The sequence below is a fragment of the Diospyros lotus genome, chromosome 6, assembly GCF_014633365.1.
Source record: "Diospyros lotus cultivar Yz01 chromosome 6, ASM1463336v1, whole genome shotgun sequence".
Classification (NCBI taxonomy): Eukaryota; Viridiplantae; Streptophyta; class Magnoliopsida; order Ericales; family Ebenaceae; genus Diospyros; species Diospyros lotus.
In genome coordinates, this window is record NC_068343.1 from 20,964,956 (window position 1) to 21,253,313 (window position 288,358).

The window sequence follows — 288,358 nt, forward strand, 5'->3', positions numbered from 1 at the left end:
ATCATATCACAAACCCTTGCCATCAGTTTGTATATCGACATAATGTTGTTCATTTAAGATCATATCAGAAACGATTGCTCCCAGCAAACTATTAGAACACATACTGATCATATCAAACGATAAACAAATACTGATCACATCAATATTGCTGTTCGTTTTTTTATCATATCAAGATGCTTCTATTTGATCAGATCATTATCTTGAATTGATCATATCAGAACAGATAATGAACTATTTGAACAGATAACAAACCGCTTCTGGATTTCAAGTTGATCATATCAAAACAAATCCATCCGATTCCTTTCAAACATGTTGTTCTATAAAACAACCCCATCATCTAAATTGGTTTCAATCTCATTGCATACCAATTATAGATCTTATTTAAACCCTTGAAAGTAAGACTGTTTCGATGCATCACTGAAATAGCAAATAATGGCAGATACATACCGTTTCTATATATCAGTTTCCTAACACATTAAAAACTGATTACTAAACCTTTTAATCTACCATCTCAGCATGTTGTTCGATACATAAATACATCAACAAGACATGGCAAAATTAATAATCAAAACTGATTCGGTACTGCTGTTCTGATTCATCAAAATAATGACACTATGACAGATTTCAAAACAAGACCTTTTGATTACACTGCTAGAAAACGATGATAGAATCAGAATATATCTAATGAAATCATGAAAGGTTCGAGATAACCTATGCTCTGATACCACTGTTAGGAAACCAGCCGACCGCGTAGCTTCGATTCTACCCGGTTATGATCCGTAGAGTCATAAACACGAACTCCTCCAAGTCGATCCACACGATCGACGCTTTCCACGAACGCCTCGAGTAATGTTAGCAACCTTAGGAGCCTCTTGAGAGATCCAAAATTTCTCTTACTTTTCCAACTTCTTAAGTGGCATATTTATAGAGTTAAAAACCCTAATAGTGCCTTGGAAAACCCTTAAACAATTTATGCTTGGCCTTTTGTAACACCCCACCCTATACAGGCGTGTCACTATAAGGAAATTCCTGGGGTTTTTTTTTTTTTTTTTTCGAGTCCGTCACTCGCGGCGCCTTAGAGCACAATCTTCACATGTAGATGAAACACTTGTCGCCAAAACTACAGCCGGCACCCGCGGTGATTTCAAGAACAATTTTCACATGCAGATATATATATCCCGAGAGTTCCAGTCTTACTCGTTTAGTTAACAATAACAAAATCATAACTAAACGAGACATTATAAATACAACGGAATACTTAACCATCAAAATAATGTGGCCTACCACGTGTTACACACAAGATGTTTCCTACCAACATACATATAACATCGTTACAAAATGTTTGCAACACCGAGGTACGATTGTTCATACATATAGCAAAATAAGTTCCTATACTACCAAATGATACAACGACTATCACATAAACACCATTGGCTCTCTGGCCTCGTTCTTGACCTCGCAGCTGTCCCTAACTGGAACGTTGAATGTTTCAGGGGCATAACCCAGGTTAGATGATGAAACATCTAAGTGAAGGCATGAAACAGTTTATATAATGCATGAAAGACACATGAGCATGGCATACTAAATGACAACATGCATGACACGTCAAACTTGAGAAATTTCCCTGACATACTTAATCCCCGGGTGCCCTACCGTGTCACTCGGTTACCAGTCCCTGATGCCCTACCGTGTCACCCGATCACCAGTACTGGCCCCGGGTGCCCTACCGTGTCACCCGATCACTAGGACTAACCGTGTCCCATTCCCAAGAAGACCCCATCCCGCCCCGTATGAACCCAACAATGCAATGAAACTTGACCCCAAACGATATGAAAATTCACACGCCATGCACCAACATTTTAAAGTAAATCAGTTAATGCAATGCAGCGAATGTCGACACAGTGTTCATAAGTAAAAGCCTGGTAAAACAATCTAAGTCTAGGAGGGCGAAACCGCTCGCTAGAACTCACCACAAGCATTTAAAAATACTTCCAAGACAAGGTAAAGCTAGAATCAAACCACTCACCTCAATTCGAAAAAGTCTGAATTTCACCTCAAAAAACGTGCCACACCTTGAAAATCGCGTAATCCTTCATCCAACGACCCAATTGACTCCTATTTCACCATTCAAGACCTTTGGAATCAACGTTTCTATTTTTCCACAATTTTCTCTATTTTTATTTATTTTTAAAGCATTTATACCTTCGAAAATTCATTAAAAATACCTAACATCAACTTTTACAAAATATTTTTCCATGATAATTCCTAAAATAATTCTACCTAAATTCTGAAATTAAAAACACACAAAAACCCTACCTCACGCGCCACCCCGAGGTCCTGCGAGTGGGAGCCACGCGCCGCCGCACAGTCTTCTTCTCCGGCTCCGGCGACCTCCAACGCTCCAAATTTCTATAGGGTCTTGTAGATCTCTTTGAGGCGACCCCAATGGACCCTTTACTCGTCGGAAAAAGTGGTCGAAAGTGGGTTTAAAACCCAGTTGCAGGTCGCGGCATCGGCAAGCCCGATTTTCCGGCCAACTCCAAAATCACCCACTTATCCTACACCAATCGACTCCAAATGCTCCAGAAATGACCCTCTCGACCTAAGGAACAAAAACCCCTTATCCCTCAAGCTCGATTCAAGCAAAAACACAAGAAATTTCGACCGTTTTTATTTTTGAAACCCTCGGCCGAGAACCCCATTTTATACTCGATTTTTACCCAATTCACCACTCTACCTTGCTTGTCCTTATCCCTTAAGCCCAGATCTAGCCTCTAAACCAATCGAGAAACACCAAATCGAGAGCTAGAACCCTCAAAAGATTCGGCCAAATCGGAAATCTTTTTGGCCATCATTTCTGATCAAATCCAACCCTTTTTCGGCCAATGGAAGCTCCCATCGAGCTCATCATCGTCTAGAGGCTAGCCTAGAGCCTCCGGGCGACCTGCCCGATGCCCCAGAAGCGACCGCCGGCGGCCACAGGCGGCCGGTCGGTTTCACACCAAGAAATTTTACAAAAATTACATTTTAGCCCCCAGCCTTCTTTTAATTGAATTTCCTCTCTTTCTTAGATACCCCTAGACTTTCTAATACTTCCACAACGGCCCTCAAGTTCTGTATTTTCCATTACCCTTTGGAATTTCTAAAAAACTTGCCATCTCGGCCTCCCTCGGGCAGTTTACAAAATCTGCACTTTTGCCCAGACGCTCCTAATTGTGTGCTTTTGACTTCAACTCTTCGGAATCTCTTGATTTTTATCAAATATCGCCCAATTGTGCCATTTCACCTTAATTGGATCATCCTAACTTAGTCATTCGTCTTTCGTTTAAGTTTTGAATATTGCACTTAAGCCCGGAACTATTGTAAATTCCATTTTGATCCCATAATTTCCAAAAATTCTCTTAATGTTTAATACTGGGTATTACACCTTTAATCACATTGGGTTGAATCTCTCTTTTAAATTGTAGAACGAGCTCGATCTAAATGTGTGACCCCTTAGGTCCACCATTGGGCTAGATGTAGGGCTAATTCTATTGGGCTATATGAAGGCCCAACTTATTAGATTAATTAAACTCTTTAATTAAACTTATGAGCCTCTTAATTAACACATCTCATGGGCTTCTTAATTAAACTCTTTAATTAATAGTTTTAGAATTAATCAAGTTAATTCTAAAACCCTACATATCATGATTAACGTCTAGCAACATGCCATGAATACCTAGCCAATGTTGAAAAAACACGGACCTTTTTAATTGCAATTATCGTGCAGTAAAATCCTTTCATCAATTTATGTTCCGATTGAATTTAGGGTATGGTTTTATGATGAAACCCTAATCATTCAATAACTATGTATCCATTCCAGATTTATGACTTGATAGGCGAAATCAAAACACCTTTTGATTTCCACCTCACCTTGGCCAATGATTTCCTCAGTCATGAAATTATCGGAATACATAAGATATCTTCTCATCTTATCGATAAGTGATGAATCCTATTTCGACATTCACAAGCCTTCATATGTGATAAGGTTATGCCCAGTGATAATTTGTTAATGACTCCATTAGACTCCAAAAAGAACCAAAGCGTAATCAGTCAAACATAAGACTACCATGATGTCTCAAGTCTAAGGATCAATTTGCACTATTGCAACATAGAAATTCCAATTCGACATTAAATAATAACCATTAGGAATTTCGTAGCGGGTCAATTTAGTGTACTTATTCTTATAATAAGCACCCGCATATACGCACTAGTGTCTTCACACCAATGTCCATGAAACGAGACATTCTCCTAATTGAGCATGCATCATATGTGCTAGTCTATCCGAGTTATTAGTGTCCAATCCTAATAAATTTATGACTATGAACATTTAAGATCAATGCTTGAAAGGAATATGTTTCATGATCGTCATCTCTATGCACGACTATATTCCATGAGCCTATTTGATCTATGGACTTTGTCAAGTATGGATTACAATAAATAATGATGACAACCATCAATGACAAATAAAAATATAATGCCTTGCAATAACAATTGATTGAAGATAAAGAATCAAAATGTAAAGTATGATCAATTACATGTAAATATAATTGGCTTGTGGGGCATAACTCTAACAATAATGCTCTTAAAACAACATTACTTCAAAAAGAAAGGACAAATATTGAGAGTTTGCTTGAACCAATTAAAGGACATGGAGAGATAAGGGAGTTAGTTTATTGTGCGATGGTTGGTCTAATCCTCAAAGAAGACCACTTGTTAATTTTTATTTATTGGTTGTGATATGTTCATAAAAGCTATTAATTGTGTGTTAGTGTTGTGTGCCCTAATACTAGATTGGGATGACGTCTAGCGAGTTTGTAATTAATACATTCATTGTATCTTTGTATATATCAATATATGGCAAGTTTATCTTCATTCACAAACTCTCTAGTTATTATATGAATGAGTCTCTAGATCTTATGTTTGAGAATCTTATTCTCAAGATATTGAGATTGTGTAACAGGATTCTCTAGTAGCAGGACTTCTTAAATGATTCCTAGTCCTTACATTCTTTATATGGGGACTCTGATTAGTCGAGTATGGACTAGCACATGGGTTACTAGCTCATTCAGTACAAGGTACTAATGAGATAGTGGTGTGTCACATGCCATATGATATTATGATGTTGCTAGTAGACTTGTGGATGGTTGTTGGAGATCAACGTTCCGAATGTGATGCCAATGATTGATCACATGGAATAGTGGATAATGGTCATGTCATCAAGTTGCAATAGTGTAGCTGATCCTTAGACTAAATTAACATGGTTGTCTTATGTATAGGTGTGCAGGATTTGCTAATGCGCCAAACCATCCAATTGCGAAGTGGAGAGGTTCATCTATATGATTTTGTATTGCTGGTGCATGGATGCAGGTGCTCAGGAACATGATCGGTCACTCTTATTATTATTGATGGGGTGAACATCCTATGTGATCTACTGTTAGTGTGAATGGACAGTCCATGGCCAAGGCAGATTGATTATCAAGAAAGGTGTTTCATAAGGTGTCATCTAGTCATCATATTGATGAGGTTAGATGCATAATTATTGAGTTTGTGAGTTTATAACTCCATGCCTCTTACTCAATCATGACGTTAGATGATGAAAAAATTATAGCACATGATAATCGTCAACTGTAATAGGTTCATTTGAAGTAGGAATTCACTGCCACCTATATTGTCTTAAACTATTGCTAGACGCTATTTAGGAACTCTCAAATCATCATCGGGATATGGAGAGATTTTTGTGATGGGTTAAGGTGTTGGCCGTTACAAAATGGGTTTTGGTTCTATCTGATTGCTAGCGAGTAGTGGATTTAGAAAGTCACACCATATAATATTGTGTTTGGTATGACATCGTGTGCCCAATGTGTTTTCGAGATTGGCGGGTCAAAAGTTGACTGGTTCGGTAGCAGAGTTAACTTCTCTTAAGAGAAAGTCAACTTCTAGTGCCTGCAAGAGTCGACTCTCCGTGGTAGTAGAAGTCGACTCCCATTGGTTGGAAAGTCTACTTTTGGGGTCACCTCAGCTAAGGTTGGTGTGTTCCCTGTGTCAATCAATTGGAAGAGTTGGTGGCTTAAGCGGTAGAAGGTGAAATTGGAAGTAAGGGGTTAATTTGAAGAAGTAGATTTCACTACTTGCTATGTCTTCTTCTTCCTCTACTTCGTCTATAATTCTACTATTGTTGAAATTAATTTGTGCATCATTGTCACGTCGAGAATTTTGAGATATTAATGCTAGTGATACGGGTAGCCTTTGATCTAGCATGCATTGAGGTGATCGGAACGGTACTAGACAGCATGCTAGGTGTGGACAACCTATGGCCACCACAATGTGAGGTGGAATTTGGTATCAGTACAGAAACAATTTATGTACCCCAACCTGAAATCAGACTTCAGGTACACATTTATTATTATTCTTGAGATGAATATACATGTTGCTTAAATAACCAACATGTGTGTGGTGTGTGTTTATTGTATTCCGTTGTGCATCTCTAATGTGTAAAATTTTTATGTTTACCTACACCACCATACGTTTAATCCGTCATTGTAAAGGTAACTATAAAGATAAGTAGTTCATTTCTAATTTGATTAAAGAGGTAATACAAGAGATCGAGCCATCTCATGTCATTTATGTGATTACTGATAATACTCCAATTTGTAGGAGTGTTGTATTGTTGATTGAGTAGACTTATCCTCATATATATTAGACACCATGTGTTGTGCATACTTTAAATCTTGTTCTGAAAAATATTTGTATTGCAAAATATACTGAGGCTAATGAAATCACATATGTAGAATGCCATTGGATCACTGAGATTGTAAGGGATGCTACAATGGTAAATTTTTTTTATCATGAATCATAACATGAGACTTGCTATGTTTAGTGACTTCTCAAACTTGAAATTGCTTCTTATTGCTGAGACTCAATTTGCATTCATTATTGTTATGTTAAGAGGATTCAAATAAATGAAAAATAAATTGCAAGCAATGGTTGTTAGTGATAGATAGTCTACTTATTGTGATGATGATGTTGGGAAGGCAAGGTTTGTGAAAGAAAAATTATTGGATGATATATGGTGGGACAAAGTTGCTTACATTTTTGTTTTTACTGAACCAATTTATGACATGCTGAGAATGATAGATGCAGATAAATTTCGCATTTATTTGATTTAAGAAATGTGAATTCTATGTTAGTTAAAGTGAAAGCAGTCATATATAGATTTGAAAAGAATGGAGAAAATGACCATTCAACTTTTGGAATGTTGTGAAGAAAATTTTAGAAGATAGATGGAACACTCCTCTTCATTGCTTAGCTCATTCTTTGAATCCTAGATAACTTTTAAATTCTAATGTTGTTAAGCAAATAAGACAAAAGATAGAAAGAAAAAGCAGAGAGTAAAAAATCGTGGGAGGCAACAACCACTTTATTGATTGACCTAGGCCAGTTAAAATAAAAAGTACATAAACAAAGTAATTAGATTTTGAGGAACCAACTAGTTCCATTATCAATGTGCTCCACAACTAGAGTTCTCCTAAATAATAGGAAAAGGTTACAACTTCAACAATTAGGTCCTATTAAATAAGACAACTAGAGATTATTCAACAAAACAATAAATAAATTAAACTGTTAACACCTTCCCTTAAACTGAATGTTCTACGGACATCAGTTTAGAGATTCACACACACACAAAAAAAAAAAAAAACTTTCGTCATTCTTCAAATAACATCCGTCAATGAATATACTCCCATCATTTCTCTAAGCTTCATAAACATTGGTAACTTGAGAGGGTTGGTTAAAATGTCAGCAGCTTGTTCTCCACTTCTACAGAAAATCAACTCAATGATACCATGCTTACACAGATCATGAAGACAGTGGTATCTCATGTCTATGTATTTACTTTTCCCATGCAAGACTTGATTTCTTGACAATTTGATTGCTGAAACATTATCACAATAAATCAAAGTTGGCCCTTGTTGCTGGCAATGAAGAGTTTCAAGTATCCTTCTAAGCCAAATGGCTTAACATGAACATGATGTTGCTGCAACAAATTCTGCTTTTGTTGTTGAAAGAGTCACTATCTGCTGCTTCTTTGAAGACCATAAAACAACTCTTGTCCCCATCATAAGCACATGACCTGAAGTGCTTCTTCTATCATTTGAATTTCTCGCAAAATCACTATCACTAAAGCCAAAAAAAAAAAAAATCCAAAATCACTTGTACCTTGTAAATATTGAAAGATTCTTTTCGCTGCTAAGAAATGAAGCTCCATTGGATTCTCCATATAACAACTGATCAGACTAACAACATACATTATATCTGGTCTAACGGAAGTCAAATACATCAAACTTCCAACAATTTGTTTGTAAAGTGTGGCATCCACCTTTTTTCCATCTGGATTCTTCACTAGTTTCAAGTTTAGTGCTATAGGAGTTCCAATTGAGTTGCAATCCTTCATCTTGAACCTCTTCAAAACTTCTTGGATATGTTTCTTCTGACACACAAATTTCAACAGATGTCTATACTGCTTCTATGCCAAGAAAGTAGTGCATCTTTCTCAAATCTGTCATATCAAACTCAATCATCATAGATTGTCTAAAGACATTTAACACGACCTTATCATTACCAGTATAAATAAGATCATCCACATATAAGCATATAATAATCATTTTTCCACCTTTTCCAAGTTTTATGAATAGTGTATGCTCATATGGACATTTATGAAATCCTTCTATGGCAAAATAAGCCTCTATATGACTGTACCAAGCTCTTGAAGCTTGTTTCAGTCCATATAAGGATTTCTTTAACCTGTATACTTTGTGCTCGTTCCCTAGCTTCACATATCCATGAGGCTTATCAATGTACACCTCTTCTTGCAACTCGTCATGTAGAAATGCTGACTTCACATCCATTTGAAAAATAGGCCATGAATTTTGGGTAACAATGGCAAGCACCAGCCAAATAGTATCTAACCTTGCAACAGGTGCAAACACCTCTTTGTAATCAACACCATATTCTTGCTTGTAGCCTTTTGCTACTAAACAAGTTGTGTGCTTTTCAATTTCTCCCTTCTCATTCAGCTTGGTTTTGAAAACCCATTTCATACCTATTGACTTCTGCCCTTTTGGAAGATTTGTCAGATCTCAAGTTTTATCTTTCTCAATAGAATTAATTTCTGCATCCATAGCTTGCTGCCATTTTCTTTCTTTTATTGTCATCTTCAAATTCTATAAGATCACTTTTTAGAAAAAGAGAAAAATAAGAGATACCATTATCAGGATCAACAAAATCATCTAACTCATAATCAATTATCCATGTTGGCCTCTTTCTTATGCGTTGGGGGCGTAAGTCATATGAACTATCATCAAGACCTTTCCTGGTTGAATTTGATGATTATATTGCATTTGAACTACTTGTTGGTGGAGGTGGCAAATTGGTGGTAATGGAATTTGATGGCTGCTACTCTTGACTTTCTTTATCAAAATCTGTTGGAATATATTCCCTTGAGTTATCAGCCTCCCATGACCATTTTTTCTTTTCATCAAACAACACATCTCAACTAATCATAATCTTTTTAGTAACAGGATTATATAGCTTGAAGGCCTTTGACTGCTCACTAACCCCAAGAAAGATGCATTTCTCTCCTTTATCATCAAGTTTCTTTCTCTTCTCATCAGGAACATGTGCATAAGCTATGCAATCGAAAATTCTGAAGTGATCCACTGCTAGTTTATGTCCACTCCACGCTTCTTTAGGTGTCATATTCTTAACAATAAAAGTATGACACCTATTTAATATGTGCACACTCTAATTCACAACTTCTGGCCAAAATCTCTTTGGAACATCTTTGCTTTTCAACAAGCTACGGACCATCTTTAAGATTGCGAGGTTCTTTTTCTCGCACACCCCAATCTGTTGTGGTGTGTAGGCTGTTGTAAGTTGTCTTCAAATGCCATTTATTTCACAAAAATCTATAAATTCATGTGAAATAAACTCTCCACGTACCGTGATCAGTTCAAAGCATTTTAAGAGCTCTGCCAACTTTCTTAGCAAGTGTTTAAAAACTTTAAAAGTTGAGAAAGCTTACGACTTCTCCTGCAAAAAATACACCTAAGTCTTATGGCTATAGTCATTAATGAATGAAATGAAATACATTTTGTTTCCATTTGATGATGGGTTTATCGGACCACATAAATTTGAATGCACAAGCTCTAATGGTGGTTTTGCCCTCCATGCCCTTCCGATCAGAAAAGAATCACGTTGCTGCTTACTGATAACACAATCTTCATAAATTTGTGATGAAGAATTAATCTAAGGAAGACCCGTCACCATCTTCTTTTGTTGGAGAGTCTTCAAACCATTAAAGTTCAAGTGGCCATATTGAAAATGCCACAACCACATCAAATCCTTCGTTGTCATTAAGAAACAAGATTGAATATCATTCTGAATATATGTTGGGAACATTCTAGTTGCTGACATGTTGACTTGAGCAACAAGGCCCTTGTCTGGACCTTGAATCTTACATCTCCCTGCTTTAATGGTAATCATATAGCCCTTTTCTTGTAGCTGACCGAGGCTAAGTAGATTAGCCTTCAAATTTGGTACAAAAAAGACACTCAAAATTGTCTAAACAAAGTTATCCCTAGTTTTGATTTTGATATTACCTTTTCCCAAAACACGTACAGTAGAGTTGTCTCCAAATCTCATAACTTCTCTAAAAGATTCATCTAAATTTAAAAATAGAGACTTATTACCACACATGATTGCTATAGCCTGAGTCTAGATACCACAGGTTGTTTTGACTCTCTTCCTATATTTGATAGGCCATCAGTAAGGTGATTTCATCTTCTTTCTCCACAAAATTTGATGTTTCACCTTTGTCTCTATTCAAATTAACATAGGATTCTAATTTATAATGTCCAAACTTATGACATCTAAAGCATTCAATATTAGATTTGTCAAACCATGATCTTAGATTGCTTGAATATTGGTTGCTACGCCCTTTCTCTTTGCCTAAAAAATTAGCAATTTGATGCTCTTTTGACTTGGGTCTACTACCTTCTCTATTACCAACATTCTGACCACATCCTCTGCCTCGACCTCTACCATGGCCTTAAAAAGATGCACTTTGGTTGTATGTGGAGGCCTTTAAGGTTTGCTCTTCTGTTGCCATGTCTTGAGTCTAAATACTACCTTCTCTATTACCAACATTCTGACCACGTCCTCAGCCTCGACCTCGACCATGGCCTTAAAAAGATGCACTTTGGTTGTATGTGGAGGCCTTTAAGGTTTGCTCTACTGTTGCCATGTCTTGAGTCTTAATTCTATGCTCATGAACCAATAATGAACTATGCAGTTCATCAAGTGAAAGGGCATCAATATCCTTTGACTCCTCAATTGAGCAGACAACCTAATTAAACTTTATTGTCATTGAACGAAGGATTTTTTCTACCATTGTAATGCCTTTCGTCTCGTCTCCATGGAGCCTCATCTTGCTTGCAATTGCCATTGTTCTTGAGAAGTATTCATCAACAGATTCTCCCAGGTTCATAGAGAGAATCTCGAAGTCTTTGTGAAGAGCTTGAAGCTATGCACGCTTTACCTTTGTTGTGCCATGATACTTATTTTTCATGGAATCCCAAATTTGCTTGGAAGTACCTTTTTGAAGAATAGTCTTCAACATTGACCGATCAATTGCTTGGAATAAATAGTTTTTCACCTTCAGATCCTTCAACTTTTGTTCATTCAGCTTCTTTTGTTGATTTTGTGTTAGCTCGACTTTACCTTCATGTTCAACAAACCCCGTTTCCACAAGATCCCAATATTCTTTGGATCTTAGGAAATTCTCCATCAACATGCTCCAATGATCATAATGGCCATCAAAGCGAGGGATGGATGGCTGGACACAGTTCTTTGGCAGTTTGTTTGATGCCATGAACTCTTGTTGCTGCAAATAAAACTATTGTGCTCTGATACCACTATTAAGCAAAAAAAAAAAATAGAGGATAGAAAGAAAAAATAGAGAGCAACAAATCGTGGGAGGCAACAACCACTTTATTGATTGACCCATGCCAATTAAAATAAAAAGTACATAAACAAAGTAATCAGATTTTAAGGAACTAACTAGTTCCACTATCAACGTGCTCCACAACTGGAGTGCTCCTAAATAATAAGAGAAAGCTATAGCTTCAACAAACAGGTCTTATTTAATAGGACAACTGGAGATTATTCAACAAAACAATAAATATATTAAACTGTTAACAAATGTGTTCATGAAATTTATTATTTATATGATTGGCTAATTTATATATATGTTTTTTTGTTAAGATACTCAAGTAAGGAATGAATTTTGAGAAATCTAACTCATGCTACTCAAGAAAATGATCTAGAAATTTTCAAAATGAGAAAAACTTGCTTGATACTTTATTTTCCTAATGAAAAGGGGTGGAGAGCAACTAATCTTGAGCTTGCAAAATTTTTGTGTTGCATGGAAGAATTTAGAGATATTGAATCCTTGGGAGATAGGTAAGAGATGGATCTAAAAATGTGGTGGATGATTCATGGTACTCTAGCTCCTTTAATTCAAAGTGTTGCCATTATTACTTGATCAAGTCTCCTCTTCTTTTTCTTATGAGGGAAACTGAAGTACTTACTCATGCATACAATTAGTAAAGAGAAGCAAGATTACAGCTCAATAAGTAGAAGAATTGGTTTTTGTGCATACTAATCTTCGTCTCCTATCAAGAAAATCTCCACAACATATGGAAGATGAAAGCAAGATGTTGGATGTCATTGGAGATGTCTATGAGACCATAGATGATGTTGGGATATTACAATATACAAATCTATCCCTTGATAAAATTGAATTTGAGTATGAGTTATTTTTAAATGATAATGATGTGCCACTATCAACAAATTTTGATGACAATGATTTACAATCTCCGATAATGTTTGAAATTTGATTAACACTTTATATTTTATATCATCGTGTGGATTTAATGATGAACTCTTTTGTAACTATTTTAATTATTTTTATAGTTGTGTGGAATGTAAATTTATGAATTATATTTTTTTACAATTATATAATAATAATAATAATATAATATGTGTGTATGTATATATTGTCATGTTCTTGTGTCCTAATTTTTTTAATTTTTGTTGTGTCCTATATCTATGTCACTGTCAGTGTCCATGCAACATCGCTCTTTATTTTCATTCATTGCAACTTGCAACACCTCTTTCCTATCTTGTTCCTTTTTTTTTTTTCTTTCCTTCATTTGATTAAACTACCCTGAAACTGAAATCTCTTATTGGATTCGGGAGATGCAACTGTGATGTTTTAGCGACATCAACAATCTTCAACCTAAATAGTAATCTCTCACCCCTACTCTGAAAGTTAGCAACATATATGTACATATCAAACACGAGTACATACAATAAATAGATCCAAACGATTATATATAGTTGTTCATAAAATAAAAAATAAAAACATTGTTAACAATATCAAATGTGTCTTAACCTTTTACAGCTGTAGTGAATGGAGAATCCATCTTAACCTCAATTGTGACAATGATGAAGCTATGGTGTTTTTCCTTTACTTCAAGGATGCTTGGATGGTGTAGTGGAAGTTGAAATTTGGATGAGCATATGTGGTGGTATGAAGTGGACCCAACTTTGAAAGTGACTATTGCCACTTGTGGTTGGAGTAAAATTGGTATTATAATGGTTATCAATGATATTTGGACCAAAGGTGTTGCAATGCACCTGGTAAGTATTTTGGTCTCTTCACCTTTCTTTTGTTGTTTTCCCACTTTCACCATCAACCAAACAAACAATGGTTACAAGTAAACATTTATTTATACATACATACAAAGTAAAGCTACATACTAGATTGAAACTTTAATTTGAGTCCAATTTTAGGAGTTCGAGTTTAATTTGAGAATTACAATTAATGATGTTAACAAAATGTAGAACCATCGGATTGCATTATGATAGTGTTCGTATTTGGAACTTAGTCATGAGTTTGAAACCACGAAGACTTGTTTGATATTTTTTAAAGTGTACGAGACTAATGTAGTCTCTCGGCTAAAATTCAATGATTAATTTTACATATCATCTTAATTTTAATTCGAAGTGTTGAATATTTTTTAATTTTTTAAAAAATATTTTGTCTTTATAAATGGATAAATTAATTTTTGAAAAAAAAAACTAAAAAGGTGAATAACTAATAGCTTATATTAAACTTTATTTACATGTATTACTATGATAAATTTAAACATCTTAATTAATTTTGGTATTCTCAATTAGTTTGTAATTATAAAATTTGAACATTTAATAAGCGATTTATGTTCTATAACATTTTTATATTTCATATTCATGTGACCTAAATAATATCATTATTATGTGTAAATTTTTAAATTAGTGATTTGACAAGAAAATTAACAATTAAATCAAAAAACTAATATCTCAATTAATTTAATTTTAATGATTATGACTCTAAGTATCAAAAATTCTTTTGGATGATTGTCAAATTATTTGTCTTTTGAGTTAATTTTTAAAGTCTTTTGGAGTTGTGTCGGCAACTTGATCGATTGTAAGCGACACAAGATAAGATATCTTTAGTTGAAAATATTACATTACAATACTACACTAATTTTAATATTTTATAAATAATACCTTTTGTATGGGTTCCAATATTTTCTTTATAAAGATTGATAAGACACCTTTAGTTGCTTGAGTTATTAATTTTATTGGAACTAATTGGAGCTAAGATTTGCCAAATGGTTAAGCCCAAGTTGATGCTTGGGCCGGGCTAAGATTCCCGCTAATACTTATGCTCCAATTATATGGGATATATGGCACATCGTACAAAACTTCTTTATTAGCAATTCACACGTTTGATGGTGTAATAGTGAAAGAACAAGTGGAGGTGTGAGATAGACAATTCTTATACCTAATAGCTAGGCATATGTTCTTTAATACTTAAAAGGAAGTATGAATGTCTATGTAGGTAGGAGTTGTCAACAATGCTGCCTCTGCCTTAGGCTTGATATCCATTATTCTTGTGGGTCTTGACGTGTCTTGTCCCCATTTCGAAAGTTTCATTGGCATAATATGAAGGAGATTCACAACGAGAATAATTATTTTTTCAAAATTCACCTTCGAGTATGCATACGTTGCGATCGTATATGAATTTATCTGGAAGACGAATAAGGGGGAATGCCACTCTTTCTCAGAATTAGTCGGGCAAAACTTGAAATCTAGATTATAAAAAAAAAAAAAAAAAAGAGAAGGAAAAATAAAACAAAGCAAGAACTCTACTGTTTCTAGCTCACGTAGTGCTTTGGATGAGATTGCATGTGAACTCTACTGGAAAAAGTTTTTTCAACTTTCCTGGCCACCAAACAATGTGGATTGTCTTTTTGCCATTTTATCTTGGGGCAGCATCATTAGTATTATCATTAGTAGCGAGGCTTCTTTGCTGCCCCCAATTTAATTAAATCAAAATCATTTAATAACAATATTTCAAATATTTTTTTCATAAGAATTTGTTTATACATGCTTCATATCATACATCACATATATTATTATTCTTATAATATGTCACAAAAATCTTAATTCTATAATCAATAGGTCCAATTAATAGACAAATGAAATAAAATAAAATAAATTCATGGTAAAAGAAGGAAGGAAGGAAGAGAGGATGAAAGAAAGGTTAGTTAAAAAAGGAAACTATGGAATAAAGGTAAGTAGATAGTTGATGATGGAACCATTCATACTAGTCCACATGTAACGTGACATAGGCGAATCACTAACCAAAGTCACAATTGATTGAAACCAGATCTTGTAAGGTTGCGGTGATATATATATATATATATTAAAAGATTGTGTTAAAAAATTTGGTCCAATCTTTGTTAAAGAGTATTTAATTTAGTTTTTAATTTAAATATTTTGAAAAATTAGTCTTGGTTCTATTTTAGTCTTGCACTGAAGATCGATTTTATTAAAATACCTACTTGTAATGAATTAATTTAGTGATTATATTATGTTCGAATTGCGGTTATATTAGAATAAGTTTTCTAATGATAAGATAAATGTTTAGAATTTAAATTTTAATAATATAATGGGATAAGTGATTGGAATTTGAATTAAATTTAAATTCCTAAAGAGATATATCTATGTATATCTGTGTGATACTTATAAATAGATATAGAACCCAATGAAAAATACACAACAATTAAAATCAGTTTATGATCGTTTATTTACTGTTTTCGACATCACTATTCAATCATTAGACGAACAAGAGATGGATATATAAGAAATATTTTATAGTTTTCTTCCTCGAAAGTCATTAGACAAATTAGTTTCAATTATTTTGCTGCGATCCAGATATTTTACATACCATTTACAATTTTATTAAAATATCTATTTGTAATGAATTATTTAGCGATTGTATTGTCATGCTTGGGCCTTGTGGATTAATTTTTAGTGAGTTACTTTACAATATTATTAGAAGTGAAATTTCTTTTAATTTTACAATAATAATGTATCTTTTCTTTTAAAAAATTAGACAAGAATAATAATAATGTATCTTTTCTTTTTAGGCATCTAATATTAATATTTTAATTAATTCAAGTGCTCACAATTTGTAGTGAATTACTTTACAATATTATTAGAAGTGAATTTTTTTTTTAATTTTACAATAATAATGTATCTTTTCTTTTAAAAAATTAGACAAGAATAATAATAATACTGTATCTTTTCTTTTTAGGCATCTAATATTAATATTTTAATTAATTCAAGTGCCTTCAAGCATAAAGATGGAAATTGGAATCACGAGCAGTGCGTGATGAAACAGTTCTAGTTTGACCCGTTTTGTGATAATCGGGAACCCGACAAACAATGTGACAAAAGACCCGATGCCCTTTCGTTGTGCGCACTGCGCACTTCCGGAGGACCGTATTCTGTTTGCCGCCAAACCAATAATAATGTGTCCATGCGCATCCCGGCGTATTTTAGCGATTCCCCCGTGCGTGACCAATCTATCCGTCTAGTTTTGGCTTAACGGAATAAAATACCTCAACACTTTTAATCTATTATATTTTTTAATTATCTAATTTTATGACAATTAGAGACTTCTTTATTCATATAACTACACGCATTACATGAGTGAGTTTAAAGAGTGACTAAATATTATAAAATTAAATAATTAAGGGGCATTATAACGGGTCAAGATTTAAATTAGAGTGCGACACAGCTAAAATAACGAAAATAAGAAATACATATATTTTTTGTTTTAAGCCAAAATTATGTGTGCATGTTTGTTGTATATATATGCATATGGAATGGATATGCGAGCCCGACCCCATCCCAACACTTTCTTGTCGCCTTACCCTCTTTGCACCTTATCTCGTGTAAACTCTCTTTGGGATCTAAGTTGAATAACATAAGGTTGTTTGACGAGGACAACAATAGATGACTCCTCCGTATGTATATGTACATATCTAAAGATATTGGTGTGAAATAATTTAATTATAACAAGTTTTTTTAATCAAACACTAGAAAATAGATAATTATTTTTAAGAAAAACATTTAAAATTCAAACAAACAGAGAAGTAATCATATTATTTGATATTTACATTTTTAATTTATTATTTGATTATATAATAATAATAATAATAATTAAAAACATTTAAACTAGAGTTTAATTTGATCCTCATTTTAGACAAAAGAAAAAGTTAAATTTAAACTAATAGCTATGTAAAGAATCATTTTAAATTACAAATTTGAAAATAATATAATTTAAAAAATCTATATCAAATGAAAACAAAAGTCTTAAAGCATAAAAATATCCCTCAACTTTGTTATTTTAGTCATGTAACACCCTAATTTAGAATTTGATCCATTTGGATCCTTAATTGTTTAATTTCGTAACAATTAGACATGTGTCGAACGACAAAAATAGTAAAATTTAGGGACATTTTTATGCTTTTTGCCATTTATTTTTTATTATATAACACTTCCATATCGGCTAAACACACACCAATTGTTTATTAGGCTTAAATTTATAATCTGTGATTTATAATAAATTTGAAATAAAAATATTAGTTTATATTAAGATTCATTTTTATTTAAAATTAAAAGATTATGATTTGTTATGTTTTACATATATTTTATTTTATCAACAGCTTATAAAATTAGTTTTCTCATTTTTCTAAATTTGACTATTTTAAAATGAACTTAAGGAAGAGTTTTATAGCCAACACACTGGACGTTTTCTATTTAAATATTTTAATTTTCAAATTGCAAAATAAATTTTGAGACTGCAATCAAACTCCGGCAATAATATCCAAACCTTTATTTCATTATGCTATAATGTTTTATTTATTTATAAATTAGTTTGTTATCCATTTGCCTTAAAGGTACTTTTTTTTTTTTGATTTTATATCAATTCAAACATTTTAAAATAGTTACAATATATAATTGAATGACAATTTCTTAATTTTACAATGTACAAAAATGCTTCAGGGTATCGTTTCGCCTGTTTTAAAATATTTTTTGTATCGAAATGTTGAGAAACACTAAGAAAATATTTCTATGCCGTTAATATTTCCATCTCTAAGTCAACATTTTTTAAATTAAAAATTATTTTTACAAAAATATCTCTATATTTTTTTATTTACGCATTTCTTTCGTGTCTTCATTTTCTAATTTTTTTGAAAAATATCATTTTCTATTTCTATTTCTAATTGTATTCGTTTATTATTTATGTTTTCGTACAACCTACCTTAGTGGTAAAACAAATATTGGTTTCGTTCCTAGGGCACAGATTAAGTAGTTAGATCACGATATGTTGAGATTTGCACTAATAGGTCGCGAGTTCTATTTCTTACCCTGCGTAATGAGACAAAACCTCAACTTACGATTTACTTTTTCTGTCGAAATCGAGAGCATAAGCAGTAGGAACCGCACAAATACGATAATCCCAAGACAAAGATTGGTTTCGTGCTAAAATTTTGCCATCCACTTTGATGTTTCAACTTCATATTGGTTCTTGCAAATTATTTATAATTTATAAATAAACTTTATTAATTATATTCTACAAAGTGATTAATGTATTTAATTAATTAAAATATATTTTATACTCATAAAAAATGTTTTGTACACGTCTAATACATAATGCTATATATGTATCTACACAAACTTTGCTTCTTAGAAGAAGAAAACAAATATTATGATGTAAGCAGTTTTATAATTTTAAATTTGTCAAACAAACAATGTCCCCTCTGAAGATGCAAGAGAATAAAATAAAATAAATACAGCTAGTGATTGCTGTTGATAATGAAAGAGACAATTCTTGACATATACATCAAGTGTCTATTAGTAAAATGACATTATTGTCCATAACTAACATGATTGAATGGCTATTGTCAATAAACAAATAAATTTTCTTTTTCTTTTCTTAATCAATAGACAAATACTTCAAAAGAGTAGGGTCATAAATGAGCCGAATCATTCGTGAGCAGCTTGGTATTCGGCTCGATAAAATCTTATTTGAATTCGTTTGTTAAGGTAAACGAACCGAATATGAGCATAATTTTGAAATTCAATTAGTAAACGAGCTAAGTTTGAACTCAGTAAAATTTGGCTCATCAGCTTATGAGTTGGCATAATTATAGACTCGCGAACGGATCCGATTAGAAATTTGTGATTAGCTTGTGAAAATAAACTCGTTTATAAATACATTAATAAATTTATTCATAATTTTATAAATATATTATTTTATGGTTAGATAATATATGTATATATTATATTATTATTTAATTAACATAATTATGTATACATACATATCATCGTTATTTTTATATCATATGTATTTATTATTTGGATTTTAATGGGCGATCTCTCCAAGAAACTCCATTCTTTCTCCTATTTTTCTCTCATCTCCCATTCCTTTCACCCCCATGTTCCTATTCTCCTCCTCTTCTTCTTTTCCAGCATATGTTCCTCTTCTTATTATTCTTTAACGATTGTTGCTTTTTTTCTCTTCCGACGAGACAATGAACGGCTTCTTATGCTCTTGATTAGTGCATTGCGATCGACCCACATTATCTATTGTTATTGTCCATCTTCTCTAATGACTAATTGGCGTGCGACCTCTGGTACTTGAGATCGTTTTCCTTCTTTGGTAAAGGTGACCGCTAGCCATTCACCTCTTCTCTCCAACCGATTTGTTTTCTCTGGCCATCGGCTGTTTACAACATCGACCCATTCACTGCATGCGATCGCCTACAACTTCGAGCCATTGTTGAACTTCTTGATGAGCCGAGCTCTAGCTAGGCTTTAAGGCTTCAGTCGAGCTCGAGCCCATACTCTTACTCATCGAGCCAAGCCTAAGCTCATTGAGGCTCGGCTCGATTACAACCCTGCAAAGAGACATCTTCTGTGAGGAAGCATATCATATATCATTTGGAAAAACATCACATGCAAATACAAATATCTTTGCTAAAGCGATACAAAGGAAGTTGTAAAATTAGAGAAAATAAGGCCTAAAGAAAATATTTTTAAAATTTTCAACTAAATTGGCCTTGAGATATTAAAATACTATGTGGTTATCCTAAGGTTTGACTTACTCTTTGGAAGTATGAACCTGTCAATTCTCAACTAGTTTTCTTAATATGTGTGGTTTTTAGGTTATTGCATGCACCTAAGATTAGTGTGCACTCAAAGGGTAGTAGTTGAAGTTCCTTGTCACAAAAATGGTTTGGTTTAACTTAAATACCTATGTTTATGATATCCCAATAATGGGATAATTCACCAAACCTATAGTTTTACATAGAGAAACTACAAATCCTCCTATGCCATAGTTTTTGTATGAATAAAATTGAAAATTGTTCTTACTATTATTACAAATAACTAGTCACATCTTCTAGGAATTTTGTTTATATGATTGGGCACACACTTTGAACATACAATCATAATAATCTAGTTATGTCATCCTATAGATTATTAGTATGGTTGCTTAACAACTAAATTAGGACTTACTTATAGATGTCAACTTTGATGAGATTATATCTTTAATACGTATATGAAAATTTTATATGTTTGCAAAACCAATAACTCTTATTATTTGGTAATAAAATTTAACATATTATTTTTATTTATTATATCATATTAGATTAAATTGTATGAAATCATGTTAATAATAAAAATTATTAACAAGAAAACATAATATTGTTTTTCTTATAATCTCAAAATTGTTCATAGCTTTTGATTGTTATGGGACAAAATGTTCCTTGAAAATGTTGTCACGTATTGTTTTACTATATTTGATGGAATGATGAGTTTCAATCACTAGAGTGGAAACTCTTAGTAATATATGAGTATTTGTAAAGACAAATATTGAACAAGATCATTACTAGAATTCTCTTAGATTTTCGAAAGCCAAACCTTTATAAAAATTTTCCCATTGGTGTGAGTGTGTTTTCCTTACATCATTACACATCAACTTGTTACAAAAGAAAAATCAATCATGTAATTCGTTGTGATTATTTTTTTAAATTTTGAGAAAGATAATTTATCCCATCTTGTCTTATTAACTAGGCAACACATTAGACCTCAAAATTCTATTTTGTCTAAAACTCATGCTCTAATTCATAACAATATCGTTACTCATCCATTCGTCCTCTATTAGGGAAGCAACTATTCATGCAGTTAACCGACTGATTATCAACTAATCATCGTGTTATGACCTTTAAGCACTGATAGGGTGATTATTTTTTCCAAGATGCTAAAAAAGAGTCAGCTATGAGATCCAAGATAAAAGAGTTCAAATTTTAAAAAGTAGTTTACCTTAGAAAACACTTCATAGGAGTTTACAACATAATCATAAGGTTCGATTTAATACATTACTTCATTAAGATAATACTAAATCTGTAATATCCCGATAATTCGGGAATAATTAATGATTATTAATTTGATTGGGAATAGTTAATAATATATGAATTTAGTTGGGAGCAGCTGATAATTATTAATTTAAATTGGGAGCGATTGGTCATTAATAATTATTATATTTATAGTGACTATCGATTATTTGTGGGTTTAAGAGAAATATTAATGATTGTGTGTGTTGTAGGAATGGTAAGTGATTATCGGAAATTTGGGGTCTTGGAGTTATTAATAGTTGGTGTGTATGTGAGAATTTTCGAAAGTTATGGGGTCTTAATGTGATTTCCAGAAACTGTCACGGGGACACTTTAAGATTAATTTAGGGCATTTATATGTTGAGGATGGTGGCTAGCCTAGTGGTCGCACACGAGGGAGGCTTGGGCGAGGTCGGGGGATCGAGACTGTGTGGGCGCGTGCACGGTTGGGACAAATGCTAATTTTTAATCAGTAAGCCCAACCCCAAAACAACGTCGTTTTGGGGTAAGGCAGTGGGCAGCCAGCAACTGCCACACGGCATGCCCTAAAGCGCCCAATTTTGGCTTTTTAAAGCCCGATTTCAGCAACAATCGGACATTTTCGAGCAGTAACCTGGGGGAAGAAGTTAAAGAGAAGAAGATGGTGCAGATGTGAAGAAAATGGGGAAATTTGGGAGAAATTCAAGGTTTAATCCAGGTTTAATTGAGATTTAATTAGTCAGGTGAGTAGAGAATATATGTATTAATCATTCTGTACTGTTGGAATTTAATTTAGGGTCTGATTTTGTTAATTTTGGGAGATTATTTTATTTTGCAGTGTGTATTAATTTGGTGGAGTGTGGGTGTGAAAACGCTGTAATATGCTAAAATGAGGTAAGCTCCCTTCTACCTTTGTGAACTCCTTCCATTTTGTGAACCCCTAGCCTTTCCTTAATTTGTTTCAGTTTTGCGTATTAATTATATGAATCAAGGATTTTATTAGCATGAATTAATTTAAATTAAATATGAAACTCGTTGGGGTTTTATTTGTTGTGTGCCTATGTGGTATTTTGTACTGCCCTTATTCCTTTCGGAATGATACTGAACCCAACTTGGGGAGTAGGTTCCTTGATGTACGGGTTTATTTATGAATTTCTCGGGTATGGGTCGACTAGGGCTATTGAGCGGTGGGGCAGGGGTCGGGTGTTGGGTGACGTTGGAGTAGACTATTATACGGCCCTGAAATGGATCGTCTGGCGGACACTCCTAGTCACTGACCGTTGATCGGTGTCGGACACAGCTGACTAGCTTTGCCAATATGTAATTTACTACATGATTTGATATGTTGTATTACAGTTCATGGTTTGATATGCACATGGGTACAGGATGTATGTTGGGGTATTCATTTATTGAGTACGCTTGGACACGAACATTCTAGCGTGGTTAGCTTGCATCTGGCACGGGTATATTCATTGCATGTGGTTTACTATATGGGTGGAGTATGGCCTGGTGCCTGGATGTATGGGCGTTGGTGTATCATGCTGATGCTCACTACGCCATTGCATTTTTATGTGCATTGCATGGTTATCGATAGTTCATAGGTCTTGGACGAAATGACCGTTCCAAGGGAGCCTACGACTCAATTATTCTACAACTCGGGTGTCGGGAGGACTGACGCAAGCATTTGTGTGACGGGAGTACCGACCCGGGACGACGTGCAGAGGTTTGTTGAAGGTATATGTTCCCTTTCAGGGCAACGACAGGTTGGTATGGGACTTGGGTGCCGTGTGTCTTATGTGGGCCCCAATGACCGATACGTGCTTTTATTTACACTTTTATATTGTGTTGGGCGTCTCATGACTTGTGTGTGCTTAGGGATTGGTGTTCGGGGGAGAGTTACTGGATATGTTTAGCCTACTGCCTTCCTTCTTTTATGCTTTCTGAGTCTCTTGACTCACTTTGCTTTCCATCATTCCAGGTAGTGGTAGCATGGGGTAAGGGAGTCAACATCTAGTGGTAGGGTCGGTATGGTGTACAAGTAGTTCCGTCAGTCCCTGTCAACTCTGATGTTTGAGAGGGATTTTCTCTATTCTTTTTTATTGTGTCAGGTCATTCCTCGTGTCTCATATATGTCGGCATAGGAGTCTGTATTCATTTATTTATCATGTGACCGCTGTGCTAGCGGAGTACCCATAGCGCATGCATGTATATAGCTTAGCTTCCGCTATTTTAATTCTTGTGTATGCATGCCAGGGTAGTTCTTGTCTCGTGTTCCATTCTTTCTCCTTCTGTAGGCGCTCCTGTTCGGGTAGTCCGGGTGATTGGGATATCCGGGCGGGGGTGTTTACAAAATTGACCCTAAAATCTTTGAAAATATGAGACATGCATAAAGCCAATATTTCTTCAAACTCCACATTTTTGTTTTTTACTTTTTCATTCACATGGGAAAATGTTAAGTAAGGTGTGAGCTATAAGCTTGATAAGCTCAAATGAACATGTAAACCAAATCCATGAGCTCATACTTAACAATTATTCAAGGAGGCCCTTATCCTTTATTTCCTTGTGGTCTCAATCCAATTCCTAATGATAACTCTTCCTCAAGTATCCTTTATCTCAAAAGTTTCATCACATATCCCACATATTTCCCATAACATAACAGTAATTAATAAGAATATAAATGCATCGAACATACATCACAATCACATAACCCATATATGTAGCTTTTTGATCTTGAAGAAAAAGAAAAGGGATAAAGGTAGGAGAAATACTAAGTTTGAGACATGCAATGTGAATAGGGAAACAACATTTGTATGAACAAGGAGCAAATTGGAAAAATAACCTTTTATATGAAAGGCGTGCATTAAATGGTGGACATGACCTTCCACGAATTGACATACACATATGTATAGAAAGACACGTGATATGAAATTGGAAATATGTTGAGTCCTTTTTGAAGCATAATATCTCATCATTACAGACATGGTGGACCCTATTACAAAAGAGACATATATCTTGAAATGCTTTTTCTAGTTCCTTTGCCTTCACTTCGTCAGATTAAAGAAATGGAGGACCCCAAATGTTGGAAAATTCGATAGGGCTTTCTTAGGTTAGTAAACCTTAACCATGTCAACAGATCCTGCCACATCATCATGGGAGATCTTGAACTAGGTTCACCATATAACAAGGAAGATATTACATCAATGTTAAGGAGACTAAAGAGTCACCTTTGATGATTAGGGGTAAAATTCTCAACCGTCACCTTGAACCTCTTTTGCAAGTACTTATCACTACGAAAATCAAATTTCATATCAACAAAGGGTACACATTCATAATTGACTCACATATGAGAACCACCCCTACTATATTGGTATTTTTTTTCTAGTCATAGCACTATCACCCTTCTAATATACCTTACATCTGAAATATTGATAATAATTGCAATAACAAAACATCACAACTCTAATCACGGATATGGATATTAATTTAGGGGAATCTTAACCCCATTGAAGATTAAAGCACTAAAGGTGCCTCCTCATGAATATGTAATATGAAATGAATCTCTACTAAATCTTTGTAAAACACCTAATAACAATAATAAAAATGGATTCAATTTTTTTAGCTCTTACACATCACAACAACATTAGATTTTTGATATCTTGATTTATTTTCTGATCGCAGCTCTGGCCTAGTTTCCCTATTTTTTAGTTACATTTCTTGACTTAGCCAACAGAGGGTCTTTCGGGAATGCTTAGGAAAGTCCTAACTGTGTTTCTTGTAAACTACACAGGTTTTAACAAAGCTAGACAAGCTTACTTTTGACATATTAACGTGTAGGTGTACAAATTCATTTGGTGTGAATGTCAATCGCTTCAAATAGATAATACCAATTATTATAACTCAAGTATATATGCACATGCCCATTCAATATCTCTTAATTTCAAAGAAGCAATGCTATTTCTTAAATTGTTCTTTAATTAAAAGGTTAAATTTCACATAACACTTGTAAAGTTTAACCAAATTATTTTTTTTCTCCCATCTCTATCACTTTCTCTCATATCCATCTTACTTCAAACCCCCCCTCCCAAAAAAAAAAACCTCTTTCCTTCAATCGAAGTTGTTACTTTTTGGGTGCCACATATAATAACATGACCTTGATTATGGAGGTAAAAAATAGATGGTCGGGCTATCCAGTGTACTCTCTAGTGTCGATTGAAGACTTAGAAGAGATCACTTGACACTATCAACCTATAAAAGGTAGTTAAAATTGGGATAGGAATGGATAAATAAGTTAGAGATCATATATAACATTAGCTTACTTTGTGAGTTTGTGAATATTTTTGCATGGAAGGCATTAGGCATGCTAGAGATCAATTCAACATTGTGGTTCAGTAGGTACGGATTGACAAAAAGGCTCAGTCGTTTAGAAGATGAGGTCTTTCTCTTTTAAGAAGAAGAAAGCCATTATAAGAAGTTGGCAAATTGTTGTTGGCAAGATTTATCTCGGAGTGCACACCTCTACTCCAACCTTCTCATGATAAGAAAGCCTAATGGGGATTGGAGAATGTGTATGGACTTCACTAACTTGAATCTTGCATGTTCAAAGTATTTGTTTTCATTGTTGAAAATGGATTAACTAATGGACACCATCTTAGGTAATTCTTTAATGAATTTTATGGATGCTTATTTAGGGTATAATCATAGTCCATATGGTAAAGGTGGATGACAAACACAACATTTATAACTGATAAGGGAGTATACTACTATAAAGTCATGCCTTTTGGATTAAAGAATGATAGAGGCACTTATTAAGGTTTATGAATGGCATGGCCAAGGATTTGATTGAGCAAAACATGGAGGTATATGCAAACGGTTTGCTAACATATGGAGCTAAAGAAAAATTGACCACTAAAATTGACCAATTATTGCCTAGACAAATAACCCAAGGGGGAGGGTGAATTGGTTTTATACAAATTTAAGGATTTTCTACCAAACTTTATTGACGGATATAGAAGGCCAAGTAAGAACACAAACAAGCAAAAACTGTAACAACCCGGATATGGGTCTAAACTATTTTGGTATTTTGGGGTACTAATGATAAGTGAATGAATTTTTTGGTATATTAATTGAAATGAATGTTTTAGGGTTGTAAGTTTATATATGAGTGTGATTTGTATAATTAATTAAGTGTTGAAAATGGAAGAGGGACCAAGTGGGCATTGGCATAGTTTGTGAGGGCAAAATGGGAAGAATAGATGATATATAAGGGAGCCTTAAGGGGGAAACCAATCTCACTCTTTTCTTTCTCTCGTTTCTCTCTTTTCCTCTCCCTCTTTACCCTAGACTTCTTCTCCTCAAGTGGCTGCACTCTCACCCTATAATTAAAACACAAAACAAAACACAATAAAAATTTTATTTTTTTTTGTTTATTTAGGTGAGAGGTTTATACTCGTTAGTGTACGAGTGCAGTTGTAGTCCAAATTTAAATTTATACTTTCTGGATGAGTCAAAGTCGTCCACTGAGAGATTTATTTATGGTAAAAGAAAAAGAATGTCACACACGTACACGCATTTAGATGGATTGGTAACAAGATTTTTTTTATGATTTTTAGATAACAGATACTAGAAAATAAAGCAAGGTAGAAGTTGAAATAAATGCTTAATGTGAGGATATAAAATTAGATAGCACTTGAGTTAAGACAATTTCAGCACCAACCCGTTAATTCCCAAATTTTAGCAGATAAGGTTAGTAACATTAATTTAATTTCAGATATGAGAATTTGTTACTAAATGCAATTAGAGATGATGATAGTTCTAGTTTAAGCAATCCTCATACATGATATGCGGGATTCTATTTTAAGCAACTACCATAAATTCAATTACAATTAATATACAAAACAACTAAATTAATCATCTGGGTTTGGGTATGATAGCGTTTCCAGTTCTAGTAACTCCCATGCGTGACATGAAAGCTCTAAGTTAGGCTTATGCTCCAATCCGAATCTAGTGATTTTCTAATAATTAAAACACACTCATACTGAAATTTAAATTAATGTTACTCATTTAAAGCGCAACTTTCTTTGGGAATCATTGGTGTTGGACACTGTCCTTGCCTTAACCCAAGATTAGATTTAACTACTCATTTCCATTTAAAAGTTAATTAACAATAATTTAAATGGCGTAATTTAAATAACAGAATTTAAATAACAAGAATTAAAATAGTAGAAACTAACCGGTCATTTAGGTGGTGGATAATTAAAAGACAAGAATTAAAATTGTAGAAATTTAAAGGCAAAAATTAACCGGCCATTTAGGCGGTGGATAATAAAGTAACAATAAATGACATAAGAATTTAAAAGAAGAAATGAAGGAAGTAAGATTACAAGAGAAAACAAGAGAGAGAATAAGAGCAATTCTCTAAGAGAAACTCTAAGAACAAAACTAAACTTTGATTCAAGTAATAACAATCTCCTCACAAATGCACCTAAGTGAGCTATTTATACCCCACAAGATGCAATACAAACCACACAATTATTCAACTAAACATAATTATATCTAATGGGCACTCACAAAACATTCACCTAACTAATGGAAGAAAATTAGGTAAAAGACAAAAAATACCAAAGACTTTAGGTGGTGGACTACTCATAAGAATACAAAAGACTTTAGGTGGTAAATCACTTATAAAAAAAATACAAAACAAAGAAAAGACTTCTACAAATTGGGCTTTGTTGGGCCTTTGATTTGTCTTGGGCCTTTGGTTGGATTCCATTTGATAGTTGGGCCAAGTGCACTTGAAACATCCTCTAGACTCCATAATTGGTCTTTGAATTTGAGCAATAAAAAATGGGTAATCCAATGTCTTCGATTATGCCCCTAATTAATTGTAGAAGCCAACTTCCTTACTTCATCCTGAAATAATATGTAATACAAATAATTATTTACTTTAAGCATAAATATAAAGCCAAAATAGAGATATAATTCATTATGATATAGGAAATATTGACCCTTATCATCAAGTTGGAGCTTTAAGGAAGAGAATGGAGGCCAAGATTAAGGGCTTTTGGTGGAATCTCAAAGGCAAAGCTGGTGGTCTTTCTCTTCTTCTAACTCATCTCTTAAATCAAAGGAAAGTTCCCCCATTCTCTTCTTCATCTAATTCTTTGGACATGAGGTATGGTGGTGTTTGGTCATGAAAATCTCATGGTTTTCTCAAATGATGGTTGTATAACCTCTTATGTTAAAAGTTTTGTAAAACCCTTATTTTCTCAAATTAATTCCATTAATTTCATTTGGGTTTTGAAATAGAGGTCTTTGCACCCTATGAGATGAGGAGAATGATGTGATTTGGGTGTTGATGGAGTATGGGATGATTTGGGATGGTTTTGGGGTGTTCCCGATTGTTTCTGTGTGTTTATGCTTTCATTAGTTGACTATTTTAGTCAATAGTCGACTAATAAGTGGGTTAGCTAACCCCCAGAAGATTAGGTCTCGACCTAGTTGACTAATCCTCTCAATAGTCAACTAATCATCTCATTAGTTGACTAATGATAAGTAGACTCTATGCTGCACACCCTATATTATTTCGACCATAACTTTTTGTGTAGATATCTGATTTAGGATTCGTTTGAAGCATTGTAAACTAAACTTGAGAGGATTCATTTTGGTTTATATTTTAACCCATTTGGATAAGTTTTGGGTGTTCTAATTTTGGTCCAAAATATATCCTAAAAAGAATGTCGGTGGGCTTATGCTCAACCGTGGTTATCATGCTAGTGGGCTTATGCCTGATAGTGGTCGTTATGCCTGCGGGCTAGTGCCTAGTCGTGGTAGTTAAGGCTCATAACACCGCCTAGTATGGACTGGGGCGTGGGTGGATATTGTTTCACAATTGATAATGGGGTAAGCTTTATAATGCATGGCATAAAGGCATGATGTGAATGATCTAGTGTACAACGAGATTCCTTACTTTTGCATATGATGTTGTCTATTGTGTTTCCAGCCTACATAGGGATTATTCTCTTACTTTTGCTCTTGACTTGTCATACCCTATTATATCATGCCTTTATTTGTTGCTTATACTTGCTGAGTTTTGTAACTTATGTTGTTTTCTTGCCTTATTCCCGGTTCAGGTAAAGGTAAGGTTAAGGAGGGTGGTAAGCTTAGCTAAGCTTGAGCAGGGATAGATATGTGTGCAGAGTCACTCAAAGCCTATGGTCCTTGGGGGTTGTTTTGAGGGTGAAGGATTAAAAGTTGTAATTGTTTTAATTTATCTTTGCGCCCTTCTCATTTTTGTAATGTATGGGCTCATATGCTTGGTTAAAAGAATGTTACACTGCTTCGTGGTGATGTATAACTCTTTTGAAATCTTCTAGATGATGTAAAGATTTTATGGTTGATGTTTGGATTTTGTTTTTGTACCTTTTCCATAGCGACTCTCTCATGGACCTTCTATGCTAGTAGGAGTTTCGGGATGCGTGCTATTATAAATACATACAAAGATTTATAGAGCTTCGACTTTAAGAACTTACATCCTTTATTTTCCAGCTAAGGTTAAAGGTTTTACTATAAAGCAATAATAACAACCCTAAATTTTGTTTAGGAGCTAGAACCTCATTACAAATTCCCTATCTAACAAGATCGCCCTTGGAGGGGAAATGTGTTTGGACATGATGATCAAGAGGATGATTGCAACATCGTTGCCTCACTACTACGGAGAGGGGTTTCAAAACATATGGCATATTGTATATACACGCATGGACTTTTATTCTGAATCACTCGCTGAGATGTGTCATATCTCACATTGGCATATTCAAACGTGCTAAGTACCCCATGATCAATTAAAGGCAAAGGAAAAAATGTGGTTGAAGTGTAGCTTAATCTTTCTAAGGAAACGTTGTTTTTTATGTGTATCTCGAAGGTTGCACTATGGACAACTGCTATAATACTAAAACTTAAGGGGTATAGGTGTGGGTGTGTGTTATCATTGAGCTTGTACCAAATAAACATAGTGGAAATCCTAACTTTTTGACTTCCAAGTTCGATCCTTTACTTTCACTGATAATGATTTCCCTAAGGCTCACATGTGATTTTTAGTATGTACTTAGTAACGTTGTATAATTTAGTAATGGGCATTACAGTTGATATTAGAGCTAGAATATATAGCCTTAAGTTGAGTATTGATTTGACTAACCTTGAGGACATTTTTGTCTATGGCAGGATGAATTAAGATATTGTAGGGAACCAAAATCAGATAAAAGGACAATGCATGCACCCATGGGACATGTTAGGAGATTTTCTAGATTTAGTAACCTATGTCTTGCAGCAATTTCCACCCTACGTGATGGTTCCCTACTTTGTAACTCTTCAAATAGCATATTTGATTTCCTTATTGACCCAGAATGGTGGGATATTGGGAACCAACTTTTCGCTCAAGGTGCCTACGATGATCTTATAGCTTTTACCACTCATCTATGAGAGGTTAAAGCAAATCTAGACATTGGAAACATACTCGAAGGCATGGTAGGACCCCTAGAAGAACCTGAGGAACAAACCCTTACACCCCCATTAGGATCCAAAACTGAAGAAAAATGATTTTGATTTTACGAGAATGAGAACTGTATACACATGTGAATACATGTACAAATAGTGAGATGGGATGTTTGTTATATACATGGGCATATGTGTACAAATGAGGATAAAATAGTGGTATGAGATGTTTATGATAGATTTTTTATGTTACTAATCTTCAAGCTTCTTGGTGGCAGGTCATATTGCAATTTTGAGAGATATAGATGATTATTAGCAAATCTAACACGAAATTAGGATGAGGTTTGGTATAAGTAAGTATTTTAATGAACCCGTAGTCGAAACCTTGATTTTGGAGTCATCTGCATAAATGGTTTATTAGAACTCCTTATTAACAATTTGACGAGTTTGAGGTCTCGGAAGACTAATTGGATTTTACCTCCATATATGGATTGTTAGAATCTCGTATTAACAACTATTTTGCAGGAATCTGATAAATTTGGAAATCTTGAGGAGTTTAGGTGATAATTGTTGGAGATGCCTAATTGTTTTATAGGATAGGGAAAGATCAGTGGAATTTGGGATACTACTTCATTTTGCAAGAATTTTGAAATTTTAAAGAATTTTGAATTTGAGGTTGCGAAATTGAGAAAGGTCTAGTTTATGCAATTCTTATACCAATTTTGAGGATATAAGTAATTGAACATTTGGGTGACAACGACCTAGGATTGACGATTAGTAGGTCCCATAAGGAGTCAGAAAATAGGATCTTTGGGTTATGATTTATTAAGTTAATTGTGGATATTTTGAGACCATTTTACTTCTAAGTTGTAAACATTCATCTTATAATTTTAAATATGGATATTTCAAATGGTGAATACTCGACATTCCCAAAGATTTGAGCCAGTCACCCCAAACCATCATAGGAGCAACATCCAAGAGGAGGAATCACAATACTCCCACAAGGAAACATTAAAAACTCCTTGGGAAAATCCACTACCAGGAGGAAGCCAGAAGGAGGGAACCCGCATAGATCGGATGGAGCAAGTTATGGAAAATGTGCTAACTTTCATGTAAGGTACACAACTAATATGTTTGACTACCCCTCAAACTCCTGATATCATTGACAGATTTCAACGGTTAAATCTACCTATTTTTTTAGGCAAAGCAGGAGTTGACCCAAGTGAAAACGAATATTGGTTGGAACAAATTGAGAAAATATTTGATTAGTTATGGCGAGGGGGGAAAAGTTAATTGCGCTAACTTCATGCTTCGAGACGAGACATACCATTGGTGGAAGACTATGCAAAGAATCCTGCAAAACCCGATGGAACAAAGTACGCCAACGGTTGAATGGGCACAATTTAAAGAACTCTTTAATGTCAAACATTTCCCTTTATGTAAGAAAATGGAGAAAGGTCGATGATTTATGAACTTGAAGGAATCTGAGAACATGACCCTTGCCCAATATGAAAATAGCTTCACTCTACTAATCAAATATATGCCCATCTATAATTTAGACGAGGAGGCAAAAGTTGAAAAATTCCTAGGTGGACTGAAATTGGAGATTCAACAGGCATTAAGCTCATTAGGGGCACACACCTATTCAGAGGTGGTCCTGCAAGCCCTTACTATAGAAAACAAACTCCACTGAATGGACGCCTTAAAAGTGAATTTTGGGAACCCAAGGACAGGAGATTTGGAAAGAAACATGACTTGGGGTTTCAAGGAAGAAATTTTAAGCCTAAAGGAAATTGTCTTAAATGTCAAAAATTTCACCTAGTAAACCTTGCCAGATTATAAACCAGGTTGTAAGTCAAGTGTGATATACTTGTGGAAAAGGCGACCACATGGCACGAGATTGTCCAAAGGGGCCTAGGTCTTTTAATTGCCAATAGACCAGTCATCTCTCTAGAGATTGCCTGCAAAGAAGGGAGGTTAACCAATATGGGACAAACAAGAAGGGCCAGGAACTGCGATGGGATCCAGTGTTCAACCTAACAAGGGAAGATGCCAATCATACAAGGTACAATGATTTTCCTTAATACACTAGTAGAAGTGTTAATCGACCCGGGGTCTACCCATTCATTCATATCATATGCATTGGCACGTTACCTAGGATTGGAATTGATTGTGCTAGGTTGCCCAATGATAGTAGCCACCCCCTTGGGAAAATAAATGAAAACTTGCATAGGTTATAAAGACGAGAAAATCATGTTGGAAAATAATGAATTTGCAGTTGAACTTGCGTCACTAGAAATCCAAGATTTGACATAATCCAAGGAATGATTTTTTTATCCAAATATAATGCCAGAATTGATTGCCAAGCAAAAATAGTTGAATTACAAGATGATTAAGGGACTTAGTAAAGGTTTCGAGGGCAAAATAGCGTTAGAAGGACCGAATGGATAACGAACCTCAAAGTTGTTAAGATGCTAGAGAAAGGGGCCTATGGATACTTGGCTTGTGTACAAACAAAAAATAAGATAATCGAGCTCAGTGAGGTGGCCATAGTTAAAGAATTTCCTGATGTGTTCCCCAAAGAACTACCCAGGCTACCACCTCATCAAGAAATTGAATTTGCCATAGAAATTCCACCAGAACAAACCCCATATCCATACCTTTATATAGAATGGCCCTAACAAAATTAAAGGAATTAAAATGCTAGCTTCAAGATCTTTTGGATAAGGGATTTATCCAACCTAGTGTATTGCCCTGGGGAGCACCTATGTTATTTGTAAAGAAAAAGGATGGAAGCTTGAGAATGTGTATAGACTACCATTAGCTGAATAAAGTAACCATAAAAAATAAGTATCAATTTCCTAGGATCGATGAATTATTCGACCAATTGCTAGGTGCCAAGATATTCTAAAAGATTGATTTGAGATCAAGGTACTATCAATTGAGGATTAAAAAGGAAGATGTAGTAAAGACTATTTTTAGATCTCGATATGGACATTAAGAATACTTGCTGATGCTATTTGGGTTAACTGACGCACCTGCAACCTTATGGATCTAATGAATAAGGTGTTCAAACCATACCTAGATCAATTTGTGATTGCATTTATTGATGATATTCTAATTTAGTCAGGTAGCAACAAAGAACATGAGTAACACTTAAGAATTGTCTTAAGGACATTGCAGGAATATTAGTTGTGCGCTAATTTTTCAAAATACGAGTTTTGGCTAACTCAGGTAACCTTCCTAGGCCATGTCATATCTGAAAAGGGAATAGTTGTGGATCCTTTAAAGGTTGAGGTGATAAGAGATTAGAAACAACCCAAAATAATAATTGAGGTATGAAGCTTTTTGGGTCTAACAGGTTATTATAGAATGTATGTTGAAAGATTTTCAAGTATTGCTTTAGTACTTACCCAACTAACTGATGTGGAAATTTATTTACACATTTATTGGTCATAATTGAGTAGTGTTTTAAGTATTTTATATGTGTTTTATCTATAATTATCTAATATTTTAAGTTTCTTTTATATATATTTAATTTTTAGTATTTTTTGTTATTTTACATAAATGTTACTTTGTGTTTAGGTTGAAAAAAATAAATAAAAATAAAAATAAAAAGATAAAAAGATATTATAAAGTTAATACTATAAATTAATATTACAATATAAATAAAAAAATAAATATTATAAAAAATTAAAATTAATATAATTAAAAGTATATTAAATATTATATTGTCTATTATATTTTTTATAGTATATATTTTATTATATTATATATATATTTGTGTGTGTGTGTGAAGTGGCGTGCGTGAGTTAAGTGTGTGCAATAATAATTTATTAATATAATAAATGGAGTCTAATTGCAATGCAATTGGAACTCCACTCCATGCCCTACATATATATAATAATAACATAAAGGAGGATGGGGATTTTTGGCAAAGAATCAAGGAGCGGCGGACTCAAGGCAATTGAAGGCAGCGGCACAGTGAAGAGAGATTTGGCAAAGCAGTGAACAAAGGGGAATTAAGGGCTTGCGCAAGGGAAGATTGAAGAGGGACGTAACAACAGTAGGCGCAGCAAACGCGAGCAACGTACATCCAGCACTCAGATCTATTTTAGATCTGGGCTAGGGAATTTTCTTTTCTTCTTGATTTAATTAATTCCTTTATGCTTTCATTGTTATTTTGGATTTTAATTAATTCTGCCATGAATTAATTTGTTGAACTAAGGCTATGTATTGACTGAAACTATGATGATGCATTTTTTATAATTTTATATGATTGAATAATTTGGGTTATGTTGAGTTGTGTGGTATTAAATTTAATGCTTGTAAATAATTGGCCACTATTTACATGATTTGATGCCTAATCTTGAGACCGAAAGGAGATAGTTTGGGGATTGCATCATAGGTACCATACACCATAAAGTAAAATCGACTAGAAATAGAATTCAGTTTCTTTGTGCGGCTTTTAGCGATACGTTAGGAATTTCACAATTTGTAATGCATTTTCATTTAATTAAACTTTCATAGAAATATAGGAAGTTATTAAATGAAGATAGACTCGTTATAGCCTAGAAATAGGATAACGAATGCATTAGGAGATTTCGCCGTCACATACTCAATTGACCAATTCATTCCCATAAAAATCTATTATTTGCATTGCATAGCTAGGTTCATACATGAGCCTTAGTTATTAAAATCCATTGATTTCTTGATTCAAATTTCATTCCAAATCAATTTTATCTTGTTAATCTAATTAATTTATTTTTTCTGTCCTTTATTAAATCAGAAATTTTTATTATCTAAATAATAAAGAAAGTTTATAAATTTGGTATTTGAAATCTTTCCTCGTGGGAACGATATTCTTACTTACTATTATATTACTTGTTCGACCCGTAAACTTGCGGTATATTTTAGGGTGATCACTAACACGAAAAAAAAGTTAGATTTGAATGGAATAAGGCATGTGAGCATAGCTTTAACGAGCTAAAAAGGAGACTAATATTTTTGCTCCTATTTTAGTAAAGCCTCAGGGAACAAGAGGATTTTCAATCTATACGGATGACTCAAAATTTGGGTTGGGATGTGTCCTCATGTAAAATGGAAGGGTAATAGCATATGGGTCTCTACAACTGAAAAATCATGAGCAACACTATCCCACCCATGATTTGGAATTGGCAGCAGTTGTGTTTGCCTTGAAACTTTGGTGGCACTACCTTGTATGGGGAAAATTTTGAGGTCTTCACGGATCATAAAGCTTGAGGTACCTGTTCTCTTAGAAATCTTTGAATATGAGGCAGTGATGGTGGATGGAGTTCTTGAAGAATTACGATTGTACGATCATGTATCACTCCAGGAGGGTAAATGTTGTGGCTAATGCATTAAGTAGGAAAGAGCCTGTTCTGATAGCCAATCTAATGACCTGGGAGTGGGGACTAGTGGAGGCTTTTATCCAGTTGACAGTGGGTGTGATTCTTATGGAAACTTTTGTTTACGTCACTAGCCTGACGATTGACTCTTATCTGATGGAGCAGATTCGACAAGCTACTCTAGAAGACTCGAGGGTAAGGTTATGGGTCTCCAACCGAATGCAGGTCAAAAACCTTGACTTTAGTTTTCAGATGGGATACTACGATTTGTAAATCGAATCTATGTGCCCAAAGCCAAGGAATTGAGGCAAACCATAATGGATGAGGCACATTGGGCCAAATACACCATTCATCCTAGCGCTACCAAGATGTATAAGGATTTGAAAAATTTATATTGGTGGTCGGGAATGAAGAAGGATATAGCTCAACGTGTGGCTTATTGTGATACCTACCAAAGAATAAAGATAGAACATCAAAGACCTGCTCGAAAGTTTCAACCTCTGGAAATCCCCAAATGGAAGTAAGAACACATCACTATGGATTTCATAACAGGGTTATCAAAATAATCCACAGGGAATGATGCGATATGGGTAATAATAGATAGATTAAAGAAGTCTATACATTTTCAACCCATAAAAATAGGATAACCTGTCAGTAAGCTGGCCCAATTGTACATAGAGGAGATAATCAGGTTGCATGGGACTTCGATAAGTATAGTTTTAGATAGAGATCCCAAATTTACATCTCAATTTTGGGAATGTTTGCAAAGATGTTTGGGGACATGACTTCAGCTAAGTACTGCATATCACCCCAAATTGATGAGTAATCAGAGCGAATAATCCAAATCCTGGAAGATATGCTACGAGCCTTCATAATTGATTTTTCTAAGGGATGGGAAGAACACTTGCCTCTAGTTGAGTTCACATACAATAATATATATCACAACAGTATTTGCATGGCTCTTTGTGAGGCTTTCTATGGTCGTAAATGTAGAACGCCTCTATGTTGGACGGAAGTGGGAGAAAAACAGTTTTTGGGACTCGAGATAGTGCAACAAACAAACGAAAAGATCAGAATAATTCAAGAATGAATTAAGGTAGCTCAAAGAAGACAAAAGTCCTATGTGGATACATGAAGAAAAAGTTTAGAGTTCCAAGCAAGCGATAAGGTGTATCTGAAGGTTTTACCCTCTTTAGTAATATACCAGGGTAGGAAAAGAGAAAAATTGAGCCCTCGATTCATAAGAACCTATGAGATCTTGGAACGAATTGGGTCGGTTGCCTATCGATTAGTGTTACCTCTAACAATGTCCAACATACATGATGTTTTTCACGTGTCTTGACTTCAAAAATACGAACCCAATCTCTCTTAGAAAATTCTTAAGGAAACTATTGAGTTTCAAGAGAATTTAACTTATCCCAAGGAACCAATCGAGATTTCTGAATGGAAGGAATAAGTTTTGAGGAATAAGACGACACCCTTTGTTAAGGTATTATGGAAACATCACAATATTGAAGAAGTTACTTGGGAAAGAAAAGAGGAGATACGCCAAAAATATTTGCACATCTTCAACTATATGAAATCATGAGATGAAATTTTGAGGATGATTTTTTTTTAAGGGGGGGGGGGGGCGAATGTAATACCTGAGATTTTTATGAGATTCATGCATTTGAGGAAGTAGGATGTGTCCAAGGAATCATGAAAGTTCAGGGGTAAGAAATACAATTTCAAAAAGGTTTGGGAAAATGGTGTAATTTCTCAAAAATGTTGAAAATATTTTTAGGGGTTGATAAATGATGCAAGAAGCATCCTCTTAAGGGAATTTGGGATCGAAATAAGGAACCACATGAATAGCTAAAGTCCTAAATAGTACAGGGGTCAAAGTGAAGAGGTATAAAGTTTCAGGTCAAAGTATAATTTTTAAAACTTGTAAAGAACTCGTCGAAGAAACGAATTGGCCAAACCGGCAGTTGGAAGCAATCATGAGGCACACATATCAAAGCTGATAGGTGGCATGGCGGGTGGAAGAAGGTGATTGGTTAGAGATGTGTATAAAAAGGCCATGAGTTAACACTCAAAGCATACTAGTGAGTTTTGAGCCAAATTTAGGTTGGTTTAGGAGGATTGGAGGTGAGGAATAGGTTCTTGGGAATGAGGTGAAGATTCTAGAAGAAAAAAGAACGAATTTCGTTAAGAAATAAGGGAGAAACAAAGCCTTATCGGATTTTCAGGCTTTACCAAAAACTGGGTTGAATCTGCTGGAAAATGACCACAAAAGGTCGATCTAAGGTTATATTCAGGTAAAAGGAAGAAAGAGGAAGCCACAAGGAGAAACAAGGAGCGAATCAGAGTTAAAATGAGATAGAAAAGGCCAAAAATCAAAGGCTGGTTGGTATCACGAATGTCGTAACCGGAGAAGATAATCGGCGTGTGCAAAACACGCGCCAGAAAGAGTTGTGCGTGTGGGCAGCTGTAACATCCCATATCGAGCGATAGGATGAACCGAAACAACTTACCCTGATGGGCCTACACAAACTTCCCAGGGGGGTCACCCATCATTAGATTACCCAGGTGAAGCACGCTTAACTTGTGAGTTCTTTGCCAACATTCAGCCCAAAAGGTATCCAGCTGGTGTTGTTTCCTTCCTTATCCTCGATATATACTACTCTTTTCTGGGCTCTTGGGGTATTACATTCTCCCCCCCTTTGAGCACATGACGTTCTCGTTATGCAACTTTACAACTGGTCCCAGACCTTCTCCCCTTGGGGGCTGCCATCCTAGAAGCCTGCCAGAAGCCGCTCCTTGTATAGGCCCTTGAGCCCTAGCGCCACTCCCCGCCTTTATCGGACCGCCTTCGCCAAGGGTCGGCTCTGATACCACCTGTAACATCCCGTATTGAGCGATAGGAAGAACCGAAACAACTAACCCTGATGGGCTTACACGAACTTCCCAGGGGGGTCACCCATCATTGGATTACCCCAGGTCAAGCACGCTTAACTTGGGAGTTCTTTGCCAATATTCAGCCCAAAAGGTATCCAGCTGGTGTTGTTTCCTTCCTTACTTATCTTTGATATATACTATTTTTTTCTGTCTCTTGGGGTATTATAGCAGCTTCTAGTGGCACATGAGGACTCTTGACAAGTCATTTTTTTTTTTGCATTTTTCCATAAAAATAACAAAAAAATAAATAGGACATATTTATGTAAACATATTTGGTACTTGTTTTATGAAAACTCGTGTTTACTGCAGAATACCCAAAAAATCGACAATTGTGAACAGTGTTCCTAAAGGTAAAACAACAAGGTGAGTGGTTCTTGCATGTTTTAACCATCCCGAACATTTGTATTTCATTTGTGTGGCTTGTGGCTTTTATATCACCTGTCTTCTATTACCCATGCATCTCGTCTTTGTTGTTATCATGCATCACAACATTTTGTGGCTAGTTGATGTTAGGTTCATCATATGTAATCGAGAGGATCACGTAGCCCATGGAGGGGCAGAGTGTTTAGACATGATGATTAATAGGATGATTGCAACATCGCTACCTCACTGCTACGGAGAGAGGTTTCATGACATATAGTGTACTGCATATACACACACACAAACTTTTATTCTGAATCACTCATTGAGATGTGTTATATCTCACATCGGCATATTCAAACGTACCAGGTACCCCAGGATTAAGTAAAGGCAAGGGAAAAGAAGTGGCTGACGTGTAGCTTAATCTTTCTAAGGAAATGTTATTTTTTATGCGTATCCCGAACGTTGCACTATGGATAACTGCTATAATACTAAAACTTAAGGGGTGTAGGTGTGGGTGTGTGTTATCATTGAGCTTGTACTAAAGAAACATAGTGGAAATCCTAACTTTTTTAACTTTTAGGTTCGATCCTTTACTTTCGTTGATAAGGATTTTTCTAACGCTCGCATGTGATTTTTAGTATGTACTTAGTAACGTTGTATTATTTAGGAATGGGGCATTACAGACCATGGCCTTATGCATCGCCATGCCCATCGGTCTTTATTGTTCTACTGTGCCTGTTGTTTCTTACCCTCATCATGGCAGTGGATGCTGCTTGGCCATCAGCATCATTAAGCCATCATCGTCGGCTTCATGTGACCACTTGAGATGAAGGATGAAGGAGAAAAGAGGGGTCGACGATGGCGATGAATGAGAGAAAGGAAAGAAGATATGAGAGAGAAAGAGAGAGAGAGGGAGATATCTGTGTGCGAGAGTAGGAGGAGGGGTTTTTTTCGCATTTTGGTGTTTTTATCGTGTTTTGGCTAAAAACACCCAAATTGGGTTTCCTTTACAAAAGTTTTTCTTATTTTCGAAAATGCGTTTTTTAAAATAACAAAGTAAATGTGTTTTCAGTATTTTTAAAAACTGAAAACTCAGAACGAGCTAAAAACAGCAAAGGGAATGCAACCTTATTTTCTAGTGATCTTTAAAATAATTGTTTTCATTAACATAAAAAATTACTAATTGTCCCTTTAAAGTTAACATAGATGAAATTCACCCTTTAGAAATGTGCCTTATAAGTGTTCTCAATTAAATTCTTGGGTTATACATCGTAATACCTAAAAATTTTAGAGATTTTGAATATTGAAGAATTAACGTTTGAATCGATTGGGATTAGATCTGAAAAGAGCTTAGTAGTAGTTTGGAAATTTATGGGCCTTAAGACTATTCTAGGAAAGACAAAATGTAAATTCATGAAGGCATGGACTTAATTAAAATTTGTGAAAAAATATAAATAGGCCAAATATCTCTAAGTTTGGATCCTAATTTTAGCAGTAGGTCTTTTAGGAAGATTGAGTACCTTTTTTGTATAAGAGTTAAATAAGGTTAGAATTTTATAGAAACACCACCAAGCTATAAGCATCAATACAAATAGAACTCATAATACAAGTTCAAGAGACAAATTTATTGTAAGGACCACTTAATTCTACAGTAATAAGTTGTGGTTTCTCGAACTAAGACTTGTCAAAGGTATCTTTAATGGTTGTTAATCTCTACACCCCACTTTCTAGGGGGTAGGGGAATGGGAAGTATGCTTCCACACTTTCTAAGTAGAGGTAGGATGACAAAATATGAACCTCTCTTTTTGAGTCATTGGAAAACTTTGAATTGCGTAAAGACCACCAAAACCTAACCATGTTTAGGAGAGAAAGCCACCCACCACTTGTTGGCTCTAATGATACTAAAATAATATCTAAAGAGCTTTATGGTATGCTAGCATGATAGAGAAGTGTAAAAACCAGTAAATAGTGTTAGGCAAAAGGGGTTAGCTATATAGACACAATGTAGAAGTGACCCAACAAACTCATCACACATCGACGAGCAAAAATGCGAAAGTCGTTATTGAACACCCCCTTGTAAACACACATTTTCCTATTAATTGAATAACACAATTATAGGGGTTGGTTTCCAATACCTTGTTGTATGGTGTGCAACTTTACATGAAAAGGTTGCATCTTATCCCCATCCAAAATCTTAGAGGTATGGACAATACAAGAGAAAAAGACATGATAGATACTGGATTTAAGAGATGCAATGTGAATAAGGGAGCAATAACTGCATGAATAAGCGTTGAACTAGAAAAAGAACTTTATATATGAAAATTGTGACCTTCCATAAATCAACATACATGTATAAGGCTATGTATAGAAAGGTGGTGGATATGGAATTGGATACGCATTGCCTCTTTTTAAAAATATGATATTTCATGATTATAAATTTGGTAGAATCCATTATAAAAAAAGACAAATATCTTAAAATACATTTTCTACTTCCTTTGCCTCGACTTTGCTAATAAACTTTTTCCATTTGAACCGATCCTTCCATGTAATAATTTCAAGATAATTGGGATTAAGTTGTTCAAAATTAGTCACTAAAGTTAAATGGGACTGTAGAGTCATTTTTTATGATTGTAAAGCAAACAAATTTCGCGCCTCACACACTACCTTATGAAATTTATCTTTTGGGCGTTTGGTACAGGAGAAACTTTAAGATTTCTGAGAATGTTAAGTTGGAAATTTATATTCTTATGTTTGGTATAACTTTTTCATAAAATGAATTATGGGAAATAAGATTCTTGAAAATGATTTTTAAAGAAAGTTTTCCACAAAAACATTTCCATAGAAGGGGTTGAGAATTCAAATTTTTCATGGATTTGGGAATACTTTAACAAAAAAAAAAAAAGAGACTAAAACACTTCTTATTCTTTTATAATCCCATACAAACATATATTATAATATATTTATATTATTTATTATAAAATATTATATATGTTAAAGTAGATATTTATATAAACATATATATTATGTATATATATTATATATACACACGAATATATATGCATAATGTATAAAAAAATGACATTTTTTTGACTTTCTAAAGATGTTGTGAGCCTCAATATTTTATATGATAGAAAAAATTTATCATTTTTAAACAAAAAATCAAATAAAGGTAATTTTGAAAAAAAACATAAATTTCTAAAAATGTTGCATTTAAACCAAATATAAGAATACAAAATTCCTATAAAAGAATACTCAATATTTTTTAAAATATTTAAAACTAATCAAATATAAAATTATATAAATCTTAAAAATTAATTTTTTTTAAAATTATAAATTTCAAGAATTTAAGAATTTCTTCAATATCCAACGCTCCTTTTAAGCAAAATTGCAGGGATGATTTTGATTGAGTGATAGAGGACTGGGCTGCCCAATCTATCCCCCAGCAGGCAGTAGAAGATTGCCACGCGTTTGTGGATTTTTATGAGGACATACATATGCCCCATGTGAGCTAAGCAGATCCAAATCGTTCTCTAAATAAATAAAATTATTTTTTAAAATAATCCCAATTGCTAGGCCCATGATTGACCAAATTAACGAGACGGCGGCCAACTGTGCGGCCGCGTGTTCTCAGCGGCGCATTTTAGCATAGCCGCCATGTAAGCAGAAATAAATAAGAGCTGGGCACGTGTCGGGCAGCCGCTTTCGGGGTTGGTTCGTTCGGGGGAGCGACGGCGAGCGTAAAAGTTAAAGCCACGCCACACGCGCAGCCCCTCTGTTTCCCGTCGGTTCGGTCCGGTCCGGTCCGTTCTTTCCTTCTACACTTTCCTGAGTTATGGCGAACGAATGGTTAGTCAAATATTTATATCCAAAAATCCCCTCTCTCTCCCTCTCTCCCTAAGGTTGTCTTCCATCAATGGTGTCTGCAAACCCTAATTTCGGCCCGCCGCCTTCACCTTTGAAGACTTAGAATCTCTCTCTCTCTCTCTCTCTCTCTCTCTCTCCCCCTCCCTCTCTGTAGTTTCAACGCGACGGACAGCCTGTAAGTACTTCCGACACCTCCTTATATATGAGCATGTGGATTCTGGCAATTTGCAGAAATGTTGGCGAATTTGAATTTAGCTGAATCTGTGTGGTTCAGCGTTAAAAGATCAAAATTTTTGAGATTCTGTTTTGGTTTGTGGTAATTCGTTTGGTGTCTGTCTGGTTAGGGATAAAATTACGAAAAAAACTGGAAAGTTTGGACATCTGTGTTTTTCTACCTTTCTAATTTGGGTTGAAATGGGGGGAATGAGTTGTATTCAATTGTATGGTTGGATCAGTAAGTTGGGAATATCTAGAATAAATTTCGTTTTAAGATAATTTTACCTAGGTTTATCAGTGGCCGAGTGGAGGCTTGAAGTTTACTGCCAAGAATTTTTGGGGTTTACTGTTCATACGTGGTAGTATGCCTTTTTCACTATTGGAAGTTTCAGGGTCAGCAGGGTGGTCTGAGTTTAACGGCTTCAAGTTGACTGGGTTTGGTTTAAGGCTATTAGCTTAAGTCAATTTGCTCCCGTGAAGGTCTTTACTTCGTAATTTTGGTGTTAGCTGGGTTATCTCTGAGGTAGCACTTGCCTCCTTACTGATGGCAGAGGAGAGCCCATGGACTGGTGGGCTTTATTCTGGATTGGCTGTGGTGTTGAATGGTGAGGAAAGGGGAGGGGCTTCTCATAAGAGTCGTCTTATTTCATGTTGCAATGATTTAGGTGACCAGTCCCTAGAGCGAACTCTTGAACACATTTTCAATCTCCCTCACAAGACAATTAGTCCACTTTCCAGTCCACTTGATACCAATACAGTTTCTTCCATCATAAAGAATGAATTCTTCAAACATAATATGCAATCAGACACTGTTGCTAGAAATAGGGATGGAATCTCTACCGCAGGTGATAGTTGTGGATCTCTTGTTGCAATTGAAGAATCTAGTATCTGCGGGGATATTCGAATTGTGAAACCACCTCTGCTTCTAGAAAGTCAAGCAATTTTTAGTAGTGTAAGGGCTACCACCTGTGTATGGAAAGGAAAATGGATGTATGAGGTGATTCTTGAAACTTCTGGTATACAGCAACTTGGATGGGCAACACTTTCTTGCCAGTTTACTCATCATAAGGGTGTGGGAGATGCTGATGATTCTTATGCATATGATGGAAAAAGGGTCCGTAAATGGAATAAAGACTTTGAATCTTATGGCCAGTCATGGGTAGTTGGTGATGTTATTGGATGTTGCATAGATTTGGACCATGATGAGGTCTCTTTCTATAGGAATGGTTCTCCTCTTGGAGTAGCATTTAGTGGCATCCGCAAAATGGTGCCTGGACTGGGGTATTATCCTGCCATTTCTCTTTCACAAGGTGAAAGGTGCGAGTTGAATTTTGGGGCTCGCCCCTTCAAATATCCTGTTGAAGGTTTCCTTCCCATTCAAGCTCCATCATCTAAATGCGACCTTGCTAAGAATCTCTTGAATTGCTTATCAAGGCTGTGGGAGATGCAACGCATTGAGGGGGCAGAGTTAAGTTCTGTTGAGAAATTGAGAAGATTGAAGAGGTTTGCGCCGTTTGAAGAGATTTTTCACCCCGTCTCACATGGGATATGTGAAGAGTTTTTCTTGGCACTTGACACTGAAGCAGGAAGCACAGAATACGTAGCATGGGGTCCTGTTTTGTTATTCATAATGAAAGTCTTTGGGGTGCATCCACCCCATGATTATAGGAGTTTGGACAGGCTACTGGATCTCTTTTTAGAATTTCAAGGGTCAAGATTATTATTGGAGCATGTCCTGAATGCCCTTTCGTGTGGTTGTAAAACAGCATCACTGGTTTTAACAGAATGTCCATACTCAGGATCATATCCCTTCCTTGCTGTAGCATGTCACATTTTAAGAAGGGAAGAATTGATGACACTCTTTTGGAAATTGTCAGATTTTGAGTTTCTGTTTGAAGGGTTTTTATCTCGGAAGAGCCCTAACAAGCAGGATCTTGAATATCTGATGCCTTTAATTTGGTGGCCTGGATCATGTGAGGACATATTGTCATATGAGAGTACCATGATGATGCAGACTACCGCAGCATTGTCTGAAGCAGTCAGCAAGGTATGCCTTCGGTTTGTGGATTAATATGTTTAACAACAGAGTGTAGTTTTCTTCTCTCACTTCCTCTTATGTAAGCATGTGATGTAATGCTGCTATCCATTAGTGGCTGAGAAGTAACATGAAGAAATAAGAGGAACATATGCAAACCCTGACAAACAAGTTATGAATATCAAGAGAAACAGACATGCGGTGTTGTGTAAATTTACAGCTCATTGTACAGTTTTGCTTCTGCCTTACTGTCTCAAGACCCTGTTATGTCTATCTTTAGTGTGGGAACATGTGCTATTTTGCGTCAGATCAGCAAGAAAAATATCTTACAGCATACACAATTGACCTGTCTTTTGTATGTGGTCCGCTCCAGTTCCTCTAGGACAGACGCTTGGTTAGTTTGTTACGATTCTTTTGTGATCTTGTGATGATGTGTCTTTGACATGTAATATAGATGTCTATAAACTTCCAATTGTCATGCAATCATCCAAAATTCTGTTTTGAACACATTGTTACTGATGCATGTCTTCCTAAACATGGTTGTGCTGGATTTGTGTTCTTCTCTTTTTGGCAAGGTTGACAGAGACATCCTTCATCGTTTCAGTTATTATTATAAATTCTCCTATAATTTGTGGAATACTTGAAGATAGTTATAGAATCTCTGATTTGACTAATGGTTGATGCCTAGCCCAAAAAAAAAAAAAAAAAAAAGAATAATCTTTGATGAAACATGTTCTTCTTGTAACACTTGATGAATAATAGCTTTAGGTTACTGAAGTTTTCATGTTGTCATGCAGGGGATTCAAATTTTAAGACTTTCAAATATGTTCTGTCTTCTAACAGTATCCTACTAGCTAAATGTGTTTCCCCTTCATTTGTGAATGATCTGCTCCCATTGCAAAATACTAGTAGATGTTGGTGTTTTCTATTTTTGTACATCATGATTCATACTAGATATTTGATGGACCTATTGGATGCTTCATGTGGTGGCTATGGAGTAGGAGGGAGTTAGTGGAAAACTCAGGTAGAGATCTCATCTGTATGTGTAATTAACGTTCAATGTGGTCTTGCTACAGATTGAGGAGAAGCACAGGGATCTTTGTTGCTTAGTCATACAGTTCATTCCACCTACAACACCTCTTCAGTTGCCAGGCTCAGTTTTTAGGACATTTTTACAAAATTTTCTGTTGAAAAACAGGGGAGCAGATCGCAATCTACCTCCTCCAGGGGTTTCAAGCAACTCTGTTCTTGTTTCGTTGTTTACTGTTGTACTTCATTTTCTATCAGAAGGTTTTGCTATGGGGGACATCCCTGGCTGGATTAAAGGATGTGGGAGCAACACAGGGCCAGATGTTGGCTTCCTTCACAGGGGTGGCCAACAAAGCTATCCCATGGGTTTGTATTTGAAAAATGATCCTCATCGAGTTGATATTCCTAGACTTGGAGGGTTGTTCAGTCATCTGTCCAAATCGCACCCTGTAAATGTTGATGCAGAAGCAGAAGTTATTCAGTGGGAGGAAGGATGCATGGATGAAGAGGAAACTAGAGTGACACATTCTAGTAGGTGGAAACCATGCTGTTGTTCTAATTATGAAGTTGATTTTTCAAAAATTTCGAAGAATCCAATAAGATGCACAGGCAAAGGGTCTCATGGTCACTGCAGCACTGTTCCAGAGAGATCTGCTCATGTTGCTGCAGAATGCAGCAGTGGGAATTTGAATGATGAGATAACAGACAAACCCAGCACAAGTGACCAATCCGGACCTGAATTTGGTTACCGGCCAATGCAACAAATGAGAATTATTCCATTGGAGAGTGACTCATCTTCAGCCACACTGAAAGAAGAGGAACTTCTAGATGCTATGCTTTTATTGTATCATTTGGGTCTTGCTCCAAATTTTAAACAGGTAAGCACTTATTTTTAGAAAATTATATTTTTGCTAACTATATTATCATCTTTATTTTTGGCTTTGGATTTTTAACTTATGTTCATTTTGGCCTTTTTATCTGCATGGAAATCAGGAAATGTAGGTTATGACATGAGAGATGAGAGGTAGAAGATTGAGTTTAGCTTACAATATTTGTGCTAGCTTGTCAGACACAGGATTGTTGTTGTGGATTATTATCCTTCAGGATCATCTAATTTTCCGGAGAGGGAAAAATTAAATGCTGAATGCTCATAGTTTACTTATTCTAGGTGTTGAAATTAAATTGTAACTTCATTTTCCGCCAATAATGGCACCCATACCTTTGTAAGCATTCTTGATGCTGCTAACACCCATATTTTCTCCCCAAATAGAGTTTTGTGATGCTTTAGGATTAAATTTGAGAACATGTACTCATAAAAAGAGGGAGCAAGCTGACCCCACATCGTTGCTGTATTGGCCCTCAGATGTTGAGACCAACCCATGTGTGGGGGAATGGCAGGGTATTTTGTAGTCTTTGAAGCCTTTGGTCCAGTATAGGTGTCTGGCTATAGTTTATACAAATGAGTAACTGAGTTGGACCATAAAAGTTCGCATGATTTGCAGTGTTTTTTGGCTCCTTACTGACTGGTTTCCTTAGTTGTATAGAGACCCCTTTTCACCTGTTTAACTTGGTCCGGATTGTGTTCTTCCGGACATGATAGGTATATTCATCTCCATGTATTAAATCCTTTGGCTTTCTGGCAAGCCATTCCCAGAAAATTTATGCCAGTTTAGTGACTATATTTTAATTTTGCTGGACAAGAAAGGATGCTGGTTGGTTCCTTGCTAGACTGTTGTTGGAATACCAAAAAAAAAGAAAAAGAAAAAAAAGAATAAAGATTTTATTTCTTTGTGTGTTCTTTTTTTTATTTAAAATCTTGGTTAATTTCTTGAATTTGGTAATGCATAGACTTCTTTCTGGTTCTCATACTTTGTGTCAGTTCTTGAATTTCTTACAAATGTTCAATATTGCCATTACTAAATTAGCCACTGACTGTTTATTTTATTGTAGGCTTTAAATTTTCCATTATTAATGCAAAATCTTTTTAGAGTTTTTGTTTTCTTTGTTGCTTGCCCTTAAGTGTGACACTGCAGCTATAATACTAGTTAATTTACCTGATGAAGGTATATATGATGGAGTTTTCTGTCTGAAAGTGTCATGATTGTCTCTTCTGAAAGAAGACATTTACATTGTAGGCATCATCTTACATGTCTCAGCAGTCACAGTTAGTAGCTCTATTGGAAGAAACAGATAAACAAATAAGGGAAAGAGCTTGTGTAGAGCAGCTAAAGCGCTTGAAGGAAGCTCGTATTGATTACCGAGAAGAAGTTATGGACTGTGTCAGAAATTGTGCATGGTAAGATGATTTCTGGAAAAAAATGTTTGGTTAGGTTTTTAGTTTTATATGTATTCTTCTACATGCATGTTCCTACCTGTTTATGTTTCTAATATATTCACCTTTTCTTTTCCCAATTTCTCATTGTATCTTATTTCCTTTCTGAAACATCAATTATACACTATGGCTTAACAACAACCAAGTCTTAATCCCTTCAAGTGGAGTAGGCTATATAGTTTCTAGCTTGCCAATTGTCTCTATCATGACATATGTTCTATAAGGTCACTAGTGTCTAACATCAAGGAAAATAATGAAGATTTTTATTCTACTTCATTATAGCTTGAAACATAATAATTTTGGTGCTTGCAGTTTGATCGTATTTCACACTTTTTTTCCCCCAAGTGTGCATGTTTATTGGGACTTCATGTTGTTGCTTCTTTATATATATATATATATATATATTTTGAGAGGTAGATTTATCAAGATGCACTTATGGATAATGAATATCCCAAAAGGTTTTTTATTGATTGGGTTAAAAGCGAGAGATACATGTGGATATATAATTCATATAGTGATGTAATGGTTTTGCCAAAAATGAAGCTTCTGTCCATAACAGATTGGTCAGACCTTATTAGGTAATGACCTTTTATTTAGTGTTAATGTGATTCAATTCCCTATATGTGGATTAGAGGGGATTGAAGGAGCAGAAGACAAACCAACTCACTTGGTTGTTTGGAATTGGGTATTGGAGATGGGAGATCTTCTCTAGGTTTGTTGTGAGCCATATAACTTTTAATTTAAATATGAAGAATTTGTTAGCTCCAAACTCCTAATTGTAGTTTCATAGATGGAAAACTTAAGCCTCTATCTGTGCTTTCTGTATAAGAGAGCTATATTCCCAACTAAGGGGCATACTTGCATTACTCAGGGCAAGCCTAAGTTAGTCTGCTAAATGTGCAGGTAGATTCTAGCAAGCCTGAGTTACTCTGCTAAATGTGCAGCAAGAAGCTAGGACTAGAGTTATGACCCTTAGTTGGGAAGGCAGCCTCAAAGATCAATTAAAAGGAAAGCTAAAGTGAGGGGGAGAGTATGCTGGAATATAGCTCTTTTGTATGGCAAGTGCCATTTGGGGCTTAAGTAGCATGTTTCAAGTGATGACCATTCTCATCTTATGGTGCCTTGGATGGCTGTTGTTTTATTAATGTGTGGGATGGCTAGAATTCTGAAATTGCAATATGGCATAGTAGTCTTTTTTGGTAGCTAATTGTTTAGGATGATTGTTGATTCCCCCCCTTCTGCTTTGCACACACTCTATCTGAAAATTGTTGGTTTATTCTGGATAGATGTATATGTTGTTTGAATCACTATCATGAATGTGAAAAGAGGTCTTATCTAAAGTTGCCATTCTAACTGCTAATTTGAATGGTGTAGTTACTTGAGATTGAAATAGTGTGCTGTAATGGTTTGCAATCTTTGTTTAAATTGGTGATTTTAGAAACATGTGAAGCCTGTTTTCTGATTAATAGGAAAATGATATTAATAGTCTGATATTTGACTTATATAATGTTAATGAGGTGATTGTAAATGGTTACAATTGAGAATCTTACTTTGAATTTTTGGTACCTTTTGAATAAAGTTTGGTACCTTCTTGTTTTTATGCTCCACACCCCCCTTTGGTTTATCCTGCTTTGTAGGTACCGTATCTCTCTGTTCTCTCGCTGGAAACAAAGGGGCATGTATGCAGCTTGCATGTGGATTGTTCAACTTCTTCTGGTTGTGAGCAAAGTGGATTTGGTGTTCCTCTATATTCCAGAATTTTATCTGGAGACTCTGGTAAACTTATCTCTCTTTTGCCCCATTGAGGGCATTTCAAATAACATTTTAGTTTCTTGCCTGCTGTGAACTTACAGGAAAATTGGTAAAAGGTTGGATGTGTGGGAGGAGTCCACCTCCGTGGACACAAACCTGAAGAATTCAGATAACTAATCTGAGAGAATAGAAGTTAATATCAAAAGATATTAGACTGAAATATTCTTCAAAGCTGCTCCAAAATATAGAGGGAAACCCCTATTTATAGATCCCTCCAGGTTCTAGGACATATTGGACTCTTTAACAGACTAAATAAATGACATTTGACTGACTTTTGGACTGCTCTTAATTACACAGACCCTTAATTACGAAAATCAACTTTCCAAAACTCCTTAATTGACTTATTTTCCCCAGAACCCTCCATGGACTCAATTAAAGGCTAGGCTGGAAGACTAACTTGCTACAAACATATAAACTCCTTAATTAAAAAAAATACTAATCATTATTCTCCATCAATGAGGTCAGGATGGTCCGTAGGTATATGGGTCCTTAGGGAACTAAGGTTAGGCACCAGGAAGTTGCAGGAGATCTTGAGATTGGAAGGATAAGGGCCAAGGAAATCAAGACCCCCCGCCCAGGGGGGGGGGGGGGGGGGGATGTCCTTGTATGGTTGTGTTGCGGATATGTGATCTCTTGCAATGATGGATAGGGGATAGATGGATGCTCTACTGATGGCAGTAAATTCCTAGAAAATTTCTTTTGTGTCTTCTGCACTTCTCTATCATCTACCAGCCCCTCTTTTTCGTCCAGACATGCTGGTGATGAGATTTTTGTTAAAATCTTGATTTCAATCCCCATTCCACGGATCTAGAGTATCTTGACCTTGGATGCTCTAGGTTGTCTTTACCCAAGGCAGTCTAGGCATAGAGGTTGAGAGAGCATATTCTGGCCGAGGTATCAGTCTGAGTGGTTGATCTTCTGGTGAGACAAGTGATGAGGGCTCAGTTTTGGCAAGGACCGGGGGTAAGGAATTGCACATGCTTTCTTTGGCAAAGCCTGTCCCCTCCAAGTGGACACTTGAGCATATGGAACTTCATGTTTACAAACAGAAAAAGTTTTCATCTGCTTTGTCCTATATTATACATACATATATATATATATATGCTTAGTTGATTATGAATTTAACCTATATTTGAGGTTTCCCGCTGTTTACTTGTTAATTGTCAGGTATTATTACAACTAGCCTCTGTATTCTCCATAGGAGCATGTCTCACATTTTTCTCCAATAGTTTCTTATGTTTTTATTTGTAATTTTTAAATGCTATTGCAGGTTGATTGCTTCCATGTGTTGCGTAAGAGTGATCCGCCGTTTGTACCTGCTCCTTTATTTATCAAGCAAGGACTCACTTCTTTTGTATGTCTTCAATTTTCTTGTCTTGCCGCACTTTTCTGATTTTTTTGCAACGCAGTGTCATAAGGAAGATGAGGATATATTGGCACAATTTATGAGTAGTTGCATGATTAGTTCTTTTACTAATTTGGAAAAAAAATTCAATTGTCAGCATTGAAGTAGTTTGTCAAGTCATATTGTGTTCTATGATTTCTTGATAAAATATCAAATTATAAATATACAAGGACAGCTTTTTCATTTTTCTGTGCTCTTTTTTTTTTTGCATTATTGAGAAAGAAATAAATGATCTCTCTTTTGGCTTGATAGTTTTTAACTCTTATGCAATTCAATCTATGATAACTTTGAGCCAAGTTGTGTGAGCACTGACTAAAGGCTCCAATGAAACTACCAGAAATCTAAATGGAAACATAACCAGGGGGGGCAGAAAAGGTGTTCATTTGATTTTGAGATATACATCTGTATAAACTCTTGATCTATACATCAGTAGGTGAAACCTTACTAACCTGGTGCTGTGAAGAACATAAAGTTAACTGTTAGTTGAACATGTGTTGGATTATGTGTTTGGTGATATACTCCAGGTGTGGCCTACTTACACTTTTTTTTTTTGGCATTAACTAGTTCCACCATATCTTCCTTCACCAAGAGATAAGGGCCACTTAGTCTAGATTAGGGATGGCAATGGAGAGGGTATGGATAGGAGACCCCTCTACTTGTCCCTGTACCCACATTTCTGTTTTTGTCCCTGGACTCGTACTCATATGGTATTTTATTTAACCCCCAATCTGCATACCTGTAGGGTAATGGGTACAGCACCAGAACCCGTATGCCGATATATTTTATTCTAACAAATTCCTATTCATAATTTATAATTCTATATAACTCCACAACAATTTGATGACAAATGAATCTAATATTAGTGCAAGCGAAAAGCTAAAAAAGCAACAACTGCAATATTTTAGATGGTTCCAATACATTACAAAAAAAATCACCTTGATTTGTTTGTGGTGAGGGTGAGAGGGAAAAGAAGTCATAACTAGGTTAGGTTTCAATTTTGTGAGAATGTGTCTAATTTGTCTCTTTTCGTTTTGTCTTTTAAGTTATAATATATAATTAGATGAAATTATACATATATATATATATCAGGTTAGGGTATGGGTAGGGGACCCTATCCCCGCCACCCTCCTCATACCCGGTGTGTATTTTAAATATCTCACCTGTATCCTCCACATGGGTAATTTTTAATACCGAACCCTCCCATCAAGGGAGGGTTTTGGTGGGTTCCCATAGGGTGGGGTACTCATTGCATCTCTATTCTAGATAAATTTTCTGTCACCTTGCAAATTATCTAAATGGGACCAAGATATATTGGCAATATGATAGGTCTACACTAGGGGGAAAGTAAACAGGTTTCAAAGGGGGCACAGCAATTTGTGAGAGACACATAGAAGTTTTCTTTATTGTCCGGTATTCTTTATTAGGTTTTCCATCTTCCTATCAATAAATACCATGTTGTAAACAACTTTTTGGTTCTGCTGTGCCATTTTATTTTATTTTATTTTGGAATCCCCAATTTCTATATCAAAATTGTGAAATTCAGAAAGTTTGACCACTGTTTCTATGCTACAGTTTGTTTCCAAATATCTATGTTTAGATATGATTCAACCAAAAGTGTTAAAGAGATAAAGTCAGAACTTTTTATTTAAAATTGCCTTATTGAATTGTGCATATAGGCTACCTATTACAACTAGTAAAATCCGATACCCACATATTTACATTATGGAGTGCTTGTTCTGAAACATGATATCTTTTTATCCTAAAGCAACAATTTTTGATCCAAAACCTTTCCACATCTTTCCATAATTATTTCTTTACTGGTTTCATTCAGAATAACAAGAAATATAATGAATTAAAATATAAGATTGGTTAGTGTTATCAAAGCTGTCTTGTAAAAAGTATTTCTAGAAACATGATTGTGTATATTAATTTGAAGAAAGAAATACTGACTTTTTGTTGGCTGCATGATTGTTAAAAAAGAGTTGCTGTACAAGTGCCTTATATTGGACGTGTATCTTGTTCTTGTTGCCATTCAACCACAATGCTTTCTGGGAACATGGGTAAACATGTCCCGAACTGGCACAAGGAGTAATATTAGTTTTGTTGTGGGCTTCTTTGTTGGAAACTGTGATATGCTATATGTTGTTAGAGCACTTAAAATTTGATGGTTCATAAGCAACTTATCATGTTATTCTGCCTGTCATCTTATAATTTTAAGAACTGCTATGTTTTATTTATTTGTTTATTTTTGAAATTATCTAAACGTTGGTGTTTGCTACTGCACGGGCACATACTTTATATATACTGTCACAATGTCAAATTTACTCATGTTGAGGAGTCTGATCTTATGTTTCACATGGTTCATGAATCAGGTTACTTTTGTGGTCACTCACTTTAATGACCCACGGATATCAAGTGCGGAATTGAGAGATCTTCTTCTACAATCTATTTCTGTCTTGGTCCAGTATAAGGAGTTTTTGGCTGTTTTTGAGAATAATGAAGCAGCCATCCAGAGGATGCCTAAAGCATTATTGTCTGCCTTTGATAATAGATCATGGATTCCTGTAACAAACATACTACTGCGCTTGTGCAAAGGTTCTGGCTTTTGTTCTTCAAAGCATGGAGAGTCGTCTTCAACATCAATTGTTTTTCAGGTGAACAGAACTTTATGTTTCATTTCTGCACTTGTTTCCTCCAGGTCCTGCCCCACAAATATTATTTACTTTTTGATTTTCAATCCTAACTTGTTATGGATGTGCACCTTTTTTCCTTTCTGTTTTCTGAAGAGATTGCTACAAGAGACTTGCATCCATGATGAAGAATTGTTCTCAGCTTTTCTCAATCGCCTATTTAACACCCTGAGCTGGGCGATGACTGAATTTTCAGTTTCAATTCGAGAAATGCGTGAGAAATACAAGGTAAAACGTTATTGCAGAGCAAATATGTTTTCTCAAAATTGTTATATTCTGTCAAGGAATGATATTTTAGAAGCATCTACTACATATCATGTCTGATACCAGCATTTCCAAGTACTCAATATTATATTTCCGTGCTAGTTATAAAAGAATCTTAGTTATTGTTTAGTCATGGGGCCATTCATTCCGCAGCTACTTTTTCTCCCAGGTTAATGCACTGTAGGAAGATTTGATTCCATCCATTTTAGGTCAGGCACATGGCATAATGAAGTTTTCTACATGTGGTTCTTTAGTATATCATTCTTTCTTTTATATTATTATTATTATTATTTGTGTGGTGGGGGCTTTGATAAGATTTGTGATGGCATGACCATTCAATTCATTTTGAAGAAAACTTCATCCCATGGCTAGGACATGTTTAATGCTAATTATGGTTACTTGTTCTTTCACCTATTACAACTTTATTCCCCTCCCCTCCTCTCTCCCCTTATGGCATTGGTTACTCATTCTTTCATCTATAGAACTTTAGCTCTATTATTTTTGTCCCACTATTTTCTATCCCTTACATTAGAATTAATATCAAAATTTGGTTACAGCTTAGTTATTCCTAAAAGTTAAAACTGATGTTCTATTCTCTTTCCTTCCCCCAGGAAGCCCCTTACAGACTTCCACTCTCTTTTTATGCCCCTATGTCATGACTGATTATAAAAATGTTTGCAGGTTTTGGAGTTTCAGCAAAGGAAATGCAGTGTCATATTTGATCTATCTTGCAATCTTGCAAGGGTACTGGAGTTTTGTACCCATGCAATTCCGCAGGCATTCCTATCAGGAGCAGAGACAAACCTACGAAGGCTCACTGAATTGATTGTCTTTATTTTGAACCACATCATATTAGCAGAGGATCCTGAATTTTTTGAGCTGTAAGTTTATCTATAAATGAACTTGTTGATAAAAGGGAATAAATGTTTGCATGATTGAACTCTTTTCCAGCTGCTGATGTTTCATTCTAGTATTTTAGTGGTTTCTGGTATTATTTCAAAGCTCTGATCTTGATACATACACTTGTTTCATTTTAAAGATTTCTATCAAAACTACTATACATCCTATTTATTTGTTTGGATGAACAAATGAGCTCTTTGTCCATATTGATGATTAAACTCTTGCCCAGGTATATATGCATACACTACGCTACATTTTAGTGATTTCTGTTAGAACTGGTAAACGTCCACTTTTCTTTGCTTGGACAAATTCAGGAGCTTGTTGGCCATCTAAAAATGTTTTCACTTTCCATGTTTCATCTATCTTCATGTTCACTTGTTCCTGTTTGTCATGCCTGCTAGACAAACTTACCTTCTAAGTATAAGTCTATTCCAGCTCACCTAAATAACATTTTTATTTCATTATTAATCTGTTTTTGTTGCTTTATAACTAATAAAGAATTGCTTGGAAATTTTGTTTGTCAAATGTCTGAAGTTATTAAGGTTGCTTTTAGTATGTTACAGATTTGAATATGGATAACATAAAAAATGAGTCATGGCAAGAGAGGTCATGATGTTCCATGTTCCCTATTTTCTTATTCTGTTGCATTTTATTTTTGAAGCATGAATCGAGTATTTCTCCATACTAACCATATTAATGAAATTGGCGTATCAATTACTAAAATGTTTATTGATTATGTCTTATGTATTCTTATAATTATTGGTTCAGAGTAATATCAGCTTCTTGTTTGTGAACTGTTGTCTGTATGCACGTACAAGTTTTGCTCTCTGCATTTCGTTCTTCATGTTGATATTCTGCACCTTGCCTACAGGTCAATTAGGCGGCATGGTCAATCACCAGAAAAAATAAACCGATGCACCATTTTAGCACCTCTAGCTGGTATTATCTTGAATTTGTTGGATGCTAGTGCAGAGGCAGAATCCTGCCAGCAGAATGATGTCGTGGGGGTATTTGCAAGTATAGACTGCCTTGATACAGTTCTATTTGGATTCCAGTTACTCTTAGAGTACATCTCGGTTAGTACTCTCTCTCTGCTCGCATGTGCCCACTTACATGTTTGTGTCATACACTTGTGCTCTAGTGATATATATACACTTGAAAATGTGGGTGTACGTGTCATGCATAAGTACTTAAAATATGTGCATACTTGTAACAAAATGTGTGTTACACATTCATGTACTGTAAAAGTTGAGGCGAACATTAAATGATATCATTTAGCTAAGATGGTAGCTGTTCCAAATTCCTTATGATGGACCTTTTTTCCACTTGCGGTAAGGCTGTTTCTTTTTCTTTTTTCTGGATGACAACTGCAGAAACCCCTTTTTGGGAGAATAACTATATTATTTCCCTTAGGAATGCCACAAATATATATATACACAATGGATCCTAAGAATTCTCCTAGATTTTAGAGATTAGATTCCTACTTTGTAGGGCTAGATTACAACCTCCTTAAATACAAACAAATCTAATCAAAACTAACTAAGAAAGATAAGATATAACAACAATATAAATCTGACGTAGCGTGTAGTGCGAGTGTGAAGAAAGCATACCAAAATAAACCCTTGAAAGAACAAACTTCAATGGCCAAAACTTGACTTTCAAGAAGACGCAAAAACAAGACTGTTTTGCTAAGAAAACCTAAACAGGTTGCTGAAATTTGATTGAGAAAAACTTGATTACAAACTTTAGATCCTAGGCATATTTATAGTATTTGGCTAATCCAAATCCATCTAATATTTGGAAAACAAAATCCAACTAGAATCTTAATAGAAATAAATCATAAATAAAAGTTAACTGGAATCCTAATAAAAATAAAACCCTAATCAATCATGAATTAGAATCTTAAATCAAGTAGAAACATGAAGTAGAATCCTAATTCAAGTAGAATTCTAAAACTTAAGAAGTATTAAAATATTGTTCTGGTGTTACTATTCCGGTGATACTGTTCCGGTTTGGTCGGGTCGGACTTGGGCCGGGTCTTGATTGCTGACTGCGTCATTCACCTCCACTTAAGAAAAAATTCGACCTCGAATTTTGATCCGAGTAGGACAAATCCACGTTCGGCAAGTACAAAGAGAAATTAACCACTTTGAATGTTTAGAAATACCCATATGATTAGGCAAATCCACAACATAAGCATTATCATTGGTCTTCTTCGTAATCTTGTAAGGACCATATTTCTTTGATTTGAACTTGTTTTGCTTTCCTGCTGGAATCTGTTCCTTGTTCAAGAATATCATGATTTCATCTTCAACCTCAAATAACTTGTGCTTCCTATGCTTGTCAGCTGTTGCTTTGTACTTCTTATTTGTGCAACCTTTGCTTGATATTTTCCTGAACCGCTTGAACTTTTTTGCTAAGAGAACATGAGCAAAGACATTCCTCCCCTTCTTAGCCATATCTGGGTTGGCATGGGTCCAACCATCGCCATGTTTGTTGCCATCTGCCTCCACTGTATTATTACTATTAGATTGAGGACGTTGAACATTCCATCTTGAGTGCTTTTCTAATATGATAAATTTTATCATAGGTCCTCTTTTCATCAGCTTTCTTGATTTTGACTCCTCAACAGCTTTCGAATTCATCTGTAGATTTTTCTTGCCTGGAGAAGTATTCTTTCTCAACTGTTTCGAATAGAGACTTATTCCATGACTACCAGCAGTCTCTCCATCACTTAAAATATTGATGCTTGAATCCTCCTTTGATCTAAGCACTTGATCAGCTATAGTAGCAACTGCTACAACATTATTAGTTTTAGAATCTAATTTCAAATTAATACCGAAATCAGTTGCACTATTCGAGTTAACTAGCCTGGGAGATCCAACACCTCTATCCACAAAGAGACCCCTGTGACCATCTTGCTTTTGCAATCGCAAAGGTGAATATGTTCCTATTGCCTTCGATTCAACCATGCTAGAACTTGAATAAACTGTAGAAGAATCTGTTACCATGGCCTTCATCTCCTTTACAGTCGCAAGCCGATCAGAAGAAACGCCACCATCATTGGGTTGTGAAGCAATGCCTGAGCCCTCGGGACTACAAAATACCCTAGTATGAATCAATAACCTTGGAGTTTCTGTCATGTTAGCAGCATAAATCAGACCTGAGTTTGCAAACGTTGAGGTTGTTGGGACAACATAATCTTCGAAATCAAGCTCCAAACTCATCGAAAAGTCATTCTTTAGTTTATACTCATCGTTTCCCCAATAGTTGTGTTGCTGCGCATTCCTCCTAACCCCTTTACAACTAGGGTTGGCTATCATATTACCAAGATCATCCTCATCGTCGCTATCATCCATCATTGGTCTTCTAGGATTAATGAGGACAGGACTAATGGCTGGTCTTCCCGGTTTAACGTAGCCGGCTTGATTCATGCCATTAGTCCGGTTCCGATTATCCTTAACTCATTGTAAAACGCCCAATTGGTTGCGGATTCGCTCCAATTGCTGCTCCATTGTACGAGTTATTTCTCGTTGTTCTTCGATTGCTCTCCAAATCGCGGGCAGCCCCCGATCACCGTCACGAGGCTAGTTGCTACCGTTACCTTCAAGATTGACCATTTGATTGGTTGATGAACCGCTCTGATACCATCTGACGCAGCGTGTAGCGCGAGTGTGAAGAAAACATATCAAAATAAACCCTTGAAAGAACAAACTTCAATGGACAAAGCTTGACTTTCAAGAAGACGCAAAAACAAGACTGTTTTGCTAAGAAAACCCAAATAGGTTGCTGAAATTTGATTGAGAAAAACTTGATTACAAACTCTAGATCCTATGCATATTTAAAGTATTTGGCTAATCCAAATTCATCTAATATTTGGAAAACAAAATTCAACTAGAATCCTAATAGAAATAAATCATAAATAAAAGTTAACTGGAATCCTAATAAAAATAAAACCCTAATCAAACATGAAGTAGAATCCTAAATCAAGTAGAATCATGAATTAAAATCCTAAATCAAGTAGAAACATGAAGTAGAATCCTAATTCAAGTAGAATTCTAAAACTTAAGAAGTATTAAAATATTGTTCCTATGTTACTATTCCGGTGATACTGTTCCGGTTTGGTCGGGTCGGACTTGGGCTGGGTCTTGATTGCTGATCGCGTCAAAATCAAAATAAATCATGGAGGATAAATTAACAGATAAGGAGCTCTACAGCTCGGCATAATAGCTTCCGATCTACACTCTCCCTCAAGCTGGGCTGAATATATTATTCAAGCCAAGCTTAGTGCTTAGCTCATCAAATATTCTTTTTTGTAATGGTTTAGTCAGAATATCTGCGACCTGCCTATTTGTAGAAGTGTAGTTTAGCTAAAAAAATTCCTTCTTCTAACTTTTCTTTAATGAAGTGCCTGTCAATTTCTACATGTTTTGTTCGATCATGGTGGACCGGATTTTTGGCAATACTAATAGTCAATTGGTTGTCACATAATACTAGTTCTAGTATTGGTTGTGCCATAGTCACATGTAACTCTTGTACCAACCTTTTTAACCACATACCCTCACAGAACCCATGAGCCATAGCTCTAAATTCAACTTCTGTGCTACTCCTAGAAACCACTAATTGCTTCTTATTGCGCCAAGTAACTGAATTTTCACAAATAAATGAGCAATATGCCGAGGTTGACCTTCTATCAGAAATTAAACCTGCTCAATCAGCATCACTGTAGATTTTCACCCCTCTGTTCACTGTTTTCCTGAACATTGGCCCTTTGCCTAGAGTCAACTTTAGATATCTCAGAATCCGATATACAACCTTTAAGTGTCTTTCTCTAGGATCATTCATGAATTGACTTACCACACTTACGAGAAAACCTATATCTGGTCTAGTATGTGACAAGTACACAAGTTTTCCCACCAATCTTTGATATCTCCCTTTATCCACTGGAGCACTTTCTTTGCCAACATCTAGTTTTGAAGTGGTTTCCATTGGTGTATCAGCTGGTTTGCTTCCCAACATACTTGTTTCAGTAAGAAGATCTAGGGTATATTTTCGTTGAGAAATTGAAATTCCTTCTTTGGACCTTGCTACTTCCATGCCTAGGAAGTATTTCAGGCTTTCTAGATCTTTGATTTCAAACTCTCTCTCCAGGACTTCTTTAAGATCCTTGATTTCAGAAATATTATCTCCCGTAACAATTATATCATCAACATACACATTAAGAATGGATATTTTACCTTCCAAGGAATGCTTGATGAATAAGGTATGGTTTGCTCGACATTGGCTATATCCATACTTCTTGACTGCCTTTGTAAATTTCTCAAACCAGGCTCTAGGAGACTGTTTGAGCCCATAAAGAGATCTCTTTAGTTTGCATACCTTGTTTCTTGTGAGGTTAGTTTCAAATCCGTGAGGAATTTCCACATATACTTCTTCTTTGAGATCTCCATTTAGAAAAACATTCTTCACATCTAATTGGTAAAGTGGTCAATCTAGGTTTACAACTAGGGATAACAAGACTCTGATAGTATTCAATTTTGGCACCGGAGCAAAAGTTTCTTGGTAATCTATACCATAAGATTGAGTGAACCCTTTTGCAACTAGGCAGGCCTTAAATCTGTCAATTCTTCCATCTTCTTTGTATTTGACTATAAATACCCATTTGTAGCCCACAAGATGTTTTTCAGGGGGTAATTTTGTAATCTCCCAAGTCCCATTCTTTTTCAAGGCCTTCATTTCCTCGAGAACCGCCTCCTTCCACTTAGGATGTTAAAAGGCCTTCAGAATAGTTATAGGAACCTGCACCTTATTGATATTTGATATAAATGTTTTGAAATTAGGTGAGAGACCGTTGTAAGAAATGTAATTGTGAATGGGATGTTGAGTGCATGATCGTACTCCTTTTCTCAATTCTATAGGCTAATGTAAGTCCTCATCCATAGCTGAAATTTCAAAATTCTCACCAATAGTTATGGTATTCTTCTTCTATAACAATTCTGGATCTAGGTTTGGATCAGACTCTTGATCAGTCCTACGACATGTTGGTTCCCCATTTTCTTTTTGTTTAGACTTTTTCCTAGAATAAACTTGAAGTTCATGAGGATAAGAAGGATTATGACCAATAGAAGGTGAACTGGAAGAAGACTGATCTGCTTCTGACGACTCAGATTGTAGGTTGGGAGGAAAAAATAGATTTGTAGGGTTTGTAGGTGGCTGAATTTCAGGTTGCTGTTGGTATTCCCAAAAACTGATATTCTTGAGGATTGTTTGGTGTATTCTCCCCCTGAATATCAGATTTAGGATAATAGTGCTGGTCTTCAAAAAAGGTTACATCCATTGAGGTGAAAAATCTCTTTAAGACTTGGAGAGTAACATTTGTAACCTCTTTGGTGGGGAGAGTAGCCAAGAAATATACATTTGATGGACTTTGGGTCAAGTTTGCTCTGAAATTGAGAGTGAATGTGAACAAAGTGTAACCAAAAATCTTGAGAGGAAATTGAGAAAAAACTTGGGTGTGGGGAAAAGAAGAAAGGAGAAGCTGACTTGAAGTGTGATGTTTGAGGATTCGTGAGGGCATTCTGTTTATAAGATAGGTGACCGTAAGAATAGCCTCACTCCAAAAATATTTAGGAACATGGGTGGAGAACAATAAGGATTTGGCCACTTCCAATAGGTGTCTATTCTTATGTTCTGCAACCCCGTTTTGTTGGGGTGTATCTACACAAGAACTTTGATGAATGATGCCTTGTTGTGACAGATAAGTGCCTAGGATGGTATTGAAGTATTTTTTGGCATTGTCTGTTCTTAGAACTTGAATTTTAGCATTAAATTGCCTTTGCGCTATGGAATGAAAGGTTTGAAAAATGTGTCCAGTTTCAGACTTTTCTTTTATGAGAAAGACCTAAGTAAGACGAGTATGGTCATTAATAAAGGAAATAAACCACCGAGCCCTAGTAACATTTTTGACTCTAGAAGGCCTCCACACATCACTATGGATCAAAGAAAACGGATAGGATGGAGTGTTAAATTTGACTAGGATAATTAGTCCAAACATGCTTAGAATATTGACAAATTTCATATTGAAACATGTGTAAATCTGAATTCTTGAACAAGGAGGGGAACAATTTCTGAAGGTAAGCAAGGTTTGGATGTCCTAATTTGTAGTGCCATAACATAATTGCACTCTTATTTAAATAAAAAGTAGAGAAACAAATAGGTGGAATAGAGCAGCAGTTGTTAGAATTTACTTCAGTTTTTGAATCAGTCCCTTTAAGAACGTAAAGTCTCGAACATGTCTCAGCACTGCCAATCATCTTCCTCGAAGTTCGATCCTGAAATTCACACATTTTTGAGAATTTTGCAACACAATCCATATCAATAGTGAGTTTACTAATAGATAGGAGGTTGTAGTCTAGTTTAGGGACAAAAAAAACAGCATGTAGCGTGAAACAGGTGGACAACACAACCGATCCAATACCTGCCACCTTTGATAATGAGCCTTCGGCAATCCTTACCTTCCAATCTTTGTCACATGGCTGAAAATTGGTTAACAGTGCACTATTTCCAGTCATGTGGTCAGAAGCTCATGAGTCAACAATCCATAGAGTAGATAGCTTACTTTTAGCTGTAAAAACATGTAGAGGGTTACCTTTATGGGCTATTGAACTTGTTGCTATTGTAGAGGCCTAAAGCTGTGTTTTATCAAAAGTATTCTGCAGCCACTCCATTTGTTCTTTGCTGAATAAGCTCGTATTTAAGGCAGTAGCAGTGTCTTCGATGGCTATTAGGTTACCTCTACTCCGCCTTTCACGTGTTGGTTTCCAATTCGGAGGCTTGCCATGGATATCCCAGCATGTATCCTTTGTGTGACCGGTCTTGTGACAATGGTCACACCAAGGACAACCCTTCTTTTGCTTGATATTTGTTGGGTTGCCTCCTCGGGTAAATAGGGCAGAGTGTTCCAGGCTTGGATTTCAAGGCTTTAACATCAGTTTCAGCTTGCTTTCTTCTCTACGAACCTCAGCTAACGCCTCCCTGATACTTGGTAGAGGTTTTGTGCCAAGAATCCTACCTCTCACTCCATTTAGGTTTTTATCTAAACCAATCAGGAACTTATACAGCTGCTTCTTTTCCACTATTTTCTTGTATTGTGCTGAATCTTCAGCGCATTTCTATTGAATAGTGTCACACTTATCTAGTTGAAGCCAAAACTTATTCAAGGAATTGAAGTATTGAGTGACTTGAGACTCACTTTGCTTTAGATCATCGAGAATACTCTATCTCAAACAACTCAGAGGTATTGTCAATATGGGAGTAGAGTTTCCTAGCAGACTCCCAAATTTCTTGTGTTGTGTCGTATAATAAGAAATTCTCACACCTATCTCATTGTTCATTGAATTAATCAGCCAAGACATCACCATGTTGTTCTCGACCTTCCAGATCTGGTGCTGTGATTCCTCTTCCTTCGGTCTGCTGGTAGCTCCAGTTAGATAATCATCTTTCCCTTTTCCACATATGAACATCATCACTGATTGTGACCATTAAATGTAATTTTGGTCATTCAGTTTGTGATCGGTGATAGTAAATGGATTGCTGTTTATCTGTGTTTACAGAATTGGTGGTTTGGAAAGGAACAATCTTAGATGACTGACTGCTTTTGCCAGCCATGATGTAAGTTGATTAGGTCCGGTGGCTATAAAGGGGTGGGTTGGATGGGAGGGCTTAGTGAGGCGGCGAATAAAGGCTAGGGTTAACAAAGAGAAGGGAGAAAATAATTCTGCTTTGATACCATGCAGAAATTCCCTTTTTGGGAGAATAATTCACTATATTATTCCTCTTGGAAATGCCACAAATATATACATACACAATGGATCCTAAGAATTTTTCTAGATTTTAGAGATTCAATTCCTACTTTGTAGGACTAGATTACAATTTACAACAACATTAAATACAAACAAATCTAATCAAAACTAAGTAAGAAAGTTAAGATATAATAACAATATAAATCAAGATAAATTATGGAAAATAAATTAGTAGATAACGAGCTCACAGCTTGGCGTAACAGCTTTCAATCTACAACAACCTACTTAATGTCTTCAACCACCGTTTCTAGATGAAGGGAGCTTGGGTCAACGTAAGATGGTTGGTTTAATGTTTAGAGTGACAACCTGATTAACTCTTGGCAGTCTGTACATGCATGCCAAGTCAAGCTCAACCAACCTTACTGATCTATCAATGCGTATGTTCATACTTGCAATTTTGTAGAGTTGTGTAAAGAAGTAACTTTAAAGGCAGTTTGTTACAAGTATAATCAATATGGATTGGTTTCTTCCCTTGGAAATTTTTCACCATGCATTTGTCTGTTTCTGTCGCACCCCATTCTCTATATCCTTTTCCAGTGAAATACATGCAAGTCGCCTCAGCTTTTTTATTTTTTTTGGGACAAGGATGTGTTTATTTTGTATTTGTTTTAGACATCTGACCAATTTGAAATTGTGCGACCACGTTGATGAACTATGTGTATATATATATATATATATATATGGAAAAGCCTTGCAATTTAACTTAAATTTCACCACTCCTCTCTGTTGACATTGGAAATGCCAGGCCGGATCCTTCAGAGGGGATGGCCATCTTGCAAAAATGAAGCAGCTGGAGCAATTCTCAAGCCTCTTGATAAGCCGATCGGAGTTGGGGAAAGTTGAGAGGATGGGATTCGAGGGAGAAGCTGCTGACAGGATATGCTGTATCTGTTACGCACGGGAAGCAGATGCCCAGTTTGTACCGTGTTCTCACATGTCTTGCTATGGCTGCATATCTCGGCATCTCCTGAACTGTGAAAGGTGTTTCTTCTGCAATGCAACAGTGGTGGAAGTCGTCAGGACTGATTCGAGGGCAGCTTAATTAAAGCTGATTAAGTGTGTTCTGGGTTGAGTTTGGGGGGTGTGGATCAAGTAACAGTCGGGTCAGACACCTACTATTTTAGGAGGTTGGGGTATTATCTCAAAATTGGGATATTATGACAAAAGAAGAAGAGGAAGAGGTAGAGGAAGAGGAAGAAAGAAAATGGGGATTGATAAAAAAACCTTATTACTTATTTTAGAACCGGCAGCTAGATAGAAGTGTTGTTATAGATAGGTGTAATTAAGTATAATAGATGTATAGGGCGCTTGGGGTTGTAGTAAACTGGTTGGTTGGTTCTGGAAGTGGGTTTGTTGTGGACTTGGATTAACTTAAAATTTTGTAGAGAGGGGGGGAAGAAGCTCAAGGCAATTATTTTGTAAATATGAGTTGTAAAAGGAAAAACTCTTTTATTTTTATTTTTTTGTTTTTATTCTCTGTTTGTTTTTATTGGGTTATGACCAGGAGGCAGTAACTGCATTTTGTTTTTAGGTAAGTTGTATATATTGTATTTTATTTTTAATAGGTAAATAATCTGATTGGTTGATAATAAATGAATTATATTTTAAAATACTTAAATCAACTAATTAAATTGTTTTTAGATTGTTTGAATATTAAAAATAAAATATATTTACGGTTCTTTAATCATAATAATTTTCTTTACAAGGCAGCCCGTTAAAGATTATTATTGATAACACCTCGAAACTGGTGAATGGTGATTGTTCAATTTAACAAGAACACTTAGATGGTATTAGTTGGTGCTAAGAATTTCAACGGATTTGTATTTAACGGGCGATTTTGGGTGGGTGGGTGGGTGGCTGAAATTCTACCATTATTTATTTAATAATAATGATCCATTTACTTGGTAAAAACCAACGTGAGCAAAATAACATTACAGGTAGGTAGGGGGGACACAAGTGACAAGTTTAGCTCATGATAGGTAGGGGGGACACAAGTGACAAGTTTAGCTCATGACAGCTATTCATTTCTCTTATAATAATAATGCCAAAGAGGTAAACTAAGTTAGTTCGTCGTTACGTTGCACGAAAACAAAAACGAGAAATATTTTGATAGAAAATAAAAACGTGGAAATGAATATTTTTTTTAAAAAAATAAATATAAATAAGGTTTAAAACGGGAATAGAAAATGTTTCAAAAACGAGAAAATGACTTCTATAAAGTATTTCTATGTAACATAGGTTCGTGGAACACGTGTGTATGTGTGAGGACATTACCAGACCCATTTGTACCTTCTAGTTTTAGCTAAGGTCCCATTTTCACACACACATATATATATATATATATGCATGAGTGAGTGAAATTAAAGTTTTTAAGCATAAGTCGAGTGGTGGGATGAATAATATGTCTGTGTTAATTCAATGGGTTACGAGTTCGATTCTCACATTGTGCAAGGGATAGAGACTTGTGATTTATTTCTGCTAATGTAATCGCAAGATATGAGTATCAAGGTTGTGCAAAGACAATCATCTCAAATGAATGAAATTAAAAAAAAGAATGATCATGAATCAAATTATATATCAAAAGAATGATCATGAGTCAAATTATATATCATTGGAAAGAGTATTGAGAAGGCTTAAAGAAACACAAAACCTTGCCTAAATAAAAGAGTTAATATCAATTACTTTGTAAACCAATTATGCCTTTCATTACTGGCTTGGCTTAATTTACAGTATAAACATAATAATGAAATTGTGCTAATACATGTGAAGGTTTGTGTAGTTGTCTATATACAGGGTAACTCTTTACAATTAAACTAATTAATAAATGTTGTCCTTTCCTTGTGTTGCGTTGGATTGACACAACTTACCCGGTTCAGGTCGGAGATTGCGAGGGAGAGGGACAGAGCGCTGTACTTTGGTGGTAGAGGGAAGCGAAGCAAAACGAGAGAGACTGAGAGACAGAGAGAGCAAATGTTAGACGCTCTGAAGTTGAAAGTTTCGTGCCCTGCAGCAATCGCATCGAACTGCGACCGTAGCCTCGCCGGAAGCTTCACTTCTCGAAACCGCTCTTTGATTCTCCGGCTACCGCAACGCCGCTTGGCATCTCTCTCTCTTCTATCCCACAGCGCCTCATCTGAGCCGTCACTGTCCTCTCAATTCACCTCCACCGTCGGATCTGCCTCCCCTTCTTTTCACCTCTCCCACTGGAATCTCACTCACCGTCACATCCTGCTTCTCAATGTCATCGCTTGCGCTGTACTCTCTCTCTCTCTCTCTATATATATATATATATATATATATTTCTATGATTTTTCTGTTTCTCAGTTCTTAGTTATGTTTCAAGACCTTGTCTTTACTTCGATTGGTTGCTTATAAAATGGGGGAAGAGAGAAATTGATATCGGATTATTTCTGTATAAAAGCCAAATGAGTGAGAAACTGACTTCAAATTGAAACCTATGTCTTCTCTTTCGACGTAGCATTTGTGGAGGGAAAGGAAAATGATAGAAAATCAATTGTAGGGACTGGAGATGTTTTTATTTATTTGTTATTTCTTTCAGAAAATGAAAAGAAGATTATTAGATATGTACGAAAATGATTCCTTTTTTTTTTTTCTGAATGATTTGACAGATAGTTAATAGTTTATGAAGATGATTCATTATGCGTAATGAGGTTTCTTTTCTGCTGATGTGTTTTTTGGCTTGATATTTTGATATCTTTCTCACAGGCAGCAGTTTCTGCAACTTGGCTTTTTTGTTCCGCCATCCCAACTCTACTGGTCTGTGATCTTTTATATCTGCCTCTGCTGGTTGTTAGTTTTTAAGCATCACTGATTATGATTTCGTAAAATTTGTTGAGTTCTTGTTTTCATGATTCCTGTTCTTTTGAGCTGAAAATGGCTATATGTCCATGACATAAGAGCAAAATTGAAATCCTGAGAAATTTGGGAGGAATTGAAGCTCGCTTTCCAAAACAGCCTGAATGACAAAAGAATATATCTGCTAATTTACAAATAAAAAATTGTGTTGTTAGTTTTATTCGAATATATGATTTTCATACTTTTTTATGCATTCATGCCCTATATGATCTGCTAAAGGCTTTCAAGCGAGCTGCTGAGTCACTAGAGAAGCTCATGGATGTTACACGGGAAGAGCTGCCTGATACAATGGCTACTGTCCGATTATCTGGCATGGAGATCAGTGACCTAACAATGGAGCTCAGTGATTTGGGGTAAGCATTCAAAATGTCTTCCTCTTCACTAGATATAGAAACCTCACGCTTGTTGTGCAGCCAGGAGATAACTCAAGGTGTTAGAAGCTCCACTCGGGCTGTCCACGTAGCTGAGGAGAGATTGCGAAGTTGGACAAAAATGTCTCCTTCAGGTTATTGATAAATCTACATATGTACTCTCCTATGAGTGTTGAATTTTAATGGAAGAATGGATTTTACTTCATCTTTACTTGATTAGAATCCCTGCAGGCAATGCCTACTCTAAAAGCCAGGACTCCAGAAGCAACCATAGCTAAGACTGCGAGGGGAATGAAGGAGGCAATTGTTAAGGGTCGGTCATTCATCCAAATGTTTTTCACTCTAATCAGGTTTTCTAGGATGGCTCTCAATTACTTCACTTCCCGGCCTAAGCAGTAAATACAGGAATGCAACTCAGGCATCATAAGATTCCATCCCACCTGCCCCCTCTTCTCTGGATCCATATTTTTTTCCATTTGTGGATTATCATTTCTGGTAAAGTTTTGGTTGGATTTTCAATTACTAAGTGTGTCAGGCTATGAGATTTATAATCAATGACAGGTCAAGGGAACTGGAGAAGTGAAATGCTTCGCCTGTTTTCATCTATTATTTGCATATTCCTTTCTTTATTTGCTGATTAGCACTTTGACTGGTAGTAAATTTAACTGTGTGTTTGGAGCTGATTATCACCATCATAGCAAGACTTAATCCCATTAGGTGGGACTCAGGAGGTTTTTGTGCTTCTAATTAAGTGCAAGCCTAATTTCAGCTATAGGAATGGGGAAAAAAACCCAAGGATTCAGGTCCGAGCCTGTTTTGCTCAATGTTGGGTGGGTTTGGGCAACTTGTTATTGGATACAGGCAAGTTCCGAAAAGTTAAATCCTGGAATCGGTTTGGATGGTGGGGAGGAGCGAATGTTGACCCTACACCACCTCTGGTTAACCTCCACCTTTTACCCTCCTCTATTCTTCCTATCTTTAGAAACTTATAGAGGGATATACTAACCAAGTTCTCACACAGACATTACGGGCAAGGTGGTGCACTTTTAGACAATGTTGTCAATTGATTTGCTTTTCGTACCTTACATGGCAGTCTAGATCTTAACTTCACTGTAATCATCTATGAGGCAAATAGAAATTGACAGAGGTTGTTTTGCAGAAAATGCCATGATCTCATATTTATTATTGTTAATGTTGGGAATTTTCTTTAGATTTTGATTTCTAAAGATACAAGGTTACTGGCAAATCATTTTCAGTCTATCAACTAGTCCATATGGCGCCTCAACCCTTTTTATTTAGAAAGGGAAGACTTATTTTTTAGTGCATACCAATTATCTGTTCTTATTTTTTAGTTTTTGTACACTTAGATTCTTGGTTTTATTTCTTTTATGGAACATTTTGGATTAATACATACTGAACGCTGTCTTCAAACTTTTATCTTCCAACATTATTTGGATACAGCTCAATTATGTGGGGGTACAACCTGTTGGGTGTTTTGTTAGCTGTGTAAACAATGGCACCTCTCACCGGGGGGGGGGGGGGGGGGGTGGTGTGAATTGGGTGTTTATGATTTTTAAAAATCTATGGAGGTTTTCAAAGATAAATTACAAAATAGTGAATGTAAGCAAAAGAAACAATCAAAATATACTAGACACACAAGAAATTTAGAGTGGTTCCGCTAAACCCAACCTACACCATTACTTTAGCTTCCCATTGGAGATTTTAAAATCCACTATATCCTCCTACTTAACCATGTAGGCCCTCTAACAAAACTGTGTCATGTAGCTAGGGTTTGAATTGGTAGCCAGAAAGATCCGATAGAGCTAAGTCCAAGAACAAAGGGAATTTAGGGGAAGATTGGACAAAATTGGGGAAGGATTTAGAGAGAAATGAGGGAGAGTAGCAGAGAGAAACGAGAGGGAGATTGGAGAGAAATCTAGAGAGAGAAATGAGAATTATTCAATTACCATTGAACATGCCTTTCCATCCTCTCTAGTTGTGGCTTATATAGCCTCATAGCATTGCACATGCACCCATGTGCAGTTACAACAGTGACTATAACTGCCTATAGCCAAAACAAATATCTATAACAAAAAAGGAAAGGAAATTACAAAATATGATAATGCATGTAAGTTAACTATTATTATATTTCCTACTCTATTCTTGAGAATCCTCAGGGTCATGACTCATGACAATTCTCCCCCTTCTTGAGAAAGTTCTTGTCCCTAAGAACTTTAGCAATTGATCATTGCTCTTACCCATTACCAGCTCTCTCAATCTGTTTCATTCCTCTTTCCTTCTTTCTCCTTCTAGGCCTCTTCGTCTTCATTCTTGGGTTTCCAAGATCAATTCCAGACCTAAGTTGAGCCAAAACTTCTATAGGGAAAACTTCATCAAGTAACCACCCCCAATAATATCTATCCAATCAAGCTTGGTCTCCAATCTATGGACATGATCAGCCATTTCTGGACTGACATACTTAGTAGCTGACCCTTGGAGTCCAACGAAAGGACTATCCATGTTCGTGACTTCCATTAGTACTTCATTACTATCCAATACAAGTAAGGGGAGCAGATCTACAACCATAGTTGCAATTATTGTATCCCCATTCAACCCACAACCATGCTTTGCTACAAAACTATTAGCAACATTTTGGAAATGCAACAATGGAAATTTGTAGACTTGCCTTGGATACTCAGACCAAGGCTGTCTGTGAGCATTAAAATTAGGAGTTGCTGCAACTTCAATTCTAGCCAACGGTTTCTCATTGACTGACACTTGGTCTCCATCTCGGCCTTCTTTCCCTAACTTGATTTATAACTAGATTATCTGATGAAACAATACCCCTACCCGGTCTATCAGATATATGAAAGCCATCTTCATAGTAGTTCTCATCTCCAATCTGGCATGTAGGCTATTCATCACCGGGATCATCAGCTTCATGTTCTTGTAAAGTGTGGTCTACACCAATCTCCTCATCCAATCTTCTTTTATCTTTGGAATCTTGAGTTTTCATTGATTTGTTCACTTTATTTACAACGCCAACTTCCTTAATATTGGCTAAAGTTTCAGTCGAAATCTCCTGATTACATGCAAATAATCCAGAAACTCCTTTTTCTTTGTGTTTGCTGGAATTTTCCTCTACATGAACTTCTTTTTCAAAAATATCCGATGGTCCCTTTGCATCTGTTGCCCTGTTTATCTGATTGTTACTGATTCCCTACGAATAATGCCATTCACCATTAATATCATCTCTGATGTTGCACTTCTCCTCCGGCTAGTTCCTTTTAAGGAATTCCTCTTTGTTAAAAATCCCGCAATATTCATCGAAGAATTCAACAGAAAAACTGTAGTGATAATTCTTAGTTAGTATCATCGCAAACTCCTGCAACTGCTTGTGTATCATGCGGCCGAATTCTTTGCTCGTATCATGTATCACACTTCTTGTTTCCTTGTCCAAGTGGCTGATCTCATTCTCAAACTTTTTTTCCCATGCATGAGGCTTCTAGCCAAACTCCTCATGATATCTATCGCCAACTGAAAATGCAATATTCTTTTGCTGCAATTGCGACCTCATCTGTTTCATGTATGCACTGCTCCCCATGGCTGACATCTCCTGAACAGTACACTTCGAAGACCAAGGGGTAGAAATCCTATATATTGAATCCCTCATCTCCCTTCGATATCTGCTTCATAGCAAGCACCTAGGATAAACGATTGCCTCTCAACACTCAACAACCTTCAATTTCTTAGCAAGATGAGCCACCTACCTTCCAATTCGACTCAGACTCAATGCTAAGGTCGCTTATGTTAGCAGTCACCAAAGAAACTGCTATAAACTCGCCTATGTCGGCCTCAATTTAGCAGAATAATCGGACTCTAGATCCTCTTCACTTAATTCACCAGAATTTCGCCCAAATTGCCGGAATTCACCACTAGAATCGCCTGTGATGCTACGACTTTGCTTAGCAACTTGAATCCGCCTCTGTCACTGTCATAAATCAACTGGCGTGGCTTCAGGTGATCTGATAAGAGAGTTCGCCCAGCTTGCTGGAAATCATGACCAAAGTTTGCCTAGTTTGTTGAAAATCACAGCCAAGAATCGTTGGCCTGTTCCACCAATTTCTACAAGCTGCCTTTGTATCTGCTCCCTTAATTCGCCACTATCTACCTCTCAAATCAGGTTGTAGTCACTAATTGCGCTCGCCTATCAACATCGAGGCCCTAGAAATTTTCAGAACTCTAGAATTCACTAGAATCGAAGTCGCAATCATGGAGACTCACAATCGCCCCAACCAACGTGTCATGACCCTAAGGATATGATTGTAATTGGGGGGGAAATCCATGGTGTATAAGTTGCAGAGTTTATTGTAGAAGTTTAGAGATTAGGCGAGAATAACTAACTCTTGTATAAACAGTTAGCAAGGCTGTTAGAGTAGTTAGTTGGTTATATTTTCTGTTATTTCCTTCAATTGTAAGCTTATAAAGAGGCTGTCATGATTTGAATAACAATTGAATTCCATTTCCCTCTCTCAATTCTCCTAGCTTTCCTTCGGTTTTCTCTCTTCTCCCACCATTCTTTCTATTATGTTCTCTCTTTTCCTCCCTTTCTGCTCTTTCTTCCTCTAATTCTTACCAATTTACTTCCTAACCCTAGCCAAACCCTAGGGTTGTAACACAACGCTTCCTTCTTGCCCAATCACTGTTCAGGTCGAAATTGAAATCGCAATCATGGAGACTCCGATTGTGCCACCTGATGTGGATCGGTAGTCTACAATTTCCTGCAAACCACGGAATTCACTGCAATCGATTGCTATGGGTTAGCTGCCACCAGATCTTATTGCGATCACTGGTAATCGATTTTGTTGCAGTCGTTGGGTTCACTGAATCATTGTTCGATCACGTCACCGGAATCGCTTGGGTTATCTCCTAAGATTACAGCCTATCTTGTTGCTGCTTGTTTTTGAAATCACCTTCAGATTTCGTGAATCCACTACATCGGACAGTAACCATCAACACTCGACGGACCTTAATCAGCAACGAAAATAGTCGAGGAACGATGCTCTAATACCATTTGTCATGTACCTAGGGTTTGAATTGGCAGCTGAAAAGATCCGATAGAGCTAAGTCCAGGAACAAAGGGAATTTAGGGGAAGATTGGACAGAATTGGGGAAGGATTTAAAGAGAAATGAGGGAGAGTAGCAGAGAGAAACGAGAGGGAGATTGGAGAGAAATCTAGAAAGAAATGAGAATATTCAATTACCATTCAACATGTTCCATCCTTTCTAGTTGTGGCTTATATGCCCTCTCATAGCATTACACATGCACCCATGTGCAGTTACAACAATGGCTATAACTGCCCATAGTCAAAACAAATATCTATAATAGAAAAAGGAAAGGAAATTGCAAGATATGGTAATGCATTTAAGCTAAATATTATTAAATTTCCTACTCTATCTTTGGGGATCCTCGGGGTCATGACAATGCACTAGGAATTACAACCTCTTACTTATATACAAGTAGACCCTCTAGCACAATCAGTAAGAATTGTACAACAATAAATACAAAAGAAATGATCTAAGAGTTGACACTCTCAATTACAATATCTCTCAAATAAATATACAAAGGCTTAAACAAGATTTTACAAATGATATGTGTAGCTTTTTTGAGAGAAAAATGAAAGCATAAGCACTAGTGAGAAGAATGAATACAACCGTGAGCTTTTATCACTTCATTAGCCTCTCTAGTGCATTCTTGGGCTAGAATTTATAGGCTTCTCCTGAGCATTAAAGAAAGTAGCCGTCGGAGACTTTTAGAGCTTGCAAAAAGTAGCCGTTAAAACATGTAAGTGAAGAAATAGCTAACAGTTTTACCAAACCGATCAATAGTTTTCTTTGGGAAAATTGAAGCATACCATGGCTTTGGGCAAACGATCGACTGTTTTGACAATAAGTCAACACTATCTAGTGACGACCAACAATTTTTGAACTTACAAGAAAAGAACAGAGACTTGCCTTGTCAACAGATCAATAGAACGGTCAACTATTTTTGCTGAAAGGCCTAAAACGGTCGACTCTTTTGGCAAAGAGATTGACAGTTTAAGCTTGATTCAACAACCCAAATATAAAGGCACAAAACGGTTGACAATTTCACTAACATGATCGATAGTTTTGCCTTCAAATAGAGTATTCATGATATGGAAAATATTTTGACACTCTTTAACACATTTGATATCAAAACAAATATACAAAAAATTGATTTCAAAATAAATATAAAAGATTTTGTATACTTTGAAAGCGTATATATCCTTTGGTATTGATTAAAATAATCATTTTCAATTTCTAAATATAATTCATTTTCAAATGCCAAATATATAAAGTTTTTCATCATCAAAGGTAAAACATGTTTAACATTGTGTCAATGCCGCTTTTGGAAAGAGAAGGGGTGGGTGGGGGGGCAGGGTTAGAGTTGGCCGTCACCTTCTAGAGCCCATGTACTTGTGTCTTTGATAATTAAGAGACATTGGTAGTTATTTGTTGATCTACCAGCAGATTTTGTACCATGAGCACACCCATTCATTAGATTGGTCTAATGATACCATAATAGTGTTAAAAACATTTCATTTCCAGTACAGCACAATGCAGGTGCACAAGGCTCTTGCTATTGTGGGCTTTTGGGGAAGGCCAGCTATATGCGGGGTATTATCCTTGCATCTGGAGAGACTATTTCCATGCTTGAATGCCTAATCCCTTGGTTGCAGTTGGTGCAACCTTTTCTATTCTTGGAGGACTAATTCATAGTTCCAATATGGTGCTTTTATCCCATTACAGACAAGTGGGGCTGTCTACATTGAAAGTAGAAAATACCTTTTGATTTTGAAATTTACTTGGGAGTTGAGACACTGAAATCGGGTTTAGATTATGTCACCTTATCGGTTAATTCGATTGTATTAGATACAAGGTGTTGATGCTGATGTATAGGTTTTGAACTCAAAATGATTACATTTGAGCAATCATAAACACCCAAGATGTTTTGTTGATTGATAATACAAAGGGTAGACCACTTACAATTTTACTCATAGATGTAAAACTACCAGCAATAGCTCAGTGAGAGGCTTGAATGAGGATTTAAGGTTTCAAATTTAAGTGTCGTACTCTGCATGAGATTTAGGTGTTGGTCCATTGTGGTTTGACTCAATAGGAGGGTGAATTGAGTCAATATAATTTCTAACAAGTTTAAGCTTTATTAATTTCTTTTTGTTTGCATTATGTTTAAATGATTATTAAATCTAAAACTAAGCAAAGAATCTGTTTTGTGACTTATGCTCAGGTTCCGTTTATTTTAATGTAAAATATTTTACATTTGGAAAATAATTTATATAATAATCTGATCATTCCCTTATTCTTTGAGACCATTTCATGGGAAGTTTTATCTTAAAATCATAATGATATGGTTATAACATATTAGGCGCCTTCACTATCCATGTTAGTGTAACCGTTGATTGATTGTGGGAAATCGGATAGTTCACACACAATTAGCGTCTCAATAGTGTCAACTTGATTTCAAAATAGCAGTTTTTCATGCTGATTTGGTTGTGCTCGATTGTACTGACATAACTTCTAAGTAATAGCTGACCATGCTGACTTGGTTGTGGTTGGTTATGCCAACTTAATCGTGAAGTTAGGGTCGAAGAACAACTCTAACCGCGATGGCAATTCTGAACATGTTATATTTATTTGCTTTGATTCAATATTTTATTTGATCCACTACTAGTGACAGAAACCAAACCAAGAAGAATTGTTCCTTTAGTCATATCAAGCGCCCAAGGAATTGGCTGACCAAGGGCGCATGTGACTTATCCATGCTTATAAGGACAGTGCTATATGGGCCAATGAAGTGGTCCGACTCTATTGGGCAAGAAGGGTTGAATCCACAATTCAACCCTTGTGTGGTGCGGCCCCACCACACAGCAGGGGCTGAAGGCTGCAGCTGGGGCATGCAGCAAGGTAGATGTCTCATGTAGCACGTTAGCTGGACACAGGTGTTGGCAACACCAACACCAGTAAGAAGTTGAGACCAGCAGGCAGCAAATGCAGGAGTTGGGCATGGGAAGCCATAGGCGCAAGCGGGAAGCTGGGCAACATGTGGGATGGCATGCAAGCATGCTCCCTGCAGTTTAGGAATTCGAATTTCAAAGTGGTTCACCATTTTTGAGATATTTTGTTGGATTTTTAGCAGTCAACCATGCATAAAATAGGCTGGACCCCTTCCCCTTTGGGGCACGAGTTGTATTTGGGTTTCCCACACTTAATGAAGAGTTTGGTTCCTTTCTCCCACATTGTTCTTGCTTTCTCTTGTGTTTCTCAGTCTTTTAGTTGTTCTCTTTGCATGCTTGAGGTTCTCTTCCTTTCTAAGAGATTGCCTCTTTAGTTTAAAATGGACGTCAACTAGGCTGATAGGCCATGCTTGGATTTAGGTGAAGTGAGTTTGATTACATAAAAGTGTTTCGTAAATTAGTGAAGTTGAGTTGAGTTTCAATTAGGGGTGTTCACTAACTAATTGATCTGGTGCCCAAATCGAGATGAACCAAACCAAAAATCGTGGATTTGAAATATGCTCAGTTTGGTTTGGTTAGAAAAATAGCCTAACCGGATGGGTCAGTTCAATTGGTGGTTATGGCTTATGAAACTAGCTAATCGAACCTATCCAAACTGACTATATACATACATGCAAAACTATGCCATTTAAGTTGCAAATATATATATATATATAGAGTTATATACCTATTCTGTTAACCCTAACCCTTATCTAACACTTTCATCTCTTCTCTCCAGTCGCAGACATCTGTTCTCCTCTGTGTTTTATCAAATTATTCAGCAAAGTGCGAACTCATCCTTGCTCTCCACTCTCCACCCTCACCAGCCACTATTGCCTCCCATCTTCTTTATCTCAACCTTTAGGTCTCCTCTATGCTTTGTTGAACGCCAAAGTGAAGTTGTCTCCTCTCTACTCTCTCACGTCGCAGCCATTTGTTCTTCGTTTAAGGTAATTAATTTTAGTTTTGATTTTATCTTGTTTGGGTTGTAATTAATGAGTCTAAATCTGATCATTGATTTTATCTAGGGCTGTTTCTGATATCCTTGTCACTGTTCACGACACCTCTGCCAGTGGGTGTTTTCTTGTTTGAAGCTGTTATAAATTTGGGTTTCGATGTTATAACGTTATCAATTTTTGTTTATTTTATAGTATTATTATTGATATGACAGGCTGTTAAATAAGAAACAAAGAGAATAAAAGAAAAAGTAAGAAATATGTTTAAGTTTAATTTCCTATTTTTTGCAGGTTTTTCAGCCATATATAAATAAGAACACATGCAAATTTTGCAATAAAATGCAGCTAAAAAGAACAAGGACAAATAATACCTTACTACCCAAATTAAAATAAGCCCAATTTTGTAGTTCCAAGAGAATCTTTTTATTTTTCTATAGCTTAGATCTCTTTATACTTACAAGTTATGAAAAACTCAAAAGTTAGGTTGTGATTAAATTGATAATGCGTTTGAGTAAATGTGTTTTAAGTTGTTATTTATATAATTATGTATTTGGTTTGAAAAATTTGATAAGCTTTTAGGATTTAATAAAAAAAAAAAGAAAATAGATATGTTGTTAAATAATGTAAATAAAATTTATAAAAATATTAAATATATTAATATAATATACAAAATATAAGGGAAGATGGAAATGATGGTGACGGTGGAGGATGGCACTAGATGACAGACAATGACGATGGCGATTGCGACAGGCTGGAGATAACGAACGACTGTAAAGATAGAGGTGTAAGCATCGAAAGTTGGAAGCGGCAGTGGGCTGGAGTTTAAAAGGCAGGGTTGTAAATTTTAGGGTTTGTGGAGAGCAAATTTTTAATTGATTTTCTGTGAAGACAGTTAATGAAATGAAATAATTAGTCAAAAAAAAAGAAGTAGAGGTAAATTCAAAAAGATTTTGAGAGAGATATTAAAATTTGATATAAAGTATATATGGCTAAATGAAAATATGAAAAAAGACAGAAATACATAAAAGTCTAGAATGATGTAACCAACCCTACATAATAGAATAAAGGCTGGATATCTTGCTATTTTTGGTCAACAAATTAAACTCTTAACAATTTATTTGGAAAAGGTGGGAGATGAGTTTATTGAAAATGCTATTAAAATAGTTTATAAGTTTAACAGAATTTAAACTCTTGTTTGACAAATATGTAATTAAATAAGTCGTATAGCTTATAAGTTGAAAATAAAACTTAAAATGGTTAAATGGTAAGCCAAACACCTTCAAGTAAACCAAGGTCTCCATAAGTTGTCCAAGACAAATGAAGCAAGCAAAAAGCACAATAAGGTTAATAATTGATTAAGCAAGATTATAAAAATTAAAGCAAAGTATGTATAATTAAGAATATCATAGTAAAAACTTACCTAGAGGCTAAGCTAATTATCAATCAGGGTTGGTTCAATGGGAATCATTGAGCTTGAATGTTCTTGAAAAATAAAAAAAGAATAAAAATTAATTTTTAATAATTTTTTTTAATTCAACTTTATAATTTGTGTAATATATATACAAGGCAAGATAATAAAAAAAAAAAAAGGCATGACCTTTTATAATTTGTTTAATTTTCTCAACTTCATCCAGAGATTCTTAAGGGTTAATTGAGATTTGAGTAGCATTCAACCAATTTTTGGCAAAATACAAGACTCTCCACCATTTTTGGTGATAATGAACTCCTAAATGGATTAATAATGTAATACCCCGAGAGCCCAGAGAAGTTAGTATATATCGAGGATAGTGTAAGAAAGGAAACAACACCAACTGGATACCTTTTGGGCTAAATGTTGGCAAAGAACTCCCAAGTTAAGCGTGCTTGACCTGGGGTAATCCAGGGATGGGTGACCCCCCTCTAGGAAGTTCGTGTAGGCCCATCAGGGTAAGTTGTTCCGGTCCTTCCTATCGCTCGATGCGGGATGTTACAGGTGGTATCAGAGCCGACCCTTGGCGAAGGCGGTCCGATGAGGGCGGGGAGTGGCGCCGGGGCTTGAGGGCCTGTACAAGGAGCGGCTTCTGACAGGCTTCTAGGATGGCAGCCCCCAAGAGGAGAAGGTCTGGGACCAGTTGTAAGGTCGCATGACGAGGACGTCATCTGCTTAAGGGGGGGAGAATGTAATACCCCGAGAGCCCAGAGAAGTTAGTATATATCGAGGATAGTGTAAGAAAGGAAACAACACCAGCTGGATACCTTTTGGGCTGAATGTTGGCAAAGAACTCCCAAGTTAAGCATGCTTGACCTGGGGTAATCCAGGGATGGGTGACCCCCCTGGGAAGTTCGTGTAGGCACATCAGGGTAAGTTGTTCCGGTCCTTCCTATCGCTCGATGCGGGATGTTACAAATAATGTGCCTCTCAATAATAAAAGTCGACTTTGAAGAAATAGAGAACTAAAATAATTAATATATTCTTTGTAAGTCGGGAGAGAATAGTGACCTTTTATTAAGCCAAAATATCAAATAAGAAGCTATATGTATTTGTTTCTTCTCTTTTTTTTTTTTTTTTCATTCTTCTTCTCACCTCAACATCTTCATGGTCATCAAAGTCACCCTTTTGAAAGTAGAGCAAATATTTATCATCATCCTTTCAAATTTTGAGGGGGTTTCTAAGATCAAATAGGTAGAATTCCATCTTGTTTCAACATCAAGACACACATGTCTTTTACAATCAATTTTACATAGCTCTATACATTTATTGAAAGTGGCAGCACTTGATGGAGATGATCTCACATACCTTATGAAGTGTCAAATCTTTAGAATATATTCATTAACTTCTTTCAACTCTTCCTGCACAACAAGATTGAGTATGTGGGCACAACATCTTAAATGTAAAAATTCAAGATCCATGATTGTTCCTTTCCAATTGCATGTTTTTCTCTACATATGTCTCGTATCTCCACCATTAAAATTAGTACTATTAATTGTGATAGTAAAAACCTAATCAATTCCCTATTCTACCAAGTATGACTCGACTTTTGATGTACAGAAACACCAAAAGGGTGTTGTTTTGGCATTTTTAAAATGTTTCATATCCTGAAATGTTAAGAAACACACACACACAAAAAAAAAAGAATATTTTCAAACTGTTTTCATAATTTTAAAATATTTTGCTATCATTTTGCAATATTAGAAAAATATTGAAAACATGTTTCTAATTTGAAAACACGTTTTTGTTCCATAACCATATTAAAGATGAAAACCATTCTATTTTTGTTGTCTCGACAATCACATTAGAAACATAAGTAACCTGTGTTTATGTTTTCTTGAATAGATGATGGAATTTATGTTTGTATTTAATTAAATAATTATTTTTATAATTTTTTATTAAAAAATATATTTATAAAAAACTCTTATATTTTTTTATTTACGCATTTTTTCAGCATTTATGTTTCTTATTTTTTTTTAAATGTTGTTTTTCTTTTTCATTTTGTATTGTATTTATTTCTCATTTTTGTTTCCATACGACCTAGGACTCAACCATCTTACCAATTATCTCACCTTATGATTATTGAAAACTTCACAAGAGTTTATAATTCTTTTATTTAATTTTCAATCACTATCAATGCATGTTGGAGATATGGAGCTTGATTTGATTTAAAGGGGGCTTTAGACATTATTCTTTTAGATGATTAATTCCACATTGTACATGTCCTATATTTCTTTGACTTAGTAGCATACTCTTTTTTACAGAAATTGCAAGAAGCTTTATCATTACTTAATTAAGTGCTTGCAAACATCACCAACCTTCCTACCCCTTTGGGGGCAGATGTACCTTCTTCTTGTTGCGGCTTCTTATTTTCATTGACATTGACATCTCCCTTTTTATTGTTTATTTTAGGTTCCATCCACAAAATAAAGACATGACCAACAATGAACCAATAATAATTCTAACCCTTCATGTTAGGTAAGAAGCGTGTGAAAGCATCCAATTAATTTGTCATTTTGTTAGGGCTAATTTTATAATTACTCACACATCTATTTAAGAGACCATTATGAGTTAATGCATAACATCATTAATTTTTATTTTTATTGAATCATTGGATTATTTTTTTTCCATTTTTAGTGGGTAATTTATTGATCCAAACGCTCATTCAAAAATTTATATATAAAAATATAAATGATATACTAAATTATTTTTAAAAGCAATTCATATTTTTTTTACCTTTATTCTTCACCATGAGCACACTTTATTCTTCACCTCATCTATAACAATTTACTAGTTCAAAATAACAAAAGCTGGTTTTTTAACTTGAGCATGGTCTTGTTCTTAAATTAAATTGATATAGTGATTTGTTTGTGGTTTAATCAAGTTGACATGATAATTCATATTTGTGGTTTACTCGATTGAACATATCTGATTTTAGTAACAAAGATTTTGACAATGAGATGAAATGTTTGGTTCATAATTGATATATCTATTGGATATTTATTGAATCAAAAGTATAGATTTTGACAATGAGATGAAATGTTTGGTCCATAATTGATATATCTGTTGGATATTTATTGAATCAACAGTATCTCTTTTAAGTCTGGTGTAAAAAAATAACTTGAGTCTTTGGCAATGATTTATTACCCACGTCGACGCAAGCATGTAAGGCTCCCTCTGATTTTGTCCGCGTTGGATAAATCTTATGTTATTCGACGCAAGCAATATGATCATTTTGACAACTATTTAAATATACTGGATTTACTCTCATTTTCTTGAGTGTTGTTGATCACATAATGAAAATAAGAACAAACTATAAATCACAACTTTGAGAAAGACTGACTAAAAGCTCGTTTAGATATACAAATTAATGTTAGTTTCATATATATATATATATATATATATATTGGTTTTATATGTAATATAACTGTGTACCATCCTCTAAACTTGCTAGATGATTAACTACCAAAGAATGATCATAGGAAGAGTGACCATATTATGACAAAATTTGGACAGCTTTGGAAGATAAATTTTTAGGGTAGTTTGTGCAAAGCTAGTAATGAGAAGTCAATGAAATCAAAGTATCCTTGAGATTGCCACCTTATTAATCTTCAAGATAAAGCAATCAACCAAGACAATTCATGGCTAAATTGGCATTCCCCTCCTAGCTAACATTGAAATTTCCATATCTTGAGAGCAATTCATTAGCAATTCTTATATTTTAAAGAGGGGCAGAGCTACATGTATGTGGAGGTGGGCAATTGCCCTCCCTCAACTTCCACTAAAGTTACTCTTGACCCTCTGATGTTATACGTATAAATTATGTTCTTTAACTGAAATAAAAAAAATAAGAGACCATTATGTAATACCAAAATAATTTAATATATAAACTTGAGAATTCTGCTCCCAACCCAAGATTCTGACTCCCCATTATTTTAAAATCTTCTATTTGGTTACTCTTCTTTGGATTTCGCAGACACTATCTTCTATTATAGAAAAGCCAGCTTTAGAAAGTATTAAAAAGTTAGCCAATACATATATTTGATAAGAAAGCATATATCAAGTATTGAATTTTTCGATATGTAACTTGTGTGTATATATTTATGTATATGTCAGTGTCACATATATTTAATTGCATGTTTGCTATTACTAAAAGTTACAGTATTAATTGTCTAAGAAAAAATTGTATAACACTTGAATTCTTAACATAAGTTGAAGAAAAGAAAAGAAAAAAGCTATTGAAATAATTAATTTTTAATTCTAAAATTAATAAAAAAATATGATTAGGTGGATTTGAACTTTTGTATTTCTCCTTCAGGGGATTGGAACTTCCAAGATTGAACAAGCAGCCCCAATGCCAAACCACTCCAGAATTAAACCAGTGCACAAATTATTAGCATATAGTTCAAGCGTAACTCAAACTTGACAGACACGGCTTATCTAATCTCCAGGTTTTATCTCTTGGGTCTATTAGAGAAGCTTAGCAATATCGTGTCAGTCACAAATGGAACACTACTTTTACACATTGACCCACCAATACACTGACAAAGAGGAACAATGAATAATCAATGAGAACCTTTTGAGTTCATTAGGGTCATGTTTAGTTACAGTTATGTGACTAACAATTCTGCTACAGATACAGGCTGTGGTTAAACATCATCTACACATTTTATGCCTAAGTTTTACCTTTGCTAGCTCATCTTCCTTTCCTAACCCAGTCTTCAGTGTGGCCATTGTCGGAGCAGCCTGCCTTTCAAGAAGTTAAACATCTTCCTGCAAAACAATAAGTCAAATAACCATGAGTTCAACTGTAGCACTTTACCTCTATGTTTGGAACTAAAATATGTGAAAGAAAGGGGCATCTCAGACCACGACGCTCTCTGCTTTTTGAATCCATAATTTGACACAAGAAAAAAAGGAAAACAGAAAACAAAATATCTATGTATAATGTATGTAACCTTTTCGATCATCCCCTCCTTCAAACTAGTCCAAATATCAATTCACACACACAGACAGACAGATATATATATATATATATAGAGAGAGAGAGAGAGAGAGAGAGAGAGAGACATACATCATCATTCATTTCTCTGTCTTGCTCTGGAAGAATCATTAGAGGGGGGATCCAAGCCGAAACACTTGAGAAATAATTGTTTGGCTAACCCAAGAAAGTGGCAAGGGTGGTGAGAGTGTTGCAAAACAGATGCCTGAGTTGCATCCTTTGCTAAAGAGCTTCCCTCCCTGTCAGTGTCATGGATGTCTTCTCTTCCTACATTTCTTCTGTTTGTGCTTGTTCCTATCTCGCCTTTAATGCTGCAGCTATCACCTACCTGCAAGTATTATATAAGCTAAAATTTTCTTATGCTACTTTAAGATGAACTGATTAAGATGACAATCCAGATTTGTTGCCATTATGCATCTGAAAACTACCAACAATAGGAAATCAGCTCCTTTGATTATTCTGGGCTCAAATTGGCTTCCTACCAAGTTTTATTTGCAGAGCTGTTCTTGGTCATGTCCAAGATGATTTCAGAACCCCAATTCAAACTCCTCTCACCATGAAGTGTTTAATCAAAAGACCCTTCACTTGTTCAAAAACCTAGTCAAAACTCCCTTCACTTTCAGCAAACTTACTCTGGATGAAACATATTACAATAACCTGATGGGTTTTATGTCACCAGGTAACACATTTTCTATTTTAAAAATGTTGGCAAGCAACTTATATAAAAAAAAAAAAATAGTGATATAGCGAAGGGTATACTGGCAATTAAGAAAACTGTGCTAATTAAAGACAATTTTGTCTGCAGATAAATACATTTTTAAAGAGTGACAAGCTAGAATTCATCTATGCAACCTCCCATAGTGGGATTATCCCCTGAAATTGCAATCCAGATTGCGTTCTAGATCCTGGTTCTTTTGTGTTCCAGAAACACAAAGAACACAATCTGGGTCCCAACAATCCCAACCAGTGCATAGAATCAACTAAAACAATTTAAAACTAGGAAGAAAGTTAATAGTCAGAATAATTTTCTAAGAAAATTAAAGAAAAGAAAGCTCATCTACCACATTTTCTTGTATATTCTACTGCATTTTGAATTTGTTTATGTTTAGAGGAAGAGACAAAAAAGTTCAATATCTTATTCATGTGTTAGGTATATATACAACTCTACTAGGTACAATTTAGGAAAGCACCATGTACAAGGCTAAGCATGCACAATACTATAAAGCTAACAGTTCACATAGGATTCTTCAATGCATGAGTTGTACAAGAACATAAAAAAAAAAAAGAATTCAAAATAAAACAAAACAAACCAGCTTCTATAATGGCAAGGACCAATCCAACTAATTCTAACACAAGTACAATTATTAAAATGCAGCACAATTGCAAATAATGAAACAATTAAGTCTGTCCTCTTCATACCACAAAATTAGCATACTAGCGTACCCCATACCTGTTCCCGTACCATGATCCAAAGCATAGCAAGTTCATGGTAACTATGAGGGGGTATAAATGTTTGATATTGTAATATAAAATATGCACCAAAAAAAAAAAAAATTCTATACCTCAATAACTTTATAATCAAGCTTGTACTATGAGGTTTTAGGCATTTTAAAACAGCAAATCTTCAACGCTCATAGTGTATGGTTATTACCAGAACAACCACAACCACTCCAGATTCTTGGATGGTATATGGAGAGAGAGACTTGTATATTGAACTATGTCTAAAACTATGAAAGGAAGTACCTATTTATAGACAACTAGTGATATAGATAAATGATTTCCTTACTTTTCCCAGATGAGTGAGGAGATAAATCTTATCCTTGATAGATGGATATAAATCACATCTCCCAATTATCCTAGATATGAGAAGATGAATCCTATTCCTAATAGAAGGAGATAAATCGCATCTCTCAATTATCAATCCAACTAATTCTAACCTGAGAACAATTATTAAAATGCAGCGCAATCGGAAATAACGAACCAATTAAGTCTGTCCTCTTTGTACCACAAAATTAGCATACTAACGTAACTTGCACCTGCTCCCATACCATGATCCAAAGCATAACACATTCATGGTAACTATGTGTCGGTATAAAGGTTTGATATGTTGTTGTATAAATAAGTTTTAAAATAATAGAACCAGTGTTAAGCACCTAATGAGGATTTCATGTCTTAATATTGAAAAGGAGAAAGAGAATGCGATGCCTTCCTGGTGCAGCCATAAAATAAAGGCACAGCCCTGCTTACTAGTGTCTAATGCTGCAATTACAATACAGAATGAACAAAAAAAAAATGTTAAGATAAGGTTCAAGTGGCTAAATATCCAGTCTTCAGAAATCAATACCTAGAAAGAAGACCAAGTCATCCTTATACGGAGGATAAAATCCGAACTCTGGGATTAATCCAACAAATGAAGGGATAAAGCTAGCATCTGAAATGCTCCCAAGTCCGTCTCTCATCCAAAATTTAAAATTTCTTCCAATCAAAACAACCATTGCTGACTACAACAGAACACATACCGGCATCACCAGATTAAATTTATTGGTAGAGGATAATTTAATATAATCCTATGAATTAAACAATCAGGTTAGCATAACATGAAACTGTATGGGTCCTTCATGCATTTTTTCATTCCATACTTCTTTTGGGGATAAGTACTTTTTTCCTTGAATGAATGTAAACGAAGAACGTCTGAAATGAGATTAATATAAAAGGTTCTTTCACATAAATTACATATCACTAGAAAAGGAGAACACCGTAGATAGGGCGAACTTGATAGAGTGATAAGAAAATATTTCTACACAGCTAATTGAATACTTAGCTCTTATAATACCTTAAAATTATATAATTGGACTTCAACTCCAAAAAGAACTGGATTTTTATTAAATTATATAAGTGGAGCTAGATAAGTTTTACCAAGCGTCTTTCAACCTCACTGCAAAGACTTTCACAAATTCCCTCACATCACAAGCCCATAGAAACAAATAAAATTTGGTTCACTTTAACATATTAACAAGAAAATGCAGTGACATAGGCAACCAAAGGATAAAGAAAGGAGAATATTATGCTTGTTGGTTGACATTTCCACCAAATATACTCTTACACTCCAAGGCATCATTCTCGACATACCATTCTTCAACGCGTTTTCAAATGTCCAATCAAGCAAGAATTCTGATGTGATGAAACTTGGATCACATAATGACTTTGATTTGAAGTAAAGCAACATCCAAAACTAAGATGGATAATAATTTGGTAAGATTTAGTACACAGTGCTCTTTTCATGTTCCAAAACGTTTCAAGATTTTAAACCTCGAGAATTCCTAACATTCCTAAATTTTCTCGGCAACCAAACAACTAATAAGACGGAAACGAGGGGAAAACGTCCAGAAAACAGAAGAACAAGTCACACACACAGGAATCAGTATGCGATAACTCGTAAAACTCAGACTAAGACGATCAATTTGGCAACATCCTGCCGATAAGCCGTTAATTTTTCTCAGGTCTAAAGCACTAGCAACTGACAAAACAAACAAGTTTCACGGCAAGCAAACAGCCGCACGGACGAAAACAAGGGATCAAAAAAGGACAAACAAAGAGAAAGAGGAAGAAGGAAATCAGGGAAGTGAGTGAATGAATAGTTACAGACCTTGAACTTGGTGTTTACTGAAGGTCTTGGGCAGGCGGCCGCGGCAGCGATGGGCGGCGGGCGGCGGGAGGAGGAGCGGGTAGCGCAAGCGGCGGCGGGGGAGAGATCATGTAATTGAAGTCCAAAAGCGGAGATAGAGAAGTAGTAGAGGAGAATGATGAGGAGAAGCATGACCAGTAGCTGGATCCATATCAGCCATGGTACTCTGTGACTTCCGATTATCAGTTCATCCCCCAAATCAAACATTCCAGCATAGAAGAATACTTGGCGAGAGAGAGAGAGAGAGATCGGGGGATGTGAAGAATGAACAAAGATTAAAACTTTGGCGAGAGAAATTGCAGAGCAAAGAGAGAGAGAGAGAGAGAGAGAGAGAGAGATGCAGAGTAGAGAATTGACGGCGAAGGACGACCGGAGCGCCGTGAGAAGGAATACAAAAGGTTTCATTTTTATTTATTTTCTTAAACTAAAGGGGTTTAGTGGGGCCGACTGCTGACTCTCAACCGCTTCGCCTTTTCTTCTCACAGCAAAATTGTATTAATTTGTGTGAAGTGGTAAACCTTCAAATTTTTGTAAGAATGGTGAGGATTAATTTTTGGTGAAAATATAAATATCTCAAGATTATCTCAAATTAATTTAAAAGTGTATAAGTTTATGATTTTATTTAATTTAATTAAATATAAAATTAAAAAAGTCAATATCTTCTAAAATTAAACAAGTGAAACCTGAATACTTGAATCATCAAATATATATATATATATTAATTAAGTTAAATTAGTTTACTGAATGTTATTTTTTTCCCCCTCAAGTGTTGAAACTTTAAAGTTCAGTATCATACGATTAATTTATTTGAGAGAAAAATACACTTGTCATTCTTAAATTTTAGGATAATTACAAGAATAATCTGTGATGAGAAAATACCACAAACACTCTTGGAACTTTAATAAAATGTTAAAATTTCTCCTTGCTGTTACTTAACTTAGTTAAATATTTAAAAAAAAAAACAAATTATCTTTATAATTAAATATTTTCTCTCCCTTTCTCTCTTTCCTTAATCTCTCTCCTTTTTTTACATGAATGTAGATATAGACTTATCCACAATGAATCAAAATTAAATCTAGATTTATTCAGAATAAATGATAAATCCAGATGAGTTTAGTTCAACTAATTGATTTCAACTACTAGTTTGATGATGGTATGATGGTAACCTTTTTTTTTTTCTGTCTCTCTCTCAACCTTTGAAGTTTTGTGATTTGAAGAATCCAAATTTAAAATCCTAATAATTTGGTATTCGATTGAAGAAGAGATAGGTTTTAACCACTACTTTAGGGGTTACATGACGGTAATGGCATGATAACGATAAATGCGAAAGTAATGAGGCTAATAAGTCTCTCTCTCAACTTTTAGAGTTTTCTTCTTCAAATAACCTAGATTATGATTTTTTTTTTTTTTTTGTTCAATTGAAGAACCATAATTTATTTAAAATCCCAAATAAACTTAGACTTCATTTTGGTTCGCACAAGATCAGAAAAAAGTTTTTTGATTTTCTAGGCTCATGAATTGAACCCTAATTATTCATCTAGATTTGATTTGCAATCATTTAAGTTTGATTCTTGAACGTAGATTTAACTCTATGGTTATCGACAATCGATAACTATTGGTTGGTTGTTTTTTTTTTTTCTAAAATTAAAGAAAAAAAAAAGAATAAAGGATAAGTTGGTCATTGTATTACGAGAGGTTATTGCTATTTTGGAAATGTGAGCGTGGTTCCTCAATTATGTCAAAGAAGGTGGTTATTGCAATTTTTCATTTATTTAATGGCGTTGGTAACAAAGGGGGCGTCATAACTAATTTGGGAAAGTTCAAGACCTATTTGGCAAAATATAAAATTCATGGAGTGCCTAGATTTAAGGCTCAAAGTTTAAGATGTGTATAATTAATTTATTCAAAATTTTATATTGACATGATAGATGTGATAATTAGAAAAAAAAAATAATATTAGTTGCCTTTAGGATGGGACGGACAAAAGGCTAAAAATGTGAATATGATTTGTATGAAAAGTTTGGTACTTTGTTAGCAAAGTGATAGTCAAGATTTTAGCAAATAGTCTTAATTAAAGACCTCTTTTGGGTAAAACTTTACCATCTGGATCTCCTTTTCTGTTTAGTTTTGTACCAAGAAGATCTATTTTAGACAACTTAATCATCAGGCAAGAGATTACTCATAAACTAATTAAAGGAGAAGCAAAGGGAAAAGTGCTAGCTCTAATGGGTATCGAAATGGACTTGCCCATAAAGGAACATTCCTTTACTTTCATGACAGGAAACATACATACAAATATATATATATATACACACACTAGCTAAGACAAAAGAAAAAAAAAAATTGAGACGAATTTTATAGACGTACATGTTCAAATAAAATAAATCAAACATCAAAAAGATAAAACAATTGGACTTATATAATATCTTGATAGAAGTATGGAACCAATTGAAGAAATATGCATTTTTTGGTTCAATAGAATTATTTAACATGATCTTTAAATAAAGGAAAGATTCTAAACATGCGGAGGAAGGCAATATCATTTAGTGCTTATTTAAGAGAATTAACAAAAGAGATGTGCAAAGTTATGAAAATTATAGAGGAATCAAGATAATAAGTCACATTATGAAACTCTAAGAAAGAGTAATTGAATAACGTTAAGAAAAAAAACACTTTGTTTGAAAACTATTTTGATTTCATATTTCGTAGGGCAATAATGGATGCTATTTATATTGTTGTGGGATAACCTAGCTAGAAAAATCAAGCCAAAAATTCAAAAATCCAAAGATGTATCGAAGGAAGGCTGAAAACTCGGAAGACCCCTAAGAGTCTTTTGGGAAAAAGTCTCTCGAAGACTCCAAAGAGTGTTCGGGAGAAGCCATGCCCTTAAACTATTTAGTCCTCAAGTTCGAGGACTCAGCCTGAAAAATTTTCCAAGCAAAAGTCTCCCGACGACTCTAGAAAGTCTTCGGGGAAAAACATTTTTTTAAATACCTTTAAGGCGTCCATCCTAATGATTTCAAAGAGTTTTCGGGGTCTTCAGGAGAGTCTTATTTGAAGGATTCTCTTCAGGACATCTCATCCTCAAAGGTACCTTTAGGCTCTTTAGCCTCATCCATAGCCTTTTTGCCTGAAAAATCTTTCGGGCCACCTCAGCATGCCATGTGTCTTGCCTTGTCATGTGTCTTTAGCCATCGAGGCCTATAAATACCCATTAGGTTTGCACCATGGGGATCCAGATCTAGCACTCGAAGACCCAGACCTAATACTTCAGATATAAACCCATCCAAAGACTTTCATCTAGAGACACTTATCCAAAACCTTATACAACATACTCATACTTCATTTTGCATCATGGCACCATCTAACTTTGGCATTGGAGGGCCCACGCGGGAAAGTTCCCCGTGTGCCTTTTAACAGTACATTTGTTATAGACTTACCTGGAGACCCTGAAGCATTGCACCTCTTAGAGACTTTCTCGAAGCCTACTTATCCTGAGATTTCCTCAGTAGCCAAGCCATTTGAAGGCTAGTTGGCCAAAAACTTGAGTCATTGGGAAGCAAGTCTCTTAAAGACTCATCAAATCCCCCAAAGACTAAGGGCATCCTTTCTGCTCTACCGGACAATGGATTGAGCTTAGCCCTGTGATTTCTAATCTTTCGAATAACAGATTGAGCCATCCTCCTACTAGACGCCTACTATCAGCCCTTGCTAACACAAGCCTTATTCATTCACTTCTTACCAAACTCTACCAAGTTGTTGTTAGGGATACAGAGAGTATAGATGCGTACGTAATACAAAAATAACTTGCTTGATACAAGAAAGTAGTTCTAACCGGCTATGATACAAGAAACATATACTATATACTTGACCACTATTATAACAGCTGATATTTACGGTAATAAGAGCTTATAATTAAATGAACAACAACAGAGGTTACCAGACTAAAACAGCAAATCAGAGAAGATGGTTGAACAGCACTGCTCCCAGCTGGAACGACAAGGAATCAGGAACAAACTTCTGGATCGTGGAAGAGGCAGGAACAGAAGTAGGTTGAGTCGCGCTTTGCGCTGTCCTGAAGACAGTTAGCGCCCTGCACCGGCGGCAAGCAGACTACGGCGACTGTCTCAGCAGGATGAAACGACCTCTCCGGTGAACGGCAGCCACGAACAACCGGAGCTAGCAGAACTCAGGACGGGCTTGCTTTCAATGATGTAAAACTCGAGAAAACCAAACTCTTCCAAAGCTCAAAGAAAACAAGTCTTAAAACTCAAAGAAAATCAAGTCTCTCCAAACTTCTATCAAGCTTAGGGAGCTTAGGAAATATATATATAGGCTTGATGAACTTGGGAACCAAGAAAAGCTTGAACTTGGAGACCAAGTAAGACTAGAACTTGGAGACCAAGTAAAGAAGAACTTGGTAGGAAAGTCACCAAGCTTCTAGGGAAAAAAAAGCAAGACTTGGAAGGAAAGTCACACACACACACACTCACTTCCAACAGTTGTTTCCTATGATATATAAAGGTAAACAAAACAATTTACATATTGTAAAGAACCATATTTTTATTCCCTAATTTTGAGGAATAATTAAATTTGATTATTATGAATTTATATGTTTAATCTGGTATTGGATCAAGTTGTGACAAAAAAAAGAAAGTATTGATTATTGGGGAGATAATCGACTACCCATCGAATGTTGAGTCCTAGCAAGCAATTTTAGGATTTTTTTTTTTTTTTTCTAAAGTCAAATTGGGGCACATTTTATTATCTTTGGGTATGAGATTAAAATATGTTTCTAACTAGCAACTAACTCAATAATTAAGGATCATTAGGGGGTTTCTCAAGAGTAAGCAATATAATTCTCTTTTTCTTACTCTATCTATAATGGCTTCAAAGGTAATGTCCTTATCAAGCTTATCAACAATTCTAAACTTGGGTGGTACCTTGCTATGTATTGGCACTTGGTCTCATCTCTCGTTTGCTTTACTTGGAATAGGTTTGTGCATGGCTTGGTAGACCATCATTTTTTGATAAAGCTAGCTGTGAACTAATCAATCAACTCTTTGAAGTTGTGATGCTTCTAGGATTAAGGGTTTGGAATCACTCTGAAGCCACCTTTCTTAGGTGTGATATTGATTGAGACAATAAACTAGATGTTCGGTATCACTATAATAAGAAAGTTAAGGAAGCTTGAACTTAGAAGAAACTCTATTTTCTATAATCCTGCATGTAAAAGGAGGCATGAATAAGCTGTTGAGTTCTTAAGCTTTCCCTCAATCATCTTCAAATTGGTGTGCATACCCTCACTAACAAATTTGAAACCTCTATTCTATTGAATGTGCAGTTGGCTTTACTAGTAAAGGAGTTGGTGCATTTTAATCGAATGCATCATTTGTACCTTCTAGGGAAGGATTTGAATTATCTTGAGGAATGAGAGTAATTATGTTGACCTTTGTGGTCGCAACTTCCATTTCAATCATATAAGGAGGTGTTTTGTGGTTTCCATGGTGGAACCCTTCTTTATGCCTAGTTAAGAGGGAGTTCTATATATATCTCTTTCTAGAGGAGCCCTTTCTTGTTATCTCATGCAGAGGTAGCTTTGGGCCTTCCTCGGGGAGGCAACTCTATAACCCCTCATTGGTGAGCCCTCTCAAGTGGCCTCATGGAGTGGTGTCTCTATTTTTAGAAAGGTTTTTTTATTATTATTATTAAAACATTGTGTTATAATCCCTTTGTAGGAATGATTCATTATATAACTTAGCATGGCTTTTGAAGAAAATGTCGGGTACGTATATATTGTGGTGTTGTTAAGCATGCTCTTCGAAATGGAAAATCAGCATTCTATTACATAAGAAATGCACACTATTTTGGCTTAGATGAATACATTAAGATAAAATTATGTTTTAAACTATATTAATTTTTTCAAAAAACTAGAATGTGTTAACAAACGTTTGGTCCAAGAATTGCCTAAAATTATTTTTCTAGAATTAGTTATGAATTTTCTCGTGAGGCCGGTCTAGAACACTTGAAATGGAACACTTTTACATAACAATCAACTTCAACAATTTACTGATATCTATCAAATATGTAAATAAATATGAGAAAATTTTAGGTGATAGGTGAGGAAGTTTGATTTCTATGAAAATTGATATTTTTAGAACGGAACTTATGTGCAAAGACATATAGTCAGTTTAGTAAGATTGCATATTACTATCAATCCGTGTAAACAACCAATGTTAGACTAATCTTGGGAAGGTCGAATTTTGAGATAATTGGATGATCATATATGTTCTATCTGTTTGAGTGACCTTTCCAATGGCGTATTGCTTCCAAGGAGGTTTGGTCAGTTGAATACCCAAAATACTAAATGGTGTCATAATAGAGGTGAAATTGTTAATAATTAACTTTATGTAATTTTTTGAAGGGACAAATTATATCCTTTGGAGCTGATCTTTTCAATCAAGGTTGGGGGTTATGGGTGCTCTATCTAATGTAAAAGTTTCATGAATTTTCATGTAGATTTGAGTATTTTAAAAAAATTTCATGTAGGTCTTGCTAATATTTAATTAATTTTTGACACCGTGGAGGGACAAGAAATGGTCCTAAACTTTTAGAGGCTAATCTAACCCCAGTGAAAAAATGAAGGAGCTCATGAGTGGGCTGACTACCACCCAATGGCAAAGCACTAGTAACCCACCTAATTAGGTATCTCCATGCATAGGAGGTTAGCTAAACTGAGACAATGCTGAAGAATTGAAGTGAGGAAATCACCCTACTTTAGGGATGCAACCTAAAGATGAACTTCAAGGTCGCCTCAAATGCAGTAGAGAGAACCTTACTTTATTTCCTATTTACCTATTACTTTCATTTTACTTTTCAAAAAACTAGTAGTATTTGATCAACAAAACTGCTCGTTGGTCTTTGATTTCTCAATTCCTTTAGGCCGCGTTTGATAGCTAATATTTTCCAAGGAAAAGGCAATTTTTTCACCCAATTTCCATCTTATAATACATTATTTGATAGTTATTTTTTTCTAGGGAATTTATTTTCCCACTAGTGGTCACGTGAGGGGATTTTTCTTCAAATCATGAAAATCAAATTCCTTGGAAGGGGGTGGGAAGATGGAATTTTCTTGGCAATTGAAAACACACAACAACTTGGCAATTTTCTTGCTTTTCTTGACTGTTTGGTTCTAGAAAAACAATTTTAATTTTGTAGTTTTACTTCTTTGAGAAAATAATTTAATTAATTTAAAATATGTTATTATTTCAATTTTTTTTGTATAAGATTTAATATTTTTCAATACATTTTTATCATTGAATTCCATAAAAAATGTCATTTTTCATGAAAAATAATGCCTATCAAACACGAAATGCCAAAAAAATGATCAAATTCTATGAAAAATATTATCAATCAAACACCAAAGATGGAATATAACATCATTTTTCAAGTAAAAAATTATATCAATCAAACAGTTTAAACTTTCAATTTTTAAGAATTCATTTTCCCTATAATTCAATTTCCTAAAATTCATTTTTTTTCCACTCAAATTCCACCCTTGCCATCAAATGCACCCTTATAGTTCAATTCATGTTAAGATGTTGCTATTGTTTATCTTCTTCTTCCTTGTAATATACCTAGGGGTGATAATTCGTGTTAGCGGGTAGTAATCGTGTCGTGTTGAGACACATGTATAACACATATCAGGCTAACTCGAACACGACCCGTTTAATAATCGTGTCAAATTTCTTAAACCCGAACACGACACGTTTATTAAACATGTAACACGACACAACCTGTTTAACCCGTTTAACTAAACGTGTCATGTCGTGTCACCTGTTAACTTGTTTAACCCGTTTAATTTAAACGGATCGTGTTGTGTCACCTGTTAAACGTGTTATTTCGTGTATAATCGTGTTAACATGTTCAAATCAACTCACTAACTCTTTTAATTAAATGAGTCATTTCGTATATAATCGTGTTAACGTGTTTGGATCAACTCGTTAACACGTTTAATTAAACGTGTCATTTTGTGTCTAGATGGGTTGATCCGTCTAAGACACGAAAATAATCGTGTCATAAACGGATTGACCCATTTATAGCCCAAACCCGATTAACCCCAATTCTAACTCGCTTAACTCCATATCGTACCGTGCCGTATAATCGAATCGTGTCCAAAATTACCAACACTAAATATACCTTCCCTTTGTTTTCTCTCTTCAATATACCCAAATTTCTCTCTCTCTTTCTGTCTCCGAATCTTTCTCCCGGCTACCCCTATGGCCTCAGCAAGAAGGCTCATGGTCTCATAATGATTGTGATGTCACCACTTTTGAGAGGCCAACATCCCTACGAGCTTCACGCACCATTGCACACACACCCATGGGCACACCACTAGTAGGTAGCTGTCGAGGGAACTCAAAATCGTAATGCTTGGTTTACGGTGGTCCTTCCATGTTTTGTTTATCGAATATCCTTAGTCCAACCAAGATTTAATTAATCTATTAATTCTCTAAGTTAACTAATCCTGAATTGGTTGGGTCATCTAAAAAAAAAATCAAAATGGGTCGAGCCTAATTTTTTTGCTAATTAAACCCAATCTATTTTACAAAACCCAAAATTACATTGTCAAAATTATTAAACCCAAAACTTAGTTTTTTAATATCCAATCCTCCTATCTTGTTAAGCCCAACTTCATAACTTTAGTTAAGGTAGATCTCATAATTTAATTTTTCTCCAAAAAAATCAATAAGCTTAAAAAATAAATAAAGTTCAGAACCTAATTTGATCTAAGATCTATACCTATCTAACCAAACTCGTGACTTGATTAAACCCAATGACATGACTCCTAAAGTCAGCGACTAATGTCATCATAGTGTTAATGCCAACATGACATCAACGAGCAATCATATACTCATTTCACTTTATTTTTCAGGCTCATTCCATCCATGAGGTTTATTCATTAATTGAGACAGCCATTCTAGGTCATTGGGGGTATTTTAATAATTGTACTTTATTCTTTTTATTTCTTATGTTATTTCGAAAAAGTTACTTACAGGAAAAAGTTTACAAGTTATGTACAAATGTAATAAATTAGAACAAATTCTTGCAATAAATTGGCGATATTTTAGATCTAAAATTAAAATTTTGAGACAAAAAACGGAAACATTATTCAAAAAGCGAGAAAACGTGTTTTTCCTCTTCTTTGTTCTGCCCAAACCAATCGACCACTAGCGATGATTTTGTATTTTAATAATTGTACTTTATTCTTTTCATATGAGTTCCCCAACACTAATCTATTCTTGCATCTTGCTTATATTGTTAAATTGATCCCATTTCTTTAAATTGCATAAAATAGGAAATAGGAGTTCATATTTGTTGTTACATGAGATGACCATCTTAAATCAACATCTAAGTTGCATAGCCTGAATGCTAATGAATATTGCATGTATGGTCTCCAATTCTTAAACATATGAAAAAATAATATAATCTTATCATGCATTCATGGAATTACGAATAACTAGATAGAGCATTATATGTCAACTACAATTGTAGTTAATCGTTTGTGCACAACGTAGTTATGATAGGCAAGAGTATGTTTTGCCATTATGTTAGGGAAAGAGTTTGTTTCATGACTATGTTTATTTGTTAATGTACATGAATGAGTGGATTCTCCTTCTACTCGTTTACTCTCATCATAACACTCATTATTGTCATCACATATTTTACTGTTCTTATAACATTATTGTTCATTTGCCTCTTAGTATTATTTATATTATATTGTCACGGCATTCTTAGTGGCATTTGTTGCATTAATTTTTATTTCCTCCGTCATAATGTTTGTTCACTTTAGAGAGCCAGTTAACATTTGACTCACCCACTATATATTGTTTCTAGTTTGTAGGTCTAAACACTAGTGTTATTTGCAAGGATCACAGCGTGAGATCCTCTTGTACTCCACCCTAGTTATGCCTGAGATACCCACACACGAACAGATCAAGGGGGCAACTCGTGCCAATCTCAATCTTCTCCCAAATCTACTCTATGAATCTAGATCATTTGGAGGGAGAGGAGTTGAAATGATTTATAGATATGAGGACCAGCTCTCCCTAGATCCGTCCCGCCCCTACCCACACACCACATGAATTGAGATAAGCATTTAGAATAAATATTTATTTCCTTTGAATTATCCTATTAATGAGGTATTGCTCTTCGTTAATATAATGTTATTTGATAATGTTGGCCCATGCATGATTATGATATGAAAATTGGACATTAAGTTCCACTAATGGAGGTGATAGTTCCAAAATGAATGAATTATGTAACATGAAACTTAATACATGACAATACACACACACACACACAAAGACTATAAATTATAGGATAATTATTCTAAATGTAGAGTTCCTGAATTTGAGGATAATACGACCAAGCCAAAACCTTAAACATCGATCATCATCAGTTCTCTAACTAATTACCCAACGGACAACCGCCACCCCTCCCTCTTCTCTCTCTCCCTCCTTCTGATGCCAATCTCCGCCTGTTGCTGCTTGTGAAGGTCCGGCGATGGCGGAGCAAAGGCCCGCCGCTGCAGCTCAGGCATCAGACGACGGCGCTTCCGCCTCTCCGCCCCCAACCCTGCCCCTGTCCCTCGTCCAGCCCTCCAAGAAGAAGAAACGCAAATCCGCCAAAGTTTTCCGCGTCATCGGATCCGTTTTCCGCTCCTTCCCCATCATTACCCCGGTCTGCAAGCTGCCATCCCTCCCCGGAAGCGGTGGCCCCTTCTCAGAGAGCCGACGAGGCCCCTCCCGCGAGATCATCACCGGCACCCTCTTCGGCTACCGCAAGGGCCGGGTGAGCCTCTCCATCCAAGAGAACCCCCAGACCCTACCGACGTTGGTGCTGGAGTTGGGCATGCAAACCAACGTGTTGCAGAAGGAGATCGGCTCCGGCATGGTGAGGATCGCTCTGGAATGCGAGAAGCGGCCGGAGAAGGACAAGATGAAGCTGGCCGACGAGCCCTTGTGGACGATGTTCTACAACAGCAAGAACGTCGGCTATGGCGTGAAGAGAGAGGCTTCGGAGGAGGACTTGCGGATTATGGAGCTTCTCAAGGCCACCTCCACCGGAGCCGGTGTGGTTCCGGGAAAGATTGACGTGGAGGGGCCGGACGGCGAGATGGCGTACATGCGAGCCCGGTTCGAGAAGATGGTGGGGTCCAAAGACTCCGAGACTCTGTACATGATGAGCCCTGAAGGGAACAATGGGCCAGAGCTAAGCATTTTCTTTGTAAGGATTTGATCTAGCTTTCACTGGGCCTCCCTCTTGCATATACATATACATACATATATATATATATATATAAACACACGTGCACACACACGTGTACAAATAGGGTAGCATGAATATAAAGGCCTCTTCTCCGGTTTTCTTTGTTATTTTCTAATCGTTTTCAGTTTTTTAAAATAATGAAAACGTATTTATTTTTATATTTTTAATAATAAAAAAATATTAAAAAAATCAAAATAACAAAAAATTATTTAACCTATTTTCATCATAATCACTTAAAATTTTTAAATACAAAAAATGTTACAAACAAAAAGAACATGTTTTTAATATTCTCAAAACACAAAATTAAAAATGAATTTAAAACTTAAAACTAAAAATTAAAATTCAAATAGAACAATCCCTAAATGAATCCGCTCGAGTCAGTTAAGCTCTAATAGGTGATTCGAAATTTATTCATTAACATGTTATACTTTATGTTTACACTTAAATTTTTTGATTTAAAAGAATTCAATTCAAACTTAATAATTCGTTTTCTTACATATGAGAAACAAATCTTTTAATGAATTTATTTGTAAATAATAACAAATTTGTTTCTAAACATATTCCAATTTAACAATTTGATCATTAAACTCAACTTATTTAATAGTTTTAAGATTTTGTTCAAATTTGTTCAATTAATTGTAAAACCAATCGAGAAGGTGATTGTAAGGCTCCCATCCAGGTCCCCAAAGAATTAGAGTGGGTGTCCTACTAAAATAGAAACAACCTGATCAAGAAGAACCTGTCATGCATGCCACTAATAAATACCAAGGAAAAATTGATAGAGAAAAACTTGCCATCCCGACATATAAAACAAAACCTCAACCTGCTATATAACAATTGATCTCTAGGCTTACATAGCCCAAGCATGCATAACATACATCTCTAGCACACTGGCCTCAAAATAAACATAAATCATACAGATCCAAATAAACTAAAGAGAAATATAGTCCAGAAGTGACAAAATGCACAAAAAAAAACCTCAGGCTGACAACTGCTAGGTTTGCATGGCCCTGTACACTGCCTAATCAAGTAGTCGAGAACTACTAGACCCGCCCACAACTGAGTTCTTGCCTTTACCTGGAATGAAGAGAAAACAAGGTAAGTCCAAATGACTCAGCAAGCTCATAAATAAAAGAAAGACGGATATAGTAGGTACTAAGTGTAAACCTGCATCTCAAGTGCATAACAAACTGAAACTCATGGATAACATGCCATACAATCTCATCAACTGACACAGGTACCAACTGCATAATTAATAATGCACATATACAGGATCTTGGGGCCCAAATAAGGAATGCACTAGCACCCAAGTCCTTATTACAAACCTGCTACTGCCTTAAAGGCATATTGTACCTGTACTAGGAGCCGAAGCTCGCCTGGGTGAGAGCAACCACACCCTTTAGCTTGCATAAGCAATCAAAATAAAAAGCTAGGCACGCTGGAGCGTCTTTAAATAAAAAGCTAGGCATGCCGAGGCGTCTTTAAGTTACTCGGTTCGGGAAAGCTCGACACCGTACAGCTGTATTTCAAAACTGGCGCCATAACAATGCAAGTACAACATATAAAGGTGGCATAGTAGACCGAACAGGATACGAAGCCCCCATAAGCCAAGCATCCCGCTAAGTCTCGCCCAACTAGTATAACACACGCCAAATGCAAATGCTCGTGTCTACCAACTACAGATAAATATAACATGATCGTGTAACAAGCACTCAAGTGTAAATGAACCACACAAAATACATTAACTAGACATTACAAAAAAATCAGTATTTAGCGACAATTTTTTTTGCATTTAGCGGCGGTTTAACCGCAACTAAGTTAGCCGTCGCGGAGCGTTTAACGATGATTTTTTGCAACTGCTGGAATAACCGTCGCTAATTTTAAATTTTGTGGCGGTTTTAAAAACCGCCGCTAAATAAGTGATTTAGCGGCGGTTTCTATAATATTTAGCAGCGGTTTTGAAACCGCCACTAAAATTAAAATTTTATTTTCTTAATTTTTTTTAAAATTTTACTTTTAAAAATTAAAAAAAATTATTTAATTTTAGCAGCGGTTTCAAAATCGCCGCGAAAATTAATAAAAAAATTAATTTTTTTAATTTTAGCGGTGGTTTCAAAATTGCAGCTAAAATTAATAAAAAAATTTAATTTTTTAATTTTTGCGGCGGTTTCAAAACCGTCGCAAAAATTAATAAAAAAAATTAATTTTTTAATTACCTGCGCGGGCCACCCAGCCTGCGCCCGGCCGCTCGACCCGCGCCCGCGAGCCCTGCCCTCGCCCAACCCTTGCACGCCACGTGGCTATCTGTGTGCGCGCCACATGGCGATGTTGGATATTAAATCGCAGCACCTTCCCCCTCCCCAAGTTTCGAACCTAGAATCCTCACTGTGCACGCACGCGCGCGAACCACTTGATCTGCGAAACACTCCTTGACATATGTGGACATATATATATTATATACATTAGCAAAATTATATTTTATATATTTTAAAAACAAATATATAAAAGAATAATAGAATAAATTAAAAATAGATTTTTAATTTATTAAAAATCTATATTAAAATTTCATAATTCTGAAAATAAGTTTCTAACAACTAATTTTATATTTATTAAAATAAGTTTATTTAAATTTGAGAATTATATTTTAGAATTATATTTATAAATAGATTTTTAACATTTAATAAGTTTATTTATAAATAAATTTCAGAATTATATTTATTAAAATTTCAGAATTATATTTTATATTTTTTAATATATATTAAAAACATTTATTAATTGATTATTTTTTAAAAGAATAATAGAATAAATTAAAAATAAATTAATTGAGTTAAATTAAATAAATTATCAAAAAATATTAAATTAGATTTTTTTAAATTATATTTTTAATTAATTTTGCTATTAATTTAAATGCAATTTTAAATTTATTTTTAAGATTTTATATTTAATTTTATTAATTTAATTTTTAATTATTTTCTTAAGCTAAATTTAATTTTTTTAATGAAAATAATGAATTTTAATATTTATGATTTTTATTTAATTTTAATTATATGATAATTATAAATATAAATTAAAACTTTTAAATATGAGTAAGAATAAGTTTTTTCAATAATAACAAAATTTAAAAAAAAAATAATTTTGATTTCTTTCATAGTCTTAAAAATGTGATACCTTAAATATTAATTAGCATTGAAAAATCGTAGTATTGAAAAATCATAGCATTTGACAACCTTAAATAATTTTTTATGAATTTATTAAGACATCACATTTTCAAAACTATAATATAATTATTAAAGTAATTAATAATTAATTAATCACTACCTTTGATTTAATGCAAATTTTTGAGGGAAAAAATTCATCATTGATCGACACTTGACAAAATACTTTATTTGACTATCATATTTTAATATTATATAAATATACATAGAATAAAGATATAAAAATAATATTTTAAATAAATGAATAATTTTCTATAATTTAATTAATAGTTTAAGTTGTCTATTAATATTTCTAATAAAATTCATGCAAATTTAATACAAAACAATTAGTATTGAAAAACTCGTATATTTAAAATTTATTATTAATTTTACAATAATTAGTACATATTATTTCAAAACAATTGAAAGATTTAAATTATTAATGTAAATTACAAAATGTAAATTATTAATGCGATAAGTAGTAAACGCAAATCATTAATACAAGTTTTGAGGGCAAATTTTATTACTACTTATTATTTCAAAGCAATTGAAAATTTTAAATTATTAATACAAATTACAAAATACAAATTATTAATACAATAAGTATTAATTGCAAATCATGGACTAATGCAAATTTTGAGAGGAAATTTCTTTTTTCAAGACTATCCTACTTTTATATATATAAAAATGTAAATTACAAAATATAAATTATTAATGCGATAAGTAGTAAATGCAAATCATTAATACAAGTTTTGGAGGGAAATTTTATTACTACTTATTATTTCAAAACAATTGAAAATTTTAAATTATTAATGCAAATTACAAAATGTAAATTATTAATACAATAAGTATTAATTGTAAATCATTAATTAATGCAAGTTTTAGGAGGAAATTTCTTTTTTCAAGACTATCCTACTTTTATATATATAAAAATGCAAATTATAAAATATAAATTATTAATGCAATAAGTACTAAATGTAAATCATTAATGCAGGTTTTGGGAGAAAATTTTATTACTACTTATTACTTCAAAGCAATTGAAAATTTTAAATTATTAATGCAAATTACAAAATGTAAATTATCAATATAATAAATATTAATTACAAATCAATAATTAATGCAAGTTTTAGGAGGAAATTTCTTTTTTCAAGACTATCCTACTTTTATATATATAAAGATGCAAATTACAAAATATAAATTATTAATGCAATAAGTACTAAATGCAAATCATTAATGCAAATTTTGGGAGAAAATTTTATTACTACTTATTATTTCAAAGCAATTGAAAATTTTAAATTATTAATGCAAATTACAAAATGTAAATTATTAATTCAATGAGTATTAATTGCAAATCATTAATTAATGCAAGTTTTAGGAGGAAATTTCTTTTTTCAAGACTATCCTACTTTTATATATATAAAGATTTTGTAATTAATTTAAATTAAATTTTTAATTTCTTTTTAAGATTTTATATTTCTTTTTATTAATTTAATTCAATTTAATTTTAATTTTAAATTATTTAATTATTTTTAAATTTAGCAGCGGTTAAAAACTGCCGCTAAATTAAAATTTTTAATGAATTTTGCGACAATTTTTAAAAATCATCGTTAAATTAAATTATTTAATGAATTTATAATTTAATTTTAATTTTAAATTATTTAATTATTTTTGAATTTAGCGACGATTTTTCAAAATCGTCGTTAAATTAAATTTTTTTATGAATTTTGCGGCGGTTTTCAAAATCGTCGCAAATATTAATTTAATTTTAATTATAAATTATTTAATTATTTTTAATTTAGCGGCGATTTCTCAAAAATCGCTGCTAAATTTAATTTAATTTTTTAATTATTTAATTATTTTCTAAATTTAGCGGCGATTTTTTAAAAACCGTCGCAAAATTGAATCTTTTAATGAATTTTGCGACGATTTTTTAAAATCGCCGCGAAATGTTAAAAAAACCACCGCTAAAATAGTATTTTGCGGCAGTTTACAAATCACCGTAAAAAAATCGTCGCTAAAAATCAATTTTTTTGTAGTGAGACTCGAGTATACGTTTAGCACTTGCATATGTCGTATGAGTTTAACTGGTTGAAACAGGAAAAGCACTATTAAGGACCCTAGCTAGCAACTAGATCGTAGGTACCTATCTTCATTCCTTTAGAAGGTAGAGAGTGAACAAACTCTATGAGATACAATCAAGAAACGCAGGATACTGTTGCAACCTTTAGTGTCTTATTAATTTATACTTTTACATTATAATAACCCAAAGCTTTATTACCTTTAATACTTATCTACTAGTAACATATTATTTATAAATATATATAATTCAATGCTTTATGACAAATAATACATATTATTTACCAGTAGTATTACTAAGATTAGTACTAAGAAAGAAAGATAATAATAATTACATATTATTTACCCAAATTTCTATTACTAGTATATATTATTTGCTAACCTACTTAAAGTTGAACGTGTTGACTTCACACAATCCCACTGCTACACGTTACCCCCACACACTCACATATATATATATATATATATATATATACTTCATGCTTCCACCTTCTTACTTACCTTCTTACTTCTTACTTACCTTCTTACTTCGAGAACAATAATACCTTCTTACTTACCTTCTTACTTCTTACTTACCTTCTTACTTCGAGAACAATAATATATATTTATATATATATATATATATCAAGAATTCTTCTCCAGCGAAGATAGAGACTAAGGTCTAAAGTTTGAGAAGAATATGCTACTCTTTTAAGGACCACCTCAAATCAACAGTATGGAGGTTTAGAACATTGAGCATGGACTCGGACTGTGCCTCGGCTTGTCACTTGCCTAATGCAACTGCATATATATATATATATAATTGTGTATAAACACTCACAGCAACTATAAGCTACCTTAACCGAGTATGTTTATACAATAAGTGTATAATTATATATTACATATATATATATAACAGTCCAATTTCTCCCCCAGCGAGAGCATCAATCTGGATTTAAGTTTTGTATAAGTCAAATTATTCTCTTAAAAATCACCCACAATCAACCGAGTGGGGGAATAGAGCAAGAGAAATGAGCTTGGATAGGGCCTCCAAAACAGTCGCTGTATATTATCGTATATATGTATATCCACGTTATATATATCAACAGCCTCTTATACACTTAAACTCACAGCCACTATTTAATTTATCTAGGCCATTACCGAGAGCAGCAGAAAAGGGAGAAACGACCGAAGATGGAGAGGAGGAGGTCCAGCACACTCTCGGCTAACCCATCACTCACGCCTATATATATATATACACGGAAGGCTTCACGGATGCACAACGCACAAAGTTTACTCCCTGCATATGCACTGAATAACCATAACGATTCAAGAAAGAGAAGAGGAGAAGAGCTTGCCTGAATAGCTTGTCGGAACCGAATCGGAACAACAGCTGCGGCACACCCTCGGTCTCTTCTGCTCTGCAACTCCCCTCTGCTTCGCTGTTGCTCCTTCTTCGCTCTTGGCCCCTGCAACTTCATTTGTTTCTTTCTTCTCACTTGGCTGTTCACACTGCTCTCTCTCCTTCCACTTAACACTCTGCTAAACACGTGGCTAACCCTCCTTAAGCTCAGCCACACCACCGCCTCAATCGAGCAACTTAGTGGCTTGGGAATCTGGAAGCAAACGAGGTGCGCAACAAAAGCTTCTGGGCTTTCAACTAATAATAATAATAGTAATAATAATAATAATATTATCTATATTAACAATAGTAGTAATAAATAAATTTGGATTATTACCGTGATGCTTAGTAATTACATATTTCTTTCTCTTTCTATAAAATAAATAAAAAATTATTATTAATATTACATTAATCCTTAATTTCATTTCCAATGTCGCAAGCTCTTTATCTTTATTTATAGTCGTATATTTAATAGTATTATTACGCCGCCATGTTTAATGTATTTATCGACTATTAAATATTTTTTTTTATGATATGATCATTAATATTTAATTTTTTATATGTTCAAACTATTTTAATCTCATCTCACATATCTTATTTTTAATACTTGTCACTGTAATCGCATTAGGAATAATTAACATCACATCCTGATGAACTTCTCAAACAATTTTAAAATAAAATATTTTGTGATCACTTTAAAATAATTCTAGATATTTTTTATTTTAACCATCATAATTTTTTTTTTATGAGTAATGTTCTCAATAATCATCTCTCCCTCATTGGTCCAAGATTTAGGAACTTATATTTTTAAGAAGGATAAATTATTAATAAAATATTAAAGTTTTACCTTATTATCAATTTTGTAATGAATTTTTATAAATTATTAATTTTATATCAAAATCTTAAATATGCATTAATTTTATAACATTGTCATAACGTGGTCAATGGAATTGATGTTAGTTAAAAAAAACTTTTAAAAATATGTATCGAATGTATATTAAACTTCAAAAAAATATCAAATATATACTAAAGTATTTTAAGAAATTATCAAATCAATTATAATAAGAGCAAACGAATTTGTGGTCCATCTCTCATAGATTTGTCATCAAATATGTAAAATTAGGATTAAGTTCTTTGTACTAGAGAGGTGACTAATGTTATGTATTGTAACGCAGGAGCATACCCCACTAGAAACTACATAAAATAAGGATAATTGGGTTATGGATTAGTGATATGATTCTTCCACACCACTAGGCTTAAGGAAAAATTTAACGAAAACATAAGAATCCTTTGTGGTGAGTACTCCCATTGCATGTCTTTTAGATATTTCATGTTTTGTACTTGTAAATGAATTAATTTGAACTTTCATCCTAAGCATACATGTTATAGTACTCCAAAGGCAAACAATTAAACAAAATATGCTATTAGGTCGTACGTCATCACGGACCATTTACGAACTTTAAACTTAATTAACATTTATATTTAGTTTTCGAATAGAGTATTCCAAACCAATCAAAAATAATTGCATAACTTGGTGTTGGTAGAGCAAATAATTTTCTTACCCTATTCCTCAAGACTCGACAATGTCTACAATCTAATTTAGTCAATGACGACCATCATGTCTTTTGAGGTCTCTGTATTAAGTTTTTAAGAGAAAAAAAATAAAAATAGAAAAAAAATGTGTATAAATAAAATTGATATAAAATGTGTAATATAAAAAACATTCTCTCTTAAATAATGAGACCCAACCAATCTAACAAATAGCTTACTTGAAACAATTATTGAATTTCTCACCTTACCCAACACAAACATACTTGTAGAAGATGCCTCTTGGTATACTTGGTCTCTAAGCATGAAGTGGCAACATTAAGAATTTTTAAATCTGTGATCTAAAAGTAAAATATATAATTTAGGAAAATAAATAAAATTGGTCCTCTAATTTTTTTATTTTAGTCAGTTTAGCCCTTAAACTTTTTTTATCACTCAAACTTACATCAAAACTTTTCCAAATGGTTCATTTTTCCGTAAAATGTTAGTTTTTGGTTTATCTTATATCCAAAATATTAGTCTTTTTACTCAAATTCATCCCTGAATTAAATCAATCAAAATATTCAAGGGTGAATTTGCTACAAAAAAAAAATTAAGGGTCACATTAATATTTGTTTACTATAATTTATAATAATGAGTTTCCTACATTTAAAATTCTTTCAAATACACACACACACACTTAAAATATATTTCTGATGTTAAAGAGTTAAGCTTGTTCTTAGAGCCTTGAAGTTGGTTCTTGGTGCTTCTCCATCAAGTGAGTAGATACAACTATATATGTGTTAACCCTAGTCTAAATGGTGACTTAGACCATGAGTAAATATGTGTTTTAATGGTCCTTAGAATTTTGTTTAACAGTGAGGAGATCACCATTGCTGGAAGATACTTAAACTTCAATCTCATCATTTTTGTAAGTTTCCTCTCACTTTGATATCACATTACATACCATTGTTCACAGTGGCATCAGTTTCGGATTATTTGTACGATTTTCTGTTGTTTGTGTCCTCAATTTCGACAGAGAAGGTAAATCACATGTGAAAATTTTGCCCCACTGCGTAGGAAAATGAATCGAACCCACGACCTATTGATCCGAATCCCAATTTATCGTAGTCCAACCACTAAACCTATATTTTAAAGACACATGACATCAGTTTAATTCGCAAGTCCTTAGTTGTAAGGTATATATACAACAATCTAAACCTCAATCCCATATCTGTCTGACTGATTTTATGTTTATGTTGCCAGGCTTGTTATTTTGATCATTTGCTTTGGTCGAGGGTTGCGATTTGGGTCTCTTGGAGATGAGGACTCTGGGTTTTGGTTGGTGTTGTGATTGTTGATAAAGAAATATGCAGTTTCGCATATGTATTCAAAAATGTAGTTTTAAAAATACATCCATAAGATTCATGGATCATAATTACATTATTAAAATTGAAAATGTAACTAGATTTAAAATAATATAAAATTACAAAAATATCGTTACTAGCAAGCTAGTCATATACCTTCTCTTTGTCTTTTTTGTTATTAACTTACAAGTCTCACCTAGCATGTTTGAATATGCTGCATTAAATGTTGAATTATTTAATAAGGGTTTAAAAATATTTTCATGTATAATGTGACTCGATTCATATGATAAAAGTTTAATGTCTAATGGATCAACCCCAAGTTAGGATATAATTACAATGATTATCCCATTAATTGTCTCTTTGAAGATAATGAAAATAACCCACTAGGCAAACTTCATCTTCCTTGTCATGGTTAGACAATGACATACATGCAATTGATCTAAATAGTCTATTGTTCAATGTAAATAACATAAATTTTGATGTATCATAGTTGACAATTGTTGGTTTCCTACCCAACCTAAGTCTCGGTCAAATCACAAGATCAAACGTAAATTATGAAAGAAAAAATATAAATTTAAAGAACACAAGATATACATGTTCGGATCCGAAAAGATCCTACTCACTGTAGAGGCTACGTCTCTAGTCAATCCACTCAATACTTTTCGATTACAACAGTTTACATCGACTTACAACAAGAACATAAGAAATATAGTATTGCAAAGATACTAAAAAATTGAAAATAAGTACAAATCATTCAAACCCAATAATTACCTGTACAAATAGTATATTTACCTTAATCTCACACTTCAAGCATATTTACAACAGAGATTACGCAATGATAGTAGATCTTACAAAAAAAATCAAAATTGATCGATCGAAAGAAGGATTCACAAGAGTCTGTCTCTCTTCATGCATCAAAAATAAGATTTAAAAAAAAAAGAATGAGCAATTTGTCGATTATAGCATCAAAGAGCCCTTATATAGTAGTGAGGTATCGAGTTGATGAAATTTATTTTTCAATTACGTACAAAAATATCATATTTTCCTCAAATCAAGAAAAAATAATTCTTAAAAGTGGTCGATTTTAATTTTTATTAAAAAACAATCAAACACATCCTTACACCCTTAGTTCAAGCTATGAATGCCCAGTAAGATAAGAATATTGAGTTCCTCTCTTTGATTCATAATTATTTCAGGTATTGATATTAAAGAAATCAAGATGTGTAAAGACTCACAACCAATTAACCAACCATCTCAAATTGGGTAATCTCTGACCTAGCCTTGTCGACCAAAAATGTAGGCTGTCATGACCATATTTGTAGCCATCATAAGCTTGCTAAAAGAGATGATCAATGATAGTACGATAGATATCCTCTTGTCACATTCACATGCAGGTTCAAAGTATTTGTTGTTTGGATAATACTAGATGAAAAAACCCTTGGACAATTTTGTTGACAACTCATACTAAAATTACATATCTACCCCAAGCCTCAAGATTTACTTCTGCCAAGTCTTCTTTCTCATTCTTCCGCCCCTCTCTCTTTCTCTCTCTCACCTACTCGGATGCCTAAGCCTTGTCGCCAGTGTTCTCTCTCTCTCTCTTGTTCTTGATCTCGCTTGCGATCGATTGGACCTCCATTACACAGTGCATGATCGGACCTCCATCGTGGCCAGTCAGACCTCCATCGTTGCAGCTGCCGCCATTCACCACCGATGCAGCTGTAGCCGTTTTCCACCGACCCCGCCACCGCCGTCATTGAAGCTACCTCCATCTCCCTCTCTCTGGATTTTCTGTTAAACCAACTTGGGTTCCTGGCATTGTTTGTCCTTGGAAGCATATATTTGCCTTCAAAGAAAGGTCTTCCACGATGTCTGTACAATGGAATGCACATAGATATCTTTACCAACTCAAGTTTCTGAAAATATAAATACCTTGAAAGAAAGGCCTGCTGGGATGTCTATACAATGGAATGTTTGTTGTTTGTATAATATTAGGAAATCGTAACCATTTGTTGTGTTTCACACTTCTTAGGGTCAAAGGAAATCAAGTCAACAATTCTCAACTTATTTGGATGTATAGTTAATAAGCAGGGGAAATTTATCAATTTAATGTTTGTTGTGTTAAATTGTATTTTATTGAATTGTGCTTTCCGGGCAAAAAATTATGAGATTCGCTTACTTCAAATGTTTTAAAAATCAGATCGGAGAGCGAACCGGCTTATTAATTGGGTCACGAGTCAGTTGATCCGACCGGTTAAACCGGAGTGGTCCGACCAGATGATGTCATATATATATATATATATTTTTTTTATAATTAAATAATATATATATTTAAAATACTAATATTCTATATATTATTATGAGAAATGCTATTATTAACTAATATACAACTAATATTTTATATATAATTGTTATATGTGTTGTTAAAAAATTAATTAAGAATTAAAAATTTAAAAATAAGTGTGAGAAATGCTATTATTAACTAATATACAACTAATATTTTATATATAATTGTTATATATGTTGTTAAAAAATTAATTAAGAATTAAAAATTTAAAAATAAGTGTGAGGGTGAAAAAAATCAGGGTCAATCCGGTTCACGGTTCACCGGTTTGACTAAGTTGAAGAAGATTTGATTTTTTATGTCAAATCAGACTGGATAGGCCACTGGTTCCCGATTTTGCCGGTCCGGTCCGATTTTTAAAACAATGTTTACTACTACTATTATGACTACTACTACTACTACTTTTTGTCATCCAAATCCAAGACTACCCACACGCTTGCACATAAATGTGACATTTCTATTCTACGAATTGATAAATTCAAGATGGGCATTGGGTAGGAAAAATGGATGGATAGTTGAGATTGACTCATCGTTATTAGTAACAAAATACCAAAGTCAAAAATGATATGTAAAGTTGTATAAAATTGTAGTATTATATTTCAGGTTATGCAAATAATGTAAATAAATAATAATATAAAATATTTTTAAACTAAAATATATTATTTATTTATATCTCTGTTTAGTTTATACTTTTATTTAAAAAATATGTATATTTAATTGAAAGTTATATTCAAATATATTTTTATTAAATATATTATATATTTATATATGTGTTAACGACCCAAAGAGAGAGAGAATATTGAGGTGTCGGTGATGAATGGTGGAAGAGGACAATGAATGGTGGAGGCGTTGATGGAGATAAAGGCCTAGAGAGAGAGAGACGGGTGAGAACCGAAGACCCAAAGAGAGAGAGATGGGAAGAGGAGGTAGACGGCAAAAGCATCAATGGAGATGGAGGCCTAGAGAGAGATGAGCTAGTAAGAACAAAAGACCTAGAAAGAGGGGGGGCAGAGATAGAGGCGGAAGCAGAGGTAGACGGTTGTTGGAATTGTGGAGGCAGACGGTGGCTGGAACGACAAAAGCGGAGGCAAATGATGAGAATGAGCAAAGAGAGAGAATGAGGTGAGAGATAGAAAATGAGAGAAAGAGAAAGGATGAGGAAGGATAAAAAAAGTATGGGCGGGCATTCAAAAAATTGGATATAAAATATCACGATATTTTAATGTTAAAATATCGCTAGAAATTGAAGTTGTCCACCAAGTTATTCATATAGCATTGTCGTTTGTTTTTTAGCCCATTAATTTTTCTTTATTTTTCTTGGGCCTTTTCAACTAAACAATTGGGCTTTCGAAAGTCACAATTAGGCCCCAATGTCGTTTAAATTGTTTTGGGATCTTTTTGAAAAATTGCACATGCACCTCAAAAACCTTTTCTGAATTACATTAATGTCTCAATTTTTTTAATTACCAAAATACCCTTGAGATGATAATCCAAATTATTGAAATGCCCTTAGCTTATTTTCTTTTAGAACATTACCTTTCTTGTTTTTCAAATTTTCTTAAAAATTTTGGATATTACATCCAATCCTCCTCCAAGAAATTTTATCCTCATTTTTTTTTTTAAGTTAAACCTTTAGACAAAAATTTCCTCAAATTATGATAATTAGAATATTTTTTCAATATCCCTTAACAAAATTTTATCCTTAGGCTCAAAATAAATCCTTGGTAAGATATAGCCAATAAAATTCAAGGAACTTTGACATTGGTCCATCACCACTATTGTTTAGCAGGGTATTGAATATCGTTACTAATCATACTTTCATCATCATTGTCACCATATTTTGACTTAAACTCAATCTTACATTTTGCTCTATTAATTGTCTTGGGTTACATCCACCTACTTTCATCTCAACAACGGTCTCCTTAAAAGAGTGTAAACATGGTCAAAACTTGATCTATATTTTATTTATCTCATTTAATCTCTCTATCGCCAACCTCTTTCTTTTAAGACGCTAAAGCTCTATCCAAGACTTATAGTTCATCAGACTCAATATTGTGATCCACGTCACCTAAAAATTTTATACATCCCAATTTATCATTCTCACTTAGCTAAGGTTTGCCTTCCATTTTGTAAGCATCAATCATTCAAATAAGATCATGCCCTTTAGTATTTTGTTGGCCCCTTACCAATTTAATACCTTAATTTCAATAATTACTAAAATACTCTAGAGATTTTATTTCAATTTATCAAAATACCCTTAGAAAATTTCCTTCTAGAAAATTACCATTTGTTATTTTTTGAATTTTCTTAAAAATCTTCAATATCACATTCATTCCCTCTTAAAAGAAATTTTGTTTTCGAAATTTTCTTAAATTAAAACTTCAAATAAACATAATTTCCTCAAATTATGGTAACAAAATTAAATTTTCCTCTTAAAGAAATTTCCTCAAATTTTCTTAAATTGAAGCTAGAGAGAACAGGAAGGACAAGAACAAAAACAAGTAGCAACAACAATGGCAGCAATAATGGCGAATAAGATGAGACCCACAATCTATAACCCACAGTGACACTGCCACCATCAATCAACTATGTCGCTAAAACATACTTATCTTGGTCGATCTGGCTTATTTCTAGATCTAGTTTTCTTTACTATTAAGATGGAATAAGGGCTCATAGATAGAGCCAGGTTCCGACTGTAGAGATAAAATAGTGAGTTTTAGCATTAGTGGTGACTGACATGCAACATGGTAGTTGGATCCTTGATATCACTGTCTTTATGCAGTTCCTGATGCTTGTGTCCTTAACTACGTTAGGGGAGATAAATCACAAATTAGACATTTGACTCTTACGTAGAGCGAAGATCAAACTTGCAACTCACCAAATTGACACCGACATATTATTTATCCAATCGTTCAACTTATGTCCTAAGGACATGGTAGTTGGGTCCTTCTCTCTTTCTTTATCTCTCTCTATCTTTCTTTTTGCTAATGGGTTCTAGCAAATTGACTTTTCCTTTTTTATTCTTTTGAATTTGTATTTTTATTCTTATTAAATTTTAATTAATTTATGTTAATATCAATTTAATTAAGGGGGTGTTTTTGAAAAAAAAAAAAAAAGGAAACTAAACCACAAGGAGGCTAACGATTCAAACCACAAGAGATCTTTGGTGCATTTTACCCTTAAAAAAATATACCGATAGCGATAGCCTCATCAGGTGTTGGGGTAGTTGCCACTTGATGTACTTTTTAATTGATAGGCAAATTAAAAAAAAAAAAAAAAAGAGAGAAGGAAAGCAACAAACCAACCCACTTTTATCTTTGTTTTAATTTTAGATGGAACTTTTAAAATTCTTTAATAGTAGCAATCAATTTTAGTTTTGTTTTAATTTTGAATTATCCGCCAATTTCATTAGAAAAATCGTAAAATACTAATATGACCTATTGATGTGACTTTTACAATAGTATAAATGTTGACGTGACATCCGTTGGGATAATAAAAATTATTAAAATGTAAACACGCTAGCATTTAACGGTTTTTCTAACAAAAAGTTAACAGTCGCTAGATATTGAAATAAAATTAAAGTTGAATACTATTATTAGAGAAATTAAAAGCTTGATCCAAAACTCAAACAAAGATAAAAGTTGAGTTTTATTTTTTATTTTTTTTCAATTTGCCCTAATTTATATATAGTTTATACATGTGTGTGCTTGTGTGTATTAATTTACATACATGTATATTTGTTATTTCTCACAGGTAAAGAGAGTAGAAGATTTTAGGGGTGTTGAAAAATATTTGAAAATTAATGAATTTGATCAAATCGAAGCGAACCATGTCTTTTGAATTGATTTTATGGTTCGACAATTAAATTTTGGTTCTAAAAAATTAAGAACTAATATATTTGGTTTGATTACTGATTTTTCTTTTCAAATCATGGTTCGAATCGAATCAGAATTGATATTATACTTGTATATATATTATAATTTTTTGAATATATATATACATATACATAAATATATTATTACTTATAATTTTAATCTGCTAGTTTTTATTTATTTCTTTTTTATTGTTAGTTATTGTTATTCATGAACTTTTTTATTCCTAGATTTTTATGCGCTATTGCTTTATTAAATGGTCAATATAATCTTATTTGATGAGGTAGTTTATGAATTATTTTATTCTACTTTTATTTCAAGATTTGAAGCATTAATGAAGTTATGAACTTATTCTAATTAATAAATTTGTTTGTAATTTTATATTTTGCAAAAATATTTAAAAGTTAGATGTTGATCGAATAGAATTGAAACTGAACCGAAACTGGTCCGATGCGACGGATTGATCATGATTTGATTTTATATATGTAATGGTTCGGTTACGATTTTTATTTTTTCGGAACCATTAAAAATGATTGAATTACTAGATTTTTATAAAATCAGATAAATCCGAATCATTAACGCCCCTAAAAGGTTTAATGGGGGAATCAAAAGAGGAAAACAAATTGCAGATATCATTTTCGCAAGCACCTAATACTAAACACATGGCGATTGCTTTGGGAAGAAAGCAAGATCCAGGGGGGTTCCTCCATGAAGAAAGGAGTCTAATTAAGGAGACATGTTGCTTGCACCAGTATTAATTAATGCTAGAAATGAAGAATATAAACTGATTAAAGAAATTAGGGAAATAAGGGCTTACCACGATTTGAATAGGATTTATATCCAAAACATTCCTCATATGTGTGTGTTTCTATTCTAGGCCAGCACAATTTTTATGGTTGTGGAATTTGGCTAACTGTTGGGACATAAGTGGAATTAAAGTCTCCTTGTAAAAGTGTTTCTCTCTTTGGCTAAGAAATGCTCCTTGAATGAGATGAGAAATGCCACTTGTACCGAAACGGAATTAGAGAAAGATTTATCAAAAATAAAATATTAATTTTTTTATTGCTCAAATTTTACTCACTCAGTCTCCCTCTCTCACCCTCAACCTTGAGAGAAGAATACGACACCGCAGTCGCCGTGACCTCTATTAGTGCTGCTCGTATTATTGTTGCCCACACCTCGCTAGTCTCAATCTTGAGAGAGAATGGCGCCACCGTTGTCGTCTATCTTCTCCTCTACCAATGTTGCTTACACCGCCCGTCATTGCTCCCCCCTCTCGCACTATCGTCATCCTTCCCTTTGCCACTTGCACAGTCGTCGCCCCCACCACCGCCCCCTTCCACACTATCACTTGGACCACCATCGCCCCCGCCCCCCCTCTTTCCCACCACCTCCACCGTTGCCCGTACTCGCCAGCCACCAAAACCCTCCACCGCCACCCGTATCTACTGCCATCACACCGTCGCTCGGACTGCCACCGTTGGCCCCTCATTGTCGCTGCACCACACCATTTATATATACATTTATAAATATTTTGATCTCTTTGTGTGTACATACATACACTTGAGGGAGGGATGACAACGGTGCAAGCGAGGGGGAGGGGAATGAGCGACAACCGGTGGTGCAAGTGGCATTGGTGAGGGAGACGATGGGCGATTACGGTGGCATCATTCTCTCTCAAGGTCAAAGAAGAGAGGGAGAGTATTAGTGAAGTTTGGGCAATAGTGGGTGAGTTAGTGAGCAAGTGAGAGAGAGAAAGAGAGAGATTGGGAGGGAGAGAGAGAGTGTGAAAATGAAATTGGGAGAAAAAAGTAATTCAAAACTAAATTATTATTTTCGATAACCCCTTCTCTAAAACTCTCTACAAATAGCATTACTTTTTTCTTTTGCCACCTGCCACGCAACGCAGCCAAACCTGCTCAAGTTGCATCAGATCGGAGGAAGGAATAATAGATTTAGAAATATTTTGGGATTAATACTAATTTGAGAAATTTAAAAAATAATAATATTATTATTTTAATCAAACACCAATGTCAATTTGGAAAGTTTCAGAATTGGACAAATGTGCATCATGCGATTAGGATTGGGCAATATACTTGAACCCAGCTCAATTTCATTAGAGTGTACACAAAAGAAATTTGTATACAAGCCAACCCTCGAACTGCACATATGCCCATGAGATATGAGCACTCCTACCTATCAGCAACATCCAAGGTATATACCAATTACCAAACAAATCTTAAATTGGATGCTTAAATTTGATTCACTACTCTGTCGTCCTTGTTATAGTCTTTATTTTATCATAGGCTTCATTGCAACGCGCCATCATATTCATCTGTATACTTTCTTAATTACGCGGGCCTAATTAGTAACTTAATTCAAAGATTAATCTGCAAAATGGTAGCACAAAGCAAGGTTTTCGATACCTTTCTGGCCACGACGTCTTGAATTCGTGATCTTCTCTCTTCTCTATGCGGCCTCAAATCTCATCGGACCAATCGGTTAGTTCGCTCTCATAGAACAAGCCATCAATAATCTGGTCAATCAACGCATCGATCAAACTGCTGCATCTGGTGGAGAAAATTCGCCCCACTCTGTTTCGCGCGTACGAAAACCAAGCAAAGGTCGCCGCGCAGGCCACGGCCGCGAAGCACACGCCCGCCGTCTCGGCGATCCCTTGCAAGTCCATCTTGCTGAACACCGAGCTCCCCGTCACCACCTCCCGCGTCACCGTCGCCGCAAACACAATCTGCACAAAAGTACTTATTGTTTCATGAATCGGTCCAGATCTGACAGAGGATCAATGAATTCCATCGATTCCGTATCGGACAGTACGTACGTACCATGGCGAGGCGGCCGGAGATGGTCTCGATGTCCTGGCTCTTCCTGGAGCTCTCGATGTAGTCCGACAGCGTCGCGAAGAACGGAGAAGCTTCGTCGTCGCGTCCGTCCTTTCTAGGCTTGATCACGCCGGCGCGGTCGGATCCGTACGATCGGAGAGTGCAGAGGCGAGGCTGCAAGACGATCTTCACGTTATCCTTGGTCGTCGGCAACAGCTCGGAGCCCCTGACTCTCTGAACAGGGAGGGAGACCGCCGGTTTAGTGGACTTGAGCTCGCAGAACACCGGCCGGACGGCCGTCGCCATGAGGAAAAGAAGGATCGAGAATCTGGAGCAGTACAGTTTGAGCGTGGACGTGGGGGCGGTGGCGGTGGCGGGGGCGGGGGCGGGGGCGGGTATTGTTTAAAGCGTTCGTTGGCGTTTGCGGTGGACGAGGGGCAAACGTCTACCAAAAGTTTGTTGGGGAATGGGCATGGGTCCCACCGGAGACGTGGCGCTCCAATTCTTCGCTAACGTGTTTATCGAACCCCATCTAACCGTCACCTCGAAAAGAAGATGTCTTATATGACTTTGATTCCTCTAAGGTGTCATTATTCGTTAGTTTATTAAAATATTAATAGTTATATATTAAAATTTATTTAAAATATCTTAAAATTTACTAAACTTCAAATGAATTTAATTTAAAAACTCATTAAAATCTTTAAACTTTATTTGTATAGACGATCACTAAAACTCATATATGGCATTTATACATATATATATATAGTGATTTTCTAAGAAAAAAATTGTTTCCTCTTAGCCAAAGAAATGGTTGGAGGCGAACTTGCAATAGCAAAAGACAGGATCCAGTGATCGGAGCGTCGGAATGTTTGCAGATCCCTCAATGAACTGATCGTTGGAGCCCATCATTCGTTGCTACAGGTCTGCCACCGTCCATTTGGCCAAAAAGAAACAAAAATAGTTCACTCACAATTTGATAGAAGAATGGATGGGCGATTGTTGCTTGAATGCTCGACCCTTTGGTTTTTTTCTATTGCACAATTTTAATAGGTACTCTACAATAAGCTTAGGGTGTAAGATTAGAATAAGTATGAAAAATTTAAAATTTAAAGTAGGTAAATTATGATTAGGAAAAAAAAATACAAGTACAAAGAAATGGACAAATAGTGGCACAAGATAGTATAGGTAAAAGGGAGGCATGGCTCGTCATGGATCTAACATTCCATGCTTGTGTGGCATCGCACCCTCTAAAGGATGAGGGGTAAATCTAATTTTATCTCTTAATTAAGCAATTATATTAAAATACACAAATGAGCATTTGGATATCAACTCGTATTAGCACTTGCAACAATATATCAACAACATATTAGAGACCACTTTTGTTATATGATTGCATTTTGAACTTGGGAAAGTTAGGGTTTGACACAAATTGTTACGACCTTGGAATCACTCCAAGCGAACCATGTTGGCACTTAGCTTACAAACACTCTTTTGGTGAAAACTCAATCAACCTATCTCTGAAAATTGTTCGTGCCTTTGAATCCTCATGTCACTAGAACGACCACCACAAGCAAACTCAAGAAAACAAAAGCAAACAAGAGAGCTTATAGAGAAAACTTTGTTAAGAATAGAATGAATTAATACAACTAAGAGAGACCACTTATTTATAACCTTTAGGCTAGCATACAAAAGATTAGGAAGCCCTTACTAATCCTTATCTACAACCCTACAATGTGCACCTTCAATCCATCTTCACCAATTAGATAACTCTAAAACTTTTTGAAACTTTCACCACAAACTTCCATGCAACACATCTTATCACGTTACCCTATGTGACGATTCCTTAGAAGGGTCATCTCACATTATGCCATGTCATTCACCTAATCACTTCTATCTAGCTAGTTAATTACGTCCTTGCAATATGCCCATTTGCACATCTTTGACGTGTCCCAATTATCATAATGCCCTTGTGTCCCAATCATTTGGATCATCAATAAAACAAACCATCATCACCACATGCGGCTTGCATGGTAGAGCCTCCATGCCTCGATCATATGACAAAGCTTTCTATTCAGTGGGGTAGAACATCCCCCCTCATTAATGTGACGATATCCTTATTACTTATTGATAATGTCCAATTAACTCCTTGAATTACCACTACCTTCTCATAAGACTTGGTTACCACTAAAGATGCCTTATGTCAATCATTCACACCAAGTATTTATGATCTCTATAGTAGGGCTTCACTAAACTAACATGAAATACCAAATGGATCTTCAAGAAAGAAGGCAACACAAAATGATAGGAAAACCTACCCATAACAACTCCTTCATAACAACTTATATGAACCTTCATACTTCTTGATCCACTTCTTGTGAATCTTCTGATAGACTTAAACTAGAAGGGTATCACCTTAACCATCTACGCATGTTGACAATCTAAAATTGTACAAAAACATCTTTTGATTTGCCTATTTCTTCATCCATTTAGCTAACTTTTTACAAGTTGTAGGAAAATTATGTCATATATAATAACCAAGATAATCTCGTTGGTTGGCGCGAATGAAGTGTTGCAAATAACACTCCAATAAGCTATACACCAACAATGTCTAGTCATTTGTATAAAGGTGTAAGGTTGTGGAGAAATGTAGCTTTGAGCTAAGGAGCTTGAATAACTCTATTCGCAATCTGTTAGTGAATTAGGTATCTTGATCGCTAACAATGATTTTTTATAGTCCTTAGTATTCACCACATGGCTAAAAAATAATTGGGTTGTCTTCTCTACTTTATAATCTAATGTTGTTGGGATAAAAGTACCATACTTAGAAAATTGATCCACCACAATGAGAATTAATCTACACCCCTTAACCTTAAGCAATGCTAAGATAAAATCCAAAGAGACATTCTCCTAAGATCGGTGTAGAATGAGTAGTGGCTCCAACAATCCACCTAGGAACCATTGCTCCCATTTGTATTCTTGGCACACAAGACATGTCTTCACATACAACACTTTGCCTTTTATCTAGGTTTAGTAGTATGATTTTTCTAAAAGAGCTCAAGTTTGCCGCTAACTAGGATGGCTAGCCACTAGATGTCATGACACTCTTATGAGGTACCTTTGTAGGCTACCTATTTTAGAACACATGTCTCTTGGTGTAGTGTATGTTATCATTTTCCCAAAAATCATGTCATCTTCTTTTGTTGAGATAAGTCTAACAAAACTTGACTATTGAGTCCTAGTTCATGCCTTCTCGAATGTTCGCCATGATCTCCTCATAAACCAAGTTGATGGGAGCCAATTTTACCTTTCAACTCGGTGAATCTACTATGATGTTGGTGCGACTTGGTTTATACTCCAAGTTATAATTGAGCTCAATTAGAAAATCTTATTACTTGGTCTACTTGAGGGATAACTTCTTCTATGTTTGAAAGTAACTGATGTTTACATGATCAGTTTAGGATTCACAAGTGTATCCCAACAAATAGTGTTGTTACACCTACAATTAATGTATTATTGTTGTCATCTCCTTATTTTAAATAGTATAATTCCTTTTAAGTTCATTCAACTTTAGGCTTTTAAAGGCAATGGAGTATTTGTTTGTTGGTAATGTGCCCCTAATATTAGATTTAGATGATATCTAAATGGGTAATTTTTAACATATCCTTGTATTTAATAAATGGAGATTTTATCTTCATTCATGACTCTTTAATTTTGTATGAATAAGTCTTTAAATTTCTTGTTGGAGATCTTATTCTTAAGTTATTAAAAATATAATGATGAGATTCTTCAATACAAGAAATTTCAAATTGTTCCTAGTCCTTAACTTCCTTGAATGAGGACTTTGAGCTAGTGTGTATGGATTAGTATGGCATTTTACTACTTTGATTAGTATGAGATACTAACGATAAAAGGTGATAGTCACATACCACAAACCATGGGATGCTTATAGTAAATGAGTGAATGGTTGTTGGTTGAACAATACACCGAACGTGATGTTGATAACAAATTATATGGTTGAGAGGATTAATAATTTGTTATTAGTTGCGATTGTATAATTGATCCTCTGACTTGAAGTAACATACACTACAAAAAAACGGGTTTATTGCGGCGGTTTTTTTGCGGCGGTTTTCAAAACCGCCGCAAAACATGAAATTTTGCGGCGGTTTTACAACCGCCGCAAAATAGGTTTTTTGCGGCGTTTTATCCTACATTTTGCGGCGGTTTTGAAAAATCGTCGCCAAATTAATTAATTTAAAATAAAAAATTAAATTTAGCGGCGGTTTTCTCAAAACCGCCGCCAAATTTATTAATAAAAAAATTTAAAAAAATTGAATTTAGCGGCGGTTTTTCAAAACCGCCGCTAAATTCCTTAATAATAAAATTGAAAATTAAAATTTGCGGCGGTTTTAAATAACCGCCGCAAAATTTAGAAATTAAAAAATAAAAAATTAAATTTAACGGCGGTTTTATCAAAACCGCCGCCAAATTCATTAATAAAAAAATTCTAAAAAAAGTGAATTTAGCAGCGGTTTGAAAAAACCGGCGCTAAATTCCTTAATAATAAAATTAAAAAGTAAAATTTGCGGCGATTTTAAATAACCGCCGCAAAATTTAGAAATTAAAAAATAAAAAATTAAATTTAGCGGCGATTTTATCAAAACCGCCACCAAATTCATTAATAAAAAATTTTAAAAAAATTGAATTTAGCGGCGGTTTGAAAAAACCGCCGCTAAATTTAGAAATTAAAAAATAAAAAAATAAATTTAGCGGCGGTTTGGTCAGAAACCGCCGCCAAATTCAGAAATTAAAAAAATCAAAAAATAAATTTCAAAAAAATTAATAATTTAAAATTAAAATTAAATTAAATTTTGCAATATAATCTAAATTTTTTAATTTTTTAATCAACTAATTTATTTAATTTAATTCAATTAAATAATTAAATTAAATAATTTATTTATTTTAAATTTATCAATTAAATAATATATAAAATGTAAATTTATCAGTTAATTTATCAATTAATTTTTTTCCCTCTCAAATTTATAAAATGTAAAATTTTAAAATATTAATTTTTTATCTATAAATATAGAAATTAAATTCTAAATATATAAATTATTATATTTCATGTTCATAAAATATAAAAAAAAATATATATACATGTAAACTAATTTATATAAAAATTTATAAATTAAAATATATATTAAATGTATAATAATTAATTATTTGTAATAGTTATCAAATATATACAAAAAAAATGAGAGGAGAGAGAGAAAGGGGCGTTTTCATATTTTAAAAAAGAAGTTAGTATATGAATTATATTTTTTTAATGGGAAAAAGTATATTAAAACTGAATTGAATAATATTTAGAGAATATATATATAAATACTATTCTTATATTGAAAAGATGATATAAATATTTTTAGATTGATGATAGAGTCAAGAAAAACACATCAAATTTCAAAAAACTTGTTATATCACATAATTTTATAATAACTTTTTGAATTAAAAATAACAATACATCTAATATGATCAGAATGTACATTTCTCTATATAATATACAAGAATCTCTATATATATAGTATACATCAAACATGACTTTGATTAATAATATATTTAGTATTATCTTTATCTATATTGTGTGTTGATTAATCAATAAATGCAATGCATTGTGTTGTGTTTGATTAATTAAGCATTACAATGTTTGATTAATCATAAATATATATGAATTAATTTAAATTCATATGGTCGAGACATGAAGTTTAAAAAAACACCAACAGTGTCAATGGTTGAGATCAAACGACAACATATTTTCTCCCCGAAACCATCCCATCCCCCATCACCTCACAAGTATCATAACCACTATCAGAGAGACAGGTGGCGAGATAGACAGCCGGTCACTTCCCCAAATCCATGGCATGGTCACTTCCTTTTCGATTTTTTCTTTTAACTCCCTCTTTATTTCAAATGTCTCTTGTCACAACCATAGCCACAACCACTGAGTTCTTTGTAGTCAACGCTCAGATGGCTTGCAATAGTGTAAGTTTTAAAAAACTTAATTGGGCTTAATCCAAAAGAACTTGACCAGGCTTAATCCGTGAATTAAGTTTTACACTCTTTTAATAAATTTTTAATCTTTTTTTCACATAATGTCTAATATGAATTAAGTTTTACACATAATTAAATTTAATATTTTTATATTATTTAAAAATATAAATTAGTCAACAATATTAATTTTTTATATTAAATTATGTATATTAAATATAATTACTTTAAATGTCACAGTTAAATAATTAATTAAAAAATAAAATAAATTACTTAACTAAAAATACCAAATTCCCTCCCCCAATTTCCCATTACCCGCCTGCGCCAAGGCACCCCAAATTCTCAAATTCCCTCCCCCAATTTTACTCTCTCTCTGCAAACCCTTCTCGATCTCTGTCTCTCCTTCTCCCTCGCGTCGCTAGCCCTCGCCCCCTCGCTCGCTCTCACCCTCCCCTCGCTCGAGGTCGCCCTCGGCCGCTCGCCCACCGTGGCTAGCCCTCGGACCCTCGCTCGCTCTTGCCCTCTCCTCGCTCGAGCTCGCCCTAGGTAGCTCGGCCGTCGTCGCTAGCCCTCGGCCCCTCGCTCGCCGTCGCTCGCGCTCGCCCTCGGTCCCTCGCTCGCAGTCGATTGTGCTCACCCTCGGCCCCTCGCCTGCCGTCGCTTGCGCTCGCTCTCACCTCTCGCAGTTCCTCAGGTTAGTTCGATTTTAATATAAGAGAGAAGATCTTGGTATATTAATTGATTGTCTTTTACGAGTCCCGGTATTTGTTATTGAGACGTGCCTAATTTTGTCCCTGCAAAAACTAAACGAGGATGTTTAGTAAAATCATCAAATCCATCGATCTACAGATGATTAATGATAGTATAAAATAAACATGGTTTACCCTATATAATAATTATACCGATGATTAGGTTCTCACTTAAGCTCAGTACCTCTCACTCAAGTGGCCGTCCAACTGTCTTGCTCTTGTATTTTATGTCCATTTGATGTGGACCTGGTGTTGTTTGGATATGGCCTGCAGATTATACCCACCCACACACAAATATGTATGTTTGTCTTTTCTTAAGTTGTCATTGTTTTAGGATGTCAAATTCATTTTCAAAATGGTGTTTGTTGAATATGAAAGGAAATGTGAGAAACACAGTTAAGGTAATTAGGATAAATGAAAAGAGAAACACAGTTAACTCTATGATGATTGGGAGCGCCCCCCCCCCCCCACTTTGGTAAAGAACGGCTGTGAAATTATGGTAAAAAGAACGGCTGTGAATAAATTAGGAACTTGATCACCTATAATAATTAAAAAATATATATATGAAGCTTTTTTTTTTTTTTTTAATCTATCGATCCCCTTTCAGATATCATGGCATAAGAAATGCTATAAGTACTGCATGGCTTGCCACTCTGTAAAGAAGCCAAATTTCAATTACTTTGTTTAACTATGCCAGAGTACAAAGGCATTGATATCTATTGCCCAGCTCTCTACTGTTTGTGATGCATACATGACTAAATTTTGCATTAATATCATTATGAAGAAATGTAGAAACATAAAAGCGTACCTCATCTTCTACTGGAATTTGCCAGCTATCTTTCCATACAAATTAATTAAAGCATATTTGTGTGTGTCTGTGTGTGTATACCTTGTTATATTAGATATATATACTTCATCTTATATAAATATATTTCCCCTCTAAATATATGTGCAGAAAGAATGGAAAATTTACTTCCTAATTAATGCCATATTAATTCCTTATAAAAAATTATTTTAACTTATTTTCCATCTTGTAATTTTGAATTTAAAATTAAACATCGAATCAGACATTTGATCAGATACACATAAAATGTTTCCATACACAGAAAATGTTTGATCTGAATTAAGTTATAGAAATGAACCTAATGAGCATTATCGATGCATAATTAATCAGTCTATGCAAATTAACTTTAGGGATTGTATGAATTCTGGAAGTGAAAGGGGACTTTAGTTAATTGATCACTGGAAATGTTTTCCCTCCAAAAAACATTAACAAGCAGACAATGCGCCGATAAAATAGATTTGGAATGTTGCAGCAGCAGAACCAGAAACATTTTTTGTTCAAGCACATGCACTTTGATGACAATGCAATTGCTGCACACACACACACACACATATAATTAAAGTTGTGAGTATATTATATACGCTTAGTAGCACGACTGTAATGATCTTTATTAACAAAAAGTTACGCACAAAAAGGTAATCCTTAGGCATAAACTAATATTTGATTCAAAACTTAATTTGCGTATTTAAATAGTGTCTTATAGAGTGACAATAATTAGGGTCTCTATTGGAAAATTGTTGTAGTTTTTAAATGCCTTTTATGTATGAAGTACGCATCTTAAAACTAATATGGATGTAATGTTTTGCATATTGAGGTGTAGATTAGAGAAGCAGAATACAAGCTACAAGCTCTGTTTTAGCTGCATGGATAAGTCTTGGATTACAAAGCCACGAAATACACATGAATTTCAGGAAGGGGTGCAAGGATTTTTGGAATTTGCCTTTGCCCATCGGTCTGTTGAAGGCAAAATCAAATGTCCTTGTCCTGATTGTGTTTTTAGAAATTGGGAGACCAGAGCAATGGTGTATGATCATTTGATTTGTAGAGGGTTTCCAACCACATACACTACTTGGTTTTGGCATGGGGAGTCAACTACAGGGGAAACTTCTAATAGCACACCCTCGATACAAAATCCCTTATACACTCATGATCCAATACACAATATGATCAACGATGCTTTTGGGATATCTAGGGACCATGTGAATGTAGAAGCCTGGACCTCGCATCAACCAGTACATGAAGGTGAAGAAAGGATGCCAGAATTGAATCAAGGACCTAATGAGGAAGCTAAGGCATTTTACGATCTAGTTAGGGATGGAAATCAAGCATTGTATGAAGGATGTACGAAGTACTCGAAATTATCATTCCTAGTAAAACTATATCACATCAAGTGCTTGTGCGGATTGAGTAACAAAGCAATGTCTATGATTTTAGAATTGTTAAAAGATGCCTTCGAACATGCAAAGATTCCTGATTCTTTTTATGAGGCGAAGAAATTAATTACCAAGCTTGGTCTTAATTACAGTCAAATACATGCATGTCCAAATGATTGTATGTTGTATTGGGGAGAAGATGAAAGTAGGGAGACATGCAAAGTATGTAACACGTCAAGATGGAAACAAAGTAGGAAAGGTAACCCGACGAACATGTCTAGTGGGGGCAAGAAAAGAAAAAAGAAACCTGTCAAAGTTTTACGGTACTTTCCACTTAAACCACGTTTGCAAAGGTTATTTATGTCTTCTAAAACTGCTGAACATATGAGGTGGCATTCTGTGGATAGTAACAAAGATGGCTTGATGAGGCACCCGAGAGACTCTGAGGCGTGGAAGAGATTCGATGAAACACACATTGAATTCGCATCAGATCCACGGAATGTTAGGCTTGGGTTAGCTAGTGATGGCTTCAATCCTTTCAGAACTTTGAGTACCAACTATAGCATTTGGCCTGTGATTCTTATACCGTACAACTTACCCCCTTGGATGTGTATGAAGCAGACTTCCTTCATCCTTTCAATGATCATTCCGGGAAAGCAAATGCCAGGGAATGATATCGATGTTTACTTACAACCCTTGATTAAAGACTTGAAGGATTTGTGGGATGGTGGTGTGGAAACATTTGACGCTTCACTCAATCAAATGTTTAATATGCGCGCTGCATTGATGTGGACAATTAGCGATTTTCCTGGGCTTGGTAATTTATCTGGGTGGAACACACACACTGGTTCAGCTTGTCCAACTTGTAATTTTGACACTGTTGCCCATCGTCTACCTCATAGTAGAAAGTGGAGTTTTATGGGTCATCGTCGATTTTTAGAGCCAAATCATAGATTCAGGTTTAACCGTGTTCACTTTGATGGTAATACAGAGTTTAGGAATCCACCAGTGGCACTATCAGGTTCAGAGATATTCAAGCAGTTGGAAAATATTCATGTTACATTTGGGAAAGGGATGGAGGTTGAAGATAACAGAAAAAGAACTCACCGAAAAAATACTATAGAAAGTGGTTGTCAACAATGGAGAAAGAAAAGTATATTTTTCCAACTTCCTTATTGGGAGTACAACTTGTTGCGCCATAACCTTGATGTTATGCACATTGAGAAGAATGTGTGTGATAATGTCTTGTACACCATTCTCAATGAAAGTGGAAAAACAAAAGATAATCTCAATGCTCGAAAAGACTTGAAAGAGATGGGCGTAAGAAGTGATCTTTGGCCAAATGAAAATGGACAATATCGACCTACTTTATTTACAATGTCAAATGCCCAAAAAGATGTATTCCTTACAACTTTGAAGAATGTTTTAGTGCCTGATGGTTACTCAAGTAACATTGCTAGGTGTATTGATCTAAAGCATCGGAAGATATTTGGTTTGAAAAGTCATGATTCACATATTCTTTTGGAGCAACTGCTACCAATATCAATTAGAAATGTGTTGCCTAACCAAGTGTCTGCCGTTTTAGTTGATTTGTGCTCAATATTTAGGCAAATATGTGGCAAGGTGTTGAATCCTCTAGACTTTGACAAGCTCCAACGTCGAGTCATTCTCACACAATGCCATATGGAAATGCTTTTTCCACCTGGGTTCTTTACAGTCATGGTTCATTTGGTTGTGCATTTAGTGAATGAACTGAAGCTTGGAGGCCCAGTACATTATCGATGGATGTATCCTATAGAAAGGTAAATATTCTATATATCGTAATTGCTATTTGCCATTGGATTTGCAGGTATATATGTATAACACTATTTTCTAATTGTGTTTTTTACTTTAGATACTTGGGACATTTGAAGTCCTATGTACGTAACAGGGCACAACCAGAAGGTTCCATTGCTGAAGGTTATTTGGCTGAAGAATGTTTGACCTTTTGTTCAAGATACTTGGAGGGCATTGAGACAAGATTCAACCAGCTTGGACGTGTTGATGATCAAACGACAAACAATGAATCGTCTCAAGTTTCAATGTTTTTTACTGAAATAGGGAAATCAGTTGGGAGTACTTCATATTTCAACCTTACCCATATTGAGAAACGACAAGCACACAGATATGTGTTGATGAATTCAGAACTAGTCGATCGGTTTGTGAAGTGAGTTCGTACATAAAAGATATATAATTTATCAAAATCCCTTATTTTCCTATCTTGTTGCGTTAATGACTTAATTTTATATAGGGAATTTAGAGAGATAACCAAGAGAAGGCTCAGGAATCGAACACGATCAACTATAGAGATTGAAAGAACAGTACATCGGGAATTCGTTGATTGGTTCTCTAAGCGTGTAGGTTTACCATTGATATATTTTATTAAGAACAATATTTCAATCATGAAAAATTGTACTTATCGATTTCCTTTTGTTTCATTTTAGATTATGAATGATGAAAATGAATCCCATTCAGATGATCTTAAGTTCCTTGCACAAGGGCCACTTCAACGTGCCAGACGATTTAGTGCATATAATGTCAATGGATTCAAATTTCGAACTATGGAACGAGAACATAGCTTGAAAACTCAAAACAGTGGAGTTTTTGTGATTTCTGGAACAAGAAGTCATTCTAGAATCAGTGACAACAACCCAGTTAATGGAGATGTTAATTATTATGGAAAATTGGTAGATATAATCGAGCTTAATTACTATGGTCGATTCAGGATTATTCTATTCAAGTGTAAATGGGCCAATACCATAACTGATAGAGGGATCAAACAAGATGCTTTGCAGTTTACTTTAGTGAATTTCTCTCGATTGATACATACTGGTGAACGTGAAGAAGATGAACCTTATATTGAAGCTTCACAAGCACAACAAGTGTACTATGTTGAAGATGTTGTAGAAAAGGATTGGAGTGCTGTTGTACATTTAAAACCAAGAGATTTGTATGATATGGGTGAAGACACTGAAGAGACATTCTATGAGAACGAGCCATATCAAACACAAGACTTAGGGTTATTTTTTCCTAATGATACTGGAATTCTGTCACTTGCAAGAGGACAAATAGATGATGATCCAATGCCTAATGTTGAAAATGTTGATGATGAGGATGACGAGGATATGTAATTCTATGGATTTAATTAATGCAAATGTAGAATATTATATTACATTTTACTTTGGTTATTATATTGTTGTTAGCATTTTTTTATTTTGCCTTTCATTTTGTTTTGCTTTATCTATACGTGCATGTTTTTATCATTTATAAAAAGTTGCAGCCATGATTAGGAAGAAACGTCTAAGAGGTACCAATAGAGAAGTGGTAACAACAATATAATAAGCAAATACAACATAAAGGTTTAAGATTTTTTTTTCACCATCACCTCACATGTCTTACTAGAAGGGTTTAGACTAATTAGACAATAAATACATAACCGCTTAGGACACAAACAGAGCTATTTTCATGGCAGTTGGTCAATGTAGACTAGGAAGAAGTAGCACATTCGAATACAAGCTAACCTAATGAAACCTTACATGTTCAAACTGTTGAGGATGTTTTCTTGTGACTGCATTTGAAGGATAAGCAATGCAGTCAAGACTTTCTTTCATCTGTAATTACTAATTAGCAATCTTGGATTCATATATATGTTGTGTAAGTGTGGGCTCTGTTTTCCATTAATTTCATCCAGAACAGTTCCAAATTGTGATCATAAGGATTGAACTTGTGTTCTTCTCTTGATTACTTGCTGGACTTCAATTTATGGCATTTCACTAATAACGTTGTTTACCTATGAGAAATGGTAAAAGATATTGTTTGGAAATAATATAGTTAATTTTGTTTGATGTGCTATTACATAGAACCATGTGCACCAGGTAAACATACAAAAATATTTATGACTTTGTCTCAAGAAATTTGAACCCTAGTTGTAGAGGACATAGTAGCAGTACTTGGTAGGGTAATTTTCATATCAGAGTGTAGCTAGTATTTCATGGGCCACCAAGAGGTACTGTAGCCATCCATTGCATGTTCTGTAGTTTATCTTAGATTTACTGTGCTCACACGTACCACAAACATACATGTTCAAACTCAAAAGAGATAGTCCAAATGACACGAGATTTGATTTAAAAGAGATTATCCCTACTTTAATGAGACCTCTTTGTCCCAAGGGGCTTACAGATAGCTAGGTTGCTCTTTATAACATTATTATTATTCAAATTTAAGATAAAAGGAGGTTAATGATTTTATTATACTTTAAGAAATAGTCAAATTATGATTAGTGATTTAGTTTAAAAAAACACTTTTAAAATCATGTAATCATCTAACGGTCATTACACACTCTTAAATGTAGAAAATTATATTGCATTTTACGTTGCTTATTAAATTAGTCGAGTGCTTTGACATAATGGTTATCTTACAAGTCTGAAAAGAAAGACAACAATTTCCTAAGTTAAAATTGACAAATTAGGATAATTGTAACAGTGGCACTGTCACAGGCATTTTAACTAATTGTGCTATTTAAATAATTTAATTTTCTAAGCCCTATGGCGTAATCTTGTAAAGAAGTATCAGGATTAAATTTCCTGAGCCATAATGACCATCAAATGACATACTTAAATTTACTATATTGCTTTGAAATAAAAGGTACCAAAAATTCTAAATCATTAGCTTAAAGAAAGACTCAATTACACAAGGTAAGATTGAGTAATTAAGATGATTAACATTTCAAACAAGTCATGTTCTTAGATTCTGGTGTAATCTTAATGACCAACTCCCGCCATGCAGAGTTACCCATCAGTGCAGATTTAGACATAGAAGACTGTCAATCGTTATTATGTGGGACCCCTTGGAAAATTCTGGTCATATACAAAAGAACAAAAGAGGACATATATTCACATACATTAGGAAGCAGTCCTGAAACATGATGAAGTGTCTGGGACAGCATTTCAGCCCTTTGTTCTTCAGTCAGAGGCCCCATACTGATCTCATGAGTGAAGCACCGTCTAATAGTTGGTGGCAGACCTTCAGAACTGTCAGAAGCTGCAACTAACAGCAGAGGATGCCTGCTTATTGATTCAGCAGCCTTCATTTGCTGCATCAGCGAAGTATAGGCATCATAGTAAGTCAGTCTTTTGACAATAGAAAACAATGGTAATAGAGTTGTCCCATAGACTTTGGTTCTTTGCCCCAAAGACCTTTCAACATCAACTTACATAAGTGACCCCTCAGGAAACCTAGAATCCTAGGGATACCCCCTTGAATTTTGCATAACCTTAAAAGGCAAATTAATTGATAGTGAAGCATATTGGAATGACTAAGAACAGAGGAGTATATCATCTTGCCCTCTGTGGGCTCAACTAGAGGACTGAATTGAAATTTCTGGCCACTATAGCAGATTATTACCACCCCAACCACTTTTTTCTTTCTTTCATTCTTTTTTTTTTTATAGAAAATGTTCCAACATCTTCAAATTGTTATAGAACATTCTGGTTCTGGGAACTTTTCAGGGTTTTGTGGTCTGTTGAGTAGAGTTTTGAGATCCTTCATTTGTTGATCAAGTTAGCTAGGTATATTTACAGAGAAGCAGATATTTCATGACTGGCATGCCTTATTCTTTTAAGAGATTCGAGCACAAAATCTTCATGCTACATCACATTCTTTCTCTAGTTTCATGTTCTTTCTTTATGCATTTGAATAAAGTCTTTTTTTGCGTCCTTGTATAGTTTTATTCCAATAGGAACTTTTATCTGTACTAGACTCTTTTACCTGTCAAAGATTTTGTCATCCATCTTAAGAATTGCAGGGGAAAAAAAAGAAAAGAAATTATGATAATTCAAACAAGACTTTAAGGTTTAGTGACATACATGATAGTTATATATATAGTAATAAATTCCAAACTATAAATCAGATATGTCGAAGTTATCTGGATCTTACTGAATCGCCATCAGAATTTTTTTCACAATAAATTATTTCCTCTTCAGAAACTGGCTCTGTATATTCCTTAATAACGGATGCAACTTCAGAGCTGACACCAACTTGATCAAGAGGTGAGCCCATTTGAGAAACCAAGTTCCGGAAGACATCAAAATGGCGGAGAAGAAGAACTGCTGGCGCATATCTGTCATAATATTAAAATGTTAGGAAAAAGAAGTGGCACCAAACTATAATTAACTTAGAACTAGGAATGGTCATAAGTTACCAATTTGGAAAGATAAGCATTTTTAAACATTAATAACATCAAAAACATCCATGGCAAGATTTATCGCTGGGTGTCTCCTATGATCCAACCCCAAAGATCTTCCCTTGAATTTTATTATTAAAATGTTTTTTATTATTAAAATGTCAAATTATATTTTTTTTTTGCTTTGCTTTATATATATGTGCATGTTTTTCTCATGCATAAAAAATTGCAGCCATGATTAGGAAGAAACGTCTAAGAAAGACAGGCATTACTGATTTAGGTGGAGATGCCTCACTTCCCACACATGCTTCAGCATCATTGTCAACTCCACCACAACCCCCAGCATCATCCCCAGCTCCACCACAACCCCCAGCATCATCCCCAGCTCCACCACAACCTATAGCATCCTCCCCAACTCCACCGCAACCTCCATTATCTGGCCATGCCCCATCACAACCTCCAGGATCTAGGCAGACTCCATCAGAATCATTCACCCCACATCTCTCTCACGATATTCCATCGACAGCCTCGTCTACATCACGTCGTTACTGGATAGTTAATGTGATAGGTATGCCCAAAATATTTAAATTGCATGTTTTTATTATATACTTGCATTAATTATTAAATTAGGTATATGTATTTTGATTGACAGATGAAGAAGGGCTTATAAAACAGGAAAAACTAAGGGTTAAAGATGTTTGGTTACTAGCACGTGGAAGGCGTGTTATGTTAGAGTTCAATGAATCATTCCAACCAATTGGAGATCCAGCTGGACTTCTTGGAGGGATTTTAGGAGAATTAGCCTCTGATTTTGTTGCTTTTCCTGTCAATTATGAAAGTTGGCACAAAGTACCGAAGACATACAAAGAAGAAATTTACAAAAATAGAATCATGGTAATTAACTAATATTGTATTTTTTGATATATTTTTTGAATATGTTATTGTAACTAATATTGTTGTTTTTTGAAGGAAAAATTTAATGTTGACGAGGGGCCTGCTAAAAATTTTATTTTGAAGAACATTGGGAAGAAATGGAAGGACAATAGATGTAAATTATACCATGAGTGGTATGATCCCAATATTGGTCGAGAAGCAAATATTACAAAGCATCCACCGGGAATATCTCAAGACCAATGGGCAAGTTTTATTGACTATCGTGCACGAGATAAGACTAAGGTGATGTTACTAATCTTGCTTATAAGATTACTAATATTTATACGACTAAGTGGTTAAGATTAAACTAATGATGTTTTTGTTGGATATCTAGGAGATATGTCAAAAAAATGCTGAAAATCGATTCAAATTGACAATTCCACACACAGGAGGGTCGAAAAGTCTAGCAAGGAAAAAATATGAGATGGTAATATTGCAAAAATTTATCCTTAATATGAATTTTTTATTCTAACATCAACTAATATTTATGTGAAATTGTTCTAAATTATAGGAAATTGAGAGTGGCCAGCCTGTGAGTAGGGGTTTATTATACATTGCGACGCATAAGAAGAAAGATGGATCTTTTGTGAATGAAGGAGCACGAACTATAAGCGTAAGTTTTTTTTGTATCATAACCATTCCACTTTTTGAATCATAGAAGAAGCTTTTATCTATATTATGCTTTATTAGTAAATGAGTTATAAGTTTAGTTGAACTTGTTAGCAGAAAACATACATATACTAAAAAATAGGAAGCTTAAAAACAGGAAGCTGCGTATGATCTGATATAATTCAACACAATCAGGCTATTGCCATTTCTAGTAGACACAAACATCCACCTGGGCCTTAAAAACAGGAAGCTTATGAGTTACGAAAATCAGGTAACAATTATCCTCAAGTTGGGTAATAAATAACTCATGTCTTTTGAGAGGTGTAATCAATAAGAGTCTTACCATTGCATTACATTCTTCTTGAACTTTAATTTTTTAATAAAAGTCAACATTAGTTTCAGAATCAAGCACAAGTTTTCTTGATCTTAAAGCATGCTCAAAAGAATATGGGAAAATTCACTCTTAAATGAAGAAAAACAACCTTAGAGATGCCTTCCCATACCTCACAGCTCACTAAAACCCCATACAGGGTGAATACAGGAAAGGTTTCTTCCTATTGGCTTACTTTCTGTTTCACAATAGTAGATATCATTTAAAAGATGGAATCTGAAGTAATGAAGGCAAGCAGTAATAAAAAAAGAAAAGATTAAATAGTAAGATATTTTGGGAACCAAGTCTTCTAGTCAATATTCAGAAACCAAGCAATTTTTAAATGCAGTGACTGAACAGATACCTGCCCAATATGACAATGCTTCCAACAGATGAACAAAATAATCACCATCTAATGGAACATCGATTTCTTCACTCTATTCATAAAAGAAATACAAATATCAGCAATATCTTCTAGAAACAACTACAAAATTTACAGAGATCTGCGAGTCTGTAATATAGTATACTACCTTCAAAAGCAAATTCATAACTGTATCACAAGCCAAAAATATAGAGGCATTATCACAAATTTCACCACCATTGGGACCTATCAATTTAATCAAGCAGTCCACAACCTGCAAGAAAAATATAGGAGGTTTATAAACAAAAATCAGTGCTTTAATGAGAAAGAATACATTCATTGAGTTATCTAGACTTTGCATCAGCAGGCTTGTAAGTTTGATTAAACTTGAGGTTCATTGCTTTAATTTTTAGTCTCAGACCACGAGGGAGAATAGAGGAATAAAATGGCATAACAACTACCATGATAAATAATACATATAACTATATTAGGATGCATGAAGAAGAACCTAAATCTAGGGATTTGGAATTTTTAGGAAAGTCAACTCTTGATTTTAGTAAAATTTAGATAAACATCCATGATTTCCATGTCAAGATCAGGCAAAACACAACGACAAGTAATGTTGATCATATACTTGTTATTGATGTGCACTACAGCTAGGGATTAGAATCAAGATGATTATCTCATGGTTCATATCCATCCAGATCAATACATGTTTGATCTTATGACATGAATACTAATGATGTTTTCCATGTTAAGGATTTGAAACCTCACCAAAGAAAACTTGAGCTGCATTTTTGGCCTACTACTGTTTTGCATGTCATCAGACTCCTATATATTGCCTCTTCAACAACACGGTACAATTTAAAAAATTAACAATTGGTAATTTGATTGAATTTCCTAATTAGTTTTTATTTTAATTTTCATTGTTTGCTTCTAAATAGGGTTTGATGACATCATATATAAATGTTTCTTTTTGTATTCTGAAGGTAGCTTTTAAAAAATATATAATTTAGACTCAAAGCACATTTTTTTCATGTAGATTCCAACTGTTCAAAATATGTCATCCTACTTCATTAGTTCTTAGATTGGTTCTTAGATTGGATAATATATTTTCTTCTTTATGAAATGTTATGGTGATTACATGTTCAAGAATAGAGAATGAACTCAAAACTGCAATTTCAGCTGAAATTAGGGTTGGGAAATTTAGATGAGAGAGGTTGAAGATGATGAAGGGATAGTTTTGAAGCAATATTAGGAAGGCAGTCAGCCAGGTAGCATTTGCCTGGTCTTATTTGGGCTTCTAATTCATATCATCCAGCTTTTTAACACGCACATATATATATATTGATTTGATGCATTGGTTGGCTAGATTGGATGTTTTTAACTTCTTGTTAAAATTCTTGCATGTGCTTTGAGTCTTTGACTACGTCTAGATGTGAGCAGTACTATAACCAATTACATAATGCCCTTCACATTTTCTTATATTTTGTTGAAGTTTTCCTTGTGGCAATTTCCTCACCTTTTTTTTGTGTGTGTTGCTCAAAAGACATGTAATGATAAAGGTGAATGTGACATTGAAACCTTTGAGTAAGACCCAAGTCTTTTTTTGAGATTTTTATGATTGATATTGTTTTTTAATCCATATAGGAGAAAATTTCTGAGATTGAGAGCCAAGGCACGTCTTCACAGTCAGTCTCCTTAAATGATTCACTTGCTCGTGTGCTAGGAAAAGAACATTCAGGCCGAGTTCGAGGTTTGGGCTTCGGTCCTAGTCCAAACCAAGTTTTTGGGACCATTGCTCAATTCAGTGGGACACCCTCGTCATCCAATAATACTAATACACCTGTTGTACAATATGTGAAAAAATTAGAGGAAAAATTAGAGACTAGTCAACAAGAGGTTCGAAGTTTAAAGAGTGCAATGGCTTATATTTTCACCAATATCGTGGGGAATATACCACCTGAGTTTGCTGCTATGCTCAATACAATGGTATGTTAATATATTAATTCTTAAATTATGAATTTTAATTTTTCATTTCAAGTGATTGTTTATATTTATCTCCACAAATATTCATCAAAGTATGTTTTTTTCTTTTTGTATACATATCTAATATAATTTTAATTATTTTAGGCACCAGATGCACATAGTGGACCAGTGTCACCAGCAGGAAGGCTCTCTTCTAATGCAAGTCATGACATTCATCAGACCCATCAAGATCCAAACCAACAAAGTTGATGTGATGATATGGAACTTCATTTTGGATATTAAATTGTTTAAAATATGTTACATATTTGGATATTTAAGTTGTATTGAATATTTATGGTTTATTGATTAAATGGATTGAAATATTGTGTATGTGAATTTTGTATATATGTTATAAATTTTAGGTTATTTGTGAGTTGCATGGTGAGTAATTTGGCACAGGTTTTTGTTTTGGTGAACCAAAAAAGCAAGCTAGGAGTGATTCTTTTAGGCTTTTAGCGGCGGTTTCAAAACCGCCGCTAAAAGCCACGATATCAAAATTAAAACTGCCGCTAAAGTGCCAAAAATCAAGCGTGAAAATTTAGCGGCGGTTTCAAAACCGCCGCTAAAATCAAAATAAAACCGCTGTTATTTTTTACAGATTATTATTTCAGCGGCGGTTTCAAAACCGCCGTTATTTTTTACAAATTATTTTATTTTCAGCGGCGGTTTTGAAACCGCCGCTAAAATCAAAATAAAACCGCTGTTATTTTTTACAGATTATTTTATTTCAGCGGCGGTTTCAAAACCGCCGTTATGTTTTACAAATTATTTTATTTCAGCGGCGGTTTTAAAACCGCCGTTATGTTTTACAAATTATTTTATTTTCAGCGGCGGTTTTGAAACCGCCGCTAAAATCAAAATAAAACCGCCGTTATTTTTTACAGATTATTTTATTTCAGCGACGGTTTCAAAACCGCTGTAATTTTTTACAAATTATTTTATTTCAGCGGCGGTTATATAACCGCCGCTAAAAATCAAAATAAAACCGCCGCTAATTGTTTTAACAATTGTTTTATTTTAGCGGCGGTTTCTTTAAACCGCCGCTAAAAATAAAATACTCACTAAAAATATTAGCGGCGGTTTGCTAAACCGCCGCTAAAAATACATAACCGCTGGAAATAAAATAATATCTAAATATTTAGCGGCGGTTACCAAACCGCCGGTAATTGTTTACAAAACCGCCGCTAAATGTCAAACTTAGCGACGGTTTGTAAACCGCCGCAAAAAACAACATTTAGCGGCGGTTATTCCAGCGGTTGTTGAAAACCGCCGCTAAATACCTCACGACGGCTGTATTAGCGGCGGTTTTGAAAACCGCCGCTAAAGCACTTTGCGGCGGTTAAAAACCGCCGCTAAATTACAAAAAAACCGCCGCTAAAATGCTATTTTTTTGTAGTGATAGTTGTCTTGAGTATCAATGTGTGAGATTTGTTGGTGATGCAGACTTATTCATTGCGAGATGAGAATATTCATTGTGTGACCTAATTCAACTAATATACAATTGCGAGTGTTTGTCAGATACAATGCATATTATTACTTCTCGTCGTAAGGTGAACATCTTATGTGGTCTTTTGTTGGTATATGATAGGAAAAACCCTTGGCTAAGGCATGAATGATTGAAAATAAGTTTTTAATATGTTATGTAATCACTCAAACTAAGGTATATCACATAGTATTGAGTCAATGAGTTTGATTAGTTCATTACTCTCACTGAGTCAAGATGTTAGTAATGAAATGATTGAATTATATAGTAATCGTCATTTAGGTTATCTTGTTGTGTTTTTTTTTTTTTTTTATGTATCTATTATATTGATATGTTGCTAAACGTCACTCAAGATGGCTAGGATATTTTGAAAAGATGGAGAAATTCTCAAAATAAATCGAAGAGTTCAATTGATATCAAAGGAGTTTGATATTTTCTAATTGCTACTTGGCAATTGTTGAGAAATTTGTGTTTTAATTTATTGAAAAAAATAGTTTTTGAAAAATATAAATGATTGAGAAAATATGTTTTCAGTAAATTTGATTTATTAATGATTTTCAAAACATTTTGAAGTAGTTTTTGTTAGTATTGTGTGCATTGATGCTAGATTTGGATGACATCTAGTGGGCTTATTTTAATACATTAATTGTGTTTTTGTATAAATCTATAAAAGGCAAGGTTTTCTTCATTCATATTTTCTCCAATCAATTATATGAATGAGTCATTGGATCTTTTGTGTGAGAATCCTATTCTCAAAGTGTTGAGACTGTGTGACAGAATTCTCTACTAACAGAATATCTTAAACTATTCATAGTCCTTAGATTCTTTGAATGATGACTCCGATTAATCGAGTATGGACTAGCGCAAGGGTTGCTATCTCATTCAGTATGGGAATATTGATGGGAGAATGGTGTGTCATGCGTTATATGATATGAGATATCGCTAGTAAATCTGTGAGTGGTCGTTGGGGAATGATCAACCGAATGTGATGCCGATGACAGACCACATGATATGATGGATAATGGTCATGTCATCAAGTTGCGATGGTGTGTGGATCCTTAAACTTGAACTGGGACGGTTGTTTTGTGTATGGATGTGCGGGATTTGCTAATGAACTGAACCATCCAATTGTGAGATGGGAACGTACATCTATGTGGTTTCGTATTACTGATAAATGGAGACAAGTGTTGGGAATATGATCTGTCACCCTTGTCGGTATTTGATGGAGTGAACGTCCTATGTGATCTATTACTAATGTTACAGGACATCCCTGGCTAGGGCAGATTGAAAGTTAGGAAATGTGTTTCATGAGATTGTTATTTAGTCACATTAATGAAGTCTGACACATAGTTACTGAGTTTGTGAACTTATCACTCCATGATTCTCGCTCAATCGAGACGTTGATGAGAGGTCAATATTTCCTAAATCTTAATGAATTATATCCCCATTTTGGCTTTATAATTATGCTTAAAATAAATAATTATTTGCATTACATATTATTACATGATGAAGCAAGGAAGTTGACTTTTATAATTAATTATGGGGCATAAATTGAAGACGTTGGATTACCCATTATTGTTGCTCAAATTCATGGGTCAACTATGGAGTCTAGAGGATGTTTTAAGTGCACTTGGTCCAACTATCAAATAGAATCCAACATAAGAAAGGCCCAAGACCAACTAAAGGCCTAACAAAGCCCAATTTGTAGAAAATTTTTCTTTATTTTGTATTTTTTTTTATGAGTGATTTACCACCTAAAGTCTTTTGTATTCTTATGAGTAGTCCACCACCTAAAGTCTTTTGTATTTTTTGTCTTTTACCTAATTTTCTTCCACTAGTTAGGTGAATGTTTTGCGAGTGCCCATTAGATATAATTATGTTTAGTTGAATAATTGTGTAGTTTGTATTGCATCTTGTGGGCTATAAATAGCTCACTTGGGTGCATTTGTAAAAAGATTGTTATTACTTGAATCAAAATTTAATTTTATTCTTAGAGTTTCTCTTAGAGAAACTCTAAGAGAATTGCTCTTATTCTCTCTCTTGTTTTCTTTTGTAATCTTACTTCCTTTCTTTCTTCTTTTAAATTTCTATGTCATTTATTATTACTTTATTATTCACCGCCTAAATGGTCGGTTAATTTTTGCCTTTAAATTTCTGTAATTTTAATTCGTGTCTTTAATTATCCACCGCCTAAATGGACGGTTAGTTTTTGCTATTTTAATTCTTATCATTTAAATTCTATTATTTAAATTACGTCATTTAAATTCTTGTCAATTAACTTTTAAATGGAAATGAGTAGCTAAATCTAATCTTGGGTTAAGGCAAAGACAGTGTCCAACGCCAATAATTTCCAAACAAAGCTGCACTTTAAATAAGTAACATTAATTTAAATTTTAGTATGAGTGAGTTTTAATTATTGGAAAATAACTAGGTTTGGATTGAAGCGTAAGGCTAACTTAGAGTTTTCATGTCACGCATGAGAGTTACTAGAACTGAAAACGCTATCATACCCAAACCCGGATGATTAATTTAGTTGTTTTGTATATTAATTGTAATTGAATTTATGGTAGTTACTTAAATTAGAATCCCGCATATCATGTATGGGGATTGCTTAAACTATAACTATCATTATCTCTAATTGCATTTAGTAACAAACCCTCATATCTGAAATTAAATTAATGTTACTAATCTTGTCTTCTAAAATTTGGGAATCAACGGGTTGGTGCTGAAATTATCTTAAATCAAGTATTATCCAATTTTATATCCTCACATTAAGCATTTATTTCAACTTTTACCTTGCTTTATTTCCTAGTATCTGTTATTAAAAAAATCATAAAAAAAATCTTGTTATCAATCCATCTAAATGCTTGTGCGTGTGTGTGACATTCTTTTTCTTTTGTCATAAATAAATCTCTCAGTGGACGACATGGACTCATCCAGAAAGTATAAATTTAAATTTGGACTACAACTGCACTCGTACACTGATGAGTATAAATCTCTCACCTAAATAAAGAAAAAAAAATATAAAATTTTTATTGTGTTTTGTTTTGTGTTTTAATTGTAGGGTGAGAGTGCAGCCAAATTTTGGCGTCGTTGCTAGGGAGATTGAGGCAAAAACAAAAAGAAAAAAGAAAAGAAGAATAAGCATCTCTTGATAAATTTGGTAACTCTGTTTCTTTTTACTTTATTTTTGTTTGTATATGGTGTATGATACTTAGGTCAGGTAGAACTATAGAATATCAATCACTCATGTCTCAACACAACGAGAACATGCATCTTGCACACAACATATCTGCAAATGGTAGTGACCACGGTAATCCTGATCCCATTGATCAGGAAATGATTAGACCCCTTAGGGAGTATCTTCATCCTCTTAAGCAGACAACTCCCTCATGCATTATTCTTCCCATCAACCATCATAGGTTTAATTTCAAGCCCGGCACCATCCAACTGTTGCCAACTTTCCATGGCATGGATTCTAAAAACCCATACACCCATATGAAAAAGTTTGAGGAAGTGTGTAGCACCTGCATGGATTATACAGTGAATGAAGATGTCATAAGATTGAAACTCTTCCCATATTCACTCAAGGATAAGGCTAAGATATGGTTGAGAACTCTTCCACCTAGGTCCGTAGGAACCTAGAGGGAAATGCAAACGACATTTTTAAAAAAATATTTCCTAGCCAATAGAACTGCCACCCTTCAGAGGCAAATCATGAATTTTGTGTGCAAACCCAATGAGAACTTTGCTCAAACTTGGGAGAGGTTTAAGGACCTTCTCCATGCTTGCCCATACCATGCTTTCGAACAATAAAGAGTGGTCAGTTTCTTTCATGACGCTCTCAATTCTCAATTGAAAATGCTAGTGTTCACCATGTGTAATGGTGAATTTTATAATAAGACTCCAGATGAAGCATTCTAGCTCTTTAATACCCTAGCAGAAAACACTAGAAACTGGGAGATTGGACCACTATCTTCTAATGACTCAAGAGAAAATCCACAGTCTAGAGGTAGGTACCAACTGAGTGAGACTGATGATCTGAATGCTAGGATAGCTGCCTTGACAAGAAAGATTGAAAGTCTGGAAACCAAGAGAACACAGTCTGTTAATCAAGTGGAAGTAAAATGTGCAGTTTGTGACACAACAGAGCACAAGACTGAGGAATGTCCTACGTTACCTGCTTTCAAAGAGGTATTGTATGGACAAACAAATAATGCACACCCACACAATTTTGAGGGTAGGCACAACCAAAATTAAGGGGGAAACTATTACGGGCAAAACCAAAATTATAACTCATATCATCCCAACAATAGAAACCACCCAAATTTTTCTTGGAGAAATAATTCTGTAAATCATTCTCAGCCACCATTTCCTACACAACAATCTTTCCAACCAAATCAAGGTTCCTTATCCAACACCTACTAGCCACCTCATAGGAGACCTTTAGAGGACACTCTGCATCAATTCATCCAAAGTCAAACAGGAATCAATAATCAAGTTTCCAAAACTCAGGAGCAAACAAACAGAGCCATAGAAGACATTAGTAACCAGTTGACCAAGTTAACACAAACATTGAGTGTGAGAGAACCCGGAAGGTTTCCATCCCAAACTAATCATAATCCAATTAGGCAAACCAACTAGGTAAAAGCCTCAAATAGTGAAACCAACACTCATGAACAAATGCAAGCAGTGACTACCCTAAGAAATGGAAAAATAATTGAAAAACCAACTGATCCTAGGATAAACCAACCTGCTGCTAAAGAGGAAGAACAAAAAGATCATGAATCCACCATGGAGAAAAATGAAAAAAAATGAGAAAAATGAAAAACAGAAAGAAGATGGGAAAGAAATTCAATACAGGCCCAAACCACCTTTTCCACAAAGGCTGAGTCATTTGAAAAAAGAGCAACAAAATACAGATATATATGAAGTGTTTAAGCAAGTGAGAATCAACATCCCGCTGTTGGATGCAATCAAACAAATACCTTCATATGCAAAATTTTTGAAAGATCTGTGCACTATCAAAAGAAGAACAAATATGCATGAAAAGGCTTTCCTGACTGAACAAGTCAGCGCCATTCTCCAATTGAAAACTCCTCCCAAACACAAAGACCCAGGTTATCCAACCATTACATGCATCATAGGAAGTCAAAAGGTTGATCGGACATTCTTGGATTTAGGAGCCAGTGTTAACTTATTGCCATATAGTGTGTATCAATAATTGGGATTAGGTGAACTGAAACCCACTAGAGTGACCCTTCAGCTGGCTGGTCGATCAGTCAAAGTTACACGAGGAATTGTGGAGGATGTTCTGGTACAAATCGATAAGTTCTACTTTCTGGTGGACTTCATCGTTTTGGACACTCAGCCGCATCAGGAGCCTCAACCTCCTATGCCAGTCATCTTAGGTTGACCATTCCTTGCCACATCAAATGCCATCATCAACTGTAGGAATGGTGTGTTAAAGCTATCTTTTGGGAACATGACTTTAGAAATGAATATCTTCAGGGTAGCCAAACATCAGGACACTGAGAGTGAACTGGAGGAGGTAGACTTGATTCAAACACTGACCAATGATTATTTTGAAGAAGTCATGAGAAGACCCAAAGAAGGAGATCAAGATCTTGAGGAAATAAGAGAAGTGGAAGTCATAGGCAAAGAAAGTGAGAAGCCTACATTGATGCCTGGTTTAGAGCCATTAAGAAACTTGGACAGTAAGCTCACGGCTTCTAATAGCCATCAGTCCACGCCTGAGAGAAAGCCATTGCCCAGTGATTTGAAGTATGTCTTTCTAGGAGAAGAGGAAACATTCTCAGTGGTGATCTCTTATAGTTTGACACCTCAGCAAGAGCAACAACTGATAGAAGTTCTAAAAATGCACAGAAAGTCATTAGGATGGACCATTTTAGATTTGCAAGGTATTAGCCATTTGATTTGTACTCATAAGATATTCTTGGAAGAAGAAGCAAAACCAGTTAGGCAAATGCAAAGGAGATTAAATCCCAACATGAAGAAGTTGTCAGAAAAGAAGTGCTTAAGCTATTGGATGCTGGAATAATTTACCCAATCTCTGATTCTAAGTGGGTAAGTCCAACACAGGGAGTACCAAAAAGTCTGGAGTTACTGTTGTAAAAAATGAGAACAATGAACTGATTCCTACGTGTATCCAGACAGGATGGTGTATGTGCATTGATTATAGAAAACTCAATTCTGTGACAAGGAAAGATCATTTTCCTTTACCTTTCTTAGATCAAGTTCTGAAGAGAATAGCAGGCCAAGCCTACTATTGTTTCTTATATGGGTACTCAGGGTACAATCAGATAGAAATTGCACTAGAAGATCAAAAGAAGACTACTTTTACATGTCCATTTGGGACATTTGCATACAGGCGCATGCCATTTGGGTTATGCAATGCTCCAGCCACCTTTCAAAGGTGTATGATGAGCATTTTTAGTGAAATGGTTGAGAATATTGTTGAAGTATTCATGGATGACTTTTCTGTTTATGGAAGTAACTTTGAGGTATGTTTGGAGAATCTGAAAAAGGTTTTAGCAAGATGTGAGGAAACAAATCTGATACTCAACTGGGAAAAGTGTCACTTCATGGTGAAACAGGGATAATCTTGGGGCACATTGTTTCATTTAGGGGGATGGAGGTAGACAGGTCAAAAATTGAAACTATTCAAAAACTCCCCACCCCTAGGAATGTGAAAGACATCAGAAGTTTTTTAGGACATGCAGGGTTTTATAGGAGATTCTTTGCTTCCTTTAGTATCATAACAAGGCCCTTGCACCATTTGTTATCTCAGGATGTTCCATTTGAATGGACTCCTGCCTGTCAAAATGCTTTTGATAAATTGAAAGATGCACTCATTTCAGCACCTATCATTCAGTCCCCTAATTGGTCCCTCCCATTTGAACTTATGTGCGATGCTAGTGATTACGTGGTAGGAGCTGTGTTAGGGCAGAGGAAGGATAAGAAACCTCATGTGATATACTATGCTAACAAAACTCTTAATGAGGAGCAAAAGAATTATACAACTACAGAGAAAGAGTTACTAGCAGTTGTCTTTGCCCTGAACAAGTTCCGATCTTATCTCATAGGATCACTAGTGATCATTTTTATTGATCATGCTGCTTTGAAGTATTTGTTCACAAAGCAAGATGCAAAACCCCGTTTCCTCTGATGGATCCTACTCCTACAAGAGTTCAACATTGAAATCAGAGACAAGAAGAGAGTAGAGAATGTGGTGGCTGATCATTTGTCAAGGATTCCAAGTCAAGATCTCACACAATTTGATGAACCAATCCATGACAATTTTCCTGATGAGCAACTGTTTGAAGTGAATGTTATTCATGCATCATTTGTTGTCCCTTGGTATGCCGACATTGCAAACTACCTGGCAACTAGTCTAATCCCAAACCATTGGAGTAAGCTAGATAGGCATAAATTCTTCAGAAAAGTCAGAACCTTCTTTTGGGATAAGCCCTACCTCTTCAAGTATTGTCCTGACCAAATCATCCGTAGATGCATACCCGATGATGAGCAACAGAGTGTCATTAATTTCTGTCATACTCGTGCATGTGGAGGCCATTTTTCTGTCAAGAAAACAGTTGCAAAAATTTTTCAGAGTGGATTTTATTGGCCTACACTGTTCAAGGATGTGTACAAGTTCTATTCAAGTTGTGATCGATGTCAAAGGTTAGGAAGTCTGTCAAGGAGAAACATGATGCCATTACATCCGATCCAAGTGTTAGAAGTTTTTTACGGTTGGCGTATGGATTTTATGGACCCATTTGTCAATTTATTTGGTCATGAATACATCTTATTTGCTGTTGACTATGTGTCCAAATGGGTAAAAGCAATCCTGGCCAGAACAAATGACCATAGTACTGTAGTGAAATTTTTGAAAGAAAACATATTCAGTCGATTTGGTATGCCATGAGCAATCATCAATGATGGGGGTTCCCATTTTTGTAATAAAATTGTGGAAGGATTAATGAAGAAATATGGTGTGCTGCATAAGGTTACAACACCATACGTTCCCCAAACCAATGGTCAAGCCGAGTTAGCCAATAGGGAGATTAAGCGCATATTGGAAAAGACTGTTGCTTCTAATCGTAAAGATTGGTCCTTAAGACTAGTAAACGCTCTTTGGGCATACAGGATAGCTTACAAAACAATTTTAGGAATGTCCCACTATAGGCTAGTATACGGTAAATCTTGTCATCTGCCGGTGGAAATTGAGCATAAAGCATATTGGGCAATTCAAAATATCAACAAGAGTCTAACTAAAGCAGGCATTTCTAGGAAGCTCCAATTGAATGAGCTCGAGGAAATTCGGAACGAGGCATTTAAAAATGCACGATTGGCCAAGGTTCGCATGAAAGAGTTGCATGATCGGCACATCATTCAAAAAAGATTTTAGGTAGGGCAACAGGTACTCTTGTACGATTCTCGATTGCATTTCTTCCCAGGAAAATTGAAGTCTCGATGGGTCGGTCCCTTTGTAATCAAGTCCATCTCAGAATATGGGGCCTTTGAGATAGAAAATTCGGAGTCAGGACAACTTCTTACAGTTAATGGTCATAGGTTGAAACCATACCAGGGTAATGTTGAGAAGAATAAATGAGTTGTGGATTTGGATGATCCACCATCATCTGATGAGTAAAGGAAGTTTCATGTCGTCTGGGAATCTGACGTTAAAAGACCACATTTCCATTTAGGTTAAATGGATGTCTCTAGATTTGGGACAGTAAAAAAAAAAAAAAGGTATATAAATATATATATATATAAATTGTTTCTTTTCTGCATTACTTAAATAGTATTTTTCTGTGTGCAGTCTAAATAAAATTTTTGCATACGAGTTCATGCGTTGAAGACCGCTAGGTATACCTATCTTCTATCCTTTTATTGCCGATTGAGGACAATACGTAATTCAAGTTGGGGGGTAAGGTGTACCTAAGAATTGAGTTGTTGGTGTTTGAAATTGATCCATTGTGCAAATAATTTTGTTTGACTTGATAATATTGCCTTGTGTGGTATATATGATTTTATTAGGCCCCTAAAAACCCTAAAAAAAAAAATGAATTGAGAGAGACAGAATTGACGCTGGTGGTAGCCATTTTTCTCGGGCAGTGCAATCACACTGTCCTATAAAGGAAGAGGCACATTGCCAAATGTTGAAAAATGAGACACTAAGCGTTGAAAAAAAAGACGCCAAGCCTGACTCTACAATTATGGCATGCCTCAAGCCGAGTGTAGAATAGTGATGCCCATTGCTCTATAAGAGACTCCATATCTGTATGAAGTAAGCCACACTTCTGCAAGCAAGCTCAGTCTCCTCTCCTTCGTGTTGTTCTCCGATCAAGTACTCTCGTTCATTTTGCAAGATTCATAGTTTTTAGTTTTATTTTATTATAGTTGTGTTTTAATCAAAAAAAAAAATGGATCTTCAACTCTCAAAAATTCGCAAGTACTATCCATCTCTCCCAATGAATGATTTGAAAAAAATTTATCGCACTAGGTGTGAAAGACTTAGAATGTTGATGTATAATAACATTTTTAAAGATATTCGCTAGTTGATCGAAGCAAAAATTCGATTACTAGGCAAAACTTCACCTAGTTTTAAGCACTTTTCAGGTTTGGGGAAGAGTAGTTTTACGAAGAAATGAAGAGCGAAAAGAGTGAATGGTTGTCATAAATGTGCTCGTTGGACCTGTAACACACAATGCAAATTTGTGGGGTTTACGTCCGTAAATCGAGAAGACAAAATTAGTTTCATAAAGGATGGGCTGAGTAAGGAGTCTTTGGATGATATCCGATTGACTCTTGAGACGCATCCGTGTGGAATAGTGCAAAGAGAACTTCTTGCTTTATAAACCCAGTTCATAAGTGACCACTAACTCTATAGTCTTGGGAATCTGACTAAAAACGACCTTGTTTGCCAATCTTTAAGAAAATTGGATGGGAAGCTTATCCCCACTTCATAGAAGGTGTTTAAACCGTTTCTAGACGTAAAACCAGAGGAAGATGTGAACCACAATCACAACTATTTGTACATACGCATAATTTTTGTTTGTGTTTATTTCTTGTTAAATTTTTGTATACCTACTTTTGATCACCAAATCTCTTTTCAGGGCATACATAAAGAACAAATATAAATGGAAGGTCAGTTAGTTCGTCGAATCAACACCATATGTGTACTATGTGGCTCTCAACTCAGGAGGGATAGTTGTTACGCACTTGCAGCAAGCGAACTTGGCCTAAAATTAGGAGAGAAAAAAATGAATTTGGTATATAGAGGGGGAAGTCGTGGATTGAATGGTTGTATTTTGCAAGCTACACATCTTGGAAAATCATATGTGGTAGGTGTAATGCCAATCCCTTTTGCTGAACCACATATTTTTGGAATTACACGCGGTCAACTTATATAAACGACTTCTATGTCTGAGCGCATGACTTGTAAGATTTATCAGTCAGACGCATTCATTGCTTTACCAGGAGGTTTTGGAACACTTGAAGAAATATTTTGTATAATCTCCTAGGCCAAGAGTAATCTCCATACCAAACCCATTGGACTTTTAAATGTTAACCATTTTTTTGATGGGTTGCTCTTTTTTCTTAATCAGGCTGTGGATCAAAAGTTCATTTCTCTTTTAGCAAAAAAGATTCTCATTTCTGCATCCACCATTGATGAGCTGCTAGAGAAATTACACGCTTATGTTCCACAGCACGATCCTTATGAACCTCGGATAGATTGGTCTAAGATAATCAGAAAAAGCGCCAAAGGGGTCCGATTAATTTAGATTTATCCTTGTAGACAAGTTTATGATGAGATGGCTGAGTAAGGAGTACTTTTTGTACTCTTGAGACGCATCTCCTATGACTTGCATGAAATTTTTCTTTTATCTTGTGTTCTTTAAAAAAAAAAACAAAAAAAAAACTGTGGAATGTTGTTAGGCAAGTCTATGATAAGATGACTGAGTAAGGAGTACTTTTTGTACTCTTGAGATGCATTTTGTTTATCTTATAACTTGCATAATTTTTTTTTATGTGAAAATATAAATATATATATTATGCTCATTTGTTTGTTTGAGTTCTAACAGTTCACAGTAAATCTATGGACTTGTGGAGTTATAGGTATTCCTAACAAACTTATTTTATTACTGCAATTTAAGTTGGGAGGTGTAAGGTCTAATTATGAATTATTTTGTTCATGTTTAGCTGTGAGTTTGCTATTATTTGCCTGTAGTCTTCTGTGAATTGATTATCTTTATCTGCTCTCATTAAAAAAAAAATATTTGTGTTTTAAATAACGCTATTCCTAAAGCTTTGGAGTTATGCACTAATAGCTGGTTAAGTCTGCAATACAAAACATGAATGCATTGATTTCTTATTTGAAAACGTATATGCATTGGAACAAGTAATTTGCATTCATCGAGTATTCAAAATTTTAAAAAATTGGTTATCGGTCATAAAATCAAAGGTGATAGTAATTAGCTGATTAGTACAGTGTATGATCCCTCAACAGAAGTAGAGACTATTACCCAAGTGAGTGTTTGAGCCTAATAACCGTTAATTCTGAGTGAAATAACACTTACTCTAAATATGCTTTATTGTTTATCTCATCTTTTCAATGGCTTCAAAACATCAAATCCCTTTGAATGTCTAGTATGATAGCGGATGAATTTGACCGGTTTCAAATTCCGAATTAGATGACTGATTAACATTTTGTAGAAGCATGATAGGGGGATCAATTTCTTTTATTTTGGGCTTATTAACCTTTTTTTTTTCTTTACATTAACCTCCCTTGCTAGCCCATGTGAGCCATTTGTAGTACAATTTCTTTCGTTATCCTCTTTTAACCCATAACCATATGAATTTTGTCCAACTTGGTGTGATTTTGGGAATTAGTCTGTCTAGCTATTTTCATGTTTAAAAAAAAAAAGGTGAAAAAAAAAATTCCCTTAGCTATTAAGCACAATTGTTTCAAAACAAATGTTAAAAAAAAAAAAAAAAATCCCAGCACACCATTTGCATACTCTATCATTTTCTTTGACAACCTGTATTAACCTCATAACTCCATTATAACCTGGTCTGATCCCTTTTAATACTATAAATCATGTGATCTCAGAATTCGAGTTCGGAGTAGGGAATTATGTTTAAATTCAGAAGTTATTTATCTAGGGCATTATTCCAGTCATGAAGCTATGTCAATTTCCCCGTTCTTTCATGAAAATACGTTTCTTGTATTTGGGATGACACCGAGTTTTGAACTTGTTCTACATTTACTCTTATAACGGCGCACCCCCTTATGTGTACACCTGAGGAATCGTTTTATTGGAGGAAAAATCCACAGTAAGGTTTAAAGTCAAAACTTCGAGGGAGTAAGTTCGTGTATTGATCATCCTGATTGTTATTCCTAAGATTGTATGTCCTTTACCCAGAAATCTAATTTTGAATGTTCGACTTATTTTGAATGTTCTATTCTACGTATTTTGGTTTCGAATTTCAAATTTCTATATTCATGCAAGTATTGCGATTAGATCATGGCTGGTGTACAATCTGATTGCTAAGAGACTAGCAATATTCAAGTTGGGGGGTGTGATAAGAGGTCAATATTTCCTAAATCTTAATGAATTATATTCCCATTTTGGTTTTATAATTATGCTTAAAATAAATAATTATTTGCATTACATATTATTACAGGATAAAGTAAAGAAGTTGACTTCTACAATTAATTAGGGGGCATAAATCGAAGACGTTGGATTACCCATTATTGTTGCTCAAATCCATGGGCCAACTATGGAGTCTAGAGGATGTTTCAAGTGCACTTGGCCCAACTATCAAATAGAATCCAACATAAGAAAGGCCCAATACCAACCAAAGGCCCAACAAAGCCCAATTTGTAGAAAACTTTTCTTTATTTTTTATTTTTTTTTATGAGTGATTTATCACCTAAAGTCTTTTGTATTCTTATGAGTAGTCCACTACCTAAAGTCTTTTGTATTTTTTGTCTTTAACCTAATTTTCTTCCACTAGTTAGGTGAATGTTTTGCGAGTGCCCATTAGATATAATTATGTTTAGTTGAATAATTGTGTGGTTAGTATTGTATCTTATGGGCTATAAATAGCTCACTTGGGTGCATTTGTAAAAATGTTGTTATTACTTGAATCAAAATTTAGTTTTGTTCTTAGAGTTTCTCTTAGAGAATTGCTCTTATTCTCTCTCTTGTTTTCTCTTGTAATCTTACTTCCTTTCTTTCTTCTTCTAAATTCCTATGTCATTTATTGTTACTTTATTATCTATCGCCTAAATGGCCGATTAATTTCTGCCTTTAAATTTCTGTAATTTTAATTCGTGTCTTTAATTATCCACCGCTTAAATGGCCGGTTAGTTTCTGCTATTTTAATTCTTGTCATTTAAATTCTGTTATTTAAATTATGCCATTTAAATTCTTGTCAATTAACTTTTAAATGGAAATGAGTAGCTAAATCTAATATTGGGTTAAGGTAAGGACAGTGTCCAACGCCAATGATTTCTAAACAAAGCTGCACTTTAAATAAGTAACATTAATTTAAATTTCAGTATGAGTGAGTTTTAATTATTGGGAAATCACTAGGTTTGGATTGGAGCGTAAGGCTAACTTAGAGTTTTCATGTCACGCATGAGAGTTACTAGAACTGAAAACGCTATCATACCCAAACCCGGATGATTAATTTAGTTGTTTTGTATATTAATTGTAATTGAATTTATGATAGTTGCTTAAATTAGAATCTCGCATATTATGTATGGGGATTGCTTAAACTAGAACTATCATTATCTCTAATTGCATTTAGTAACAAACCCTCATATCTGAAATTAAATTAATGTTACTAACCTTGTCTGCTAAAATTTGGGAATCAACGGGTTGGTGCTGAAATTATCTTAACTCAAGTACTATCCAATTTTATATCCTCACATTAAGCATTTATTTCAACTTCTACCTTGATTTATTTCCTAGTATCTGTTATTAAAAAAATCATAAAAAAAATCTTGTTATCAATCCATCTAAATGCGTATGTGTGTGTAACATTCTTTTTCTTTTGTTATAAATAAATCTCTCAGTGGATGACTAGACTCATCTAGAAAGTATAAATTTAAATTTGAACTACAACTGCACTCGTACACTGACGAGTATAAACCTCTCACCTAAATAAAGAAAAAAAATATAAAATTTTTGTTGTGTTTTGTTTTGTGTTTTAATTGTAGGGTGAGAGTGCAGCCAGACGTTAGGTGATAGAAGGATTATAGTACACGAAAATCGTTAACTGTAATAGGTTCGCTTGCAGTGAAACTTCACTGCCACCTATACTGTCTTGAACCGCTTCTAGTCGCTATTTAGGAACTCTCAGAATATCATCGTGATTCGGAGAAGTTTCGGTGATGGGTCAAGGAGTTAACTGATACCGAAAAAGGTTTCAGTGTTATCTGATTGCTAGCAGGTAGTGAACCTAGAAAGTCACACACCATATAGTGTTGCGTTTAGTATCAACATTGTGTGCCCAAAAATGTCTCTGGAATTGATTAGTCAAATGTTGACCATTAGTCCCTGCCAATAATGCATAGTGCATAGTAATAGTGCATGGTGCACAATATGAAATCAATTAAAGATTGCATAGTAAGAGGCGGCGTCGAAATTTGTATAGTGCATAGTAACCTTTGAATTATTACTTGCGTAATTGGAATGGTGGGGTGGTGGAGATGAAAATAAAATTGAATTGTGGAAGAGGAAGGAAGATAAAGGGAAGAGGGGAGAGATTGAACAAAATGACAGAGGCAGAGCCTCTACCCCTCTCTCTCTTCTCTCTCACCTACGCTACTTCATTTCTTCTTCTTCTTAAATATCATAGTAATTATATGTGTAATAGTTACTCATATAATTTTAAGATACGGGCACCAATAATACGCAGATCCTCTGTGTCTAGTACAGGAAGAGGTGACCAGAACAATACCTACTGCATACTAGGTGTTGACCAATTAAGATCACCACATCGTGAGGTGAACACAGTCACAGTACAGAAATAGTTTCTGTACCCCAACCTTACATCAGACATTAGGTATGCAATTTATTTATATATTCAATTATTGAATATGCATGTTGCTTAAATACTCAAGTTATATATGGCGTGTATGTTATATTTTGCTGCGTGTATCTAATACACCTGTAAAAATTTTATTTTTGCCTATACCGCCATATTAGTGATTCCCTTCACTTTTAAGTTTGATAATTTCATACTTAAATATATTTTCAAAATAGTCGAGTATATGTTCATATTAATTGAGTATTTCATAAAACTTGTGAGAGTCAATCAAGTAACCTCTTTGTGTTAGTCGAATAAAGTTTTAGAAAATATTTTGTGAAAATCTAATCGAGTATGCTTTGAATCTAACTGAGTAATGCTCAAGTCATTTTCTAATTAGTCAATTACATGTATTAGTTTAATCGAGTAAAAATATTTTATAATTGACTATCATAATCTCCTACTCAAGTATGTTACGCAATTTTTTGTCTTTCCAAAAAGATAATTAAGGAAGGATTTTTTTTCTTTTTGGCAAGGGTTCCAAATTTGAAACGAGAAAGAAAAAAAAAGAAGAAAAAGGAAAAGATTTTAGGAAAAGGCTCCATTTGGCCATTGATTTTTCTAATCCTATTGTTGATTTAGCCATTAATGGGATTCATTTCTTTGCAAATCAAACCCATAATCCTACTATTTCACAAAAAAAAAAAATAGTAGATTTAGTGAATTACTAGTGGAACGAGGTTATTCTCATTCTCTCTTCCTCTTTCTTTATTTTCATCTCTTTGTCTTTTTCATCTTTCTCTAGTTCTAAAATCATTGTTAAAACCCAACAATGCTAAAAATGATGGGTTCTAGCACCCATCAGTTCTCAAAGATGCAAACGTCGATGGTTGTTTTTTTTTTTTTTTCTACATTTTATGTTTGCCAATTTTAATTTAATATAATTTAATTATGAATAATTAAATTAATTAAGTTTAATTGGAGTTTAATTGATATTTTTTGTAATAGAAGAGAGGTGTCTAAGCAAAAATTAAAAGTCATAGGAATCTTCAGAATCATTTCTTAACCACAGGAGATCTTCGTGCAAATGACCTGTATCATAAGGAATCTGGATGCAATTTATCTTTTGTTTTATTTTTGATGATACAAGAGACCTTTAAGGTTTTTGTAAATAAAAGAAATGCAATAAAATCTTTTTACTCAAAGAAAACTGTTGGTCTCTTGACACACAATGGCCACTCAAGAGAGGGGTAAATTGAGGATTAAAAACTGATTCAATCGAATTCTTCCCTTTTAAAAACTCTTCAGCTTTTCTTATATAATAAAAATATTTGATATAAATATATATGTTGTTTGAGAGTGATAACAATATAAATACACAAATAATCACAATATTAACATAAGATATATAGTGGTTCAATGTTTCCAACACATACGTCCACTCTCTCAAAGTCAACCCGACACTTGAGATTCCACTATAACCACACCTAGGTTTTCCAACAAGTTCACCTAGGAGACTTTTACACCACACTGAGGTTTTCCCCTTAGCTCACCCCGAAAACTAATACAACCCACGTAGATTACAATGGGCTCTAGGATGCCACTCACAATCCATAATTAATACAAATAAACAATCTTATGTCCAACAAACTTGGACTAATATGGATATGAATACAAGAACAAATATTACAAGGCAAATATACAAATGATACAAGAATTACCAACAAGAAGAAAACTTCTTCTTCTTTGCCTTGGGCTCCAATGGATTGATTTTTAACCCTTAGGCCTTGGATTGCTTTTCTTGAGTGCTTGAGAGCTTGGGTGTACTTTAGAATGATAGATCTTGATAGTGCATTAGTTTTCTGTAGAAATCTCTTGAAGATATTATACTTGAGCTTCCAACAGATTTGTAATGGCTAGAAAAATTTGACCATTGGACTCGAGGAGTCGACTTTCCTGAAACAGGAGTCGACTTCCATTTGAATGAGAGTCGACTTTCAATACTGAAAGTCAACTTCTTTAAATAGGAGTCGACTTCTCAAAAAATAGCTCTCGGTTGGGTCAACTCTACATAAATGGCTCTCAGCTAGGTCGACTAAAGCTATATAAAAATCAACTTCAGCTTAAGAGGAGTTGACGTCATTGAACCCAGAGTCGACTTCTGAAGTTAATTTTACAAAAAATAAATTTTATACATATAGCAATTTTTTGAAGATATAATCCATAGCATGTATAGATTATAAGATATAATCCATAATAATGTGGACATTACAAATAAATGTCCATATTTTCTTTAATTTATATTTTACCTTCTATTTACTTTAATACATAAATATAAATAAGAAAGTACCCCTATTTAGATTCAATAAAAATATCTAAAAATCAAAATTCATAACAATAAGAAAATAAAATTTTAGTTTTAGAACAAATTCAGAATTTAGCAATTTTACCACCTCCAAAAAAATATACCTTCTATTTCTTAAAAAATTCATTAAAAATCATTTTAACAACAATGAATATTAGTTATCAAAATACTGGGATATAGTTTTTCAAAATGAAAACATTTTCTTATATGTCTTCTTATAATGTGCTAATCTTCCCGGCTTCGAAAAATAATATTTCTTGATTTATTTTGATACGCAAAATACTATAATACTTAAAATATATATTCCACCATAAGACATATAAAAAATCCATAGGGAAATTTAAAATATACTAAAAATAGTTTTATTAAAATTATATTTTGTTAAACATCAAAATACATAATAGGCTGATTGGAGCAATTTGGCTCAACAAAAACATGACTAAATTTCACACATCATGCACCCTAAGGTTTGATAAAAAGGTATCGACCATCCATGTGCTCTAAAAAATAACACCAACCTCTTTTGATTTTCACCACTCACATCAATTTCCCTTGGCATTTGAAAATTGCCAATCATATTTTTTAAATGCCTAAAATATTCTTATATATATATATATATATCTTATTCTATATTTTTTTCTCTTTCTCTCATTTATATCTCTTTGGGCAGTTGATTGGTGAGCTCACTAATGACCATGGCTCTACACACTCTTTCACTTTCTATGTAAGGTGTAATGATTGATAACAACCCATTGCAAATAAGGTTGCAAAACAGTTTTGCATCCTAATTGCAGAGATCCCTTTCCAACACCATAGGCACAATGGTGTCATGGAAAGGGCATAATAGTGTTGCAGAGATGTATTAATATTGTTGTAGGGGTGAGATAGTGATAATCACCATTGATATAGGGAAGCAAGAATGCTAATTGGAAACGAGATATAGAAGTAAAATCATGGCGCAACAGTGTTTCGACTTTATGACATTGATGAGTATCTCATTTTCTTTTTCTAAGTTGATGTGGTTTTCTCTTTTTCTTTATCTTTCTCTCTTTCATCTATAAAGATGAACCACCATCTAGATTTAAGATAGACGAATTCAATTAATCAAGATAAATTAACCCAAAAGTTTACCTCAAACTCGATCTAGGTTAAATTGTTGGGTCCATTCATATTAATAAACCAAGATCTTAATTCATTCATATTTGAACCTAGATCTTAAGGAACTAAGAACTTGGTTTGATCAAAGAGTTCAAAGATGAACATTTATTCATTCATCTCTAAACCTAGATGTGGGTTTGTTGTTCATTTCGAACCAAAATGGACAATAAACTTGGATCTATGTGTAAGTCATGATATGATTTCGTTCATCTTCAAACTAGGTAAGATGAACATTTTTGAACTTCTCAAGATGAATGAACATTCATCTTTGAAGATAAACAAGCTAGATTTGATTTTTCATGAATTCTTTACTTTTCTCTCATCTCTCACTTGAACTTTTCATAAATTCTTTCATAAACCAAGTGGAGGGTGTGGCTGGTAGTTGATGAATGATAGTTTATGATTAAAAAAAAAATGAGAGAGGTTAGAGGTAGAGATAAGAGAGAAAAAGGGTAATATAGGTAGGGGAAAAATAGTTTTTTTTTTTTTTTACTTTTTTAAGAGTAGCAGAGGTTAATATATATATATTTTTTTAATGATCCAGATGTTCGAACTTCACCCAAATAATTATGGGGAGAGCGGCCTTCCCTCTGATTCGCTCTCCAAGTAAATCTGGATGCGGTCACAACCGATATACATCGAAGTGGACTTTTAGGAAACGACTACTCTCCCCATAAACCCCATCTTTATGTCTTGCGAACGGGACCCTTGGAGGGGCGACATGGATGGTCGATACCTTTTTATCAAATCTTAGGAGTGGTGTGTAAAATTTACTCATAAAGCATTTTATATTATAATTTAAGAATAATTATATATTTTTTATATAAAAATAATTATATATACTTAAAATTTAACATAATATTTGCTTTCACCTTGCAAAATTTTACTTGATCATTTTTACCTAACAAAAATCTACTAAAAAATTATATATTTATTTTTTTCACTATGAAATCTTGCTATCAATTTTTAAATGACATTTGAAACTTACTCCTATGGTTTGATAAAAGCATAGAGATACTCCTAAGATTTAAAAAATGACAAAGATTTTCCTTAATTTTATAACTTTAATTACACTTTTTCCTTTGTCACTGCTTTACAAATATTTTGCGTTCTCTTTACTGTTTTCAAAAACATATTTTCAAAAATAAAAAAATATATATATAAAGAAAATCCAAAACAACAAAAAAATTATTTTGGGTATTTTCATCCAAAACAAACTTCAAATTCAAAACACGGAAAATAGGTTTCATTTTGAGTTTTACTTGAGCATTTTCATGGCGGTGAATCAAGTTTATCAAGTAGATTTTCTAATCTTATGCATGAGAAGGTTCAGCAGGATTCCGCACATTCCAGACTTCCCATCCGGTAAGGGCCTGGAAACATGCGATAAGATGGTGATCTACTCCATGGACTACGTCGCCATGGATGATGTTGTTGCTCGGAATCTCGTCAAAAGGAAACCCATCACCGTCGTTAGCCTCTAGAAGTTTACTTTGGACATCGCCTTCAAGTGCTCTTCAGCCAATGGTAGAGCACATCATCAAAGATCGATGTAACCTGATACAATTAATTGATTCAAGAAATTAATTATCTCTCTGAAATGTGGGTTGTAGAGGTGGACAATCGTTGTCTTTCTTGCACTGTTATCTACAAAACAGAGCACTAGAACATGTCGAATTATCAACTGTGGGGAGTTCCGATTGCATATTTGTATTGACTTGGAAATTAATTTTTTTTCAAGTTAATTTATTTATTTATTCAAAATTAAATAATTTTACTTTTTTGAATAATTAAATTCATTTAATAAAATGTTATTTTAATTATTTTTAAAATTTTAAAGAGAACGCATTTTTTTGTTTTTTATTTTGAGAAATAGTTTTTCAAAATGATAAAAAAAATGCATTTTCAATTTTTTGAAAATAAACTACCAAAACAGAAAATTGAAAATAAATTCAAAACTCAAGATTAAAAATTAAAAAGTAAAAAGAATGCACCCTAAAATTTTAATATAAAAAAATATTCTCATATTTTCTCTCATTTTATTCTTTTCCTCTTATAAGGTAAACTAGTCAAAATCTAGCTATCTATTGATTTTTTTTTCTTTTTAATTCGATAATGGTTAGTCATCATTGAATTGAACTAGATAAAGAAATAAAGTAATTGACAAATTATCGAATTTTTTGTAGTTCATCAAACAAAGGAGAATAAAAGGGAAGGAGTGAGAAAATATAAGAGTATTTTTGTGATATTAACAATGTTACCAATGATAATGGAAAGTGTAGTTGAAGTTATAAAATTAGGTGAGGTTGCTATTATTTCTCAAATATTAAAGGTGCCTTTGTCTTTTTAGAAAACTTTACAATCTTTGAGTGTAATTTACCAAATATGATAAGTGGACCAGTCGTTGATTTTTAAAAATTACATAAGTATCCCTGATATTAAAAATTGAGAATAATTTAGGGTATGTTCTCTTTGTTGTTTTCAATTCGTTTTGAATTTTCAATTTTTAAAAATACTGAAAACGTGTTTACTTTGCTATTTTTAAAAATATATTTTTGAAAACAAGAAAAAAATTGATAAAGAAAATCCAAAACAACATTTGTTGTTTTGGGTGTTTTTAGCCAAAACTAATTAAAAACACAAAACGCAGAAAAACAACACCCCCATCCCAAATCCTAATCGTTGAACCTATTGTCTCTCGCTTTCTCTCTCCTTCATCTCTTATCTCATTTCTCATTTCTTCCCGCTGCCATCGATCTTGCTCGCCACCACTACCACCGACTCCTCATTTTTCCTCCTTCATCCTCCATCACTGGCGGCCACATGAAGTCGACTATGATGGCTTGATAATGCTGTTGATGGCTTGATGAGGCTTGGCAGATGACAACCATAACAGAGCAAGCAGGCGATGATGTTTTGATGACCACCGGCCAACCAAGCAACATCCAAATGACGATCGACAGCCATGAAACCACCAGTCACGGTGATTGACTGCGTTTTTGAGGTTTGACAAAAAATTAAAAATCAAATCTATTAAAATCTAACTGTTAAATCTAGCTCATTTTTGTGTATGTTAACCCTCTTAGCTTGGCCTTTCTAATAATAAGCTCTGATCGTGTGAATCTCCAGCTAGTGGTAGTCGTCAACGACGAAGAAGAAGTAAGCATCGAAGAGAATAAAAAAAGAAAAAGAAAAAAGAAAAGGAAAAAAATTATTCTTAAATTTAGAAAACAAATATTTATTTAAAAATTTAAAAATGTAGTATAGATATATTATAATTAAAAATATATATTAGGTATAGTATATTAGTAAGTGTATTACACATATTATGTATAATAATATTTAATATAAAATGTTATATTAAAAAGAGTTGATTTTATTATTTAATAATCAAATTTCTTAAATAAAATATCATAAAATAATATTTTACAAAATTTCAAAACAAATACGTTTTCTACTTTTCTGTTTTTAGAAATAGTTTCTCATAATGACAAAAAAAAATACATTTTTAAAAATCTCAAAACAAATACTTAAAATATAAAATTAAAAATAAATTCAAAACTAAAAATTAAAACATGAAAAGAATACCACCTAATTTTCACAATTAGATAAGTTGGTACTATAAACTAAAAATTATCTCAAATATCCCTCATCCATTTTTTTTTTCTCTTTCTCTTACACACGCACACAATCACACTCACACACACACATGCTCTCTCTCATTTTCTTTCTTTCTATATATATCTTTTTCTTACCCTTTCATTCTCAAACAACTTTCTCTTTACAATGGCAATTTCTTTTTTCTAATGATGACAACTTTTTTTTTTTTGACATTGATCCTTTATTTTCTCTTATCTTTTTCTTGTTTACTTTTCATTAAGTCAATTATGATTGAGTTGAACTCAATCGCTTTGCCCTCTATCGTACATGTCCCTTTATCTTTATTTTCTTCTTAAAATTTCAAAGAATAGTCAAGCGCCAAATAAGTTAGTGTACTTTAACTTATGATTAAATTGGTCACTATACTTTAGAAAAAAATTATTGCATTTTCTTATTCGAACCCAAATTGACCATTACATTTTAAAAGTAATCAAATTACAATTGTGTGTGGGTCTGCAAATCTAGAATTGGTGTTTGATTTAAACATTTATAACTATAAGAGATTCTTTTGATTGGGGATAAAGTTGATGTCACTAAAAAACTTTAAAATAACATCCACCATAATAACTAACATAATCTTGTGTTTTACAGAGAGTGACTTATTTGAATCTTTTTAAAGTACAATAGTCAATTTGGTCTTAGATTTGAAAGTGCACTGGTTTATTTGCCCTTTTTTAAAGTTAGTGACTAATTTAACACTTAGGTCAAAATACAGTGACTTATTTGAAGTTTCACTATTTTAAAAATAAAAAAATAAAATATGTGGTCGTTATTTTTTATTTTTTTAGAATTAAAAAGAGAAAGAAATATAAAAAAATGATATGGATAGTTTAAAAAGACAAAGGTAAATTGGTTATTTTACCATTTTTAACAACCAAGAACATTATTGTAATTACTTAAAAATAAATGGGTGATTGCTTGAATTTAGCATGCATTGGTTGGGTTAATTATACTAATAATCACTCAACTTTATATTCTGTTACTATTTGATCACTGAACTTTAAAATGTTACGTGATAGTTACTAATATTTTAAAATTGTTACTGCTTAGTCATTGAATTTTAAAATATTACATGTTAGATATTAATATTTCAAAATCGTTTCTCACCCATCATTCCTTAGTCACTGAACTTTAAGTTCACGAGTGACGGATGAGAAACAATTTTGAAATATTAGTGACTAACATATAATATTTTAAAATTCAGTGACTAAGTAGTAACATATTTAAAATATCAGTGATTAATGAATAACATTTTAAAATTCAGTGACTAAATAATAACAAAATACAAAATTGAATGATTATTAGTGTAATTAATCTATGGTTTGTAAGCTACCTTTTAAAAACATTTATTAAATATAAAAAAGGGTAAATTGTCTCCAAATTCCTTGTAATTTGTGGCATATGCATATAAGAATAATACTATTAGTATATCTTTGTGTACCCTTTGGGCTACATAAAGGGATATTAAATGATAAAAAAATTCTCATAAGGCGCATAGAGATACGTGAGGCACATGAAGATAAAGGGTATTTTGGTCATAATACCTCTTTATGTAGCTCAAGATATACAAAAATAATGTACATATAGCATGATTCATGTATATAAATATCTTTATGGTTTAGAAATGACCCTAAAGATCCTTATGATTAATACTTTTTGCTAAAACACTCCATCACGAACAATATTAATTAAATTAAGTTAATCAATTATAATTGAACTATGTTAGATTAAATTTAATAAAAATTAAAGAAAAAAAAAAAAGAAACATTGGCTGGCACCTTGTTTGTAAGTTTTCCTACATTGATTTGATTCATCAAGAACAAACGTCAAATCTTCTTCAAAATGGACAAGAGGAAAGGCTTCAACTCCAATGATGACATTTGGAAGATGAAAAATCCAACCTTATCCTACAAAAGTAGCATTTTCTTTTAGTTAACGCACCATCACAAGTACCTCGTTATTCGATCTCACGATTTCAATAGGAGAGATAAATTAAAAAATTTATCATACATGTTTCAACCCCTAACACAACCGCAAACATGAAGGTGGCAAGCATTTTTTATTTTTAAGGCTGCTCCTAGCCTGCTAAACTATCTCTTAACCAGAGCTCAAACATGAAATTCGAGGGCTCAAAGAGCAACATCTCAACAATTTTTTTTTTACCAATTGATTTACGTCTTACGGATAAAATTAACATTTTCTTATTTCTTAAGTTTACGAGGAAAGGCTTCAACTCCAATAATGACATTTGGAATATGAAAAATCAAACCTTATTCTATAAAATTAGCATTTTCTTGTTTCTTAAGTTTACACTCACGATGTTAATTGAATAATGATATTGGTACATTTTGGACTACACAAAGGTGTATTAATGATAAAAAAGTCCCTCATGAGACGCATAGAGGCGCGTGAGATGCACGAAGATGAGGGGTATTTTTGTCATAATACCCCTTTATGTAACTTAAGATATATAAAAGTGATGTACATGTAGCACGATTTATGTTAATTTAGGATCATTGAATTAGTTTTTAAATAAGAATTTAATCACTTTTCACCCAAAATTAAAACCAAATAACAGAAAGACTAACAAACAAGAACAAAATTTAAATAAATAAAAATAGAAATGAAACAATCAAACCATCACTTATCTATCTTGGGATGCACTCCCTTTGTGGGTGCCCTTCCACCGAGGCTATAGTCATGTGGAGAAGAGACAAATCTCAGCACACCCGAGCAAACAGCTGCGAGAGATTCAAACTTGAACTTCCAGGCTTTTCCACTCTCTGTAGAAATCGCTCGAGCACTTCTAGGAGGCCACCACCTATCTATCTTATTTATAGAGTAGGTGGATATCTAATGAACACATAAACATATTTACAGTTTAACCTCTTTAACTATCACTAATTACAAATTAGGATACAAACTCTTAATTAATTTTTTATTAACCCTCAAAATGTACTGCTTTCGTCGAAATAATTTTTTAACACATGAAAAGATTTAAACATAATCGTTATTTTTAATTTTTACAAATTTTTATAAAATTGCAATGAAGAATGGAACTCCTTCCTACAAAATCAAACCTTGTCCCACCAATGATTCAATAATTTTTATTTTTATATAACTCAATTTGATGGAATGGGTTCTTTGGGTTATGGGAACCCATCACTTCCAGCAATGGGTTCCACTATCAACGATGGGTTTTCATCCATCACTTATTCGTCAATGGTAACAATGATTTGTAGATATAGTGTTTTTTTTTTTTTTTACTTTTTATGTTTTCACTTTAGTTAAATTCATTTTAATTATGTTAATTAAGTTTAATTAATTTAATTGAATATAATTAAATTTAATTAATGTTGCTTCTAATAAAAATGTGTATGAAAAAATTAAAAAATATTTTAAAAATTAAAAAAAATCTGAATACTAATAATTCTAATCGAGTTAATTACGTCAATAATTACTCAACTTTACATTCTATTACTGTTTGGTTACTGAATTTTAAAATGTTAGCCATTAGTCACTAATATTTTAAAACTGTTACTGTTTAGTAATTTAACTTTAAAATGTTACTTGTTTGTCATTAATATTTTAAAATTATCTTTCACCCGTCACTTGTTAGTCACTGAATTTTAAGTTTACGAGTGAAGAATAAGAAATAATTTTAAAATATTAATAACTAGTAAGGAATATTTTAAAGTTTAATAGTTAAATAATAATAATTTTAAAATATTAATGATTAATAAATAATATTTTAAAATTTAATGATAAAAATAATTATTAATTAATCCATTCCAATCACGAGAAGACAATTTTATGTATTAAAAAATGTCATTATTATGGTGGCGTGGACCAGACCCAAATACTATATGACAAGATAGCATCGTAGGACGAAAATCAGAAGCAAATCGCATGCATTTCGCGCTTCCCACTCTACTCTGCGCCTCCTTCTCTGCTCTCTCTCTTCACTCTCTCACCTTCCTTGGATCCCTCATCCATGGCGATCCGCACTTCTCTCTCCTTCCTATCTTCCCCTCTCTCTCCTTCTCCTCCTCCTCCCGCCAAGCTCTTCAATTTCACCACCGCTTCCGCCTCCGCCGTCGAACTCTTCCCGGCCACCCGATTGAGACCTCCAGCGAGGCAAAGAGCCCTGTCGATTCAGTTCTCTGATTGCTCCGCCGCCGTCGGCGAGGACTTGCCGGAAGACTACACTGATTGGCGTCCGAAACCCGATCCCGGCTACCGCAGGAGAGCTGGCGTTCTTCTCCATCCGACGTCGTTTCACGGACCATACGGCGTTGGAGACCTGGGCGACCAGGCCTTTCGCTTCCTCGATTGGCTTCACGACGCTGGTTGCTCCCTCTGGCAGGTTCTATTCCTCCGTGCAATTTCCACTACTGTTCACTTCACTGTTGGATATCAATCATTTCAGATCTTTCTTCTAATCGGGCAATGAGTTTAATTTATTAGACTGACTTGGTACTGTTTGTTTTCTTTGAACTTTAGGCTCTATTTGGGCGAGAGCTAGTAATGGAATAATAGAGAAGGATGGAACGAAAGTGTTTTTGGAGAGTAACTGTGTAAGGGTTGGAAAGTAATGTTTAAGAGAGAAGTGAAAGTGGATGGAATAGAAAAATGTTCTAGAACAAATGATAATTAATACTTTCTTGATTTAAGAATAGAAGTTTGTTAAATTAAAGGACCAATTTGAATTTTTATAAAATTATGACGGTTAATGTTGCTAACGTACAAAAATGAAGTTTTCATCCATCTTATTTCATCAAAGAGGATAAACAAAAAGTAAAATTCTCTTCGATCCATTATATTATTATTCTGTCCCAAACTGGGAGAACTCCCTTTCACCCATTTCCATTCTATCTCCCTCTCCCAAACACACTGCTACTTTGAAATTTTAACTGTATTTATAATTTGTTGAGTATGTTTATGATTTTTGCCTTTTCATCTTATCGAAGTTGTTACTTCACCATTTGGCTGCTATAATATACTCTCTGCAGTTTTGTGCACCTTTTAATGTCATTGACTCCTCTCAGTTAGCAAGCGGGAAGAAAAAAGGGGAAGAAAAGCATAAAATTCATGACTTGTTAATAGCTAGTTTTATCCAAAAAACCATTAATATTAACTACTTTTAGCTAATAATAATAATATTAGATGTCTTATGCTGTTTTACAATTCAATTTGTTTGTAATTGTTCCTTTTCTATATTTTTTTTTTTTTGTTTGTTTGTGGATTTCCTATTCAAATGTACTTATGCTCTATGTTCACTATGCTCTTTTACAAAATATATCGATAGATATTGTGATTATATTATTGTGCATATGCATGTGGTGTCTAAATGTATGCTCATTGTATTTTTCAGGTTCTTCCTCTGGTTCCTCCTGGGCGGAAGGGTAATGAAGAGGGATCCCCATACGCAGGACAGGTTACAAGTAGCACTTCTATGTTTAATCTGTTAACTAGTATTTCCCTCTCCCTGGAAAATGTAAAGAAAGTCTAAAAAGCCAGGAAAGTGAATACATCAAGAAAAGCAGTAGGAATTAATTTTGGATTGGGGGAGACTGCATCAAGAATAATTGGCTATTACATTCACAGATTTTTTATAGCGGTTGACAATCTGTGGAACACTTTCCATTTTTTTCTTAATTATCTTTGTGGCCTCTATAAATTTAGAGTCTGATGAACTGCTTTTAGATGAAATAGGCTGTCCGATGGACTAAAAATCATACCTTATCCAAATAGGCTTCCATTGCATCAGTATACATTTTATTGTTATACAATTTGAAGCAGAAAGTTGTGGCTTCTCCGGTATATGGTTTCAGTCAGCTAGTCATGCCTATTGTGAATCTCAAAATCTTTTGTACAATCTATTCACTTGCTTTGCTTAAATCTTAATTCATTTGGACACATTGATTATATTTATGGAACCTAAGTTCATCATCCCTATGGTTAAATCACTTCCATTTCTGCTTTTTTATTGTGACTTTTTATGAAATTTAGGAGCAAGTTCTAATTTTTCTTTCATGTATGCTGGTGAGGAGGCTTAAAGTTCCTAATGAATGATTTCAGGATGCAAATTGTGGTAATACCCTTTTGATTTCCCTTGACGAGCTTGTAAAAGATGGGCTTTTGATGAAGGAAGAGCTTCCAGAACCAGTGTGAGCATCTTGGTTTGTGGATTTATAAAGACAGTTGGCTTATGCGGTTGCTTTACATGCTTTGTACTCATCATGTCTTTTTTTTTTGTTGCTATTTTTCTCATCATTTCATATGTATAGAGATGGAGATCGTGTCAATTTTTATACTGCTGCTGACATCAAAGATCCTTTGATAGCCAAGGTAGAGTACCAGAAAGCATCATTACAAGTTCGTCTTGTCTTTTATAGTGTTGACTGAGCTTCACATGGTTTGAGAAACCTCTTACATGGGTGCTTCTTAATGATGCTTGAACTGCCAAATAGTTTGTCTTGTTTGCTATAAGTTAAGTACTCTTCTCATTCACATCCAGCATTATTTTGGTAAAATCTCAATTACACCTCTGTGAAATTACCAAAATGTCATTGCACTACTACATTAATATGTCACGTACCTAGGGTTCAACCTATGGTTTAAGAGATGATTTGAAGGAATTTGGGGAAGATAGATCAGAAGAAATGGAAGGAAATTAGGCAAGTTCAGAAACAGAGAGAGAGATTAGGGAGAACCGAGGAAGAGAGGGAAATTTAGAGAGATTGAAATCAGTTTTCATTCAATAATATTGTTGTATCTTGAATCAGATTGGATAAGCCTTATATACTGATTTGGTTGCTAGGTTTGACGCCAATAGGGCTGCCAATTATTCAAATCAATACAGCTGAAGGCAGTACAATACAACTAAAAGAAATTCGTTTATTATCTAATTACTACTATATCCTTGGGTCATGACATAATATTGACATCATCATCACCAGTCATGATATTACAACTTATGTGAAAATAATCTAACACCTGCCACAGTACCACTAGTGTCCACTCCTACAATTACTTTGACCTCCATCCTGACAACTACTTTATAATTTGCATTTATCCTTTGTGCTTGTCAATACGACAAAGATATAAGTGAAGATTGGAAGTAAGATTAAAAGCAGGATTGATGTGTGAGAAGAAGATAAGAATAGGAGTGTATGGGAATCTAATCGAATTGTAAGATTCAATATATATATATATTTTAAACTAATAAATATAAATTCAAGCATAAATGCCATATAAATATTCATATAAAATATTTAATATCCTAAGAGCATATCTTTAAGTACTAAATAAATGAATAAAAGCATATCAATTATTAAGATCATCATCTTATAAGTTCTAACTAATCATCCTCAAGGTCAAAGTCATCATCAATATCATCTTCTCCTTCACCATTATCATTGAGTACGAGCATATCCTCTTGTTCTTGTTCTTAATTTTCTTTGTCTTCTTTCTCCTTGGTATTAATCAATTTAATTTTTTCACCTTCAAGATTTTTACCCTTTATCTTCCTATGAATCCTTATGGATAAAGTATAAATGTCATTAGAAGATGGAGGGGTGTCCAGGATAAATTTTTGGTTTGATAAGAATTGACCGGTTCATGATTTACTTCTGATTCACCGATTCACTTCTGATTCTTTCCAATTTTTGATTCTCCTATAGATTCAGTCGGTCTAGTTCAAAAATGTATTGAGTTGCATGATTCAAATCGTGAATCATGCAATTCTAACAACTACATTGTATAGTTAAAGATGGATCTTATGTCATAACTAATATGATTCACACTACAATTGGCATCAGGAAGATGAGTATGAAAGGAGAAGAAAAATATCTCTCCCTTATCATAATCCTTGCTTGGAGAGTACTAGTAGTATGTTGCCAACTGAGACCTAACAAAATGTAGAGTTATTAAGTGAAAAATAGGAAGCACATTAGCAGCAATATATGAGTTTAAAGCACTAATTTGTGTTCTCATATCTCAAGTTGAAAGATATTTGAGACAATTCACTAGAAATTTTGTTGTACTTGGCCATACCTTCATCATGTTTTCACTGAGTTACATTTTGTGTACCTCATGGTAGTGATTTCAAAATATGCAGCATGCTACATTTTTGATCCTGGATCTCCATTATGCCATGCTCTAGATGCCAGTTTGATTGGTAGGTCATTGAGCCACTATTCATTCCCTCACCAATTTCACAAAACATAGGGAATGAGAAGGTCCTTGCCTTTCCTGAAATTTTGGGTTCTTATATGCCAGCTTTCCTACTAAACCCTACCATCCACAACTGGTGGCGTATTCTCTTGAAAAAGATCATGTACATTCTTTCAATTTGAGCAAGTTGTTGCAACATGTAGGTCTTTACTGTTGGAAATAGATCATTCCCTCATTTGTTTTGGAAATTTGCTTGTATATTCTTTTCAAGTATATTTTCATTATCTCGAGTGCTATTTTGGGGCTGGGAGATATTATCCATCATATCTGGTAGAGTATTGGGGGCATAGGTTGAATTGGTACATTCTAGATGGCGACGAGTATTTGCTGTTCCTTTCTGAATATAACCTACTGTTTACATTTTGAAATCTGGTGTTCAGCATTTGATTAATAGATGCTCCTGTATGAATCTCCTAGGCTGCAAAGAGGCTGGTTTTCAGTGAAGGGGAACTCAAATGCCAGCTTGAAGATTTCTGCAAAGACCCTGATATTACAGGTAGATGTTCTTCTTATAATTATTTTGTATAAAACAATGAAAGTCAGAATGGCTTAACACTTTCATGTTGCCATATTGCTCCTTGAGCAAAATATTCAGTTAGATCTCACAATAAAGGAAGCAGCCCTATCCATGCTTCTAGTCATTTCCAAATGAACTGACCTCATGAAGGTACTACATCGACAGTTGAATATTGATATGGCCTCCTCTCTAGAATGGGGAAAGGTATACTGGACCATTGTGGCTGAGGGTCAAAGCACCTCCACCCCAAGGGTGATGATCCTGCTTGAGCACTGTCTCTGCTAGTCGCTTCTGTCACCCCCAAAATGTTGCAAGTTTGAGGCCCCTTGACATGCAACTCACATGAGCTTGTATTTTGGAGGCTATGTTTAGGAGAATACTGAGGCAAGGAGCACTTACATTATTTAAGCTTCTAATGTGCTTGCCGTAACTCCAAATGCTGAAATCCCAAAGCGCTTCACATTTCCTACTTCCCCAAGATTTACTTCATATGAGTAGATACTTAGTATGCTTCTACTCACCACCACCCCCCCCCCCCCCCCCCCCCCCCCCCCCCGTTTTTTTTAATAACTAGTTAGCTTCAGAACTGGACTATAGTGGGTCCCATTCAATTGGGTATTGATGCTCTCTGGTTGCTGTTGTCGTTGGCTGAATCACTGAGTGAGTGGGTTGGCTCAATATCATTTTGGGTTAATTTGAGTGGTTTTTGAGTGGTTTTTCATTGTATTCAACTTGCATGGAAAGCTGATTCTTATGCCTGTTGCTGATGGCTTTAAGGTGAGAAGCACTTGTATTTTAAAGTTAGGCTTTGATTCCAAGTTAATGTAGCACCAAAGAATAAACTGTGGGAAGATCTAGAGAAGTGAAAGGAAGGGGAATAAGATGGAGAAGAATTGCAGAGTAACAGGAACATGAGGATAAAGTAGATAGGAAGACTAGCAAAGAAGAAGAGAAGGGAGAAAGAAGCAGCAGAGAAGAATTCATAAGGGACAGAGAGGATAAAAGAAGAGAAACCAAGAGGGGAGGAGAATACCAAGAGAGAAACCCAAAGTTCATCTAATTCAATCACTGCTCCAAACTAAATATCTTTTCAATTGTGGGGTACTCATGTCCACATATCAAACAATCAGGGAATAAAGTTAATGTTGCGCAAACAGAGAGCAAACCATACACATACACACACTTTGAATCACTAAAAAACCTTTATACTATTCAATAGAGTCGAAATCGGAAAGACAAAAATACACAGCAGACAAACACAAATATAAAATGATGGAAAGCGAAATAACACGAGAGATTTACCGTGGTTCACCCGAAAGGGCTACGTCCACGTTGAGCTCCGGCAAAGGAGAGCTCACTGCACTATCGGAGATAAAATAGGGTTCACAATACTCACTGAATACAAGCCTCACGATCACTCTTATTTACAAAAACTGGTTCACTACCAAAATCGCCTCAAAACCATAAAAAGAGGAAGATCAGAGGCTTACCCTATTCGAACCAGAGAGAAGACCGAGAAGGAGCCAGAGAGTCTGAAAACAACAAAAATGAGAAAGAACCCTCAAGCCCGTAAGCGTCTACTCACTCTCTTTCTCTCAATCTCTACTTTTACACATCCCGATGCACAGTAAATAAATAGGGGTCGCTCGATGCAATTGAAAGGCTTGGATTGCACCAGATAAAAAGTGGCATTGACGGTCCAAATTGCACAAGGACGAGACAATTGGCACGATCAAGAGAAAGGACGCCCGGGCGGTTGCCAAGCTGCCCTCCACTGCCACGTGGCAGTGGTTGCTGCTGACCCTCCTGCCCGGGTCCTTAAATTAAAAACGGTGTCGTTGTGTGCTTCACAAACTTCTATCCTCACCTTCATTGCTTTGGTTGATTTGGATTAACCAACTTCGACATGTAGTAAGCCCAAGCAGTGCTTGAACTTAGCTGCAGTCACTACCTTTGGCCCAATATCAGCTGGATTATCTTTTGTAGACACTTTGAGGATTACAACGGTTCCATCACTTACCAGATTTCTTACAAAATGATACTTTACATCAACATGTTTAGTTCTTTCATGATAAACATGATTCTTACATAATTGAATCGCACTTTGGCTATCAGAAAATACTTTGACCTTACCTTATAGAAGATTGATTTCCTGTAAGAGACCTTGAAGCCAGATAGCTTCCTTGAAAGCATCAGTAACAGCCACATACTCTGCTTCAGTGGAAGACAGAGCAACCAAAGGCTGCAGCTGAGACTTCCAGCTAAAGCAGTTGGCCCCCAAGGTGAAGAAATATGTTGTGGTGGACTTACGGGAGTCTCTATCTCCTGCAAAATCCGAGTCTACATATCCCACTAGGTCAAGAGTATCATTTCTTCTCTGAAAGTTTAAACCAACATTTAGGGAACCATTGATGTATCTTAACAAATATTATAAAGCTTTCCAGTGAATTTTTCCAGGGTTAGACATAAACCTACTAAGTAGGGATCAGTGTTATTAAAGGCATGCCTAGGCTCGCGCCTAGGCGCGCCTTGATACCAGGCGCAAGCCTGGCGCCTAGAACCCGCCCAGGCGGGCGAGATCTGCCCAGGCGCACTTGGGCGCATCCAAGCCCTCAGGCGCAGCCTTGGGCTTAGGCGCCCAAGGCTGCGCCTAGTTTGTTTTAATTGAATTTCAGTTTAATTTTAGTATTTCTTGCAATATTTTAATCAAATCTAATCTTATTTCAAATTATACCTAAATAAAGGAAAACAATATATTCTAAAAAGCTGAATTCAAAGAGACTTAAAACAGAAGAAATCCCAAAAGTCTGCTGCTGTCCTCTCCTCTCCCTTCTATTCTATTCTCGACTATTCCTCTCCACGGCAGTCACGGCACAGCTCCAAGACAACCAGAACTCCTCCCTCCTTCTCGGCTTTCCTCTCCCTCTTCAAATGAACGGCTGCAACAGCACAGCCCTCCCTTCTTGCTCAGCTCTTCTCTCCCTATTCAAACAGATAGGACAAGCTGCACAACCACCCTTCTTGGCTCTCCTCTCCCTCTTCAAACGGACAACAGCCTTCTCGGCTATTCTTGCCCTCTTCAAACAAACAACACAGCTATAGCTGCTACACAACTTATCTCCCTTCTTGACTCTACTCTCTCTTCTTCAAACGGACAGCCGACAGCATAGCTATTAGCGGCTAGCCTACTGCATCATATCCCTTCTCAGCATAGCTATTAGCAACGGGAAACAACAAACATCAAACAAAGGAAACAACAAACAGTTTCCAGGTATGTTCATTGTTGTCTCCTCTCTTTATTTATTTTCTAGTTTCAAGTTAGAAGTTTCAACACAAAGGGCAGCAAGCCAGCTGCCAGCAACTGCTGATTTCTTATTGTTGTTGGATATTTATTTGTTCTTAGAGGAGTTATTTTATTACTCCTAAGTTCCTAACAGTTTATTACTATTCTATAAATAGAATAGTGGTCAGCAGCTCTTAGTAGCATGAGTTGCATGGCTCCAATGACCCTTAGGCCTTAGCAATTCTGCCAGTTCAATACTGTTCATAAATAGAACAGTGGTCAACGTCAACTGCATCAGCACTCAGCCCCATGAGCTGCATAGCTGCAATGACAAATGACCCTTTGCGGTATTTTTTTTTCCCTTAAGATGGTCTTTAGAGTGAGTGGTATTGTTGTTGACATGTTGTGTATCTTGCAGGAATCAAAAATTTAAAATGACATCCAACACTATTGATCTTAATCCTGATAGTAGATCTGCTGGTAGAAGAAAAGATCCAGCATGGAAATATCATAGTTTGGTAAATCCCAATGACCTTAACACTTTCAAATGTAATTTTTGTGGAAAATTAACCAAAGGAGGTGTATACCGAGCCAAACAGCACCTTGCTGGAGGTTATAGGAATGCTGAAATTTGTTCAAAATGTCCTCCTCATGTTAGAGACGAAATTATAGAGTTTATGTCAAAAAAGAAAGGGAAGAATGACTTTGATGATATGCCAGATTTTGATGATATAGACACACTAGGAGATGATGTTGATGATGAAATGGACGTAGGGGCCTTCCAAAACCGTGGTAAAAGGCCTATGCAAGGACAAGCATCATCTATGCAACAAAAAAAACAAAGGCAACAGCAAAGAGGGCCTCTTGATTTGTTTTTATCTGCTAAACCTAAAGTGAGTAATCAAAAGGATGCAAAAGGAAAGCAAACTACAATAGAAAGTCATGTCAATAAAGAGTTGAGAGAGAATGCATGTGTTTGGTTTAGTAGATGGATGTATGAAGCCGGTATACCATTTAATGCAGTTAATTACCCTAGTTTTAAGCCAATGATGGAGGCTGTTGGGCGAGCTGGTCCGGGAATGAAACCCCCAAGTTTTCATGAGGTTAGAGTACCTTATCTTAAGAAGGAGGTGGAACACACAAAAGAAATTATGAAGAGTCATAGGGAGGAATGGGCAAGATATGGATGTACAATCATGTGTGATGGTTGGAAGGATAAGCGAGATAGGTCTTTACTCAACTTTTTGGTAAATAGTCCGAAGGGGAGTGTGTTTATTGAATCTATTGACACATCTTCCTATGCTAAAGATGGAATGAAACTTTACCAATTGCTTGACCGTTTTGTGGAGGAGATAGGAGAAGCAAATGTTGTTCAAGTTGTAACTGATAATGCTTCAACGAATGTTCTAGCTGGTAAGTTTTACTTTTACTAATTTATTTTTTTCTTTTTAACTTTTACTGAAATTAAGGACTATTTTTTTCCTTGAATTAATGTCTTGCAGGAGAGTTTTTAATGACTAAGCACAAGAATTTGTATTGGACGCCGTGTGCTGCCCATTGTTTGGACTTGATGTTGGAGGACATTTTTAAAATTCCTAGACTTAAGAGCACATTTCAGAAGGCATGTTCAATCAATGGGTACCTATATAGCTCTGCACAAGTATTAAATATGATGAGATCATTTACACAAAAAAGAGAGATGCTAAGACCTGGAAAAACAAGGTTTGCCACAGCTTTCCTCACCCTTTCAAGATTTCATAAACAAAAAGCTAATTTGAGGAAGATGTTCACTTCAGAAGAGTGGACTAACTCTAGATTTGCAAAGGAAACACGAGGTAAACAAGCAGCTCAAACAATGCTCCAGGAATCATTTTGGAAAAATATTCTTTTTGCTCTCAAGGTGTCTGGGCCTCTTGTCAAGGTGCTTAGAGTAGTGGATAATGAGGACAAACCTGACATGCCTTATATTTATGAGGCTATGGATAGGGCAAAAGAAGCCATTGCAAAATCTTTTGATGATGAGAGCAAATACGAGAAAATATTTGAAATCATTGATGAGAGATGGAATGTTCAGTTGCATCGTCCTTTACATGCAGCTGGATATTATTTGAATCCAGCATTTTTTTACTCAAATGAAAGTATTAGAGAAGACAACGAGGTTATTGAAGGGTTGTATGCTTGCATAGAGAGGCTGGTTCCCACCGTAGAAGTGCAAGACAAACTTTCGAAGGAGTTGAGCTTTTATAAGAATTCTGAAGGGTTATTTGGCAAACAAATATGTATTAGAGGAAGGAATCAATTATCACCAGGTAACACGGTTTTCTAAATTATCTAATTTAGATTAGAATTAGATCAATAATCTATATTTTTAATTGCTAATTTGTATGTGTTTTTCTCAGTTGAATGGTGGTCTCAATTTGGCACTGGAACCCCTAATTTGCAAAAGTTTGTCATGAAGATTTGTAGTCTCACTTGTAGCTCTTCGGGTTGTGAAAGAAATTGGAGTATCTTTGAGCATGTAAGCATTTCAATCTTATTAGTAATATTAAGTATTAACTAGATGATTTCTTATATCTTTTAACTTACTAATTCTAATTTAATTATTATGGCAGCTTCATAACAAAAAGAGAAACCGATTGGAGCAACGACGTCTTAATGATTTGGTATTTGTGAAGTATAATAGAGCTTTGAGACGTCGCTTCAATTTACGTAAATCAATAGATCCCATTTCCTTGGATGAAATTGATGAAAGTAATGAGTGGTTGCTTGGGACAATTGACCAAGTTGATGATTCAGATAATGAACTTGTACATGAGGGCGATGATTTAACATGGGCTGATGTTTCTAGGGCTTCTGGTGTTGAAAAAGCTCACTATGCAACTAGATCAAATGCTCCAACTCTAAATTTGACAAAGAGTAGAAGAAGGGCTACTTCTACTTCAAATGCTCCAATTGAACCTGATGAAGATGAAGAGGAAGAGAGATATGATGTGGAAGAAGAGGATATTGGAGATGATGTTTCTGATGATGGGAATATGGAAATGTTAGATCTTGATGTTGACAATGAGGATGATTTTTAGATTATCTAATCTTAATTAGGATTTAAGATCTACAAACCTCTTTTGGATTTAATCTAATTTTAGTTAAAGACTTTTCTTACAAATTTTTTGAACTTCCGTGATACTTATATTTTGGTTGCTGAAATATGTTTGGATTTGTTGTGCTGGAGCCTGGAATTCACAGGTATGTAACTTGTTTTAATATTTATTTCTCTTAGTAGTTAGCATATGTTGAATTTTTTATTTTTTTTATAACATGCTTGTTAAAATATTATTAGAAGTTAGGATTTATTTTATACCTTTTTCTTTAACTAGGACATATATTTTTATTTTATTTTATTTTTATTAATTTGTGCCTAGTTCCACCAGGCTCACGCCTTGCCTTGCGCCTCAGGCTCCAAGACCCTTGTGCGCCTTAGTGCGCCTTGCGCCTTTAATAACACTGGTAGGGATATTGAATATGCTAGGTCTGGCCTAGTGCTTATCATCGAATACATTATGGTCCCAATTACATTGGCATATGGTATGTTTTCCATTTTAAGAGTTTCAGATTCAGATGATGGACACTGTGTTTTAGACAATATAAAATGTCCAGCTAAGGGAACATTAACAGTTTTACACTCAGCCATACCAAAATTTTGAACAGTTTTGAGTAGGGAATCATGCTGGTGTATTTTCAGTTTACTTTTACTTCTATTCCTTTCTATTATCATCCCTAAGATCTTCTTAGCTGGTCTTAAGTCTTTCATGTCGAAGTTAGTATTTAACAGAGATTTCAATTCACATATTTTTGACTTGGACTTGCTAATGATCAAGATATCGTCAACATACAATAAGAGATAAACAGGGACATCAGACAGTATAAAGTAAAAACAACTATCATATTTATTTCGATTAAAACCAATCTCAGCAGCAAAGTTATCAAACTTTTTATACCATTGTCTTGGAGATTGTTTTAATCCATACAATGATTTTTTAAATAAGCAGACATGATCTGGATGATTATTGTCAATGTATCCAGTAGGTTGTTCCATGTAAATTATCTCATCAATGTCTCCATGTAAAAATGTAGTTTTGACATCCATTTGTTCAAGTTCTAAGTCAAATTGCACTACAATAGCAAGCATCATATGTATGGTTTTAAATTTAACTACTGGTGAAAAGATTTCAGTGTAGTCTATTCCTTCTCTTTGAGAAAAACCTTTAGCTACGAGTCTTGCTTTAAATCTTAATGGATCAGATGGTGACATTCCTTCTTTAAGTTTGAACAACCATTTACATTTAATTAGTTTTTGCTTATCAGGTCTTGGAACTAATTTTCAAGTTTCATTGACCTTCAAAGAGGTCATTTTATCATCCATTGCCTGTTTCCACTTAGTTTTGTCATGGGAGCTGACAGCCTCCTCATAGCAGGTAGGCTCACTGCTCCTCATCTCTATTCTAGCAACTAAGGCACAAAATACCAGGTCTGAGTATGCATATCTAACAGGAGGCCTGATAGACCTCCTCACTCGGTCTCTGGTGAGTTGATAGTTACCGAGGTCTTGTTGAGGAGAGTTATACTCCTTAGTCTCAGGGTCATCAGGTTGAGCCTCATGATCACTATCCTGATTAGAGGTCTTTTCTTGGGTTAAGGGAGGTTGGAGTAGTAGGAAAATCCTGTTGCTCCACCTCAATTTGAGTACTGCCACCTGATATAAGGTCACTAGGGCTGCTAGGTATTGAGTTATCTTCATTATTATCAGATTTGCATGGGAAAATTGATTCATTAAATTTTACATCTCGGCCAATAATGATTTTAACTCTACCTGAAGTTCTGTCCCATAGCTTATAACCCTTGGTTTCCTCTTGATATCCAACAAAAACACATTTAATAGCCCTAGGATCTAATTTTCCTACTGATTGATGGGCATAGGCCTCACAACCAAACACTCTTAGATAGTCTAAGTTCAATCGTCTCCCAGTCGATTGCTCCTCAAGACACTTAAAGTTGATAACAGTCGAAGGGCTCCTATTCACTAGGTGAGCAGCTGTAAATAAGGCTTCCCCCCAAAAAGTTTTAGGCATTCCAACAGTAAACAAAATGCATCTAACCTTCTCTAAGAGGGTTCTATTCATCCTCTCAGCAACCCCATTTTGCTGAGGAGTGTTTCTTACTATTCTATGCCTAAGAATACCATGGGTTTTACATAATTCATCAAAATCCCTATTACAAAATTCCAATCCATTATCAGTTCTTAGAGTTTTGATTTTTCTATCAGTTTGATTTTCAATCAAAGTTTTCCATGATTTAAATTTTTCTAGAGTTTGATTTGTAGATTTCATTAAAAATATCCATACCTTTCTAGAAAAATCATCAATTATGGACAAGAAATACCTGTTACTGCCATGTGAGGGAACTTGGGAGGGACCCCAAAGGTCTGCATGCAAATACTCTAGGAATGCCTTCGTCAGGTGAGTTCCCTTTGGGAAACTCAGCCTGTGTTGCTTGCCTAGTGTATATGGCTCACAGAAGCCTAAGGCATCTGCAGACATTGGACCAAGGTGCCCTTGGTTGGACAGTGCCTATAGCCTTTTCTGGCTCATATGGCCAAGTCTCAAGTGCCATATATCTGTTCTATCAGATTTAACTATGCATGCAGATGGAATATGACAATAACCATTCAACACATATAAACCATGTTTCTTTGTACCAGAGAGAATAATGTCACCATTCTTAAACACATGCAGAAAACCATTTTCAGCTTTATATGAAAATCCTAATTCATCTAAGGTGCCAAGAGAAATCAAATTTTGTTTTAATCTAGGTACATATCTCACACCAGTTAACATTCTAATCTTGTTATCATGTAGTTTCAGAGAGATGTCACCAATGCCTTTGATTTTACATGAATGATTATTTCCCATAAAAACAGTACCAGTTACTTTTGTGCTAAAATTTTGAAACCAATCTATATTTGGACACATGTGAAAGGAGCATTCTAAATCCATAATCCATTCATTTACAGTTGATGTACAAGTGACATTTAAAACTTCAGCTAAAGAGTTTGAATTACTGGTAGCTATTATCACATTCCCGCCCTGTTTCTGTTTTTTAATAAAATCATAGCAGTATTTCTTAATGTGGCCCTCTTTCCCATAGTGGTAGTATTTCCATTTCAATTGTTTTTGTTTTCCCTTCTTTCCATTATGTTTCCCTTCTGTCCTGTACCCCCATTCTAATTGTTATTAAAACTATTCTGACCCTTGTCATGACCTTAGGAGTAATAAAGGGGCATTATTGTAATATGGTATAATAGTTAGTTAGGGATATTTTACAATTTGTTAGAAGCACATGGGTGCTGTTAGGATATTGTTAGAAATTAGTTAAACATCTAGTTATGCCTATAAAAAAGCCAATTGTAAGAGGAGAAGGATATGCTTGAATTAAATGAATGAAATCTGATTCTCTCTCTACAATTTCTCTACAATCTCCCTCTCATTTTCTCTCTACCTCCCTCCCTCATTTCTCTCTACATTCTTTCCCATTTTTGTCCATTTCTTCCTCTCAAATATTTTGTTCTTGATTCTATTCATCAGCTCCTTCCGATTGTCATTCCAACCCTAGGCTAAACCCTAAGTTCATGACAAATGGTATCAGAGCAGTCGTCCTTGACTGTGAGTTCGGAAATTCAATAGTGTCCAATCTGATTTGGAGGTAATCTAGCTAGAGTCGAATCAGAGCTGGTAGATCACGACGAAGGTAGGCGGTTTATAGAAGTGGTTTGAGTGTCGGAATTCGGGTGGCTTGGAAGCTGCAAGTGAGGCGATTCAGCGAAACGAGACTGCCGATCCACAAAAGGTGGTGCGATCGGAGCCAATCGCTTGGAAGACGGTGGTAGAGGCGATCTCCTAGCCATGACTCCGACTGCTGATTTTGTAGAAGCTATCAAGCGGTGTGTGTAGGCGATTTTGAAGGAGAAGACCGGTTGAATCTTGGAATTTGATTCCGATGTATGAGGAGGGAATTGGTGCAGCTAGTTTGGCTATGAGATAAGAGATACGGTAAGCCTTGTTCGACAATTGAAAGGCTAAGCAATTTTTGCCAATTCCATTGAACATCCTTGGCCTTCAATTTCTGTGGCTAGTGCAAATTTCGACTATCCTAGCGGTGGAATTTAGAGACAGATTCACGTGATCAGGATCTTAGCAATCATGATCGAATCGGCTCGGAACGGAAAACAAATTTGATAGTGAGTGCGGATTCTACTGGGTGATTCTGAATTGGTCGGTGATTGGGTGAGAAGGAGTTGACCGGAGAAGATTGTTGAATCCGCAGCAATCGCGAGCTGAACCGATTCTGGCCAACGACAGCAGAGACGCTAGTGTTGGTCGGTGATTGGGCGGTAGCTGCATGGCTGGGAAGATCGCTAAACCATTTCAATTCCAGCAAGCAGTGAAGGCGTGAAGTAGACCTAGATCCAGGTGATCTGGAAGCTATAGCTATCGCAAGCAAGTCCAGAAGGTGTTATCCCTCGTGTTAGTCGATTCTGATTGGGCAGTGAATTCCGACACCCGCTGGGAAGGGAAGTAGGTCAGGCGAGTCCTCCTACCAATTCTTGGTGGCGAGTGCAAGGATCCTCAGGCTGTGATTGCTCCATTCCATCGCTGCTAATTTCCAATGCTTCATGACTAATTTCTGATCGTTCATAGGCAATGATCTGACGGCTCTTGGTTTGAATTTTGAAGGCAAGATCAGATTCAGCAACCATTCTGGTCGACGTTATTGATGCGATTCCAGCAAGTATAGAGACTGCTTGCAGCAGGCGAGTCAAGAGGCTATTTATCCATTTTGTTAGTCAGCTCTAAGTGGCAACTCAGTTGCAAATTAGAGTGGTGCAACGGATTCGGCGGATTCCGTGTGAGAAGTGGATTTTTCCAGCTTATCCAGCTAGTTGATTGTTGGCGCTTGAGGCTGTGAACAAAGGGAACAAGAGGTTGATTTAAGCTTTGAAATTTGGTTAACTTTGTTTGAAAAGCGGGTGTTCTTCAACTATTGAGTTGCAATTGAGTCACATAGGAACTGCTATAACAGGCAAAACAGAAGCATGTACGGAACTTCCATTTTGTGGCCGTCGAAGTATGTTGTTGGGGAAAAGTCGGCCATGGGGAGCAGTGCATATACGAGACCATTGGAGTCTCATTTGCAGCCGAATGATGCTGCATTTTCAGTACTTAATTTTCAAGCAAGAGAGTAGCCTCAATTGCAGCAGAAGAATGTTTCATTTTCAGCGGAAATGGAGCCTCAATGACAGCCAAAGAAGGCTGCATTTTCAGTGGTCAGCAACAGGGACAAACGAACAAGCAATGGGATTCATGAAGAGTGTAAGGAATTTGGTTGAATGTTCCGCGAGAAGTTGTAAGAGTTTGCAATGATACTATCTAAGGAGTATCATTACAGTTTTCCCGCCGAATATTTTGATGACTATCATGGAAGTTTCAACAAAGAGGAGTTTCTTAAAATGGAAAAGCCAAAGGAGAAGACAAGAAGGTGGGAAACTGATTCATCATTGACTTTCGAGTATGTGCTTGGGTATTTTGAATTAGGCAGCAATATTAAGAAGGATGTTGGTAGCATCAGAGAGGATATTGGTGATGGATTACATCCTTCAAGGGGAACCTATAATGAATAGATTGATAGGGCAACCAATGCAGAGGGATCATCTGATATTGCTGAAAAAGAAGTCCAAATAGAGGGGAATTGCAGCCAACAAAAGGGAAAAGAAGTTCTCGATGGTGATGTTTTTGGGATTCTGCAACAAGAGCAGTCCAACTTTAAGGAAGAAGGGGAAGAGGAAGAAGAGGAGGAGGAAGAAAAAAGTGAGGAAAAGGGATTGGAGGATGACACTCAATCAATTGACAGCCTCTCAAGCACTCTTACTAGTGCTGAGACACTTGGCCAGGTGTCAATCATTGAGCAATCGTTGGCTGAAAGTGAAGTTGCAGCATCTCCTAATGTTAATGCTCACAAACAGCCTTGGTATGAGTATTCAAGGAAAGAATACAAACCTCCATTGTTGTATTTTGAGGTTATTATTGATATTTCTACAGTAAAACATGGCTGTGGGTTGAATGGGGATATAGTAACAGCAACAATGGCTGTAGATCTGCTCTTCTTACTTGTATTGGACGGTAATGAAGTACTAACAGAAGTCGCGAACATGGATAGTCCTTCCATTGGACTCCAAGGTTCACCTACTAGCTATGTCAATCCGAAAGTGGCTGATCATGTGCATAGATTGGAGACCAAGCTTGATTGGATATCTATTACCAAGGGTGGTTGTATTGGGCTTGAACACGATGAAGTTTTCCCTATTGAAATTTTGGGCTAATTTATGCTTGGAATTGATCTCGTAAACCTAAGAACGAATAAGAAGAAACCTAGAAGTAGAAAGAAAGAAAGAAGAATTAAACAGATAGAGAAAGCGGGCATTGAATGAAGAAACAATAGCTCGATTGTAATAAGTTTCTTGGGGACAAGAAACCTTTTAAGACCGGGGGAATTGTCATGACCTTAGGAGTAATAAAGGGGCATTATTGTAATAGGGTATAATAGTTAGGTAGGGATATTTTACAAGTTGTTAGAAGCACATGGGTGCTGTTAGGATATTATTAGAAATTAGTTAAATATCTAGCTATGCCTATAAAAAGGCCAATTGTAAGAGGAGAATGATATGCTTGAATTAAATGAATGAAATCTGATTCTCTCTACAATTTCTCTGCAATCTCCCTCTCATTTTCTCTCTACCTCCCTCCCTCATTTCTCTCTACATTCTTTCCCATTTTTGTCCATTTCTTCCTCTCAAATATTCTATTCTTGATTCTATTCATCATCTCCTTTTGATTGTCATTCCAACCCTAGGCTAAACCCTAGGTTCATGACAACCCTTTTCAAATTTACCCTTAACAAATAAATTGTTACTAGGTTTCTTAAAAGTGTGCAATTCTAACTCCCTTGCCTTGATTCCAGAGATTACTAGTTCTAAGGTAGGCACAATACCAGTATACTGTAAAGCATGTTTAACTACATTGTAATCATCAGGTAATGAATTCAGTAGTATCATAGCTTCACTAGTATCACCTAAGGCTTGGTCAGTTCCTCTTAACATTAATGTAAGTCTGGTAAATTTATCTATATGATCATCCATAGATTTCGATGCATTCATTTTAAAATTGAATAGCATACCTTTCAAATAAACTAACTTGGGAGTAGAAACAACAGTATACAAAGATTCAAACCTATTCCATAAATCAAGGGGGTTAGTCATACCGTCTACCTTTCTGATAACAATATCCCCCAAATGGAGAAATATCAGGTTGAATGCCTCCTCCCTTATCTCATCGGTCTTGGCTGATTGCTCAGTGGACCATTTTCTGTCATCCGGTTCAAGTGCAATGAGCACTTTGTGATGAGAGAGTAATACTCTCATCTTCTTTTTCCAACTTCCGGAATTCCCCTTTCCATCAAATGTTTCGATTTCAAATCGGGTTGTTGTCATCTTTGCCTTGCACAAATGTATCCTAATGAAACCCTAGACACTGACAAAGACACACAGAAAACACCCACTGACCATGACTTTTCAGAAAACCTTAGAGGCTCAAAAATAGGACTAACCAGGCGACGAACAACCCTAAACCAACTCTGAGTGGAATAAAATAATCAAGGACTCACACAATGCGTATCAAAGAAATGGCTCTGATACCACTTGCTGCGCAAACAGAGAGCAAACCATACACATACGCACACTTTGAATCACTGAAAAACCTTTATATCATTCAATAGAGCCGAAATCGGAAAGACAAAAATACACAGCAGACAAACACAAATATAAAATGATCAAAAACGAAATAACACGAGAGATTTACTATGGTTCACCCGAAAAGGCTACGTCCACGTTGAGCTCTGGCAAATGAGAGCTCACTGCACTATTGGAGATAAAATAGGGTTTACAATACTCATTGAATACAAGCCTCACGATCACTCTTATTTATAGAAACTGGTTCACTACCAAAATCGTCTCAAAACCATAAAAAGAGGAAGATCAGAGGCTTACCCTATTCGAACCAGAGAGAAGACCGAGAAGGAGCCAGAGAGTCTGAAAACAACAAAAATGAGAAAGAACCCTCAAGCCCCTAAGCGTCTAGTCACTCTCTCTCTCTCAATCTTTGCTTTTACACATCCCGATGCACAATAAATAAATAGGGGTCGCTCGATGCAATTGAAAGGCTTGGATTGCACCAGATAAAAGGCGGCATCGACAGTCCAAATTGCACAAGGACGAGACAATTGGCACGATCGAGAGAAAGGACGTCCGGGCGGTTGCCAAGCTGCCCTCCACTGCCACGTGGCAGTGGTTGCTGCTGACCCTCCTGCCCGGGTCCTTAAATTAAAAATGGTGTCGTTGTGTGCTTCACAGCCAACAGTTAAAACCTAATCCCACCAGAAATAAACTTCCTAAACATACTAGATTTTCAATTCAATCTCCTTTTTATCACATTTTCTAAACATCCCACAACCTCCTTTATGGTATTGTGCAGCATTTTGTATCTTCTTTCTTAACTGTTCAATTTTCTAGCATCTCATCTTTCATATCTGGTGTAGCAAAAGAGGGAGTGGAATGTTGAAGAAAATTTGGTGGGACCCTTAGGCATGATATTGGATGCAATGGCCTTATAGAATATATGGCCATGGATAAAGATGGCTGGAGGTCTAGAATTCATGTAGCCAATCCCATTTGATAGGATTAAGGCTTGTGGTTGTTATTGTTGTTGTACATCTTCCATACCTTCTGGTTGTTTATCTTCATGCATAAAGCTGTGAGAACTAGTGACTCTAGTCATGCTCTATTCTACTAAGAATCGTTTCACGTGTACCAGTAGAAGATCAACTATAGCTGAATAAATTTTGGCATGGGCACTTAAATAAAATCAAGCATGATAATTAAATTAATCTTTCAGGATTTTACATTGGTTTGCAAGGGGCTACTTATTCACCTTTCTGCACTCTTTTTCATTGTTGCAGGTTGGCTTGAAGATGCAGCCTATTTTGCTGCTATTGACAAATCTTTAAACACATTTAGTTGGTATGTTTGGCCTGAACCTTTGAAAAATCGGCATCTTGTAGCCTTGGAAGAAATTTATCAAAGTGAAAAGGGTTTTGTAAGTCCTGTCTATCTCTGGGTTCATACTTCTGGACTACAAGTATGTGTTGATGCATACAGGACGGGATTTCTCACTTGCAAATTCATGCTTTATTGATTTGTACAGATTGACACATTCATTGCCCAACAGTTTTTATTCCAAAGGCAATGGCAAAAAGTTCGTGATTATGCGCAGAAAAAAGGGATAAGCATAATGGGAGACATGCCCATTTATGTTGGCTACCACAGTGCAGATGTTTGGGCAAATAAGAAACACTTTTTACTGGTGAACACTTACTTCTAATCCAGGATATCTACAAATTATGCTTGTTAAGTACTCATCCTCTAGCTAGTCACTGACCATACAATTGCCAGGCAGAACAGGAATGGTTTTCCTCTTCATGTCAGTGGTGTTCCCCCGGATGCCTTCAGTGAAACTGGTCAGCTGTGGGACAGGTCTCTTCTATACTAAATGATATGTACCTACATGCCTTTTTCTGAAGTTTCCTTAAATGTTGCCCTCTTTGCTTCTTGGGAACACACACATTTTATGGATAATGAGAACTGATACCAATACCTTTTGCATTTGCTATTAGCCTGGTGTGATTTTTATGGAGTTTATTAGGGTGTTTGGTGTTATATTATGAATTGTTCTAAGACCCTATTTGATACAGTCAAGATGATTTAAAACTCACAAGGTAATTAATAAAGTCATTTGTTTTATGTGATTAAGAGTCTTTAGATTTTATCTTGATTTATTTTAGTTTTTAAGGACTCCTAATAGACTATATGGTAGAATTTAAGTAGTATTAGGTTACCTTTTGAAGTATGAGTAGTTTTATAAGAGTTTTAGGTGTTTTGTCAATTTTTTAAAAATGGCATCTTTGTGTATTATAAAATCAAATTCTTGATGTTGAATATTGATTGATCACTAGTTTTGCCTCACATTCCCCTTCCTTCCCCAGCTTGCCTTCAACTTTTTTGACTCTTACATTTCTTCTCCAAATTTTCTAGTTTCCTACGTACTTTGCATCAGATTTGGAGAGATTTTCAACCATTTCAAGGATGGAAACCTGAAACTGCTGAGGGTTTTCACCCTCAAAATCTGTCCTTTTAGGTCAAACAGGTTTTGTACCCCTGGGAGATCAGAGAAAGATTTCTTAAACAAACCATGGAGGGAGTTAAATGCTTAATTTATTGACCAGCTGAAAAGGGGATGCGTCTGTGATAGTTGGCCAATGTTGCACATGTCAATTAAGCAAACACAGGAAGTAGAACATTGGCCTTTATTCTCTATTTCCTTGCCCCTAGTTGTCCTGAGCAAGATGTAGGTATGGACTTTGTCTTAGAACTCTCATTTTTTTTTTTTTTTTTAAATTAAGAAGTATGATTTTATTTTTGTAGTTGTACACCATTTTTTCGAAAATGGCTGATGTTTAGTGCTTTAAGGTTGCTAGGTTTTAATTTTTGAGATTGCCAACTTTTAAGGAAGTAGAACATTGGCCTTTATTCTGTATTTCCTTGCCCCTAGTTGTCCTGAGCAAGATGTAGGTATGGACTTTGTCTTAGAACTCTCATTTTTTTTTTTTTTTTTAAATTAAGAAGTATGATTTTATTTTTGTAGTTATACACCATTTTTCGAAAATGGCTGATGTTTAGTGCTTTAAGGTTGCTAGGTTTTAATTTTTGAGATTGCCAACTTTTATGGTCTTCCTTAAAATATAGTGTTTGATTGTCTAAAGAAGTGTTGTGCTGAACCAACAATTAATAAAATAGTTGACTGTGGATTGACTGCCGACAAAGTCCAACTAAGCAGCTGACTTTTAGCTTAATTTTGTAGGGTTAAATGAGGGGATAATCAGCTGTATTTTAGATTTTTTATTAGGCATAATGAGAGGATTACAATGTTATAGAGATTACTAGTTTTAGTTAAGGATTTTGGAAATTATGATTTGTTGTTAATTAAGGGATTAAGACTAATTAAGTTTGAGTGGTGATCTCCCTAGCAAATTCAAGCTTATTGTTAATGATGATTCTAGAAGATTATAGAACGATTTAAGCTATCCCTCAGCTTGCTAAAGCAGGTGCTAGTTATCACCCAAAAAGGTGACACCAAGAAATGTAGGTGGAAGCCATTTAGTTTCCTACCCATTAGCAGCTTCAACTGCTTACAAGAGTTTATAAAAAGGGTTTCATCTCTTCATCTTAGGACAATGGTAGTGAGAGAAGCTCTATACAAGGTACAGAGAGGAGCTCACATGAGGGAGTAAAAGTGAGGGAATAAAGAGAACAGAAAAGATGAAGGGGAGATTTTTGGGAGAAGCAAGGAGCTGAGGGAAGAGGCTAAATTCTTTATCTACATTGGCTATGTAAGGTGCATTTATAGTTTTCTTTTTGTGTGGCACATTGCGTGGCTTGGACAAGAAATGTTTTATGGCTTCTTAACATGATCATCATGTGCATTATGCATTGTATGTGTTGATAGAGATGACTGGGCCTGCTGGCATGTTGCACAGTGAGACTTGTGTTAAGTCTCCGATCTAAGACTTAAGCCCAATTCCAGAATTGTAAGGATTGAGAAGAGGAATAGAATTGGGAGGGAGAATTTGAAAGAAGGGAGAATTCAAATGGAGAAAAAGAGAGGGAAAGAGGTTTTGAACAATTGTGAGAAAACTTGGTATATTATCTCTCTTCCACTTGATTACAATATATATAGGAGAAAGAAATCAATTAAATTCCTATAACGAAGGAAAACAGAAGGAATCCTAATTACATGAATTACTAATTTACATTATCAATCAATCCCAACAATTAAGATTGATTATAATCAATCCTATAGATTGTGGGATAATTGATAATTAATCCCATAGATTGAGGGATTGATCAATCCCATAGATTGTGGGATAATTGTGTCACATTCCTAGGGTTAGCTAGGATGGTGATAGGAATTAGGAGAGAAATCAGAATTGAAAGAAGGGGGAAATCAGTAGAAAGAGGGAGAGATATTGAGAGAAAAGGGGGAGAAACAAGAAGGAGATCGGGAAGAAATCTTAGAGAGAGAAATGAGAGTTTCATTCATTCAAATTAAGCATCACCCTTCCCATTTGTTTACAGCAGCCTTATATAGGCATAACAAACTCCTAACAGCATTCCAACTCACCCATGTGCTCATAATCAATTGCTATAATATCTCCTAACAATTATCATAAGCCTATTACTATATTACCCCTTTAATTCTCCTTGGGTCATGACAATTCCCCCCTCCTTGAGAGAGTTCTTGTCTCCAAGAATTTGCAGCAAGTAGCCATTGCTTCATCCAATTCCTGCATTCTCTATCGGATTTATCTTTCTTTCTTTCTCCTTCTAGGCCTCTTCTTCTTCCTCGTTCTTTGGTGTCCAAGATCAATCCCAGGTGTAACTTGGCCTAGAACTTCATTGGAAGCAACCTGATAGAGTTCAAATCCGATACACCCACCTTCTACAATAGTTGCCTAATCAAGATTGGTCTCCACTTTAAGAACACAATCAACCATTGGTTCATCCCACTATGTAGTAGACAACAACTCGATTTTTCTAGTAGAAGAAAAAAACAACACAACAGTGGGAGTTTTGTGTCCTTCGGCAGAATCTTCTACTTCTTCATCTATCTCCCTTAGCCTTCTTGCCAAAACCCACATCGAGGGCTATCTGATACCTATTTTAACCCTAGCCAAGGATGACTTAGCCTTCTTCGGATCCAAAGACAAAGGGGCAATATACTTGGGGCCTTTTTTAATTGCATGTGGTCCATCACAATCTTGACCCAGCCTAGGATAAATGTTGCAGGTATTCCCACTCTTAGCTTTTGGTAGGTCTAGAATCGGAGGAAGAATTCCAGCACCAATATCTGTATAGATTGTTGGTCCTTCAATCAGATTTTCCCGATCCAATGCTATTCCATTTCCCACAAACTTCTGATTTGGAACACCACCGAATCCTTTCGCCCATGCACTAGCCACCCGGGGTAACGAGTTGGCTTTAGCTTCCTCTATCACTTCATCAATTGCTTCCCTATTATTTCCTTGCAGCCTTTCAGTAGGTGCATCTTAGGGTATTATTTCTTCTTCTAATTTCTCAATCAATGCAGCTGAATCCCTTTTTGATTCCGGAAATTCTTTGGTGTCTCTTGTCATTCTTGTCAATTGATTGAATGCCTCAAGTATCTCTTGTTTTGGACTTCCGAGATTATCATCTGGATCATTCTCATCAACAACCTCCTTTCCAAAGGAATTAGAATGTTCCTTTAATTTTCTTTTTGTCCAAACACCTTGGACCAAGCCCTCAAAATTTTTGTTGTTGCTGCCAGCACTGTCCTAACAACCACCTTCCTTGTCAATTCCGCCAAAACCAGTATCCTTCTTCCACTCCACGTTGGAGGTAAGCAATGAATCCCCTTCCTGCCATCTTGACTTCTCCTTCGGCTGGTCCATTTCGAGAAATTCCTCTTTGTTAAAACTTCCACAATGATCCATGAAGAATTCAGTGGGAAAGCTGTAATGATACTTCTTAGTAAATATCATTGCAAACTCCTGCAACTTTTCATGTATCATACGTTCGAATTCCTTGCACTCTCCATGTATCACTTTGTTGGTTTTTTTTTTTCAATTCGGCTAGACTCATTATTTAGCCTTTCCCTTGCTTGATTCCTTTGGCTGAAATGTTCATGACTCCTGTTGTTGCTAACTGAATATGCAGCCTTCTTTTGTTGCCATTGAGGCTCCAATTGTCTCATGTGCGCACTGCTTCCCAAAGCTTCACGAGCAAGACATCCCATTGAAAATGCAACATCTTTCGGTTGCAATTGAGACTCCATTGGTCTCCTTCGTGCACTACTCCTCCTGACCGAAATTTCACTAGCTGGAAAAGCAATAGGCTAAGAAACCATAGCTATTTCCATCCTAATTCCACACTTCCCTTCTATAACTGCCTCACCCAGTCACCTCTAAAATTGATCCAATAAGTGGAAAATTGCAGCCACTGTTCTACTTCAAGGTCAAGTCTATTGTAGCAACAGAAGAAGTCGCACAATTACAGTGACTTGGTCGACCTTCTAGAGTCCCCTAGATCTCCATCAGAAGTGAGAATCAATCACTACAGTGGTCACCTTCACAGTCGAGATCGCCGGAGTCAAGGAACTGATCTAGATCGTCTGCTGCTCCTGGTTTTCGCCTTCAATTTTTGAGAGTCAAGCTTCGTGTGTCGGAATCAATTGGCCAAGTCATCTTTCGATTCGGAATTGCCCAGTGGAATCTGCCTTCTATGCTGATCGACTCTGATCCAGTCAATACAATTTTCCGAATTCAAGCTAGAAATCGCTTGACCCGTTTTGCACGTCAATTCCGAGCAAGAATTACCAAGATTTGCAGCTGAGAGTCAACCTCCCGCTTCGCTTCCAAGTTTGCACCGAAAGTTATGGAAATCACCTTGCTGAATCGCACTCGCTGTCTAGATCGCTGGCAGTCACTTGGCTTGCTCTCAATTCTAGTTGAGATCGCCTTACTCGCAGCTTCCAAAGTCACCCGAACTTCGACACTGAAATCGCTTCTATACACCGCTTATCACAGTTGTGATCTACCAACTCTGCTTCACCTTCCTTGATGGACTATACAACTCGAAGAACAACAGCAAATCAACCTGTTGCTCCGCCTTCCCTAGTTGAACCCTCTATAATTCCAATTGAGAGTTCAACGTTGGCAATTAACCTGGGTGTGCCACTTGCTCATGCTTGTAGCGCTGGCAAGTGGTACATGTTAGCACAAATTCTATTACACCTTTCTTTAGGTTTGGCTAGAAAAATAGTTGTTGTATCCTGTAATAAGTGGCCCTGATTCTTGAGTGTCCGCCCAAGAGAGAGTTATGGAGGGATTGCAGAATTTTGTTCTTCAATAGCTTGTTATCTCCCACTACCATCCTTTCTCTGAATCTGATTAACCCATTTGAGAGTGTGTAACTTTGATTCCTAGCTGGTTAGATAGCTAGTTGGGTCTGTAAATCTTTAAGCCAAATAGTCTTCTCATAGCTCTTAGTTATCTCCTACACCCAATCTGGTACTATAGCAGTGATGGCTTGGTAGGTTCCTCCTCCTTCTCTTCTTTGAGATGGCATCAGCCACCAAATCTTCCTTCCCTTGCCGATATTGGATGGTGTAATCCAAACCCAACAACTTTGAAACCCCTTTTCTTTGTAGTTGGGTATGTAGCCTTTGTTGCAATAGAAATTTGAGACTTTCAAGGTCGGTCTTGATAATGAAGTGGCTGCTTTCAAGGTAATGCCTCCATTTATCTACTGCTATTAGCATCGCGAGTAACTCCTTGTCATATACACTCAACCCCAAATGCCGGTCCCAAGCCCGGATAAAGGAGGAGGGTTGTGTTAGGTAGCCGACAGCCAACGTAAAACTTAGTTGGATCCAAAACATGAACTCTAGACAAATTATGAAAAAATGTTTGGGCGTGGGCGTAACCCTTCATAGCGACGCGCTACACTGCCCGCGTGTAGTGTCAAGTGAGCTAGGGCTGCTGCATCGGCGCCCGGATGTAGTGACAAATGAGTAAGGGTTCCCGTATTTGCTTGGACGGATGTGGGTAAAGAAGTTAGTCCAACATCAAAAGCAAAACCAAAACCAAAATTAAAATCAAAACCAAAACCAAAAACAAAATCAAAATAAAAAACAAAAGCAAATTCAAAGTCAAAGCCAAAAACAAAATCATAGATTAAGGATTGGGTCATGGAACATAGGAACATTAACAGGCAAAGCTATGGAAGTGGTAGATGTGATGATTAGGAGAAAGATTAATATTATGTGCCTTCAAGAGACGAGATGGGTAGGGAAAAAAGCAAAAACTTTGTCAGAAAATGGATATAAAATATGGTACACAGGAAATGATCGAGCAAAAAATGGAGTGGGGATCATTATGGATAAAAGCTTAGTAGATGAGGTAGTGGATGTAAAGAGAATAGGGGATAGGATTATTATGGTGAAGGTTATTCTAGGAAGAATGACTATGAATATCTTTAGTACATATGCACCACAAGCGGGGTTAGGTGAGGAGATAAAAGCAAAATTCTGGGTGGATCTAGAGGGACTCATACAAATGATACCAAGAGGAGAGAAAATGATTATAGGAGATGACTTAAATGGTCACGTGGGTAGAGACGGAAACGGCTATAGAGAGGTACATGGAGGGTATGGATTCGAGGAAATTAATAATGAGGGTAAGTCTATTCTAGATTTTGCAATGGCATATGAGCTCATCATAACCAATACTAGGTTCAAAAAACGGGACGAACACTTAATCACATATAAAAATGTCACATCAAGCACCCAAATAGATTACTTCCTTATGAGACAAGAGGATCGGGTATGTTGTAGGGATTGTAAGGTGATACCGGGAGAGTGTTTGACTACTCAACATAGACTTCTAGTACTTGACGTCCAAGTAAGAAATTGGAAGAGAAAAAATCACATAAAACAAAATCCAAGAATCAGGTGGTGGGATTTAAAAGGGGAGAAACAACTAATTTTCAAAGAAAAATTAAGGGGTAGAAGAGAATGGAATGGAGAAGGACAGACAAACCAAATGTGGAGAGAAATGGCTAATGCCCTGAGAAACATAGCAAAGGTAGTGCTTGGAGAGACAAATGGTAGAGCACCTAACCTTAAGGTGTCTTGGTGGTGGAATGAAGAAGTGCGATTGAAAATTAAAAATAAGAAAAATTGCTATAAGGCTGTATATCAGTGCAACAATGAAGAAAATCAAAAAAATTATAAAGAATCAAAAAAGGCAGCAAAAAAAGCTGTTAGTGAAGCAAAGTCAAAAAGTATACGAGAATCTATATAAACGACTTGATACAAAAGATGGAGAAAGGGATATATATAAATTAGCTAAAGCAAGAGAAAGAAAAACAAGGGATTTAAATCAAGTGAAATGCATAAAAGATGAAAATCAAAATGTATTTGTGAATGAGGGAGCGATTAAGGAGAGATGGAAGGAGTATTTCACAAAATTATTCAATGATGATGGCGACACAAGAGTTAGGTTGGGACATCTTAGTAACTTCGAAGGGAACGTGAGCTATACATTTTATCGACGCATAAGTCCAAATGAAATAAGGCAAGCATTAAAAAAGATGAAAAATCATAAGGCGGTGGGACCGGATAATATACCAATAGAAGCATGGAAATGCATGGGAGAAGAGGGTATTTCCTGGCTAACGAAATTATTTAACGCGATTCTTAAATAAAAAAAGATGTCAGATGAGTGGAGGAAGAGTACTTTGGTCCCTATATAAGAACAAATGAAATGTTCAAAACTGTGAAAATTACAGAGGAATTAAGTTAATGAGCCATACCATGAAACTCTGTGAGAGAGTAATAGAGTAGAGGTTCAGAAAAGAAACAGAGGTCTCAGAAAATCAGTTTGGTTTCATGCCCGGTAGGTCAACAATGGAAGCTATATACCTACTGAGGCGCCTAATGGAAAGGTATCTGGATCATCAGAAGGACCTACATATGGTGTTTATAGATCTAGAAAAGGCCTATGATAGGGTCCCTAGAAAAGTATTATGGAGGGTTTTAGAGAAGAAATGAGTCCGAATAGCCTATATACAAGCCCTTAAGGACATGTATCATGGTGTAGAGACAAGGGTCAGAACATGCGGAGGGGATACTGAACCGTTTAAAATTACAATAGGATTGCATCAAGGTTCTGCACTAAGTCCATACTTATTTGCTTTAGTAATGGATGAACTCACTAAAGATATTCAGATAGAGGTGCCATGGTGTATGCTATTTGCAGACGACATAGTGTTGGTGGATGAAACAAAAGAAGGAGTGAATAGTAAGTTTGAGTTATGAAGAAACAATTTAGAATCTAAGGGATTTAAATTAAGTAGAAAGAAAACAGAATATATGGAATGTAAATTTAGTAAGAATGCAAGAGTGGAGGATGTTATAATAAAATTGGAAGACCAAATCTTACAAAGAAAAGATCATTTTCGATATTTGGGATCAGTGATTCAAAAAGATGGAGAAATTCACGAGGATGTCACACATAGAATTAAGGCAGGTTGGCTAAAATGGAGAAATGCATCGGGGGTGTTATGTGATGGTAAAATCCCATTAAAATTGAAAGGAAAATTCTATAGGACAGCTATAAGACTAGTTTTGTTGCACGGCTCAGAATGTTGGACAGTCAAATACCAATATGAGCAAAAGACGAGTGTAGCGGAGATGAGGATGTTAAGATGGATGTGCGGCCATACAAGAAAAGATAAAATTAGAAATGAAGTTATTCGTAATAAGATAGGAGTAGTGCCAATAGAGGAGAAGATGAGAGAGACTAGACTAAGATGGTTTGGTCATGTGAGAAGGAGACCAAGAGACGCTCCTGTGAGGAGAGTTGATGAAATGGAACAATTAATCAAAAAAAGAGGTAGAGGCAGACCTAAGAAGACTTTGGGGGAGACATTAAAGTTTGATATGAAGTGTATGGATCTCAATGAAGATATGACAAAAGATAGAAATACATGGAGGTCTAGAATTCATGTAGCCGACCCCACATAGTAGGATAAAGGCTGGATATGTTGTTATTGTTGTTGTAAACGTTTTTGAAAAATCAGGTAAGGATAAGACTGGGGCTTGTGTCATAGCCTTTTTCAATTTTAGAAATGCCGCCTCTGCCTTAGGATTCTAATGAAAGCTATCCTTCTTTAGCAGCTTCATCAGGGGTTTACTTATTATGCCATAATGTTAGATGAATCTTCGGTAATACCCTGTTAGTCCCAAGAATCCCCTTAGCTCCTTAACTGTGTTGGGTCTCAGCCACTCAATCATAGTTGATATTTTCTTTGGGTCTGTGCTGGCTCCTTCCCCTGAAATCACATGCCCCAAGTACCCCACCTCCCCTTTGGCAAAGGTATACTTTGACAGCTTAACAAACAATTGATTGGATTTGAGGATCTCGAAGGCTGTCCTTAGGTGTGATAGGTGCTGATCAACGTTTAGGCTATGGATGAGTATGTTATTAAAGAAAACAAATATAAACTTCCTCAAGTAGGGGGCAAAGAGGTGGTTCATCAGGGCTTGAAAAGTGGCTAGGGCGTTGGTGAGCCCAAATGGCATGACACTGAATTCATATAGGTCCTGGTGGGTGCGAAAGGCTATTTTAGGGATGTCGATAGGGTTCATCCTAATCTGGTGGTGCCTTGATCAAAGGTCGAGTTTGGAGAAAATGGTGGCTCTGGTGAGTTCATCCATTAAATCCTTTATAATAGGGATAGGGAATTTGTTTTTGATGGTGATGGTATTGAGTTGGCGGTAATCAACACAGAACCTCTATGTACCGTCCTTATCTTTTACAAGTAGAACTGGTGAAGCAACGGGGCTTTGGCTAGGTTATATGATTGAGGTGGCTAACATTTGCTTGACTTTGTCTCTCAATCTTTGTCCTTTGTATTGGGGGATATCATTAGGATCCAATGTTAACCGTTTTGAGTTTGGTTTGAGATGAATGGAGTGGTCAAAGGCGATGTTGGTTCAACAAATAGATTCTTAAACTAAAATCAAAAGTAGTTGTAAAGCGTCAGAGTGTGATACCTTAGTGAAGGGTTGTCGGGGTGGGGGGGCTGGCGTAGAATTCTTCAGTCGTAGTGTGTCTTTCTTCAGTGAGTTGTTCCCTTTCTAGTTCTGAGGCCTGAATGGAAAACATCTGGGATATCTGCCCCTTTTTCTTTTGCAACAACTTTTGTAACTTATTGCCTGATATCATTTTACATTCCCCTATGTTGAGGTTGCCAACTAGAGTTAGTTTTCTGCCCTCAATATCCACCATGACTTCTAGTTTATTGAAATCAAATGTCAAGGGGGCTAACTGTCCCCATCCAATTCTCTAAGATCCTTAGATTAGTTGTAAACTCCTGCCCTTGCATTAGCCACTTAAAATCAGCATACTTATAGTGGTGGTACATCTTGTTCTAGTTAGCTACCGCCACTGATAGGGGTGTAGTGGTCATCATGTTGCACTTCAACTCAGTGGCAGTAGCCTCATTTAAGAAGCTATGGGTGTTGCCACTATCTATCAATACCGTGAGTCTCTTCTTACTTGCTTGTCCCTTCACCTTGATAATTTTCCTAGTGGGGCCTCCCTTCAATGCATGGAAGGACATCTCCCCTCCCTTGTTCGCATGCTCTTCTTCTAGGGTATTGTCTGCATCTTCCCCCATGACTTCTTCTTCTTCCCCTTCTTTTCCTTCATCCATTCCCTTCATCTTTAGTAGCTGTCTCTTACATTGATTGCCGGGGCTGTATCGATCCCTGCACTTGTAGCATAGCCCCAATTGCCTTCTCTGCTCCACAGTGGGGTTCTTGGCTATGTTAGAATTAGTACTCGTCTTAGCAAGACTCGAGGCCATCCCTGCAACTGTCACCTGAGGACTCCCTTCTACTGTCTGGTTATTGATAGGGCCTGGTTTAGGCAAGGCCTTTCTCTTCTTGAATATGGCCTCTAAGGTGAGCTCCTGCAATCTCGCTTTCTCAACCGCCTGCCTCATGGTTGTAGGCATCATCATCTTAACCATTGATCGTAGTTCGTCCTTGAGGCTACTAATAAAGCTCGACACAAAGTAGTGCTCAGTTAGGGCTGGTTGAGAATTCCACCTCAAGGCCCTAAGCTCCTCAAATCTGTAATGATAATCAGTCACCTATCCCTCTTGCCTTACTTTGTTAAATTCCTCAATCACATCAGTCATGTTCCTTTCTCTAAAATGTTCACATAATTTCTCCGCAAAATCAATCCACCTCACCTTAATTTCCTTCGTTTTAATCCTTGGTACCTCTAGTCAGTTGTATCATTTGGATAGGCTGCTGCCAAGTTGATTCTTTGTCCTTCTGCCACATTGCCTCAATTTCCCTTGTTTTAATCCTTGGTACCTTGAGTCAGTCGTATCATTTGGATAGGTTGTTGCCAAGTTGATTCTTTGTCCTTCCACCACATTATAGAATTGAAAAAATCTCACATCGACGGATCCACCACCTAGGCTTGGATCCGTCGAACAACCGAGGCATTGGTGTGATATTAGGAGTATGAGGGGATAATCCTCTTACCTGAGGTCCTTGCTCTTCGTCTGGCAATTCCTCTGCCTTTGGAACTCCTGAGGTCCTAGGGAGAATGCCTTGGTTGGGTAGGATCGGGTTAGAAATTGCTTTGGGAGGGAATTTAGGGGGCAACATGAATTGAGGCAACAAGGATAGCATGTTAAACATGATGTTAATCCTCTGGCCATATTGCTCCATCATCTCTTGGTGCCTCTCCGATTCTCGATGCATGCTTTCCCGGGATGTAGCTAGGTCCTCCTGCATGCTCTCTCTGATGACCGATACATCCTCCCTTCCCTGGGTCACTGCCTCATGCATTTGAGTCATTCCAAACTCTAGTGCCTCCATCCTCGTCTCCAACTGCTTCAACCAGGTTCCTTCTGCCATCACTTAGTTATCCGCATTGTCTTCACCTATGTCTCGCTGATTGCTTCTCCTACAAATTGATGGAGATACGCAATCTCAACCACTGATCGCAATTCTCAAGGATCCAATCGACACCTCCAATCTGCACCAACCACAACTCTGCTGCTGAGGATCGTCGACTTTGATACCAGAATGTTAAGTCTCCGATCTAAGACTTAGAGGGAGAAAAAGAGAGGGAAAGAGGTTTTAGAGGGAAAGAATGTGTTTATTTGCACACCTAATTTTCATCCTCTTACACATAGCCCTTTTATAGGCTCCTCCTTTTAGTTGTAACTTCTTAATTGAAAAGGTATGAGTAGCCTAAGACTTAACCGCTTAGTACAATAGCTTATTCTATAGCAATCCAATTACAAGTATACCCCTAGGATCTTGATAACTTGGTGCCTAAGACTCTCTTTACATGGGCTAATGTAAAGGGCATTTATGGTTTTATTTTGTGTGCAAGAAGGGAAGATTGTTGTGATAAGTAAGGAGCTGAGAGGAAAGGTTGAGTTCTTCATTTGCATGGGCTAATGTAAGGGGCATTTATGGTTTTCTTTTGTGTGGTATGTTGCATGTTTCGTGCATGGAATGTTTTATTGCAGCATATTAGCATGCTTGTCATGTGCATTGTATGTTTCGATAGAGATGAATGGGTATGTTGGCATGTTGTGTACTGTAGAACAAGATTTTTTGTGAAGAAATTTGCCAACATATGTGCTTTGTGTATTGATTATGTGTTTGCATGCCATATATGCCCTTATGCCATGTGCATATTATCATTCCATACTAAGATGGACCTAGGGAGCAGGGAAGATGTGCATGGTGTTGGACAGGTGCTATCATGTTTTGAAGTCTAAAGACATGTATCATGGCTTGTATTTACTCAATTAACAATGCATCTTATAGTTTGGAAGTGTGTAAAGCTAGATATTTTTTCTACTAATCATATTGTACGAGCTAGAAGGAACTGTATGGTGACTTGTACAATCATAAACTCTTAATTGAAATTGACTAGAATTGCATGTGAGATAGCATGATGTGTGGTTAGGTGTGAGATGGTGCGAAGACTTATAATGAATGCATGTGTTATGTAACCAAATAGACAGGCAGGAAGGAGAATAGGTGGGAAAAGGGAGTTATGAATTGTATTCGGCCCTATTGTAATAACGGAAAATATGACAGTTGTGTAGTAGTTTGTAGAAGGTGCAGAATTTGAATCTTAGCGCCAAGGCCATCCATAGGATCAGTATATAAGCGATCCCACAGCCAATTGAGACATTAGTGAATACAATTGAATTCATTCCCGCCTCTTTCTTGTTTTCTCTCTCTCAAATTTCTCTCAATCCTTCCCTCCCAGTTTTTTCCTCTCTCTAAGAATTCGTAATTCTCCCTGATCAGAGGAGAATTTCCATTGTTAAATTTATATTCTGACAAATTGGTATCAGAGCAAGTCCCGGGCACAAGAAAAGATTATCTCGGTTTTACAATGGTCGACGGAACAAGGATGAAGCAAATGGAGGCACACCTTCAACAAGTGACAACGACGGTAGCAGAGATACAGATCTAGATGGGGATACTGGAGACTTCGGTGGATTCGATGGTTGAAAGAAGGATCCAAGGGGCGATGGATAGGTGGCGCGAAGAAAGTTGGGAACAAAATGCTAGACTACGAGATCAAATGAGGGAACATGACCAAATCCTGTGAGATCAGATGTAGCAGTTTATGATGATGCTTACAAGTTAGATGCAGGTAAGACTCTCTCCCGAATTTCCTTCTAGGCGAAGATCTGATCCAATATTGCCTGGACATGGAGTGAATCACTGATCCAAGGGATTAGCTGAAATTGAAGTTGATCCTCAAGGAGTAGGGGATAATGAAGGAGTTCGGAGGCAGGGAAATCAGATTGGTTCTAACCAGATCAGATTCCCGATGCCGAAGATGGAGATTCCATTATTTGATGGCCATAACTTGAGGTGGTGGGTAAGGTGTTGTGAATGTATGTTCATCATTTACAATGTGGCTGAACAACAGAAAGTTACTCTGGCGACCGCCTATTTGAATGATGCGAGAGACGTGTGGTTTCAGGGATGGAGTGGAGTGAAGGATAATTGTTTGTGGGAAGAGTTTGTTGAAGATCTTTGTGATTGCTTTGAGGAGAGAGGGATGGTGGATGTAGAGGAATTTAACAAGTTGAGGCAAGAGGGAACGATACAAATGTATTAGTAGAAATTCGAGGAGCTTAAAGCTCTAATGTTGATCTTAAACCTTGCGCTCATAGAAGGACACTTTGTATCAAGCTTCATTAGTGGCTTGAACGAAGAATTATGTGCCATAGTTAAAATGTTCCAACCAAAAACCATTAAACAGGAGGCGGAGTGTGCAAAGTTACAGGAGCTAACAATGGAGGCTCTCATGAAGAGGCAGACATGGTCAGGGAGAGGGTTGCAAATTGGATCATTGCAACAGGGAAACAAGGGGTGGAACAAAGGCAGTGGCCAGGGAAGTAAGGCACTTACCCTCTCAGTACCTAATCAACAGATGGCCAACAAGCTATTGGAACAGAGGAGACAAGTTGGCCTCTGTTTTTGTTATGGAGATAAATATTCTCTAGGGCACCAATGCAAACGCCAGTCACTTCTACTAGAGGGGAATGGGGAGGAAGGAAATGAAGGGGAAGAGGGTAACAATCGAGAGGGAGCTGAAGAAGAAGAGAAGGTTGAGATATCGTTGCATGCATTAAGAGGGCTGACTAAAAGTATGATCATTAAGGTGGAAGGAAAGGCCCAGGATAGTACAGTGCTAATACTAATCGATAGTGGGAGTACCCACAGCTTCCTGGATGAAGGGACTGCAAAGAAGTTGAAGTGCAGCTTTACAGGAACACACCCTCTCTCAGTCACAATAGCTAATAGGCAGAAAGTTACGTGCAAGTTAGCTTGTATAGGGTTGGAAAATGCAAGGAAAGGAGTTTGAAGCTGACCTACAACTACTTAAATTAGGGGGCTGTGACATTATTCTCGGGGTGGATTGGATGGAGGTAAGCTCATCTGTTTTGATTTTAATAAGATGGAAGTTACGTTTGAAAAAGAGGGTCGGAGGATGACTATAATTGGCAATATAGAGACGGGTTTATAAAATGATAACAGGGAAGAAACTAAAGATTTTTAGAAACAAGTGGTTGCAGGTGGCCCAATTGTTTTCTATCCATCCAATGTAACAGGAGGAAGAAGAGCCAGATGGAGAAGGAGAACTAAAGTTGATTACTAATGGTTCCACACCAACTCCTTGGGAGGTATAGCAACTTAACTCTCTTGATTCACTCTTGCTTGAGTTTAGGGACTTGTTTGTGGAACCTAAAGCCTTACCACCTAAAAGACCCCTAGACCACACCATCAACCTTAAACCAAACACCAAGCATGTCAACCTACGCTCTTACTACTACCCCTTAAAACAAAAAGCCAAAATAAAAAAGATGATTAAGGACATGTTGCAAAGGTCCATCATTAGACCCAGCCTAAGCCCTTATGCTTCTCCTTTACTTCTTGTCAAAAAGAAATATGGTAGTTGGTGTTTTTGTGTCGACTACTGCCAACTTAATTCCCTCACAATTAAGAACACATTTCCTATACTGATCATCGAAGACCTATTAGATGAATTACATGGGGTCAAAGTATTATCCAAACTTGACCTACGTTCTGGACACCATCAGATACATATGAATCCTGATGACATTCACAAAATAGCATTCAAGACCCATCAAGGTCATTATGAATTTATGGTAATGCCCTTCGGTTTAACCAATGCCCTAGCAACCTTCTAAACCCTAATGAATCAAATATTTGAACCCTACCTACGCCAATTTATCTTGGTATTTTTTTATGACATCCTAGTTTATAGCCCCACCTTCTCTCAACACCTAAAAACCACACTACAAGTCCTTAGGCTCAACAAGCTGTTCATCAAGAAGTCTAAATGTGCATTTGCACAAACCCAAGTGGAGTACTTGGGACATGTGATATCTAGTGTTAGAGTAAGCACAAACCCACAAAAGATCGCAACAATGATTGCATGGCCTCGACCTGTTGATGCGAGAGCCCTGAGGGGATTCTTGGATCTCATGGGGTATTACTGAAGGTTTGTGAAAAATTATGGCATTATCAGTAAACCATTAACAGAGCTATTGAAGAAGGAAGGGTTCGAATGGAATGAGGAGGCAGAGGAGTCTTTTAAGCTACTGCCATGAGTGAAGTACCTACATTAAGTCTTCTAGACTTTAAACAACTATTTGTATTGTAGACTGATGCTAGCTATAATGGGGTAGGGGCCGTATTGATGCAAGAAGGCAAGCCACTAGCCTTTATTAGCTAGGCCTTGACTCCTAAACATTTGGGCCTTAGTGTGTACGATAAGGAGTTATTGGCCGCCCTCATTACCACGGAGAAGTGGAAGCATTACTTGGAAGAAGGAATATTCATCATAAGGACATACCACAAAAGCTTGAAGTTCCTATTGCAGCAAAAACTACACACTCACCTATTGAAGAAAGTATGTCAAAATTAATGGGGCTTGATTATGTGAGACAATACAAGAAAAGACACGAAAAAAAGGTTGTTGATGCCCTCTCAAGATGCTTTGAGGATGGAACAACCGCAACCATCACCTCCCTCATTCCATATTGGTATCTAGAAGTCTCGTCCAACTATGACAATGGAGAATGGACCAAAGAGTTAATGGAGCAATTAATTCTTGATCCCTCTAGCAGGCAAGGACATACACTGACCAATGGTCTGATCAAGTATAAAGGAAGATTGGTGATAAGGGATAGTGATCCCATCAAGAAGAGGATACTGCAAGTGTTACACAGATCTCTAGTTGGGGGACATTCTAGGGTTCAAAACACCTATTGTAAAGTTAAACAACTTTTCTATTGGCCTCAAATGAAGAAGGTAGTCAAGGAGTATGTTATGGCTTGTGATGTTTGTGATAGGTGCAAGCATGATGAGAATATACACCCTCCTGGCTTATTACATCATTACTTATACCGAAGTAGTCATGGACCAATATTAACATGGATTTTGTGGAGGGATTACCTAGATTTGAGGGAAGAGATTGTATCCTAGTGGTGGTTGACCGACTAACGAAGTATGCCCATTTTATCAGCTTGGCCCATCCTTTCATGGCCCAAGAAGTGGCAAGTGTTTTCTTAGATCAAGTAGGGTAACTATACGGAATTCCTCAAACAATTATATCAGACAGGGATAAAATTTTTACAAGTTTATTGTGGAAGGAGCTAATGAAGTCTTTGGGAACCCAATTACACATGTCCTCAGCTTACTACTTGGAGACAGATGGGAAGACTGAGCGAGTCAATTAGTACTTGGAAACATATTTGAGATGCTTGTGTTTCATGCATCCCAGTGGGTGCCACAAATGGCTACCCTTGGGCGCAATGGTGGTACAATTTGAACCACCATGGTGCCTTGAAGATGACCCCATTTGAGGCCTTATACGGGTACAAACCACCCTTGCTACCAACAAAGGGAGAAACAACATCAGTAGCTACGGTGGAGTCCTACTTACACCAAAGACAATAGATATTGACTACTTTGAAGAAAGGGCTAGCCAATACACATAACCGAATGAAACAATTTGTAGATAAGAAGTGAAGTGAAGTGAGGGAATTTTTAGTGTGGGACAAGGTATATCTAAAGCTCAAACAGGAACAATTGAAGGCACTATCTCCAAACTAGGTCACCAAGCTCAACCCAAGTTCTATGGCCCCTATGAAGTGACAGCTCAAGTGGGGAATGTTGCCTACAAGCTGCAACTCCCAGAGGATTCTGATATCCATCTAGTGTTCCATGTGTCCTTACTCAAGAAATCTACCGGGACCAATCCAGTAAGTTCTACTCTACCACAAGTTTCCCAAGGAACCCAACAGGAGGTTGAGCCTATAGCCATTGTAGGCAACACAAACAGGGGGCTCCAATCACACAGGTGCTCTTCTATTTGTCCAACCTACATTCGGAGAACAACACCTGAGAATACTTACCTGACCTCCTCAATCAGTTTTCGAGAGTTGCAGGGTTACTCTTAACTTTCTTGAGGACAAGAAAGGTTTAAAGCGGGGGGGAATTGTCTTGTAACCAGATAGATAGGCGGGAAAGGGGATTTATGAATTTTATCTGACCCTACTGTAATAACGGAAAATATGACAGTTGTGTAGCAGTGTGTAGTAGAAGGTGTAGAATTTGAATCTTGGTGCCAAGACCATCCATATGATTGGTATATAATCTGGATCCCACGGCCAATTGAGACATCGGTGAATACAATTGAATTCATTCCTGCCTTTTTCTTGTTTTCTCTCTCTCAAATTTCTCTCAATCCTTCCCTCTCAGTTTCTTCTTCTCTCTCTTAAGAATCCATAATTCTCCCCAATCAGAGGAGAATTCCCTTGTTAGAATCATATTCTGACAGCATGCTAAGTGGATTGTGCTTACATAAGTTGATGATTGATTGGAAGGTTAGTTGATCTAAGGAAATAGACCACAGTTGATAGGGATGGTCCTTTTTTTAGTCCCCTGTGAAGCACCAACAGACTTGGAAGGTCAGCTGTAAAGGCAACAATTTACTGTTGAGACAACTATAGGTGGACAAAGAGCTTGAATGATTGACTATGCACGAGGATAGTTGACCGTGGATTGACTATCTAAACTAGAGAGCTAGGGACATCGATTGAGGAGGAGGACAATCAACTATTTGTTTAATTGTCAATTGGTATATTGACTTCCAAGAAGGGACAGTTGACTGTTGGTAACAATGTCAGATTGCAAGCTTAGTCAGCTATTCAAGGAAGAGTCAACTTTGGGGTTCAACTGCTGAGTTCAGTGAGCTGAAATTAAGAGAAATATGGCAGGAGAAACTTGGTCAAGGTGAAGACCAGATTAGGATCACACATTCTGAGTAGAGAAGGTCATGACAAACTAAATTGGAATCCCCAGTTGCCATCCTGAGGGTTAACTCATAATCTGCTAAACACTGACACAGGTTCCAAGGAAAGCTGTGTGAATCTCATGTCTCAGATTGATCTAATGGTTGTGGGTGGCCACAGCTATGCTATAACTCTTTGGACATAGTATACCTCATGTCCTAGGTGAGGTGCCACTATTAGGATGTGAGAGAAGACCAACAAAAGCACCTATGAGGTGAGTGGATGGAGAAAATTTGTAGCAAAAGAGGGGGAGGAAGACCAAAGGAAACTTGGTGAGAAACCCTTAGACATGACTTAGGATATAATGGCCTGACAAAGGATATTACAATAGATAGAGATGGTTGAAAATCTAGAATTCACTTAGTTGACCCACCTAGTTGGTTGAGACTTGTGATTGTTGTTATTGTTTTAGTCTCTATTTCTAGCATTACATGTGATATTTTGTTATTGTTTTATTAAGACATCTATGGCATTTTCTCCTGTATACTGTTATACAGCAGACCTAACTTTTATAATTTTTTTATTTTTTATTTTCTGTCTATTTCAGTTATGTTCCAGTTGTGTAAGCCTGGCCTATCATGTTTATAGCATGTATGCTATAAACATGGAGGCAGTTGTCATTATAATGAATATTTAAAGTAATGAAGAATGAAATAAACTGTAAGCCTGGCCCATCATGTATGCTATAAACATGGAGGCAGTTCTCATTGTAATGAATATTTAAAGTAATGAAGAAGGAAAGAAAACGAAGCAGTTTATTTCCTCGAATACAAAGTTCCTGAGATCAAAGGGTTCTCTCGAATAAGCCCTTGTTCCACTGTTTTCAATAGGTCATAAAGGAAGGAAAACCAGCAAACTTAAGCCTACCCAAACACATCCTTTGATTTCACAGTAAAACGACCCATATCTAGATCTCATACTCAGGGCCATATCACACACAGACAAACATATTTGGACAGGTTAAATTAATTTGCAATTTACTGTTCTTTTGTTCAATATTATTTGGACTCAGGCACATATGCCAGATGAGGCCTGTTTCTCATAATTTAATTCTTATATATAAATACACTTGGAGACAACTATATATTTAGACATGGGGACAACTTGACATAGAATTTTCCTTCACACTTGTTTTTTAGGTTTTAGGATAAAGTCCTATTTTCCCAAAATAATATACAGGGTAGTGTTTGGGTGCGTGTCTAAGTACAGATGTCAGAGATGCAACCCACACCCTTAAATGAGGATTCAGTGTTAGACATGAATACCCCCTAATTGGGTGATCAATGTACGTTTCTTTTATTGGAAGTTATGCTTTTTGGATATTAGAACTGTTAACTGGATGTGCATAAGCAATAGGAAGAAATAAATATCAACTACCATGGGTTGTGTCTGTACTACTACTATCTAATCATTCTGCTGTTTTTGTATATTCTAGAACTTCTCAGCTTTATTGGTACTACACCCTAGTTAAGGCATTCATGTTGACTAGTTAAAAATAAAAACATACAAGGTAAAAATGTAGGTAGTGAGTTAAAATGTTTTGAACTAAAATATTTGGAGTTATAAATAACAAACATTACTCTATGTTTGTGCTGCATTCTCATATTTGCTAGTGTGTTTTGGTAACTCTATTATTTTAAATATATTTATTCTATAAACTTTAATCTCTAGATATTTAAATCTAATTATTCATTAACTGTATTTTGTTATCTATTTTAACAATTTTGTTCACTTAAGCCTACTTTTGACGGGCTCATCACCAGTAACTGCAACTGCCTGGTTTAGTGTTCATTATAGTATCATTTGCTATATTAGTTCCTCCCCTAACTCTTACCAACCTTTTCAGTCGTAATGTTTATGCTTCTCAGTTTCTTCTATTTTTCTTTTAATTTTTGGTATGTAACAGGCATATTTAACTTGCTGCAGATATTTAACTGTTGACATGGTTCTTCCAACTTACTAAATAGATTTTCTTTTGACTTAACAGCCCACTGTATGACTGGAAAGCAATGGAGAAAGATGGATTTTCTTGGTGGAAACGCCGAATACGTCGTGCAATGAATCTGTTTGATGAATTCAGGATAGATCACTTTCGAGGATTAGCAGGCTTTTGGGCTGTTCCTTCCGGTGAGCTTATGTGAACTTCTATACGTTGGCCTGATGCTTGTCATATACTTTAATTGATGCTTGTCATATACATTAATTATACTATATCTCATCTGCACAAACATGTGCAGAAGCAAAAGTTGCAATGGATGGACAGTGGAAGGTTGGTTCTTCAAATTTCAGATCTTGTGATATTCACTTCTGCATCCCACAATCCACTTCATATGATTTTTTATTGACAGTAGGTGGGACCTGGAAAATCTTTATTTGATGCCATTTTCAGAGATGTTGGACAGATTAATATAACTGCCGAGGACTTGGTATGTTCCCATTCTGCCATATTGGATCAAGTGATCAATTCTTTCATATCTTTTCTAGTTGGGTCATACATTTTACATAAAACATCCCTAGTATCTCAATATTAGATCACTAATTTCATGTGGCTTTGCCTGTGATGGAGATAAATAGTTCAATTTAGTTTTAGTTGCCAAATGGGGAGCTTGGTGAACTTGGGACGCCATTTAGGAATGCTTTGAATTAGGATTCATCATTTAGTAAGAATTAAGATGATATATTTTTGTTTCATTACCCACTTTGTTGGACTTTGGCAAGTGGCAATCCTTTATGGGTGTCACTGTACTCTGACAACTCCCATCCAAGAGCATCAGTGATGGAGAGGAGGAGGAAGATAAAGAAAGGAGAAGAGAAAAAAAAAAAGTAGAATTGAAAAACAAATAAAAGTTACCAAATAACATATTTTTATTTTCTTTAACTATAAAATAAAATTAAATGCAAGTATCCTCTTAACCAATTATTTTTCTTCCCTTGGTCTTCAAATAGAACCTCCACATAGTGGGATAAAGGCTGGATATGTTGTTGTTGTTGGTCTTCAAATAGAACCTATTGATCCTACATAAGAGAGTCACCAATGAATTATTTACAACGCTAAATCTTGTGAAGCCCTAACTCAAAGTCCAAGGTCTCATTCAGGGCAACTACCCCCATTATGATCCTAAAGAAGTTATAAGTAACATGGGATGGGCAAAGATTATGGAAGTAGTGGATCCTAATTAGATTTGTCGAAGCTTGATGCCCACTTCTACAATGGGGTCATATGGTTGTGGTATTCCATTGGTGCTTTTCACATTTGGATTCTTGATTTTCAGCTCCCGGGGACTTGACTTGGAATTCCTTCGTCCAGTGGACTGTTCAAAGGAGAAAGAATGAAGATAGGGAGAGAAATTAGGGAGGAAGAGAGAACAGAGAGAGAGAGAGAGAATGAGGGAGAGAATGTTAGAATTCTGTTAGAATATTTCATACCCTTCCGTGGCAAGGATCAGCCGAATATATAGCTGGATTCCTTGTCCATGTGCGGCTAACCACTTACAGCTAGGGAATGTACAACCCGCCTAAGCAGCAACAAACTTGTACCCCCCTTACAGCATACTCTACCGCCTATACTGCTAATAGCTATTTCTCCTTTCCTATTACATTTAATTACTCTATCTCCCCCTCCTTGCTACGTGGATCATGACAATTACCCCTCTTCAAAATTTTCTTGTCTTTAAGAAATGTGGAGGAGGCTGGCTACTCTTGGAAATTGGCGAAGCATGTCCGGAAGGTATTCCCATGTGTTGCTATCCAAGTGGAGATGAGACCACTTGATGAGTACTTGAGGAATAGGGGCCCCGTGCTTGTAAATCACCCTCCTATCTAGCACTGCTACCGGTTCTTTAATGCTGTCATTAGCACTAGGAAGGTCGGGTAGGGTAGGACTTGTTGGTTGAGTCCCTACCGATTTTATAAGGAGTGCCACATGGAATACCGGGTGGATGTTGGAGCCGTCTGGTAGTTGCAACCGGTATGCTACATTTCCCACCTTTGCAGTGATGGGAAATGGGCCGTAGTATCTTGGATTCAACTTGGAGCTGGGGTTTTGCAGTAATGCCCTTAGGTGACCTGGTTTAAGCTTCAAATACACTCATTCTCCCACCTGAAATTCTCTTTCACTCCTCCTCCTATCTGCAAATTGCTTCATCCGGTTCTAAGAAGTAGCTAATTCCTTTTTTAGCACCTGTAAAGCTTGCTGCCTTTGCTGGAGATAAACATCCAAAGCTGCCACTGTAGAAGAGTCTCCCAAGGATGGTAGTAGAGGTGGTTTATAGCCATAGAGTGCTTCGAAAGGAGACCTTTTTATAGAACTGTGGTGGCTAGAGTTGTACCACCATTGGGCCATGGGAAGCCACTTGTGCCAAGTTCTTGGCTGTAGGAAGCAAGAACACCTTAAATACATCTCCAAACACTGATTCACCCTTTTGGTTTAGCCATCGGATTCAGGGTGGTAAGCAGTTGACATATGTAGCTTCACTCCCAGCAGCCCCATCAGCTCCTTCCACAACAAACTCGTGAAGATCTTGTCGCGATCAGATACTATGGCCTTTGGTGCACCGTGTAGTTTGATTACCTAGTCCAAGAACACCTTTGCTACCTCTTGAGCAGTGTAGGGGTGAACTAACCCGATGAAATGGCCATATTTGGTGAATCGGTCTACTATCACCATGATGCAGTCTTTCCCTTTAGATTTGGGGAGCCTTTCAACAAAATCCATTGAGATACTCTCCCATGGCCCCTCAGGTATATTCAAAGGTTGCAGCATCCCTGTTGGCTATATTCTTGGATTTGCATCTCCTGCAAGTATCACAGCTTAGTACAAAATCCTTGACATACCTCTTCATCCCTACCTACTGGAATAGTTGTTTGACCTTATGATAGGTGTTTTCAATTCCCGAGTGCCCCCTTATGGGGGAGGCATGTAATGTCTCTATTATTTTCTTTCTTAACTCCTCATCCTCTCCTATCACCAGCTTCCCTTGGTACCTGATTACTCCATTTCTCAAAGTGTAACCTGGTCTTGAGGTTGGACTTACTACCAGCTGCTGAAGAAGTTCCTTGGTTCTTCCAGCCTTTTTGTAACTGTCAACTACCTCTTGGCACCAGTTAGGAACGAGGGTGGTGATTGCAGCTAGACTTCCTTCCTCAAAGCACTTAGATAGCGCATCTGCTGCTAGGTTTTCCTTCCTCTTCCTATATTGGATAACATAATCCGATCCCATTAGCTTTGTCATCCCCTTCCTTTGCAGTTGGGTGTGTAGCTTTTGTTGTAGCAAAGATTTCAGACTTTCATGGTCTGTTTTAATCACAAACCTCCCTCCCTCCAGGTAATGCCGCCATTTCTCCACTGCCATTAATACCGCTAGTAGCTCCTTCTCATAGATACTTAGCCCAAGATGCCTAGGAGCTAGAGCTTGGCTCAAGAATGCTATCAGCCTTCCTTCCTGAACCAGCACTGCCCCAATTCCCTTAGCGCTTGCATCCGTTTCTAGAACAAATGTCTTGCTAAAATCTGGCAAGCCTAAAGTGGGTATCTGACTCATAGCTTGCTTAAGATCTCTAAAAGCTTCTTCTGCCTTAGAATCCCACTAAAATCCATCCCTTTTCAGCAGATTGGTGAGCGGCCGGCTGATCACACCGTAGTCCTTTACAAATCGTCGATAGTAGCCAGTTAAATCCAAAAATCCCCTCAGCCCCTTGACATTCTGAGGCCTGGGCCAAGCAACCACGGCTGCCACCTTGCTGGGGTCAGTACTCACACCTGTTTTTGATATAAATGCCCAAGATATTCCACCTGCTTTTGTGCAAAGGCACACTTTGACTCTTTAATATACAATTTATTGAATCTAAGGACCTCAAAGGTAGTTTTAAGGTGGGTTAAGTGTTGGGCAAAAGTGGGGCTGTAGATCAAAATGTCATCAAAGAAAACCAATATGAATTTGCGTAAATACGGTTCAAAAATCTGGTTCATTAAGGCTTGGAAAGTTGCGGGAGCATTAGTGAGGCCAAATGGCATTACTATGAATTCATAATGCCCTTGGTGGGTTTTGAAAGATGTTTTAGGGATGTCTTCCGGCCTCATTCTAATTTGATGATAGCCGGATCTTAAGTTGAGTTTGGTGAAAACAGAAGCATCTTTTAATTCATCAAGCAGATCTTCCACAATAGGTATGGGAAACTTGTCCTTGATAGTCATGGCGTTGAGTTGGCGGTAATCGATACAAAACCACCATGAACCATCCTTCTTTTTGACAAGTAATACAGGAGATGCGAATGGGTTATGGCTGGGTTGTATGATGGATCTTTGTAACATATCCTTGATGAGTTTTTCTATTTCAGTCTTTTGTCTAGGTGGGTAGCGGTAAGACCTTAGGTTAACAGGCTCAGCATTTGGGTTTAAGTTAATGGTGTGGTCAAGTGATCTTTTGGGTGGCAAAGCAGTTGGCTCAGAGAAAAGGTCCCTAAATTCAATTAAGAGCATGTTAAGAGAGTCGAGTTCTTGTACCTTCCAGGGCTCATGCGAGCTGCTGTTCACAGCCATTGTCAACTCCCTTTCCTGCACTCCTTGTTCTTGTGTGACTTCTATGGCATGTATAGAGAAAAGCTGGGCCACCTGGGAAAGTTTCTTTTTAAACATCCTTTGCAGCCTCTTCCCGGAAATCATCTTACACACCCCTGACTCTTGACTGCCTGTTAGGGTCTTTTTCTTCCCATCCTTCTCAAAAGTTACCTCCATTTTATTGAAATCGAAATTGATAGGGCTGACCCCTTCATCCAATCTACACCGAGCACCACATCACAACCCCCCAACTTCAATAGCCTCAAGTCTGCCACAAATTCTTCACCGTTCATTTCCCAGCAAAACCCCACACAGGAGGATTGACTCACAACCTTATTTCCATTAGCTACTGTTACTGAAAGAGGGGCCGAGCTGGAGATCTCACACTCTAACTTTCGGGCCATAGTTTCATCCAAGAAGGTGTGGGTGCTCCCACTGTCTATAAGTACCATGACCTGAGCATCACGGGCTCTTCCCTCCACCTTAATTATCTTATTGCTGATTGACCCCTTAAGGGCGTGTAGAGAAATCTCCCCTTTGTCTTCTTCATCCGCTTCTGGAGTCCCTTCTACCCCTTCTTCTTCATCCTTCTCTGCTTCTAATATTAACAGCTACCTTTTACACTTATGCCCAAAAATTTTTTTATCTCCGCATTTGTAACAGAGTCCCGCCTGGCGCCTTTGCTCCATCAATCGTCCCCCATTAGCAGGATTTGGAACCGTTGAAGGCAAAGCCAAGACCCCTTTGCCTCCTTGTCCCGTATCCCTTCCAGTGGCTCTGTTTCCTGCTTGCCATCCTCTGGTGATTACCCCCTTAACTTGGTTTCTTTGTTTTTTCATCAGCGCTTCAATCGTCATTTCTTGCAGCCTTGCACTGTCAGCAGCCTGTTCCACCGTCCCTGGTTGCATCATTTTAACCATCGGTCTCACCTCATCTCCTAACCCACTGATAAAACTCGACACAAAATACTCTTCTGTCAAGTGGGGTTGGTGCATGACCATCAAGGACCTTAGCTCCTCAAATTTGAGCTAATAGGCCTACACCGTTCCTTCTTGTTTGAGCTTGTTAAATTCCTCGATCACATCCCTCAAACTCTTGTCTCCAAACCTCGTACAGAGGTCTCTTGCGAATACATTCCACGGACTCCCTTCTTTGGTCGCAATCCATCCTTGGAACCAGGCGTCCCTCGCCTCATTCAAGTAAACGGATGCCAGGACGACCTTCTGCTGTTCTTGAACTTGGTATAGTGTGAACATTCGTTCACACCTCCTGGTCCACCATCTCGGGTTCTCCCCATCGAACAGTGGAATGTCTAATTTCGGCACAGGGAAGTTCGGCTGATTCCGGTGAGCTTGAACTCTCGGTCCTCTTCCCATCAGGCTTTCTTCCATCATCTCCGGTTCTAATTCAAATTCTGACACCCCAGCATGTGGAGGCTCCATTCCTACCCCAGGAAGGATTGGTTTCGTTCTATCCCTAGGAGGAAACTCCGTTGAAAGTCTCACTTGTTGTTGTGATGCAAACATTCTCACGAATTGTTGCATCTGCTCCATCAGTTGTCCCCTCAACAGAGCACTCTGCTCCCGGTTTTCTTCTCGCCACCTCTCCATGGCTTGGGTAATTCGATTACCCACTCCCGCTCCTACTGAGGATTCGAGTGGACCCATTCTGGTCTGCATGTCCGCCATGGATGTCGCCACTTGCTGTAGCTGGTTTTCCATTTGTTTCATTCTCGTTCCATCCGCCATGGCGAGGGTAACTACAGCTCTGAACGTTCCCAAGTCGTGCTTTGATACCAAAATGTCAGCTCCCAGGGACTTGACTTGGAATTCCTTCGTCCAGTGGACTGTTCGAAGGAGAAAGAATGAAGATAGGGAGAGAAATTAGGGAGGAAGAGAGAATAGAGAGAGAGAGAGAGAGAGAGAATGTTAGAATTCTGTTAGAATATTTCATACCCTTCCGTGGCAAGGATTAGCCGAATATATAGCTGGATTCCTTGCCCATGTGCGGCTAACCGCTTACAGCTAGGGAATGTACAACCCGCCTAAGCAACAACAAACTTGTACCCCCCTTACAGCATACTTTACCGCCTATACTGCTAATAGCTATTTCTCCCTTCCTATTACATTTAATTACTCTATCTCCCCCTCCTTGCTACGTGGATCATGACATTGATCTCCTTTTCACATTTGGATTCTTGATCTCCCTGTCAAGTTGGATCTGATAAGAGTCGGGGATATGGTATCTTTTACGGAGAATCAACCAATTCCATGAAATGGCCCATCCCTCAACAAATAAAAAGGGAAGAGAATAAGAAGGTAGAGATTAAAACCGTGAGAAGCATGCCCCAACAAGAAGAGGAAAACAGAAACTGGGAGAACGAGAACTCTCTGATACATGAAGTGAGGTGGATGGAGGTAACAAACATCTTTTGAAAATTTGAGTATAAAGGAAGTGGGAGATTCATGATTGCTTCAGCTTTGTTTTGACATCGATAACATGCCAAAGAGAGCTTTTAAGGAAAATGTGACTTAACACATCAGAAAAAGACAAAGCATGACGCTTTAGAATACATAAAACAAGCTTGAATATTGGAAAGGGTGGGGAAATTGAATGAGCAGGAAATGCAATTTTAAATAATATTTCCCTCAAAAATGGTGCCCATAGAGTTTCTCAAGAAAGCAAAGAAACCAGTGAAAGCAATGAAAGGTTTCTTATCTTGTAATGAGGTGCTCCAAGTGAAAGCTGTGAAAGGAACTCCTATTTGGGTACTTCAGACCACACTCCCAAACAGCACAACAAACTTTCCACTTTCCTTATTAAGTGTTAAAATAAGGTGGCTGTTGAAGAGGAAAAATCACAAAAAAATGCAAAGTGACTGATGGAAGATAGACATAGCATTCACTCAGCCACCTCGCTAGGAGGAAAAATGCATGTGACAACAACCACCACTAGCCTTAATCACGCTAGATAGGGTAGGAGGAAAATATGCATACAAATAGACAATTGACATGTAGAAGACAAACATAGTATCAGCTCAACCACCCTGCTGCTAAGTGTTTTGGAGGTCACACCTTGTTGTGTCACAATTCTCTCTGACATGTCTGCCCCTACAATTAAAGGAAAAGGCCCAAAAAGGAAGAATGTGCTGATCTAACCATTGAAAAACTAGAATATCCATTAGCTATAAACTTATTTGAACAAGACGGCATGCTGGTGAAATGAGGCATGTATATTTTCCATTCCAAGAAGTGATTTTCTTCCAAAAAATTACCTGAAAGAAAAGTTAACTTGAGGGTCAATGATTGTTTGGCCTAGAGGATAGGAGAACACTTAACCTAAAGTTGCAGGAGGGATGAGCTTTGTAGAGGAGAAAATTTGTAGTTGGAAAATCTAGCCCAGAATTCAAGCTGTGTCTAACAAGCAAGATAGCATGAAATACTGAATTGCCACATCAGAAGTTGCTTGGAGAAGACTTGGGTAGATAAATAAGAGTAAGGGACCCAATTTCTGAGATATTGACTAGCCCTTGTGACTTGTGAGTTTGTTCATTGCGGTTATTGCTTATAGTACTCAGGGCTCTCCTTACCTACTTCCATGTGGGGATTGAAAATACTTCCTTTTTTATTGGCACTATTGGCTGAAAGCAAAGACCTACTAACATTGTTGTAGATGTCAATAAAGATTGACAGCATAAGATAATTGCTAATCAAATGTTCATGCACAGGATAAATGTGAACTAAGAAATTTTTTTGTTCTCATTCAGGTTAAAATGACCAATGATAGTGAAAGTTGAAGGGCCATTTTGGTTTGAAAATCTAGCCTAGACTCTAGGATGGTCTCATAGGCTAGCTAGTATTAGACTTGCATGGAAATACTTGGGGTATATAAGTAGAAGTAACAAACTTTCAACTGCTTCACTAACCCTTTTGAGTGAGTTTTTATGGTTGTTGCTTATGCCTTATGGTACCCAAGTGTAACCTTATGCAAAATCATGTGTGGACTGCAAAAAATTATCTTTACAGTGATATTATTACTTTTAGGCTTTTTGGACTTTTCACTTTCTGTAAAGAAAAGTTAATATGATATTATGTAGAAGCTTATCACCATTGTAAGGGTTCCTCCCACAATTTTCCTGATGGAGATATGAAGGTTGTATGGTTGTGTTTGAAGTGTTTTTTTTCTGAATGTGAAGGGTTAATATCATGGTGAAGTACAAATTGTAGTTCGACTATGTTGTCTTTGGTGTAACTCTATTTTCATGAACCTATATTCTGATTAACGAAAATTCCATTGTGGTTGTATGTAACTACCTACTAAGGCCATATCCATTTGTCTTTATTTTTAACAAGCTAATATAAAAAAATTAGCTAGACTTGAATTATCAAGGAACTTATTAATTATCATAGAGGGGGTTTGATCCTTCCAATATTTTTAATCTAATCCCTCAAACTGAAGGACAAGACAGCTTCTTAATATTAGTTTTTTTTTTTTTTTTTCAGTTGCAAGTACTAGTCAATATGCTTTCTTTTTGGTCAACATGTATCATACTTGCTAAGAGTTCGAGATGACGTTACTTGACAAATATTTCTCATCTCTTCATGTATTAAGATACTTCAAATTCAATTGGTCTCATCCCTAGCTGTTCTTGTACTTGGCAGGGAGTAATCACTCAGGATGTAGTTCATCTTAGGAAAGCTATTGGAGCACCTGGGATGGCAGTCCTCCAGTTTGGTAACTACTTTGTGCCTTGATCTATTGTCACTCTTTTCCCCGAGTATCTTTAGGTGGAATGACCTTCATGAGTGTAATATTCATGGTCCACCCTTGATATTTTTGATTCCAGGTTTTGGGAGTGATGCTGAAAATCCTCATTTGCCTCATAATCATGAGTACAATCAAGTTGTATATACTGGGACTCATGATAACGATACGGTATAATCCTCATGGCCTCATATTTGTCTTTAATAGAAATGTGTTTTTCTTCTTAATTAGGAGTGTATGGCAAAATATGGGCCCTGTCTGGGGTTGCTTCTAAAAACAGTGTTCTCTTCTTGAAAGAAGAGAAATGAAAAGTTAATCACTTTTGAAAAGGGTGATTCTGAGTACTACTTTTGAGAACAACAGTCAAATCTTAATCCTACTAGGTGGGGCTTGCTACATGAATCCTAACTCATCAAACATCTTTTATCCATAACCATATTGTATGTAAGGTGAAGAACTATTTTTGACATGTTCCTTTACAGTAAAAATTTACTAAAAATGTAAGTTCTTGAAAATTTGGTTCATAAGATAACATGTTGCTTACAAGTAAACATTTAGGCAAATTGTTAACATTTGCTGGTGGTTAGATTGAATTTTTCTTGTGGGGGAAAAAAGAGTTCATATTTATTTTTGTGGTAAATTACATTCAACACTCCTGAGGTTTGGCATAGATGCAAGTACCCTCACTTAGAAATTATATTGACTTCCCCACTATTCAAAAATTTTATCAGATTATTCCCTGAGGTTAGATTTATGTTAAATGGGGCATATCTTTGAAGTTTTATAAAGGTCAACATAATCATCAGCATGTGTATGTGTTTTTTTTTGGGGGGGTGGGGGGAGGTTGCATGCAATTTAGTGGAGCAATGGTGCCAAGTATAGTTTACCCATATTTTTAATATATTTTGTCATCCTTAGACCAGTTTCTCAGTAAATATCACAAGGCATTACCTCCCAGCAGTTAACACTGGGAACACTTTGAAAATCACATTTAGAGAAGCTCAGATCCGGTTACCATTTCTCACCGTGAATACTTGAATAGTCTATTCCAAAAAAGGATTATTTGGAATATTTTCAAGAATATGGTCCGTAGCTACTTCCCAAATAACTTTAGAAGTAAAGAAACATTTTCAATAAGCACTACTTTCTCAATGATTTTACCCAACCATTCTATTTCATCTATGGATGGAAGGACAAATCAGTTTGTTTTGCATACCCTTGAACTTCGAATATTCTTTTTCATTTTGTAAATGTAGGCTGCTGACAGTTTCTCTTCTTCTAGATTCGAGGTTGGTGGGAGAACTTGCAGCAGGGAGAAAAATCCAATGTGAGCACTTTTTTTAACTATTATTGCATAATATATGTCCTTATAAAACTGGAAACTTCTCCCTAATCCAAGTAACATTTATTCATCGCCTGCTTTTGTTCTTTTAGGTATTAAAGTATCTATCAATTACTGAAGAAGAGGAAATTTCATGGGCACTGGTCCAGGCTGCACTCTCTTCAGTGGCCCGAACTGCAATAATACCCATGCAGGATATCCTTGGGCTGGGGAGTTCTGCCAGGATGAACATCCCTGCAACTCAGGTAAGACTTAGCTGATATTAATGAATAGTAATTCAGATATGATGGCTTCGCCTCATGTTGCCTGGGGCTGTTCCTATCTTCTTTTTTCTTAGGAAGGGCTGGCCTCAAATTTGAGTCCCAAATCAGCTCATAGCCTGGTACCAGGCATTCTATTGAAGACCCATTCTAATCCTGGCCATGCTATCTGTGCATTAATATGCTTTTTAGTCCTGTTAATGTCTGAACTGGAATTCTTACATAGTATTGTTTTCCAATGGGATGTTATCTCCACTTTCCTTTTTTAAATATTTGCTCAATGCAAAGCATAATGCTTAAGGCTTTGTTTGAGGCTTTGTGTGGCAGTGGTGATGTTTATAAAGCATAACTGTGTCGGTCAAGAAAATTTTGTTTCTTATGTTTGATGGCGGCTTGAGATAATCTTCCACTATTGATTGGCGTTCTCATTGCTAACCAAATGAGTGAAGTACTATAGTATTAATATACAGAAGAAACCAGTCTTTGTCCCAACATCATATTATTTATTCAATCCCTTTATTAGATAAAAAGTGAAAAAGTAAAAGTTTCAAGATAGAAAAGAGGGTAATAAAGAAAACAGACAAGCATGGTTATTTATTTGTGGAACAATTAAGTGATATAGATGATCAACTAAATTGGTGGACTTGAATGCCTTTGAAAGCCAATTTACCTACTGCCATTCACCTATTATTTAGCATGAATTTTCGCAGTCCTTGTTTTTTAACTGTTTTCAAACATATTGTATATATATTTATTAAGCAACAAATTACAAAACCCAAATAGCTTATTCCTCAAGAGCTTTGAGATCATGCTTCACGTCACACTTGTTAGAGCACCTAGCCTTAAGGTCACGCCTCAGATTTCTTGAGCCAGGACAGGTGAAACCTAGGTGAAGTCACCCCACTTGACAGAGGATAGTTCAGCCTTCCTTTTCCCAGAGTTGCACACCTATGTGAGTCAACTTTAAGAAGAAGGAAGAACACCCTAAAGCTAGAGAGAGAAACTCACCCTTACCCGTTCTAGGTGAGCTGCTCTCAGACTTGGATCCTTATGAGAATATTTCACTATAATTGATGATATCACATGAAGAGGGGGGCCCTTTATATAGAACTCCACCTACCTAATCTATGATCGAGATTGACTTCATCTAACAACTTCTAAAATGAGATCTTTCATATGAGTGGCCTTTGGCTTTTCATCCGCCTAGATATTTTTGTAGGAACATTCAAGAATATAGTAGTATATCTCAAATCGTAGATAACCCTTAAACCACCTGAAGTCTTCCAAACCTTCCAGAACAATTTTGAGAACTCTAGGTTTTCCTGCCATGTAATCAGCCATGCAGCCCATCTTGTGGTTGCTCCCTGCCTGCTTAGCGCCTGTGTGCCATCTGCGTGGTGTCTGCATAATCCTTGGTCCTGCCCGTCCAATAAGCATGCCTTGCAGCTGCCTGCATCATATCCTCATGCCTCTCTGGTGCCTGTGTGGACTTTGTAATCCCCAGATTATCAATATAGCCCAGCCTTCATCTTCCATGCAAGGTGGGGTTCCTCCCTTGGCCACTCTGCACACCAACCCCCCTTTGTGCAGCCATGATGCCCTGCGCAGCCTAGTGTCAATGTGAAAAATGAAACCGAGCATTTGTAGAGGAGAAGAACTGAGAATTTTTATTGAATGAATGTACTTGTTGAACAAAAAGAGAAGCATCGAAGGTTCAACAGTGTCTTCAATTTATGAAACCAGGCTCTGTGAGCCCGCTTTAATCCATAGAATGCCTTCTTAAGTTTACAGACATAGTGAGGACAAGTAGGATCTTGAAAACCCTCAGGTTGAGTCACAAACACTGCCTCAGATAAGTCACCATTTAGGAAAGCATTGTTAATGTCTATCTGCTGAATATCCCAACCAAAGGAGATTGCCAAGATAAAGAGAACTCCTAGTGTAGGAGCCTTTACTACAAAGCGTTAGAGAAATCTATGCCTGGTGTTTGATGAAAGCCTTTAGCAACTAGTCTAGCTTTATAATTCAAAATTGAACCATCTGATTTATACTTAATTTTGAAAATTCACTTGCAACCAATGAGCATAGTTGCGAAAGGCGTGCCCCAGGCACAGTGCACAAGGCTACAAGGGGCGCCAGCCCCTCCGCCTTAGACCCCCCAAGCCGAGGCAGCCTTAAAGAGGCGCGCGCCTCAGCAAAGGCGAGAGGCATGCCTCTCATATCTTTAATATATATAGTTTTTTAGAAAAAAAAGTAAAAAATGTGAAAAAAACACAGCCCTAAATACCCGATGGAGACATACCCAAAGCCCTAAAAGCCTCTCTTCCTTCTTGCTACCCCCAAGAGCAGTTTACACTTATTCTTCCAACAAGATTGGCTGGGAGGCAACGGAAAAGGACCAGCTACCACAGAAATAGGTATGTTTCTTCTTTTTCTCTCTCATCTCATCCCTCTTTCTTTTTTTCTTCTATTTCGGTTCTGCCTCCCTCTCTTTCTCTCTCGTTTTTTATTTTTCCTTCTTAAAAAATAAAGATTATCAGTATTATTAAGGGGAAATGCTGCCAATATTTTTTTACGTTTTGTTTTCTTTTTGTTTTTTCAATGTTTTGCCTTTTACAACTGTGGGTATTAGTTCATCTGAGTTCTTATTTTTTTTCCAAAATTATACATTTTAATTTTCAGGTTTCTTTTTATAATCTTCTTCTCAATCAAAGATTAGTACTCCTCTAACACTTAGATGAGGAGGAAGATACTGATTTTGAAGAAGAATATGAAGAAGAGGAAGACTTTGAAATGACCAATATAATTTAGATGATGATGATGATCAAGAAGATTATCTTATGATTGATGTTGGATGCTATTATTGTTGTGTTTATTTTCTTGAATTTTTTGTTTGATTATGAATTGTTTGTGTTTGAATTTGATGATGAATACTTGTTAATTTAATTTATTTTATTTTTATCCTTTTAATTTGTCTATATTTTATTAAATTATATTTTTATCTCGATGCGCCTCACCTTTGCCTCGCCTTGCACCTCGCACCTCAAGCTCCAGAATCCCGTTGCACCTTAGTGTGCCTTGCACCTTTAATATAACTATGCCAATGAGATTCATGTTAGATGAGCAAGGGACGAGATCCCAAGTATGGCTGTTCTGGATTGGCTCCCACTTCAGTTTGATCTTTTGATCTTCTCAATGATAGCTTGGCCTAACACATGGGTCGACATCCAACTTGGCTTGATTATCTCATATATAGCCTGTCCCGACATATGGGCGCCACCCCTCAAATTGGCCAGGCGTGACGTAAAGCTCTCATCTTAGCCACTGATCCTTGGTGAGAGAAATTATACGGTTTTGGCTGCACTCAGATTGTGTCGGTTCAGCTGACTGAAATTGCAATCAGCTACTAGAAAAACTTTATTATTATTATGCACTTTTATATTTTTTTGCCCACCTTTCTTCAACCTCTGTTTAACACTCATTAACTATGAGCTTTTAAAATACATCTGCTGAGTTCCCCATCATATCATTTCCCAATGTCTGGAACAATTTTTTGATGATGAGTTGAACAATTGTCTCTGCCTACTGTGTGACATTCATTTTTGTCTTATTCACAGTTTGGAAATTGGAGCTGGAGGATACCAAGTTCCATGTCATTCGACAACTTGGAGGCTGAGGGACGAAAACTAAGGGACATGGTCTCGCTGTATGGCCGACTCTGAATAAGTACAACATCCAGTTTTTTGCTGCAGCGCCTGCATTTTTCTCTATTCATCAATAATGAAAACTGTTACATGAGATAGATCACTTGTATCTTGCTGCTAAAAATGAGTTATGGATATATTCAATGAGTTGAACTTGATATAGACACAGCTCCGAGAATAACTTCATTTCATATACATTGCTACTGTAAATTAAGTTGTTTACGTACCGTACCAACTACAACAAAAAAAAAGGGTGGTCTTATTGTTCATTCTAACGACCAAGAGCTGGCTCTCTTATTTGGGATTTTATCTATGAACATCTTATTCATTCAAATGATTTGTGTGTAGATGATTTGTGAGTTAAAATTCATACACCCGATATCCCTCCAATGCAACCATTGTGTACGGAACTGTGTGTGCATATGTTTGTGTTTATTTGGATTAATTATAAGAAAAATGTTATTGGTATATCTTTGTGTACATTTTGGGCTACACAAAAGTATATCAATGACAAAAAAGTCACTCATGAGGCAGGTGAGACGCATAGAGATGAGAGGTATTTTGGTTATAATACCTTTTTGTGTAATTTAAGATATACAAAAGTGATGTATATCTAGTATGATTTTATTTATAATAGTAATAATAATAATGGTGTAGATCAATGTACCAACTCTTGCAAATGGTTTGAGAATTTTCTTCTTCCTGTCAAGTAATGATGGGAAAATGTCATCTACTTGAAAATTATTTATTTTTGCTCCATATATATATATATATATATAATATGATTGTAAGGGTGCGACAATTACAATCACAAGTTAGTATCTGTTGCATACTTATGTTGTACTCTGGGAATTTTGAAACATATTACGTATATAGCTTGTTGGAATGCTTGGCATTTTGCTTGGTTTTGATTGGGTTTTTTATAGCTTTTATTAACATGTAAGGTTTATATAGTTGACTTCACATACTCAGATTAAAGTTTGATATACAACTAATAAAAGATTTGTTTAAGTGGAAATATGCTTAGATTAAAAGAAAAGTCTTAGAAATAACTAATACACACATTTTTTCTAACAATTGATGGTATTGTTAATATAATGGCAATATCTCTCTGTGTTGGATATTTATAGTTGATTTTTCATAAACAAGATAAAAAAGAAAAAGTTGTAAGTGAAAAGAATAGAGTTAAGCAAGCAATGCAACAGTAGTATTGAACTTAGAGCACCACCCATTTGTCATGACCCTATGGTCGAGTGGACCATTTAAATGGTTGGCCTATATAATTTTCTAAAAAATATTTTTTTAAATCATGAATACAATATACATCTCAAGAGTACAATTAAACAGTTCAAGAATAAAGCATTAAAGTACAGTATGACTTCTTGACAAGAACTTGCCCAACTAAGCGCACAACGGAGTGAGAAAACCACATGAATTTTGTTTATGGGTAAAATTCAAATCACCAATCTAGTTTCTGTGTAGTCTTTTATTAGCCTCTTAATTGGTAACTTGTACCACATCATTGACCACGTTATCTAATATCATCACATAAAAAAATAATAATAAAATGTAAAATCAGTAAACAGTGATCTAGAATTAACATTAAATGAAAAGTTAAATGTCCTATTTTTGATAAAATTTAAAAATTGAGTCTAAAATTGAAACAAGGTGAAAGTTAGGTATTTTTTAGTCATTTACCCTAACAAAATCATTAAAGGGATTTAGGTATAAAAAGCCAACTATAAGGGATGGTTTCATAATTTTTTTTAAAAGGAAAATAGTTATTATATTATAAACCCAAAAAGCGGTCTTAGAAACTATGGAAAACATGTGAAAAAAATCTAAAAAATAACACACAAGTTTCAATTGTCATTTTAGAGTTGATGATGGCAAGGTTTGATGGTTAAACAGAATGAGGATCTATTTAAGTTGAGCTCTTTTTAAGAATTGGAGAGCCTCCCTTGGCATTAGCAGTCTTCAGTCGACTTTCTGACAACAGGTTTAGCCTCTGGTCTACAAAATGTAGTAGCCTTATACGTTCTTTTTTCTTTCATCTCCTTGCTTAATCTGTTTAAATTGCAATCGTTTATTCAATCCACTCTATCATCGTTGCTTTTTTCCCTTTTCTTTTGTGGTTCTTTACACTCGCTTCTCTTCTTCAATTTTCCTATTATTGCTTTCTGGATGTCTAAACTTCAGTGACAGAGGCATTTTTAGAGGGGAGCTCAGAAAGAGAGATAAAAGGAGGTTTTGACGATGGCTTTAAAGGAAGGGAAAGGAAAATAACCAGCAATGGCAACAAGGATGAAGTGGCGACAATGACACACACTAGTTTCAATGATGTGTCAGCAATGATGGAAAGCATTAGTGAATAGAGGCGAATGGCTAGCATGGGTGGCAACAACTAGTAGCAGGCAGTCATTGGTGGTAACTGGTGGTTGTGGCGATAGTTTTGTTTTTTCTTCGTTTAGATGTAATTGATGTAGTTTAGGGTTTTAGTTGTATGTTTTGGTTGATAATCCTTGGTGGGCTTTAGTATGTCTTCTCACCAGGTTTTTGTAGGCCCATGTTCTATTTGATATATGCTCTTGTCTGGTTTTTAGCCATTGAGTTGGCTTTGTTCTCTGCCTGAGAGTCATCTAAGTGCATCTGTCTGTTATGGGTGTAGGTTCTGTTTGAATTATTTCCTTAGAAGAATCATTCCACTAACCATAAACAAAGCACCCACAAACCAACACATCAAGGAGGTCCAAAATACGTGGGTTCATGGACGATACATTGAGAAGAAGAATTTCCCCTTGATGCATTTTCTCTACACCACTAAGCCTCAAATCCTTCATCACATGCTCTACAACCTTTAGTGGCAAAAGAGCGGGGCTAATGCTCACAACCCTGGCCACTTTCCTTTCCATGATGCAAGTTCATGGGTTGCATTGTTGGCTCGTCGATTAACAAATAATATGTTCCATATAGGATTCCTTTGCATAGTTGTTTGAATATCCATGATCAGAGAGGTTGTTGACTGGTGCACCACCTAGGAAAAATCATTGGCCATTAAGTAAACATTAATCTTGGAATTGATTCAAAATTCATGTCACCCCATCTAGCTCTCTTTGCGACGAAACACGTCTTTCTCAGAGTAGGAGCTTCAGCAATTAGTGGGGAACATGTAAGGGAGGATGTGGTAGTCGCCTGCCAGACTCTTCCGTTATGATTTTGAACAATGAAGCCCCCATAAGCTTAATTTGTCACTGCAAAACCCTGCATCCACATTGATTTTTATCCATCGATCCCTTTCTTGTGAGGCTTGTTACTTTCATGAATCTTATCACCTCTACCCATTTGATCTATGGTCTCAAGTTGCTCCCTACAAGCAACATCCACTTCAGTAAGGAAACTGTGCAAGACCAATCTTTTCCCTCCATTTTGAACCAAGTTCCTCTACATCCAAAGGAGGAATTTTAATCGATTATGTATTTTTAGACCCAAAAGAGTGCTCTAATCTCTTGAACAAAGGCCCATGGTTATGTCTTAAATCATTCTGTTAGATAAAATATGTAGCTCTAATGGAGAAAGTTGGGTTATATTTGTGGACCCCAAGTTTATGAGTCACTTATTTTAAAACCATGAAATGGAATACATGTGATGGCCCACCTCCATTGACTTTGGGGAGAAAAGCTCATCTAGACGACTTCTCCTCCATGCCCTTCTATCCTAATTTACTAGTTCGTTCATCCCAAACTGGGGCCTAACATCAGTAACCTTTGGAAAAGATTTAAAATCTGCAAGACTTTGGATCCATAGGTTTTCCCACATGCATGTTAATTGATTTTCTGTTTCCTTGGATCTTACATACCCTTTTTTAAGCACATACTACCCTTCAAGATATATACCATTCCAGATTTGAGAATTTCCTGCTTTGTGCTTTACATATATGAAATTCTTTTCCTAGAAATATTTATTTCTGAAAACCTCAACCCATAGGTTGTTGCCGTCACCATTTCCTTCCATCAAATGGATCTCCATCCTAACTTTGACAAGGGGGCCTTATTCATCTGCTCGAACCTTTTAAACCCCAAACCACCATGCAAATATCACTTCATGCCTTCAACTATAAAAACCTACTTCATTTTCCTTTCCCCAGTAAAACCTTACTACTTTCTAGTCCAATCTCTGGCACAATTGTTCAAAAAATTCACGTGAAGCCATGGAGTACCAAGGAATTGCTAATAGAGTTGCTTTCATTATAACTACATTTCTTGCATGTGATAAGGCTTTCCTCTTGCTCCCAGGACATAGATCAAGTGGCGAGCAAGTGATACACTAGAGTTAGTACTAGTAGATCATGAATTTGATACTCGACCTAACCAAGGGTCAAAGGCCAGCCTGCGATTTACCTCCTTTGCTGAAATCGATGGCACGAGCGACGGGAGATCGTGCAAGAGCAATAATTCCAAATAAGGCTTTACCCTTCCACCCTTTCATGTCGTCTTCCAGTCTTTCAATAATATTATGTTACAAAAAATTCGAAGCTAAAGATGTATCGCATCTCATCAAGATCAAAATCAGCCTCATAATAAGGAAGATAAGGAAAGGTCAGATAATGAATGGCATGATCCAGGTGGAGGTGGAAAATTTCGATTTATGGAAATGATGCTATAGTTAGTGTAAAGGCAAGAAACACCTATGGTTTACTGGATGTATATTTGGATTTGCACCCGCTAGCATTCAAAGGGGTAATTAATGTTAGTACTAATGTGGGGGAATATTTATTGGTTGGAACAGATTGAAAAACTTTTGGAGCATTTGGATTACCCCAAAGACCAATGGACCAAGTGTGCTACTATCATGCTTGAAAAAGAAGCAAGTTAATGGTGGAAGACTACTTCGATAGTGTTAAGGACTCAGAACACTTGAGAAGTGGAATAAATCTGTCGTATAACCCTAATTATGTGGACTCAGTTTGAGATAACCTTTAGGGCAAAGTATCAGCTTGCCTGTTGGCAAGAAATACATTGGGAAGGATTTATGAGGTTGAGACAGATAAACTTCGACCATGATAGTGACCTAGCACAAGACAAGATTCACTCAGCTAGTAAAGTACGTGCCCATGCATCAGGTGTATGAATGGGAGAAAGCCCAACAGTTCATCCAAAGGTTACAAACTGAGATACAAAAATCTATGAACATATGGGGCATACAAACCTTAGAGGAAGTTGTTGGGAAGGCCACTACTTTGGAGAAAAATATGATCAGTCGTGGTTTTCTAATGATAACACACTTTTGGGGATTCTAGAGACCTACAGCTTGCACGAGCCAAGAATGACTGGTTTAAGTAAAAAATACCCTCAAAATTTGAAAAGAAAAATGTATGTCCCAAGTGTGATCACAAACATCATGGAAAGAGATGTCAAGGAGGAAAAGATGGGTGTTACAATTGCAAGAGTTAGGGTTTGAAAGGGACTATCCAACTGAAAGGGTCTTAGAAAGAAAAACTACAGGGAAAGAGTAATTATACGTGCTTTCAATGCTGACAACAATGGCATTTCTCCTAAGATTGCCCTAACAAGAGACCCACAATGGGGAAAAGTCCTGAAGAGACACCATTTATTTTGAGTTAGGGGTATTCTGGTAACTAGTCAAGAGGGGGGTTTGTTGAGGCAATTTTCCAAAGTACATGCCCTAGTGTAATTTTTCAAAGATCTTTGGGTTTTTTAGCATAATTCCCCAAAATTTCAAGGGTTAAGTAAAAGCTTAAGTTGCAGTTGCTTTTGGTATAACTTCCAAAATTCATGGTATAAGAAATCCAAAAGCAGAAGGCTAAAAACAAGGGTTAAACTAGAATTAACTAAACTTGAGAGGGTAGAAGTGTAATTTTTTAAAAACCTACAACTTCTTGTGCAACTTTTTACACTACCACCACTAGTAGTTGAATCCCAATATCCGTGTATTTTTTGGTAAATAAGGACACCTCACACAAGAAAGAGGGGTGAATTAGGTATTTTAAAAATTAAGTTAAAATTTACAAATTTTTGTTTGAAAAAGGTTTTCGTGCAATAGACCAATAAGTATGAAACAATGTTTGCAAAACTTGAAAAATTAAAAAGCAAATAACAAAATAACATAAGCGATTTATAGTGGTTCGGCTCAACTAATCTAGTCTATTATCTTAGTTCTTCACTAAAGATTTTGAAATTCACTAAAATCTCTTATTTGAACTTAAATATATAGGCTATCTAGCAACGGTATGTACAATAATAAATATAAAGAGATGATATAAGAGATATAAACTTTCGATTACAAAATCTCTCAAATATACACATAGGCTAAAATAGAATAATACAAATAATATCTAGTCTTTTGAGATAAAAATGAAAGTATAAAAACTAATGAAAATAATGAATACAATCGTAAACTCTTATTACTTTATTTTCATTCATTAGTCTCTTTAGTACATCCTTAAACTGATATTTTTAGGCTTTTCTCAAGCATTAAAAAAAACTAGTTGTTAAGACTTGTTGGAGATCTTTTAGAACCTACAAAAACTAGTCGTTAAAACTTGTCAGCTAAGGAAACGGTCGATAGTTTTATCAAACCAATTGACAGTTTTTTTTAGAAAATTTGAAGCATATAATGGCTTTGAGTGAATGGTCGACTCTTTTATAAAAAAAAAAAAAGATGACTTTTTTGACAAACAGTTGATAGTTTGAAATAACAAATTAATAGTTTTGAGAGAAAATTAACATTATACGGTCAATGTCGATAGAATCTGAACTTAAATCCAAGCAACAGATAGCATGAAATTTTCCTATCAACTATTTTTGGCCAGGGACCATAAACAATCAACTATTTCCTTAAGAAAGTTAACAGTTTTGATTCTTTCAAACAGCCCAAACAACTAAGGCACAAAACGGTTAACATATAGATTTGAAATGGTCAACAGTTTTGCCTTTATCTTTAAAAAGAGATTAAGACAAATGTTAAAACAAATTTTAAACAAACTCATGTACTATACCGTCAATTGACTAATATATATTAAATGGAAAAAAGATACTTATTCATGTACAAATTAATCTTACTAGTTTTTTTTTAAATTCTAAAAAAGAATTTTATCATCAAAACATTTTATCCAAAACAACACAACAATTGGACCTAAGGATTAAGAAAAAAAGGTCGGTGGAGATATGAGAATTTAGGCAGTTTGGGATATGGTTTTTTGGCTATACAAATAAAAGGTTTGGCCGACAAATTTGGGACCAAAATCAACCACGATTTGATGATTTTGAGAGGAGGGTTTTGACAGAGAAAAGTGAGAGGGTCCAATTGGGACAACAATGGAATCTTTTTAATGTTGAGTTGACTAGAATACAAGGGTCATTGGAAAAATCAACCTAGTGAGCCACAAAACCAGAAAAAACTAGTGGTTATTTTGATTGGAAAGAAAGGGGAAAGAAATAGGAAAAGAAAGGGAAAATAAAGAAGAGGAAGAAAAAGAAGAAGTAAAGAGGAAGAAAACAGTTGGAAAAGTTGGCCAGTAGCGAGGAGACTGTCAAAGAAGACAATACAATTGGGGGCAGTTGTTATCAGATGATGCACGCATCCCAGCTAGGAGTAAGGCCTGCACAGAGCGCAGTGTGTACAATACACGCGACAGTGAGGGAAAAGGAAATATTTTTGAAAGAATATCAACTGCTCCAAAAGCATTCTAAGACTCAAGAAAATATTTTTGGATATATCGAGATCACAAACAAAAAGCTTAAGGCTAACATTAACATATATAAATGTTTTTCTAATTTTTTTTGTTCGGATATATGATTTCATATCATTATGTTGAATAGTATGTGATAAAATATGAAAAATGGTCTTGCATGTGTCGGTTTTATTTTTGAAAATTTTATGTGAATGTGTCATATGTGGCATTTTTAATACTATCAAACTGTTGAAAATGTATGTCTTTGTAACATATAGCTCAATTTAAATGTATTTTATTATATAAAATGTGTATATATATAGATGTGTGTGTAATAAATGATGCATAAAAGAAAATATTAGTTAATGAGTAAGTCATAAACATAACTGAATTTATTTCTCAAAGTTTTAGACTTACTTGCATATTTATATTCAATGTTTCGAATTTCTACTCTTATTTTATTGTATGTTAAACAAATTTAAACTTATATTTGATGTTAACTCCAATATATATAAAGATATTGTTCATTAGAAATTTATACTTTATTTTAAGTTTGATCTAGATTACGTTACGTGTTACACTCTAATTACCTATGTTAATTTTGCTTTATTAAGGTTGTTATATTAAGGAGGTAATTAAAAAAGGGAATTTTGAAATTTTTTTGAGCCAAAGTGTAATTTAAAAAAAAAAAACCCTAACTTTTTAAAATTATAACAAGTTTAGAAAACGAAATATTACACTCACTCTCACTCTGTCTATCTTTCTCTACACAATCACCCACGATAGATTTGAGCCTTGTCTCTATATATAAAAACGATTAGGCTTTGATTGCAATCCCCTGTGATCGCATTTGGCTTTTGATATCTAGGTTTTTGTATCTAAGATTCAATCAAAACCCAACAATGATTTTTCGATGATTTTAGGTTGTGAAGGATTTTTCGATGATTTTAGGTCTATGGTTATTTTTTGATTTTCAATAATTTTCTAGTAATTTTCCAAAGTCCCACCAATATTTTATTTTTATTCTTTTTGCTTTTGTATAATTAGTTAAGAATATTTTGAAGATTTTAACAAACTTTATCACCATTGCTTAACGGCAAGGAGACGGGGTAATTGGTGGCTTTTAGTCAAACCTCAGAAATGGTGCAAGAAATTTACGTACCCTTGCAATTTCGATTTGCATTTTTGAGCTACATATTAATGTCTTTCATTTATTTTCATTATATCTTATTAGACTTAGACATATGCAATGTGATTTAAAAAAGATAATTTTTATCTAATCACGAATATGAAACAAGAAAAAAAAAATGTGAAGGTACAACTAAGTGGCAAAGATAGGTATCTTCAACCCTAATCCGATCCGAATATAATAATATTAAATATTTTTAAATTCCTTTATATATATTTTTTGTTATTTTCTTTGTATATTATTGTGTTTATAGTTTACAATTAAGCTCGACAAAGGTTACTTAGTTAGTGTTGTTTACGATATCAAAACTCCATGTTCTATATATGGATTGCAATATATATCCGTAGCTAGTGTGGTTTAAATTTGGTTCAAAATGATCTCAACCCCTGTGATTGATTAAATATATATAAGTGAGCTTGTGTTTGGAAAGGAGGGTTGAATCATATATATATATTCCATAATTATATTGCCATTACAAGCTAGCTAGGGAAAGCTAGCAATGGCATGGTTTCTGGGTTGGTCAAACGAGACAGCAACAGAGAGGACGCAGAGAACGGGGTGGGTTTCTCTCTGCATGGCAAATGCTGCCACTTTTTCTAGCTAGCAAGCATTTCCCATCCATCAGATTCCTCAGCAGCCGCCGGCCCCCTTTTCAAGTCTTTCATTACCCAAAAAACATTTGGAGAATTAGGGCCACCATTGGATGGCTATATCTGTTTGACATCGTGTGTGGGTGGGAGGGTAAACCACCCACCCCTCTCCTCTTATATATTTTACCCAACTTGCTACATAATCTATATTATTTTATGAGATTAAGTATGATGTTACTCAAATAATATTCATATTCATATTTATATTCATATTCACATTCATATTCACAGACATAACATTACAATACCATTAAACTATTTGCCATTTGAATTAGACAAAATAGGAAGAGCGAGAAAGACCTCACGTGAACTATTTTATTTATTAGATTAAAATATATGTATACAGAATTATTTTTTCTTCGTATCTTTCTATTTTAGTCCAGAGTCTTCTATTTTGGGTCATTAGTTTGGCCCTTTTATTTCTCCTAAGTATGTCCAGTATATTTTATACAATTTTAATTTATATATATATATATATATATTTACCCTCAAATAAAATAAAAAAATAGGAAGAGGGACCATTCTTGAACTCAAATGACCGATTGAGGTCGTCCCCCCCACTATTTGACCACTTGGTTTAGGGCACCAAAGTGCTGACTTTACTTTAGGGATGCAAAAATATAGTGTAATATTTAAAAAAATATATAATACAATAGAAAAGAGTACGACGAGAATAAGGTCCTTCTATTTGATGTTCAGTAATAAATTGATCTTTCTATTTTATTTTATTTTATAGCAACTATTAAAATTTTAATGTTATTATGCTTTACTCTTTTATTAAAAAATTTATCAAAGAATTGTGATGTGATATAGACATAAAATAAATAAAAATTAAAAAATAGAAGTAACAATTGCTAGCCCCATTGTCAATAAGCATTGCCACGAATCTAGTGGTGGAGAACACATTGTTAAGTTCTTTATTCTTTTTTGAAAATCACATAGACTGTGTTCTCTTTATTTTTTAATTTTTTAATTTATTTTTAATTTTTTATTTTAATAGTCTATTTTTATAAAATTAAAAACGTATTTTCTGTGTCATTTTAAAAAATTATTTTTTAAAACAGAAAACTAGAAAATGCGTTCTGTTTGAAATTTTAAAAATAATTTTTTTATAATATTTTATTAAATGAATTTAATTATTTAAAATATTAAAACTATTTAATTTTAAATAAATAAATAAATTGACTCGAACAAAGGGTTCTTTCAGGACTTGAACCAGTGGCTAAAGGATAGTACCATGTTGTCAGCCCACAATCCCTCATTGCTAAGGATAGATGTAGATATTGTTTCGGCTGAATGGGTTGAAAGGCTAATACTATGAATAGACAAATTCAACAAATCGAAGATAACGGGGAGGGAAGCTCATTTGGGGGTTATGCATCGCCGAAGTGGTAGCATTCTAGGGTTAATCAACTAAACCTTTTGGAGCGAAGTTAACTATGTATTCATCTTCACAGTGAAAATACAATTGGGGGCGACATGATTTAGCCTTGAAGAGAGGAAGAGAAGGAAGTGGTGGCGACGGATCTGGCCTTAAAGAGAGGAAGAGAAGGAAGCGGTGAGCGACAATGATGGCTTGAAAAGAAGAAGAGAGGAAGAGAATACTAAAAACTAAAAACAAACCTCATTTCCGTGTTTTGAGTTTGGAATTTATTTTGGATGAAAACACCTAAAATATTTTTTTTGTTATTTTGGGTTTCCTTTACAAAAATTCTTTGTATTTTCGAAAATACGTTTTTAAAAATAATAAAAAGAATACGTTTTTATTATTTTAAAAAATCAAAAACTAAAAGTGACTTGAAAACAATAAAAAAGACGCAATCTTAACTTTCTTGCAAACCACTTTTTCTTTTATCTTCTAAATTTTTTTGTCAAAATTAAAAAAAAAAAAATCTTCTCTTTTACCTACCAAAACTTTACTACAAAATTAATATATATTTATATAAAATATTCAAAACGATAAAGCGAGGATGCCGACAACTAATGCTTCTTTATTTTTTATTTTATTTTATTTTATACATCTACGTTGCGATGATTTTTATAAAATTAATAAAATTTATTACAAAATATTTTAATAAACTAAATAACTAATTATGTTATTCACCCAGTACAATACGATAAAACTAAGCTAAGGAGGAGGAAGAGTGTAATATAATATATAATTCAAGAGGGTTTGGCGATTCAATATAAAAAAGGCAAAGAACAAATACGAATATCCTTCATTAAATTCAGCCTTGAAGTGGTAATTTTTGAATTGTTTTAGTTAAAGTGGGTGTATTCAAACCAATTGAATTGGGTGCAGGAGGTGGAGTGCTACACTCATTGGTGATAGTAACATATATTATAGCAAACAATGGACGGGGTTGCGGTGCGTTGCCTGAGGGGGCCAATTAGTTGGCTCTGCAGCTGGCTGCTGCAAAAGCTGCTGCCTCAGCAGCCAGCTACTGCAAATGGCCTCTCTCTCTCTCTCTCTCTCTCTGATCACCACTTCCTCCCTCGCCGATGGATGAGCGATCGTAACTGACGACAGAAATACACACACACACACACACACACACATATATATATATATATATACGAATCGACCAGTTTCAATTGCAGTAAATAATGCCATTTTCACGTGCTTGTGTTCCTTTTCATCTCTCTCTCTCTCTCTCTCTCTCTCTCTCTCTCTAGCTTAGCTTAGCTTAGCTTCTGCTGATGTTGCTGAAGTGGTATTGTAATAGTAATAGTAATAGTAATAGTAATAGATAGCAATAAGGGGGACACTAAATGCATGGCAGCAGGAGGGGCAGCGTTTTGGGTTTTGGCGAAACGAAATAAAGATCACAGCATCAGCCGCAGGGGCGGATGGCTGGCAGGGGCCAGCCCAACTAAACAGTAAAAATATATATATTATATATATAAATATATAAAAATTCAGACACAGCCCAGCCCCAAGCCCCCCTCAGCATCCGCCCCTGATCAGGTGATGGTAAATCGAAGATACCTCCGAGAATCAAATGAGTGATTTTGTATGTCTTGGCATCCTGCACTCCACTGCAGAACTCGCTGCGTCAGCTGATACGAGATATGAATCGAACGGTTGCTCTCTCTCTCGCTAGGGTTTTGGGCTTGGTTTTTTCCCTTTCAAACACTGTTCGAATGTGAAGACGATTGCTTAATTTGGGTTTTGGCCCGAAATGAGTGACGTATATGCATGCGTGTGAGTACAACGCTAGTGTCTCGTGCTGTTGAAACAAGTAATTGTTGTATTTTGGGTCTTTTGTTTTGCAAAAAATAACCATCTCCCCCCCCCCCCCCCCCAAAATACAAAATTCGTTTTTAGCACCTTTGACTTTTTAACTCCCCACTTTAATTAAAAATTAAGAATAAAAATAAAGACAATAAATTATCAAACTATCCTTAATAAAAAACAAATAAAAGTTATATATTTATAATAATAAATTTTTATCTATTAAAGTATTATTATTATTTCTTAATACTAATTTTTATTTTTTAATAATTTAATAACTGAGTGGATCTTGAACCCATGGTGGGTCCCCCATCTCTTTTTTATTATTAAATATATTTGTATTATTACTTATAAATAAAATTAATTAAATAATAATAATTAAAAATTTTAAATATATATGTATTATTAAATAAATAACTAAAAAATTGTTATTCAATGATTATTATTTTATTTTTCAATTGTAATAATAATTACAAATCTTAATTATAATAATAAATTTTCAACTATTAAATTATCATTATTTTCAAATAAATACAATTATTTTTAATAATTATTTTTTTAATAATTTAATAACTAGTTGGGTCTCAACCCACACTCGATTCCCTCCCTTCATTTTTTTATTCTTAAATATATATATATAATAATATTACATATATAATAAATAAAAATGATTAAATAACATAATTGAAAATTGAAATATATATGTATTATTAAATAATTGAAAAATTGTTATTCAATTATTATTAAAATAGTTTTTTCAATCTTTTTTTTTCTTTTCTTAGCCGTGGGATTTTTCCAAATTATCCAATAGTCCCAAAAATAAATTATTGTTTAAAAATTATACTTGAATTTTCAGATAAATTTTATAATCATTACATCAATTTAATCCATTGTTATGAATAGTTAGAACACTTAATCATATATTGGTTGTATTTTATTAGCATTCCATTATTGTTTATTGTGAATTATAAATTTAATTAAGCCAAAAAAATATAAAAAGACATCATTTTTTATTGGTTAACTTTGAAAAATCCTATGGCACAAAAAAAAAAAAGAAAAATAAAAAAATTCATTTTTATTAAAAAATTAGTTTTGTGACCTCACAAAACTCGGGCCGGGTTTTGTGGCCCCACAAAACCCAATTTCTTTTATTAAAATGGTTTTTTGATTTTTTTTTCTTTTCTTGGCCATGGGATGTTTCCAGGTTATTCAATAGTCCCCAAAATAAATTATTGTTTAAAAGGTATACTTGTATTTTTTGGTAAATTTTATAATCATTACATTAATTTAATCTAATGTTGTTAGTAGTTAGAACACTTAATCATGTATTCGTTGTGTTTTATTATCATTACATTGTTGTTTATTGTGAATTATAAATTCAATTAAGCTAAAAAATGTAAAAAGACATCATTTTTTATTGGTTAATTTTGAAAAATCCCATGGCAAAAAAAAAAAAAGATCAAAAAATCTATTTTTATTAAAAAATCAAGTTTAGAGGCCCCACTAAGCCCCACAAAATCCGATTTCTTTTATTAAAATAGTTTTTTAGATCTTTTTTTTTTCTTTTTTGGCAATGGGATTTTTCCAAGTTATCCAATAGTTCAAAAAATTAATTATTGTTTAAAAATTATACTTGTATTTTTGGATAAATTTTATGATTTACATCAATTTAATCAAATATTGTTAGTAGTTAGAACACTTAATCATATAATGGTTGTGCTTTATTATCATTCAATTGTTGTTTATTGTGAATTATAAATTCAATTAAGCCAAAAAATGTAAAAAGACATAATTTTTTATTAGTTAATTTTGAAAAATCACATGGCCCAAAAAAAAAAGATCAAAAAATTCTTTTTTTCTTAAAAAAATCAGGTTTAAAGGCCCCACAAAACCCTTCCAGGCCGGGTTTTGTGGCCCCACAAAACCCGATTTCTTTTATTAAAATTTTTTTTGATCTTTTTCTTTTCTTTTCTTGGCCATGGGATTTTTCCAAGTTATCCAATAGTCTCAAAAATAAATTATTGTTTAAAAATTATACTTGTATATTTGGATAAATTTTATAATCATTACATCAATTTAATCCAATGTTGTTAGTAGTTAAAACACTTAATTATGTATTGGTTGTGTTTTATTATTATTCCATTTTGTTTATTGTGAATTATAAATTCAATTAAGGCAAAAAATATAAAAAGACATTATTTTTTATTGGTTAACTTTGAAAAATCCCATGCCCCAAAATAAAAAAAAAGATCAAAAAATTTATTTTTATTAAAAAATCAGGTTTAGTGGCCCCACAAAATCCAGGCCTTGTGGCCCCACAAAACCCGATTTCTTTTATTAAAATGGTTTTTTTTATCTTTTTTCTTTTCTGTTTTTGGCCATGGGATTTTTCCAAGTTATCCAATAGTCCCAAAAATAAATTATTGTTTAAAAATTATACTTGTATTTTTTGATAAATTTTATAATCATTACATCAATTTAATCCAATATTGTTAGTAGTTAGAACACTTAATCATGTATTGGTTGTGTTTTATTATCATTTCATTGTTGTTTATTGTGAATTATAAATTCAGTTAAGCCAAAAAATGTAAAAAAAAATCATTTTTTATTGGATAACTTTGAAAAATCCCATGGCCCCCCCCCCCAAAAAAAAAAGATCAAAAAATCTATTTTTATTAAAAAATCAGGTTTTGTGGCCCCACAATACCCGATGATGTTGTGTAGTTTTGAAAAATTATTTTTTTATGGAAATCAGTATTAATCTGGAATAATATCTATCAAAATATATTATATTCACTACCACAATCATACTACACAGCCTTTATATGCAATGTGATCACAAAACAAAACAAATAGAAATGAAATCAATCCTTAGAGTCTCAATTAGTGAAATTGTTTGTTGAACAGAAAGAATCTTGTTGAATGGGATTTCAAAGAGGTCGTTGTGATTGATGAAGATTGTGGAATGACCCAACAAGCAAAAAAATTTAATGTATAATGAATGATTGAGTTTGGATGGTTTGACAATAGAGAGAGAAAGAGTAACATAAATGTTGGATGATGAGAGAGAAGAGAAAGACAATATGAAAAATACAAGAGTATTTTGGTAAAAGAAGATAAGGACAATGTAGGCTTTCCAATTTAAAATCTTATTAAGGGTATTTTAGCCAGCTCACATAAAAGTGGCTATAAAGTGCAATTAGTTTATTTGATTTGTTAAAAATATTTTTTTAGTAAAAAATAATTAAAAATAATTTTTTAAATTTCTTTTACGCTATTTATAAATTTCTCCGGACTAGATGCAGACCTTACGAGGTTTCTCAAGCTCCCATTTCAATAACTGCGCCATACTCGTACGTACATAGATACACCGCCCTAAGCTGATCTTTACTTTATTAACAACATCTCAGCAATGACGTCCAAATCACTCTCTGATCTCTTCTTCTATTCTATTAATTAATTAAATTCTTCATTTATAACAACATGAAAATAAATTCGATGCAATAAAACATTAAATTAGGATACATTGACCCTAACCCTCTTTAAATTTTGATTATTTAATTTAAATATTTTTTAAATTTTAAAATTGGCCACCACCCCTTTCTGCTACTAATAGCATTAAGTAAATTAATTGTATTCTGAATTTTGAGCTCTTTGGCTCAAACACCCTTAAACTTTAGATTTTTGGCCTACAAATCTCCCAAAACTTTAGAACTTGTTTTCTTTACTATTTTTAGACTGTTTTGGGTTTTTAATTTTCTAAAACATTAATTGAAAACATATTTACTTTTATATTTTTAAAAATATATTTTTGAAGATAAGAAAAAAAATTATAAAAAAAAAACTCAAAACAACAAGTTATTTTAAGTGTTTTCAATCAAAATAAGTCCCTAAAAATAAAACATGGAAAACACCATCTCCAACCTGAGCGTCCGATTCTCGTACACTTCCTGGCAACAACCAAAGGATTATTTCTCAAGAACTATTTTTGTAAATCATTGATTTTGTAAAATCCAATTATCTGACCTTAGATTTGACCATATTTTCACTGTAAAAATGGTCTCGATTTACAAGGACGTAAGTCTTTTAATCTGATCTTGTAAATCACTGATTTTGACTAGAGATTTAAGCTTAGATCTATAGAGATTTGACTCTTGGATCTTACTAAATTTTAGATATGTTGGTCAATGGGAGTAAGGATGTTGGGTGGTTATCTCTGATAGCTAGAAACCACTGACCACTATGGTGACTGGAATTTTATTTTTCAGTTCTTGCTGAAAATTAAAAATCAAATCTATGGAGATTCGACCATTGGATCTTGTTGGTTTTTGGTTAAGTTAACTCCCTTAGCTTGGTGCTTCTAATGGTAGGTTCTAATCGTGGGAATCTTTGGTTGAAAGTGGTCGCCGACGACTGCTAGTGGCAGTAGTTGTGGCTGGGTATATATATATATACCTAGTTCTTACAAATTTTGTTTGGTTGGTGTAATTTCTATTATTGGATAAAAATTTACATCTTCTTTGCTCTTTTTTGGAGCATGAAGTCAAACATCATTTGGTTGACATACTACATACATCTAAAGGTATGTTGCTTGGATTGTATATTAATCAAAGAATATGGTATTTGATAATATGTGAGAGTCAAGTCAAGATTAGGAAGTCATATATTTTGATGCTAGTTAAATAGATCAAATAGGACAAGTTAATGATCAAATTGCTACACAAATGTGAAATGATTATCGAAAGACTTGTACATGAGTCTGTAATTTTATTTTATTGTTTTAATTTTTGAACTATATTTATTTCTAGTATTTGTATTGAACCCAATTGTTTGATGCAATATTATCATTCTCAATCACATTATATAATTATCAGTCCACGTCTTTAATTTTTATTTTTTTGCTTTCTATTTTTTTATCGAGTCAATATATTTATTTATTCATATTTTATTTTTGTAACTGAAAAAAATATTGCAAGATTCACAAACTTTAAAATGTATATATTTTTTTAATAATATATTAGCATCAAATAGTTATAATTTACTGAATATATAATCAAATTTATTGAATAAAATGTCATTAAAAAATTATTCTCAAAATTCCAAACAAAACACGTTTTTTAATTTTCTGTTTTGAGAAACAATATTTTAGAATGACAAATATTAGAATGCATTTTTAGTTTTTTAAAAATAAATTATCAAAACCGAAAACTAAAAATGAATTCAAAACTTAAAACTGAAAATTAAAACATAAAGAGAACGGATCCTTAATTTTTTGCAAAATTAATCTTCGTCTTTTCTAAAAGATTCAGGGACTAATTTAATAAAAAAATAAAAGTTCAAAGGATGTTTAAGACAAGGATTCAAAATTCAGGGGGTTATAGTTAAATTACTTAACATTGTTAGTAATGGAGAGAATGTCATGATTAATTTTTGAAAAAATTATGAATTAATTTGATCAATTTTAAAATTTAAGCTAAAAAAAATTATCTATAGTACAATTTGCAAAAATATATTTATGCCTTTCTATTTACATTAGTTGTGTAATTAACAATTTTGGGTGCATCAATATCATCACCTTATATTTGGGCAAATTAGGACCGTAATACATGTACCGATAACATGTTCAAGTCCGATGATTGAATCGAACTTTATAGATTGGACTTCATCAATAATTATCGGGGTTCATCATGGGATGAATCCTGATATTTCATCCAAAAACGGCAACAACAAATTAAGTTAAGATTTTTTTAATTTTAGCACATTCGATCATTCTCTCAGTAACCTAATTATTTATAAAAGTAGCATTTCCTAACAAATTATACTTGATTTGACCCCAAAAATTTAGAACCTAGTCTCGACAAAATAGAGAGAAAGAGAGTTCATAAAACCTCATTGATAATGGTTAACAAAAAATTGCATCACCAATGCCAAAACCATGAGAAAGAGAGAAAGTTGTATCACATTAATTAGTGATGACATTATTTCACCCTTTCTTTCACCCCATTCATCTTTATCACAATCTCTTTCTTCTTTTTTTTTGCTTTTGACATCACGATGTGATTGAAGAACCCCATTAATTTAGTGATGGCCAAACCATCAACCAACATTGAACTATCGCAACAAAAAGAAATAAAAAGGAGGAGATTTTGCTATAGTCGAAATCCTACTATGAGAGAGAGAGAGAGAGAGATCTAGAAACCATGGATACTATAAAATCTTTGGTTCTTCGATGACCCAAAATGTAAAAAATTAGAAGAGATAAAGAGATAAGGAGAGATAAGATAAAATAAAATTTTAAATCAAAGATAAAAATGATGAATTTATATAATTTGTTAATGAGATGGTACGTAGTTGGGTCGTTCTCATTTTTTATAGGTGAAGTTATTTTTTTTTTTATAGTTTTGTTAAACTATATAGGGGTATATAGTGTAATTTTCTTACCTTATTATATAATATAATATATAATTTCTTAATTTTAATTTATATGTAAGTGGAAATGATATATAGTTAGCAATCCAAGTTATGCTGTACTCATTACATGTTAAAAGCTAAATGACCTCCCATCAATCAACTTGTAGTTAAAAAAATTAAGGTAAATTGACTATTTTTAATTACTTTTATTTTTTAAACTCTCTCATCTCTCTATCTAAATATATTTTTTTATTATAAAAATATGAGAAATGAATATATTTTCTAAAAATATTTTATTTTATGATTATTATTAAGTTATATTATTTTAATATTTTACACAAAATTATTTAAATTAAGTCAATCCATGAAAATCATTAAAAACAGCAGCAGCAGCAGCAAGAAGTTTTCTATTAGCTGCCATCTCTAGAGAACCCAAACCATAAAGCAAGAGAAACGAGTAGTATAATTTGTATCAAGTGGGCGATACTGCCTCTAGTTAATTAAATTAAACCTTATGTGCCAACTAGGGTTTATGCTCTATATAATTATATGTACTTTAGTAATATATGTTTTATATATATAAAAACATATATAAATTGAATCCATGTAACAAGCTGGGGGACCCCCAGTTGGTAATATATCATACGTATATATATATATATATCCAGTGATCATTAAGTATTTTTAATTGAATTATCTTTTTAGTCAAGTTCCAAAAGAAAGAGTTTTCTTGACTTAATGTTAGATATGGAGGATGTTTCTAAATTAAGGAGAGTCATGGCTACACAAAATTGAAAAAAACGATTTCTTTTTATAATCATCAAAATATTGTTTTAAATTATGGCCACCTCAGTTAGTTTGATTCTTTCAACAAAAAAATTAAATTAAAAATTAAAAATTAAATCTTTAAAAGTAACTAATCAAACTAAACCAATGCAAAAAAAAAAAAAAAAATTAAACCAAATTTGATTGATTCAATTCGATTAATTTGAATAAATCGAATTCTCACTCTCCCCAAAAGCAACAAAATAAATTAAAAAAAGTCAGAAGTAAATAATAATAATAATAATAATACAAGCAACAAAAACTAGGACGTAGCTAATTAAGCCTACTACATATATACAAAATACAACCCACGCGGCAGAAACCCTTCCAAAATACAGCCTCTCCATGCAGTACGTAAGAGGCCCACACATTGGTCAAAAAACAAAACAAAGCCACAATAGCGTTTAGTCAAACCACCCCAAAAACAAAAAATAACCCACTAAACGAGACCACCCTCCCAACTGCTGCTTCTGGTTGACATTCCTATTTCCTAGCTAGCCAATCGGGACAGCCACAGCTGAGAGTGGGTGCTTCATTTCACACGACAGCTTCAAAACCTCATCCAGGTCAACCGGCGCCGCCGCATCTGGGACCCACTCGAAGTTCCGCACCAGCTTCGCCACCCACAGCGTCACCGTCGCCAGCCCCAGGTTCTTCCCCGGGCAGACCCTCCGCCCCGCCCCGAACGGCGCCAGCCTCAGATCGCCGCCGCGAACGTCCACGTCCTTTCCACCGCCGCCAAGGAACCTTTCCGGGCGGAACACGTGCGGGTCGTCCCACACGAGCGGGTCGTGGGTGATGGCCCACATGTTGACCATGGCTGTCGTGTTGGCCGGTATGAGCATGCCGTTGCTGAGCTGGACGTCCGACGTGGAAAGCCTCGCCCACGAGAGCAGTGGGCCCGGTGGGTGCACCCTCAGCGTTTCCTTCACCACCGCCTGGAGGTACGGCATCCTGGCCACGTCGGCGTCGGTTAAGCTGCTCTCGCCCGCACCAGATTCCACCTCCTCCCGCAGCCTCGCCTGGACGCCCTGGTTCAGCACCAACTCGGCCAGGACCCACTCCGTCAACAAAGCTGTCGTGTCGGTACCCCTGAAAATCATTTCCTGCATGACAAGCGACCGAGTCAACTCACCGCGAAAATTAACCACACACACACTAGAACGTCAAGATTTGACTACATCACCAAATAACTCTAAATTAAAGTGGATTTCAATTGCTCGATCAAATCTTGACCTTTCAGTTTCAGGGCATTACCCACCCCGGTCTAAGTAACTACTTTATTTTTTTCATATCCAAAACTGAGCATACGTACCCACAAGACGGCGATCATATCATCTTCATGCAGCTTCTCGTCGCCTTCAAGAGAAAGCAAAACGTCGACGAAATCGGCCTCATCGGGGACCTCCGATGAACCCCTGAGTTTGTGATCTTCAATGATGCTTCGGACGAGTTTTCTGACTCGGGGCACGAGGGCGTTGCAGCGGGCGACTATACGACACGGGTCGTAGAGATATTTGAGCCATGGAAGAAAATCGGACCAGTTGAAAGCACCCAAGAGCTCGAAGCCTTCCCGAACCATCTCTCTGAGCTCTCGGAGCTCCGCAACATCGCGCGCCGGGTCGTAACGTTTACCAAAAACGCTGCCCATGATGTTGTTCAGAGCCGCGGCTTGTAAATGGCTTCGTAAAGAGACGCGGCCGCAGGCGGACTGTTCGCTCGCAATGTTACGCAGCATGACGGCGCAGTCCAGCTGGCGCCCTGTCTCGTGGGCTGCGATGCGTCGGGGAGAGAACAGGTGAGACGACGCGATCCGCCTGAGAAGCCGCCAGTAGGAGCCGTTGGGGGCGAACCCAATGGCCCGGCTGAACATGAGGCTCTTCGCGGACTGTTTGATCGGACGGTCGGCGAAGTAGGGGGAGGTCAGGATCTCGCGGGCGATGTGGGGGCTGGAAGCGATGACGACGGGGGTGGAGCCGAGGCTGAAAGCCATGAGCTGGGTGGCGACGCGGCTCCAGGCCATGGAAGCTAGGGAGCGGTGAGCCAAGCCGCGGCTGAGGGTAAGGAGGCTTCCGAAGACGGGAAGGCCTCGAGGCCCAGGGATGGGCGTTGGACCTCGTCTGTTTCGTCCGTTTTTCCAGGCGATGCCGCCTGCGGCAAAGGCCCAGGTGACGAAAGAAAGCGATACGAAGGCCATGAAGAGCGAGAAAATCATGTAACCATCTAGAATAGTTTCGGAGCCAAAAATCGCCGGCAGCGTGAACAGCCACCAGTTTGCGTCCGTTGAAACCTTGGCTATAGTCTCCATATATGTTAGCGGCTGCAGCAGCGAGCTAACTTGTTGCTTTGTTCTTAAAGGGTTTGGGTTAACACAGAGAGAGGGAGAGAGAGAGAGAGAGAGAGAGAGAGAGAGGTTGAAGTGTTTGTCGGAGAGATTGGCGGTGGAGGGAGAGAGAGTGACGAGAAACAGAGAAGGGTTGGGGAGCTTAAATAGGCTGCTAGGCGAGCAGCGATTGGAGAAGGGGCTGGCAGTATTAGTTTTAATTAATATATATGTAAATGGAGAGAGAGAGAGAGAGAGAGAGAGAGAGAGAGAGAGAGAGAGAGAGAGAGAAGTGGTGTTGGCAAGACGAGTGAAAGAGGAGAGGAAATGAGGGGGATTTTGCTAATGTAAGTTCAATAATTAATTTAGGACCAGGATCATAGTCAAATATCAGAATTTAAGGTTTGTCCTCAAACTAATTATTTTTTATTAAATTTATAATGTGCCACATTAGGTAAACTTACTTGGACTAGTTAAGACTTACGTACATCTAACGGCTCTAAAATGATATTTGAAGCTTGCATATTATTTTTATAAATTTTTTCAAAGATTTTTCTTACCCCCCTTAACAGAGAATCCTTTGGTTTAAAGGTGGCATTGGATATAGAATGACACAATAACCCCTGGATTCAATGGTCGTAACATGGAAATGACAATCAATCCGATCATAATAACATTAGTAAAAGGAAATCAAAGAGGTTGACGTTGAGGAGAATTAGTTGACTCGATCATCAACAAACTAAGGGTTGGTTATCTTTGGTGATTGAAGATCGAGGGTTGTCGACGTTGGGAATTAGTCGATCATGATTCGTTTGCCTGCATTAAGAAAGTGAATATGACTTCAAGGAAAAGGAAAAGAAAAGAAAGTACGAAGGAAGTTTTTTACGTGATTTGACCTGAATGATACTTAGTCTACGACTGTTTTTCTAGTTATTTCGGTAGAATAATAGTATATTATTGCTCTCCTCCCAAAGTTATTAAAATCGGGATTTTAAGTAGGATCGAAAAAATGTCTATAAAATTAAATCGTAAAATTGTTGGATTTTAGAGACAATTAAAAATACCATTTAATTTTTGTAAATATATGTTTATAAATTATAATAACATAATTTTATAAAATACAAGAACAAAAAGGGTCCATAATGTTAAATGTCATTATCGAGCAAGGAGCAACCACATACCACCGTGATCGAGCATTGCCGACACCGACTAGTTAGCACCGAGCACTGATGTGACCGAGCAGTGCCGACACCAACTAGCGACAGCAAGCATCGAGAAGCATCAGCCACCAAGTGCAGAGAACTTGGGCAAGTGACGAGCACTGAGACGAGCACCACCAGCACCGAAAGGGCGAGGACCCAGCACCGAGCAACGACAAAAGCAGCGAGATAAGGGAGAATGAGCACCATCGGCACCGTTGCAGCGAGCTCCGATCATTGGTAAGAGTCGCAAGACGAGAAAGAAGAAGAACGACGGTAGAAGACAAAAAGAAAGCTGGAGAGAGAAAGAGAAGATAACACGAATGGGGGGAGCTGCATGCATAAGAAACCCTATTTTAATTTCAATGAATTGGGTCAAGCTTAGAGACGGAATTGAATTTCATCTCTAAGCCTCAAGTCTGCCCAATTATATTAAATCGTTGAAATCATAATTTTGAATGTGATTTTAGCAATTTTACGATTTTCACACTCGATTTTATGGGATTTCACTTCATTTTCAATTTTACATATGATCTGGATCGCTGAAGGCCTTCTAACTCGTAAAATCATATTCCTAAAATCGGGATTTTAACAACCATGATCCCCCCATACAATGAATTTTTACCCTTATTTATAGTATGTGGTGTTTACAATTTGAATAAAATTCAAAATGAAAGGATAATATCATGAAGATAATATTCTCTTATCAGCTTCATCTAATCAGGAACGGATTCCACATTTATAGAGATCCGATTTTCCTTAGATTAGAAAAGTTGACTTATTCTCTAACCGTTTTCGATAAATTCGTTATCTCTTCGTGATACGAGCTAAATAGCCTGACAACGTATCTTGTAACTTAAGACAATTTGTGATTTGGGCCCAGTCAAAGAGACCTATGACCTCGCCCTGATGTCCTTAACTCGAGACTTATTGGACTTCGAAAGATTAAGCTGATCCAACTAGACTGTTTTCAACCCATATAGTACGGTCTAAAAAATAGTCGTAACACAGGTTAAAGGCCATGGCAGGGTGTGAGGGATGTCGTGTATTTCTTGGGTTTTGTGAGAGGGAGAGAATGTGTGTTTTGATAGACCTTATTTTTGTTAATTAAAAGATAATTCTGATTCAAAATTCTAGATGCAACCCAATAGAAATTGAGAAAACACAGATATAATTGCACATTATGAACTAAGGGTGCGTTTGATAGAGGTAGAAAATGAGAGTGAAATTCCAATTTCATGGAATTCTAATTTTCACCCCAATTCCTAAAAATTCCAATTCCTTGATTTCAAGGAAAATCTTTATTTTTTGAACTAATGGCCTGTTTGATTGGCCATATTTTCTATGGAAAATAGCTATTTTCCATGTAAATTCTAGTTTTGGTAGTGTTTGATTAACAATATTTTCTAGGTAGTTTCAATTCTCATTTTTGATCACGTGACCCCCAATTCCCACTTTTGCTGGAAAATCAATTCTTAGGGGGTGGTTGGGAAAAGAAATTCCAGGAAGAAGAAGAAGAAAAGCTAAAGCACGAAAGAAAGGAAGATAGGAAGCGCAGTCGCAAGGAGGAGGGGAAAGGCAATCGGCGATGGCAGCCATGTCCAGTAAAGATCGGCCATCGACGATGGGCAACGAAGATGGCAGCGGTGAGGATGGCCGCTGCAACCGGCGCTGGTGGCGATGGGGGGAGGCAGGGAGAAGAACTGGGTTTGGGAGGGAGGGAGAGAGAGAGAGAGAAGGCTCCAGCAATGACGACGATGGGAGAAGGTAGTGATGGCGGCGATGCTTGCTCCAGCGATGGCGGCCATGGGAGAAGGCAGCGATGGCGGCGATGCTTGCTCCAGCGATGGCGGCCATGGGAGAAGGCAGCGATGGCGGCGATGAGAGAAGACATGGCAGCATGGTTTGGTGCTGCTGGATCTCTCCATTCTCCAGCGAAGAACTGGGTTTGGGAGGCAGGGGAGAGAGAGAGAGAGAGAGAGAGATAGGAGAAGGAGGGGAGAAGACAGGGGTGGGTTTGGGGAGAAAATTACACAGAAAACAAAATTCAATCAAACACTTCTACTTCATAATTTCCATGTAAATAAGTTCTAGGCAATTGAATTGCCTAGAACTTATTTTCTTTCTATGTAAATTCCATGGTTGCAATCAAACAGGCCCTAAGATGAATTCGAATTCCATGGAATTGAAAAACTATTTGATAGAATTTCTTAAAATTTAGATGGAATTCAAATTTCATCTTTATTTTCTATCCCTATTAAACGCACCCTAATTAATTATAACAATAATGTGTTTTGATACTTTTAAAACTTTCTACCAAACATTTTATCAAATAAGTGGTGGACATAACAAGATCCTAAAATATGTCTAATTAAACCAAAATATCAACCACTGTCTGTAAAAACTCAAAACCCAAAAGAAGTAAAGGAAAAAGAATAATTAAATAAAGGGTTGATTAGGGGAAAGTGCCCCACTCGCCCCAATATACATTCATCCCTCAACATAAATTTTTATTAATTTCTAAATGCTTACAGAGAAGTGGAAGAAGAAGTTGTTAAATTATGTATTATATATATATATATATATAATGAACCTTGAAGAGTGGAGCATGTTGGGGGAGAGAAAGCACATGCACAGAGCATTGAATGAGAGACGATAAATTCTCTCACTGTTATGGAATGGCATGTATCCTAAATTGAGAGAGAGAGAGAGAGAGACGTGGAAGGAGGTTGGATTGGGCGGCGCAACTCTTTCTGCTCAAGCAACGCATTGAGACATGTGACGGCTTCAATACGAGGCAGGCAGATGATGATGATGAATGAAGACGACGCCATTGCATTGTTGAGTCATTCTATAGGTCTGTCGGGCTTATTGAGCGATTTATAAAAAAGGGTAAAAAGATGATTTTGCTCCTGTCCACTTTATAAACTTGCAAAGCGGGCCATTGTCCCTTTCGCTCTGCATGTCTCCCCTATCATGACCACCGCCTCACCTCTTCACTGTGCCTCATTGTCGTCGCCTGACCTCGTCTCCGTCGCCTCTTTGCCATTGTCGCCTCGCCTTGTCGACAATCAATGCAGCGACTGTCGGCGAGATGAGGCAAGGCGAGACGACGATGGTAGAAAGGCGACGGAAACGAGACGACTGCAGCGAGGCGTGGCAGAGAGGCGAGGCAAGGTAGTTGCCATGGCAGGGAAGATGCGCAGAGCAGGGAGAATCCATAGAAGGGGGAGAGAGAGAGCAGGATGTGGAGGCCAAATCGTATTTTTGCCCCTTTTCAATAAACCCGTTGAGATTTTTAGCATTTTCCTGCATTGTTTAACTCATTAAATGACTTCTTCTCCCTGACCCTCAGTTTAACTACGCTACATCACATCACCGCTTGGTTTGGCTGCTCCTGCCTCCTGCTTACTGCCGCCTACTGCCACCGGCCAACACATGAATTCAATTCATGGCTGCTCTTCCATCCCCTCTTTTTCCTTTCTAAACTCTTTTTCCTTTCTAAACATTAAAACCATGAAAAGTATATTTATATATATATTAATACTCCTAATGCTACAATAAAAGTAATATTACTAGATAGTATTAAAGAATAATCATATTTTTTTTATTCACTTAAGGTGTCTGAACTTATTTGGATTAATCTCCAAAAATGAGTGACCTTCCTCTTGATACACCTCCCCATTAAATTTAGATGCAAACATATTTTATACACATTCAGACTTGAACATTCAGTACCGTCCATGCAAGACTTAAACCTTTCAACAAGTTTCTACACTGATTCAAATGCTGATACTCCATATAAAACTTTAAGTGTTTTATCTCTCCACTAATTCGAACCCTCATATTTTAACATTATAAGTTTACCTCTATAATCTCAAACATCCTAATGGATTATAGACTATATGAACCCTAATACTATAATAAAAATTGATAGTATTTATTAATCAAGAAATGAACAAAAAAAAAGTGAGATTTAAAAAATATTTTTTATTATATTTGTTAAATTTATCTAATAACTCATTGAAGATAAATCACGTAATTTCTTATTTGAGATTTTACAGATAAATTTATCTCTATTTATCTAGAGATGAAGAGATAAATTTATCTGAAATTTTATAAATAAAAAAAATGATTTATATGTCTCCCATCTCATAAAAGTGCAATTCTAGTACATTTTAAAAAATTTAACAAATAATCTAATAAAAATCTTGGAATACTTCTCAATTTTATCTTAATTATTTCATTATCTATATATTCGTTTGAAAAGTATTTTAATATTATTTTGATATAATCTTATCTTACTTATTTTAATAAACACTATCTACATGTATAATTAAGATGATAACTTCATAATTCAATTAGGGTTGTTGGTCGCTCATTGTTTTTGACCAAAACCTTTGGTGGAATTAATCATATAACTGAAACGCTAATCAAGTCACAAGAGATCATATACTAACATCCCAACATTCAAATCTTTGACTTTGAGATTTTTACCATCTGTCCTCCACCACTTAAACTACTACCTTAGTAATGACAAAATTAAAAAATATGAGTTATATTATTTAAATTAGGATTTTAGTCAACACTTTAAACTTTAAATTATTGATACTTTCAAAGATATTTTTAAACTCATAAAATGTTTGTGCAAATGATCTAAATTATGAAGACTTTGTGAGCAATTTAACCCAATTTCGTTATAAATTTAACAAGAAATGTAAGTTCATGCATTTAATTGCCCATAAAAATAATAAAATAACATATATAAAAATCGACTGGAGCATGCAAAATCCATGTATTAAAAGTGAGCTTTTTAACTTTTTTATTTATTTATTACAAAGACTAATATCACCCCAAAAATGTTAAAAATAAGATAAATAGTTAATTAATTAGGAGTGCTCATAAATTTAGACGTGGAATTGATTCGAGCTAATGAAATTAAGTCGATTTAGTTTTTATTTTTTTAAACTTATATCGATTCTAGTTCTATTATTTTGATCTTGATTGACATCAAGTCATGTTTGAGACACGTGATCGAGTTTATAGACTAATTAGATTTTAAGTCTAAAATTGTAAACTTAATCACAATAAAATTTATATAAAATTAAAACCTCGACAATAACTAAGTGTTTACCATAAATAATGATTGATTGACTAACACGGTGCCTAAGTAGGCACAAAAATAGGAACAAGAGATTTTTAATGTAATAAAAAAATGAAACAATGTTTAAAAATTATGGATCCTAAAGGGTGGGAATATTTTAATAAGAGATTGAAAAAAAAAAAAAGAACCCAACAACTCCACTCCAAAGTGTGAAGATACTTGGAAAGTTCCTCCTCCAATGGAGTAGGAGTAGCTTGTTTACTTAATTAGTTCATTGGGGGTGACAAAGTAGCAAAGCTTGGAAATTAACCAAAGCTAAAATAATTAAAATCCAAAGACAAGTTCCAAGTCAATATTAAGTGTGCTGCTGGCGCATGGCGTGGCATGGCATGGTCAATTCCACTTCACTGCACTTCACTGGACCAAGCAACCACAATTGTTCAACAATTTCTTATTCTATGTATCTAACAACCCCACACCCCAACACCCAACAATCTCTTGGAAATTTCCTCAAAATAATAGACACCAATCAGGGGGACCGATTGGTCATAATTTGGCAAAATCTATGAAGCTACCAACTTTCAATGTGGTTTCTAGGAAAAGGTTGACCACCCTAGTGGTTCTTTTCTTTGTAGTGTATTCAAAGATTGTGAAATGACCAAGAAAACTTAGCGAAATGTTTTGAATAAGAGAATTTTTTATGATTAAAGATTACGAATTTGAAGAAAGAATACCTTTGAATATACCCTTTTTATATCTTTATCTACGAATGGTGCAATAAAGGAGACCAGACCACCAATCCAAATGCACTAGCATGAAAGAATATACCCTCTATGGTATTAAAATGTCTTTAGAGGTCTATGCCTTATTTTTTAATTCGCACGCCTTATTTAAAGACATCTGTAAATCTTATAATTTAAAAATGGTTCAGAAGCTTCATCCAAAGACATTTTTAAATTAATGAATGGGATGTCTAAGCAAACAAAAAAAATCCAAAAACTCATGAAATCAACACCGAAGCCAAGTTCTAGTTCAAACTTGAATAGTCAAAATATCATATAATTAATCAATGCAAGAAAAGTCAATTTCTCAACCATATTATATACTATGAAAATTTTATCCCAGCACACTTTATTACTATTCATAGTCCACAATTAATATTTTTAAACTATATTATATTAAAAACCCTTTATTACTCTTTTACCAACCAACCACCTCTCTAATCACACAACCCATTTCCTTCATCTTCACAGCCCACTTTCTTCCTTATAAGTGAGAAAATGTTCGACAACGGGTTTCGACCATGGGATTAGGGTAGGGAACTTGGGCGGTCGGGAACTCAAATTTTCCCCACAATGGGGAATCAAGGAAGTCTAAGTTCCCTGACAGTGACCGTGGAAAGCTTGATTTCTCCGACTATAAGTTCCTTGATAGTTTATTGTCGAGGATTTCTAGTTTCCTTAACTACCCACAATCAGGAAAGCTTGAATTTCTTGACTGCTCGCAGTTGAGAAAACCTGAGCAGTCGGGGAACTCAAGGGTTTCCCACCATGGGCGGTCGAGAAACCCTTGCTTCCCTGATCTCCCACAATTGGGGATTAATTTATGTATTTATGATTTTTTTTTATAAAATTTTATATTAAATTTTTAAGTAATGTTATACACGAAAGAATATTAGCTACTCACATTTTGTCCAAAATTAAATGAAGTTGTGCTTAATTTTTGTTATATTCATATACGTATAAGATTTTTTTTTATGTTTTATATTATGCCATATATATACTTAGAAGGTCTGTCACGTACTCACATTTTGTCCAAAACTTAAATGAAGATGCGTTTCAATTGCATCCATATATATGCTTCTTCTTTTTTTTAAGTTTTATATTATGTTCTGTATGTATATATATAAATAAAATTAAATAAGAAATAATATTATAATAAAAAATACATTAATATTAAAAAAAATTATTATTTTTTGTTACAGAATCGGGGGTTCGAGGAACCCCGATTGCTCGCTGTCGGGGACTCGAGGAACCCCGACCTTGGTAGGTCGGGGGTTCTGCGATCCCAGATCGTCGTCGATCTACCAATTCATCACCTAGCGGGAGTTACCGACCTTTGCCCCGCCTTCTCCGTTGGAATCAGTGGCCTCTCTTCACATCGGTAATCATTTTCTCTCTCTATATATATCTATATATATATATATTATAATTTCAATCATCTTCTTCTTCTTATATGCTGTTTCGCAAGAATTTGAGAGTCTGGTTCTGTTTTGCTATTTTGCAAGAGTTTGAGAGATTAGTTGGCTGCTGTGGGCATGTTGAAGAAGGAGGGCAAATATCAAGGAGGGCAAATTTGAGATACGTGGAGTGCAATGAACAATTCATGGTGGCTTAGTAAAAATATAAATTAAGTTGGTGTGGGTTATGAAGAGTAATAAAGTGGGTTGGGGGTAGAATTTCCCTATATACTAATGTCTAATTTAATACTTATATTTCTTAATTAAGTATTAAACTTAATTATATAAAACATCGAATTCATATTTCTTATCTAAGTATCAAGTTTAATATTTTACTTATATAAAACATTGAAATATGTGGTGCTAAATTTTTATCATATTATTTTATTTTGCTTCATTTTTTATATCTAAATAAATGAAATTTGTCAAGTTTACATTAAATAGACAACTTATCTACCTTACTTGTTAATAGGTTTAAATTAAATAGACGACTTATCTACCTTACACTTGTTAATAGGTTGGGTTTAGATCAAGATCAAATTCATTTAACTGATGCCTAATATTAAACATCGATCCAATTACTTGGATCAAGATTCGAATTTAATTGAATATATTTAATATTGAACATATTATAATATTATAATTATATATACACAATATTTTATATAATATAATGTTTTACATATATTATGTAACGACCCATCAGTGGATCTAGAGTATTTATTAAAATTTTATTTTGTATGTTATATTTTGGGGGCATTGGAATTTTTGGCCTTTATAAAATTAAATGTTGAAAATATTTTGAGTGATGAGTAAGAGGCCAAATTTAAGGGAAGCATTATTATGTAGGAAAAAAAATTATGTTAATAAAAACGGGGTAGCCAATGAGGCCTAAATCCATATGTTCTTGTTATGTATTTAATTTAATGTATTGGGTTTTGAAATTTGGGTTGAGGGCAAATGTAAATTTTGTTGTGTTTTATTTGAAGTGAAGTTGTAAAGGCCATTGAGCTTAAGGATATGTATTGGGCCATTAATTTGGGCTTGGGTCCATGTACATAAAAAGGTAGCATTATAATTAAATAAAAATAAAAAATATGATAAATGACAAAAAAAATGCATGCTTTATGAAAAAGGTAAGGGCAAAAAAAGGAATTTCATAATTGAGTTGATAAAGAAAATGAGTAAGAAAAAAGAAAATGTGAAATGTCCAAAAATGACTTACATGTTATGTGTGTGTGTTTTATGTGGAAGGGCAAAATGGTAAATTCAAAAGGAGTGGTTGGTAGCCCATTCCTCCCATATTTCTTCTCCATTCTTGTTCTTTCTTTATTATTCCCTCTCCCCCCCCCCCCCTCTCTCTCTCTCTCTCATTGCTTCTTTTTCTTCTTCCTTGTTTCTTTTTCATTTGCATCTTCTTCTCCTCCTTCTATTCTTTTCTTTATCCTTTTCTTCTTATATTGAAGCTTTTAGAGGGAGGATTTCTAGATTTTTGGGGGCAAGCTTCTTCTTCCAAGCATCATCAAAGGCAAGTTTCTCCTTACACTTTTTTTTTATATTGTGCAAGTTTTCCCCTTCTTTCAGATGAAATGTCAAATGTCTTCGTTCTTCATATCCTTGTTGTTAAAATTATTTTTGTATTAGTTGTATGATTATCTTCATTTTCCCCTTAAATCTTGTGGCTTGTCTAAATCTTTTGTTAGGTCTTGTTTTGGTTTCTAGGGGATTTGTTTTCCCCTATCTTTTATTCAAGAAATGACAACTTGGAGGTTATGGTTGTGTTCGTGGGTGTTTTGGGAGTTTGTTGTTCATGGGTTTTTGGTTTCGTATGTGATTAGTTGACTTTTCAAGCTAAAGATTTCGAAACTTGATCGAGTAGAAACTTTGATTTTGAAACATAATCTCTGTATGTTGAAACATGGCATCTATATTTCAAAACTTGATCAAACAGAAATTTATATTTCGAAACGTGCTCTCTATATTTTGAAACTTGATCAAATAAAAACTTATATTTCGAAACATACCCTCTATATTTTGAAATTTGGTCAAACAAAAACTTATATTTCGAAATCTGCCCTCTATGTTTCGAAACTTGCCCAAATAGAAACTTACACTACGCACCTTGTACTCTTTAGACAATAACCTTTTATTCTGATATCGGAAATAAGATATATATATTTTTTGTCGCAACCCTAACTCGATAAGATTCGATTTGGTATATGATTTGAGCCATTTGGGAAACTATTTAGCCTGTGGGCCTTTTTGAAAATGTATGCTTGATTTGTAGCTTTCTCCTTTTTTAAAATTTGTTTAATCTTAAATTTTGGAATCGAATACTTCCACCTTGACTTGGTTACCAATATTATCAAATAATTGTACTTAATTGATGTGGTGGAACCCATTTAAATGTTGAATTATGTGAAATAGCCAAAAATCTTAATGGAAAAAAAATTGAGAGCGTGTGAATATCACTTATTATAACTTTGCTTGTGGTTACGTCACTTTGCATTAGGTTACTATATTGTTTCGTATTATGATGTTGGGCCATGGGTTGTATTCATTGGGGGGTCATGCTTTGTATGTGTTGGAAGTGTGAGCATTGGCATGACACGGTTGGCTTGTGAGTGCTGACTTGTGTATGTTAGGCAAGCATATGCATTAGAGCAGTCATGTGTGTGAATTCTTACATGGGCGTAGCATGGCTTGATGCTTGGCTTGTGGGGGCCTTTGTTGAGCCAAATTATTCATTGTGTATTTTGATATTTAACAAAACATAATTTTAGTAAAACTATTTTTGCTATATTTAAATCCCTTAATGGATTTTTGATATGTCTTATGGTGGAAAACATATTTTAAGTATTATAGTATTTCGTGTATCAAAATGAACCAGGAAATGCTATTTTTCTAGGCCTGAAAGATTAGCGCATTATAAGGGAACATATACGAAAATGTTTTCATTTTGAAAAACTATCTCTTGGTATTCTGATAGCTAATATTCATTGTTGTTGAAATGATTTTTAATGATTTTTTTAAGAAATAGAAGGTATGTATTTTAGGGGTGGTAAAATCGTCAAATCCCGAATTTGTACTAAAACCAAAAATTCTATTTTCTCATTGTTATGAATTTTAATTTTTTAAATATTTTTATTGAATCGAAATGAGAGGTACTTTCTTATTTACATTTATGTATTAAAGTATTAATTTACTTAAACTAAAAAAATGTAAATATATTGTAATGTATACATGTTATGGATTGTATCATCAAGCAAATCCAATTTTTTTAAAAATTTGGATTGAGAGTTGACTCCCGGTGAGGGATTAGCTGCACTCCCACCCTACAATTAAAACACAAAATAAAACACAATAAAAATTTTATATTTTTTTCTTTATTTAGGTGAGAGGTTTATACTCGTCAGTGTACGAGTGCAGTTGTAGTCCAAACTTAAATTTATATTTTCTGAATGAGTCCAGGTCGTCCACTGAGAGATTTATTTATGGCAAAATAAAAAGAATGTCACAAAAGCACACACGCATTTGGACAAATTGGCAACAAGGTTTTTTATGGTTTTTTAAACAACAGATACTAGGAAATAAATTAAGGCAGTAATTGAAATAAATACTTTAAGTGAGAATATAAAATTGGATAGTACTTGAGTTAAGACAATTTCAGTGCCAACCCGTTGATTCCCAAATTTTAGCATAAAAGATTAGCAACATTAATTTAATTTCAGATATGAGGGTTTGTTATTAAATGCAATTAGAGATGATGATAGTTCTAGGTTAAGCAATCCCCATACATGATATGCGGGATTCTAATTTAAGCAACCACCATAAATCCAATTGCAATTAATACACAAAACAACTAAATTAATCATCCGGGTTTGGGTATGATAGCGTTTCCAGTTCTAGTAACTCTCATACATGGCATGAAAGCTCTAAGTTAGGCTTACGCTCCAATCCAAACCTAGTGATTTTTCAATAATTAAGATACACTCATACTGAAATTTAAATTAATCTTACTTATTTAAAGCGCAGCTTTCTTTACGAATCATTGGCGTTGGACACTGTCCTTGCCTTAACCCAAGATTAGATTTAGCTACTCATTTCCATTTACAAGTTAATTGACATGAATTTAAACGACGTAATTTAAATAACAGAATTTAAATGACAAGAAATTTAAAGGCATAAACTAACCGTCCATTTAGGCGGTGAATAATTAAATGACAAGAATTAAAATTGCAGAAACTTAAAGGCACAAATTAACCGGCCATTTAGGCGGTGAATAATAAAATAAATGACATAAGAATTTAAAAGAAGAAATGAAGGAAGTAAGATCACAAGAGAGAATACTAAAGAAAAGGGGAAAGAACAAGAACAATTCTCAAAGAGAGAATTATAAGGAAACAACTAAACTTTGATTCAAGAATAATAATCACACTTACAAATGCAATCAAGTGAGCTATTTATAGGCCACAAGATGCAATACAAACCATACAATTTCAATTATTCAATTAGACATAATTATATCTAATGGGCACTCACACACTTAAAGTTAAATGGATTTTAGCTATAATACACACCTAATATTAAATGGATTTTAGCTAAAATACATACCTAATAAAGCACTCATAAAGTTAAATGGATTTTAGCTATAATATCCACCTAATAGTTAAATAGATTTTAGCTAAAAAACACACTTAATAAAGCTCTCACATAAAAAATAAACATAGATTTCTATAAATTGGTTTTTAATCTTCATTAGGATTAAAAATAATCCTTGGGCCTTCTCCAAATAATATCTTCCATGGGTTGCTCAAATTGGGCCTTAATTCTTCATGGGCTTCAATTCTTCATGGACTTTAATTTTTCATGGGCTTGAATTCTTCATGGATTTGATTTCTTCATGGAATTGAATTCTTCATGGATTTGATTTCTTCATGGACTTGAATTCTTCATGGGCTTGAATTCTTCATGGGTTTGATTTCTTCATGGCTAAAAATAAAAAAAATAATTTAATATTATTAATAAATTATAGATTATATATATGTATTACACATAGCACACATATATATTAGATTATATTATATATATAGTACATGCATGCATATAATGATGTATATGTATTATATATAATTTTATATATTATTATTATTTACTTTAGTATTTCATTCATCTTTCAATTTAACTTGCATATAACCATAAAATATATATTAATATCTAATTTAAACCATATTTAAGATCGAAAGAAGGGTATAATTATAACAAAATTTTTACAAAATTAACCACAAATCATATCCCCCAACTTAAACATTGCTAGTCCCTTAGCAATTAGATTATACACATGCCAAGCTTTAATAACTGTATGAATGTAAAAATTTCAAATTTGAAACCGAAATGCATAAAATTGAATAAATAATTTAGCATTCTAAATCAATTTTTTTTTTTAAAAAAGCCATACAATCTTAGGAATAGCAATTAGGATAACCAACACACAGACTTACTCTCTCGAAGTTTTGACTTCAAATCTCACTATGAATTTTCTCTCCAATAAAAAAGATTCCTCAGGTGTACACACAAGGGGGTGCACCATTATAAGAGTAAATGCAAAACAAGTTCAAAACTCGGTGCCATCCCAAATATAAGGAACGTATTTTCATGAAAGAACAAAGAAATTGACATAGCTTCATGATTGGAATAATGCTCTAGATGAGTAACTTCTGAGTTTAAACATGATTCCCTACTCCAAACTCGAATTCTGAGATCACATGATTTATAGCATCAAAAGGGACCAGACCGGGTTGTAATGGGGCTATAGGATTAATACGGGTTGTCAAAGAAAAGGTAGAGTGTGCAAAGGGTGTGTTGGGATTTTTTTTTTTTTTTAGCATTTATTTTGAAACAGTTATGCTGAATAGCTAAGAGAATTTACCCCATTTTTTTCACTTTTTTTTTTCTTTCTTTTTTTCTTCTTCTTTTTTTTTTCTTTAAATATGATAATAGATAGACAGATTAATTCCCAAAAACACACCAGGTTGGTCAAAATACATATGATTTTAAGTAAAACGAGGGTAGCGAAAGAAGTTGTACTACAAATGGCTCAAATGGGCTACCAAAGGATGTTAATTTAAAGAAAGAAAAAGGTTTAATAAGCTCAAAATGAAAGAAATTGATCCCTCTATCATGCTTCTACAACACGATGATACTCAGTCATCTAATTCAGAGTTTGAAACCAGTCAAACTTATCCGTTATCATACTAGACATTCAAAGCGAATTGATGTTTTGAAACCATTGAAAAGATAAGATAAACAATAAAGCATATTTAGAGTAAATGTTATTTCACTCAGAATTAACGGTTATTAGGCTCAAACACTCACTTGGGTAATAGTCTACACTTCTGTTGAGAGATCATACAGTGTACTAATCAGCTAATTACTGTTACCTTTGATTTTATGACCGATAACCAATTTCTAAATTTTGAATCCTTGATGAATGTAAATTACTTATTCTAATGCATATACGTTTTCAAATAAGAAATCAATGCATTCATGTTTCATATTGCAAACTTAACCGACTATCAGTGCATAACTTCAAAGCTTTAGGAATAGCATTATTTAAAACACATAATTTTTTTTTTTTAATAAGAGCAGATAAAGATAATCAAGTCACACAAGACTACAAACTAGCAATAGCAAACTCACAGTTAAATATAAACCAGATGATTCATAACTAGACCTTACACCCCCCAACTTAAATTGCAGTAATAAATTAGGGTTGTTAGGAATACTTGTAACTCCACAAGTTCATAGATTTGCTGTGAACTGCTAAAACTTAAACAACAAATGAGCATACCATATAGATATATATTTATATTTTCACACCAAAATAAAAATTTCATGCAAGTCATAAGATAAGCAAAATGCGTCTCAAGAGTACAAAAAGTACTCCTTACTCAGCCATCTTATCGAAGACTTTGCTAACAACATTCCACATTTTTTTTTTTTTTAAGAACATAACCAAGAAAAATCCTGCAAGTTGTACAATAACTAAATGCATCTCAAGAGTACAAAAAGTACTCCTTACTCAGCCATCTTAATAAAGAGCATTTCTCACAGTGATAAATCTAAATTAATCGGACCCCTTTGGCGCTTGTTACTAATTGCCTTAGACCAGTCTATCCGAGGCTCATGAGGATCGTACTGTGGAACATAAGCGTGTAATTTCTCTAGCAGCTTATCAATGGTGGATGCAGAAATAAGAATCTTTCTTGCTGAACGAGAAATGAACTGTTGGTCCACAGCCTGATCAAGAAAAGAGAGTAACCCATCGAAAAAATGGTTAACATTTAAAAGTCCAATGGGTTTGGTATGGAGATTACTCTTGGCCCAGGAGATTATACAAAAGATTTCTTCAAGTGTTCCAAAACCTCCTGGTAAAGCAATGAAGGCATCTGACTGATAAATCTTACAAGCCATGCGCTCAGACATAGAAGTCGTTTCTATAAGTTGACTGCGTGTAATCCAGGAAATATGTGGTTCAGCTAAAGGGATTGGCATTACACCTACCACAGATGAATTTCCAAGATGTATAGCTTGTGAAACATAACCATTCAATCCACGACTTCCCCCTCCATATACCAAATTAATTTTTTTCTCTCCTAGTTTTTTACCAAGTTCGCTCGCTGCAAGTGCGTAACAAATATCGCTCCCAAGTTGAGAGCCATAAAGTACGCATATGGTATTGATTCGACGAACTAATTGGCCTTCCATGTTTGTTCCTTTTGTATGTCCTGAAAAGAAGTTTGGCGATCAAAAGTAGCTATACAACAATTCAACAAGAAATAAATACAAACAAAAATCATGCGTATGTATAAGTAGTTGTGATTGTGGCTCACATCTTCCTCTGGTTTTACGTCCAGAAACGGCTTAAACACTTTCTAAGAAGCGAGGATAAGCTTCCCATCCAATTTTCTTATAGATTGGCAAACAGGGTCGTTTTTAGTCAGATTCCCAAGACTATAGCGTTGGTGGTTACTTCTGAACTGGGTCCATAAAGCAAGAAGTTCTCTTTGCACTATTCCACATGGATGCGTCTCAAGAGTCAATCGGATATCATCCAAAGACTCCTTACTCAGTCCATCCTTTATGAAACTAATTTTATCTTCTCGATTTATGGACGTAAACCCCACAGATTTGCATCGTGTGTTACAGGTCCATCGAGCACATTTGTAACAACCATTCACTCTTTTCGCTCTTCTTTTCTTCGCAAAACTACTCTTCCCTAAGCCTGGAAAATGCTTAAAACTAGGTGAAGTTTCACTAGCTAATCGAACTTTTGCTTCGATCAGCCAACGAATATCTTCAAGGATGTTATTACGCATCAACAGCCTAAGTCTTTCACACCTAGCAGCATAAATTTTTTTCAAATCATTCTGCGGGAGAGATGGATAGTACTTGTGAATTTTTGAGAGATAAAGATCCATTTTTTTTTTTTAACTATACTAAGAAGAAAGTAAAGAACTATAAACTTTACAAAAGGGATGAGAGTACCTGATCGGAGATTAATACAAAGGAGAGAAGACTGAGCTCAAAGAAGGGTGGCTTGCCTCATACAGATATGGAGTCTCTTATAGAGTAATGGGCATCACTATTCTACACTCGGCTCGAGGCATGCCATAATTACAGGGTCAGGCTTGGCGTCTCTTTTTCAACGCTTGGTGCCTCATTTTTCAACATTTGGCAGTGTGCCTTATCCTTTATAGGGTAGTGTGATTGCACTGCCCAAGAAAAGATAGCTACCACCAGCGTCAATTCTGTCTCTCTCAATTCAATTTTTTTTTTTTGGGTAAATTTTTATTTTTTTTATTTATTTATTTTTTTTAGTAGGGGCCCAATAAAATCATATATATTACACAAGACAATATTATCAAGTCAATCAAAATTATGTTCACTAATAAATCAATAAGATCAATAAGTACACCTTACCCCCCAACTTAAATTGCGCATTATCCTCAATCAGCAATAAAAGGATAGAAGATAGGCATACCTGACGGTCTTCAATGCATGAACTCGTATGGAAAAATTTTTATTTAGACTGCATACAAAGAAACACTATTTGAATCAAAGTTAATTAAGTAATGCAGAAAATGAACAACTTATATATATATACTTCTTTATTATTATTATTATTATTTTATTTTATTTTATTTTTCTTTTTTCTTTTTTTTATTTTTTTTTTCAGATCTATAAACATCCATTTAACCTAAATGGAAAGGTGGTCTTTTAACGTCAGATTCCCAGACGATAGGAAACTTTCCCTACTCATCAGATGATGATGGATCATCCAAATCCACAACTCCTTCATTCTCCTCAATACTACCCTGGTATGGTTTCAACCTATGACCATTGACTGTTAGAAGCTGTCCTGAATCTGGATTTTCTATCTCAAATGCCCCATATCCTGAGATGGACTTGATTACAAATGGGCCGACCCATCGAGACTTCAATTTTCCTGGGAATAGATGCAATCGAGAATCGTACAAGAGTACTCGTTGCCCTACTTGAAAGCTTTTTCGAATGATGTGCCGATCATGTAACTCTTTCATGCGAACCTTGGCCAATCGTGCATTTTCAAATGCTTCATTCCGAATTTCCTCAAGTTCATTCAATTGGAGTTTCCTGGATAAGCCTGCTTCAGTTAGACTCTTGTTGATCTTATGAATTGCCCAATATGCTTTATGCTCAATTTTCACCGGCAGATGGCAAGATTTATCGTATACTAGCCTATAGGGAGACATTCCCAAAATTGTTTTGTAAGCTGTCCTGTATGCCCAAAGAGCGTCTACTAGTCTTAAGGACCAATCCTTACGATTAGCAGCAACAGTCTTTTCCAATATGCGCTTAATCTCCCTATTGGCTAGCTCGGCTTAACCATTGGTTTGGGGATGGTATGGTGTTGCAACCTTATGCAGTACACCATATTTCTTCATTAATCCTGCCACAACTTTATTACAAAAATGGGAACCCCCATCACTGATGATTGCTCGTGGCGTCCCAAATCGACTGAATATGTTTTCTTTCAAAAATTTCACGATAGTCCTATGGTCATTTGTTCTGGCCGGGATTGCTTCTACCCATTTGGACACATAGTCAACAGCAAGTAAGATATATTCATGACCAAATGAATTGACAAATGGGCCCATAAAATCCATACCCCAACAGTCAAAAACTTCTAACACTTGGATCGGATGTAATGGCATCATGTTTCTCCTTGACAGACTTCCTAACCTTTGACATCGATCACAATTTGAACAGAACTTGTACACATCCTTGAACAGTGTCGGCCAATAAAATCCACTCTGAAAAATTTTTGCAATTGTTTTCTTGACAGAAAAATGGCCTCCACATGCAAGAGTATGACAGAAATTGATGACACTTTGTTGCTCATGATTGGGTATGCATCTACGAATGATTTGGTCAGGACAATACTTGAAGAGGTAGGGCTCATCCCAAAAGAAGGTTCTAACTTTTCTGAAGAATTTATGCCTATCTTGCTTACTCCAATGGTCTGGGATCAGACCAGTTGCCAGGTAGTTCGCAATGTCGGCATACCAAGGGACAACAGACGATGCACGAATAACATTCACTTCAAACAGTTGCTCATCAGGGAAATTGTCATGAATTGGTTCATCAAATTGTGTGAGATCTTGACTTGGAATCCTTGACAAATGGTCAGCCACCACATTTTCTACTCCCTTCTTGTCTCTGATTTCAATGTTGAACTCTTGCAGGAGTAAGATCCATCGGAGCAGACGGGGTTTTGCATCTTGCTTTGTGAACAAATACTTCAGAGCAGCGTGATCAGTAAAAATGATCACTAGTGACCCTACGAGGTAAGATCGGAATTTGTCTAGGGCAAAGACAACTGCTAGTAACTCTTTCTCTGTAGTGGTGTAATTCTTTTGTGCCTCATTAAGAGTTTTGCTAGCATAGTATATCACATGAGGTTTCTTATCCTTCCTCTGCCCTAACACAGCTCCTACTGCGTAATCACTAGCATCACACATAAGTTCAAATGGGAGGGACCAATCAGGGGGCTGAATGATAGGTGCTGAAATGAGTGCATCTTTCAATTTATCAAAAGCATTTTGACAGGCAGGACTCCATTCAAACGGAACATCTTGGGATAACAAATGGCACAAGGGCCTTGTTATGGTGCTAAAGGAAGCAATAAATCTCCTATAAAACCCTGCATGTCCCAAAAAACTTCTGATGTCTTTCACATTCCTAGGGATGGGGAGTTTTTGAATTGTTTCAATTTTTGACCTGTCTACCTCCATCCCCCTAGATGAAACGATGTGCCCCAAGACTATGCCTTGTTTCACCATGAAGTGACATTTTTCCCAATTGAGTATCAGATTTGTTTCCTCACATCTTGCTAAAACCTTTTTCAGATTCTCCAAACAGGCCTCAAAGTTACTTCCATAAACAGAAAAGTCATCCATAAATACTTCAACAATCTGCTCAACCATTTCACTGAAAATGCTCATCATACACCTTTGAAATGTGGCTGGAGCATTGCATAACCCAAATGGCATGCGCCTGTATGCAGATGTCCCAAATGGACATGTGAAAGTTGTCTTCTCTTGATCTTCTAGTGCAATTTCTATCTGATTGTACCCTGAGTACCCATCTAAGAAACAATAGTAGGCTTGGCCTGCTATTCTCTCCAGAACTTGATCCAAGAAAGGCAAAGAAAAATGATATTTCCTTGTCACAGAATTGAGCTTTCTATAATCAATGCACATACGCCATCTTGTCTGGATGCGCGTGGGAATCAGTTCATTGTTCTCATTTTTTACAACAGTGACTCCAGACTTTTTGGGTACTACCTGTGTTGGACTTACCCACTTAGAATAAGAGATTGGGTAAATTATTTCAGCATCCAATAGCTTAAGCACTTCTTTTCTGACAACTTCTTTCATGTTGGGATTTAATCTCTTTTGCATTTGCCTAATTGGTTTTGCTCCTTCTTCCAAGAATATCTTATGAGTACAGATCAAAGGGCTAATACCTTGCAAATCTGAAATGGTCCATCCTAATGACTTCCTGTGTGCTTTTAGAACTTCTATCAGTTGTTGCTCTTGCTGAGGTGTCAAACTTGAAGAGATCACCACTGGGAATGCTTCCTCTTCTCCTAGAAAGACATACTTCAAATCACTGGGCAATGGCTTTCTCTCAGGCGTGGACTGATGGCTATCAGGAGCCATGAGCTTACTGTCCAAGTTCCTTAATGGCTCTAAACCAGGCATCCATGTAGGCTTCTCACTTTCTTTACCTATGACTTCCACTTCTCTTATTTCCTCAAGATCTTGATTTTCTTCTTTGGGTCTTCTCATGAACTCTTCAAAATAGTCATTGGTCAGTGTTTGGATCAAGTCTACCTCCTCCACTTCACTCTCAGTGTCCTGATGTTTGGCTACCCTGAAGATATTCATTTCTACAGTCATGTTCCCAAAAGATAGCTTTAACACACCATTCCTACAGTTGATGATGGCATTTGATGTGGCAAGGAATGGTCGACCTAAGATGACTGGCACAGGAGGTTGAGGCCCCTGATGTGGCTGGGTGTCTAAAACGATGAAGTCTACTAGAAAGTAGAATTTATCGATTTGTACCAAAACATCCTCCACAATTCCTCGTGGAACTTTGACTGATCGATCAGCCAGCTGAAGGGTCACTCCAGTGAGTTTAAGCTCACCTAATCCCAACTGTTGATACACATTGTATGGCAACAAATTAACACTAGCTCTTAAATCTAAGAGTGCCCGATCAACCTTTTGACTTCCTATGATGCATGTAATGGTTGGACAGCCTGGATCTTTGTATTTGGGAGGAGTTTTCAATTGGAGAATGGAGCTGACTTGTTCAGTCAAGAATGCCTTTTCATGCACATTTGTTTTCCTTTTGACAGTGCACAGATCTTTCAAAAACTTTGCATATGAAGGTGTTTGTTTGATTGCATCCAACAGCGGGATGTTGATTCTCACTTACTTAAACACTTCATATATATCTGCATTTTGTTGCTCTTTTTTCAAATGATTCAACCTTTGTGAAAAAGGTGGTTTGGGCCTGTATTGAATTTCTTTCTCATCTTCTTTTTGTTTTTCATTTTTCTCATTTTTTTTATTTTTTTCATTTTTTTTCACGGTGGATTCATAATCTTTTGGTTCTTTTTCTTCATCAACATGTTGGTTTATCCTAGGATCAGTTGGTTTCTCAATTATTCTTCCACTTCTTAGGGCAGTCACTGCTTACACTTGTTCATGAGTGTTGGTTTCACTATTTAAAGCTTCTAACTGGTTGGTTTGCCTAATTGGGTTAGGATTAGTTTGGGATGGAAACCTTCCGGGTTCTCTCACACTCAATGTTTGTGTTATCTCGGTCAACTGGCTCCTAATGTCTTCTATGGCTCTGTTTGTTTGGTTTTGATTTTTGACAAGCTGAGCAACCTGATTGTTAATACCTGTTTAACTTTGGATGAACTGGTGCAAGGTATCTTCCAAAGATCTCCTATGAGGAGGTTGGTAAGTATTGGATGAAGAACCTTGATTTTGTTGGAAGGTGTGTTGTTGTGTAGGGAAGGGAGGTTGAGAATGATTTCCAGAATCATTTCTCCAAGAAAAATTGGGGTGATTTCTATTATTGGGATGGTATGAATTGTAGTTCTGATTATTCCCATAATAGGCTCCACTCTGATTTTGATTTTGTCTCCCCTCAAAGTTGTGTGAATGATTGTTATTAGTCTGCCCATACAATACCTCATTGAAAGCAGGTAGGGTAGGACATTCTTTAGTTGAATGATCTGTTGCATCACACACAACACACTTTACTTCCACTTGATTAACAGATTGCACCTTTTTGGGTTGCATGTTTTCAACTTTCTTTGTTAAAGCAGTTAGTCTTGCATTTAAATCATCACTCTCACTCAGTTGGTATCTCCCTCTAGGTTGTGAATTTTCTCTTAAATCAAGAGCAGATGTTGGACCAACTTCCCAGTTCCTTGTATTCTCAGCCAATGTGTCAAAGAAGTGGAAAGCTTCTTCTGGAGTCTTCTCATAGAATTCTCCATTGCACATTGTAGAAACTAGTATTTTCAATTGGGGAGTGAGTGAATCATGAAAGAAACTGACCACTCTCCATTGCTCAAAAGCATGGTGCGGACAAGTGTGAAGAAGGTCTTTGAACCTTTCCCACGCTTGAGCAAAATTCTCACTTGGTTTACAGGCAAAGTTCATGATTTGTCTTTGAAGAGTAGCAGTTCTGTTGGCAGGGAAGTATTTTTTTAAGAAAGTTGTTTGCATTTCTCTCCAAGTTCCTATAGATCTAGGTGGGAGAGTGCTTAACCATATTTTTGCCTTATCTTTCAGTGAGAATGGAAAGAGTTTTAATCTTATGACATCCTCATTTGTTGTATGGTCCATGCAAGTGCTACATACCTCCTCAAATTCTTTCATATGAGTATATATGGATTTTCAGAATCCATGCCATGAAAAGTTGGTAACAATTGGATTGTGCCAGGTTTAAAGTTAAACCTATGATGGTTGATGGGAAGAATAATGCATGAGGGGGTTGTCTGCCTAGGAGGATGAAGATACTGCCTAGGAGGATGAAGATACTGCCTAGGAGGATGAAGATACTCCCTAAGAGGTCTGATCATCTCCTGATCAATGGGATCAGGGTCACCGTGGTCACTACCACGTGCAGACATGTTCTGTGGAAGTGGCATGTTCTCATTGTGTTGAGACATGAGTGACTGATTTTCTACAGTTTTACCCGACCTAAGTATCATACACTATGCACAAATAAAAATAAAGTAAAAAGAAACAGAGTTACCGAATTTATCAGGAGATGCCTCTTCTTATATATATATATATTTTTTTGTTTTTGCCTCAATCTCCCCGACAACGGCGCCAAAATTTGACTGCACTCCCACCTTGCAATTAAAACACAAAACAAAACACAATAAAAATTTTATATTTTTTTCTTTATTTAGGTGAGAGGTTTATACTCGTCAGTGTACGAGTGCAGTTGTAGTCCAAACTTAAATTTATATTTTCTAAATGAGTCCAGGTCGTCCACTGAGAGATTTATTTATGGCAAAATAAAAAGAATGTCACACAAGCACACACGCATTTGGACAAATTGGCAACAAGGTTTTTTATAGGTTTTTTAAACAACAGATACTAGGAAATAAATTAAGGCAGTAATTGAAATAAATACTTTAAGTGAGAATATAAAATTGGATAGTACTTGAGTTAAGACAATTTCAGTGCCAATCCGTTGATTTCTAAATTTTAGCATAAAAGATTAGCAACATTAATTTAATTTCAGATATGAGGGTTTGTTATTAAATGCAATTAGAGATGATGATAGTTCTAGGTTAAGCAATCCCCATACATGATATGCGGGATTCTAATTTAAGCAACCACCATAAATCCAATTGCAATTAATACACAAAACAACTAAATTAATCATCCGGGTTTGGGTATGATAGCGTTTCCAGTTCTAGTAACTCTCATACATGGCATGAAAGCTCTAAGTTAGGCTTACGCTCCAATCCAAACCTAGTGATTTTTCAATAATTAAGATACACTCATACTGAAATTTAAATTAATGTTACTTATTTAAAGCGCAGCTTTCTTTGCGAATCATTGGCGTTGGACACTGTCCTTGCCTTAACCCAAGATTAAATTTAGCTACTCATTTCCATTTAAAAGTTAATTGACATGAATTTAAACGATGTAATTTTAGTAACAGAATTTAAATGACAAGAAATTTAAAGGCATAAACTAACCATCCATTTAGGCGGTGAATAATTAAATGACAAGAATTAAAATTGCAGAAATTTAAAGGCACAAATTAACTGGCCATTTAGGCGGTGAATAATAAAATAAATGACATAAGAATTTAAAAGAAGAAATGAAGGAAGTAAGATCACAAGAGAGAATACTAAAGAAAAGGGGAAAGAACAAGAACAATTCTCAAAGAGAGAATTATAAGGAAACAACTAAACTTTGATTCAAGAATAATAATCACACTTACAAATGCAATCAAGTGAGCTATTTATAGGCCACAAGATGCAATACAAACCACACAATTTCAATTATTCAATTAGACATAATTATATCTAATGGGCACTCACACACTTAAAGTTAAATGGATTTTAACTATAATACACACCTAATATTAAATGGATTTTAGCTAAAATACATACCTAATAAAGCACTCATAAAGTTAAATGGATTTTAGCTATAATATCCACCTAATAGTTAAATGGATTTTAGCTAAAAAACACATCTAATAAAGCTCTCACATAAAAAATAAAAATAGATTTCTATAAATTGGTTTTTAATCTTCATTAGGATTAAAAATAATCCTTGGGCCTTCTCCAAATAATATCTTCCATGGGTTGCTCAAATTGGGCCTTAATTCTTCATGGGCTTGAATTCTTCATGGACTTTAATTTTTCATGGGCTTGAATTCTTCATGGATTTGATTTCTTCATGGACTTGAATTCTTTATGGGCTTGAATTCTTCATGGGTTTGATTTCTTCATGGCTAAAAATAAAAAAAATAATTTAATATTATTAATAAATTATAGATTATATATATGTATTATACATAGCACACATATATATTAGATTATATTATATATATATAGTACATGCATGCATATAATGATGTATATGTATTATATATAATTTTATATATTATTATTATTTACTTTAGTATTTCATTCATCTTTCAATTTAACTTGCATATAACCATAAAATATATATTAATATCTAATTTAAACCATATTTAAGATCGAAAGAATGGTATAATTATAACAAAATTTTTACAAAATTAACCACTAATCAGGGATAGTCTACTGTGGGTTATGCAGAGTCAACCCAACCTAGAGCAAGTTATGCAGAGTCGACTTGGCAGCCTTGGTGTATTTTGAAGAGTCAACTCTAGCAATAGATAAGTCGACTCTTATATAACTAGAGTCGACTCTCACTTAAAATGGAAGTCAACTCCTATTTTAGAATAGTCGACTTCCAAACTCCAATAGTCGAATTTTTTTAGCCATTACAGATCCGTTGGAAGCTCAAGTATATATATCAAGAAGAGTTTTTTTGGAGAAGGCTAATATACTATCAAGATTTTATCATTCTAAAGCACACCCAAGCTCTCAAGATCTCATTCAAAGCAATCCAAGGCTCAAGTTACAAAGATTAATCCATTTGGAGCCCAAGGCAAAGAAGAAGAAGTTTTCTTCTTGTTGGTAATTCTAGTATCATTTGTATATTTGACTTGTAATATTTGTTCTTATATTCATATCCATATTAGTCCATATTTGTTGGACATAGGATTATTTATTTGTATTAATTGTGGATTGTGAGTGGCATCCTAGAGCCTATTGTAATCTAGGTGGGTTGTATTAGTTTTTGGGGTGAACTAAGGGGAAAACCTTGGTGTGGTGTAAAAGTTTCCTAGGTGAACTTGTTGGAAAACCTAGGTGTGGTTATAGTGGAATCTCAAGTGTCGGGTTGACCTTGAAAGAGTGGACGTAAGTGTTGGAGACACTGAACCACTATATATCTTGTGTTAATATTGTGGTTGTTTGTGTATTTATATTGCTATTACTCTCAAACAACATATATATTTATAACAAGTATTTTCTTTGTACAAGAAAAACTCAAGGGTTTTAAAAATGTAAGAATTCGGTTTAATAAGATTTTAACACTCAATTCATCCCCTTTTTGAGTGGCCATTGTGTGTCAAGGGACCAATAGCCTTGTCATCATGTTAATGCTGCAAAAGTCATTGCATTCCTTATATGCTGCATTGTATGGTGGTAATGGTGGTGGAAATTGACTTGTGATTGTGATATGTAAAACTGTGGGTGGAGGCCCACAACAACTAGATCCTGTGATTCGTAAGATTGTGGGTAGAGGCCCACAGCAGCAAGATCTTGTGATGCATAAGACTGGGTGGAGGACCACAACAGCTTGTGACCTTGATGAGATTGTGAGTGTTGTGGCACATGATGACGACAGTGATGGATATGATATCTATGGATGTGGTATGGGAGCCTTGGGCTTATGCGGTTGATTTGGTAGCCTATCATTGACTGCTAGTAGGTTTGTATATCGGTTCTTGAATGCCAATGTTTACATTTTATATGGGCCGTAAGGACCCTATGTGTGCATCGATGCATTTATGTTATGCCTAAATATTGTGTTATATAACCACATGGCATGGACTGTGTGTCATTTATGTATATAAGACTAGTGTGTGTTTCTATATACGATATGATATGTATGATGTTCAAGGAAAGTCCGATCATATCCATTTTCCATTATTTTTATACACTAGCCGAGCCTTATGGCTTACCTTGAAAAATGTGTTTTTATAAAATATAAGAAATTATATTTCTTTGAGGATTTGTTATCAAGTGTAGAAGGCATGAATCTAATTGATGTCTAAACGTCGGGTAGTGATTTTCCTTTGGCTCTGAGCTGTATGAGCCTTCACATATCGACCTATTGATATTTCCCTTTGCTATATACTTGTTGAGACTTGTGCGTCACCATTTCTTCTTTTGTCATTCTAGAAAAGGGAAAAATAGTTATTTGGGGTGACTCCCTATTAGATTTGTACATAAATGTCCCGGCTTCAAGATCCATAGGTATAGTGTTGAGGGCATGAGTAGAGTACTTTATTTTGTATTTAAAGTCTTAGTGCTCTTTTATTTTGAAAATGTATAGGCATGAGTAGAGTACTTTATTTTGTATTTAAAGTCTTAGTGTCATTTTATTTTGAAAATGTATGGGTGATAAGCCTGAGATGATGATGCAAATGATGTTGTACTATTTATTATGGCTGTTATTGATAGTGAGAAAATATGGAAATGAAAAGATTTTTTTTTTTTTGCAATTTTGAGTGATTTTTGTATCTATATCCATTTTGAATGAATCTTCTCTCGAACTTTCTATGTTAGCGGAAAAATCTGAGAGCAGGCCCTGACACATTATATTAAATATATGTTTAATATTAGATATTTAATATATTATTTATATCTGTACAAAATAATATACACCGAAGAGAAGGTGAATTGAATGTTTCAAAACTTTTTTAATTTGAAGTAACTTTATACACAAAAACTATTTGTCCTTTTTAGAGATTTTGAAAAATAGTGATGAAAGTATCTATTGAAAGATTTAACTTTAGTTGATTAAGGAAATAATCATGTAAGTATGATTTATGTGACAAGATCAATTTTAGAACTAATACTGCAAACTGTAAATGCTGGAAATAAAAACTTGACCTGTTGAAACGAAAAGTATAAATAAATAATGCAGCACATAAAGGTTTTATAGTGGTTCAGCTCACAAAGCCTACTCCACTATCTTGACTCTTCACTAAGAATTTAGCAATCCACTTAATTTTTACAAGATAAGCTATAACCTCAACTTTTAACGAGTACAACTATAATATCTATTTTTAAAATGGATCAATAGTAACCGAATACATAGCTTTTATAAGGATCAGCTAAAATCTCTTACAAATACTTTTTACAGGCTTAAATACAAACCCTTGAAGCTTTAAACAAGATAGAAATAGATACAAGATAAAACTTAGAGAAGCTGTTACAATATATCACACAATTAATGGAGATAGTTTCTCATAAAGAAAAGATAGATTGGAAGAATAATAAAATAAGAATTCTCTCTCTTTTTCTGAAAGTAGAAAATGAAAGCTTGAAGGATCTCTTTGATTTAAGGTAGGAGTGGGAAGAATTCGAACAACTTCTTTTTCCTTAGCCTCTTCTCCTTTTTATACTTTTTCTCTTTGTCTTAAGAATTGTTGACGTTCGTAATTGGTCGACGGAGATTAGTTAGCCTGCCCTTGTATGGTGGATCCGAGAGATAGATAGTGAAGTATTCGGTTGGTTTTGCTGAGCGGATGGCCCGTCCTGCAAGATACTCCGAAGCTCAAGTTAGTGAGCGAGTAAGCAAAAAATATTGGGTGTTCTTCTTTGTCAGTTAAGTTTTTGAGTACATACCCCTAGCCCTTAAGAAGGCTGGTTGATATATATATCAGCCCGAAAACTTTCTTGCTTGCTCCATACGTGTAAAGGCGATGGGATGGAGTAGCCGGCGGGGATGTCTGCCACGGCGAGGTGCCGATAAGACCCTCATTAATGAGGATGGGATCTCCTATTAATGCGGACGGGATCCGAAAGGAGCATCTCGAAATTCGGATGCGGCTATAATAATGTTGTTGCCAGAAGGCCAGGATGGGACTAGCGTGGGCCGACGAGATGGGCCTTGAGAATGGGCTTAAGGGATCTAATTAGGGCGTCCCCTGGCTGTCTGGTATGCCTCAATACGCGCTTCTTCTGTGATGCGAGCTAACGAGCTGAGACCGACGAGCTATGAAGATTGTTGGGAACTTGCCCAAGAGTGTAGCGGGGATCCGTTAGAATATGCCAAACAGTTAGAGGTGCTACAGGGAGCTCGCTTGGCCCCGATCTTTGACCTCGAGCTTTGGCACTGTCCGAGCTTGCTTTAACGAGCTCAGTCTAATTTGTTGGGTTATGAACGTTTGGGCCGAATCATCACGTTGGGTCCGGCCCGCGCAAAGCAGAGCGAGAAATACCCATAACATCAAGCCCCCCATCTCGCAAGGGCGACCTTCAGGTTGGGAGCTGACACATACCGGCTGCTTTGGCCTCCCATACGTCTTTTCAGCTTTCCACCAAATCGTTTCAAATTACACTGTTTCGCGCTGCACGTCTTGTTTGCGGCATATTTAATGTGCACGTTTCCCATAACCGCTAATCATTATGTCCGTATTCCCATGCTTTCACGCATCGCCATCAGATCTGGGAAAGCTCGTCGGTCTTTTCATCCAGCGGTGGGTGCCCTGGATTATAAAAAGGGAAAAGGGCGGGAATTTGGCCACCTCTTTACCTTCTTATTTCTAAGGTTTCCCTCATTTTTGCAACTTGCTTTCTTTTGATTTCGAGACTCCATTGTCGTTGGTCCCGAAGCTTATCTGCCTCAGATTCTCAACCGGCTCCTGCTCGTGTCCTTTGTAGCAATCAACTTAAGAACGGTGAGTTTCTCGCATCTATTCAGTGTGCTTCGGCTCTGCTTTCGTCCTCCTTTCTTTTTTTTGTTTTTTTTGTTTCTGCCTCTGTGCCTTGTTGCTCGGCAATGGCGGGGCGGTTTATGAAAATGGGCTTTGCCTATTTACAATTTTTGAATGACCTAGGAAACCCCTGCCCCTTTTTTTCTTTTCGAGTCATGACTTATGGCGAAGCGCCCGACTTGACATGTAAAAGGCGTCTTTAGGAGCTTTGATTCGACGCCCTAATTCTTTTCTTTTCCTTTTCTCTCTTTTTTTTTTAGATGTCGACATCAGGTCAGAAGCGCTGCAACCACAGCGTAGAAAGTGACGAAGACTCCAGCTCTTCGAGGCAAAGGGGGGGATGTAGCCACGGACTGTTCAAGGCGTGGCTTCATCTCGCTCAGAGGTTGCTGAGAGAGCTCTTCATCATGCCACACCCGTTTTAACCCAGCAATCTACCAAGGAGCACGCGGCTTGTGAGAGCTTCAAGCGGTATCCCTTGAGGCTAACGATAGGCGAACTGACGTCACATGCCGCCACGTATCGCCTCCCTTGTGGGACTCGTCTGATGGTCCCTTCCCCTGGTGACCACGCAGCTTTCCCCTCTATGGGGTTTGTTGCCATTAGCCCCCAATACTTAGAGTTTGGTTTTAAGTGTCCACTCCGGCCTTATCTCATAGATATTCTAAACGACCTTAAGCTCGCTCCTTTCCAGCTGACACCCAATTCGTACGCCCAAATAACCTCCCTTGCCCTTCTTTTTAGAAAGAACAAACTTCCCTTTCCAACTCCTAGATTACTTACGTACCTTTATTCTTTCAAGGGCACCAAGGACGGGCTGTATTATATGGCAGCTCGCTCTTCTGACTGCAAGAGAGTCTTATCTCAGGGAAGAGCCAAGGGCAGGTCTAACGTTGGAGACTACAAGTCCCAATGGTTCTACCTGTCCTGTTCTTCTCTCAAAGACCTCAACAACTTCAGCTTCGTTCTTATGCCGAGTGAGTAGTAATTTCCCACTCCCCATTCTTTGTTTTTGTTGTTGTTGTTTTACCTGTAATCATCAGTTCGGCTGTGCTTACCTTTCCTTCATATGCCTTTCTGATTTTACGGACATCACAAAAGGGCAGCCTGAACTAACCCTTTCTGAAGTGCAAAATCTTCAAGCGGCTTCGGACTTAAAGACTGACAAAGACGACTGCGAGTTCTGCGAGTCCGTTCTTTGCGACTATCAGCTCACCCTTCCCTTTGGCATCAAGGAAGTAAGAAAAAACGACATCGGAATACGCGGCCAGAGGGATATAAGATCAGTTTTTTACGAAGCTGACTTCGACGGGAATCCGGTTAGGGGGGACAGAGCTCGCGGTGAGGTTACAGTCGCCGCACTACGAACAGCATCCGAGGCGATGAGGCTCCAGCTTGAACGACCCGGTTCATCCGCCCTCTCCAGCATTCCCAAGGCCGTCCGTGCATCATCTTCCCTTGCGAAGGCCCAGGGGCTTGGAGCCCGTACTGAAGCAACCGATCTGAGGCATGACCCCCCTGTCTTCTGGGCGCTAAGCCTGCACCAATGGCCACGGTTCCCTCAAGGTCCATCCCTAGAGGAACCTCTTCACAGCCTGGAGGGGCCGAGACCGCCGCGAGTCGCGGGAAAATAGTGGTTCGCGAAGAAGCTTCTGAGAGCAAGAGGAAGATTCCTCCGACCTTACAGCTCGATCAGAGGGCCCAGGCGGACAAGAGGAAAAGACTGAGTGCCTCCATGGGGCCAGACAAGTCAGATGTGGTGGCCGGTGGGACGTATTTCGCCCCCTTTCTTGACAGTATGGACCAGGTCCTTGGAAATTATGCCAAGAGCCTGGACAGGAAAGAAGTATCGGGCGAGGCGCTCGAGGATTACATTGCCAGCCACAGCCTCCTAGTGAGGTTCCTTTTCCCCGCCTCGCGTTTTTTATTTATCTTACCCTTCTCGAGCATGCTGACCCTTCTGGTTTTCCAGGCTTCATTGGGCGTCTTTAAGCTGAAGGAGGAAAGAAATCGCGCTAGAACCGAGACAGAGAAGCTCAAGGCTGCTTCCGAGGAGCTGAAAAGGGAGAAGACGAAATTGGAGGAGAGCCTGGCCTTCGTGACTGCCGAATCCTGAAAGTATCAGAATCAAGCCGAAGGCTTAGAGGATCGAGTTAGGGAGGCTGAGAGAAGCAAGAAGGAGGTCGAGGACGAGTTGTATCGTCAGAAGCAGGTGCTCGACTTGGCCATTTCCCAAGCTACCTCGAAGCAAAATAAAGCGGAGGTGGATTTGGTAGCGGCGCGAGGCGAACTGGACCGGGCTCGGCTGGAGGTTGAGCAGTTGAAAGACGATGTCGAGGTCCAGGTCGCAAGGGAGCGCTCAGAGGTCGAGTCCGACGTCTGCAGTGCGTTCCTTTTTACTTTATGGAAAGCGTATCCAGACTTTGACGTTTCATTTTTTGGCAAGGAAGCGATGGAGGCGGTGAAGAGATATGCCGCCGATGCTGCGAAATTCAAAGCTGATGTCCTCGTGCCTGAGCCTGACCAGGCCGTGGTTGATCTTTCTACCAAGGACGCCATTAACCCAACTTTCCAAGGCGTGGCAACCCCAAGGCAAGATCCCCCAGTCCCTTAGGCTATATATGTTTTTTTTTTTTTTTGTACTTGAACCGCGGGAGTAATACATTCCTTTCGTCAGACTGACTTTTTGTTTCTCCATGTTATTTGCTGCGAAATAAGCTTACGTTCAATTAACTCAGGCATACCTTTAACTCAAAAGTAAGAAAATTTTGAGAACGAATGACCTTAAACAACACGTTAAGCAAGGCATTGTTAGCTCGAGTTATATGCTCGGTAGGTTACGATCATGGGATAAAATCCAAACTAACATGTAGCAGCATGATATTTGTTAAATTAGTTCGAAGTTTGCCGTCAAGTTATACGCCCAGGTGGGTCAAGGTTTTGCCTCCAGCTAACGTACCATGACTTTTGAGGGCTTCGGTGAGGTCAAGATGAACACTCAGGCGGGTCACAGTTCATGCATTTTGTCAAGATAACAGGATCCCGGCCAGTGAACCATGACCTTTTAGGGGTGGTGACTCGTTCCAGCGTCAAACTATGACACTGAGGCCAAGATGAATGGGCTTTACTTTTGCCAACCACGACCTAGGGTGAAGACTAAGATGATTGCTCAGATAAGCCACAAACCATGGCACGTTGGCCAAGTTGAATGGCCCCCAGCTCGCAAACCATAGTCTTTTAACCTTTTAATTATTTAATTATCCGAAACATGGGTGTGAAAAGAAATTATTAGACATAAGGGACACATTAACATGATTTGAATAGAATTTTGCTACTTGAAGTAATGAAGAAAATATCAACAAAATTGAGGCATCGATTGACAATTGAGAATGCAGGAGAGGGAGAAGATGTTTGCTTATCGAAAATATGGTCTCAGATGTTCCGCCTTCCAAGCTCTCGGGAGAGCTGCTCCGTCCATGTCGGCTAAGTGGTATGCTCCGTTGCCGAGGTTTTGCTTCACAGTATAGGGACCTTCCCAACTTGGACCCAATGTGCCTTCGCTACTTTTTCGAGCTTCGGGAAGGACAAGGCGCAGTACGAGGTCGTTGATTTTGTAGCATCGGATTCAGACTTTCTGGTTGTAGTATCTTGCCACTCGCTGTTGGTAAGTGGCCAATCTCAAGTGAGTTGTTTCTCTTGTTTCCTCAAGCAAATCGAGACTTGAGGTTAGTAGTCGGTCGTTGTCCCCTTGGTTGAAAGTAGCTCTTCGCTGGCTTGTTACTTCATTTTTCGCCGGGATCATTGCTTCAGACCCATATACCATAGAAAAAGGGGTTTCTCTCGTGGTTGTGTGAGCTGTGGTACAGTAAGCCCAGAGCACAGTTTGCAGTTCATCCGCCCGGGCTCCCTTTCTTAACTCTAACCTGGTCTTTAATATTTGCTTGAGTATCTTGTTGACGGCTTCGACTTGACCATTGGTTTGTGGGTGATCCGCGGCTGTGAAGCTTTTCCTAATCCCCAGAGACTCGCAAAATTAGACGAATTAATCCCTGGTAAATTGGGTCCCATTGTCGGTGACTATTTGTTGAGGGACACCAAACCTGCAGATGATGTTATTCCACACAAAGTTTTCTACCTTCATGGTGGATATCTGTGCGAGCTCATTTGCCTCTGCCCACTTGGTGAAGTAGTCCACAGCCACGATGGCATGCTTACATCCGCCGCGAGCTGTCGGAAGCGGCCCAATCAGGTCGATGCCCTATTTGGCGAAAGGCCACGGGCTGCTCATTTGCTGAAGATAGGCGGGGAGAGCCCGTGACACCTTTGCGAACCTTTGGCATGCGTCGCACCTTCTTGCCAAGTCCGTAGCATCTTGCTTCATGGTGGGCCAGTAAAAGCCCTAGCGGAATGCCTTCTGAGCCAAGGATACCCCCTTAACGTGATTGCCACAGTGGCCGGCATGAATTTCATTGAGAATCGCTTGGCAATCAGGCCCATCGATGCACCTGAGCAACGGAACTGAGAACCCTCGCTTGTATAGCATATCGTTGCAGATGCAATATCTGGCCACCCGAGCTCTAAGGCATCGTGCCTCGAGTTTTTCGTTTGGAAACTGTCCCCCTTGTAAATAGTCTACTATCGGTCTCATCCATGAATCTGGCCTTAGCTCGACTATTAAAGTCTCAGTTCTCCTCTCTGTACTCAGTACTGCGAGGAACTCTATGGGGATGGTTCCCAATGAGTCAGTTTCTCCAACGGAAGCCAGACAAGCCAGGGCATCGGCATGAGAGTTCTGACTTCGCGGGACTTGATTCACCTCGCTTTCATTGAAAAGACGTAACAATTCTCGAGTTTCCTGGAGGTATGCTACCATCTTTGGGCCCCGTGCCTGATATTCCCCTTAAACTTAGCAGACCACGAGCTGGGAGTCGCTAAAAATTTTTAACCGCTCTACCTTGACTTCTCTTGCTAGACGGAGGCCGGCTAGCAATGTTTCATATTCGGCTTCATTGTTGGTTGCTCTAAACCCGAACCTCAATGCGTAGGGGATTTTGTGTCCCTCTAGGCTTACCAGAAGTACGCTAGCTCTTGACCCATGCTCGCTGGAAGAGCCATCAACATACAACTCCCAGACTGGCGAGGTTTGGGGGGCTGGTTCTTCCGTTGGCCTCGTGAATTCTGCAACGAAGTCTGCTAGTATCTGACCCTTTATGGCCGTCCTTGGCTTGTATTGTATGTTGAATTGGGTGAGCTCGATTGCCTACTTGAGGAGGCGGCCGGATGAATCAAGCTTTTGTAAGATCTGTTTCAATGGGTGTTTGGTCAATACGCTGATCTGATGGGCTTGAAAATAGGGGCGGAGTTTTCGGGACGCAACCACTAGGGAGAAAACGAGCTTTTCCATGGGGAAATATCTTGTTTCGACATCAAGTAGCCTATGGCTTACATAATATACCGGGTATTGAACTCGGTCTTCTTCTCAAATCAAGGCGGTGCTCACTGCGTACTCAGATATCCCCAGGTAGACAATTAGTTCCTCCCCTTCCCTCGGCTTTGACATGAGGGGAGCCCGCCCCATGTAGTCTTTCAGCTACTGAAAGGCAGTCTCGCACTCTTTTGTCCATTCGAAGCTACTTGCTTTCTTTAAGATTTTTAAAAATGGGATGGATTTATCAGAGGATTTGGAAACGAACCTACTAAGGGCCGTAACCTGTCTATTTAGGCTTTGCACTTCCTTAGTCTTGGTGGGCGATCGTATGTCAAGTAGGGCTTGGATCTTCTCGAGATTGGCCTCGATTCCCTTTTCGTTTACCATGAATCCCAAAAACTTTCCAAAGGCCACACTGAATGAGCATTTGAGCGAATTTAACTTCATTTGATACTTCCTCAGAATCTGGAATGTTTCCCGCAAGTTGTTGACATGGTCGGCGACCTGCCTAGATTTTACTAGCATATCATCAACATAAACTTCCATGGTCTTTCCAATTAGATCTCCGAACATCATGTTGACTAGCCGTTGGTATGTCGCCCCTGCATTCCTTAGTCCAAAGGGCATTACCTTGTAGCAGTATAGCCCTCGGTCCGTCATGAAAAGAGGTATGCTCCTCTTCATCGGGGTTCATTGGGATCTGATTGTACCCCGAGTAGGCATCCATGAAGCTTAGAAGCTGGTGGTCGGTTGTTGCATCCACGAGCTGGTCAATTCTTGGTAGAGGGAAACTGTCTTTCGGGCAAGCTTTGTTTAGGTCCGTAAAGTCGATGCAAGTTCTCCACTTCCCGTTCTTCTTTTTTACCAGGACCAGGTTCGCTACCCATGTCGAATATTGAGCTTCCCGAATAAACCCGCTGGCTAAGAGTTTATCCACTTCTTCTTTCAAGGCCTCATATGGTTCAGCTGTCATTGGCCTCCTTTTCTGTCGAACCGGCTTATGGCCGGGGTTGACATTGAGCCAGTGCTGGATTATCGCCGGGTCTATTCCCACCATATCATCGTGGTTCCACGTGAATACGTCCAGATTGGTCTTAAGGAATTCGGTCAGTTGGGCTTTTACTTCGGGGGAGAGGCCTCTACCTACCTGGAGGCATCTTTCGATATCTGAGCTGCTGACTATAACATCTTTTAGTTCGCCCGCCGGGCTGGCGGTTCGGTCGCAGTCCACATCGCGTGGGTCCAGGTCGTGGCTAACTCGCTGGTTGGTGGAGACTCAGGCCTCCCCTCCGGAAACCATGTTTATCTTCTTTCCTTTGAGCCCTATTTTTAGTGCCTCCTCGTAGCAGCATCTCGCTGAATGCTGCTCACCCTTTATATAGCCAATCGCCTTTAGGGTCGGGAATTTGATGGCCAGGGCCTTGGTCGAGACAATTAGGTCCAAGTCATTTATGGCAGGCCTACCCATGACGGCATTGTATGCGAAAGGATCATCAATGATGAGGAAATCCGCCATTGCTGTGGCCTGGAGGTCTGATTCCCCAACTATTAGCGGGAGCCTTATACATCCCTTCGGTATTACCGCATCGCCAGTGAATCCGTACAGTGGCTCTGGGGAGGGTGTTAGTTGGTCCGGCCTTAATCCCATCTGATCAAAACATCCTTTGTACATGACGTTCACCGAGCTACCTGTGTCGATCATGACCCTCTGTACTTCCATATTGCTAATCCGAGCTCGAATCACGAGGGCATCATTGTGCGACAAGTGTACGCCTTTGAAGTCATCTTTAGTGAAAGAAACATATTCCGAATCTGCCTTGGCTTTCTTGGAGGGTCCTTCTCGGCTGCCTTCCCCGACAAGCAGAAGGTGGCTGGCTTCCCGAACATATAGCTCATGTGACCTGTTGAAGGCCCTCGTGATGTGGGGCCCCCCATGTATAGTGAAGATAGTTCTCACTGTAGGAGTTTGGTCTTGTTCGGGAGCTTGACCTGGGTTTTGCTGAGCTAGTTGTTTAGGCTGCTGATCCCTAGGACGCACTACATAGTCGTGCAGCCGACCTCTCCTGATCAGCTCCTCGATGGCGTCTTTCAGTGCCCAACACTCAGAGGTGGTATGCCCTACTTCGTTGTGGTAGGCGCAAAACTTGCTCTTGGTTCGATACTTGTCGGGGGTCTTCAGGGGATGAGGCCTTCCGAAATCCTCCTTGTTGCGCTCTGTGGCGAAGATCCTGTCTTGGGAGTCAGATAAGACACTATAATTTTCATACCGGCTCTGGTGTACTGGTCGTTTGTTTCCCTGTTCGAACCTTCCTTGAGAGGGTCCTCATCAGCTCTCTTCTTGCTCTGGCCGGTGTGCTCCACCACCTTCTTCTAGTCACCCGGCTTTTTTAGGCCAAAAGCTTCTTCCCACCGAACCTCCTTTGCAGCTCGCTCGTAGAACTCACTAAGATCCATCACTGAAGATTTATAGATGCTTTCGTAGAGTTTCCCATCCTTTCGAAGCCCAGCGGAGATCGCAGTCAAGATACTTTCGTCGGAAGGGCTCTCGACATTATTAACTTCACGTCTGAACCTCCTTATATAATCTTTCAAAGATTCGCCAGACCGTTGAAAAACGGTAGCGAGACGGCATGTAGGGGCAAGTTGTCTTTGGAGCGACCTGTACTGATCTATGAATTTCTTCTGGCATTCCTCCCAACTGCAAATGCTGTGGGAGTGAAGTCTCCTTAGCCATGCCCGAGGGACATCTCCCAAGGTCGCGGGGAAAGCTCAGCACTTGGCCAATGAGTTAGAGGTTTGCAGGTCCATCTGGACATTGAAAGCGTCCAGGTGATCGAAGGGGTCGCTATCTTCATTGTACTGAGGGATGCTAGGAACCTTAAATCTGTAGGGGAGGGGCTCCAACTCTATTTCCCTGGAGAATGGGGTCTTTTCCTCATGGCTTTCCCTCCGGTCATGCGCCCCATGTCTGGCCTCCAGTTGTTGAATTCTTAGTAGTAGTTCGCCTACCATGGGGTCCTGATTCGCCGACCGTCTGGTGGGGAGGTGCTCTTCTTGCGAGGAAACTGGTCCTTAGCGATGGCGATCTCGCGAGGAAGGCCGCCTCCTGTCCTCACGGTCGTGGGAACTGTGGTGGGTACCATGGCCGTCGCTGACCCCCGCCAAGGAACTCCTATGTCGTGGATTCCCAAGTCGGCGATTCCTTTCATGGGCATGTTCGTGGCGATTTCTGCAAGGGCTGGCACCTGTCCTTTGTTTGGCGAGGTACATCCCAGGCTCTCTATCATAGCATCATCGTTCTTCCGCCCTTCGAGAGTGTAGATTAGAGGAGCGGACCGAGCCAGCTCGCCTCGTGTCCCTCCTACCTTCTCTTTCTTCTGGAGAGGGCCCGCCATCTAGAGGTTGGGAGGGAGGCGCCTGCGTCTGCGCCGTCTGAACTTGTGTTTGGACTAACATCTTCACTGCATTAGCGAGCTGCATGACAGTGTTCTCCAATGTTTCCTGACGTTGCTGCCATATCCGTGTTACTTCCGCGGTGGCGGTTGGAGTTACGGGCGGGTAGGGGCGCCGCGAAGGGGCTCCCAGGGTGGCTTCAGTCGGAGGAGGTAGGGAGTCAGACGCCACAACTCCCCCAACTTGCGAAATTTCTGGCATACGGTTGGCGTGATTTGGAGGTTGGTTAGTTATAGCCCCGGAACCTCTCGTGTTTCTAGTTCTCAGCATTGATGTTTTTTTTTTACCAGAGCGGGCCCTCCTTCTAGCGCCAAAATGTCGACATTCATAATTGGTCAACGGAGATTAGTTAGCCTGCACTTGTATGGTGGATCCGAGAGATAGATAGTGAAGTATTCGGTTGGTTTTGCCGAGCGAACGACTTGTCCTGCAAGATACTACGAAGCTCAAGTTAGTGAGCGAGTAAGCAAAAAATATTAGGTGTTCTTCTTTGTCAGTTAAGTTTTTGAGTACATACCCCTGGCCCTTAAGAGGGCTGGTTGATATATATATCAGCCCGAAAGCTTTCTTGCTTGCTCCGTACGTGTAAAGGGTAAGCCTCATTCTTGATTCAGACTCTCATTCTTGATTCAGCACTCAGAGGGGGTCATTCTCATTCTTGATTCAGACTCTCTTCGGCTCTTTCTGGTCTTCTCTTTGGCTGGAATAGGGTAAGCCTCTAATCTATTACTTGTTATGATTTTGAGGCGTTTTTGATAGAGAACTTGTCTTTGTAAATACGAGTGATTGTGAGGCTTGTATTCAGTGTGTTTGTAAACCCTATTTTTAACTCTGATAGTGCAGTGAGCTCTCCGTTACCGGAGCTCAACGTGGATGTAGCCCTTTCGGGTGAACCACGGTAAATCTCTCGTGTTAATTCTGCTTTCCATTTTTATTCGTATTTGTTTGTGGTGTATGTTGGTTTTCGATTTTCGACTCTACTGTATGTTAGAAAAGGTTTTATTTCAGTGATTCAAAGTGTGTGTATGGTTGGGTTGCTTTCTGTTTGTGCAACAAGTGGTATCAGAGCCATTTCATTGATACGCACTATGTGAGTCCTTGATTATTTTCTAATCCACTCAAAGTCAGGTTAGGGTTGTTAGTCGCCTGGTCAATCCTATTTTTTAGCCTCTAGGGTTTTCTGAAAAGTCATGATCAGTAGGTGTTTACTGTGTGTCTTTGTCAGTGTCTAGGGTTTCATTAGGATACCTTCATGCAAGGCGAAAATGACAACAACCCGATTTGAAATCGAAACATTTGATGGAAAGGGGGATTTCTGGAGTTGAAAAAAGAAGATGAGAATATTACTCTCTCATCACAAAGTGCTTATTGCACTTGAATCGGATGATAGAAAATGGTCCACTAAGCAATCAGCCAGGACCGATGAGATAAGGGAAGAGGCATTCAACCTGATATTTCTCCATTTGGGGGATACTGTTATTAGAAAGGTAGACGGTATGACTAACCCCCTTGATTAATGGAATAAGCTTGAATCTTTGTATGCTGTTGTTTCTGCTTCTAACTTAGTTTATTTGAAAGGTATGCTATTCAATTTTAAAATGAATGCATCGAAATCTATAGATGATAATATAGATGAATTTACTAAACTTACAGTAATGTTAAGAGGGACTGACCAAGCCTTAGGTGATAGTAGCGAGGCAATGATATTATTAAACTCATTACTTGATGATTACAATGTAGTTAAACATGCTTTACAGTACACTGGTATTGTGCCTACATTAGAACTTGTAATTTCTAGTATCAAGGCTAGGAAATTAGAACTTCACACTTCTAAAAAATCGTGTAACAACTTATTTGTAAAGGGAAAGTTTGAAAAGGGTTAGGGTAGCTTTAACAACAATTAGAATGGGGGTACGGGGCATAAGGGAAAACAAAAACAATCTAAATGGAAATGCTACCATTGTGGAAAAGAGGGTCATATCAAAAAATACTGTTATGATTTCATTAAGAAACAGAAACAAGGGTGGGAATGTTACAGTAGCTGCCAGTAACTCAAATTCCCTAGCTGAAATTTTAAATATCTCTTGTACATCTACTGTAAATGAATGGATTCTGGATTCTGGATGCTCTTTTCACATGTGTCCAAACTTAGATTGGTTTCAAAACTTTAGCACTAAAGAAACTGGCACTATTTTTATGGGAAATAATCATTCATGCAAAATTAAAGGAATATGTGACATCTCTCTGAAATTACATGATAACAAAATTAGAATGTTAACTGATGTGAGATATGTACCTGGACTAAAACGAAACTTGATTTCTCTCGGCACCTTAGATGAATTAGGGTTTTCATATAAACTTGAAAATGGTTTTCTGCATGTATTTAAGAATGATGATCTTATTCTCTCTGGTACAAAGAAACATGGTTTATATGTGTTGAATGGTTATTGCCATATTCCATCTGCATGCATGGTTAAATCTGATAGAACAGATTTATGGCACTTGAGACTTTGCCATATGAACTAGAAAGGACTACAGGCACTGTCTAACCAAGGGTACCTTAGTTCAGTGTCTGCAGATGCCTTAGGCTTCTGTGAGCCATGTACCCTAGGCAAGCAACACAGGCTAAGCTTCCCAAAGAGAACTCACCTGGCGAAGGTATGCCTAGAGTATTTGCACGCAGGCCTTTGGGGCCCCTCCCAAGTTCCTTCACACGACGGTAACAAGTACTTCTTGTCCATAATTGATGATTTTTCTAGGAAGGTATGGATATTTTTAATGAAATCTAAGGATTAAACTCTAGGAAAATTTAAATCATGGAAAATTTTGATTGAAAACCAAACTGATAGAAAGATCAAGACTCTAAGAACTGATAATAGATTGGAATTTTGTAATGGAGACTTTGATGAATTGTGTAAAGCTCATGGTATCCTTAGGCATAGAACAGTAAGAAACACCCCTCAGCAAAATGGGGTTGCTGAGATGATGAATAGAACCCTTTTAGAGAAGGTTAGATGCCTCTTGTTCACTGTTGGAATGCCTAAAACTTTATGGGGAGAAGCCCTGTCAACAGCTGCTCACCTAGTGAATAGAACCCCCTCTACAGTTATAAGAGCACTGGACTGGGAAAAAACTGAACTTAGACTATCTAAGAGTGTTTGGTTGTGAGGCCTATGCCCATCAATCAGTTGGAAAGTTAAACCCTAGGGCTATTAAATGTGTTTTTGTGGGATACTAAGAGGGAACCAAGGATTATAGGTTATGGGACAGAACTTCAGGTGGAGTTAAAATCATTATTAGCCGAGATGTAAAATTTAATGAATCAAATTTCCCATGCAAATCAGATAATAATGAAGATAACTCAACACCTAGCGACCCTAGTGAGATTGTATTAGGCGACAACACCCAAATTGAGGTGGAGCAACAGGACTCTCCTGCTACTCCAACCTCAAATGACCCACACACCTTTAATGAGCCCTTAGACCAAGAAGAAACCTCTGATCAAGAAAGTGATTATGAGGCTCAACCAGATGACCCGGAAGTTGAGGAGTATGACTCTCCTCCACAAAACCTAAGTAATTATCAACTTACCAGAGACCGAGTGAGGAGGTCAATCAAGCCTCCTGTTAGATATGCATATTCGAACCTGGTATTCTGTGCTTTAGTTGCCAGAATGGAAATGAGAAGTAGTGAGCCTACCTACTATGAGGAGGCTATCAACTCCCATGACAGCATTAAGTGGAAACAGGCTATGGATGATGAAATGACCTCTTTAAAGGTCAATGAGACTTGGAAACTAGTTCCAAGAATTGATAAGCAGAAGTTAATTAAATGTAAATGGTTGTTTAAGCTTAAAGAAGGGATGTCTCCATCTGATCCTCTAAGGTTTAAAACAAGACTTGTAGCTAAAGGATTTTCACAAAGAGAAGGAATAGACTACACTGAAATCTTTTCACCAGTAGTCAAATTCAAAACCATACGTATGATGCTTGCTGTTGTAGTGCAATTTGACTTAGAACTTGAACAAATGGATGTCAAAACTGCCTTTTTACATGGAGACATAGATGAGATAATTTACATGGAACAACCTGCTGGGTACATTGATAAAAATCATCCTAATCATGTCTGCTTACTCAAAAAATCATTGTATGGAGGCAATGGTATAAAAAGTTTGATAATTTTGCTGCTGAGATTGGTTTTAATCGAAGTAAATATGATAGTTGCTTTTACTACATACTATTAGATGTCCCTATTTATCTCTTACTATATGTTGATGATATCTTGATTATTAGCAAGTTCAAGTCAAAGATTTGTGAGTTAAAGTCACTGTTAAACACTAACTTTGACATGAAAGACTTAGGACCAGCTAAGAAAATCCTAGGGATGATAGTAGAAAGAGATAGAAGTAAAAGCAAACTGAAAATACACCAGCATGACTACCTTCTTAAAACGGTTAAAAAAATTGGTATGACTAAGTATAAAACTGTCAATGTTACCTTAGCTGGACATTTTATATTGTCAAAAAGTCAGTGTCCATCATCTGAATCGGAATCTCTCAAAATGGAAAATATACCATATGCAAATGTAATAGGGACCATAATGTATTCTATGATAAGCACTAGGCCAGACCTAGCATATTCAATATCCCTACTAAGTAGGTTTATGTCCAATCCTGGAAAAATTCACTGGGAAGCTTTAAAATATGTATTAAAATACATCAATGGTTCATTACATGTTGGCTTAAACTTTGAGAAAAGAAATGACACTCTTGACTTAGTAGGATATGTAGATTCAGATTTTGCAGGAGATAGGGACTCCCGTAAGT

General features: G+C 35.9%; 12 protein-coding genes across 16 annotated transcripts; 7 read left to right on the plus strand and 5 right to left on the minus strand.

The window, feature by feature from the left end:
• Positions 1 to 43,833: 43,833 nt before the first annotated feature.
• On the plus strand, positions 43,834 to 68,525 carry LOC127804844 (E3 ubiquitin-protein ligase RKP). Of its 2 annotated transcripts, none has more exons than XM_052341888.1 (10): positions 43,834 to 46,220; positions 47,285 to 48,115; positions 49,373 to 49,533; positions 51,207 to 51,345; positions 52,652 to 52,735; positions 55,159 to 55,440; positions 55,573 to 55,704; positions 56,422 to 56,621; positions 57,512 to 57,716; positions 68,378 to 68,525. In XM_052341888.1, the coding sequence occupies exons 1-10, from the start codon at positions 44,718 to 44,720 to the stop codon at positions 68,423 to 68,425; spliced, it is 3,585 nt and encodes a 1,194-aa protein (XP_052197848.1). In that variant the 5' UTR covers positions 43,834 to 44,717; the 3' UTR covers positions 68,426 to 68,525. The 2 variants fall into 2 exon arrangements, with proteins under 2 accessions (XP_052197848.1, XP_052197847.1); XM_052341887.1 differs by lacking the exon at positions 68,378 to 68,525 and adding an exon at positions 66,247 to 66,971 and having other exon boundaries at positions 43,841 to 46,220.
• Positions 68,472 to 79,233, plus strand: LOC127804845 (uncharacterized). 2 transcript variants are annotated; one of them, XM_052341890.1, is made up of 7 exons: positions 68,472 to 68,756; positions 69,228 to 69,278; positions 69,597 to 69,730; positions 69,791 to 69,882; positions 69,969 to 70,061; positions 78,584 to 78,794; positions 79,092 to 79,233. In XM_052341890.1, exons 1-7 carry the CDS (start codon positions 68,472 to 68,474, stop codon positions 79,108 to 79,110), a joined length of 885 nt encoding a protein of 294 aa, XP_052197850.1. In that variant the 3' UTR covers positions 79,111 to 79,233. The 2 variants fall into 2 exon arrangements, with proteins under 2 accessions (XP_052197850.1, XP_052197849.1); XM_052341889.1 differs by having other exon boundaries at positions 78,873 to 79,199.
• Positions 79,234 to 84,807: 5,574 nt separating this feature from the next.
• On the minus strand, positions 84,808 to 89,336 carry LOC127803123 (uncharacterized). Its single transcript, XM_052339158.1, has 3 exons — positions 88,917 to 89,336; positions 85,343 to 85,598; positions 84,808 to 85,041 (listed from the first exon to the last, which is right to left on the minus strand). The coding sequence occupies exons 1-2, from the start codon at positions 89,160 to 89,162 to the stop codon at positions 85,347 to 85,349; spliced, it is 498 nt and encodes a 165-aa protein (XP_052195118.1). The 5' UTR covers positions 89,163 to 89,336; the 3' UTR covers positions 84,808 to 85,041; positions 85,343 to 85,346.
• Positions 89,337 to 99,521: 10,185 nt separating this feature from the next.
• On the plus strand, positions 99,522 to 100,256 carry LOC127804383 (protein MIZU-KUSSEI 1). The gene has a single exon (XM_052341243.1). The coding sequence runs from the start codon at positions 99,522 to 99,524 to the stop codon at positions 100,254 to 100,256; it is 735 nt and encodes a 244-aa protein (XP_052197203.1).
• A 17,884-nt stretch (positions 100,257 to 118,140) lies between these two features.
• Positions 118,141 to 119,271, minus strand: LOC127803130 (stress enhanced protein 2, chloroplastic). Of its 2 annotated transcripts, XR_008023456.1 has the most exons (3): positions 118,891 to 119,271; positions 118,474 to 118,796; positions 118,141 to 118,243 (listed from the first exon to the last, which is right to left on the minus strand). XR_008023456.1 is itself a non-coding variant. In XM_052339167.1 (2 exons), the coding sequence occupies exons 1-2, from the start codon at positions 119,191 to 119,193 to the stop codon at positions 118,527 to 118,529; spliced, it is 573 nt and encodes a 190-aa protein (XP_052195127.1). In that variant the 5' UTR covers positions 119,194 to 119,271; the 3' UTR covers positions 118,141 to 118,526. The 2 variants fall into 2 exon arrangements, 1 of the variants encoding a protein (XP_052195127.1); XM_052339167.1 differs by having other exon boundaries at positions 118,141 to 118,796.
• An 8,411-nt stretch (positions 119,272 to 127,682) lies between these two features.
• Positions 127,683 to 131,062, plus strand: LOC127804384 (uncharacterized). Its single transcript, XM_052341244.1, has 3 exons — positions 127,683 to 129,694; positions 129,787 to 130,098; positions 130,567 to 131,062. The coding sequence occupies exons 1-3, from the start codon at positions 127,683 to 127,685 to the stop codon at positions 131,060 to 131,062; spliced, it is 2,820 nt and encodes a 939-aa protein (XP_052197204.1).
• A 1,586-nt stretch (positions 131,063 to 132,648) lies between these two features.
• LOC127804385 (peroxisome biogenesis protein 6-like) lies at positions 132,649 to 134,116 on the minus strand. Its single transcript, XM_052341245.1, has 3 exons — positions 133,866 to 134,116; positions 132,832 to 133,023; positions 132,649 to 132,750 (listed from the first exon to the last, which is right to left on the minus strand). Exons 1-3 carry the CDS (start codon positions 133,986 to 133,988, stop codon positions 132,649 to 132,651), a joined length of 417 nt encoding a protein of 138 aa, XP_052197205.1. The 5' UTR covers positions 133,989 to 134,116.
• A 656-nt stretch (positions 134,117 to 134,772) lies between these two features.
• On the plus strand, positions 134,773 to 138,736 carry LOC127804743 (uncharacterized). Of its 2 annotated transcripts, XM_052341716.1 has the most exons (6): positions 134,773 to 135,006; positions 135,082 to 135,288; positions 135,380 to 135,472; positions 135,557 to 135,658; positions 138,036 to 138,377; positions 138,519 to 138,736. In XM_052341716.1, the coding sequence occupies exons 1-6, from the start codon at positions 134,839 to 134,841 to the stop codon at positions 138,621 to 138,623; spliced, it is 1,017 nt and encodes a 338-aa protein (XP_052197676.1). In that variant the 5' UTR covers positions 134,773 to 134,838; the 3' UTR covers positions 138,624 to 138,736. The 2 variants fall into 2 exon arrangements, with proteins under 2 accessions (XP_052197676.1, XP_052197677.1); XM_052341717.1 differs by lacking the exon at positions 135,380 to 135,472.
• Positions 138,737 to 166,049: 27,313 nt separating this feature from the next.
• LOC127803646 (4-alpha-glucanotransferase, chloroplastic/amyloplastic) lies at positions 166,050 to 222,975 on the plus strand. The gene is made up of 16 exons (XM_052340046.1): positions 166,050 to 166,514; positions 167,523 to 167,585; positions 168,230 to 168,318; positions 168,439 to 168,499; positions 170,804 to 170,882; positions 186,307 to 186,443; positions 186,552 to 186,710; positions 186,804 to 186,880; positions 207,945 to 208,084; positions 208,195 to 208,226; positions 208,309 to 208,383; positions 217,175 to 217,247; positions 217,360 to 217,448; positions 218,560 to 218,604; positions 218,712 to 218,864; positions 222,497 to 222,975. The coding sequence occupies exons 1-16, from the start codon at positions 166,143 to 166,145 to the stop codon at positions 222,599 to 222,601; spliced, it is 1,749 nt and encodes a 582-aa protein (XP_052196006.1). The 5' UTR covers positions 166,050 to 166,142; the 3' UTR covers positions 222,602 to 222,975.
• On the plus strand, positions 175,832 to 176,821 carry LOC127803647 (uncharacterized). Its single transcript, XM_052340047.1, has 2 exons — positions 175,832 to 176,495; positions 176,586 to 176,821. Exons 1-2 carry the CDS (start codon positions 175,856 to 175,858, stop codon positions 176,744 to 176,746), a joined length of 801 nt encoding a protein of 266 aa, XP_052196007.1. The 5' UTR covers positions 175,832 to 175,855; the 3' UTR covers positions 176,747 to 176,821.
• Positions 222,976 to 242,806: 19,831 nt separating the features above from the next.
• Positions 242,807 to 245,018, minus strand: LOC127804241 (cytochrome P450 78A7). The gene is made up of 2 exons (XM_052341063.1): positions 243,899 to 245,018; positions 242,807 to 243,689 (listed from the first exon to the last, which is right to left on the minus strand). Exons 1-2 carry the CDS (start codon positions 244,889 to 244,891, stop codon positions 243,078 to 243,080), a joined length of 1,605 nt encoding a protein of 534 aa, XP_052197023.1. The 5' UTR covers positions 244,892 to 245,018; the 3' UTR covers positions 242,807 to 243,077.
• A 36,338-nt stretch (positions 245,019 to 281,356) lies between these two features.
• LOC127804386 (uncharacterized) lies at positions 281,357 to 283,092 on the minus strand. The gene is made up of 3 exons (XM_052341246.1): positions 282,857 to 283,092; positions 282,491 to 282,655; positions 281,357 to 282,308 (listed from the first exon to the last, which is right to left on the minus strand). Exons 1-3 carry the CDS (start codon positions 283,090 to 283,092, stop codon positions 281,357 to 281,359), a joined length of 1,353 nt encoding a protein of 450 aa, XP_052197206.1.
• Positions 283,093 to 288,358: the final 5,266 nt, after the last annotated feature.

What these genes read in the sequence shown, in the direction of transcription:
- LOC127803123 (XM_052339158.1), bottom strand. Translation starts at nt 89,162, where the DNA reads ATGTTTGATTTGGGGGATGAACTGATAATCGGAAGTCACAGAGTACCA. An exon ending in CAGTAAACACCAAGTTCAAG is followed by an intron (nt 85,599 to 88,916) that starts GTCTGTAACTAT and finishes TAATACTTGCAG; the next exon opens with GTAGGTGATAGCTGCAGCAT.
- LOC127803646 (XM_052340046.1), top strand. Translation starts at nt 166,143, where the DNA reads ATGGCGATCCGCACTTCTCTCTCCTTCCTATCTTCCCCTCTCTCTCCT. An exon ending in CTTTTGGGCTGTTCCTTCCG is followed by an intron (nt 208,085 to 208,194) that starts GTGAGCTTATGT and finishes AAACATGTGCAG; the next exon opens with AAGCAAAAGTTGCAATGGAT. An exon ending in TGAACATCCCTGCAACTCAG is followed by an intron (nt 218,865 to 222,496) that starts GTAAGACTTAGC and finishes TCTTATTCACAG; the next exon opens with TTTGGAAATTGGAGCTGGAG.
- LOC127804743 (XM_052341716.1), top strand. Translation starts at nt 134,839, where the DNA reads ATGTTAGAGTTCAATGAATCATTCCAACCAATTGGAGATCCAGCTGGA. An exon ending in GTGCACGAGATAAGACTAAG is followed by an intron (nt 135,289 to 135,379) that starts GTGATGTTACTA and finishes TTGGATATCTAG; the next exon opens with GAGATATGTCAAAAAAATGC. An exon ending in AAGGAGCACGAACTATAAGC is followed by an intron (nt 135,659 to 138,035) that starts GTAAGTTTTTTT and finishes TAATCCATATAG; the next exon opens with GAGAAAATTTCTGAGATTGA.
- LOC127804386 (XM_052341246.1), bottom strand. Translation starts at nt 283,092, where the DNA reads ATGGTAGGCGAACTACTACTAAGAATTCAACAACTGGAGGCCAGACAT. An exon ending in ACCTCTAACTCATTGGCCAA is followed by an intron (nt 282,656 to 282,856) that starts GTGCTGAGCTTT and finishes AGATTATATAAG; the next exon opens with GAGGTTCAGACGTGAAGTTA. An exon ending in CGAGCTGCAAAGGAGGTTCG is followed by an intron (nt 282,309 to 282,490) that starts GTGGGAAGAAGC and finishes CTCCCAAGACAG; the next exon opens with GATCTTCGCCACAGAGCGCA.
- LOC127803647 (XM_052340047.1), top strand. Translation starts at nt 175,856, where the DNA reads ATGATGAGATCATTTACACAAAAAAGAGAGATGCTAAGACCTGGAAAA. An exon ending in AAGGAATCAATTATCACCAG is followed by an intron (nt 176,496 to 176,585) that starts GTAACACGGTTT and finishes TGTTTTTCTCAG; the next exon opens with TTGAATGGTGGTCTCAATTT.
- LOC127804385 (XM_052341245.1), bottom strand. Translation starts at nt 133,988, where the DNA reads ATGGGCTCACCTCTTGATCAAGTTGGTGTCAGCTCTGAAGTTGCATCC. An exon ending in AAAATTCTGATGGCGATTCA is followed by an intron (nt 133,024 to 133,865) that starts GTAAGATCCAGA and finishes TCGCTGATGCAG; the next exon opens with CAAATGAAGGCTGCTGAATC. An exon ending in TTTCAGGACTGCTTCCTAAT is followed by an intron (nt 132,751 to 132,831) that starts GTATGTGAATAT and finishes AACGATTGACAG; the next exon opens with TCTTCTATGTCTAAATCTGC.
- LOC127804384 (XM_052341244.1), top strand. Translation starts at nt 127,683, where the DNA reads ATGATCAACGATGCTTTTGGGATATCTAGGGACCATGTGAATGTAGAA. An exon ending in TGGATGTATCCTATAGAAAG is followed by an intron (nt 129,695 to 129,786) that starts GTAAATATTCTA and finishes TTTTTACTTTAG; the next exon opens with ATACTTGGGACATTTGAAGT. An exon ending in CTAGTCGATCGGTTTGTGAA is followed by an intron (nt 130,099 to 130,566) that starts GTGAGTTCGTAC and finishes AAGTCATTCTAG; the next exon opens with AATCAGTGACAACAACCCAG.
- LOC127804383 (XM_052341243.1), top strand. Translation starts at nt 99,522, where the DNA reads ATGGCGGAGCAAAGGCCCGCCGCTGCAGCTCAGGCATCAGACGACGGC.
- LOC127804844 (XM_052341887.1), top strand. Translation starts at nt 44,718, where the DNA reads ATGGCAGAGGAGAGCCCATGGACTGGTGGGCTTTATTCTGGATTGGCT. An exon ending in AGCAAGGACTCACTTCTTTT is followed by an intron (nt 52,736 to 55,158) that starts GTATGTCTTCAA and finishes TTCATGAATCAG; the next exon opens with GTTACTTTTGTGGTCACTCA. An exon ending in GATCCTGAATTTTTTGAGCT is followed by an intron (nt 56,622 to 57,511) that starts GTAAGTTTATCT and finishes CCTTGCCTACAG; the next exon opens with GTCAATTAGGCGGCATGGTC.
- LOC127804241 (XM_052341063.1), bottom strand. Translation starts at nt 244,891, where the DNA reads ATGGAGACTATAGCCAAGGTTTCAACGGACGCAAACTGGTGGCTGTTC. An exon ending in ATATGATCGCCGTCTTGTGG is followed by an intron (nt 243,690 to 243,898) that starts GTACGTATGCTC and finishes CTTGTCATGCAG; the next exon opens with GAAATGATTTTCAGGGGTAC.
- LOC127804845 (XM_052341889.1), top strand. Translation starts at nt 68,472, where the DNA reads ATGTTAGACGCTCTGAAGTTGAAAGTTTCGTGCCCTGCAGCAATCGCA. An exon ending in CCGCCATCCCAACTCTACTG is followed by an intron (nt 69,279 to 69,596) that starts GTCTGTGATCTT and finishes GATCTGCTAAAG; the next exon opens with GCTTTCAAGCGAGCTGCTGA. An exon ending in CCATTTGTTCTTCGTTTAAG is followed by an intron (nt 78,795 to 78,872) that starts GTAATTAATTTT and finishes GATTTTATCTAG; the next exon opens with GGCTGTTTCTGATATCCTTG.
- LOC127803130 (XM_052339167.1), bottom strand. Translation starts at nt 119,193, where the DNA reads ATGGCGACGGCCGTCCGGCCGGTGTTCTGCGAGCTCAAGTCCACTAAA. An exon ending in TCTCCGGCCGCCTCGCCATG is followed by an intron (nt 118,797 to 118,890) that starts GTACGTACGTAC and finishes ACTTTTGTGCAG; the next exon opens with ATTGTGTTTGCGGCGACGGT.